The sequence below is a fragment of the Mchenga conophoros genome, linkage group LG4, assembly GCF_057382185.1.
Source record: "Mchenga conophoros isolate Kocher_MC1m ecotype Shallow Benthic linkage group LG4, M_conophoros_male_GT1.1, whole genome shotgun sequence".
NCBI classification, from domain to species: domain Eukaryota; kingdom Metazoa; phylum Chordata; class Actinopteri; order Cichliformes; family Cichlidae; genus Mchenga; species Mchenga conophoros.
The window spans coordinates 35063203-35351560 of NC_140529.1; the positions used below are offsets into that span (position 1 = coordinate 35063203).

General features: G+C 40.5%; 15 protein-coding genes, 1 long non-coding RNA gene, 2 other non-coding genes and 1 pseudogene across 31 annotated transcripts in view; 12 read left to right on the plus strand and 7 right to left on the minus strand.

Moving 5' to 3' along the window:
- Positions 1-2296: 2296 nt before the first annotated feature.
- kcna7 (potassium voltage-gated channel, shaker-related subfamily, member 7) lies at positions 2297-8730 on the minus strand. Of its 2 annotated transcripts, none has more exons than XM_085272069.1 (3): positions 8409-8730; positions 7233-7936; positions 2297-4294 (listed from the first exon to the last, which is right to left on the minus strand). In XM_085272069.1, the coding sequence occupies exons 2-3, from the start codon at positions 7914-7916 to the stop codon at positions 3359-3361; spliced, it is 1620 nt and encodes a 539-aa protein (XP_085128195.1). In that variant the 5' UTR covers positions 7917-7936; positions 8409-8730; the 3' UTR covers positions 2297-3358. The 2 variants fall into 2 exon arrangements, with proteins under 2 accessions (XP_085128195.1, XP_085128194.1); XM_085272068.1 differs by having other exon boundaries at positions 7233-7984.
- Positions 8731-10720: 1990 nt separating this feature from the next.
- On the plus strand, positions 10721-15363 carry hsd17b14 (hydroxysteroid (17-beta) dehydrogenase 14). Its single transcript, XM_085272073.1, has 9 exons — positions 10721-10974; positions 11071-11109; positions 11236-11333; positions 11487-11553; positions 11659-11750; positions 12172-12276; positions 12357-12424; positions 13157-13253; positions 14860-15363. The coding sequence occupies exons 1-9, from the start codon at positions 10893-10895 to the stop codon at positions 15004-15006; spliced, it is 795 nt and encodes a 264-aa protein (XP_085128199.1). The 5' UTR covers positions 10721-10892; the 3' UTR covers positions 15007-15363.
- On the plus strand, positions 15040-28713 carry bcat2 (branched chain amino-acid transaminase 2, mitochondrial). 2 transcript variants are annotated; one of them, XM_085272071.1, is made up of 11 exons: positions 15040-15659; positions 17745-17816; positions 18268-18468; positions 18776-18886; positions 22131-22250; positions 22366-22529; positions 25290-25432; positions 25538-25623; positions 26018-26158; positions 26404-26478; positions 27435-28713. In XM_085272071.1, exons 1-11 carry the CDS (start codon positions 15642-15644, stop codon positions 27474-27476), a joined length of 1173 nt encoding a protein of 390 aa, XP_085128197.1. In that variant the 5' UTR covers positions 15040-15641; the 3' UTR covers positions 27477-28713. The 2 variants fall into 2 exon arrangements, with proteins under 2 accessions (XP_085128197.1, XP_085128196.1); XM_085272070.1 differs by having other exon boundaries at positions 15517-15659; positions 18052-18468.
- A 1336-nt stretch (positions 28714-30049) lies between these two features.
- Positions 30050-35324, minus strand: ifi35 (interferon-induced protein 35). Its single transcript, XM_085272072.1, has 10 exons — positions 35209-35324; positions 34855-34881; positions 34584-34658; positions 33089-33247; positions 32479-32595; positions 32249-32393; positions 31500-31609; positions 31235-31415; positions 30955-31061; positions 30050-30841 (listed from the first exon to the last, which is right to left on the minus strand). The coding sequence occupies exons 2-10, from the start codon at positions 34867-34869 to the stop codon at positions 30629-30631; spliced, it is 1122 nt and encodes a 373-aa protein (XP_085128198.1). The 5' UTR covers positions 34870-34881; positions 35209-35324; the 3' UTR covers positions 30050-30628.
- A 1389-nt stretch (positions 35325-36713) lies between these two features.
- Positions 36714-40314, minus strand: rpl27 (ribosomal protein L27). Its single transcript, XM_085272074.1, has 5 exons — positions 40244-40314; positions 39668-39750; positions 38624-38793; positions 37116-37226; positions 36714-36799 (listed from the first exon to the last, which is right to left on the minus strand). The coding sequence occupies exons 2-5, from the start codon at positions 39746-39748 to the stop codon at positions 36751-36753; spliced, it is 411 nt and encodes a 136-aa protein (XP_085128200.1). The 5' UTR covers positions 39749-39750; positions 40244-40314; the 3' UTR covers positions 36714-36750.
- Positions 40315-42212: 1898 nt separating this feature from the next.
- Positions 42213-48520, minus strand: rundc1 (RUN domain containing 1). The gene is made up of 5 exons (XM_085272076.1): positions 47942-48520; positions 46787-46945; positions 45443-45641; positions 45260-45352; positions 42213-45100 (listed from the first exon to the last, which is right to left on the minus strand). The coding sequence occupies exons 1-5, from the start codon at positions 48335-48337 to the stop codon at positions 44238-44240; spliced, it is 1710 nt and encodes a 569-aa protein (XP_085128202.1). The 5' UTR covers positions 48338-48520; the 3' UTR covers positions 42213-44237.
- Positions 48521-49497: 977 nt separating this feature from the next.
- Positions 49498-66063, minus strand: grna (granulin a). Of its 3 annotated transcripts, none has more exons than XM_085272078.1 (21): positions 65909-66063; positions 65137-65277; positions 64207-64344; positions 63970-64098; positions 61858-61939; positions 61660-61766; positions 61375-61528; positions 61168-61248; positions 58449-58546; positions 58019-58255; positions 57579-57815; positions 57142-57378; positions 56708-56944; positions 56271-56507; positions 54847-55083; positions 54417-54653; positions 53987-54223; positions 52892-53197; positions 51347-51583; positions 50986-51243; positions 49498-50252 (listed from the first exon to the last, which is right to left on the minus strand). In XM_085272078.1, the coding sequence occupies exons 2-21, from the start codon at positions 65275-65277 to the stop codon at positions 50109-50111; spliced, it is 3771 nt and encodes a 1256-aa protein (XP_085128204.1). In that variant the 5' UTR covers positions 65909-66063; the 3' UTR covers positions 49498-50108. The 3 variants fall into 3 exon arrangements, with proteins under 3 accessions (XP_085128204.1, XP_085128203.1, XP_085128205.1); XM_085272077.1 differs by having other exon boundaries at positions 61168-61251; XM_085272079.1 differs by lacking the exon at positions 56708-56944 and having other exon boundaries at positions 61168-61251.
- A 10683-nt stretch (positions 66064-76746) lies between these two features.
- slc25a39 (solute carrier family 25 member 39) lies at positions 76747-84823 on the plus strand. The gene is made up of 12 exons (XM_085272080.1): positions 76747-77016; positions 78692-78797; positions 78912-78971; positions 79102-79152; positions 79611-79720; positions 79817-79884; positions 80301-80425; positions 80522-80695; positions 82447-82556; positions 83276-83357; positions 83440-83520; positions 83601-84823. Exons 2-12 carry the CDS (start codon positions 78701-78703, stop codon positions 83717-83719), a joined length of 1077 nt encoding a protein of 358 aa, XP_085128206.1. The 5' UTR covers positions 76747-77016; positions 78692-78700; the 3' UTR covers positions 83720-84823.
- A 2598-nt stretch (positions 84824-87421) lies between these two features.
- Positions 87422-91416, plus strand: rpl3 (ribosomal protein L3). The gene is made up of 9 exons (XM_085272081.1): positions 87422-87561; positions 88078-88270; positions 89030-89198; positions 89554-89689; positions 89894-90080; positions 90167-90429; positions 90509-90604; positions 90739-90858; positions 91283-91416. Exons 1-9 carry the CDS (start codon positions 87559-87561, stop codon positions 91325-91327), a joined length of 1212 nt encoding a protein of 403 aa, XP_085128207.1. The 5' UTR covers positions 87422-87558; the 3' UTR covers positions 91328-91416.
- LOC146576656 (small nucleolar RNA U83B) lies at positions 89731-89822 on the plus strand. Its single transcript, XR_014892367.1, has one exon. It is a non-coding gene; the product is annotated as a small nucleolar RNA U83B (small nucleolar RNA).
- Positions 91079-91211, plus strand: LOC146576657 (small nucleolar RNA SNORA54). Its single transcript, XR_014892372.1, has one exon. It is a non-coding gene; the product is annotated as a small nucleolar RNA SNORA54 (small nucleolar RNA).
- Positions 91417-106349: 14933 nt separating the features above from the next.
- cacng2a (calcium channel, voltage-dependent, gamma subunit 2a) lies at positions 106350-190209 on the minus strand. Its single transcript, XM_085272090.1, has 4 exons — positions 188229-190209; positions 136563-136646; positions 111496-111636; positions 106350-107170 (listed from the first exon to the last, which is right to left on the minus strand). The coding sequence occupies exons 1-4, from the start codon at positions 188452-188454 to the stop codon at positions 106635-106637; spliced, it is 987 nt and encodes a 328-aa protein (XP_085128216.1). The 5' UTR covers positions 188455-190209; the 3' UTR covers positions 106350-106634.
- Positions 190210-190263: 54 nt separating this feature from the next.
- apol (apolipoprotein L) lies at positions 190264-215011 on the plus strand. 3 transcript variants are annotated; one of them, XM_085272083.1, is made up of 6 exons: positions 190264-190380; positions 191809-191975; positions 208451-208517; positions 210699-211289; positions 211382-211501; positions 212452-215011. In XM_085272083.1, exons 3-6 carry the CDS (start codon positions 208504-208506, stop codon positions 213446-213448), a joined length of 1722 nt encoding a protein of 573 aa, XP_085128209.1. In that variant the 5' UTR covers positions 190264-190380; positions 191809-191975; positions 208451-208503; the 3' UTR covers positions 213449-215011. The 3 variants fall into 3 exon arrangements, with proteins under 3 accessions (XP_085128209.1, XP_085128208.1, XP_085128211.1); XM_085272082.1 differs by lacking the exons at positions 190264-190380; positions 191809-191975 and adding an exon at positions 208131-208264 and having other exon boundaries at positions 212452-215010; XM_085272085.1 differs by lacking the exons at positions 190264-190380; positions 191809-191975 and adding an exon at positions 208316-208332.
- LOC146576660 (uncharacterized) lies at positions 208173-233549 on the plus strand. 4 transcript variants are annotated; one of them, XM_085272088.1, is made up of 6 exons: positions 218681-219163; positions 223468-223504; positions 224047-224090; positions 228389-228874; positions 228980-229093; positions 230714-233549. In XM_085272088.1, exons 3-6 carry the CDS (start codon positions 224077-224079, stop codon positions 231804-231806), a joined length of 1707 nt encoding a protein of 568 aa, XP_085128214.1. In that variant the 5' UTR covers positions 218681-219163; positions 223468-223504; positions 224047-224076; the 3' UTR covers positions 231807-233549. The 4 variants fall into 4 exon arrangements, with proteins under 4 accessions (XP_085128215.1, XP_085128214.1, XP_085128213.1 ...); XM_085272089.1 differs by lacking the exons at positions 223468-223504; positions 224047-224090 and adding an exon at positions 208173-208264 and having other exon boundaries at positions 219097-219163; XM_085272087.1 differs by lacking the exon at positions 223468-223504.
- A 3744-nt stretch (positions 233550-237293) lies between these two features.
- On the plus strand, positions 237294-239988 carry LOC146576661 (uncharacterized; annotated as a pseudogene). The gene is made up of 3 exons (XR_014892349.1): positions 237294-238077; positions 238150-238266; positions 238916-239988. The product of XR_014892349.1 is annotated as an uncharacterized LOC146576661 (transcript).
- Positions 239989-244873: 4885 nt separating this feature from the next.
- On the plus strand, positions 244874-252656 carry LOC146576662 (amine sulfotransferase-like). The gene is made up of 7 exons (XM_085272091.1): positions 244874-244949; positions 248224-248372; positions 248466-248665; positions 251028-251154; positions 251518-251612; positions 251717-251888; positions 251970-252656. The coding sequence occupies exons 2-7, from the start codon at positions 248231-248233 to the stop codon at positions 252077-252079; spliced, it is 846 nt and encodes a 281-aa protein (XP_085128217.1). The 5' UTR covers positions 244874-244949; positions 248224-248230; the 3' UTR covers positions 252080-252656.
- A 12139-nt stretch (positions 252657-264795) lies between these two features.
- On the plus strand, positions 264796-268853 carry LOC146576663 (uncharacterized). Its single transcript, XM_085272092.1, has 4 exons — positions 264796-265134; positions 265381-265965; positions 266066-266182; positions 267167-268853. The coding sequence occupies exons 1-4, from the start codon at positions 265121-265123 to the stop codon at positions 268305-268307; spliced, it is 1857 nt and encodes a 618-aa protein (XP_085128218.1). The 5' UTR covers positions 264796-265120; the 3' UTR covers positions 268308-268853.
- Positions 268854-276132: 7279 nt separating this feature from the next.
- On the minus strand, positions 276133-278050 carry LOC146576664 (uncharacterized). Its single transcript, XR_014892350.1, has 3 exons — positions 277812-278050; positions 277225-277608; positions 276133-276320 (listed from the first exon to the last, which is right to left on the minus strand). It is a non-coding gene; the product is annotated as an uncharacterized LOC146576664 (long non-coding RNA).
- A 1334-nt stretch (positions 278051-279384) lies between these two features.
- Positions 279385-288358, plus strand: part of LOC146576665 (amine sulfotransferase-like) — a 13612-nt gene continuing 4638 nt past the window's right edge. The window contains exons 1-2 of one of the 4 annotated variants that reach the window (XM_085272094.1): positions 279438-279461; positions 284875-284984. In XM_085272094.1, the coding sequence (XP_085128220.1) occupies positions 284974-284984 (11 nt within the window). In that variant the 5' untranslated portion in view covers positions 279438-279461; positions 284875-284973. Of the gene's footprint in view, positions 279462-282220; positions 282623-284797; positions 284818-284874; positions 284985-288358 lie in introns of those variants that run through there. The other 3 variants (XM_085272093.1, XM_085272095.1, XM_085272096.1) reach the window with 3 other exon arrangements.

Sequence of the window (288358 nt, forward strand, 5' to 3'; positions counted from 1 at the left end):
TTTCTGCCACCCACCCCCTCTGCCCTGTATCGGTTACACATAACACATAAACTGGCTCCGGTCCAACTACATGAACTCTGTCTGCACCACTGCCAGCCGATGAGCAAGCTCTTTGTTATCCTCATAAGCATAAGATTGCAGCGCCACATTTCTGCCATAACTCTGACAAATGCAGGGCATCAACACCTTAAACACTCCCGCCACTCTTAGCTGCTCTATAATAGTTTTATCTTCATGGGATATCCAATTTACTCAGTCAAATGTGCAGCAAATGGACATGCATTAAAAAGACAAAGTAGTCTAACCTATAAGCAATTTAGAATCGCCAACTGACCCACAGTAATCCCACTAACTGCATGTTAGTGGGAGTTTAGGAGTTTAGATTGTGGGAGGATGTCAGAGTACCTGGAGAGATCCCATCCTGATACAGGGAGAACATGCAACTCCACGTATAAAGGCTGCGCAAGCAAAATATGTGAAAAGATTTTAAAATGACTTGGTGAAAAATAAATATTGTTATAGCTAACTTCATTATCTGCACATTTACTCAGCTGGTTCTTCCTGCTCTTGTGCAATCACTCTGTCCTTGCCTCCTTTGCACTGACAATCATACACAAACACTTTACATTCAGCTAAACATAACAATATAATGTGATAATTATTGTAAGAGCAGGCTGGGAATCCATATTTGATATGAGTATAGCACACAGCTTGGTTATGTGAAATCATCGTCATGAATTTCTCGCCCACACTGTCATCCTCTCTCAGTCTTTGTGCTGTAACCCAAAAGTTAAATGTAACAGGGAAACACAACTTACAAATGAATAAAAGGCATAAACTGCTCCATTTCAATTTATAACAATATTCAGACTGAAAGCAGGGTGCTACTGAACATGAACTGACCAGGATCAGGATCGGTACTGTAAACAAGCAACAGAACAGAAATAGAAATGTTTTAACAAACTAAAATAACAAAGTACATCAGCTCATTTGCTGGTAATACCAGCAGACTAGTGGCTCAGAAAGCTAGAATTAGCTAATAATCTCTAATGATTTAGGCTACAACACCTCTGAGTGAGCGCACTGTAACATCATGACATCAGCAAGACTGCACAGTTTTCATTCTCTCCTGACTCCAAGTTGGCAAAATATAACATTAGAAGAATGTCAATGTCAGAAAATAATACTAACATACATTATCATTACTACTATTACTATAATATTATACTAATATATATAGTAAAGGGGAAGGTCTATACTAGACCTCAGACCCGCCCCTTTCCTGATGAGTGCCCTTTTCTTGAGGCATTTTTAATTTATTTATTTTTTTGTAATTTGTGTGTGCATGTGGAGTCCTGCCTTTGCCCCTCAACAGTATCATTTAACTGTTAATCATAATTTTGCTAAATAAAAGGACCTGGCTTGCATCAGTCACATGACCACCATTTACCAATGCTCACCCTCGACAGGAGAGTCCGCTGGTTACGAGCCGGACCAAACTCAGAAAGAGCACGTGCATTTTTTGCCACCTGGGCGGTACAACTACACGTTGGTAAGTTGTGTTGTGGCAACTGACGAATTGAAACAAATGAGCGTGCTGTGTGTGCAACAATCATTACCTGTCCTAGTCTGGTCATTAGCTGCCAGCTAACTGGGTAAGGGTGTCATGGGTCTGTAGCTCTGTCCACCGTTTTAGTGAACATATTTACCTTTAAAGTAAGTTACAGGGCTTTCCCTGCATTTCTGGAGGGCTTACATTTCACTAAAACTGATCTAACATGCATATCCACATAATTATGGATTTATATTTTATATTTATATATGTATTTTTTATTCTCATTACTTTATTATTATAGACTAGGAATAAATAATAAGAGAAGGATTCTGAATCAGCACCATGATGAAAACTTGTGGCCATAGTACTGTAAACACAGTATTCTGGAGAAGGTATAAAATGTCACTGCATGTGTCTGTCCCTCACCAGATGGATTAAAAAGGGCACAGGTAACAATGACACATGTACCAGTTGTTACATTGCAGAGGTATTCAAGTACAAAAACTATAATAAACACAATTGCAATCTTTTGGTTCTATAACATTTTTCTATCATTACTTTGTCATGGACTAGGTGCAAGACTTGTTAAGTGTAGACAATTAAATAATAGATTAATGCAATAGCAAATTATGCCTAGTTCTCAGATGGACAGCAAGTAGAGAGTGATAGATGAGATGAGGAGATGGAAGGAGGAAGAGAGGCGAAGAGTGAGTCACAGGCAGAGCCTAGTTTATTTCCCACAGTTCTTTTTATTCTTGCCTTATGATTTCAAGCACTGTCACCAATCTTTGCATTTTAATATTATCTCATAGCACTTGTTTAATAAGCTACCATCTCTCCTATGGACTTTTTAACATCTACAGTCTCAAAGCAATAGAGCCCTGTCTTCTAGCACTATCAGCAGCAGGAGCAGCAGCAACCCCTCAACAGCAACATTGTACCCCATCAGGTAAAACATAGACTAAAATAGTCATCGTTTTTTTTATATGGTGCATCCTTTCAGTTCATCCTCTGTACAGAATGCTTTATTCTGATTGGCTGGTTGCTTAATATGTAACGTGTATATAGACTATATAGACAAAAGTACTGGGCCACCCCTGTTTGCCCATGAAAACCCATTCCACGAAACTCCCAGCACACAGGTTTTGTGCTGATGTTAATGCCAGTACCATGGCTAGTTGCTTGATTTTATACACCTGTGTCAATGGGATTGAATTCAGACAGCTGTAGTCGAATACTGTTTCCATATAATTTAAGACAAGATATTGTAATATTATACACATGACAGCGTACATATTGACTGGAAAGCTGTACAAATAAAAGTGATTTGGCAGAAAATGAGGAGAAGCAGAATTTAGTGCTAAAGTTTTTTTTCCGGAAATTATCTGGTTAAAGGAAATTCTAGGTCCATTCATTACAGTCATTCTACATTCATTCTTCCTGTGACCAAAACATGTAAGTAACTGTCATCTGTGTTTGGTTAAAGAACCAGAGGGGGTGGTTGTAATTTAAATCATTTTGCAGCTGGTGGAATATTTGTCATGTGAGATGCACAGAAAATGCTTTGAGGCATCTGGAAACATTTTACTTTTTTCTGTTTATTTACTCAGGAAAACGGATGCTTCGTGAGTAGCTGTGAGTCGAGTATAATCATGCAAAAGCTTCACATATAAAACTATGTTCACATGTCACTGCACTTCTTGGTTTTCATGTCTCCCTCTGCGTGTCCTTTCAGCAGTATCTTTTTATATCTTGGCTCTGTTTTCTTGATGTGTTGCCATGAGTTTAGCACTCTGCAGTCTGTCAGACCTGAGTGACACGAGATTCCTTAAAGAGGAACCCCATGCCTCTCTGATCCCCATCTACCTGTCCTGCACAAAGGCCTGTCAAAAGAGGCCCATTGATCGGAGGGCAAATAGCCCTGTTCTGCCCATACAGTGGTGCGTAATCCCTCATATATTCAGGCCACTCATCCATTCCATCCTCGTCCTCCTCATCTTCATCATCATCTCCTTCCTTTTCCCAGAGCGATGTGGAGACATGCTGGTACACCCTGGTGTCCTCGCACTCCATCTCTCTGTGGTAAAAGTAGCTGAAGTTGGACACAATGACAGGCACAGGCAAAGAGATGGTGAGCACGCCAGCAATGGCACACATGGAGCCCACCAGCTTTCCCCCAACTGTCCCTGGGCACATATCGCCGTACCCGACTGTAGTCATGGTCACGACTGCCCACCAGAAAGCCTCTGGGATGCTTTTGAAGTTTGTTCCAGAACTGTCCACCTCAGCGAAGTAGACAGCGCTAGAAAAGATTATGACGCCGATGAAGAGGAAGAAGATGAGCAGCGCAAGCTCTCTCAGGCTGGCCTTCAGCGTCTGGCCCAGGATCTGGAGGCCCTTGGAGTGACGAGAGAGCTTGAAGATCCTGAAGACTCTCACTAACCTGATGATTCTGATGAGAGCCAGAGACACGGAGGGCTGCGTACCTTTGTCCTTTGCTAGCTCCGTGCCCACTGTGACAAAATAAGGCATGATGGCGAAGAAGTCTATGATGTTCATGATGTCTTTAAAAAAGTGCATCTTGTTGGGAGCGCTAATGAAGCGCATGATGAGTTCAAATGAGAACCAGCAGATGCAGATTGTCTCTACTATGAAGAATGGGTCCTGGAAGGCAGTGAATCCAGGTGAGACCAAGATGGTGTTGTTTGATATGTTGGGGTGAGGAGCGATGGAGTATTGCTGCAAGATAAATAAGGAAGTAGAAGAGATTAAACTCAAACATTAGATTAAAAGAAAAATCAAAGCATATAACCTGCACTGCCCAAAAGATTCAACTTATTTTCACACACTCGTTGGTTTGGAAGAAGAAATAGGAAAATAGAGAGAGAGGAAAGGTAGGGCAGTAGTAAACAGCTCCATGGAGATGATGTTTGCATGAATGTAAACAGAGAGAAATCAAGAAGGACAGAGTAAACATAAGGAGGAAAGTGAGAAGTAGTGATTATTATCAAAGTTTGTCCTCAGCACATTTGAAGTATGACATCTGTCAGAATCTTGTGAGATCTCTGATACGGTGCTAAAGTCTCTCTCCTCTCCATTTTCGCTCTCTTAGTTTTAATGCTTTTTTTTTTCTCTCACAGACTTTTATAAACCAGTTTCTCTATATTTAAACATAAAACATTCACCTCATGTGACTCAGGATTGTATTACAGCCACCTGACACTTTATTTAACCCAGCTGCTTTTTTTTTTCTGGGAACAAGGTGCAAGTTTGGAATAACTGTCTTTTAACAACTTATTTAAAGTTACTCTAAGCATTTGATGGCCTTGCAGTACATACTGTGCTCAACTCTATTTCCTATTTCCTGTTAATTAGATACACCTGGCTGAAAATGTCTGGTATAACAAGCCTGCAGTAAATCCTGCTTCCGTCAAGGTCACAATGTTCAGGCTTGGTTTTGATTCAGCTCTTTGTGGTGGGTTTGAACTGTATTCTGATAGATGTTTGGTTATCCACTAAAATAACCATTCAGCTCAACCAGCATCTCCCTAATTCCACATCAACCCAAACCAAACACTGTAACCTTGGCGACGGGAGAGTTTACTGCAGTCTGTTCGTCTTAAATTACATTATCTTTAGCTAGGTTGACCTAATAAACTGGAAACAGCATATGTTTCTTGTGTCCTCGTGTGTGCTGCTTTATATATACTTTGAACTGCCTGTGACATTTGCAAAGCAAATTCTAAACAGACACTGCTCAGATTAAGGTGAAATATACTAATGGCAGGTTGAATGATGTTAGTGTCCATCACTTAGATCCAGGCTGTCACATAAAACCAACAACATGCATGGTTCGAGATATTTTTGTTTGTAAGATTTTCCATCTCGTGAGTGACTTATAACTTGGAGATGGCTATGCATGTATGTTTATGTTGGCTTGCATTGTATCCGAGAGTATTGCAGGCTCTGATCACTTTAGTATGGAAGACAAATCTGCTGGTCAGTTAAGTGGCAGAGCAGGTTGTTCATCAGTTTCGGCTGCTTTGGTGGTAATGGGATGAACAACAGGTGCACTAGAGGGGCAACAATGAGAGAACCCCCAAAACAAGAATGGTTTGGGAGTTGTGATGGAGGCTACTGACAACTTTTCCACCTCTAATCTTTTCTGTTTCTTTTCATTAGTTTTGCATTTGGCTGTCTCCCAGAACAGTCTCAAGATCATGGATGAGATTCTAGCACAGGGCCCATTTGAAGATGTCAGGCCCTCATGCAGTTACTTTTGGAGAGCTGGACAGGGCAAAACCATAACCCATCAGTGGGACCAGTGTCTGCTCCTTTGTGCAAGGAGGAACAGGAGGAATGCTGCCAGACCCCTACAAAGTAATCTCCAACAGGCCACTGGTATAAATGTCTCTGACCAAACAATCAGTAACAGACTTTGTGAGGATGGCCTGAGGGCCTGACATCTTCAAATGGGCCCTGTGCTACTTCTCCACCAGTGGAGCCTGATTAGCATTTGCCATAGAATACCAGACATAACAGATCCACCACTGGAGTCTGGACATAATCTGGGTCTGCAAACAGAATGGCTGAAACAAAATGTTACAATGGACCAGTCAAAGTCCAGATGTCAACCTAATTAAAAATCTTGTGGCGAGCCCTTCAAAGAGCTGTGCATAAATGAATTCTTACGACCCGCAATGAAGTGAAGCAACTCTGTAAAGAAAGGGGGCCCAAATTCTTCAGAACTTTCATGGAATATTCATTTATTTTTCTATTTGTTAATTGTTTTGGCAGTTTTTGTCCTCCATACATCAACATATCTATCTCTGTTTACTGGAGTAACGAGGGAGTGGTGGTGGTGCTTTGGAAGCATGCACGTCTGCTACCTGAACCTCCACAATCCATCTCGTCTCCAGGCTGCCGGAGCACATGCGAGACAAATTTAATTTTGCCGTAGTCATCAGAAAAACCGATCCGTCTCCATCTTTTCCATGCCGTTTTCAGTGTGTAGCCTATGAGTCACTGTGTTTATTAATACGGGCTTTGGTTTATGTGTTGATGGGCTCTTTGGGGTGTCCTTCCTCTATATATAGCACCTTTAGATCTCCGAGGAGTAACCTGAGACAAGCTCATCTCCTTTCCTGCTTTTCATGCTGGCTTCTCTTCGTCTAAGTCCTTCCACTCTCTAGTGCTTCTTCCTACTTTTAAAGCATCCACTTCATTTGAATTAATCAACTAATAAGTAAAACTCTCAAGCCGCTTTACCTGCTCTCTTTTATCCCTCATATTTTTCCACTGGTGGTTTAACTGCTCTCCTCATCTCGTACTTCTTTCCTCTCAGTCTAACTGGATCAGATTAAGTGGCAACTCCAAAATAATTTCAGCAGATAGTCTCCTTTACTTTCTTTCTTTCCTCAGCCTTTGCTTTCCTCTCCATTTTTCACTCAGTGTTGCTTCAGGAGATAAAAACATTTTCATCTTGTGCTGCAAAGTGACATCTGTCTGCACTTCTTGTGCTTATTTTTTCACCTCATCACTTTCCTGCAGTGTTACGCTGTGTTCTCTAAGCACCCTGTCGTCAGCCTACTCCCTCACTCATGCGGTTATTGCAACTGACATAACTTTCCTTGTGCAGCCCTGTGAATACCGGTTTTGTAGATATGAGCATCCTCACCTCCCTACGCTCCTTTTCATTTCTGAACTCAGGCAGGGTCTCCAGGCAGAAGATGAGAATGGAGACCACAATGACCATGACACTGATGATGGCGATGATCCGGGCTCCGCTGGAAGATTCCGGATACTCAAACAGCATCCAGATTTGCTGCTGCCACTTTTTTTCAGGTAGAGGTCTTTCCTCCTCTTTGGCGAAGCCTTCATCCTCTTTGAAGTGGTCGATGATCTCCTCTCCGAGCTCGTAGAACCGCAGCTCCTCCAAGAACATGTCCAGGGGGATGTTGGCGGGCCTCCGCAGCCTCCCACCTGACTGATAGAAGTAGAGGATGGCGTCAAAGCAGATGCGGTTTCTGTCCAAGAAGACTTCATTCCGCAGAGGGTCGAAGTAGCGAATTCGACGCTGGGGGTCACCCAACAGGGAGTCTGGGAACTGAGCAAGGGTGCGCAGCTGGGTCTCATAACGCATCCCTGACACGTTGATGGCCAGACGCTCCGTCAGAGCCCACTGACACCGCCGGCGGTTCTCCCTTCTGGGATGCGCTCTCGGCTCCTTGCTGCTCTCTTTCTCCAACTTGTTCTGCTTGTTTTTGGCCTGCTTATCTTCATCACTGACCTCCTCGGATTTTTGTTTATCTTTCGTCTCACCTCCACCTCTATCTGTACCTCCCCCCTTATGATTGTCCATGTCTCAGCCTGGAATAGTTCCTTTTTAAAAGGAAAAGAAAAAAAAGTACTTTTTGCTGCTTCTTTGTTCTGCAAGAAGAAAAATGTAAGTTACCCTGACAAGTTCACTTCAACAACCTTTACAGATAGTTACAACATCTTAATAACTGTGTATAAAAGGTGTATAAAAAATCAACTGTACATTGTAAGTATACATGAGTAAAAATTTATGAGTTGATTATTTTACCAAATGTCTTCATTTTTTACATATTTTTCTACTGTTAGACTTTAATGTAACACCAGAAAATGTTACACCTGTACAAGCTTCCCTGAACTGACTTCTAGGTTAAATCAAAATGGATTTTAAGATGATTTCATCTGTCTATAATCCATAGACGTCAGAGAAACTGCTGTCAGCTCCACTTTTCTTAAAACATGCTATATAGTGTGTTTGTTTAGATTGATTTCATACTGCATGCACAAATTCCAAGACATGCTGTTAGCGTAAACCCACCTTAGTTGAGCTCCTCCTTTCACCTGCCCTACTGGCAGCTAACGCTTCAGGCTAATGCTTCAAACCCCAGGCGAGTGACCATGACTCTCCTGCTGTTCCTTCACCTCCATGTGCCTTCTGGGCCGACCCATCATCACACCATCCAGGCAACCCCTCCTGATTCTCCCTTGAGTCACATTTAGGAGGTGAGGGGAGGAGATAGAGGGAGCTTCTTCAGGGGCTGCTGTGGTGTTAATCTGCCACCCTGGGTAAAGTTAAAATTGTTAAGCTTGTTTGTAGGTCACTCACTGTCTGCGCTTGCACCCTTACGCTGTCTCTCGCTCTCAGCATGGGAAATGCTGTTAGGCGGAAATTCAATCTTGGACTTGCTCCTTTTCCAAGAGCACGCTGCCTATTCGCCCACTTTTTCTGACCCCAACAAGCCTCCTCGCTCAAAAATGTCAACCTCTTACAACCCTCAGTCTGTCTTAAACATGCTGTGCATTCTTACATACACTTGTAGCCTGATCTGTACCTGAACTAAGAAGTTTAAAAAGGAGAATAAAAAATTAAATAAGGGAGCAGTGTTTGCACTGATGAACATGATTTACACTCTAGAATCATACCACAAACATTTGGTTGGTATTTATTTTTTTTCCCTCTTTTGCTGTTACAGCTTAGCTATAAATTAAAACTTGCAGGTTACTGTGGTTTGTGCAGAATTATCCACAAATTGGATCAGAGCAGTGATAAATCTGTCATGAAATGTGCCCACACCATTACTCACTTTATGTTAAATATAACATATAATATATTTCTGTGGTTATTTTAGACATCTTAAATTATACACCAAAACATCTCCGAGTCTCTGGGTCTGTGTGCAGGAAGACTTTTCTGAAATGTACTGTTGCCTTCAAATACTTCAAGTAATTTACAGCTTTTAAGTGTTTATTTTCACAGAGGGTTTGTAAAGTTTGCTCTTTGCATTAAAAATCTCCAAATCAAATTTTGATACTTTGAAGTTGAGTAGCTGGTGTAGAGGATTGTAGGTCTGAATGTGTGGGAAAACCTGCTGGCTTGTTTACTGCAAGCTGCAGCTGAAGGCGCTTGGAGATCCTGGTATTTTTGGCTCACTTTATTAAACTGTGTGAGATGTGCTGAATCCTTTACTGGCATAGTGAGTGGTATGGTAGCATGCAAGCTATGCTCTGTATAAAAAAAACATAGATGTAGCTTCCAGGTCTGAAAAGTGAAGCAAATGTGAAGCAGTGTGCCTTAAACTGTATTCTTTGTAATGGCCAGCAGGGGGCTGACGCCACAGGTTGCAGAAAGAAGCCCAATTTAAAAATAATTTGTGAGTTGATGAGTTTATGGCCTCACTTCATTTTAAGTTACTAAAGCACTTTCTTCCTTAAAATTATTATTATTATTATTATTATTATTATTATTATTATTATTATTATTATTATTATTAATAAGAAGAAGAAGAAGAAGAAGAATCCCTGAAAAAATCAGGAAGTTTAATGATTTCCGAATGGGTTTTTTTTTTTAAACACAAAATGTTTTGCCATGTAAAATGAGGAAATTAGATTAAAGTTCATTTCAGCTTCTACCTTATCCACATGTTTTAAGTCACATGCCCTTCCTGAGCCAACTTCAAAGGTTTAGTGTCTCTGATTTTTTTTTTTTTTTTTTTTTTTACCTCCAATCGACCCAGCACCCTTTCACATGAATACGTTGACCAGTGAGGCGTGAAAATGAAGAAATGAAATAATTACGTTTAATATTAAGTATACAAAAAGGAATACTTTTAACAAAAGGCCAGGTCTCCTTGATCTTTAAGTTGAAGCAGCATTGAGATATTTAATGGCATCTGAGCATTGCAGAGTAAATCAGCTTCCTGCAATGATTCAAAACGTTATAAAGATGGGAGATCTGCTTTATAACCGTTAGAATAATAGCATCAGCAAGTTTAGTGGAAAGCAGGTTCATTATACTGTTAGGTAAAGACACTACAGTATTGGAGAGAGATCTCAAACAATCAGACGATCCCATTCCTGCAAGTGCTTGATAACGGGGAGTAGGAAGAGCTTCCTTTCACTGAACGAAAGTAATCATGTCCAGACTGATGGTTTCTAAGGAAGCTGACATCAGCTTAGGGCGGCTAAGTTAGTGGCACCCAAGCACAGATGTCCAGACACAGTTGAAGTAAAAAGGAAATTATTATAAAAGTTCAAGAACCCTCTCTAGAGCTAGTTTTCTTGTGAATGTATAGATTTCCTACTATCCCTGTCCTCCTGAACGCAGCAAAGCAAACCGCATGATTTTGTGGCACTTTGAACTTTACAAACAAACATGCTGACAGCGGCTGATCGTTTCTGCTGGCGGCAGAGGAGTCCTGCTGTGATGACTCCGAGCAGACAAAGTAAGAAGTAACCGTTATTAGTCCGCTGTTTGACAGCAGCGCCGCTTTGCGTCACATTTATCATCGTAACCGCAGACAAAATGTCCCTCCGCTACTACAACAAAGTGGCTGTTGTCACAGGAGGATCCAAAGGGATTGGCAGAGGGATTGTCAGAGTGTTTGGTATGAAAATGTCTTTATTTATGCTGGCAGTTTGCGCATGCAGCGAGGAGTGGCGCACTGAACATTTTTGCGTCTTTTTTTGTTGTTCTTTTATAGTGGAAAACGGAGCCAAAGTGGCGTTTTGTGGAAGAGAAAGTTAGTAAGGCTGTTTTTATTCTGCTACTTTGTAAAACAGTTACACGATTTCACTTTTGGCAGCATATATGAAAAGAAAAATAATGGGGTGCAGTGTTTTGCGGCATGATCAGACGTGTCTCGTAGGTGCAGCAGGTGAAGCTTTAGAGGCGGAGCTTAACAAGACCGGACCAGGCTCGTGCAAGTTTGTCAAAAGTGACATCTCCAAGGAAGAAGACATAAAGGTGAAGTGCAGCTTTGTGGGTGTATGGTCTGAAATGGAAAGAGTCACATGATCACATGATGATCACATGATGATCTCACTGAACTCAGAGAGTGACTCCTGCATTCACTGCGGATGTGTATTTGTCATTTGTTGGTTCCTCTTGTCTCTGCAGAGGCTGATTGCAGTCACAGTGGAGCAGTTTGGTCACATCGACTGCCTGGTCAACAACGCAGGCTGGCGTGAGTCTTTTGTGTGTGTGTTGTTGTTTTTTACTAACAAGGAGACATGACAACAATGCTTTGTTGCTTACTGTCTGTTTTTGTGTTTGAAATCTTCCTCTTCAGACCCTCCTCATAAACCCACTGACGACACCACAGCAGAGGAGTTCAGAGACTTGTTGAATCTGAACCTCGTCAGCTACTTTTTGGCGTCTAAAGTACGTTTTCACAGCTTTGGGTGCAAATAATTTCTGTCTTCGGTGGTAACAAAGACAGTCCTTAAGGATTAAAGTGATACATTTAAACACTGATGAATGAAATAAATAAAAAATAACTTTATTTTAAAACGACAGGCGGGAAAACAATATAGGAAAAAATGTTTTCAGTGGTCTTAAAAGTACACAAGAATACCCCTAACATGGAATCTACCCTTTCCTTGTGTCTACAGACCACCTGTAATATCACTTTTGAGTTTCCAGGATTTTTGCATTGACTGATTGAGTTTAGCCAAAGCCAGTCTGACTAACTAATAACACATAAACCCTTCACACTTTTCATTTCTGTTTGAGCTCTTGGAGTAATTGAAACATTATGTATAGAGGATCTTTGCACCACCTGAAAGTCTCTCTCTCTCTGCAGTATGTGTTACCTTACCTACGAGAGCGCCAAGGAAACATCATCAATATTTCCAGTCTTGTGGGAACTATTGGTCAGAAAGATGCTGCACCGTATGTTGCCACAAAGGTGAGCTTCTTTCCTCGTTTCCTAAATTTCAGCCCTCTGCCCAAAAGAATAGCATTGTAATGTGATGTTTTCTCCACAAGGGGGCGATCGTTTCCATGACAAAGGCAATGGCAGTGGATGAGAGTCGCTACAATGTGAGAGTCAACTGGTGAGGCAAACTGGCATCTGCAAAAAATTATCACCCCCCCCCCCCCCCCCCCCAAAAAAAAAAAGGTTTCTAGGGAGAAGATATATTTTCAATCTCCAGATTAAATTAATTGGATTTCAATTTAATCACAAGGATAAGATATAAAAATGTGTTATGCTATTAATGAATCGCAGGGGACAGCTTGTGACTAGTATATTAAAATGCAGTTACCTTTGTGTGCTTTATATAGAGTTAACTAGTCTCATCCAATGGTTCCCAAGCTAAGGGTTGGCCTCTTTACATGGTCCCAGTATCAGTCTGAGGGGTTGTGAGATGGTTGATAGGAGCAGAAGTCAGAAAAACATAATCTGTATTTCTTATTTGGACTTCTCTTCAGTCACTGCTGTCTGTGATAACTGCCACAAACCATAAAGCCCAACTTTCTTATATCAGCCCCCCCCCCCCTCCCCTTTTTTTAAAACTTAATTTCGTAGCCATTGATAAGCTCTGATTCACTATTTGGGCTTTTCTACAGTAGACAGTTCAAAATTACACATTTTGTTCTCATAAATCCACAAGACTAAGATACCAAACAACTATAATTACGCAGTGAAATAAAAAATGTGATTCTGATAAATAAAAAGAAGAATTCTGGTGTGATATAAAAACTGTAGAGATTCTACAAGTATTTCATTCCCTTTAATCTAATAATGCCTTTCTTTTTCTAATCGGAGTGTCTGGCTTTTGTTGCAGCATTTCACCGGGTAACGTGATGACACCTCTGTGGGAGCAACTAGCAGCACAGACACCAGACGCAGCTGCCGCCATTAAAATGGGGGAAAATGCTCAGGTACGTTCAGGAAGGTGTTCAGAAGCCGTGCAGATTATGGGGGCTGGTTAGTAGTGAAGAGTTGAGTTATGCAGTCATTAATGAAAAGTTATTAAAATGTAATAAAAATGATCCGTGCCATCATCAAATCACAAAGAATCTCCACATTGGATCAGGGCAGCGAACGCCTCTGGTGCTGTTGGTCAGCAGGCTGCTGGTGGAAACTGTGCTACTGTTGCCTGAAAACAATGGAAGAGGAGAGGAGGAAGGTGTGTTAGGAGGCAGCGTGAGCGAGGAAAAGGCAGGAGTGTGGAGGTCAGAGATAGGGGCTTAATGTGAGGAGCTAGCTGATATGAAGGAGAGAAGGAAGGCGGATATTTTTCAGAGCAAGTGTCTGACAGAGATGAGAGTCTGCAAGGTGGTGTCATGGCAGATTGTAGCTAGGCAGCATGAGATAGAGACGAGGATCAAATGGTGGAAGTTGAAAAAGGAAAAATGTAAAGAATTCAGAGAGGAATGTCGACAGCTCTGGCTGGTAGGGAGGAGTTACCAGATGATGGGGAAAGCTGAAGTGATGAGGGAATGAAAACAAGGACACTTGGGAGAGGAATGAGAAAGTATTGGAAAGTGTTCAAAGAGTTTGGCAAGGAAAAAGCGGGATAGTCAAGAAGATGCAGACAGCTGATAGGAGTACTTGGAGGCTAGGTGTACAGCAAACACAGGTGGCAAAGGAGGAAAAGGCTTTTAGTGAGTTGTATGTGAGGCAGGACACTAAGGAAGGAAACTTTTATCGGTTCGCTAGGCAGAAAGATTGAGCTTGAAAGCCAAAAGTGCAACAGGACAGAGAGTGGAAGTTGCTAAGATTTTTCACCGGGAATTACCAGGATGGACATTATTAGAAATGAATACATCAGAGGGACAAGTCAAAGTCTGAGAGGCAAGGCTGAGATGGTTTGGACATGCCCATAAGAGGAACACTGGATATACTGGAAAAAGCAAAACTAAACTGCCACACACTGGAATCTCTCTGTCAGGCAGTCAGCATCGACACCTTCAGTCTTGGATCGCAGCTGAACGAGTTTGTGTAACAGGCTGCATTTTTTCCATTAGAGGTTTCCTTTGATTCAGGCAAGAAAGCCTGTTTGAAGCTGACGCAATACAAGAGGAGTAACTAGACAGCCACCTCCTTTTAGTTTCGCATTTATAGAAAAAGAGTGAAAGACAAGTTTGTTTCAGTTCTTTAAGTGTTGTTGTTGTCTACATGTTTTGTTAAATTAGGATCTGTCATTTTCACACTTTTATTATGCCTGTTATCTAAATAATGGAGGATAGGAGACCCTCTGTTAAGCCTCTGTCGCATTAGGAGGTTTGTAGTTTTCCCTGTTCATGAGTTGAGAAAGCTGAAATTATGAAATCTCCAGTTTTTTTGGGGGGGGGGGGGTTGCATGGGAAGTCGTACAGGAGTTTTTTGAAAAGCTTCTCCTTCTTGGCAAATACTTGTGAGCTAGGAAGCAACAGTTGGAACAGCTGCAGGCCTGTAGAAGCACAAAAACAAAAGGAATTTACCCAGTGCACCCAGAAATATGCAGTCTAGGACTGAGAAGTGACACACTTTCTTCTCCAACAGCTCATGGGTCGAATGGGGACTGAGGCTGAGTGTGGACTGGCTGCTTTATATCTCGCTGCCGAGGCCACTTTCTGCACCGGGATTGACCTGCTGCTCAGTGGAGGAGCTGAACTGAACTACGGCTTCAAGAGTCAGATCCAGTCCTAACAATCCTGAGTGTCCTTGTGGTGGAGATATGTGCAAATGTGCTGGTTACATGACTAAAATGAATACTAAATAATTTTGGATATAAGGAAAGCAATTATATTAATTGATTTCAAGTAGTTTGGTGCTTGAAGTTGAAAATTTAAAGCTTAGAATTTTGGCATCCTAACCTTGAAACTGGACCTGAACCACTCCCCTATGATTAGCCAATCAGCACTAGCCTCTCTGCCTATAATAACCTGCTTTCGCCTACCCCAATCAGAGGTTTGTTTGTTTTTTTGTTTTTTTTCTCTTCCCTCATGCTTCCAAGGACTTCCTGAATGAGACTGCTGGCCAATAAAACCGGTCACTACAACTGCAGAGCTAATTATTACATTGATTTGGGTTTTTTTAATACACTAACATCGTTGTGTCGTTATTCTGAGACGTGTAATTCTTTCTGAATTATTAAACTGGTAGAAAAGTTGAATAGAAGATCCTGAATATTTCAAAGTCGGCACACGCTGCTCGTATCCTGACGCTTCTGGGTTCAGGGAGAGCAAGAAGGTCTCGTATTTCAAAGCGGAACGCAAGCTGACTTGGAGCGTTTGTTTCCACACGGACTAACAAAGTTGTTTATCATCACTGGCGTAGCGGAGATGGCAGCCCTCCGGACGGTGAGTCGATTGAGTGTCTGTGTGCTGTTTATTACCAGGTTGCTGTGATGTTGTGGGTAAATGATTAACCTGAATGGGCGGTAAGGTGGCCGGTAATCATTAAAGAAGATAAGAGGCCAGTAAAACATCCTGGCCCACTGCTACTGGAGAATTCGGCGCGAGCGCGGAGCGTGGCAAAATTGTACAGCATGGAAAAGACCAAACTTAATGCAGAAATGTGGAGATTTTATGTCTTCTGCTTACGGTCAAAATAAAAACACTCCAAAAACACTAAGAAGATGCAATTGTTAACCTTAAAGGCGGTTAACAAATTCGGCTCACTTAGAGACGAAATTTTTTTATGTTTTTTGGGATCATTTGTTTCTGCTTAGGAACTTTGAGGTTTTCATGCGTGACGTCTTGTTTTTGGTCAGTCTGTCTTGTGCGTCGACTTAAATATTAAAGGGCTTTTAGTTGATGCACATTTACAGAAAATGCAAAGTGTCTGTGTACATTGCTACCACGTTATTACTCTTGTGTTTTACATGTAGAATGAATAGAATAAGTTACTTTCCTGCTGTATTAAATGCCACAATTGAATGCAAGAAACTAAATGTTGCTTTGGGAAATAGGGATATATTTCATTCATCAGGTTTGTGTGTGGCAAAAATCAACTCGGGGAAAAAATATAGCTAAGCTCTCATTGTGCAATAAAGACAAAATCTTGCATCACCTTTACGCCAAAATGCTTCCCTAAGCTCCATTGTGCAGAAATTATGGACACGAGGTGATAATTATATTGTCTGTCTGTAATGTCAGTGGTTTAGCTCTTTGACCTTCAAACATGCCAGAACTGGCCTGTCAAGTGAGCTGCCCTGTGGCCCTTTATCAATGCCAGCTGTCATCTACCAAATATTGGAATTAGATTTTAAACTTCTTTAAATGTTGTTTCAATTGTATGCATACAATTAACAGCCCAGTACTTATTAGTTTGGTAAAGTTAAAACCATTTAGAAGCACAACCTGGATGTTTTAGCCCTGTATCCATTCTGCTTTTTTAAATATTTAACTATTTTTCCAAATGTTTCTACTGTTTAACATTGTTTTTATTGTTAGAAAGAATCTAGTTGTGTATATTAATTATTTACCCAATATTTAACTGATATTTAATCATTTATTTCAACACACTTGTTAACTTTAAACGCAATCATTTACTAACTGGTCAACTTTTTCCTAGTCATGATTTAGCAGTCAAATTGTAATTTCTGTTTTCTTTCTTCCCTGAACTTGTCAGGCTAATTATTTCCATTTAGTCTATGGAAGCTGTAGATGTGCTCCCAGTGGTTCAATTACTCAGGGCTCCAAATTGCTGCTTCATACCACAGAGGGGCATTTGTGTGATGACTATATATGAAAGACTCCGTGCTGTTCAGTTGGCAAAATTAAAATCAGTTAAAATATGGGAAACCCAGCACCATATTAAGAAAGGTAAACTAAAATGTGAAATTTCGAGATTAATTAGAAGATTGCTTCCATAAGTATTAAACTGCCAGGACAGTTGATCTTAATACGGGTTAAATAAGTAAAAGTATAATATCCCATCCTGTCTTACCCCAGGGCTGAATTACCTTTAGATTTCTCATGTTACCTTGCCTGAATCCAAGTATGAATGCCAAGATCTACAAAGCCAGTTAAGGAGTGGCACTGATAATTTATGTACCTAAACTAATGATGTGTTTTTATGAAATAAGCTTTTATGGTTGGCTGTTGCTTTCTTCTTATTGTGAAGCCCTTTGTTGCCCACATAATATCATTCTGCAGAGAGCACCCTGCACATGTGATCTGATTCTGTTTACAGCTCTTACGACTGTCTCCTTCTGGAATGTGCAGACAATATGATTGGTGCTGAGTCACACACACACCCCTCAGAAAAAAAAACAATATTGCACATAGTCTTCCTGTGTGTTCCCAAACGTGGATCAATGATTGTCACCTGGAAATCAGAGCTTAAACTGTTATCTGTTAACATTTTGAAACTTTTTGATGGGTATTTAAAGAAAGCTGCCACATCATCTCGCAAAGAGTTTCATCATGCATTCCTTGCAGGCACTCCATGGACGACGACTTCAGACTTTCCCCTTTTCCTTCGGCTCGCAGCGGTTCGCCAGCTCCTTTAAGGTAATGAGGAAAACGTTAACATTTTCTTTTTTCACCAGGTGAGACCTTGAATTACAGTCTGGCGAGCCTGCGAATGGCTGGTTTGGTATGGAGAACATGATGGTAACAGAAAGAAGAAAGTAACGTTCATTAGAGGGATTTGTCTCTTTAGCTTGGTCGAGTTGCTTTTTATTTACAGTTTCTTTCCATTTCTGTGTCCCCCTCACTCTGTGCCTGTTGTAATTATTTAATTCAGTTTAATTTAACCTGTTTAATTGTGTCCAAGTGATCTGTTAACCCTTACCTGACTATGTTTAACCACCACCAATTGTCCTTTTGCGCATGCTGTGTCAATAACAGCAATTTCAAAAAAACAATCACTGTTTTCGTCGCTTGCTCTGCTCTTGTCCGTCTCCTTCCTTCTTTTTTTTTCTCCACCCGTGTCCGGCTCGCCTTTCCGTCTCCATCTCAGGCAGCAAGTCTCACCATTGAACGCAACACAGAATGCAAGCCGAAGCCCGAGCCCTCCACGCTGCTCTTCGGCAAACAATTCTCTGACCACATGTTGACTATCAACTGGTCGGAGAAGGGCGGCTGGGAATCTCCTCAGATCAAACCTTTCCAGAATCTGTCGCTGCATCCAGCTAGCTCTGCCCTGCACTACTCCATAGAGGTAAAGAGCACTCTGCCAACGTGCAGTACATAAACATGCATGATATTTTCACTGGGTGCAGCACCCTCTGCTGTAGTGTAACATATAAGTGAGCCTGTAGACCAGGAACTTGTAATAACAGCCAATGGCTGACACATATTGGCCAATGAAATGGTTAGGTATTGTCTTCTCACCTGATAATTTGATGAATATCAGTGCCAGAATGGGCTTAAAGTCGCCATAACCATTCAGTAAAAGGGAAACACTGCCACATTCATCTATACCTACATAGTAACTAACAAACGTTATTTGTTTCTACCTTCTCCAGCTGTTTGAAGGCATGAAGGCGTACCGTGGCGTCGACAACCACATCCGCCTGTTCAGACCCATGCTGAACATGGAGAGGATGCATCGCAGTGCAGACAGGAGCAGCCTTCCTGTGAGTTTGCACACCATCAGAAACCTTGACCCTAATATATCATAGACTGTATATAAAAGATGGATACCATCCATTGATTTTCAGGATACTCTTTCCAGATCAATAGGTTATGAACATGCTAACCTTTGCTGTAAATGTGGGTATTTAAGGTGTCTGGTTGTTTTCTTGGTGGTTCTATTTTTTTATCCCTGGAGGCTGCTCTTTGCAATATATATTGATATCAGTATTTTGTTTGTCCTTCACACAGTATATCATTTTAATCAGAGTGGAAACGCCTCAGAAAAGCGATTTTAGACCATCGTGAGACACTGAGGCCTTATTCAGAGAGACTGTGGCACAGCATGACAAAGCGCTGCTCATTCTTTGAAGCCAGTCAGCGCAGTGAGGCTGCTGAGCACACGGACGGCTCTGGCAAAAACACACAGCGTGGTCTGGTAGAAAAGTTGATCCAGGCTTTTTTAATCCTTCATCTGGCAGCAAGTCAAGTGTCACGTTTTCTCAAAGCAAAGCCACATTTCTTCCCAAGATAAAAGATAAAATAGATAGGAGATAAAAGATCAGGTTGATGAGCATTTTCTCTTCATTCCCAAAATGTCAGTTACACTTGAGGAAGTGAAACAGGTAAAATAGATATTACAACACTGCAACCAGATTTGTGGGAGGGGTTGGATTAAACCTCATTAGGGAGGTGCCAAAAATTCCTCTTGCAGGAAGAATGCTGGTCATTCATTCTTTGGAGTGGAAAAACTCCATGATTCAAACTGTGTCTCAAACTTGGGTCTCATCGCCTTTTATGAGCTTTAACCTCACCCTGTGTTGCTTTATCTCAGTGCTGCTGTTGGTCTAAATGTGCTGTCGATGCTAATTCTTTAGCAAGGATCTAAAAAGCTCAAACTTGAGTGTACTTGGTAGAGAAAACTACATTTGGCTGCTCCCTTGCCTTAGACTCACTACACTCGGGAGATGTGCATGTTTGATTTGGCAGGGTTTTAACCCGCCTGACGCAACGCCAAAGGGGATTTGCGTCTATGCTGGAAACGAACTAAAGCTTTCCACCACCACACAGGAATAGGTTATCTTTACAGTTTCACAAACGAGTTTTTTACACACCCTCCTGATGTCCTGGTACCAGAGTTCACACTTCATTATTGTGAAACTGTTTCACGGGGAAACAAACTTTGAGTATAACTAAGATACTGTGAGTATGCAATATATATGTATTTGGAAGAGTCTTGAAAGTGTCACACTAGAGGTGGGCGATATAAACGATATACGATAGAAACTATATAAATTTGGCCAACGATAGAGAGTTTGACTATATCGCTCTATCGCGATAGTGCATGCTGATGATGTCATCAAGCTGCGCCTGTTTTGGTCGAAAGCGTCGCAGCGGCTGCAAAGAGATGAAGCACTTTTGAAATATGGGGAAAGCCAAAAACTGCGCTTCTTCCACTTCCGTAACATTGATTCATTAATGTTGAATTCTCTCGCAGCTGCTCTATTCCCATGTTGTTGCAGTATATTAATAACTAACCTCGTATTGTGGATGAATAATCTTAGTTGTTCTCCTGACGAAGTTTGGCACGTGTATAGCATCCTCCGATACGATTACATTTGTCCCTGACCACCAGAATCCCTCACCTTAACTTTTATCGAGTGGAAAAACGTTGGCGTTCATCCTCCAGCTTCACTGTGCTAATGTTATGCTAACATAACTGTGTCGCTAGCAATCACGTAACACAACATTATATACCAGGTAGTCCAACTTCAGTAACCCTGCAAACGCCACTGCTGTTTAGTTTTCTGTCTTCATTTATGTTGGAAGTGATAACAGAGCTGTACGTTTGAATTGGTTTCAAAAATCTCTCAGTCAGAACATAGTATGAAATGTTTAGGTGTAAACTAGCGAGCTAACTTCCTGTTAACTTCTAACTCCGTTAAATTTAATAAATTCTGTTTTCATGGATGCATGGATGTAAAACTTAATCGTTACACCCGATAAAGCAGCAACGCTGATGATTTAATTAAAGATGAAAGAATTTAGACCGTTTTTAACTCTTAGTGTTCGTTTGGGACGGAGTTTTGGACCCAGATTACTCCGCGAAGCTCCCCACTACGCAGCCGTAATGCTCTGACAATCCATCAAAACATTTTTTAACAGATTTCTGCACGCCAAAATCGGTTCGAGGTCAGTAAGCACAACCAGAATTCATACATAAGGCACACTCTCAATTTTTGAGAAAATTAAAGGATTTTAAGTGTGCCTTATAGTGTGGGAAATATGTTATACAGAAGAAAAGAATATATCGCGATATATATCGTTACCGCACATGCTTCAAATTATATCACGATATGAATTTTAGGCCATATCGCCCAGCCCTATGTCACGCTAGACATAGCCTTCTGGAGAACAAGACTTCTGTTTGTCTTTCTGTTCTGCCTCCAATGGAGAGCCTGGCTGCTGTTAGAAGTAAAGACAAACAGGGAGGATCGTAGATACTGAACATGTGGGCTCAGCTGTTTTCCTATTTATGCTTTATGTTTATGCCCTCTAGAATCCATCACTGACACGTCATGAATAAATTAACCGAGAGAATTATAATGTTAATTTGTGACACTTGTTTAATTTTTGTGTTTTTGTGTTGAAAAGATTTTACCTCATGTATATTTCTCCAAAGATAGGATATTCTTGTGTTACTGCAGCCAAAAAATTAAGTACAGCTTATAATAAAGTAGAATACAGCAATAAAATATAAGAAAATTTGCAAAAAGAAGAAAGACTCTCAGTAAATAAAAATCTAAATAAAATGCAGTCACATGCTTTGTAAAATGTTGACTACATAAAGGATAAATAATAAAGGATCATTACATTTAATCTAATCTACATTTAAATTTGGTCATTCCAGCACCAGCAAATGTCAGCATTAAAGAAGCTCAGTGTGATAGAGTGCAGGGTGAAAATACACTGAATGATGATATGAGAGAACAGGTAATTCTCTACTATACAGATAAGATGGCTTATAAAGTGAGGGCGTGAGGTAATGACAGCGATTAGTATCTGTCCTCGTGGCTGCCAAGATGAAACCGTCTGCCGGAGAAAGTAAGTAGTGCAGAGAGCGCGGGAGTAGACGGATAAGAGTTTGTAAGCAACCTCCTCTCCACCACAGCCAGAGTCATTTGGATGATATTATATTAGCCAGATTAATGGTGAAAGCTTACTGTTGAATGTCTTTTCCTTGTGCAGCTGTTTGATAAAGGAGAACTGCTGGAGTGCATCAAGAAGCTGGTGGAGATCGACCAGGAGTGGGTCCCCTACTCCCAGGATGCCAGCCTCTATATCAGACCCACTTACATTGGAACCGAGGTGAGCTTTAGTTTCACTAAAAGGCCTGTGCAGGTTCCACGTCAGCCAGGATGTGCTTGAAATGTCCTTCTCCTCATTAACAGTCTCCTCTTGTCTTTTCTTACCTCACATCCAGCCGTCTCTTGGCGTGTCTCGTCCAGGAAAAGCTATGATCTTCGTCATCATCGGCCCAGTCGGGCCGTACTTTTCAACGGGGTCCTTCAACCCAGTGTCCCTGCTGGCAGACCCTGCGTTTGTGAGAGCTTGGAAAGGAGGTGTTGGGGCCTACAAGATGGGAGGGTAAGTTTTTACCCTTAAGTGTGCATTTGGTGTCTGTCTTGCTGTGGTTATGAGTCGATTTTGTGCATAAAAAGAACAATTCAACACAATTGAGTTTGAAGGACTTCTGAGAGAAACCGGTAAACAAAGTTGAAACTAATTTACTGACGATATGGAACCCAAACAAGCAGAAAGAAGTATAAAATACATTTTTAAAAAGTATTTTAAAAAATCTGAGGCAGTTTACCAGCTTCACGGCTCTGTAATGTTCAGGTGGACTTTCTGCAGTGCTCCACACCACAGCTGTGTTTTCATTCAGCAGTGGATCTGGATGGAGCCCAGCTGTGCAGATTATTCACTTTCCTGGTGGAGATGAGAAAGCCGGCCTGAGTGTCAAAAAGGAAAGAGCTTGTGTGATATTTTAGGTGGTGTATTTGCATTAAAATCAGCCTTAAAATATTCAGCATTAACCGTACAATGGCTTCAGCTGGAACATTAATGGTCTGGACCATCACCTGTGCTTTTGAAAACATCTGCAGTTAGGTCAAAAATAATCACGAGACTGAGGAGACAAATCGGCGTTCCTATAATCTCCCCTGATTCCATGCAGCCTGTAATCACGGCCCTGCTTCCACATGACTCTGCTGTCCTACATCAGCACCTGCTCGGCTCCGGCGTGATTACGTAACACCGCTGAACACCCACTCGATTCGCTAAGCCAACAAATCTGCTCTCCTCCATCAAAGTGGAGTAAACACTTCAGCTGTCGGGCCTGATTTAGCAGCAGTAGTCACATGACTCCAGTGGAGCTGAGAGTAATTCGGTGGGCTTACGTTGTTTGTTACCTCTGCTAAGGAGTTTATTTTATTGGTTACTTTTTAGTACAAGATATGGCAAAATTTAACTTATATCTTCACATATTCATATCAAACTGAAATAAGAAACACTGTGAAATTTCATCTCAGTGCTCTGAAGAAAATATCAAAAACTAATCCAGATCCAGGTTTCCTTTTAGATCCCAGGACTCACTTCATGCATGGTCTGAAGGGAATTTTCAGCCTAGCTGGAGGTTTCTAGTCTGTGTAGATTAAGAGCTTTGCAGTCTTGTTTAGCTAATTGTTTAAATGTTATTGTGCATTTACTGGTACAGAAAGTAGAGCCTGATTGATGCTGACGTTTTAGATATGATCACTAAAGCCAGAGCACATCAGTCGAGCAGTGTAGTTGGAACTGGACTGTGATTTTTATACTAGACAAGCAGATAAAATCCTTTATTAAAGCTATTTGTTTTTATCATTTGAGGCTTTTATCCAGAATCAAATCCATTTTATCTTTGAAGATTTGTGAATGTCTCATTCGTGCTTTCATCACAACGTGTCTGCACTGCTGCTTGAAGGCGTTTCACCTCTCGTTCGAGACGTTTCCTCCGTTCTAAGACGAAAGGTGAAGAATTCAGGTATTTAAGCCCTTGAGGGAGTTTTCACTTAAAAGGGTTGTTGACCCACTATTGATTGTTTGCATCACCACATGAGGTGTGAAAAAAGCTGTGGGTCATTATCAGCTGAGGTCACAGGTGAAACCGTTGTGAGACCTTGCCTCACCTTATCATGTGTGTTCGAAGAAGGTCGTTCGCAGTGGGCATAGATGGCTTCTTTCACTCTCCTTTCAAACCATCTGTGTTCTTGGTCCAAAATGTGAACGTTTGCATCCTCGAAAGAGTGACCTTTGACCTTTAGATGCATATGTACATCTTAGTCTTGTCCCATCGAGGTGGCTCTTCTATGTTGTGCCATGCGTTCATGGAGTGGCTGTTTAGTTTCTCCAGTGTAGATGTCTGAGGGACTCCTCGCTGCACTGCACACCATACACTGTGTTGAACTCATGGAGACATATTTCAAAGCACAGAGCTACAGCTCTGCTACGTCAGTCGAGCCGGTCTGCATTCCTGACATTAAAGCAGAATATCACAGAGGGCTGTACGTCAGGGTGTCTGTATCCTTCACTCGAAGCTAACGCAGCTTGAACTTAGTGACGCTCAGAAAGAGCTGGCAGCCGAGCACAACTCAAGGCTGGGTTCTTAACACCATTGTTCATTGTTTATTGTTGTCAATCCAGAAATGATTGCGGTTCTGTGGTTCTCACAATGTTCCTTCTAACAGTCGTGACATTAACAGGATGCTTCCTCGTCAGCACAAACACCTTTTCTTTGGGTGCTGGTGCCTGTGCACAACAACGGTTGCTCTGTCATCATTCTTTGGACTGAAAACCTGACATGTCACCGTGTCTTCCTCACTTCTTGAAATTAATTATTGTTGGATTGTGTGACTTTACTTTGGTTACAGGTTGTGATCTTGGCGGTGTAAGGCTTCTAATTGATGACTAAATATGTTATTTAAATGAAAAACAAGGAGAGAAAATGTGCTAATACTCTTGTGTTCATTTCAGTCTCTGTGGAGGATGTTGTAGAGTTTTATTTGTAAATCACCGGTGCTGCATGTTGGCACTGATGTCTGACCCGTCTTGTCGACATCAGCAGTTTTCATTTATTATTTGCATGTTGTATCTTGCTTCTTACCTGCGTGCCTCCTGCCATGCAACACACCTGCACGAGTCACCCTCAGAATAGCCCCATTCATAGATGTATGGCCCCACTACCACTGACTGCCACCTGGTGTGCAAAACATGCATTACACCAATGTCTTTATATTATGTTTTTCAGTCCAAGCCGCTCTGTTCATATGTAATAAATCAGGCTGTCTGTCTTATTTAACTTCTTTCCAGTAACTACGGCCCCACAATAGCGGTGCAGAACGAGGCAGTGAAGCGAGGCTGTCAGCAGGTCCTCTGGCTGTATGGACAAGATGAGGAGATCACCGAGGTCGGCACCATGAACCTCTTTATCTACTGGACCAATGAGAAAGGAGGTCAGATTCTTTTTGTTCATATTTGGTTGTTTTTTCACCCAGTCATCTTTTTATTGTTCACACAGTTTAAACCTGCTCTTGTGAATTTTTCCTCTGTGGATGCAGAGAAAGAGCTGGTGACCCCGCCGCTGGATGGCATTATTCTCCCAGGAGTGACCAGACAGTCGCTGCTGGACCTGGGAAGATCCTGGGTAAGAGACCGCTGTTAGGTCAACAAGACAGCTGCCGGAGCCCCGCCCACACTGAAAGTCCAGCACAGATGCAGGATAAGCAGAAATAGAACAAAAGGAGTCTCATTTTTAGTCTGAGTCTTAGTTAGTTTGTAGCATCCCAGTGCTTGTTAGCATTTCCCAGCATGATGTTCAGTGGTGTCATTTTTTTGCAGACGAGCGTTTCCTAGTTTCAGAAATTGTCTTGAACAAATTATTTTGGTTGGTCGGGCTTCTCCGGGTTGCCAGGTGGGAATTTAATGAGGCATTCCAGCTGAAAGATTACGATTGGGATTTCCAACTTCTACATTTGAATGTAGTGCAGCAATAAAAAAAATAAAATAAAAAAAATTCTTTCTTTGTGTGTTTCTGTCAGGGAGAGTTTAAAGTCACGGAGCGGACTATGGGCATAAAGGAGCTGCTTGGAGCTCTGGATGCCGGGCGAGTCCTGGAGGTGTTTGGTGCAGGGACGGCCTGCGTCGTCTGCCCCGTCGGCAGCCTCCTCTACAAAGGAAAGGTGGGAGTTCATCTCCTGGTTCTGATGCTGCTTATTTTTCATGAGTAATAGTGACGTTGCGGGGTTTCCTGTGGCCCATTATCAAACATGAATATTTAATTTTTCTGCTTTGCTGAGTCATCAGGCAACATTTGTGGACAAATAATTATGTGGAAAGTGTTCGTTTTTAAATATTCATGTTTGACGGTGTGAGGAATCCATGGAAATCACCAATAACGTCAATATTTCCTTCTGTTTTCTCTCAGATGTACCAGATCCCCACCATGCAGAACGGTCCAGATCTGGCCAAAAGGTTCTACAAAGAGCTTACTGATATTCAGGTAAGAGCGTCACCACATTTATATCCCAAATCTAAGTATTAGGCACTTGGAGCATCTTTAAAGTGATCAAGGGAACTTGAATGCTGCTGCTTCCAAGTGGCAGCAAGAGGGAACTGAAAAATACAGGGTCCAGATTCCTAAAGTGTATCCACACGAAGGCAGAAATGTGTAGTATTTTCATTAGACCTCTTCTGCACACTGTTCTCTTTCAGCAAGGCATGCGCACAGATGTGCAGAATTATTAGGCTTCAGATTAAATTTAGTGTATGTAAACAGAACCAAAACTCCAAACGTGTGCATGCTGAGTCACAAGAAGCTATTGTCTATGCATACTCTCTCACCCACAGAATAGAAGATGGACGTAGCCACTGTGGCATGTGAGCATATTATAGATAACTCTCCTTTTAGTTGTAGAAGGACCAATGTTTACGAAAGATTTCAGGTTCTATTAAATATTTAACTAGAACCCGAGCCTATGAAGTCACTGAGATCACTGAGCAAGGACGATCAAATTCCCATAAACATCAACTCTTTGCAGCCAGAGAAGTCGCCCCCTGCTGGCCATTAAAAAGAACTCTGGCTTAAAGCTCTTCTGCACTGGCTACACTCTTTAGGCCTCAGAGCTGTGCCCGTTTAGTTTATGTGAGGGAAAAGACGCAAAACACACCCATGCATGTTTTGTTTTTCTTTAACACATCCGACCTTGATGCCGATCAGTCCGACAGATATTCTTCTTTCTCAGATCAATAATCAGTAAAACATGATATTGAAAGAGTATTTATTTATTTATGACTTGTTTTATGACAGTCTGCTATTGGAATAACAGCACTTGTTGCTGGCCTAGCTTATCCTGTGACTTTCTATATGTGAATTTATTTTTTATTTCACGCCCACATTTCCTTCCTCTGTATTTATTTGTTTCCCTCTCCTCTTTTGCTTCCTTGTGTTTCCTGCAGTACGGACGCACACCAAGTGAATGGGCTCCACTGGTTGTTTAAACAGCTACTTTGCACATGCCGGTTGTATCAACATTTAATCCGCTGATTTCAGTTTGGGACAACCAACAGCGACCCATCCCCTCCCCCCGCACCCACCGCACTCCTTTCATCCAATGAATGCACTCCTGCTTTGTCACTCGGGGACACAGACGCCTCTCTCTTCCTGTCTTTTTGGACGCCTTTCACGGATGTTACTGTCTCAGAAAACCAGTTGGTGGTTTGAATGCAGCAATACTAACGGCAACGTTTGCCGATATCAAGTCCGAAGAAAATTTTAATTGTTGGAGGGGAAAAAAGAGATTTTAAATATTAACATGATTCACAGCATTAATACAGACTAAACTTCACTCAGATGCTCGTACTTTCATTTTAATCAGCCCAGCATTAACAAACAGGCACATAGTTTGACATGTTTCAGGTGTCGTAGTCACAAGCTACAGGTTTGTATTTGGTGTTTAAGACTTTGGTAGTTGCTGTTACTCATCAACAAATGAATTAAGGTGAATGTCACAACAGCAGTTGATATTAGCTCGTGGTATTTAACCTAAAACCTTTAACTGTTACATGTGAGTAGCCAAAACTGGAATAGCCAACCTTGTAAGGATGTGTTATTTCTTATTGTCGTGTACTTGGCGAACTGATCTGTAATTTTTCATGGGGCCACGTCGCTTGGACACCAGAGTTTGCACTAAGCTTAGTTGTAACATCTGTGTGTGACTCGGCTTTTTAGAAAATAATCATGAGTGGGTTTTAATATTTGTTGGTTTTATTTGTAAAGACTTTGACAGCACAAAAAAAGATTTGAGCAAGCAGCAGCACGCACAAACAGAAGGACTGCTGAACGCCGACACGCTGCAGACGAGAGAGACTGTTAGATGCTGCACTCCTGAAAAATACTGTACGGTAGCAAATAGACCTGTTATTTTAGAGTTTAAATTATAATTTTTCCTCCTCGTTGTGATGTGAAATTCAGCCGACTGTCTTCCAGAGTACTTGACTGTGTCACCATGTGTTTAGCTGTGACTTTCTCTGCTATATTTGTACACGCTGTAAGTCTCCTCTGTCCAAGTGCCTGATCTGTCTGTCAGCTTCTTCTTCATCTGTCCATTTAAAGCTGCTGATTTTGTCTTTAGGGGATGTAGCTGGATATGTAAAGCAATATCTGTTTAGTTTTTTAAATGTGCTGTTAGCTTTATTTGGCTGTTTTTGTTTTTACAATAAAGCAAGGTTGAGTTCAGTGGGTCCTTTGTTTGTTTTTGGGTTTTTTTTTTAAAAAAATCATCTGTATTTAAATTTAGCATTTGATTAAAAGTTCTTCTAGATGATATTAATAATAATCATTTAATCAGTGTTTTGGTGATGAATTTATGATTTAAGCTTTGTGGTGTGACTGAAGGAACCATTAGAAGATGGGTACAATGCGGTGAGCAGCAATACTCAGGCTGTGGCGATCAAACAGATGCAATCCCTCACACTTACAGCAGCATCAGCAGCCTTAACAAGCAGTTGAATGTGTGCACCTGATAAAGTGGCTGGTGAATGTCTTTCATGTTATTGTGCAAAACCAATTCTAACAAGCTTGAAAGTCAATGTTTGCTGTGACCGCCTTTATTCCTCAACACATCCTGAACTGTCGTAGGTGCGCTTTCTTGTGATTTCTTTAAGTAGTCTTCAGAATGAATTCTTCGGGCTTGTGGAAGGACATTCAGACCTCTGCAAGTTGTTCCATCCTGTCAAGATGATCTCATACGTCCAGACTGTGAGGAGGTCAAACCCTGATGCTTTCCAGATGGATCAAAACGTGGTACTTTTCTGTGTTTGTAATTCCATCAATTTTGACAAAATCTCCAAGACCACAGGCTGAAACCACGACAGAGGCTCCATTGTGTTTACAGATGGCTGTAGACGCTTCCTGTCGTACGTCTGTTGTGCCTCGTCTGTAAATACTGAAAGATTAAACCAAATATTTAAAATTTGGATTCTTCACTCCATCAGATCTTTTGCCACAGATTTTCAGTCCAGTTCTTGTGTAATTTGGAATATCTCTGACTTTTCCCCCACTTTCCTTAAGAATAGCCTCTTCACAGCTGCTCATCTACAAGACGTTTGTGTCGAGGCTTCAGTGAGCAGTAGATGGACCAGCTGAAGGTCCAGATCTCTCAGGTCTTCTGCCAAGTCTTTGCTGGATTGTCTTTTTCCCTTAAAACATGGCATCTGCTGTCAGGGTTTTTTTTTTTATTTTATTTTATTTTTCCCCTCCACTTTTTTTAGTTTGTAATTTTAAGGACAGACTGCATGCACACCATGTTTTCAGCTAAAAACTCTGGGAAATCCTTGTTGGTGCAAAATTACAATTTCGTGCTTGTCAGTTATCTTTGGCATCTTTTGTGGTTGATCTGAAAAAATGGGAACAAATTACTGTTTATGTGACAGGCTGCTAGTAACAAAGTGCCTAAAGACACGGTGTAAAATTGGCTTTATAAGTTGCCTTTTTATCTTTGATTAATTTAATTGGTCGGGGTTATCTGTCCACTATCAAATACAAGCGTGTCAAAAAGCACCAAATGTCCAAAGAGGATTTTCTCACAATTAACTTTTATTCTTTTATGAATACAATAAAATGGAGCCCACGACATCCAACAAGGCAATCTTCTTAAAAATAAGTAATTCAGTTGCTTTGCATACAGAAATCCAGACGCTTCTCCAGTAACTAAAGATGGACGCCGCCATCTTTTTCACAGAAAGAAAAAAAATGAGATATGGCACAACTACTAAACTTTTTTTTTTTTTCTATTTTAGCAGGAAAAAAACTTCATTTCATACAGTTTAATATTTTACATTTGTCTGCACTAAGACTGGAAATTGTTTCATCAGCAGTTTATGTAAATGCAATATAATCAAGATGTATTGCATGACTATAATACCACAGTATTTACCCAGGTTAAATACTTTATAGATACACTTTCACTTGAATCTCTGCAATCATAGAAAAATTACCACCCACTTTTTCTGACGCCAAAAATCCCCTTTGAATAATAACTTTTATAAATTTATGCTGACTTCCCTCATGCAAGGGACAAAAACAAGTTCCGGTCCTCATTTCTGGTAGATGATATTAACCCTGAACCTTTGTCCAAGCAGCAGTGGTGGATCTACTGTTCCTCATCCTCAGAGTCTGGTGTGACGCCTCCAAACACAGCAGAGGTGTGCTCTCCCAGCGGGTTGTAGAGGAAAGCTTCGATTTCTCCCCCGCCGTTGGTGTTTTTCTGGAAGTGGATTTCTAGCAGGTCCTGCAGAGTTTCCCGCTCCATGATGTCGGGTATTCCTGTCAGCATTACCGCCCGAGGACACTGCGTCATCTTGGTCTGATGGACGATCCACCACACACACACACACACAAAACCCTCAAATTTATTAAAATATATTTTATTAGAATTTCAGTAAGAGCAGATACAGATAATCTGATAAATGTGCTTACCTTCAGGTTTGAAATTTTCCCGTTGAGGAAAGGCGTCACTCTCACTGTGTGCTTCTTCTTTTGGACACTCAAGTCATGGAACTCATTTTGTACCACACGTTTGGCAACTAATACAAAAGAAACAGTCCATCAGCTGGTGGTCAACAACAACAATCCTGATTACTCTTTATATGCACAGCTCAGAACATCATAATCCACCAAACACAGAATTATTCTTGTCTCTGAAGTTTCATTTAAACAAACTGCCCTGTGACATGAGGGTAAAATATTCGATGCTCACTGTTCTCCGCAAACGTGAGGACCACCGTCTCAGAGTCAGACAGGTATTCACAGTCCGCCACCTCACCGCCTCCATTTTTAGTTTTGGAGAAATGGATCTCCAGCTTGTCCACCAGAGTCTCGGTCTCCATTCTGGGCAGGTTGGAGATTAAAATACGCTGAGAAGAAACCTCAGAGTCGATCTGCGGGAACAGATGGGACACGTGAGCAGATCAGCTAAACCTGGGCCGACGCCGTCTTTGATTCGCTGTGGTCGTTTGTTTTACCTCCACCAGCTTGGGCAGCATCAGATGAACCGGCCTGGCCTCCACTGTGATGCTGCACTCTCCTCCCAGATCCACCTGATGCTTCTTCAGTTCCAGAATCTTCCTTGCCACTGGAAAATGAAACAGAAAGATCCGGAATTTTAAATTTAATTTATATTTTTGAAAATAGCCGAAAGTGATGATGAGAGCCTGAAGATTCATCTTGCAGATTATTTATTTCATTTTGGAGCCCTAATAATCTAATAATAAAGAACTAATAATTTTATTTGGCTCCAGTTTAAAGCCAAATAAGATGCAAAAAGCATCTTCCTGCTTGCAGCTTAGTAGCTGGTTTTGAAAAGTGACATTAGGCCCCCTAGTGGCTCAGTTTTGCCCTGCAGCTGAAGGTAGATACATTTATCAACATACTTTTTGAATTTTTCTGTTGAATGTGGCACAAAAACGTGAGTGCGATCCATCTACCTGCTGTTTAAGCCACCTACAGAAGGTTAAAGGGGGAGGAGCTAAGGCAGCTTGTTTAATTTAGAAGTCCTGCACCAAACCCCAAAGTAAGAAAAATAAAAATTATTTTGAACAGCAAATCACGCAAAGCTCCTCCGGTACAGTGCATGAATAAAAATATGGAAATTAGCATTTTAATACTTTATGCACACTTTTTAATGTTTCTGTTAAAAATAAGATCTAATCACCTGCTCCCTTTTAACAAACGCAGATAAATCTGAACCACGCCAGTGCCGGCAAAAACTCACCGACTTCCTCCTCGAAGGTAATCAGCGCCGTCCCGCCATCCATCGGGTAAACGATATGTGGCTTCATCTCAAACTCTTGCTTGTTGTTTGCATTTCCAGTCGCTCCCTTGAAGACCATGTCCCTCTCTGGTACAGAGGTGAACACCTGAAATCAGCAGGTACAGGTTAACGGGGTGAGGTCACGGCGTGTCGGGCTGCAGAAGGGGGTGTGTCTCATCAGGTTAACGTACGTCGGCCTGTTGCATCAGGTGCTTCTTATTGGCCTCTTCCTCCTTAATAGCAGCATTAGTTTCCTTGATCTCCGCCACCAGTTTGAGCTCCTCCTGCTTTAGCAGATCCAGCTTCGACTAGAAGACACAGAAATCAAAAAGCATTTAAGGTTTTGTGGGATTCTAATGTGCTGTTTTCTAGTGATTCAGTTTCTTAATTTACACTGTTAGGAAAGCAATTACAAGTATTTACATTCACTCAATATTAACAATAACATGTACTATTTTGTTAATTGTTGTTTAATGCCATTGCGTTGCTTGTCCTATTGTTAATATATATTTTTATGAGTTATTGTCACTTAAAATTTTCCATTTCATATTTAACTCCCACCTTGTTTTCAAAGGCGCAACCTTAAAATTCATGGAATAACTATTATCTGTCCTCTTGACTCCTTGTTTCCTTCCTGTTATTGAACCTCTGCCATCTGACCAACATTTTTCCCTTGAGGGGAAGTGCAGTGAGGAAATTCCTTGGGTTTTACTCTATACTTATTCGCAGTGCTTTAAATGGTGGTGGAAAAACTCAGAGTAACACTGAGAAATAAGCATGTTTATGTCACACATGCTTTACCTTTTCATTGGCTAGCTGGTCTCCGTAGGAGCGTTTGTCAGCTTCCAGATCCTGGGTCAGTTTGTCAGTGCGGTGTTTGAACTGCTGCTTCAGATCTCGCCGGTCTTGTATAGTTTTAGTCAGCTCCTTTGTCTCCTCCATCAGCTGGTCATACTTTTTCTGTGGACACAGAGGGAGAGCTGAGTCCAGGCTGTTGTTATTATTGATGTCTAATCAGCATGACATGTAACATCTCTTTAAACACGAACTTTTGTGGTTGTATTTTGTGCAGAACAACAGAACAACTCTTCTCGGAGTTTAATAAATGTTAAAACAGTTATTTTAATAACACGTAATCTCTTCTGAGTTCTGTTCTTCTGCTCCTAATAAATACAGCATGCTTATGCTGTGTATATGTATTTCAGCCTTTATTTAACCAAAACTGAATCTGTGTGTGAGTATTCAGCTAAGATAGACAGCAGCTCAATCTGCAGTGTTTACAGAACAACACACACACACCTTTAGTGGAAGTGTTTCTGATTTTAAAGCTGAACCTATGGTCAAAGGCAGGACCTGGACAGAGACATGCAGTGGACCTCACACACCTGCACATTCAGTTTTCTTTTCACCCGAGCGCCTGCTGGTTATTGTAAACATTTCTCCTGTTTTGTGTTAAAACACCAGAAACAGAATTGCTGCTCATCTCATCGGGGACATTACTACACTGTAGTGCAACATACGTTAAAGTCTCCTTTACATTATGTCTACATTATTATACTCTTCCATTTTTGACCCATTAAGCCATGAAGGTTTAATTAAATTGTATGATTTCGTGATAAAAGCGTGTTCCCTCCACAGCGTGGATGAACGAGAACTTGGATTCAGAATGCTAACTTGCAGTTTTTTGAGAAGTTTGATATACGTTTGTGATCATATGATGCAAAATGTGCACTCCTGATCTTTCTCGTAACAGTAAATAATATTCCCAAAATGTCCAGGATGCAGATCGGGATTGACTCCAGAACTTTAACCACTTCTATGTTTGGCGACACCACCCCTGTGGTAAAATGTTCATGCAACCTCTTGGGTAATAGTGCTCCATACTAAACAGAACTAATCACACAGCCTCTTTAGTGGAGGTAGAAATCACGAGATCGAGAACTGGACCTGACAGAGAGCTTTCTCCCTACTAGAAATAGCAGTTTTAGGAAGTCAACATGCTTACAGCAGAAGATAAAAACATGAAACTTGTGTACGTTTAGAATGCTTGTCTCAAAATAAAAAAGGTTTTGAGTCTGTTTTTTGAATATACACACATATGTAACTGATCTCAGGTCAGCAGGTGGCTTGTTCCACAAAAAAGGACCACAGAAACCGAAGCACCCGCAGCATACTTGGATCTCATTTTAGGACTGGGTTGTATTCAGAGACATATGAATAGTTTAGGAGCCCTGCGTGTAACTGGAGGTAAACTGCCCAAGTGTAATGAAGCCGCACTCATAAATTCTCAATGCACCTTGTAGTTTTTGATTGAAGCCTTAATCCCCTCCAAGGTGTCCTCGGATTGTGAATCCGGAACCAGAGAGAAGTCCTGAAACACAACATGGAGACACGGAATGCCGGAAGGTAAGTAAACGCCTACACTCAGGCTGTGTAACACAGTGGGTTAATAGATATCTTTAACACACTTAATAAATGTTGGCAGGGAGAGCAGCATTACGCGTGTGGTTTAAAACGCTTTGATAATAACGACGACAACAACAGGAAGAAGCAAAACGAGCTCTCACCTCGTCTGACGACATAGTGAAAGTAACCTGGAAAAAAAGTTTACAAAACATTACAGATGTGACACACTGTCACTCACTTGAACAGCCAAATGAGGTTTTTAACAGAGGATCGACACAGACTGAGAGTCAAACAGCTAAAACACAGCTCAAGTAAACTTCACAACAACAAAATGTACCGCAGGCCTGCTTTAAACCACACACAGATGACACAGTAAGTTGAATTACTCTGAACCTGGAAATAAATCACCTAAATCAAGCCTCTGATGAAAACTCCCACATTTCACATGAATTTGCGTGTTTGTATCAAGGTTTATTTCTTATTTAAAAAAAAAAAAGCAGCCGCAGTGAACCTACCTCCTCCCGACGATCACTGCTCTGAACTCACACTCGTTCTTTCAGTTTCTCTTTCCCCGCAGGAGGATCCCCTGCGTCTTTACGTATAATTAATGCCGCTTCCCACCAGCAGGGGGAGCTGCATCCAAAATAAACAAAACGCTGCATTTAATTCCTGTGGGAAATACGGAACCTTACATCAGCTGCGAAGCACTTCATGAGAGGAAAAAATAATTCAGATTCTGTTTTTGGAACATCTTCAAGTTTCCGATTCATTTAACTTCTGATATAAATAAATATAAATACACACACACACACACATATAAATTACGTCATATTTCCTTTTCTTTTATGTTTTAGCGGTGATGATCAGTCCGCACATGTATGCCAGCGTGTTTTTTAAAATTAATTATTAAATTACTTTTTTTATTTTATTTTACAAACCAAAGAGACAAATATATTTTTAAATATAATAATGTGGATGGTATTCGTTAGGGGCAAATCTAGGAACTTGAGAACAGGTATTGCAGTGCAGGCACGTTATGTCAGGATCAAAGCACACATCAGTCTGATCTGATGATTGCTGACAAATCCAGATATTTCCTGTATATTTTTATTGTATCTTTGTAAGAATATTGTTTCAGCCATTTTCATGTTTTTCAAAAACTTAAAATATTGTTTTTCACCCGTTTAAAGTTCATCCCCGCATCAATACACCTGTAACCAGTGATCAATTACTTCAATATTAAAATGTTGAACAAATATTCAATATTTAAGATTTCTCATGTGCAGTCAAGTTTCTTAAAATCAAAATTAGATTTGCCTGAAACTGCTAAACACTATACAAATTGTCTGATGAGCTCTGATCACAATACAACGTACCAACAGCTAAGTGAAGATTTTCTATCATTAGTCTGCCTTTAATTCAGATGCTTAAAAAATTTAAAAATGAAAAAGCAACCACATCTCACTGCCACATTCATACACCCTCATTGAATGTTCAAGTATTCGAGCCATACTCCTCTGAAAGTTCCCGAGAATCTTTCATGCTAAAATGTTCATTGAATAATTAGTCAGGCTTACATTTTGTTCAACCTTTAAGTTTGTATTTAGCTGTTCCAGCTGATCAAATTCACACAGAAGCAGCAGTGAATGATTTCTTTCAGCAGAAAATGTGAACTCGTGTCTGATTCCAGTATCAGTCTTGTAAAGTTCACATTATTGGTGCCGTTTAGTTCCAACCACTGTTGAAAGCAGGCAGTAAGATATCATACAACCTGTTTCAAAGATTGAAAAAAGGTGAGTGATGACTTTGTGCCAAGGTCAGACATCTGCACTACGTTACAGGGTAATTTGGTGCGACTAAGTCCTCGTAACCAAGAGTAACTCCGATTACTTTTTCAGCAGCTGGTGAATATTACAAGTCTATTTCCACAGTTTTCCAGATGGAATCCTTAAGAATATTTCATGAATTTTCAGTATGAGAAAACACACCCCACACAAACACGATGAGACAAGAGTGAAAATCAGTTTTTAAACATTTATTTGTGAAACCGAGTGAATTTAGAATCTGAGCTTCTGGAAGAACCACTTGTTCTTGCCCGTCTTGTACCTGAAACAACAAACAGGAGGTGAAGTCATTTTCTCTGATCAAACAGAACAAACATCACTGATTACAATCTGGACGTGCACACACCAACTGCTTGCTAAGAGGAAATTACAAAATGTATCAAAGAACGGGTTTATTTTGATCATAATGGGATCTTTTTTCCCATGATTGTGCTGCCGCCGGACTTTTTGTCCACTTAACTCTACTTTACAAAACATACTCATTTTGAAATCATGAAAGATGTAACCCTGATGTACTTTATTAAAATTGAGACATAAATCCTCTGATGTTAAATCAAAAGGAAATCAGGGAGACTCACCTCTCCTCAAACTTGACCTTGGCCTCCCGCCTGGCTTTGCGTTTGAGAGCTGGATCCCTGAAGACATCCTTGTTCACAACAGTTTTGTCCAGAGGAATATCCACAGAGTATCTGAAGGAGTAAAAACATGTTAAAGACTTTTTTTTAAATTGACACCAATGGCTGACTGCAGCTCGCTCTGCTGAGCACCTTCATACCTGTACGATATGAACAATCAGTATCGCTTTACTAGCTTCCAGATTCATAAATTACAAATGGATCATAAACCTGCTCAATGTTCAAGTCGACGTTCTCCCTCAGCGTTGCATCAACTTTGTTCAACGTTACACTGAATCAGACACATCAAGCACTTAAGGCAGCCTGTGTGGGTGAAAAGCCACTGATGTCAACCAGCAACTAACTGCTGTTTGATAAAAATGACTCCTCTTGTTCAACATTCTTCTACAAATTACAATTTGATCACATCTTCGATCAACAGCTGAACATCACATATTCCTGCATCAGAGCATCAGCAGGATGACTGTCAGACCTTTTTATACCTCAGTCTAAAAATGAAAATCACTGGAACAAAACTATAACTGGCCCACGTTCTGAAAACCAGGCGCCAGTTAAGAAATAAATAAAAAATTAAGCAAAATCTCTTTTCGTCATCAAGATAAAGTTTTATAGTTTTTATAGGTTTTGAGCACCAAAGATGTCTGAAGAGCATCTGTTCAGATAAAGTGACAGCAGCGTTTAACAGACCTATTTATGTACTTAAAGGGATCAGTCATTTTACGGAGCAAAACAGCCGTCCTAAAAAAACAGAGTACTTTTTGCTTAAGTGGCTCGTTCACCCTGAAGTAGTAACAATTATTCAGATCAAACGCATAAGGCAAGTCAAGCATGTTGGTCGTTTAAAACAAGTGGATCCAAAAGCAGAAGAAGCAAAGAACAGCTGTTAACAGCTGGAAAGGACAAAAAGCAACAAAAACATCTCCAGTAATAAAACTTTGATCTGAAGACGCCACACATGCCAACTCTCTGCTTAAATAACTGCAAGCAATATAATATTTAAACTTCTAATGAATGCACAGTTCAGATTCAGACACGCACTGTATTTATTTGCACCTCACCGAGTTTGATGGGTGGATTTATGAATATGAGACTCACAGAAACTGTCATTACACAAGTTTCACAATATTGATTATCATTGATTATCTGTAAATGTCTTCACAGACACATAAATAATAATGGGAAGAACACCATGTCAGATTTCAGCCCATAGATTTGATTGGATTTTTGAAAAAAGAATAACCAGCCTCCTCGATTAAACTCAAAACATTTAATCAACCAGATGTTTTTAAAAATGACAGCCTTTCTTGATTTAGCATTAATAATATGGTATCCAATCATGTTACAGCTGTTGGACACTTTTTATAAGACATTCCAAAAGACTTCATCTGTCACCACCACTTTATTTTCTTTACAGGAAAACCTAATTATGTCAATGTAGATGAGACACTGACCTGGTGGGCATGAGGTGGTTGTAGTTGAACACCTTAACGAAGGCCTTGATCTTGGACCTTTTGGCGATCTTCTTCTTGCCCATGGATGTGGTCACCTTACGGGGATAGCGGTCGATGCCGGCGACCAGAGCGTGGCTGTAGGGGCGGTCAGCGGTGCCATCATCAATGTTCTGCAGGCAGACATTAGCAGGAGGATGTGACATCAGAGACACGAAACACTTACAAGACGAAAAGCTGAATTACCACTGCAGTATGTATTTGAAGGCAAAGAAATGTATCAGTGTTTCCCCACGTATCAGTTTTCCTTTAATGTGCTGCCCACCCAAGTAAAGCCAGTTAGAGCAGTTCTGGTGAGTTACCCAGCCTTTTATTTTATTTTTCTTTCCACCTGAGGGAATGACACCATCTGGTATTGTTATCAGAGTCAGTATACTTTTTTTAATCCCAAAGGAAATTATGTAAACTCAGTTTCTTCCCATCTCATGTTTTCCCTTCCAGCTGGTCAGGTATGTCGTAGCATTCCAATTATCATTCAGCTACCTTAACTATGGACTTACGCCAACTTGACCATCTTAGAATATCTTCTGAAAAAGAGATGCCTCCTTCCACACAGCACACACATGTGTGTACAAATCCAAACACTACTAAAGCAAAGTCAGTTTAAGCAAGGAGCTTGAGCTGTGCTCCACAGGCAACATGCTCCCCAGCACCCACAGAGATATTTACTCACCACTTTCTAGTTTTACATCCAATATATATACATGAAGTGACGAGCTCTGAGCACAAAGCCCAACTGTAGTTATAACAAAACGTTTGTAGGCTGTCTTACTGAAACACATGGGAAACACATAATACACGGACTGTAATAGGACTTATTTTCCATCCCTCATCGCATGGCCTGAATACTGTATTCTTGGAAATTCAACATGCAGACAAATGGCAATTTGGCTTTCAGATGGACAACTCTGGTAAGAGCTTGGTGTGTACATATTCAGGCACATGTGCCATACAATCAGCAAACTCCCAGAAGCTCTTCGGTCTTACCTTGACGATGACAGCTTTGCGCCCAGCGTAGCGTCCAGCTAGGACCATCACCACCTTCCCAGGCTTCATGAACTTGCCCATTTCTGCCAGAAAGAGAGGGCACATTTGAACTCAGTGTCAATATCATATCAAACCCGTCAATCCGCCAACACGTCTCCAAGTCGGCCTCTCGTTTATGCTACATTAGCATTAGCTTTCAGCTAGGCTAACAGCTTTCAAGCAGTTTTCATTTTAATTATTTTGCTCGGACACATTATTAAGTGCACCGCATAAGCCCCTTTACTTATAGCAAAACGAATACAGCTCAATAAGATGCCTACACACATAAACAGTCGGTTCAATGGGACTCTGAGCGTCTACACATCAAGGAAGCTGCCATGTTGAAAAGAGCACAGCTGGGGACGAAGCGCTGCGATAAATCTGCTCATTTTCTTTCTTTAGCAAACAAAATCTACAAACTAACGGCCACATCTGAACTAACAGAGTCGGTGCCGTCTATGTATCATGAAAAAAATGATAAAATTAGGCGCATTTGGAGCGATGGATGAAGATTGTTTGAAGGGAAATCGCACTCACTGATGCTGTTCTACGGCCACCGCTAACAGGAAAGGAAGTCCACAAGGTTTAGCTGAACTTTGACCCATCGGTCTGCCTACGTCACATCCGTAAGTATCAGCAAGCGAATGTTTTTTTTTGTTTATTAATTTTTATTAAACAAAAAATTCACCAGAACTCGATCATTAAATAAAAGTTATTATTTTAGCACTTCTTTTTAAAAATAGGAACCTAAAGAAAAAAGACACCAGAGGTGGATTATTACCTTATTTCAGAGTAAAAAAAAGACGTGGGACACAGAAATGTTTCAGTCGGTGGCATAGAGACTCAGTTATGAAATCTAAATAAAAAAAATTAGTGTAATTAGGGTAACAAGAAAAATCAGGTAGATTTATTATTATTTTATTATTTGCACCATCTACAGCAGCATTCAGTCCCCCGACAGTCATCCACATGCTTTACTCCATTAAACCTTGTGTGGTGTTCAAATGTTTGTTACTCAGATATTGTTGGCGGGTCTGGTGGACCCAAGACATTGCTGAGCTATTAAATCTATCCACCCATAGCAATTTATGTACAAATACAGATTTGTACTTATTCCAATTGCAAGCAACACAGATCACATGCATGGTTATTATTTGGTGTTTACTTCTCTCCTTTTATGAAGAGAACTATTTTGTTTTCTTTCTTATCTAATAAAGATGAAAGCAACCATGTTCTAAAAACTTCATCATACTGCCTTGTAAAGTCACTGAACTCTCGGGGCAGACAATCTTAGGTTATGCATCACCCTTGATTTGCTGCTGGGACTGAGTATGAGAAACTATAGATCCTTCCCATAAGACAGAGGGGTAAAATGTGCATTACAATTATTGTTGTTATCCATGAATTTTGAAATTTACTGCTTTACAAAAAAGGAGGAAATAGCAAGAATTTTGACTTTTTTCTCAGAATTCTGGAAAAGAAAAAAAAAGACGTGCCCCCTTTTTCCCCACTGGCCCTAATCCTCTTCCATTCATACTTGGTTCAAATTTGTGTATAAAAACATAAAATTAGTCTATTTTCCTCATAAACAAGAACATCAGTTTTAAAGTTTTTGATAGTTTTCTAAAATATTTGTGTTTTCTTTTTCCCGTGACAGGTGCTTGAAATGTCACATTGTTTGAACATTGTGTGGGAAAAAAAACAGGAGCAGAGAGGCAAAGCACGCACACTGAAACAGGAAGCCACATATGAGGAGGACAGGGGGAAGGGGCACAATACCTCCACACTCACTGTATATGATCCCCAAGCCGAGTGGATGCAAAGTTTGGATGCAGTTTCACTTACTGGTGAAGAAATCATCAATCAGTAGGCAGAACTGAATGCATTCATGGTGGTTTATTGTAGGAGTTTGAAGGGAAACTGTACCATTAACTGCACAGACACATGAAGCTGTAGATCTGATTTAATTTATCTCGAAATTCCTAAAGAAATTTCAGTAAAATCTGTTAATTCAGTGAATCAGAAACCTAACCCAACTGTTCAACCAATCCACTGCTCTGCATTGCTGATGGGTACCTGTGTGAGTGCAGTCATTTGGCTTAAAGTTATCCTGCTATCACAGTGTCCACTAGAGTGACTGCTCCCTCCTCTCTTTGAATACCTGTCATTCATATTAATGCATTCACGATCACATTTTACCAAGTCTTAAATTTACGCACTCTGGTGGCTTGAAACTGAAACTGTTTTTATTCGGCTTACTTTTTCCTCTTCTTCAGTCACTCTCATTTGGATGAGCTGTTTTCAGACAGCTGCAACCCAGTCTGCTCAATCTGTTGTGCACAGCAGGACATAAAGATTGGATGCATTCTCATAGCCAGTCTCTCTTCAAAACATTGGCATCAGAGTCTAATCTATAGACTGTAGCTATAAATAAATAACCCAGATTAAGCCATCTCCCAACAGGCATTACCATTAGGCTTTTAGTAACAGAAGAGATAAAGCCTTGTGAGAAGCTCAGCAGTTCATTTATTACATTTAATTCATTTACAGACCAGGTTCCATTAAATAAGATTAAAAACTAAAAGATAAACATCGTTCATATCCCAATATATAATAAAACAAACAGATGACCCAGTGTTTCTACTGTTACCAGACTGAACTGCTACAGTTACAGTACAGCTGCTACTTTAACCCTTTAACTGTTGAGCTAAGCTATTGAATAAATAAATGTGTCAATACATAAATAACACAACAGCTGAACAAAAAGCAAAAACAGGGGAAAGAATGAGAAAACCATAACAAACCTATCCCAAACACACTTTGCTATTCACGTAACACATGGTGCACACATGGTCTCGTGCAGGAAACAAACTCAGAGGTTTGATACATACTTGTGGTCACAGGAACACTGAAGCTTTAGTCCCGAAAACAAGACTTAAACTACACTCAGTTTGCAGGTGCAGTTCACCCCAAAATCAAATTTACACAACAGTCCTCTGGTGTTTAGTGCGATTTGTCCTTCTAAATGGTTTTGGTTTGCAGCGGTTTAAGAGAGATCCCTGCTCAGCTGTAGAAATATCTGCTTATGTTGAATAGAAACTAAATGACACAGTTGGTCCCATAAATGGATTTTTACAATATATATGAATTGCTATTCAAATGTTTGAAGATCATGACCTTCCCTACTAGTTATCCTTTGTGTAGGAACCTTTTTCCTTCCACTAAACTAGTTCTTACCAAAAATTCTTGGTAAAATATCTTTAATCAGCAAAACGCCAGAAGGTGGCGGTAATGCATTTAACCTGTGATTGACAGTCAATTCCCAGTTCCAAAAGACAGAGATGAAGATGGTGCTCCAGGCTTTATGACAACACTGCACAAACCAACGGGTCACCGTGGCTACGTCCATCTTTTGTACCGTCGGTGCCAACTACCAGGCAGGAGGTGGGTTCAGGAACTGTGCAGTCTGGCCCTCCTCTTGAAGCTAGCATGTCACAGGGTCACAGGGTGGGGGAATTCCCAATGAATCTCACGATGTTTTGGCTTCAAATCATAACAAGCAGCACTAACAGCCAAACGATAGCATATAGAAACTCAATTTTGGGGTGAACTCTGACTTAATAGCATCTACGGTTTATACATTCAGTTATATAGGACGCGCAACTGAGCTGGTCTCAGGATGATGGAAAAAAAACAAAACAAAAGTTTACATCCTACAATTATGTCAGTTTTGGGATATTCTCATCCATATGAGCTGGATTGAACTACACCTGAAAGGAGGAGGAAAGCAGCAGTTTATACAGGGTCAAAATGCTTTTTCAAACCTGAAACACCAGAAGTGACACCAGCTTCATCTGCTACAGCTGCATATTTCTTACATAACACCACCCACATCTGGGTTTTCCTCAGCAGAGGAAACCATATCGCACGTTTTCCTTTACGGGCTGACCTAAGTGCTGCCGTTTAGCCAGTTTGCTACACATGATTTACCAGCTGAATTATTCATTCGCAAACAGAAGCCACTGCACTTTTCACTGAGAACAAGCACCCGTGACAGCTCTTGTTTACCATGGAGAGGCCACGGTAGAGCAAACTTCCCGCTCGTTCATTTGCTTCCTGGATTGTCAGACTGGAAATTACAGTAGTGATTACTGTAAAACTCTCACACAATGTTTGCTGCATAGCTCAGGCCACTAACAGGTACGACAGGGGAATGATACAGTATGATGAGCAGCACAGGTCGCTAAGGTCAGGAAGGCTAAAGATGAGGTAATCTCCATCTCCACAATAAGGCATTTTTACAGTACAAGCAGCTGAGTCTTTGATATTTTAATATAGCAGGAATGCAGACTAACACGACATTATCACCCATGCATGTAGTGTAGACATCACATACTTGCACTTAACTTTAGAAGGGTTGCTGCTTAGATAACCTTTAAAAGGCTACATACTTAAAGCAAAGTCATGCTTTTGGTCCTGAATGTTTGGTAAGAGCAGTTTAGTTCAGCTGATAAAACAAACACTCTCATCCTCAGAAAGCATCTTTAATGTTCTTCAGCTGCCGAACAGCCAGATCCACAGGGAGGTTGAACCTGAGGTGGCTGATGCGACCCAGGATGCGCAGGGCTCCTTCGAAGCCGGTCTGCGCCATGTAACTCCAGGAGTGATAGTGCGGGTGTATCAGAGTGCCCGACTTGCACAGCAGGTTGAGCCACGATACGAGCCGCTGCTCATTCAGAGCCATGCACACCAGAGCTTTGAACTCCGAGTCCGGTCCTCGCTTGTAACGTCCATGCTCCTTCAGCACAGTGTGAACGGCCCACAGCAGAGACTGCTTAGGCGTGACGGTTACCGGGCCGCTACCAACGTGCAGGCCGAAGGACTGAGAGAGCTGGCGGGCCGGTGACTCTACGAAGGCCTTCCCGTTTTTGGAGTGGTAGTACTTCACAAAGAGTTCCCATGGGTGCATGGTTTGTGAGACCGGTCTGTAAGGCAGAAGGCAGGAGATGGGTGCCAGCACTACGCTCATGGTCTGAGAGGGTGAAAAGAGGCCGTGAGCTAACAAGTCTTTCAGAGCAATGGCCAGCTCCTTCCTCACAGACGTCGTCAGCTCGTCTCGGGCCCCCAGTGTGGAGCTGCTGGTGTAATTGACCACGTGTTCGACAGATGGGTGCCTATGCGATCCCAGAACTCGCACCTTCTCCACAGCTGCCTCCAGACGCTGCAGCAGGGGTCCGTAGTCCTGCCCGCACAGATCCTGAGGCCACATGCTCTGGGGGACGTGTCCGGTCGCGCAGCCAAATTGGCTGGCAGCGAAGATTTGCAGCACGGCCAGGGCCTTCTGGATCAGCTGCAGGCCGGTCTCTCGCATCTTCTGGGCCTGCTCTGGGTCCACTGCAGCAGGAAGAACCACAAGAAAAACGCATATTAGGAATGCACACATTTTAAAGACTTTATTTTACAAACGCTACAAAGCAAAAAAACCTGTACCCTGTGTTATCAAAGCTACAGTTAAGAAATCTCTGTATACAACAAACACACAGAGTGTCTGACCTTTCTTCTTTGCTCCTGGAGATCTGGTATTGGTCCCTGCTGCGCGTGGCTGCTGGCTGCGTCCATCTGACAAAAGAGGGTTCCCCACCTCATCTTGTGGAAGAAAATGTCAAAGTTATCATGTGAATGAAATTAAAAATGAATCTCATTGCTAGTAAAACCACGGCTCAGAAGGCTGTGTACCCTGGATGAAGTTGATGAACATCTCCAGATCCCTGATTTGCGTTTTGAGCTGCTCCACCAGCTGCTCTTTGACTCTGGCTGGGTTCACTATCTGAGCGATGGCAGCGTCCACTCTCTGCCTCAGCTCCTCAGGTGACAAGTTCCCGATGTCCTCGTTCAGGTTTACATCCAACTTTTTGATCAACTCGTCAATGATGACCTGGAAAGCACAAGACAGGCTGAAGCTTAAACGCCTTTTGCGTATTGTCACTGCCTCCAAGAGGGAGTAGAAGCTTTTGAATGTTAAGGGCATTCTTAAATTTAAACTTGATGGCTGTTTAAATATGTTGCTGTTGAAAGTTGCTTATTTGCACACTCAACAGAGAAATGGCCTGTATTTGTATAGCGCATTACTAGTCCCTAAGGACCCCAAAGCGCTTTACACATCCAGTCATCCACCCATTCACACACTGGTGATGGCAGCTACATTGTAGCCACAGCCACCCTGGGGCGCACTGACAGAGGCGAGGCTCCCGGACACTGGCGCCACCGGGCCCTCTGACCACCACCTGTAGGCAACAGGTGAAGTGTCTTGCCCAAGGACACAACGACTGAGACTGTCTAAGCCAGGGCTCGAACTGGCAACCTTCCAGCGAACTCCCAACTCTTGAGCCACAATCGCTCCAAATTTGGCCGATGACATCATGGAGATCACTTCGACTTTCTCATGTTTGCATGGCTTCATTCAGTGGCATCACTAACACACAGTTCAAAAGTCTAATGAATAATGGATTGGCTCAGCTGAGAAACTCTTTTGCTCTTAGAGCTTATAGTCGCGAATTAATCTGTGGAAATGTTGTACTTTAAAAAAAACCCTTATTTAAAAAAAAACCCTTCTGAACATAATGTGATCTCGAGCAGGTTATCTAACAGTGATCTCCCCTAGATAAAAGAGCCATCTTCCTGACAGCAAAATCTTTCGCTTTAGTCTCAAGTTCCTCACCCTTCCAGATCAAACCAACTTTGATTTCCTGTTATATAACCTTCATATATGCTAACAAAGAAATGGCACAAAAATAACTCAAATATAAATATAACTACTTGTACAGCTTTGTGATTACAGGATAACCTCTGTACTTTTTAATAAGTATTAATAGGTATGAGAGAAACATCACATTATATTGCTCAGCATAATGTAATGTTTATGAAAGTACTCGAAGACACTTCAGACGGTGGAAGAGCCTGAAGTTTTTATTTGCACTTTGGTGGTTGTAAAGATTAAAAGAGAAACAGGGATTGAAGGCTGTCAGGAAAACCTGTAAACAGCATTTAAGTGCTGTGATGTTTGCATTGACACAAACCCACCTTCTGTCTCTCCATGACGACGGACTGCGGCAGTGAGTCGTAGCTTCCCTCCTGGTAGGCAAAGCGCTCAAGATCATCCAGCTGCGTCTTCAGCTGGAAAATGAGATCCTTCTGTTTTTCCCTCTGTGCTTCCAGACGTTCCCTCTTCTCCCTCTCACTCTGACAGGAGAAAAACACAAACAGTCACTCTAGATTTTACAGACAGGAGGAGCTGACAGTGTGAGCATCACAACACTGAAACAGCATGTAACAAACAGACACCAGTGTGGACGCTTTGCCAGCATCAACAAACGGAAATTTTGTTCCCAGCATTTTCCAGTTAAGATGAAAACACATAAAAAAACAGAATATTTGGGCCACTTCAAGGTCTGACAAACACTGAACAGGACTTTTACACAAACCAAACTCTCAACGAGACATCAGGTATCGCTTCATACTCACCAGATCGCCCTGCAAGCAAAGCATGCAACAGGGGAGACAAAGAAAAAGGGCTTTTAGGTCAAACACATGAGGAAAATCTATAGTCACACACACAGCAGCTAACGAGGACAAGGCTGTGGCCGAAGAGGGGTTAAAAAGAAGAAGAAGAAAAGGAACAAAGCAGGTGGCTTCAATTTCCCTGTGCAAACACGAGCCTTTATTAAACAGACTGAGATCTGCTCGAGGCATTTTTATTGAGCCTGCGCCGCTGTGACTCACACGCCTGTGACAAAAGACAATAGGAGACATTTTTTTTCCATGAGAGATAAGAGTTCTGCAGGAACACACAGGTGGGCGCAGCAGGCAATCCTGTGATGCAATAAAGACACTTTAATCAGAATAACTGGCTGCTAGAGAGTAAATGTGTGCATGTTGGGCAGTTTAATAGCGCTATGAGCATTTACCCATCAGAAAAGACAGAAAAGGAGGAGGCTGGAAAACGAAACCAATTAGTACAGGTATGCAATGTTTATCCAATTTTAATGCTGACACAGAAACAGCTTTTCAACCTTTTGGTACAAAATACCAATAATATACAGCAATCCTAATATATGGAGTGAATGTGAGTAATAATAGGAATCAATTACAGAGCAACACAAGGAAATATTTATTTTAAAATTATGACACTTCTCGTCTGCGCACTGTCTGGAGGAAGTATAAAATCAGAGTCCTCACCGAGTTCTCCAGCTGCTTGGTGTCCTGAGCCCTGCAGCCCACCACATGCGGGCATCCCCTGAAGGCGAACTCCTCCAGGTCTGCCAGCATCCTCTCCTTCTCCTCGCTCTGTGCGTGAACGATCTGCTTCAGTCTGAACTGGACCTGAGCGAAGTGAGAGGTGAGTGCGAGGAGAGAGGAGTTTAGTAAGTCCTGCTCCTCCTCGAGCCTCCTCAGCCGGGAGGTCATTTCCTCCTCGCTGGCCGACGTCGAGCATCTCTGCCTCGAATGAGCGCCCCTGCCGCAGCTCCCGCTCTCATCCTCGGGGCTAGCCACAGCGCCCACCGGAGCCCACCGCTCCCCTGCTCCGGCTAGCACAGCCTCGCTATCCGAGGCTGACAGCTCGTCTGTGGACATCTTTGAACAGCCGACCTCGCTTCGGAACCGTGTCCGCTTTAATGTCGACGCTTGGAAGATCGTTTATTTTCTAATGCCGAGCCGAAAACAAGTAGAATCAACACAGACAGAACAGGTGCAACGCCATCTTAGGAGGAAGGATGACTCACACGTCAAAACGCAGGCACGTCAAGTAAACGGAGTCAATTGCCGGAAACTGGGCTCGCATGTCTTCAAAATAAAAGTTTAAATAAACGTTTACCTTAATATCGGAAATGCATACGTGCATAAAAGGATGAGCTAAATGAGCTAAAGGGACCCCGTTGGAAATGAAACATTTAATTATATCTTGAATGTAATTGCACTGAGTACCGGAGGAGCAGATCAGCTGATCCCATTCTGCACTCAAAGGAAAATCTACTGGACCTCACAAACGAAATAATAAAAATAATACTTTTCATTAATTACCCCACCTGCCAAATCCCATTTTAACGTCCCTCTATATATTTATACAATGTATAAAACACACCATTACTGCGAACATGTAACTTTAAGCTTTCGATTAATGTAATAAATAATTTCACAGTTCATTTAAGTGTCGTATTTTTATCATTTGTTTTTAAATATTTTATTTTTATTTGTTGTTTTAGCTCTTTAAAAAAACAGTTTTGATATTTAATCAAGAAACTTACTTCTCCGGGTTAGACTATTATTTTGAAACGTAGAATCGGATGTTTGGATTTCCACTTAAGCTGTAATTTTTACTGCTGGTAGACAGGAGGCAGCACGAGCCCACATAAAAGCTGAAATCACGGTTTCAAAAATAAAAAAAAATAAAAGTCAAATCTCCAGCAGTACGACGTCAGCCTAAAAAGTGAAATTCTGTGCCGGAAGTAAGGATAAAGGAAAACAGGCCAGGTAATCTTTTACGTGAAATTGTAGTGGACTTCCTTATTGTAACACCTGTTTTCTTTTTATCATTTGCATGGCCTTTTTGAAATGTGACAAAGGAGAACAATTATTTCTACTTATACCAAAGAACAAAATATATATTATAATGTTATTTATAGCAGACATTGGCACTGTAAAATAAATATAAAACTAAATATAACAGCATTCATAAACTGCATTTTCTTTTTTCACAGCCCTTTCTAATAAACCACAATAAGTGACTGGACAACTTTTAATAATGTCACTTCTTTTTTTATTGATTTAATGGATAATGTGACACTTTGACAGGGTAAGATCATCCAAGCATGAATTTCTTCACCTTTGCCTCATTAACACAGATTACTAATCCAATGCACAAAATTATGAACCCAAGATTTAATGAGTAATTACACCACAAAATCATTAAATGATCAGACTGAATGTTCAGAATGATGAAAGATATTGAATCAGGTTTTGACTGATTGACTATTATTGATAAAGAAATAACCTTTTCAACAGAAGGCAGCTGCAGCAAGTCTTAAAGAAACAGATGACTGACAAGTGGAGTGTTTCGATTGTCTTCTATTGTGGATGGAGTAGCATTTCAAGTGACAAACTGAGTGTGCTTGGAATAACAAAGATAACTCCTTAAATACATTAGTCACACGGTCATCTATATAATTAGGTGCATTCAGACCAAAATGTTCAACTTCAAGATTGCAAACATCTTAGCAACTGAGGTGCAAATCGTTTTCAAAGTGTCATTTAAAAACAAAGCATTTTGAAATTAATGTAGAATTCTTTCTCCATTAGTGCGTTATATGCAAAAACTAAAACTAGTAACAGTTTAGAGGTGGTGTTTTCACACAATTAGGGCTCTTTTTTTGTTGGCGACGAACACGTGCCAGTTGGGCCAGTAAAGCTTGGAGTTCTGGATGCAGGAGTTTTCTTCCGTACAGGTGTACCCGGTCGGGCAGCAGTGCTTCATGTTGCTGCAGCACACCGCCTAGAGGGAGGACAGAGGGAGGAAAGTCTGTAAAAAAAACTGAATGGTTTACTTAACTCATACACGCTCCCTTTTTATTGGCACAAAACCTCACAATTCAGACGTTGTGATGCTTTATAAGGCATTTTTAAAAAAAGATGCTGCAATGTAAGTACAGATTTGCCTTTTAGTATTACATGAAAACACAACAGTAATACCACTAATTTTTTTAAGTAGCAAAGTTCTCCTTATGGCTCTGTTTAGAGGCCTACATATTTATACAACATATTAGTTTAAAACCTATTCATGTCAACAGTGGTTTAACCTACTAATTTGTTTACAATGGAGCTCATGTTGAATCTCGAGCAGTGAATATATGTTTACAAACTAATTAGAGGGTAAAATGGTTGAGTTTGCAGTCTGGTAAAAGGTAACCTAACTGTGTAAAGGGTTATAATTTCACTGAAGGATGGAACTGAAATCTAGGGAATTACTGTATATAGTACAAAATGAGGAAATACTACTTTGGCTGTAAAATAAAATTACTTTCATCTGCTGACCTAAAACTGGACTTTCCAGGAGTGATCTCAAAATAGCAGTGAGCCTGAAGGCAGTCAAGAGGTGCAGCCTCCCTTTTCTGAGGTAAGCATATGAAAAATTTTGGAGCCCTTGGCTTACTGACAGTTCTCAGCTCTCCCTGACAGTTAACATAAAGCAGGAGGAAGGAAGCAGGACTAGTTTCTGTAAATCATACGTTAGAAGATGGACAGCAGCCCCAGGAAGTGGCAGAAGTCCTGCAGCAAGTTTCATCATGCCCGCAATTGGTCTGTTTATCGCACTTGATGTCTTTGTGCTTTGTTGGGCTGAGCTGGGGTTGAGGCTCAAGTAGATACACCGGTGTCAGTGGGACTCTCTCCAGCTGCATCATGATGAGCTTCTGGCAGGATCTGGATAAGATGTCACAGGTGTAACCCTGCGGGCAACAGTGCTCCTTATCCGGACAGCAAACAGCCTGCAGACACATAGTTGGTGCAAATTATAGTCCCCAGTTTGCATAGGCAAAGCCTGACCTGATGAGACGGCTACCAGGGTATATGATATTTTCATGCACTCACATTTTTGAGTGGACAGCAGCCCCACTCGCCTGTGAACAGCTTGCAGCAGCTGGTTTGTTCAGGACACTGGCTTGCACCTTCGCACTGGACAGAGTAGGGCTCGGCCTCGTCGCTGGTAATGGCTGGAATTTTGGTGTACCATGGAATCACAACTTCTCCTTTTATGCACGACGTGCGGCTATTGTCACATTTGTACTGGTTAGGACAGCAGTGACTCCCATCCTCACAGCACACCGCCTGGGGAGAAGTGAAAACATGAGCAGTGGCTTTCACTTCATCAATTCTGCTGTTTCACTTCTTTTTTCATTGGTGTATATATAAAGGTTATAGAGAGTCTGAAGAAGATGCTGAAATTCTATTCTAGAAACTTAAAGACACATCAGTTTATAAATGACTATTATAAATTCAGAGTGGCAACCAAAATAAAGTTCATTCGAGTTCATTTGAGTGACTGTGGCCTGCAAGCTGCTAAAGTCGCCAGTTCTCAACAGGAATATGAGAAAAGATGTGAAACAGAAAAACAGGATATCACCATGCAAATTAGGGCTAAAGATGATGTCTAGTTGTGCTTTTTTGGGGCTTGATGAACAGGTGACATTCAGTTAACATCTTCCGTGACTGCAGTGTGGGCGGCAGGTTTTTCTTTCATAAGCTTCAAAGGAAGTTTTAGGAATGAAAAAACTCAGCCGGCCTAAAAACTGCTTGGTGATCTGTGTGGTTCCCCCGCCCTCCACACACACACTCACACACATACCTCACACCACATGGTCTAAAATAAACCATCTAATCCTCTTTTAAGATCTCTTGCAACTTCTTCAGGATGTTTTGAATCTTGCCAGGTCCTAAAAGAGGTTGGCTTTTAAAATGATCTAAACTATCTTATTTTCTTGTACTGGATTTTTCTCTTTCTTGTATTGTAGAAGGACAAATAATCTTCAGCTACACAAAAGACATCAACAAAACCACTGTGGTGTAAAAATAAGCTTTTTTTCAAAACCTGGGAAATGTTACTGACGGCCCAAGGTGTGTAATAACTGACAGTGTGTTAGTGTAGAGTTAGTGAAGCATTTCTTTACATATTGGAGGATTAAATGACAACAGCTTTGCAAATGAAACTGTGCTGTACTGCACAACTTATTCAAGCAATATGTTTGATTGGTGTTTGTGGACTGGCTGGTAATCATAGTAAACATCAACTGCCTCAATTGTGTTGTGTGAAAAAAATTACAAATTTGCATTCTCTTCCAAAACCGCCGTTTATATCAGGAGTGGAAGTATGACTCATAGATGTGACACATACATGTAAGCATTGTTAGGATGCAAAGTAATAGTGACGTTAATGTTGACTCTTCCAATGACTGCCAATAGAAGCAACCATTTTAGAAAAGATGGATGAGAACAAGACCTTATTGACACTTTCTGTATGTCCTCCTGTCATTATAAAATTAAACTGCGACAAATATGCGCTGGGCTGCTGCATATTGATGTTTAATAACAGATGGAGGAGACACGAGGTCAGTGATGCTGTGAAAAAGCAGAGCTCACCTCAGGCAGCGGACAGCAGCCCCACTTTTTAAAATTCTTCATGTAGCAGCAGGTGGTCGACTGAGGGCAGCTGGTGTGGGCATCACAGTTAATCATGCCTTCTTCTTCTTTGTCCTCCTCCTCCGATTTAGCGCTTGTTGTTGGACTCTCAGTTGTAGGCTGCACAGTAGTAGGTGCTTCAGTAGTGAACGCAGGTACCTTCTGTAGCATGGGAGTTGAGCCTGATGGGCCATTGCAAGACACGGCGGTCGGGTCACAGGTGGTGCCGCTCGGGCAGCAGTGTTTGTGATCGTCACAGCAGACCGCCTTTTATGCAAAAAGACAAAAGTGCAGTCAGTCACAGATAGTCAAGTTCAAATACAAACAGAAGCCTGACAATGCTTGGCAGAGCAATGTTGACAAAAATAAAACAGGTTAAATGCAATGTAGATTAAAGATATTATTTGATATTTCTAGAAATACAACAACCTGCTTTTATTTTTTGTCACGCACTACACAAACAAACTGTGTCTGTGCAGAGGCTAGCAAAGACAAGGGTTAGTGCAGTCACAGAACTTTCTTTTGTTTTTAAGTAAAGTGGGTGCAGCAGTAAATCATGTAACACACTCACCGTTACAACGCACTTGTCCAGTCTTACTGACCTCAGAGTAATTTTACACTCTTAACAAGTCACATTTTTAACCACAGACTCTTTATTTTCTGTACACTTTATCTACATCACTCCATCATCAACCACGAAACCACTGTGTCACCGTGGTGGTGTAAAGAATATTCGCTTTACTAGCTGTAACTTAGCCAGCAACATGCTTAGGCATGTATTGGTAGCTTTGTCACTGTAAGTCAACTTTTACCTCATCAATATGATACTCAAGTGGTCTCCAGTTTTTGTAAAAGATGCAGGACATACAGCACGTACAGCAGTTTAAGCTCCTTTAACTAACAGGTTCCTGGTGATAGCTGCATGCAGCCATCCAGAGTGACGGAACTTTAGGTTACCAACAGTTTTCTGTTTGGTGTAAATTTGACATTCTGTGTGTGTTAATAAAGTACTTTTGAGAAATGTGGTCTAAAAACCGATTTCAGTCCAATGCTAACCTCTGGCAATGGACAGCAGGCCCAGCGACCTTCTTGGGTTTTACAGCAGGTGGTGCCATCAGGACAGGCTGCTGTGTGATCACAAGGAACTTTCTTCTCCTCTACCTTCTGCTTTATGATTGCAGGAACCTTCTTGGCCCAGGGCACAGACATCAGGCCGTCTTCACAGGTTTGAGCCTCCAAGTTACATTTCTTCCCTTTGGGACAACAGTGTATGAAGTCTTCACAACAAACAGCCTGGAATTAGGGCAAACAGAACACCATCAATATATTTAAAACACCTTAAACTGCAAGTAATTATACATTTAAGCAGAAATGTCTAAATAAATGGCAGACGAGACTCAGTAGTGTGTGTTCGCACTGCACTCCCCTCTCTCCTCCAAATTGAAAAGCATTTAAAAAAATGGATGGATAGATGGTAATACTGTACCTCTGGCATTGGACAGCAGGCCCAGCCACCTTCTTGGGTTTTACAGCAGGTGGTGCCATCAGGACAGGCTGATGTATCGTCACATGGAACATCCTTCACGTCTACCTTCTGCTTTATGATTGCAGGAACCTTCTTGGCCCAGGGCACAGAGATCAGGCCGTCTTCACAGGTTTGAGCCTCCAAATTACATTTCTTCCCTTTGGGACAACAGTGTATGAAGTCTTCACAACAAACAGCCTGGAATTAGGGCAAACAGAACACCATCAATATATTTAAAACACCTTAAACTGCAAGTAATTATACATTTAAGCAGAAATGTCTAAATAAATGGCAGACGAGACTCAGTAGTGTGTGTTCGCACTGCACTCCCCTCTCTCCTCCAAATTGAAAAGCATTTAAAAAAATGGATGGATAGATGGTAATACTGTACCTCTGGCAATGGACAGCAGGCCCAGCCACCTTCTTGGGTTTTACAGCAGGTGGTGCCATCAGGACAGGCTGATGTATCGTCACATGGAACATCCTTCACCTCTACCTTCTGCTTTATGATTGCAGGGACCTTCTTGGCCCAGGGCACAGAGATCAGGCCGTCTTCACAGGTTTGAGCCTCCAAGTTACATTTCTTCCCTTTGGGACAACAGTGTATGAAGTCGTCACAACAAACAGCCTGGAAATGAAATGACAGCACAGACAGAAAGGTGTCAATATACTAAAAACACCTGAAATGTTAAACAGAAACTGTTAAATAAATATCAGACGAGGCTGTGGTGTATGCTTATGCCCTGTCCTCGCCTCCTCTGCCTTTTACCCTTCAAGCCTGACAAAGTAAAGCAGTTAGGGAAATGAATTAATAGATGCCCCAGAAGTTTGATTCTGCTCATCTGGACGTAGCGTTGTCAGTGGGAGAAACATTTCGTCACTCATCCAAGTGACTTCTTCGGTCTCAGCTGACTGCAGGTTTCCCCAACCTTATAAACAGTACATTTGCACAATGTCTGAAACTAGCCCACTGAATGAACAATGGGCTGTGAGGTCAGTTCCTTGATCGTTACTATGCAAATTGTCATGACTATTGATTAACAACCACTCCAGTCACAGAGAGTTGGGGAAGGCTGTAATCACAGCATTGTACGATGGTGAAAGATGTACCCTTAGACCTCCCCCTCGATTCAGAGATGGTCTTTCCCTTTTCACCCAAATAGCCTCCTTGAATCCCCGCTTAAACGAGTGTTCCTCACTGTCCAGGATGTGTACATCCTCATCACTGAAAGAGTGTCCATTGACCTGTAGGTGTAAATAGACTGCGGAGTCCTGGCCTGACGAGTTAGCTCTTCTGTGTTGTGCCAACGGTTTCGCCACAGGTTGTTTGGGTTCCCCCATGATATAAATCATGACAATCCTCCTGTCACCTAACAGTGTACACTAAATTATTCTGTTTGTGTCGGGGGACCTGATCCTTGGGGTGGGCCAATTTTTGGTCCACCGTGTTTTGGGGTTTTAAAGCCACAGAGACGCGGCGTTTAAAAAAAATTTGTTTCAACTGTTACGATCCTCCTGACACATAATGGATCACTAAGGATTTTCGCTTAGGCAACCAGTTGTCCTTCTCTCCTGGATTGGCTGGAGCTTTCCTTAGCCCCCTTCCCATTACGAGGGTGATAGATTGTCTGAAGCAGTTACAACAAGGCAATACTATTGACCGGACTTCATGCCACAGGCTATGCCCGGGGAATCTACACCAAGTCTGTATAGTGTACCGAAGATACATCAACAGGGTGTACATTTAAGACCACTTGACGGTACCTGCATGATTAGGCATGCATCAAGACAAATTAATAGATGGTAATACTGTACCTCTGGCATTGGACAGCAGGCCCAGCCACCTTCTTGGGTTTTACAGCAGGTGGTGCCATCAGGACAGGCTGATGTATCGTCACATGGAACATCCTTCACCTCTACCTTCTGCTTTATGATTGCAGGAACCTTCTTGGCCCAGGGCACAGACATCAGGCCGTCTTCACAGGTTTGAGCCTTCAAGTTACATTTCTTCCCTTTGGGACAACAGTGTATGAAGTCTTCACAGCAAACAGCCTGGAATTAGGGCGAACAGAACACCATCAATATACTAAAATGACCTTAAACTGCAAGTAATTATACATTTAAACAGAAATGTCTAAATAAATGGCAGACAGAGCTGTGTAATATGTGTTCATCCTGCCCTCCCCTCTCCCCGCCAACCCTGAAATTGACAAGCATTTAAGAAAATGGATGTATAGATGGTAATACTGTACCTCTGGCATTGGACAGCAGGCCCAGCCACCTTCTTTGGTTTTACAGCAGGTTGTGCCATCAGGACAGGCTGATGTATCGTCACATGGAACATCCTTCACCTCTACCTTCTGCTTTATGATTGCAGGAACCTTCTTGGCCCAGGGCACAGAGATCACGCCGCCTTCACAGGTTTGAGCCTCCAAGTTACATTTCTTCCCCTTTGGACAACAGTGTATGAAGTCTTCACAACAAACAGCCTGGAAACAAAATGACAGCACAGACAGAAAGGTGTCAATATACTAAAAACACCTGAAATGTTAAACAGAAACTGTTAAATAAATATCAGACAAGGCTTTGATGTTTGCTTGTGCCCTGCCCTGCCCTCCCCTTGCCCCTCCAAGCCTGACAAAGAAAGCCAGTTAAGAAAATTGACGGATAGATGGTAATACTGTACCTCTGGCATTGGACAGCAGGCCCAGCCACCTTCTTGGGTTTTACAGCAGGTGGTGCCATCAGGACAGGCTGATGTATCGTCACATGGAACATCCTTCACCTCTACCTTCTGCTTTATGATTGCAGGAACCTTCTTGGCCCAGGGCACAGAGATCACGCCGCCTTCACAGGTTTGAGCCTCCAAGTTACATTTCTTCCCTTTGGGACAACAGTGTATGAAGTCTTCACAGCAAACAGCCTGGAATTAGGGCGAACAGAATACCATCAATATACTAAAATGACCTTAAACTGCAAGTAATTATACATTTAAACAGAAATGTCTAAATAAATGGCAGACAGAGCTGTGTAATATGTGTTCATCCTGCCCTCCCCTCTCCCCGCCAACCCTGAAATTGACAAGCATTTAAGAAAATGGATGTATAGATGGTAATACTGTACCTCTGGCATTGGACAGCAGGCCCAGCCACCTTCTTTGGTTTTACAGCAGGTTGTGCCATCAGGACAGGCTGATGTATCGTCACATGGAACATCCTTCACCTCTACTTTCTGCTTTATGATTGCAGGAACCTTCTTGGCCCAGGGCACAGACATCAGGCCGTCTTCACAGGTTTGAGCCTCCAAGTTACATTTCTTCCCTTTGGGACAACAGTGTATGAAGTCTTCACAACAAACAGCCTGGAAATGAAATGACAGCACAGACAGAAAGCTGTCAATATACTAAAAACACCTGAAATGCTAAAGAGAAACTGTTAAATAAATGGCAGTCAGGGCTTTGATGCTTGTGCCCTGCCATCCCATCACCCATCTTCTCTCCCCTCTTCCTCTCCCAACAAAGGAAGCCAGCTAAGAAAATGGATGTATAGATGGTAACACTGTACCTCTGGCATTGGACAGCAGGCCCAGCCACCTTCTTGGGTTTTACAGCAGGTGGTGCCATCAGGACAGGCTGATGTATCGTCACATGGAACATCCTTCACCTCTACCTTCTGCTTTATGATTGCAGGGACCTTCTTGGCCCAGGGCACAGAGATCACGCCGTCTTCACAGGTTTGAGCCTCCAAGTTACATTTCTTCCCTTTGGGACAACAGTGTATGAAGTCTTCACAACAAACAGCCTGGAATTAGGGCAAACAGAACACCATCAATATATTTAAAACACCTTAAACTGCAAGTAATTATACATTTAAGCAGAAATGTCTAAATAAATGGCAGACGAGACTCAGTAGTGTTTGTTCGCACTGCACTCCCCTCTCTCCTCCAAATTGAAAAGCATTTTAAAAAATGGATGGATAGATGGTAATACTGTACCTCTGGCATTGGACAGCAGGCCCAGCCACCTTCTTGGGTTTTACAGCAGGTTGTGCCATCAGGACAGGCTGATGTATCGTCACATGGAACATCGTTTGCTGGAGAAAAGACATTGAGAAAAAAATTAATCCACTAATGTTTCATGACTGCCATCGTTGTGAGCCCTCACTTCCACTGACTGAATGTAATAATCATCCTCATGAACCATTTGATAAGTGATACGAACAACCAGCGAGATCATCATGAGATTTTGTCAAATTTGGAATTGACGACAATAACAGTTCCATGTTATAATTACTAAAATTACCTGGTGCACTCTTTGACCACTCGCAGTGTTATGGAGCAATGTCAGTTGTCAGTGAGTTTGAACACGAACAAAATTAAAGAAAATGAAGACGCCCCAATCAATTAAATATTATTTCTGAGTTATGACAGTAAAAAAATGCATATAACATAAAAACTAGTATAATTTACCACAGACTAGGGACACGTCTTTCAATATTTTTGTTTTACTTAAATACCTGTCAGTAAAGACATCCATTCTCTGACTAAGAATTCATGAACTCGAAACTGCAAACATTTTAATTGTATTTAAATAAAAGACTAAAACAATTACACAACTGCAAATTAAATATAAAATGTTTCTCCTGAAATACAAAGTCCTGAATGATCAGGGCCTGTCATATGTTATCCACACCTCATAAAACCATATTATTCCAATAGTGCATTTCACTTTCGGACTGCAGGTTTACTTGTGGTTCGTAGGGTTTTTCGAAGTAGACTGGGAGCCCTCAATCCCAGTTTGGATTGAGGGGGCAAACACCGTGTTTACTGTTAAAACATTTCTTTTAATAAAGCTTATAGTGAGGCGACTTTTGTTTTGAATCGGTGCTATATAAATAAAACTGTACTAAAACTTTAACTGAATTGAATAACTTCCTTGGTCTAAAGAAGCCTGCTTTAAGTCACAAGGGGCAACTGTCCAAATGACTCCAATACGGTCATTTGTGTTGTACCATGATAGAGATGTAATGATGACATTAAATTCAGACCAAATGGTGGAAATATGAGAATGAAGAGGATGCACCATAGTTAAAGCTAATCAGAGATGTGTGTCCTGCTGTGCACAAAACACAGCGAATTTATTGTGAACCATTTGATTGGCTCATGGAGGAAAGATAAATAATTCCTGTCTAAATAAAGATATAACTCATTTATAGTTGGCAGGAACTGAGGAGGAACAGAGCTGTTTTGGGCAGAAGTAATGCAGGCAAAAGCACTGTTATATTAAGACAGCTGCATTCACCACTATTCCTTTCTCTTGTAGCCAAATCAGAGTCAGTTTGGAGCAGTCTGTGTTATATGAGGAAGTATTTACCAATACAGTCACACATACTGGAACAATTTAGATGTCATGCTACAAAAGCCATTCTTTAAAAATAAAACTTCTCCTTTTTCCAAGTACTTTTAAAGGTTGACTGTCAAGTTTGATCTGTCAAACAAACCATGTGGTGCTTCAGGTTTCTGCCCCTCAGCCTCAGTGTTTTTTTGTTCCATGACATTGCAACAAAAATCATCACATTAAAAATATATATTTGAATTGAAAATGCATATTGGACTAACAGCAGAACCAATGATGTATATTGCCAAAAGTATTCACTCATCTCTCTTCACACGCATATGAACTTCAGTGACATCCTGTTCTTAACCCAAAGGGTTTAATATGATGTCGGCCCACCATTTGCAGCTATAACAGCTTCAGCTCTTCTGGTAAGAGTTTAGATTATTTATTGTTTATTGAAACTTAAAGTTAGGCTGTGGCTGATTTGAGTGACTGGTGAATGCAGACAGGACTGCTAAACTGTTGATTCACAGAACTGGACCTCTTGACCATACTTGCCATACAAAGTTGTTTTTGTTTTTTTAATACACACAAGAATTGACACATAAAAATAAAAAATGTGGCTTTCTGTGTGGTTATTTGTAGTAACAGCACATCCAAAAAGTGTAAAATTCTATTTGCATGTTACTTAGCAGGTATCTGTATCTGTGCGTTATTTGTTCTTAGCATTCCGGCTTGTCCCACCAAAATGCTTCCACTGATTTCAGAGTGGGTCGTTGCAGCGGCTCCCCCTTTTACCTTCAATATCATATTAAAAGTTCAAACTGGGCTGCCTGCACTGTAATATTTTGACGTTTTTCATGAGTTACAGTGATGTTTCTGAACAAGCATTATAAATATGTTGTAATAGTTAGCAGGCTTGGTAAGGGAAAAACTACCACCAAACAAAAACATTCATTGAAGACGGGGTGTTGCAACATTTAATTATAGCTGGATAGACCTGCCTATCAGCGCCAGATTTGTCTTGTCATTACCAGGAAATAATGAAACTGGTAAGAGAAAAAAAGATTTACCTGAACCATTAATCATGCACGCACTGGCACACCTAAAAACCGACAATGCCAAAAAAAATGGCCCGAAAGTGAGTCAGTGGACCACCTTTTAAAAAATAATATCTTGGAAAGCATTTGACATACGAAGCAAAAAATTCTCAGCAGTCATTTTAAGATGTTGAAACTTGAGATGGAATCACCTTTATGTGTCTTGTGATAAATCATGTGCTTTTTTTTCCAGTCTCATTGTTCTACATTATTTGTTTCATGGGGATAGTCTCACCTGCAGCTGCCTTAGCAACTGATGACACATTTACTGTCTTACCAGATGGAGGAAGCAGATTGGCTGTGGTGACTTTGGGGGCGTTTTCTGTTCCTGTGTTATTCACTGCTTCAACTGGCACTTCTTCTGGGAACAGAAAAACACAAAGATTAAGATAAACACACACACACACACACTTTCAAATACTTAGTGAGAACAAGGAACTAAGCTTAACGTTCACAGCAAAACAGTCTATTAAAAATTTCTGACCTTTCTGGTTTTCCCAAGCTGCTCTCACTCTGGCAGGGAGCTTTGCCCACATTGGCATCTCTTTCTTGGTAGAAGAGTCAATGCATTTGGAATGCTCGACATCACATGTGGTCCCTTCAGAGCAGCAGTGTATCTTGTCAGCGCAGCACACGGCCTGTTCACATGGAAAATAATAAAACACCATTAAGTCACGATAACTGGACGTCAATGCAGGACATGCAAATCCATAATTTGACTTTTTTGTCATTCATGATCTCACTCATGGTATGGAGTAGCATTTTGTACCTTTGATAGTGGACAGCATGCCCATTTCCCGTCATTTGTTTCACAGCAGGTGGTACCATCTGGGCACTCTGAAATGCCATCGCTGCATAGAACTGTAACCACGAGCTCTGCAACAATATCACATGAACATCAAAACTCAAAACAGGAAAAGGAATAGTGATACGACTGAATTATGATACTTTGGCGGGGAAGTTGAACCTTTTTTGATGCAGCCTCGGCTGTCTGAGCTGCAGTCGTGGCCCTCAGGGCAGCAGTGTTTGCCATCGGGGCAGGAGATTCCCTGATAGCAGTGAGGAAATCAAGAATTATGAATTGAACAAAAGCATTGGAACTGTTTATCTATTCATGCAGTAAATGAAAGATTTCAAAGAGGAAAAAAGGTTCAGTGAAATAAAGAGTAACAAACGACCAGCTGCTGTTTTAGTGCAAGCAGAAACCGCTTTTACAATCTCCAGCCAGTTTATTAGGGACACTTTTTCAGCTGCCATTCTACTAATATATTAAAGCTGGTGGTGGTGTGATGTTTGGAGGATGTTTTCGTGGTGCATTTAGTACTAACTGAATATCTTTTAAATGCCACAGCCTGTGTGCTGCTGACCGTGTCCATCCTCGTATGGCTGCAATATACCTAACTCCTGATGGCTGCCTCCAGCCGGTTAATGCACCACACCACAAAAGCTCAGACCAGCTCAACGTAGTTTCTTGACATGACAATGAGGTCAATGCACTCAAAAGATCTCCACAGTCATAAATCTGGGTCCAACAGAACACTTTTTGAATATGGTGGAAGAGGAGGTTTACATCATGGATCTGAATCTGATGTTATCATGTCAATGTACCAGAATCTCTGAGAAACATCTCTTTGCAAAGTTCAAGATGCAAAAAGATATTTAGTTAGTAACTAAAGGTGCTTGTTATATGAGGAGACTGCAATTATACAACAAGCATGTTATGCGCCATGGAGGTTTGGCTTTTTGAAATGAGGGGCTTGACCAAGCTAGAAGGTGTAGCTAATTAAGTGGCAGGTAAGTTTACATTAAACTTGTAACAAGAGCAAAAATCTATTCCAAAGCACTGAATGTCCTCGGTAAAGTGTAGAAGCTTAGTGGGTCAACCAGCTATGCAAACAAAGCATCAAAGAAAGATCCTCTTTTGAGAGGAAGTAAGCTCTATCTCTGTGCAAGTGTCTTTTTCATGGCATCGATTAAATGGTTAGGGACTTTGCTGTTTATCAGTTGAAAGACCGTTAGCTATAAATCTGGAAATTAAAAAAGATAAATCCCTAAATTGAAATTAAAATAAAATACAAGCAGAAAAAAAAAATGAGACGAGACATAAATAATTGTTGCATTGGTGCTGGTGAAAGATACTGAAGTATTGGTCATACATAACAAAAGGATTTGTAGATCTGAGCCAATTTCTGTTAGAGCTTTCCCTTTAAACAGAAGACTCAAGATGATAAACAAAAGTCTTCTAAAGTGCATGTTGTTTAAATAGATTCGACTTCCTACTGTAACCCAGTGACATAAAGACATCTTTTTACTTTTTCCCACGAGAGCCTGTGGGGTGGGTAAGGGAAATATCCATAGCTTTCCTAATGGATGTTCTGTAACAGAAGGTGGAGTTGTTAACAGCTTAAATGCAGTTTGCAAAAAAAAGTTAAGATTTATTTAGAGTGACTCTTTAGAAAAGCAAAGAGAAGGGAGGTATAGTTTTACCAAACTGTACTATGTTGTTCAGCACCGACCTTTGTTATAGTGGTGTGATTCAAGATGCAAAACAGAAGTGAAAGATGTTTAAACATGCCGTACCCAAAGTACAGTAACAACCAGGGAGCTTTAAAGGAAGTGAGATGATGCTGGAAATGAATATGACAATAACTAAATATGACAAGGGGACAAAATACGTGAACCTGTTATCCAAAACATCAAAGCTACTGACAGGTGAAGTGAATAGACAACCATCTTGTTGCCATGTACTTAGTAATCATATGCAAGTTAATCTGATATGTACCAGTCACCCAAAAATTTGCAGACTAACTCTGCCACCAATTTCCTGGTAGTGAAAACTTTCAGAGACCCTGAGTGAGTACCCCTTCTGATCAGAGCTCTTTTGGCTGCACAATATTAGAATAACGAGTTTTAATCACGTGGTTGATCGGTGTGTATGTATGGAAATCCCCTCCTAGATTCAAGATTCCTTCACAGGAATGAACCACAAATAAAAGATTAGTGTCATCACTCACTTTGTTTTTCCACTCAGTGCTACTTAAGTATCTGAAGCACGTCTTATTTGTGGTGGTTAGCTTACCTGAGTTAGAGGACAGCAGCCAAACTTCGTCAAACCCTTCAGACAGGAATACTCAGCAGGGCATCGTGACAGGTCGGGGCAGATGTTGTCGTCTTCCTGACTCTCGTATGTCTTGATCATCCTGAAGGACTGAGTGGTCAGAAGGTGGGAAAGAGGACAGTATTACTTATTTTAATCCACCACGATTATTTAATCTGACTTTGTGACAGAAAACAACTAACGTGTGACGACGCTTACTTTAGAGACTTTGGGCTGATCAGCAGGGGTTCTTTTCACCCAGGGGATGGTCAGGGTGGTATTAATACAGCCAGATAAGGCTTTATTACAGACTGTGCCCTCTGGACAGCAGTGGATGTGATCATCACAGCACTCAGCCTGAGGAGACAGCAGTAGTAGAAACACTTTGACTACCAAAGTTTGAAACAGCTATCACATTGAGGGAAAGCGGCACGTCCTTCTATCTGGATTTCAAAGTAGTAAAACACAGCTGAGGGTGAATAGTATCGCTGCATAATTATATTTACTTTAAAGTATAAGTGAAGGGTTATCTCACATGTACATTTAACTATAGACAAAGGGACAATTTACCTACACTGAAGGTGACGTACTGCAGCTTTGCTCAGTAGGTTAGGATGGAATGCCTCCCTTTTGCACTTTTGGAGTTATTTTAAAACAGAAATCTATAGAAGATTTTGTCCAGTTACCATGAAGATGTGAACACTACACATTTTACTCTTTAATATTTACATACTTGATGACTAATAAGCTGGGCTGTTTTTAGTCTATAGGAATGCATTTAGTTGATGTGAATGAAACTGTTCATACTAATATATAAAGCTAATAGATTTTTATTGATTTAAACAAATGTCGTATAGCAAAATAATTTACAACAGGTCTGATTCTGGTTTTAAGTAAACCAACTCATCAATAACAGCAATCATTTCTTCTGATTATAATTGTAGATGTCCGACGTCTCTCAGAAACGTTTCTATACATTTGTTTTTTGTTTTGTTTTTAGAGATTGTGAGATTTTCATACATCAAAACTTGGTTTAAATGAGTTACTAGCAGAACATGAACCCAAATGGATATCCGTTGGGGTTCCCCCCCCCCCCCCCCCCCCCCCCCCCCCCCCCCCACTTGATGGTATAATAACACCTGGCCTTACGTTTTCATATCGGCAACACCCGTAACCGTTTGCTGGGCTGTTGCAGCAGGTTTCCCCTTCTTTACACAGCCCTCCATCTGGACACACATCAGCACCAACCACAGCCAGGGCGGCCCAGCAGATCACAACCCACTTCTGCATCTGGAGGGGGAAAAGCAAAAGGCACACAAATGGAAAGTGAAACTGGCGGAAGGGGGGGATTTCTCTTTCACTGACCACCACGATAAATGATATTTGTACATTAAAATTCTGCACACATTCTTGATCTTATCAGGTCACAAAGAGTTTGATAACCATGCTCGGGCAGTCATGCCAGTGGTGTCTCGTTATATTCCTTATGTCTGTCTCCAAAAAAACCGAATCTCGGCTATCTGGTCAGCTCGGTTCGAGTTTTAAAGGGAAAATGTCAAATAAAAGTGATGAACCGGGTCTAAACACTGAGCTCAAATGTTGTCTTTGACAAAATAGTGGTTTTCTTCTTTCTCCAGATGTTCAACTTTATTGAAGATGTTTCTTTTATCGTCATATGAATAAGCAAAACAAATACACAGTCTAAAATGAAATAAATCCACTTTCACTTTCGTCTGGTTTATATTCCTTATTTAACCTAAAAATCTAGCCTCTCAGGGGAAATTCTGAGCGACACAGTTGAACTCTTTATATTGCAAGATAAATACACAGACTGTGAAACTTAAAACAGCTTTTTATAAGGCCCGCACCGATACATGCATAAATGCAATGATAGACGAAATAAAGTTTTTGATGCTCTTACCTTTATTGAAAAAAAATGAACAGAAGGGCTGTTGTGAGCAGGTGTTTCACAAGAGTCTCGCCACAAAATGACACAAATGATAGCCTGCAGTCTTGAACACACCCCGAAAGGGGAGGGAGAGGAGGTGCCTTAATGTTGCTGTACACCTTTTAACACCGCGGTAAAGTGAGCCGTCATTTGTGAGCCGCGGTCAAGCCAGCCGCCTCCTATCCGCCGCATAAATTTCCTTGCGCTTTTACACCAGTCTTTACGGTAGCGCCTTTTCGCTTTATTTGCCGATTGAAAGCCTATACCCGCGCACACGTGCACGCGCGCGAACAGTCGCGCGCGCATGCGCGCGCACAAATTACAATGTAACGGCCCGATACAGTCAATACAATTATGGAAATGTCAGAAATTCATTAAAAATCATCCTGAGTAGTTGATGTACAACTTTCAACACATCCCCCCTCTGGGACACCTACTGTACCTGTGTGCCAATTTTCATCCAGATTTACTGTAGAATTCCTCAGAAATTAAAGGAAACTTATATTCAATTCAATACAGTCAATACAATAGAATTATGTCAATTTTCAGAAATTCATTAAAAATCATCCTGAGTAGTTGATGTCCAACTTTCAACACATCCCCCCTCTGGGACACCTACTGTACCTGTGTGCCAGGTTTCAGCCAGATTTACTGTAGAATTCCTCAGAAATTAAAGGGTACTTGTATCCAATGCAGTCGGCCAATACAGTAGAATTATGTCAATTTTCAAAAATTCATTAAAAATCATCCTGGGTAGTTGATGTCCAACTTTCAACACATCTCCCCTCTGGGACACCTACTGTACCTGTGTGCCAAGTTTCATCCAAATTTACTGTAGAATTCCTCAGAAATTAATGGAAACATTTATTCAATCTAATACAGCCAATACACTACAATTGTGTCAATTTTCAAAAATTCATTAAAAACCATCCTGAGTAGTTGATGTCCAACTTTCAACACATCCCCCCTCTGGGACACCTACTGTACCTGTGTGCCAAGTTTCATCCAGATTTACTGTAGAACTCCTCAGAAATGAATGGAAACATTTATTCAATTCAATACAGTCAATACACTACAATTATGGAAATTTCAAAAATTCATTAAAAATCACCCATAATAGTTGAGGTCCAACTTTCAACACTTTCTTACTCTGGGCGTCCTACCGTACCTCTGGGCCAAGTTACATCTCAATTCACTGTAATCGTTATCAAAAATTGAAAGAACAATTATATGTCAATGCTGGATGTGTGTCCTTTCAAAGTGACACTAAATAACAGAACTCAGGCACATCAGGGAATAATCCAAAAGGCGGATTTATTAAACAAAAACAACATACAAAATATCTCTAACCCATACTACATAACCTAAAAAGAAACAAAGGGACACTTAGAAGCACAAGGAAACAATACTGAAAGGGCAAGAGACACAGTCCAAACACAATCCACAACTAAAATGCCAAAAGAACAAGTCATCCCACATAGCAGACGGGTCTTGCCTGGATCTGGTGTCAAGCCGGCACTGCTGGCTGACTTCTGGCATGGTAAGATGGCACTGTTTATGTGATGGCATGCCACATTTGGCCTGATTGGGTGAATGTGACATGTTGTATAGAGCACTTTGAGTAATATGGGTGAGTAAAAAAGTGCTGTATAAGAATCAGTCCATTCACTGTCTGAACAGAGTTTCGTCATGTTACTTTTGCACTATTATGTTCCAGCACATGTTGTTATTACATGGCTTACATGGCTAAGGTACACATTAGGCTGACATCTGGGGCCAGAGCTGAAACTGTTCTGGGCCAGCACAGGGCCAGCAGTGTGTCTGCAACTGGCCTTGTGCTGGCTCATGTGTGGGCCACCTCTGGTAAACCAGATCTGGGCCACCATAGGGCCGTCATTCTTTGCGGTACGCAGGCCATGTGTAAGCACATTGTGTGGGACAGATCCAGGCCATACCAATTTTGCTATGTGGGAGGAATTATGTAAAAATAGAAACATCATAAAAATGAAAATGAACATAAAGTAAAATGTACTGAAAAGAACATCAGTATGGCCATCATTATTTGCTTGGAAAGTCTAAAGTTCCATGGCTTTGAACAGCCAGAGAACGCAATGCCCAGCTTAGAATGACTAAAAGTAACTTCTTTTAACATTCTGTCATTCTGCTTCTATATCAAAAATCCACTAAAAATAGTCATTTGAAAAAAAATATTCGCCACTTTTCATCAGTTTGGGTTCCTCTGTTTATAGCAATTTTTAGAAAAGAACCCAATACCTTTGTCACTATACAGTTGTACAGTGAGATACAGAGCATCTCCTACTCATTGCAAACATGCTGGGAGGGTGGCTCTATCCGCCTTAGTGCAGCTGCTGTACCATACTGTGATGCAGTAAGTTAGTAGGCTCTCAATGGGCGAGTGGTGGAAGGGTGAGCTGTTCTAGGTGACTCAGCACCGAGTGGAGGGTGATGGCATCTTCTGTGAATCTGTTTGCACGGTATGCAAACTGGTGGGGGTCGAATTCTGGGGGGAGGTAATCCTTGGTGTGCTGAAGGACTAGTTTCATGATTACCGGTGTGAGGGCCACAGGGCAATAATAGTTCAGGCTGGTGATGGGAGACTTCTTTGGTACTGGGATGATTGTGGCTGATTTTAGACAGGATGGGATGGCTGCTTCATCCAGTGAGAGGTTGAAGATTCTGGTGGAGATGAGGGTGAGCTGGTGGGCACATGGTCTTAGCACTTTACCACGTATTCCGTCTGGACGCCTTCCTGGGGTTCACTGCTAGGAACACTCATCTGACATCGTGCTCCGTTACAGTGAATGGAGCGGTGCAGGAACCAGGTGAGGATGAGGATGGGAGCAGGGCTGAGGCAGATGAATGCTGCTGTTGTGGTGTTTCAAAGCGGGCAAAGAAGCTGTTTATGTCCTCTGCTAGCTGCACACTCAGGTTTTCTGTTTTCACAGTTCTGCCTCTGTGGTTTATGATGTCTATTATTCCATGCCATGTGTTGTTGCTGGACAGGTGGGACCCCTTTTCAGGTCAGCTCGAGCAGACCTGTACAGAGCTCTGTCAACAGACCTACAGGGAGTGCAGAATTATTAGGCAAGTTGTATTTTTGAGGAATAATTTTATTATTGAACAACAACCATGTTCTCAATGAACCCAAAAGACTCATTAATATCAAAGCTGAATGTTTTTGGAAGTAGTTTTTTTTTTGTTTTGTTTTTTTAGTTATTTTAGGGGGATATCTGTGTGTGCAGGTGACTATTACTGTGCATAATTATTAGGCAACTTCACAAAAAACAAATATATACCCATTTCAATTATTTATTTTTACCAGTGAAACCAATATAACATCTCCACATTCACAAATATACATCTCAGAATCAGAATCAGAATCAGAATCGTGTTTATTGGCCAAGTACAGTGGGGCAAAAAAGTATTTAGTCAGCCACCGATTGTGCAAGTTCCCCCACCTAAAATGATGACAGAGGTCAGTAATTTGCACCAGAGGTACACTTCAACTGTGAGAGACAGAATGTGAAAAAAAAATCCATGAATCCACATGGTAGGATTTGTAAAGAATTTATTCGTAAATCAGGGTGGAAAATAAGTATTTGGTCAATAACAAAAATACAACTCAATACTTTGTAACATAACCTTTGTTGGCAATAACAGAGGTCAAACGTTTACTATAGGTCTTTACCAGGTTTGCACACACAGTAGCTGGTATTTTGGCCCATTCCTCCATGCAGATCTTCTCGAGAGCAGTGATGTTTTGGGGCTGTCGCCGAGCAACACGGACTTTCAACTCCCGCCACAGATTTTCTATGGGGTTGAGGTCTGGAGATTGGCTAGGCCACTCCAGGACTTTCAAATGCTTCTTACGAAGCCACGCCTTTGTTGCCTGGGCGGTGTGTTTTGGATCATTGTCATGTTGGAAGACCCAGCCTCGTTTCATCTTCAAAGTTCTCACTGATGGAAGGAGGTTTTGGCTCAAAATCTCACGATACATGGCCCCATTCATTCTGTCCTTAACACGGATCAGTTGTCCTGTCCCCTTGGCAGAAAAACAGCCCCATAGCATGATGTTTCCACCCCCATGCTTCACAGTAGGTATGGTGTTCTTGGGATGCAACTGAGTATTCTTCTTCCTCCAAACACGACGAGTTGAGTTTATACCAAAAAGTTCTACTTTGGTTTCATCTGACCACATGACATTCTCCCAATCCTCTGCTGTATCATCCATGTGCTCTCTGGCAAACTTCAGATGGGCCTGGACATGCACTGGCTTCAGCAGCGGAACACGTCTGGCACTGCGGGATTTGATTCCCTGCCGTTGTAGTGTGTTACTGATGGTGACCTTTGTTACTTTGGTCCCAGCTCTCTGCAGGTCATTCACCAGGTCCCCCCGTGTGGTTCTGGGATCTTTGCTCACCGTTCTCATGATCATTTTGACCCCACGGGATGAGATCTTGCGTGGAGCCCCAGATCGAGGGAGATTATCAGTGGTCTTGTATGTCTTCCATTTTCTGATGATTGCTCCCACAGTTGATTTTTTCACACCAAGCTGCTTGCCTATTGTAGATTCACTCTTCCCAGTCTGGTGCAGGTCTACAATACTTTTCCTGGTGTCCTTCGAAAGCTCTTTGGTCTTGGCCATGGCGGAGTTTGGAGTCTGACTGTTTGAGGCTGTGGACAGGTGTCTTTTATACAGATGATGAGTTCAAACAGGTGCCATTCATACAGGTAACGAGTGGGGGACAGAAAAGCTTCTTACAGAAGACGTTACAGGTCTGTGAGAGCCAGAGATTTTCCTTGTTTGAGGTGACCAAATACTTATTTTCCACCCTGATTTACAAATAAATTCTTTACAAATCCTACCATGTGGATTCATGGATTTTTTTTTCACATTCTGTCTCTCACAGTTGAAGTGTACCTCTGGTGCAAATTACTGACCTCTGTCATCATTTTAAGTGGGGGAACTTGCACAATCGGTGGCTGACTAAATACTTTTTTGCCCCACTGTATATGTGCAGACACATACAGGGAATTTGGTTCCGGTAGATGGTGGCTCTCAAGCACAGCAATGTAAATCTCACACACACACACACACACACACACACACACACACACACACACACACACACACACACACACACACACACAAGTGTCTATATATACACATTACACATACATACACAAAGCTATGTAAACCAACTATAAATAACGAATCTAACCTTATATACATAAAATACAGAAATGAATGAGGTGGAATGAATACTACAAAATGTACATAAGGTGCAGTTGCAGTCTGGCAGTGGGAGCAGTGTGACAGGTCAACTGTTAAGAAGGGAGATGGCGAGGGGAAAGAAACTGTTCCTGTGTCGGGTGGTCCTGGTCTGCAGGCTTCTGTACCGTCTGCCAGAGGGCAGCAGATCAAAAAGTCTGTGTGCAGGGTGTGAGGGGTCTGCGATGATTTTATCTGCCCGTTTCCTGGTTCTTGAGAGGTACAGATCCTGGATGGAGGGCAGGGGGGGGCGCTGATGATCCTTTCTGCTGCCCGTACAGTCCGCTGCAGTCTGCTCCTGTCCTGTTTAGTGGCTGCTCCATACCAGACTGTGATGGAGGAGCACAGGACAGACTCAATGACCGCAGTGTAGAACTGGATCAGCAGCTCCTGTGGAAGACTGTACTTCCCCAGTTGTCTCAGGAAGTACATCCTCTGCTGGGTCTTTTTGAGGATGGAGTTGATGTTGGTCTCCCACTTCAGGTCCTGGGAGATGGTTGTACCCAGGAACTTGAAGATCTTCACAGTCGACACAGGGCTGTCTGATATGGTGAGGGGGAGCAGAGTTGAGGGATGTCTCCTGAAGTCCACTGTCATCTCTACAGTCTTAAGAGTGTTCAGCTCCAGATTGTGCTGACTGCACCAGAGTACCAGCCGCTCAACTTCCTGCCGGTATGCAGACTCATCACCATCTTGAATGAGGCCAATGACAGTGGTGTCATCTGCAAACTTTAGGAGTTTGACAGCAGAGTTATTGGAGGTGCAGTCGTTAGTGTAGAGGGAGAACAGTAGTGGTGAGAGGACACATCCTTGAGGGCACCAATACTGAGGGACCGGGTTTCAGAGGTGATCTCCCCCAGCCTCACTTGTTGCTTTCTGTCTGTCAGGAAGCTGGTGATCCACTGACAGGTAGCTGGTGACACGCTGAGCTGGGAGAGTTTGGAGGAAAGAAGTTCAGGCACAATGGTGTTAAAAGCCGAACTAAAGTCCACAAACAGGACCCTGGCATAAGTTCCCGGGCAGTCAAGGTGTTGCAGGATGTAATGCAGCCCCGTGTTCACTGCATCATCCACTGACCTGTTTGCCCGGTAGGCAAACTGCAGAGGGTCCAGCTGGTGGCCTGTAATGTCTTTCAGATGGGCTAACACCAGTCGTTCGAAGGATTTCATGACCACAGACGTCAAGGCGACAGGTCTGTAGTCATCCAGTCCTGTGATGGTGGGTTTCTTGGGAACAGGGATGATGGTGGAGCGTTTGAAGCAGGAGGGAACTTCACACAGCTCCAGGGATCTGTTGAAGATGCGAGTAAAGATGGGAGCCAGCTGTTCAGCACAGGTTTTGAGGCAGGAGGGTGAGACGCCATCTGGTCCGGGGGCTTTCCTGGGCTTCTGTTTCTGGAATAGTCGGCTCACATCCTGAGTGTGTATTCTTAGTTTCAGGGAGGAGGAAAGGGGGGTGAGAGGTGTGGTGGAGGTCGTTGAGTCTGGGTTGGAGAGGGTGGTGGTGGTCGTTGAGTCTGGATTGGGGAGGGTGGGGGTGGTCGTTGAGTCTTGATTGGGGAGGGGCAGGGTGAAGGGGGGAGAGGTGGAAGGTGTGTTGGGGGTCAATGTCTGAAGCAATGTCCCTGGGGAGGGGAGGGTGGGGCATGGGAGTCTGTCCGTCTCAAACCTGCAATAGAAAGTGTTTAACTCGTTGGCCAGGTCTTTGTTTGCTTCAATAGTGGGTGGGGGGCGTCTGTAGCTGGTGATTTCCTGCAGGCCCCTCCACACTGACGCAGGGTCGTTGGCTGAGAGCCGTTCTTCCAGCTTCTGGGAGTAGATCCTTTTAGCTGCTTTGATCTCCTTGGTCAGTGTGTTCCTGGCTTGCTTGTACAGGACCCTGTCACCACTTCTGTAAGCGTCCTCCTTGGCCTTGCGAAGATGTTGGAGTTTAGGAGTGAACCATGGTTTATTGTTGTTGTATGTGCAAAAGGTCTTTGTTGGCACACACACGTCTTCACAGAAACTGATGTATGATGTCACAGTGTCCGTGAGCTCATCTAGGTCAAAACAGTCCTGCAGTTCCTGCTTTGCTGCGTTAGTCCACTTCTTCACAGTTTTGACTACAGGCTTGGCACGTTTGAGTTTTTGCCTATAAACTGGAATAAGATGGACCATGCAGTGATCAGAATGTCCCAAAGCTGCCCGGGGCACAGAGCGATAGGCATCTTTTAGAGTGGTGTAGCAGTGATCCAGTATGATGTTGTCCCTGGTGGGGCAGTCTATATGCTGTCTGTATTTAGGGAGTTCGTAGTTTAGGTTTGCTCTGTTAAAATCCCCAAGAATAATTGTAAAGGAATCCGGGAATTTCCTCTCCAGGGTAGTAATCTGGTCAGCCAGCTCGCACAGTGCGTTGTTCGTGTTGGCCTGTGGAGGGATGTAAACTCCGACCAGCATGAAGGAAGAAAACTCCCGCGGTGAATAAAAAGGTTTACAGTTGATGAGAAAACTTTCCAAGTGTGGGCTGCAGTGTTTCTGTAACACTGTGACATCAGTACACCAACCTTCATTAATGTAGAAGCAGACTCCACCACCCTTTGTTTTCCCTGAGAGCTCTGTTTCGCGGTCCGCCCGGTGAAGTTGGAAGCCCGGCAGATTTAAGACAGCGTCTGGGACTCGCTCACTGAGCCAGGTTTCAGTGAAGCAGAGGGCAGCAGAGCGTGCAAAGTCCTTGTTAGTCCGGTTTAAGAGCAGTAATTCGTCGACTTTGTTTGGAAGAGAGCGGAGATTCGCGAGGTGAATGGAGGGGAGTGCCGTGCGGAATCCTCGCCGACATTCAAAAACAAAACAACAACAAATCAGCGACCAATATAGCCACCTTTCTTTGCAAGGACACTCAAAAGCCTGCCATCCATGGATTCTGTCAGTGTTTTGATCTGTTCACCATCAACATTGCGTGCAGCAGCAACCACAGCCTCCCAGACACTGTTTAGAGAGGTGTACTGTTTTCCCTCCTTGTAAATCTCACATTTGATGATGGACCACAGGTTCTCAATGGGGTTCAGATCAGGTGAACAAGGAGGCCATGTCATTAGTTTTTCTTCTTTTATACCCTTTCTTGCCAGCCACGCTGTGGAGTACTTAGACGCGTGTGATGGAGCATTGTCCTGCATGAAGATCATGTTTTTCTTGAAGGATGCAGACTTCTTCCTGTACCACTGCTTGAAGAAGGTGTCTTCGAGAAACTGGCAGTAGGACTGGGAGTTGAGCTTGACTCCATCCTCAACCCGAAAAGGCCCCACAAGCTCATCTTTAATGATACCAGCCCAAACCAGTACTCCACCTCCACCTTGCTGGCGTCTGAGTCAGACTGGAGCTCTCTGCCCTTTACCAATCCAGCCACGGGCCCATCCATCTGGCCCATCAAGACTCACTCTCATTTCATCAGTCCATAAAACCTTAGAAAAATCAGTCTTGAGATATTTCTTGGCCCATTCTTGACGTTTCAGCTTGTGTGTCTTGTTCAGTGGTGGTCGTCTTTCAGCCTTTCTTGCACTGAACATAAGTTCCCTGCAATTTCTGAAGAATATTACAGTAAATCTGGCTGAAACTTGGCCCAGACGTACAGCAGGTTTCCCGGAGGAGGGATGTGTTGAAAGTTGGACCTCAACTACTCAGGATGATTTTTAATGAATTTCTGAAATTTCCATAATTGTAGTGTATTGGCCGACTGCATTGGATACAAGTACCCATTAATTTCTGAGGAATTCTACAGTAAATCTGGCTGAAACCTGGCACACAGGTACAGTAGGTGTCCCAGAGGGGGGATGTGTTGAAAGTTGTACATCAACTACTCAGGATGATTTTTCATGAATTTTTGAAAATTGACATAATTAAATTGTATTGGCTGACTGCATTGGATACAAGTACCCTTTAATTTCTGAGGAATTCTACAGTAAATCTGGCTGAAACCTGGCACACAGGTACAGTAGGTGTCCCAGAGGGGGGATGTGTTGAAAGTTGTACATCAACTACTCAGGATGATTTTTCATGAATTTTTGAAAATTGACATAATTCTACTGTATTGGCCGACTGCATTGGATACAAGTACCCTTTAATTTCTGAGGAATTCTACAGTAAATCTGGCTGAAACCTGGCACACAGGTACAGTAGGTGTCCCAGAGGGGGGATGTGTTGAAAGTTGGACCTCAACTATTCAGGATGACTTTTAATGAATTTTTGAAATAAACATAATTGTAGTGCATTGACTGTATTGCACTGAATATGAGTTTACTGTGATTTCTGAGTAATATTACAGTAAATCTGGGTAAAAACTGGCCCAGAGGTAAAGTAGGTGTCCGAGAAGAGGATTGTGTTGAAAGCTTGGCATCAACTTTTAAGAATGATTTTTAATGAATTTTTGAATATGCAACCAGACTGTCACGATGGCTGTATTGGGCTGTTCCATTGTAATTTGTGTGCGCGCGTGCGTATTACTGTTCACGCGCGTGCATGTGTGCGCGAGTCTAGGCTTTCAATCAGGATATAAAGCGAAAAGGCGCTACCATAAAGACTGGTGTAAAAGCGCAAGGAAATTTATGCGGCGGATAGGAGGCGGCTGGCTTGACCGCGGCTCACAAATGACGGCTCACTTTACCGCAGTCTTTTAACGCCAGCTCTGTCTCTTCAATGAATCAGTTTTTAATATTCATAAAACAACGTAGTACAGGCATAGTTGAGAATTTCAAAGAAGCATATTTATTTACAGCCATTAAAAATGCAATAAGAGCCTGTGACTAATAAGAAAATACGGATTGCTAACGATATCACGCTGTTTGTGTGGTACAGTGTTTGGCTGCCAAAAAGTTTCCGGTATTTGCCCGAAAATGATCGGCCATATTCAGACGGTTGTGCAAGAGTTTTTTGTCTATAATCTGTCAAAAATAATAATAACAATAATACTATTTGCAATTTCGGTTTTTGCAAAAGTGACTCTTAATCTATCTATCTATCTATCTATCTATCTATCTATCTATCTATCTATCTATCTATCTATCTATCTATCTATCTATCTATCTATCTATCTATCTATCTATCATCTATCTACTTTTCAAGAGACATTTGGCCAAGAGGGCAGCAGACACACAACATAACTTATAACATAACACTTCTATCAAGATATTGTAACTGAAGAAAAAGTAGCGGGTCAATTGGAATGGAGACAGAATAAAGCAAAGTCATGCTAAATAGATCATGTCTTTATTTTGTAACCCTTTCATAAATCATGTTGACTACAGTTTATTTATCAATGTAAACGTCTGGGAGGATTTAAACGCGGCACTTTAATTACAGTGTAATGAATGGATGTCCCTTTTTTTCTTGTGTAAAGTGTGATGCTTCGTTGTTCAGGATACGGATACGCCTGACTAACGGAAAAACTGTTTTTCATGTGTCAGCGAAGTGCAATGGGTCCTCCAGGTGGCGCCAAAGCAACGGTAGCGACAGGGGGGGCGGCGGGGCGGGGCCAAGCGAGTCCATTCCTGATCAGTCCGGATCTACAAATCATGCGCACAGGCCTCCTGCGGTTATGATACGCCCATGACTGCGCGTTCATGATTATGAAGTCGACGTGCATAGCTTGTAACCTGCACTCTGAGGCGAGCTAAGCTGCCTCCAACAAGATGTTTACGGGTTATCCACGGTGGAGCACCCGAATAATCAGACGAAGCATGGCAGAATGGTGTAGCTCTTAACTGATATGGGTGAAGACACCTGTGTGTTTCCCGGCAACGCTCATAGCTAAAGCAGAGGTGAGAAACGTCGCTTGTAAACAGCTAGCTAGCTAGCTAGCGACTCAGATAATGTGCAGTGAAACGCAGGTGGCTGACAGCACATTTCAGAAAGGTTTGCTTCAGTGAATGTGATCACTGCATTCACAGCTGCCTTGAAAGGCAGCTATTCCTCCTCTTATCTATCTGGACTTCACATGTTTTAATTCTATTACAACCAAAGTCAGCTAACTTAAGTGGGGGAAAGAACACAATGTCCTAGCACGCGATGTCTTCGTGCATCCGCTGTGTTATGCAGCAGTTTTTTTGTTTTGTTTTGTTTGCAGAGAAGCATGTAATCTGCAGTTTCTCATGTTCTGTCAGCACATGTGAAATGTTTATCTGGCGTCAGACGTGACAATTATCCATGCAGCATTGTGTAAGAGAGATTAAAAAGGGAGAAGGAGCTGTTGAGCTGCATGTGTGTTGTGGGCACTTGGTGGAAGGAGACTTGGCCAGACAAAGAAGCTTATTGGGAAGACCAAGGCTGAGGGCTATTCTTGTCACTCTAAACTATAATAAAGTTAGCCAAGGAAGCAGAGGTCAACTACACAGTAAGGAAGTTTTCACAATGCAGTGCATGTTTTCTTTAACTTTATTTTGTTTAAACAAAGTTGTCTGGGTTTTTTTTCTGCAACATGCTCCATCATTTAGGAGTGGGCAAGAAGACAAGGCATGCGTGTTATAGATAAGTTATCATAATGCTTTAACAACTCCACCTACTGTAGACTCACCCTTCCTACTCACATAGTTGTTCTTTTTGCACTTAAATTTGTGTCAAATAGAAATGATGAACTGTGTCTTAACAATGAACTGAAATACTGTCAATAACAGTGCTTTTCCTCCTCCAGATGTTCCACTTCCTTTAAGTTGTTTCTTTTTATCATCATATAAATAAGCCCAAAAAAAGAAACCTGGCTTCCAGTTTTGTCTGGTTTATATTTCTTAATTTCCTTAAATTCAAGCTTCTCAGAGTGAATTCTGAGCATTATATGACAGTTTAACTCTTCGTAATGCATGGAGACGAATACAAAGTCTGTGAAACTTGAAAAGACTTTTAAAAAGGGTTTTAGTGACAGTAATTTGAAGGCTCTCAGGAGCAGGAGTCACACACTAGGAATTGTGATCTAACCGGATACTGATCCAGCTGCAAACTCAGTGTTTGGTTACTGATCCTTTGAGTCACTGACACTCCTTCCTCACAGTTTTACATAACAGGGAGATAGTGTTGTGTAAAATGGTAAGGCAGCTCTGTCAAGTTTAGTTAATATACACCTCGTGTTATCTCAGTTTACATTCTCACACATGTGTAATTATACTTTTAAATTTCACATTTAGATTTGCTTTTTTAGCTTTTTGACCCAAGTTTTTATTGTCTGAAAACTTTTAGTTGTAGTTTATTTTTCAAGATGGGTATTACAACATAATTACACTATTCTTGACTCCAGAACTGCAAGGATTAGACAGGTTATTGAATAATAACTATTAAATTAATCTCAAACTGCTGCTGATAATTGATCAATTAGTTTAAGTGCAAGACCATGTTTGAACCACTACAAATTTTTTAAGGGTGGAGAGCATTTTTTAAAGCTATGGTTTTAAATATTAATGTGATTGAAACCTTGGTGTGACATGCTGTTTCTCTTGGTCTTGACAGGTTGGCAGGATGGGCGAGCGAGGCGTCAGTGGCCCCGTGGCTGCGATCTCTCCAGTGCAGCAGATGCTGGCCTCTGGCACTGGAGCCCTCATCACATCTCTGTTTGGTGAGAAAGAAACAAAGGCTGGAGTTGTTCTCTGTGTCTTAGCATTGGCACTCAGTTAATTGTTTATCAGCTCTTGTGTGGTTGTGATAACTAAATTCATTCTTGTGTTTGCAGTCACGCCACTAGACGTTGTGAAGATCAGGCTGCAGGCTCAGCAGACACCGTTCCACCAAGGTAGGACCTCTTGTTCTTTTGTGGTTTACTGAGTTTGCTTTTAACATGTTTTACTGTGATGCTTTGCTCTTAACATTAACCCCACTAAACCTGTCCTCCTGTGTTTGTGCTCTGTCCTTCGTTTTCATAGCTTCAGCGTCTTTTTCTGCTCCGTGGGATGGTGTCTCACGTCATTCCAAGTGTAAGTATTTGCCCCGCCGTTGCTAACACTTGATCAGATGTAGATTAGCATACCTGGTTTTCTGCTTTAAAAACAAATGTCTTCTGGTAGTGAAAACAGAAAGTTCCCCTTGTGAATTCTGCCTCTTTTTTTTTTTTTTTTTTTTTTTTTAGACTTTATTTGAAAGGTTTCTCGGTAATCGGCACTAAATAAACCGGCAGAGGCAAGGACAGGACTGTGTTATCTACAGAGCAGCTGTGCGGTCATTGCTTTTGCCTGTATTATTAATGACATTTCTCTCCTGTGTGAAGGCTTGTGTGACTCAGTTTAGGAAACACTTGTAGTTTCACATTGCTATTGTGAGATGTGCTAATTTTGTTTTTTAATCATAGTTGTTTTTTGTTTGTTTGTCTTTTTAATAGCTAATAATCTGAGTGTGGTTTTCTCTTCCTCTGACCACCTCATGTGCCTCCTCACAGGGAAGTGTTTCCTGTATTGTAATGGGCTGATGGATCACATCTATGTTTGTCAGAATAGAACCAGTTGCACCAGCTGGTACAAAAAGCCAACTCAGTTCAGCGGGACTCTTGTGAGTAGTCATGCATTAGTGGCTTTGTTTTTCCTACAATTGGTTTACAATTAACATCATATAAGCTCTCTTTTTTGTTTTTTGTTTGTGCGACAGGATGCATTTGTGAAAATCACTCGCCATGAAGGTCTTCGGTCTCTGTGGAGCGGGCTACCACCAACTTTGTGAGTAACATCTAGTAAAGTTTCAGTACTCGTAGAATAGACACAGAACTGAAGTGTAAGAAGACCTAAATTCAGAATTAAATTTCTTAAACTTTAAGTAAGTACAGTTTTATTTTGGAGCATTGCACTCAATGTGCATAGCTTCAACTGAATTAAATATCACTGAGTTTTAGAGAAAAGGAAACCGGGAGTGTCTTGGAGAAAAGAGAAGAAATTAAAAAAACAAAAAATAAATAGCAGAACTTGGTTTAATAAAGTACTTCCTTGCGCTAAAGCTGCATTTTAGTACCTGACACGTCAGTCTCATTCTAGTAAAAAAATTTGCATATTATTATAATTTTATGAGAACTTTCCATTGATATGTTGCAAAGTGTGCAGTTCCTCTGTTCGAAACCTTTGTTTGTTTATGTTAACAGGGTGATGGCAGTACCTGCCACTGTCATTTACTTCACCTGCTACGACCAGTTGCGGGACTTCCTGACATTCGGTGTGGGTCTTCAGGGCAGTCATGTCCCTCTTGTTGCTGGGGGTCTTGCCAGATGTAAGTGCATGGAATAAAACAAAAGCTCCCCACACAGAAATCACAGCAAAGTACTGACAGTGCTCTTTAAGTGAAACCTTTGTGTCTGTTTTGCAGTGGGAGCCGTGACGGTGATTAGCCCACTGGAACTGGTCAGGACCAAGATGCAGTCCCGTCAGCTGTCCTACAGCGAGCTGCGGACATGTATCCGCTCTGCTGTGGCCCAGAATGGACTTCTGTCCCTGTGGAGGGGCTGGGGACCCACCGTTCTCAGAGATGTACCCTTTTCAGGTGTGACACATCATGTTGATTACACTTAACATGCTAGTGCGTAGGGATGGGTATTGATAAGATTTTCACGATTCCGATTCCATTTTCGATTCTGTTTAACGATTCGATTCTTTATTGATTCTTTTTAAAAAAGGAGAACACTAAGGTCGATTAGCTCAGAAGTTTGTTTTATATCTTCTCTTTGAACAAGATAGAAATTTAGGAGTAACATGGCCTTACAAACCCAACAGTGAGATCAATGGGGTGTCACAGGGTCCCCAGGAAAAAAAATTGTAAATGTAAAATAAATATTCTTCTCTAGCAATAACAAAGTATAACATAAATTATTCAGTAGCAATTACACAAGAATATCCAGTAATGTCCCTGCCTACAATTAAACACATTCACTTAATGAAAATCGGGGGCATCTGCTGTGGCAAATGTGTTCAAGCCTTTTACCACAAACTTAGTCACTGCTCGGTGACATTCGTCTATCCTGGCCTGAAAGGAGACGCTACCGGTAGACTGCAGCGAGAACTGGCAGCATCTGAGCCAGACTCTGTCTGTCTCATCATGGTCACCTAAATGCACAGTAATGGCAGGTTTTGTAATAAGGCAGATTGCGCTAACATAATATGCACTGTTAGTTGATTATTTACCTGCCGCATTAACGGGAGAGGACGTGCAAACGTTACCGCTGCTGCTGGGTTGAGATTCACGAGTCCGGAGCGGAATTAAAAACACGACATTCATCTAAGGTTATCGTGTGTTTTGTGAGCAAATGCTTTTGCATATTCGTAGTGTTTCCTCCCTTAAATGAAATATCTACTTTGCAAGTATTGCAAGTTGCCCTGTTGTCATCTGTTCTCGTAAAATATAACCAAACTTTTGAGCGTTTGAGCTGCTTAGGTGCCGTGTTTCCTGCCAGGTAAATGACGCTCCGCAACGTGGTAACGTAATTCGGGGCGACTGGAATCTATAAGGGAATCGTTTGCAAAAATGGCAAACAATTCCAAGGAATTGAAACAGTGGGAACCGGTTCTCAACAAGAACTGGTTTTCGATACCCATCCCTACCAGTGCGCCACAGAAACTTGTCTAACCACTCCTGCAGCATTGTTATTCCACCACTCCCTTCCGTCTGTTCTAAACAGACGTCTTTTTGTTAAAATAGGACTCTTTCCTTGTTGTCATCGATGAAACTCTTCCAGAAGCCTCATAACCATAAGCTTATGAAGCTCACTGCCATAAATCATAAATTAGCTCCACGGATTTGACAAGGAGAACATTTATCCTAGACCTTCGATTTAGTCTCCCATAATAACCTCTAACCCTTTTCGCCTTGAAAATCTTATAGAGGCCCCCTGGTAACAAAATAGGTGTAGCATTGTGCTTAATTTTTACTGCACCGCATTTGAGCTGCAGAATAGATTTTCTCTTTACCAGTATTTATTGACTGTAAGGCTTCTATTTCCACTTCATTTAACTATTTTGATAAGGAGGAAGTAAAAACGTCAATTTATGCTGCTCTTTGTCCTGGTAATTGGGACACGGAGAGCGATTGGCTTCCATAAATTCTCTAGCGTGCTGCTGATGTTTGGAGTTCTTTCTTTTGAGTTTGCAGCCAAGAGGAGCTCGTACTGGTCAAAGTTAAGTGTTGGTTAATTTCAGAGAATTTCTAAATGTAGAAATCCACAGAAGAGCAGCTGAAAAGACAGTAGTTTGACTCTAATGTGGACCAAAGTAACAAATTACCAATCTCTGTGTTTGCAGCTTTGTACTGGTTTAACTATGAAATGGTGAAGGCCCGGCTTTGTGAACAGTCTGAAGTTCCTCAGGCCAACTTCTCTATCAGCTTTACTGCAGGAGCTGTTTCTGGAGCAGTGAGTACTCTGCACACCTGCCCTTTGTTACAGTTGTTAAGCATGTTAAATGTTAGGATATCTGACACCTGTACTGATATCGCTGAAGCAGAGTTAGTTTCTGCTTGAACCCAAATGATAATAAACTTTAAAAAATGTGCCGCTATGGAAAACAGTGCTTTCTTTTGCTCACCTACTGCGATTACCATGCTCATAAATTTATGTGAATGACTTTATAACACTAAAGCACCTGATACCAAAGTCTGAGAGACTGCATTGGATAACTTGGGGGAATCAGGCCAGTGTCGGTCACACATTCACACTGTGATGTTACTCGAGCAATAATTACCCAACTGGTGATATAAATAGTTTCCTTTCAAGTGCAGCTAACATCTACTGCAATTCATGAAAAAGAACTTTTAATCATGGTGGAAATCCACGTAACATGCACCAATGTCTGCAATACTGCACTGTTTGTTTTCTTTATGGACTGATCTTTGTGCAGAAACATTAAGAGTCTGAAACTCTACAGATCCATTGTTTAAGGGAATAAAAGTCTAACTTTGCTGCCTGTAAAACATTCATGCAGATGTGTATCTAACTCCTTTTGTGATGGCTCTTACTGCCCAGTAAACCAATCATTGCTGAGTAAATGTTTCCTGTGTTGCCCTGAACTAAACTGGCACTTAGTCATATTGCATATAGCACAGTTTATGACTCTTTCCGTCTGCTGTGTTTAGATCGCTGCAATCCTGACGCTGCCCTTCGATGTTGTGAAGACTCGCAGACAGATCGAGCTGGGAGAGATGGACACTTTGGGAGGTCTGCACATGACATGCGTTCATGATGTAGGCACTTACGTTGTGTGAAATTTACATACTGATGTTCTTCTTATGCCCTCTAGTTTCTGTGAAGAGAACGTCATCCACCTGGCACATCATGAAGGAAATACGGGCCGAGTTGGGCTACAGGGGCCTTTTTGCAGGTACACATTTATCCGATTGTATGCCAACTGAAACTTATAATGTGTGCTTTGCATAAAAATAACATGTTTATTTTCCCCAGGTTTCATGCCCAGGGTGATCAAAGTGGCCCCAGCCTGCGCTGTTATGATAAGCAGCTATGAGTTTGGAAAGGCCTTCTTCCAAAAGATGAACCTTGATCGAGAGCAGCTGGCATTGTGAAGGCGGTCACTGTGCCGCTGGTTGTTTGTCACAGCAAAACATGCAGAGAATAATTCAGGACAAGTCTGAAGAGTCAGCCCATTTGTGGAGATTTCTTTTTTTTGCAGATCCACGCACCTCACCACTTACCCCGCATCCCTGGACACAATAAGGAGCCTGAATCCCAGGCAGAGATTTTCTGGGACCACAAACTTTGTGTGCTTAATGGAGTAAAGTTTAAAAGATAGAAACTTTGTTTAGTGGTTATGTAAAGGAACATGTACCAAATCATTGTAGTCTTATTGTGCTCTCATTTTTCCAATGAAACGGAGGAAATGAGGAGTAAATCTCAGTGAAGACCCTGAACCTGCTCACCTGCTATCCAGGACAGTGGGGGAGGGAAACCACCTTAAAGACTGCATCCTTATCGGGTGAAAGGAAAATGTTTCTTTTCCTGCACTTTGGATTGTGCGACAGACTGCATGGTGTGTGCAGGCCTGAAGACTTCCTGTCAATGTAAAGCATGACAATTTTGACATTTATCTGCTGTGTAGATGAGTAAACGATATGGTTCGTATGCTGGATAGATTCGGAGCACTCTTACGTTTGCAAAACAAGTGCTGTGAAATGAAATCATAAAAAGCAACTTAAGCTTCTTTTTAAAAAATGTTTGTAAATGAGGAAAGCCATACTGTGGGTTTTCAAGGATAACCTTACATTAGTTTGGCTAAATTGAAGCAGGCCTTATTGGAATAAATAATACGATTATTCCAATTACGTGACATAATCTTCTGTGAAAACCACTGCAGCAAACTTCTCAAAAGTCACAGATGTCACCAAAAAATGTTGGGAGGCTTGTTACAAAAAGCAATAACAAAAAGGAGAAAATCTCTGCTCATAAAAGTTTTGGACTTCTTATCTGCAATGAACAAAAACACTGGGTCATGAAACAAAATATTTCTGCCTTAAATTGCAAGCTAAATGTGATTGTGTGTCCTTTGTGTTTTCTTTTTTGTATGTGTGAAATCTGAAGGTGGCTTCATCTTTATGCAATGAGTGACTTATTTCCTATGATGTGGTATTGTAAATGACCACTATTTAATAAAATTTCACTTATGCGTTAAGTTATGTTGGCTCACTATTTATTAGATTACCCAATGGGCACACACGTTGATTTGGGATAAAAGTAATTTTCCTTTTAAATCACCAAACAGAAAGTTTGAAATCTTTGGCTGATTGTCTGGATGCTCTCGTCCTGTCCCTAGCATCTGTTACACCAGTCCTCTGCATGTCCTCATATTTCCATGAACCTCCAAGGTTTTGCTCTTTTCCTGGCAGCTCCATTTTCAGGATCCTTTGTCCAGTATCTACTATCCCTCCTCTGTAAATGTCCAAAGCACCTCAAACCATTTGACCTGAGCTCTCCCTCTGATGTACTCATTTCTAATCTCCATTCTGGTCACTGCTGATGAAAATCATAAAGTCTTCTGCTCTGCTGCCTGACATTTTATTAGTGCCACCATCTCCAAACCATCACAGCAGCTCTCACAACCATCTAGTAAACCTTCGCTTACACTTTTGTTTGACCGCTCCACCCACTCCAGCAATGGTACACTTCACCTCCATTCCTCAGGCACCTCAGTCTGTCTTCTTTCTCTCATTTTCTTCATTCATCAGCTCCTCCAAAATACTCTTTCCATCTTTTCAAGACACTCCTCACTTTTTAGTGCATTTCCATCTCCTTAGCCTATCCTGCCGTGCAGCTTTTCCGTTTCTTCTTAGCCAGTCAGTAGAAGTCCTTTTAATCTTCCTTAGTTAAGATAAACTTTAAAGATGAACTTTATTAATCCCTCGGGTGGGTTCCTCTGGGAAATTCGATTTCCAAAAAGCACAGCACCAACAGAAGTTACAGAGTTACAGAATATTATATATATATATATATATATATATATATATATATACACACACACACATACACACACATATATAAATACAGAGACAAATATAAATAAAATATACGAAGGGGATAAATAGAATAAATAGGAATAAAAATAAAAATAAAAATACAAGTGAATTGCACATTTCAAGTATTGAGTCTATTGCACCATTGACTATTTACAAAAAGTATTGCACAAGGTATTGTACAGTGAGGTGAAGAGGCACTACAGCTTCCACCCTCACATCCAACTCGCTATAAGCCTTTTCCTCTGCCACCTCTCTCTATTTGTATGCAACTAGCCTCCCAGTACTCCTGTTTACTTTCTGCATTTTACTATCCGACTTAGAATATTTTCTTGTACTTCCTCATTAAACCGCAAATTTTACCTCACCACATTAGCAGCAAACATAAGGATAAATGCTTATTTCTACTTGTATAAATATTAATAAGTCCCCAACACACAGACAAAACATATTAAGGATTGTACATTAACATAAAGCTGTTGTACACACACACACATATGAAGAGAGAGAGAGTATGCATAGTATGCAAACGGCTACCAAACAGCCATCATAATTCGTCATACAATGAGAACAGGACAAATCAACAATTGACAATGACTAATTAATATTAAAATCTGTAACATAATGTATTGTTTGGAGTTTAGTCTGTTACTGTTACTATTTTTTTACCATTTCTTCTTGGAGCAACTGTAACCCACATAATTTCCTTAGGGATTAATAAAGTATTCTGATTCTGATTGTTTCAGGATGACCTGCCATTATCCAATGACACATCTGCTTACCTGTATCTTCTGCTCGTTTCTCCTCCTCTGCTTTTCTCTTTTTTCTAAACTGAGGACCTGATGGCTTTGAACTTTTCTTGTCCATCTTCCATTGGTTTTAATTTTGCACTCCAGTATGAACACCCATCCCTCAACCCAAGGATCACCACAACATGATCTAACACACCTACACCTTAGTTCACAGATTCACTTTGTCTAGGGTGCATTTCTGAGATTTCACACAACCCAGGATTCAAATCATGAATACATAATGGTCTTGGATTTACAACATTATAAATGAAATTTGGAAGCAGCCGGCCTTTTCGACGGGTTGTGTGTGAGACTTTAAATCATCAAACTGTAAATTTTAAATTGTTATTGATCCCTTTATCTCGAGTCCTAAAGTGTATATTTATTTTCTTACTCTTCTTATATATATTGTTTGTTTACTTGCACTGCTGTAACTGGAGCCTTGTCGTCTCTCTATATACTGGACTCTAGCGGAGATGACAATAAAGTTTACTTTGACTTCAGCAGCAAGGAGGTGCACCGAGGGCTCTCGCGCTCACTTTTCGTGTATAGAATTTCGAAAAAAAACATCGGTGCAAATTATAAGTCTGTATTATAATGTCTGGTATTTTCGTGTTTGTTGGTTTGTTTTTATTTTGTTTTATTTTGCGAGTTGGTTATTAGATGCTGCTCCAGCCGGTCAGAGAATCCCCCGCCGCCCCGCCCTCTCCTCTCTGCGCCGCAAGCAGCAGGCGCACCTCGCAAACGAAGGGCGCCCTTACTCCCAGCAAATGGGCGATAGAAAACCGATCGGTGCCTATGACATTCGGGGTCATAGGCACCGATCGGTTGCCGCCCCGGGCAACCGCCCGTGTCGCCCGTATCTAAAACCGCTACTGATGACTAGTATAACATAAAAGATTGTTCATACTGTGTATGAGCGTAACGCAAAATTTGTGAAAGCAAACAGCGGCATCTAGTGGTTTATTTATTTTACTACAGATACTCGTTACCAACCAGGGGTGGAGCTTCTTGGAAGATTTTCACGCTGACTCTCGCGATATTTGCTCTGGTATATACAGGCAGTTTGCCCGTCACCGGGCCTCTTTCAATCGGATCGGAGACGAAATGGTGAGTAATCCTCTTTTGCTGCTTGTACTCTGAGCACCAATCCATTTTCTATCTCATGCATCCCACCTATTTGACATGTATAAGAAATGCAGTTTGATTTCAGTGTATATTTTATGACAGTCTTGTGTAGATTTCACTGCTATTTTCATCCCAAATATAAGATTTCGGTATGCGTGTTGAGCGACTCTGGGGCCAAAATGGCTGCTTTAATTAGGCCGTACTTATTTTGCCTATTACCGCCTCAGTCTCCAGTAACTTATTTTATTAAAGTTGTGGATAAAATGGATTGTCTTAAAGCTAGGGTTCCTATTGTGTGGATTCGGTTTTGACAGCCGCACGCTGCGAAGTGCTAAAGGCGGTTAGCTAAGCTAGCACGTCGAATCTAGCGTGGTAAATGAGAGTCCACGCTGGTTTCGGTGGAAAATTCACCTCACAGGTGCTAGGAACCGTGTGTATAACGGACACTTCTTGGATACACAAGATTAAATTTTTTTTCTTCTTCTTCACTCTTGGCAGTCCCACCGTAAGTTTTCGGCTCCGCGACACGGATCCCTGGGCTTTCTGCCCCGCAAGAGGAGTCGTCGTCACCGCGGTAAGGTCAAGAGCTTCCCCAAGGATGACCCCAGCAAACCCGTTCACCTGACTGCCTTCCTGGGCTACAAGGCCGGCATGACTCACATCGTCCGGGAGGTGGACAGACCTGGCTCAAGTAAGTGCAATTAGACTGCAAATGTAATACAGCAAACCCTCGAATTTAAAAAGAGAAGTCATAGTTGGTGATTGGACCTTTTTCACAGTAGCAACTTTAGCTTCTGTCTGCAAGAGAAGCAAGTGTAATAAATGCATGGCGATGCATCTTAACTTGATCATTGTTGCTGATGGTGGTAAAGTTAATGAAAGCTACCAATCGCCTCCTTTTTCAGCATTAGTGTTAAAGTTTGGAATTAAAAAGAAAAACGCAGTTTTAAATTATTTCCTGAAAGTTTGACAGCCAGAGAAAAAATAAGTGACTGCCATTAATGGCAGATTAAGCACTATTTGGCAGGTTCTGTTGAAATATCACTGTAATAATACTTATAACAAAGAAAACGTAATTAATGATACTAATTGTGTAGATGTTCATTTATATCTATGGGAAGTGAGTATTTAATACCTTCCTAGGGGATCTTACAATATACAGATACTTTAAAACTAAAAACCTGAATAAGTTTAATCGGCTGTCATTCTCATTTTAATTTAATTTTTTTTGTAAAACAAGCCTCGTCTGCAGTGAAAAAGGTCTAGGGTTAGTTATGGTGTTCTGCCTGTGATGATTCCCTCGACGGGCGGACAGAATGGGTCTATAGCCCCTTGCTGAATGTCGAGCACTGAGCGCAGTTTCTACCATGAGTAAACAAATCTAATGAGTTGAAGAAGTTACTGATTATATCAACTATTAGTCAAAATTAATCAACGCTTTCTCTTACAGAGGTGAACAAGAAGGAAGTGGTTGAGGCAGTGACCATTGTGGAGACTCCTCCCATGATCGTGGTTGGTGTTGTGGGTTACGTCAACACACCTCGTGGTCTGCGCTCCTTCAAGACAGTCTTCGCTGAGCACATGAGTGATGAGTGCAAGCGTCGCTTCTACAAGAACTGGTGAGTCTTGGGGACAAAATGAAGCTCATCCCGTTGCAATGAAAGTGCTTGAAGCAGATGTTAGTTGCTGGTGGAAATGTTAGGAACTGCATTTTCACTGAGCGAGTCTAACATCACGGTGGCCCTCTGTGGCAGCTCCGCTCAGGTGCCCCGTGCCCTGATGAGCTCCGGGCTCCTCTGGCCAGTGGAAAGTGCTTCTTAGAAACTGTGCCATGAGCCGAAACCCTCACTAGCTGATACAGCCCTTCTGTCCACACGGAGGCAGGGCAAGCAGCTATGCACTGCGTTCTTCCGCTGCCCCTCATGGGGGTTATGAAGGACCTGTGCCAACCTATGTGTTGCTTCATGCTCTCAGGTACAAGTCCAAGAAGAAGGCTTTCACTAAATACTGCAAGAAATGGCAGGATGAGGAGGGCAAGAAGCAGCTGGAGAAAGACTTTGCAGCCATGAAAAAATACTGCCAGGTCATCCGTGTCATTTGCCACACACAGGTTGGTTTGTTCCCTTGATTTTCTGTTGATTTTTCTTGAATGTCTGTCAGTGAAGAGACCACGGAACTCGCGTCAGGCATGGCGCCCGAAACTTATGAGGATATCTTCCATGCTGCCTTCCTTCTGAGACTACATAGCTAGAATTATCGGTGTGCTTTTGAGCACTGCATATTTTCTGTCCTAACCAGGCTTTGTTCTTTGCAGATGCGTATGCTGCCCCTGAGGCAGAAGAAAGCTCATCTCATGGAGGTGCAGGTGAACGGAGGCACCATCTCTGATAAGGTGGACTGGGCCCGTGAGAAGCTGGAGCAGGCTGTGGTTGTCAACAAAGTTTTCACCCAGGACGAGATGATCGACATCATTGGTGTCACTAAGGGTCACGGATACAAGGGTAAGATACTTGAGCCTCTTTCACAGCATCAGCTGCTGGTTGAACCTGAATTTATCGCGACGCTGACCGAATGTCTCAACTCTTAGGTGTCACCAGCCGTTGGCACACAAAGAAGCTGCCTCGCAAAACCCATCGTGGTCTACGTAAGGTGGCCTGTATCGGTGCCTGGCATCCTGCCCGTGTGGCCTTCTCTGTGGCCCGTGCTGGTCAGAAGGGTTACCACCACCGCACAGAGATCAACAAGAAGATCTACAAGATTGGTCAGGGCTACCACCAGAAGGACGGAAAGGTGGTGAAGAACAACGCCTCCACAGAGTACGATCTGTCCAACAAGAGCATCAACCCCATGGTAGGATCTTAGACACATCTGTACTTTGTGTCAGCACTCCAACCTGGAAGCTGTGATTGACCTTGTGTTTTAATTACAGGGTGGATTTGTCCATTACGGAGAAGTGAGGAATGACTTTGTCATGTTGAAGGGCTGTGTTGTGGGGACCAAGAAGAGGGTGCTGACTCTGCGCAAGGTGAGACTAAAGTGAAGCAATTAGTTGTGGTAATTGACCAGTTTCATACTAGGAGGATTTTTCTTTTCTTAGACAAAGTTGGTTAAGCAAGCTCTGGGATATAAAGACTTGATTCTTGTTCTCTCTCCCTCCAGTCTCTGCTGGTGCAGACAAGCCGTCGTGCCCAGGAGAAGATCGACCTCAAGTTTATCGACACCACCTCCAAGTTCGGTCATGGTCGCTTCCAGACCGTGGAGGAAAAGAAAGTTTTCATGGTAAGACTTTGTTCTATAATGGCTAGTTTCAGACTGGTTAAGCAGACGACAGGCCCAGGATAAGACGTGTGCGGATGATTTTGATCTGAGCCATGCAAAGCTACTCTAGAATTAATGAATAAAGTGGTGAAGCTGGAAATGAGTCCAATAAGTTCCCCTTTAAAGATTGACCACCTGAAAGTAAAAGCTTTGTAATACGGCAGTTAGTTTTTGAGTTGTCCTGCACTGTTCGTAACCTGGTTCAGTCTTCAGTATGAACTCTGGGTTCCATTCCAGTGCCACAGTGAGCTCCAGTGAGGCAGGGGAGCAGTGCCTCTCTGTGCTGGCTCCCTGTTCACTCTCTGGGAACACGTCTGCTTTGAGCCAACAGGAAGACCATTAAGTTTTGTCACATGATTGATGGTTCTGTTTCTCTTTTCCACAGGGACCCCTCAAGAAAGACCGCATTGCCAAGGAAGAGACTGCTTAAAGTCCCGGACTACAATGTCTCTGCTACTTTGACTGTCACCATCTTCACTGTTCTGCAGAGTTGTTCAATAAAAACAAAAGATGGAATAACAGCCTTGTCTTTTTTTTAATTAACATACATTAAGCTACAAAAAGAGCTTGCATTACAAGTAAGAACTTCAGCTATTATGTTGCTACGTTGATATCAACAGGTGCTGAAATTCTATTTCGAGGCCTGAAATTTGCACTTTTATCAGCTGCCATGTTTGCAGCCAGACCTGGCCATTTTGGACATGAAGGAAAAGCTGACAGGGTTCAGCTAACAGGTGTTATATCAAAAGCTTAAGGTAAACTAAACGGGCTGCATCTCGCAGCAAGTCGCCTCAAATAATTTAAATTCAAATGATGGTTGAGATGTGCAGTTAAGTGAATGAAGTTGACCTTGCACATTTACTAACTGGTCACTTCGAGTATACTTGTACTGAGTTGTGCTTGCATTTTCTATCAGAAGTGCTTTAAAATAATTGGAACAAAGAAATGAGATGGTCCTGATAGGATATCACTGCAGATCCAGGACACAAATCTCATGTTGCACTACATCCCATTGGATTGAGATGTGGTGACTGGAGGCCATAACAGTGCAGTGAACTCATTTTCAGGTCCAAGAAATCATTTTGGAAACTACTGGAACATGATGTACACTATAATCTAAAAGCAGGCTGTGATGCTCCGTTGCTACTAAGGGCTGAAAATGCACCCAACATCATTCCTCCAGCAGCAGCAGCCTGAACTGCTTATACAAGGTGTATGAGATGTCGTCTTTGAGCGCTGACATTAACAAAGTATATTCACCCAGATATGTTCTGGTTTTCAGACCATTCTCTGTAAACCCTGGAGATGGTTGTGCAAGAAAATCCCAGAAGATTTGCAGTTTCTAAATCAGAGCAGGCAGTCTGGCACCAACAACTGTGCCACATTCAAAGACATTTAAATCACCTTTCTTCCCCACACTTGATTTGAACTTGAGCAGGTGATCTTGACCATGTGTTCACGTCTAAATGCACCAAGTTACTGCAATGTGATTGGTCAATAAAATACATTAATTGCATTAATGAGCAGTTGAACCTAATAAAGTGGCCAGTGAGTGAAGGATTAAAGCAGCCCGACACAGTGATGAACAGGAAAAACAACACAATGCAAGTAGTTGTATTGTGAACCTGGCATCCCCACTAATAATGACGTGTACAAATATTCACCAAACTCAGTAGTTTGGTGGGTACAGAGAGAGTACTGCAAGGCCAACAGAAATTAGCATAGCCCTGGTTCCATCACTACACAAGCTGGTTGGATTTTTCCACAAGCTGATCACAAAAATAAGCAGTGAGGAAAAAAGATGTTATGATACTTATTTTATTCAACAAGATAATCTGATAATATCGTGATTTTTTTTGACACATAAATGCAATGGCAAGAAGAAAAATTATAAACTACACAATGCTGACTTCAAGGTCACCATCTCCATGGTGTGATGACGCTGAATGTCCCTGAAAACCTTTTTAGTGTCATTATCTTGTTATGAAACTCCTTCTCTGGCACAGCTTTGGAATAGCTTCACAATTCACAGGTGAAGTATTTACTTCCACACCTCATGTTGTAGAACAAAATGTGAACATTTCTAAAGCTTGTGTTAGGAATAGACCTTATTCAAAGCAAAGCAAACAAAAAACCTCTTAACTTCAAGGTGAAGAAGCCTGAAAGTGCAAAAAATCTCATAAAGCAGAATGAAAATGAACAGAGTGTACGTCATTACACTTCAGGGAATGAGTGAATACACATACAGTGAGTTACGTACAGTTTCATGTGCCCACTGAGCTTGTTAAGTGCGTCCCGTCTCTGCAGCTGAAAAGGTCGGCGTCAGCTGTGATGAGAGCAGCCACCTATGCAGAACTGATGGACGGAAAGACAGAGTTTCGCTAACATGGCATGTTTTAACAGGCTATATGTGTCCTTGAGCTGTAATGCTTGCATTCAGCTGACATCAGAACTCGAGCAGTTGCTGTACGGTAATTAAGCCCCAGCATCATCCAGTCCGACTCATCACTGCTAAAAAACTGAAAAAACCTCTTCCGCTGGTAATGAGGAAGACCCTGAGAGGGTTCTACAGGCCATTTAGATGCCCCCAAAACGCCTCTCTGAGACATCCCTGCATAATATTAAGCACTTTTAGCAAAAATGTGGATCTACTGTGAAGACTTTCAAGGTCCCTCCCACGTCCTATTAACCTGAAAGCCCAAAGAGTTGACGTACGATCGTTCTCTGTTCAGCCGCATTTCAAGAATTTGACATTTTCTCTACCAAAGCAGTTCCACATCCTCCAAAGGACACTTGTGGTGAAGTGTTTCTGATGTACATGTAGAAGCAGCAGGAGGAGGAAGCATGCTGAAGCCCCGTGTCACTGTGGCCAGAGGACAGTCATGGAGATGGGCCTGCTCTTACATAATCACCTCCAGGGGCTCTGACCTCTGCCCTGCTGCAGCACAAGCAGCGCTGCAGATCAAAGCAGTGGCAGAGCTCGGCTTTACGTAACCCCACCCCCCCACAGCCTCCCCGCTAAATGTGACGCTGAAAGGGCAAGAATTATAATGCCGTTAATTGCTCCCTGTATCCCATTCAGATGAGTCCAGGTGTCCCAGCAGCACTTTATGACCCCGTGCATCTGCTCAAACAGCATCTCTGTGCACTTTTCATAAAGCCCTCCCTGCACCATTTCACTCTATTAGTCCAGTCCTACATCATCTCAAATGAGCTCTCTTTAGAGCTGAGGATGAAGAAAGCAGGTAGGAAAGGATTTAAGAAAGCAGACACGGCTGCACTGTGGCATGGAAAAGGCCTCGACCCTCCTACAGACGAGCAACACACCAGACTGAAAGAAATAAACACATATTTGTCGTACTTGCAGTTGTTTGTGCTCAGGTCACATTATGGACGTTGCTTTTGGGCCGTGTTTGTTAGTTTGTGCTTGTTCTTCTTCTCTCTTACTTTATGTCTCAGTCGTCTTGCAAAATTTTATGGTTATGATTAGGTCCTTTGCAAAAAAGATATATTTTCCTTATAATTTGGGATCAGTTTTTGGTTACTTTGCACCACTTTCTCATTTTGTTTCCACGTTCTATCATATTGTTATTCTGTTTCACTTTTTACTCACTATTGGAATCAGTTGGCCTCTGTTTTGCATCTCTGTGGTGATTTTTGCCTATTTGTTATAACTGTTTGTGTTTTGTGGTAATTTTTGTATCTCTTCTTAGTCATTTTGCATCAAGCTGGGTTTATTTTCTATCTGTGCGGTCTTTGATTGCTTTGCATCCTTTAATGGTAATTATACATCTGTGCCTGTTTGTGTCTCAGTAATTTTATGTTATTTCATTGTCATTTTATTGCCTATGTGGACACTCTGTATCAATGTTTTAGCAATTGTGTGTATTTTGTGTCTTTTACATTAATTCTGCATACATTATTATCATAACAAATCTGGTTATTTTGTATCAATTTCTGTCTCTTTTTCCTCTGTTTGTTGTTTTTGCTTTTTTTTTTTGTTGTTGTTGTTGGTTTTTTGTATCTTTATAATCATCTTTTTGTGCTTATGTCTGTTTGTTGTGGCAGTTTTTGTTGATTATCTTCCCATAAAAAGTTATTACCTTCTGGTTTAGTCTTCCATCACCTGAAATGAGCTTGCATCAGAGCTGGGGATGAATGAAGCCAGTACTGTTTGTGGCTCTTTTATGTGATTCTTTGTGTGTATGCATGTGTGTGTGAGCTACCATGCAGTGGAACCTCCAGTCCAGTCTTGTGGTAGCAGCTGTTCTTAGTGGGACAGCAGCCAGGTAACCAGGGTGCATGCTGGGACAGTGGAGAGGAGGGCCAAGCATTTGATTTATGTGAGTGTGTGAGAGTGTGCGCAGTTGCTTGCACATATAAGTAGGTGTGTGCAACTGTGTGTTGGTGTGCCTGCTGGCATCGTCAACGTCCGGCTGGCAGAGAGTCAGAGGCACGCCGTCCTGCAGCGTCGGGGAAGTGGCTGGGTGGCGCCGTGGCGTGGCGTCTGACAGGAGGACAGACTGTCGGAGGGGACGACCACACGCTCAGGACCATTATTACACACGGAGGAGGCCACAGGCAACAACTGGTCCAACAGTGACTCTCACACTGCTTTATCCCTCTAAGACCCTTTTTCAACAGATACATGATCAACAGTTTTTTGTATTTATTAATCTCGTGAAAGCCTTTAAAACCTGTTACGTTCGTCCTTTTCTTACTTTCAGCTCCTACACAAATTTTTTTTGCCAACTTTGGAAAATCTTAATCATCTTAATCAGGGCTTTCTGCATTTGTTTTTCTGTATCTGCATACAGATGAAAGGTAGCAGGGCTCTTCAAGGAAAAGGCGATGCGTCTCTCTTCAGTGATCAGGATTTTGTAATGTGTGTAAGCTAACCTGATGGACGCCATGTAGACTGTTTCATCAGTAATGATCAAATCTAAATAAAGCCACGAAGCACTTTTACAAAACAAATTCTCTCTACCAAACTCTACTTCTGACTATTAATGTTTAAACTTCTAAAGAATTATCACCAAAATGACCAAACATTTAAAATTTCCAGTTTTTGCTTTTATACTTTTATGTTTTTTATCTCTCCATTATAAAGTTATGGAGAGCCTTTTCCAATCATTTTTAACCTCCAATCAAAAATACAACACAAATTAAAAAAAAAAGAGTATTTTGTAGCAGCATGTTCCTTGGCTTTGTAGCTTTCACAGGGCCTAAGGATGTGTTTTTGTGGCTCCTCTCCTGGCTAAATTTCCAACATGAAGGTTAGAAAATGTATTTGGCATGTGACAAACAGCAGTAATGTCACAGTGTGTGGAGATAAAGGGTGAGGACCAAGCTGTCGGATGCAGGAGGACATCCTGAACTCCAAAGCCCAGATATACTGTATATTCACTAAGAACCCTAAACCCCAACTCCTAATTATTTCTGACACAGACACAGAATCAGTCAGGACCTCATCTTTTCCATTTCTTGTGTGGTTACATTAAAATGCACATGCATGGATGTAGCACAGTTGTGATAAAGCAGTTATTTCCAATATTATAAGTTCAATTTTGACACAGTATCGATAAATCATTCTGTATTATCGTCAGTATGCGATTATCCTGATACTCTCAAACACATTTTACACTTCATTGTGTTATGAACATCTGAACCATCACACAGCAACAGGCAGGACATGAGTCACACTACAAAATTCATCTGCCATCAGAAACCAAAAAAGAAAAACAGTTAAGAAATGGATCACATCATTATGCAAAAAGGTCCGCAGTTCATTTGTGCTCGTTGTTTAGAGCATAAGAAGGTACTGGTTGACACAACAAACAGGCAAAACTTTCAAATTATTTATTTCACAGTCTGGTAGAATGTCCATTTTTCCCAGTGCGTTCCAAACCTTGCAGTCTCAAGTTTCAGGGAGAAGGTTAGTTGCTCCATTTCACAGATTAACTAGTAATTAACTAGTATTAACTAGAGTGTTTTTATGTATCTGAAGCCTTCTTAGTTGAAGGCTATAAGTGGCTGTCTTGTTTTTTTTTTGTTTTTTTTAAATTCAGTCAGTTCATGCTCCAAATAAATATGACTAAAATCAAAATAAACCTGTAACTGATTATTGATCATCTTCAGAACCCCATCCAACCAGCTAGAAGAAACCACAGGACAATCCCAATGAAATCAAAGACATCCCCACACATTGTTCATCAGTAACAATGTTCAGTTACTTTATTATTTGAGTTATGAAAAACCTTAAAGTATTTTTTTCAGCATCATTCCCTCCTTCACGTGGCCGAATGTATCTTAGCATCTTTCTCCTACCTTAACATACAATGTTGAGGGACCTCTATTTTGTAAGGTTATAGGATATTAGACAATATGAGGTGATGTCTTTACTTTTCCAGTATTTATTCCTCCAGTCAGTTGAACTGGTATGCAGACGTCAGACAAGTGTGCTGCTACAGTGTTACAGTTTAACTGTGAGCTTCATCACAGCTGTTGGGACTTTTATTTTACTGTTATGAAGTTTATTTTACAGTATTTTTGGGGCGTCCTTCAGCTTAAATTCAAAGTGTGGAAAAAAGGCATAAACAAGCAGAGAGCATTTTCTCTTCTTCCTCCGAGGCATCAAATGATGTAGACATTTTTGGCTTTTTTGAGGCTTAAAACTCTTCAACCATATCGCGTTCAGCATTGATTAGGACTATAAGGCCTCACAGACAAGTCAGTGGTCTTCTTTTGTCTGTGTCTCTGTAGAGGACAATGAATCTGAGTGCTTCTCTGGGGCCTGCCAGACTGCAGCTCCTGCACCCCTGCACTGTGGCATCAGTATTCCAGGCCCGTTCATGGACACGGCGTTCCCTGAGCTGATGGAGCAGGCAGCATCTCTGCACCCTTCTCCCATTGTACCACCAGAGGGCAGAGCACAACACTGCATTTTCTTCACGCGTCCCAGAGCACTTTGTGTGCTGTAGCCTACTTAGGTTCTTCCTCTTTATATCCCCCTCTTTAAAAAAAAAAAAGTCCTCTATTCAGAGTTGGATTTAAAAACATTAGATGGTTGGTGAAACAGCAGTGACACGGCCTAGACTGCTCTTTGGTCCATATGATGAAGCTTCTTGCTGCTTGTACGTATCAGCAGTGGGGGTGATGTGAATGTGTCATTTCAGACTATGTTTGCTCCACTGATTTTTTTTTCTTTTCAGCTGGTTGCTTAAAGCTCTCCATTGCTATTCAACTCTACATGACCCAAAAATAACCCGAGGTAAGCGCTGTCAGCAACTCCTCCATGGTCAGCACAAACAACACACACATGTACCCGCACACATGCTTGCTCATGCAGATCCACTGTTTGCATGAAATGGGGAAAAAATACAAACATTCCCACGCATGGATATCTGCACACACATTTAATTCTCAGAGAGTAAATGTGGGACTTCTACTGTGAGCTTCTCAGCAGTTATAACATTGGTGGCATCTTGGGAGGAACAGCTCCAGTGGGAGCTTGCTCCTCAGTTCCAGAATATTGTCCAGTAAAGTCACACAAAGGTCACCAGTGGGTTTGATGGTTAGGTAACCTTGCAACGTGCCAGAGACATAGAGCCAAGCTCTGGCAAAAAGACAAAACCAGTGTGTTCCATGTTAATATTGCCAACCCAGGTAGGGTGAGGCCTCTTCACCTCCTCCGGAGTCCCTCCCTCCACGTCTTTGATCGTGCAGCTCTGCAGAGACACTTTGATCGCCACAGCAGGAACAAAAGAAAGAGAGGGAGGGGAGAAGAAGAAGCTTAGGGGAAAATGAAGGAGAGCAGGGGGTTAAATGCAGGGGAGCCTGGCGATGTCGACTAATTTGCACTCCAGTTTACCTGGATGTCAAATCTGAGGACTTTTCATTGACTTTCAGGATTATTTATTTGCTTTCTTAGACTCAGACTGAACTCTCTGTCTTAATTGTTAAAACATGGACAAACTTTAGTGATGATTTAGTGCATCTGCAGGGTGAAGCTGTCATTAGTTTTGGTGCAAGAGCGCTCAATACAGGCCCTCTGCACAACTCCTGCTATACAAAGAAAACAAAACTGTGTACTCATCTAGTTACTCTCTGTATGAAACTGAAGAAAAGAGGAGGATGTTTTATGTAAACATTGAAAGTCTTCCCACTTGTTCTACTTTACAGTTGTCATTCAGCAAATGGAAAACTGCTCTTCCTCTAATAGTCAACTGTCTTCCAGGGGCCAGAACAGGCGACACTGAGGGAAATTTAAAACTGCTGGCTAAGGGTAAACATAAATTCCATAAAATTATAATTCACTTTGGCAGTAATGACAGCTGGTTACGTCAATTGGAGGTCACTAAAATTAATACTGAGTCGTTGTGTAACTTTACCAAAACAATGTCAGACTCTTTTCTCTGGTTCCCTCCCCAGTTGTACCAGCAGTGACTTGTTTAGCTTGTTAATCAACTAAAGACCCAGACAGAGTTTTAATTCATTTGAAAGCCCAATGCTTAGCTTTGACCACCCTAGCCAGAAAACTCCCCCCCCCAAAAAAGTTTCATTTGTTGCTGTTCTATTGTCCACCTGGGTCTTACTCAGAGCTTCTGCCTGAATCTCAGGATTGTTTTTTTTTAAATAAAATAATTATTAGACTCAAGTGGCTTCTTTCAAAATGTAAAAGAACCCGCTCACCACTTTAATCACAGTCTACAGCTTGTTCTGACCAATAGCATAGAAACTGAACATTTAACAGTATTTGCTGAAAACCCTCTTTCGTCTGATCATTTCCTAATAAAATTTAAATTTACAATAATGGATTACACAGCATTGAAATGGATTTCATCACAGTAGACGTCTTTCTGAAAGTGATGTAATTAAGTTTAACAATATAATTCACCCGCTGTTATCATCTTCACCTCCAACACAGAGCAGAACTGCTACTCCTGCAGATGTGAATATCTTGTTAAGATCTTTACTTCTTCACTGCGTACAACTTTAGATACTGTAGCATTCGATACTAAAAACACATTTTATTACAGCATTTAGAGTATGCGGTAGGTATTAAAGGTATTGCGCTGCAGTGGTTTGAATCATATCTATGTAACAGACTCCAGTTTGTTCATGTAAATGGAGAGTCCTCTTCAAACACAAAGGTTAATTATGGAGTTCCACAGGGTTCAGTGCTAGGACCAATTCTGTTTACATTATACATGCTTCCCTTAGGCACTATAATTAGAAGGCATAGCTTACATTTCCACTGCTATGCAGATGACACCCAACTCTATCTATCCATGGAGCCAGATAACACACACCAATTAGTTAAACTGCAGGAATGCTTTAAAGACATAAAGACCTGAATGACATCTAATGTTCTGCTTCTAAATTCAGATAAAACTGAGGTTATTGTACTTGGTCCTAAAAATCTTAGAAATGCAGGGTCTAGCCAGATGTTTCCTCTTTACACTGGCCTCTAGTAACACTGTGAGGAATCTTGAAGTCATTTTTGATCAGGATATGTCCTCCAATGCGTATTTATTAAATATATAGAACTACTCAATATGTCCAAAAAAACCTTCAGTTAATTCAAAATGCTGCAGCAAGAGTACTTACAGGGACTAGAAACAGAGAGCAGATTTCTCCTATATTCATTTCTTTTCGTTGGCCCTGTAAAATCCAGAATTGAGCCTGGTTCTACTGGAGGTTTCTTCCTGTTAAAAGTGAGTTTTTCCTTTCCACTGTCACCAAAGCACTTGCACATAAGGAGTCATATGATTGTTGAGATTTTCTTTGTATCATTGTATGGTCTTAACCTTACAATATACAGCGCCTTGAGGCTGGGTTGTTGTTGTTGAGATTTGGCGCTATATGAATAAAATTGCCTCTGTGGGCCCACAGCGTGTAGCTGAACTGTGGAGCTATGTGGATGGGGCAAAGTTATATTTATCCTACATGGACTCTGGGAATTCTTGCTTCTATATGGGTTTTCTATGGGCAAGGGCACTGTTGTCCATGTTGACATGATAGCATCACACAGCTGCTACAGATCTGTGAGCTACAGAGGATGTGAATCTCCTGTTGCACCACATCCTGACGGTGCTCTGTTGGACTGAGATCTGGTGAATGTGGACTTTTCCACTTGGCATAGTCTTCTGCTGCTTCAAGACCGTTTTATGCATTCAGAAATGCTCTTCTGCATACTTTAGTTGTAACAAGTGGTTATTTGAGTTCCTGTCAGTTTAAAGCAGTCGGACCATTTTTCTCTGACAAAACTCCTCCAGCGTGTCTACTAACCATGCCATGAACATCATCCTGTTATCTTGCTCACTTGTGATTGATTATTATTTGCTTTAACAAGTAGCTGAAGAAGTTTACCTAATAACGTGGCCAATGAGTGTTAACAGTCTTTGGTTTCCAACCACAATTTATGTATTAGAACTAGCAGGCACTGCCAGCATTTGTGTAAAATAAGACTGAAACCAAGAGCGAAGCCTGAGGACACCTTTCCTGAATAACAATGATTTAAAAGGTGACAACTTAAACTCTCTCCAAATTAGAAATAAGGGCTGAACTTGTCCTTGCCCTTCCAATCTGCGATACCACAGTTGATGTATTGTTTCACGGACATTTATGGCCCTGTGTCTGCCTACTGTCTGGCAGGTCCAAATCACTGCATAGCGTGACAAGCCAAGACACTGATTTGGAAAAAGTTATGAGAGAGAAGTCAGAGAAGACAGCATGACAAAATGAAGATGATATACTCGGGCAAAGCTGAGAGGGGAAAGTAAAAAAAGAAAAAAAACGTATTCATTCCTAAAACATATTAAAAATGTGACATTCAGACAGCTGCACCGAGGCCAGGTGCTGCTTTGTGAGGAAGCTGTACCTCTAAGGCGCCTCCACAGGACGCGCGCGCGCACACACACACACACACACACACACACACACACACACACACACACACACACACACACACACACACACACACACACACACATACTTTCTCTTTAATGTAATCCAGGCTTGTAAAATGGCTTCTGCTTATGAATTCTGAATAAAGGAAGCTATACATAAAGAAGCCCTATTCATTTGGACTGCTACGTTGACACATTTTCCCCTCAAATTTATGGGGAGCAGCTCGTGTCCATGAACTCAGATAATGGCTTATTAGGATCTCAGCACATTTTTAAAGAGAAACTTTTCTCTGCCCTCTTATTTGATGAATCTGAAAGTGTCCAGAGCTTAGAGGATATCTAAGAGCATAATTTCACAGAGAAGTCTGCAAATCCTTTGATTTATATGTATTTCAGTGGTTTGACTTGTCTCTGCACAAGAAACACATGCTGAAGAACAATCTGCCTTTTGTCTCACAAATAGATTTGCTTTGTACACCTGCTTCAACAGCGTGCAGTTAGCACTTCACACGCTTGCAGCAGTGTTTTAGGCTCTGAAAGCAATGCTTTTAGGCTGGTGGTGTAGAAAGGTTTTGGATGTTCTTTTTGCAGGCAAACCTCTGGTAGAACTGTGTTATTGCAAACCCGTGTTTCTTTCTTGGGGATGCCTCGATGCAGAAAGATGCCACTGCTGTTTGCATCGAACATGCAGGCTTCTCTGAGGCTTTTTAGAAAGAAAGGAACAAATGTGCTCACTACTGTGTAAAAGAGCTGTGTTTGTAAAGCACAAGAGATAAAACTCCCAGACAGCCTGTTTTGTAAATTTATGGTTTGAGCTGCTTTTTGTTAAACAGAGATATTGCCATGCTTTAAACGAGGTAAAGTCAGACATTTGATGGGCAATGGTGATATTTTTTGGATTGCAGCTCCCAGTGGTCGATTACAGCGTGTTATCACAATTTTACAACAGCAGGCTGAGGCCCTGATTTTAGCAGAGCACACATGGTTTTATGTCTGACAGCTCAGCTTTTATTTTTATGGGTGTATGAAGGCTGATGCCAATATTTTTTAGAAGGAAGATGCCAAATAGCAAATATTTTGTATAGATATTCAGTGTCTGAAAAATAGCCCTCTATCAAACTCCTGGCATTTCTTTATTCCATATACTATATAAGGTTAACACCAAAATGGTTCTGTAAAGAAAAGATGGAAAAAATGTCTGTATACTGAGTTAAAACATTTATTTCTGTCCAATGTTGCATTATTTATTTATTTATTTATTTACCAAAATCTTGTATTGATGCTAGATTTTCAATATTCTCATTGGACTTAAGGTCTACACTCTGTGGTGGCCGATCCTTGTGTGAAAAATGATGCCCCATGCTCCCTGAACCACACGGTCCCAATTTGAGCCTGATGAATCCTGGCATTGCCATCTTAGAATATGTCTGTGCCATCAGGGAAGAAAACAAATCAATTGATGGAAAAGCCTGGTCATTCAGTATATCTAGGTGGTCAGGTGACCTAATTTTTTCGCCACATAACGTTGCTGAAGACCCGATCAGCTGAAGAAACCTGAGATTAGCGTATGGTAGAAAGGAGTCATGATTGAGAAGTGTTAAATATCCTGTTGCCATCCTAATCACTCCAGAAATTATCCAGTTACCTATTTAATCCGAGTGACTTTTGTTGTAAGCAGTGTGTGCTTAAAGTGGACTTAATCATTTTTTCTGAATTTCATCATCAGTGTATTTGATGGCTAACAGTAAACAGAAACAGTTTATAGTTTGTTCAGTGTACCTTCCAAAATGCAGAAAAATATAATCTCTCTCTGACAGCTCAAGCTTCAGACCACAAGTTTGACAGGATTTCTGATCCTGGACCTGTTTGTGTCTTTGGCTATAGGCAGATGTGAGATCTTGTAAATGCTGATTGGTATAAAAAACGGATTTCAACCCTTTATTACAAAGGCCTTCCTTTTACAGCCTTGCGTGTTGAAAAGGAGTAGCCTACATTATTCCCCATAATTTCACAATATTTTTCACATTTCACCTAATCTTGTTTTGTAATTATAGCATCTGCATCTATTGTAGTTTTCATCTTTCCTTGTGAAATACTGGATTTGCCAAACTCTTAAATAAGTAAACCTGAAAATAAAAAAAATATGAGACAATAATTATGTGGATGTTACTCACCTCAGCGCTTGTCCTCCCTTATTTGACATTTTACTACAGAGACTTCAGTCCACCACAGTAATAAATAATGTTGGTTTAAATCCTGTTTATCTGATACATTCCAGTTTCTTCCAATAAATCAGGACTCTTCAAAAGTCCTTAAAAGTTAGTCAGAGTCAGAGTTCACCAGGGTTCTGCACAAGGACTGATTCCTCTCTCGTTATATATATTAAAACTTTAGCTGATATTATTGAAAAAACAAACAAACAAACAACAGAAAACAGAAACCACTGCATACATTAAATGTGCACTTGTAGTTCTCTACGAAGCCAGACAACACAAATAAATTAGTTAAACTATTCTAAATACTGAATTATCATATGCTGCCCTAAAAATCTCTGAATCATAACGTCACAGTGAGCAACCACAGAGTGATTATATGTCTCTTTTCTTAAATATTGGCTTCCTGTAAATCCAGGTCCAAGATCTTTCTCCCCAAAAAGACTGCAGACTTGTAGTTCGTAGAGTTTCTAGTGGGAGGCGGGGCCTTTAGTTACCAGGCTCCTGCCATGGTGCACCAGCTAGAACAGCGGTAGGTCATCTACTTTTAAGATTATGCTTAGAACCCTGAATCAGCCTTTAGTTATGCTGCTATAGGCTCGAGCTGCTGAGGAAACTTCGCATGATGCACTTAGCATTTCTTCTCTGCTTCCCTTTTATTCATCATGGGAAGCAGAAGGCATAGCTTACATGCCATTGTTAATCACATGGCATGTCATACATCTCTGCTTCTCCTGCTTCTGCAGGTGGTCGCTTCCTGTTAAAAGTGAGTTCTTACTCCTCACAGTTGCCAAGCTCTGCTTGTTGGGAATTGTTATTGTTTTCTCTGTAATATCATGGGGTCTAGGTCATGTTATCAAGCACTTCGAGACATGTGTTTTCCTGAACTTATCTATTTTAGATAAAAGGCTAAAAAGTCACATTCACAATGAAGTCAAAACATTCTAAATGCTAAAAACCACAGCTCTGTTTGACAAATACTTTCCTTTCAAGCCTGATTCTGTTTGTATTTCTTTTCTTCTCTAATAAGGACCAACATTTCAGATATCAAAATGTGACAGACAGACAAGTGCGACAAACAAGAAGGTGTTGTAGAGACACGCAGTGAAACGTGATGATTTGTTCCCCCTAGGGTTCGTATTTTATTCATCAGGACTTGATGCATCCAAGTATAGGATCATTCGGTTTTGGCACCTTCAATTTGAACAACACATTAAAAATCAAACGAAACAAAGAAATGACTAAGGCTGTGTGAGTTTTAAAAATAAAATACATACATACATACATATATTTATATATTTATAAAGAAATCGACCAAACCATTTAAAAAAGCAGTTTTGTTCCATGTAGATTGTTTGGTTCGTCTCACAAAAGCAGTAATGAACTAAATAAATAAATAAATAAGAAACATAAGAAAAATACACATGAAAACATTAATACTTTAGCGCCTTGGCTTTCCCCCCCCCCTTTATAATTATTAACCTTTAAAACTTAAGTTTCTCAAGAGCAGATTTGCTGTAATTTTATAGCATGCATTTAATTTCTGAAATTGTGAGTCACTTAGCTTCTCTTGTACTATTTCATATTTAACTTGTTTTTATTTTTGTGTTTGGCGTCCTCTTCTTTTCCTTGCCCTCTGCTCCTTCCTTTCTTATTTAGCAGAAGTCGTGTTTGGAGTCTTCGCTTTGTGTGACCTTTAACCCCCTTTTGTTGGCTCTTTCTGTTAAGGGGTTTCGACTCTCGCGTTACGACCCCCCCATATAAAAAAAGAAAGTGAACAGGGACCAAGAAAAAGACGAGAAGGTTCTATTAAAAGATATTATTCTACTGTCTGCGTCTGCCTGTGGTGGCTGCTGTACTGCTGCTACCTGAAGGACCATCTCTTGTTCTCGACCTTCGAATGAAAGCATACTAAAAGAGTCTTTTCTCATATTAACAACAGCACTTGGTTTAGTTAACTCGATTTTTTTTGTGTATGTGTGTGTTTTTTTTCTCTTTTTTTGCTTCGGTAAAGTCTGTATCTCTTGATTATTAACGTAATAATTTATTTATAAAAGTAATACATATATATATGTATACATAGTACCTTTGTTAGAGATTACAGATTGGGGTAATTCTTACTGAATCCCAAGCTGTAACAATTCACAGTTTTAATGCAAAAAAAATGAACAAATCAGTCAGTAAATAAAAGAGGTGGCAGGCTGGCTGAGGGGGGAGCTTGACCTGTTGCTCCAACCAAACTTGTGGGGCAATACTGTCAAACATAAGGGCAATGAAATGATGAAACCAATTCTTTGTCTCATAAATGCCCACCCCTCCCACCCTCCCTGTCAGCGCCCCGAACCTCACAAACAAATCCTGCTCAAAAATACCTGACAGAGCTCACTTCCTTGGGACATCCTGTCCCACTCTCAGTCCTCTGCCATTCAATCCAGGAACACAGCAGACTTGTTGAAACTCTCTCAACAATGGTAATGGAAAAGTCATGCAGCTGAACAAAAAGAACAAATGTCTATAAACATGGAAATCCATCTTCTCCTGGGGCGTTCTCCACCCACAGGGGTTTCCGTGTCTCCTGGTCTCCGCCGTGCTGGCCTGGCCTGTGTCGACTCTCTCATACAGGCGTGGTGCGGCGGTTCGCTGTGTTGGTGTGGCTCGAGTCTTTCAAGTCCTTCTGGATGCAGTTGTGGACTTGCAGGAAGTTGTGGTCCCTCTCAGAGTTGTAGGTGGCGGTTGGTGTGCCGGAGGATTTGAGGGTGTCCCGGGGAAGCGTGTACATGGAGATCTCCGTGGATGGCAGCGCGCTGAAGCCCTTGAGGCCCATCGGCGAGGTGTCGCGAGAATGTGACGGGTCTGTGGAGCGGGAGGAGGAGCGCGAGCGGCGTCTGTAGCGGTAGCGGTAGCTGGGGATCCGTGTTATGGCCGAGCCTTGGAGGTAGTCGGCCGCGCGAGCCCCTATTCGCAGCTGTCGATGGCGGTCGATGAACATGTGCACGGCCAAGACGCCCACCATCTCAGCCATGATGAAGGAGAGGGCACCGAAGTAGAAAGACCAGCCGTAAGAGTAGCTGTTCTTCTTCGAGTCACTTTTTGAAGGGTCTCCTGCGTTGGCTGATATGTACACAATGATCCCGATGATGTTGCTCAGGCCTGACGTGTTGGGAGATGTAAGATGGGCACAAAATAAGGGAAGAATTGTCGATTTATTGGGAAAAAAAGATAGAGGAAAAAAGACAAAGAGAAAACAAGACACAAAGTATCAGTCAAGATGAACTCAAGCCTTTAATCCTGGTAACTTACCATTCACGCTCACACCAAATATGTTTAGAGTGCTGATTCAGGCACTGTACACAGTCTGCTAATCCTGTCCAACTCCTCATCCAACACGGCTGATGTTACAGTCTTAATCTTTGCCCTTTCTGTGGCAAAAAAGGACATTTATGTCTTGTCTAGATTGAAATAAAGCATATATTCTGTGTCTGAACATATATCCAAATATATGATCTCTTTATATATATTTACGTCTCCATCTATATATCTTACTTTGCCTTTTTAGTTTAGTCACACACACAGAAATGTTTGACATGGTATTTCTGGGAAGATGGATTGTAGGGAAAGTGTGTCAGGGACACCATATTTTTAGAGATGAGTCCCAACGGGTGGTTTTTAGCCTAGCAACAGGACCAAGAGAAATGAAAGGAAGGGAAGAGAAGAAGTGACTTGTAGCTGCAGTGACAGACGTGACCAGCAGCCCGAGAGTTTTCAGCATGGCCTTTTGAATTCATGGTGTAGAACATTAAGTTTTAAAAAAGTACTTTATAGCAAATACTGAGAGGAAAAACACCAACATCGTGTCTGTGCAGTAAAAATTAGGGTGCATCTGAGATTTTGTTACCTTTACACAGAGCCAAGCAAGCAGCTTCCCTCATTTACACTCTATGGGAACATATTCACTTGATCTCATTTTGAAGTACACTGTAAACCCAAAGAATTTAGCAGAACTTGTTGATGAACTTAAATGTTTCAGTTTATCAGAACTCTACTATATTGTGTACATTTCACATTTACCCTTTTCACTAAAATAAAAGTAAAATGTTTAATAATTACATTGAAAAATATTTAGTAACTAGAACTTAAAGTTTTCATTCATATCTGCCATGAGAACAAGTTGACATTACCTAAAAGGAATGAGTGAAACACAGTCACATTTGTTGTTCACTTTTGTGATCTTTTTTAATTACACAAAACTCAAAGATCTGGACACTGAAAACTCAAAAACATGTCACACAAACTGTACAAAAACCAATTGTGTACTTCAAAATTTAAAAGCACATTTCTTCAGTTCAACAGTATTTTCTTGGCCTCCACTGATGACACACTGCACTGTTAATATTCAAAAATATCAAATGCTAAAGACATATGTCTTTTTCAAATAGCAGATGTGACTATTACACTGTAAACTGATGAAATGCTACATTTTTAAATGCTTATGTACAACCGTCCTGGTTCTGTTATTTTACAACCTGCTTTGTTAACATTCATATTCAAAATAATGACCATCAGAAATGTCTTGAAGTTCAGTTATTGCAACAAAAATAATAAAATAAAACAACAAAAACAATACTGTGCTCTGAGACGGTGATGCACACTTTTGGGGAACAGTTTACCAGATTACAGAGTACTCTCAAGGAATACAGTGTTGTTCAGTCCCTTGGTAATAGTTGTAGTAGTAGGTGTAGTGCACAGATCACTCCAAACATGACTAAGAAGTTCATCAGCAGTTCTTGGGAGACCTCCACAAAGTCACTCTGAAGGACTTTCACAGTCTGGTAATGAAGTGGGTTTTTGGCAAAGATTACTATAACGAGGGCCGTGGCATCATCTCAGATATGGCTCATTTGATTCGTCCTGAATGAATCAGAGAATGTGATCACAAACTAATTCTCTAATTCACAGGACTATTGTATGACAGATCACCTCTCCAGTTAATCATCATAATCATCTTCATCAGAAAAGTGGTTTATACTTGTTGTGACGCAGGAGATTCTGCAAATCTTTATAATACGTTAAGTCTTTAAGCACCATCCAGGAACCTTTGTTGTGTCGGAGTTATGTTCAAAAGCCATGTATTATTTTAGCTACAACTCTGCATTTTGTAGTTGTTTTGAGAACAAACTACACGTGGGTAGGTAAAAACAGATGATCTGTGTTCTAGACTGTAATCTGTTCTGAGTCCACTGAACCCCAGTGACAAATAAAGAGGAAAAGCTGAGATGGTCTGGGCGTGTGCAGAGGAGGAATATTGGATATAGTGGACAGATGATGTTGAAGGTTGAGCTGTAAGGCTGGAGAAAAGAAAGAGGAAAGCTAAAAATTAAAGCAAAGTGAATTCAAGAATAGAATTCAAAGTCTCAGTTTGAGGTTCATTTCAAATCTCTTTTCATTATTAACATTTTACATTTCAGCCAAAACTTTTGCTGTCTTACCTGTATTAGGATACTTCTATTTGAAAAAAGTAATTGACTGAATCAGATGGCCATTAGGTTTGGCGTGGAACGTGTTGGGCATGTTCTGTTTGAACCCCTTTGAAGGTTGGTGCTTTGAGTACACCTACATCGGAAAAAAAGTGCAAGTTATGACCTTTGCTATGGTGAGAACAAGAACCTATGCCTCTCATCAAATTGAGTGAAGTAGCTAACACATTTGGATTCTGGTAATATTAGATGTTGTTGAAAGACACTGAAACGAGAATTCTGACTTTCAAAAGGCTGAAGTAACATATCCCCCCCCTAAAAAGTTTATCCATCTCTCTACATCAGGGGTGTCCAAGTCCAGGCCTCAAGGGCCGGTGTCCTGCAGGTTTTAGATATCACCCTGTGTCAACACACCTGGTTCATTACCAGGCCTCTGGAGAACTTCAAGACATGTTGAGGAGCTCATTTAGCCATTTAAATCAGCTGGACACGTCTAAAACCTGCAGGACACCGGCCCTTGAGGCCTGGAGTTGGACACCCCTGCTCTACATGGTCATATCACGAAAGGTTAACTTCTCTTTGCTTTTACCAGCTTATGTCACTTTTTCTCCAGTTCTGAAATTTTCATTAATTCCGTCCCCTTAAGTTTGAAAGACTTCATCATAATGTTTATATAGGACAGAGAGCATTGTATCAAAAAAGGACAAAAAAAATCAAATACCTCAGAATAACACATTGTCTATAGTAAAAATGTAGCAGTCTGTCTCAGCTACCACGGTGAACTCATCTTATTAGCTGTTAGCTTATTAACTGTTAGCTAACGGTGTCACTGAATGAGAATTGCTTTGCTGACATTTCACTAAAATGGGTTGGAAAAAAAGTGAGATCTAAAGAAAAGTAGAATACTTACTGTGATACAAACATTGGTGGTTCAATGAGTCTTCAGTCCCACCCACTCACATTTTAAAATCAAACTACTGCAGACACATGGGCGGACCTCCATATTTGACAGGAAATTACAGCATTAGTGGAGTCTTTATTAGTACAAAACAAACCTAGATAAAAAGGTCAGGTTATTGTTTTTAAAGCTTGCAGTTGATGCAGATTTTTATAATGGCCTAATAACTGCACTGCACTAAATGAATAATTTTCAATTGTTTTTTAAATGTTTAAAATGTTTATGAAATGTTCCAAAAAAAATAAAAGCGACAAAAAAAGAGCAAAAAACCCCCAAAAAACAAAACAAAACAAAACCCCAAACAAAAACAATTTGTTAAACTTTGTGGATAATGTTAGTGAAAGAACCTGTGAGCAACTAATAAAAGACAAGGACACTTTAATTCTCGGTCCCTGTTCACTCATTGTCTTTTCCCAGAATCTGAATCAACCCAGCTGCTATAGCAGACTAAAAACAAATATCTTTTATATTTGGGGTTCAAACTGACACCAGGAATCAAAACCTTCCAAAGATGTCGGCCATATAATTTAAATAAATTAGTAAAAGTAGCGAGCACTTAATAGCCAAAATAGTTGAAGTTGATCCAAAACAATAAATTATGAACTAATTCAAATGTAAGAAAATTTTAGATGAACATAAGCTATTTGAGTTAGTAGGACTGTTTTTAAAAAATTAAGTTGACATTTTCTTAATTGACTGATACATTGGGCTGATACTGCCATATCAAACACAGTACTTAAATATATGTTGTCCAGTGTGAATACTTTATGACAGAACATAACATAGAAAAAGAGCAGTGCATTAGTTAGCACTATTGCCTCAAAGAAACCCCTGGGTTCTTATGTACCACCTTTCTGTGTTTGCATTGGTTTCTCCAAGTTAACTAAACATACATATCAAAGGCATGCATGCTAAGTTAACTGATTCTAAATTGGCCTGCTTGACTGTGAGTGCAAATGATTGTCTGCAGCCAGTTCAAAATTAGTGCAGATGGTTTGACAAATTCTCAAGCTTTTGTTTCATTTTGCGGGTGTTTGACTGACCTGCAGACACAAAGAAGATCCCTGCGCTGAGGATGATGTTGTGGCGTGACTTGTAGAACTCACTGGCAGCTATACACAGGCCTCCCATGAAGAGCAGGATGACGCTGAGGATGGGGAAGATGCTGGAGGCTCGCACCGCACCTGGAAATCAGTGGAAGACGGGAGAGGGAAAAAATTGGGGAGAGGGAGGCCAATGGAGAATGGGATGTGATTTGGTGTACACACAGAGGGAGGACAGCCAAAAGGGCAAAAAAGAAAGTGGGGGAAATGGCAGGGATGAGCATAAATCAGAGGGAGCGACAAACAAAGACAGAAAAGCATATTAAGATCCATTTCAGCATCTGGTCCTTGTTTGTGAGCACATCCTAATCAACACCCCAGCAGGCCTGTGAAAGACTCCATCAACACTGTCTAGTGAGTGTGTATCCCCACAGTGAGCCTGTTACCCAACCTTATGTAATCACACTGCTTGACTCTACCTCTCTCTTCCTTTGCACACTTCTCCACACACCACAGAGCAAACCGGTTGCTTCATGTGAAAGGCGGTCCACAAAAGCGCTACGAGACTCTGGCATGTATATGAGCCAGGCCGCAGTGCAGAGGGATACAGCCTCTGTCTTTGAAACAAAACAGTGTCCTTGCAGCTAATTATCATGAGGAAAAAAAATGGAAACGGGATAAGATGTTACTTTTGAGGTCAAACCAGGGTCATAAAAGAGCTGCACTGCACCCTGGGGTGTCAGGTAAAATTAGAGTTTGAGAAGCACACAGTTTCTCTCTAACAGTCACCTCCTGCCATACTTTTGCCTCTCACACTTCAATTTCCCCCATCCCTCCCCCTCTCGCCTGTTTAACATGCACACTTAGACTTTCATCAGGGTGGTTAAATTTTCACCACTTCACCTCATCTCCCCACGTTGCTGCCGCCTCAGCACTTTTCTCAGCTTCTCCCCAAAGTGCTGACACGGGGCTGGGTGGCTCTGTGTGGAGCTTGGCCGCTTGCACCTCCATGGGGACCAGCTGGAGGTCCCAGCGGCCCTTCTGCCTGCCTACCCGCCGCCATTCATCACTTCCCTCCTCACTTGATCTCTATCCTGGATCCGTTTGTCTCCTTCCCGCTGAGCACCGTGAGACTTCTTGGCTGATTGCTGGCTCAGTGGGAAAGCTACCTTGTGCCCTCAGGTGGGCTGGTTGGCATCAGCTAACAGCTGCAATGCCAGTGGTGGCCACAGCTGGCAGGGCGTTCACCCTCCACTGGGCTCTCACTGGTAACTACAGCAAGATAGGTGACTGCTGAGGCTCTGCAAAGTGTATGCCGTCATAATAAAAAATGAATAACAATTAGAAAAGAGTTGGCTGCTTGATTTCTTGATCTCACTCAAGACTATCTTCATCAATTTAATCCAAGCAGCAAACTCTACAGCTGATAAATGAAGGCAGCATCAATGTGTCAAAAACTGCAGCTCTGGCATTCAAAAAGGATGTACCTTTGTTTTGATGAAGGCAATTCCAGTACATTATTTGTATGTCACTTTGCACTAATTAGCAGGTATCTGTGTCTGTGCATTGCAACCTACACTCTATGTGTGCAGCAATCTTTCTACTCTTGGCTGATAAGTTATCCCTTCACCCTCTTATCCCAATATAATTATATCTAACTCTGAAAGGAAAAAGAGATGCGAGTGTCTAAAACTAATAGGTGATAATATAATAGCTATGTCTATCTTTGTGATAATGCCCTAGGGTGTTTTCTGACATTCAGACCTGAAAACATTGATAAATTCAGTCATGAATTCTTCTAAAGTTTTATAGGCAAAGATGACAAAAACCCACAAAGTTTTGATATGACACTTGTGACAAAACTGAAATACAGTAAGTCTGTTGGTAAGTAAAAAGGCATGTATTTAAAAACATATATCTCATATCATCCACAATAATACAGAGCTCCAGTTTGAATAGCTCTTATAGAAGCTCAACAACTTGGAAATTCACTAAGGGCAAAACAGAAGTTCTTGTCAAATTGTAACCATGCTGTGATTAGTCTCTTAGTAATTTAATTGGCTGAATAAACTGATATAGGCCATAACTCCTCAGACTGAAAAGTGAAGGCCAGTGAGGAAGTGCCTTAAAGCTGCATTATTTCTAATAGCCAGCAGAGGGTGACTCCTGTGAGTGCAGAAAAAATGTCTGTTTGAAATCTAAGGGGAAAAACAATCACTGGTTAACTTAATCTATGACTTTAGCAGACAATTTCCTGATAAGGTCACAGTTTCAACTGTTAGTCTCAAGTTATAGTCAACACAACATAATGTTGATTTTGTGAATAATGGGCCCAACTAAGGCCAAAAAGCATGATAAAGTTTAAAGATGGAACAACTATTGACAAGTTGCTGGATTAAAACAGTACACTGTCTCTTAGTTTCTCACTCATATCCACCCTTTTCCCTTTCAAAACACCAAGGTGGTAATGGCAAAGCTAAGCTTGAGGATGCATTGGTTACATCAGCCAAAAATCAAGAATTGAGGTCTTGTTTAGCATAAAGCTGAGATATGGACAAACACAAGAAAGATAACATGGTGCTGATAGTCTGTTGAGACCATGACAAAGGGTTTTGGTCTAATTCCCTCCTGTATCTCTAAACCAACTGAAACTCACGCTGAGCTCAGTGCATGGTTGGCAGCAGCAGTGCCGGAGTGGGCTACACTGCATAAGCAGTGGTGCAGAAAGTGAAGTGAGCACACAGAGGTTTGGATAGGACATGCATCCTTTCTCTGACATTGGCAACTAAGATTTTCAGCATATAAAGTGTGGAAAGGGTATAGCCAGGTAACGAGGACCTAACCACAAACTAACAACAAGTAATGATTGCGTGACAATTAGCTAATATGAAAAATAATCAGCAACAAAATTTAAGGATATGTCTTCATCAGGTTTTCACATAAAAAGGCTGTTAAAGTGGCAAAAAGCAGGTAGGGAGCAGGTGAGAAAATAATAAAAATACTTACATTATAGATCCACATCCCACTGACAGCGCACAGGAGGAGGCACATTGTTCACAGGTTTCATAGACTGAACATTCAGCTTTGGTGTGAAAGGTACCATTGTATGAAAATAGCACCTATTTGGATAACAGCCTATGACTGTATTTTTGGATGTTATGTAAAGTGGTGTAACGGACAGCAGTGTCATCCAACACTGCTGGTCCAGAGCAGATATTTCAACATCTAGTGACCACACTGACCTGAAATTCAGTATGGTGATTTGTGCTCCCCCAGAGGATGAATGCTAATGATTTTTGGTGACCCCATGACCTTTCTGTTCCGGGCATTACGAGGCCAAAACAAAAACAAAGCGAAACCGCTCCTCATCCCTAGAGGATTCACACTTTCATGCATTATTTGATATTTTAAATTTTAATGAGTATATGACATTTGGTGGGTTTGTTAATAGATCCAAACATATATATAGAATTAATTATAATGATCCCAGAGCTGACAAACAATTATTATTTTTTTATCTCCAAAACTGCCAACAGCCTGAAAAAAATTAAATAAAGTACGATGTTCATTCTGTTCTGCGCTGTACATGGATGAGACGACAGTTATCAAATAAATTACAATAAAAAAACTGCTGCTTTTACATTTTACACAGAAAAATCTGTTCAAAAAATACAGACTGGATTTGTTTAAATAATGTTTGTCTGAATGGCCATCTGGGACAATGAATGCAAGGCCCACACTGTCACACAAATGCTCTTTACTTTAGGATTTATGGATTCACTTGTATATTTTTAAATGATGTAAGAATGCGCTGCCATACTTTTTATTTAGGATGTTACTATTTAAACAACTTGTAATGTACTTAAAAAAAGAAATTATGAGATACTGCATGGAAACAAAAAACTGTTTGACTTTATTTTTTTTTACCTTTTATATTGTAAAATCAATGCTGATGAATTCAATTACAAAAAATAAAAAATCCGATATATTCCATCCATCTATTTCCTGCTGCTCCAGATTTCACGGGAAGCAGTCTAAGCAAACACAGAGACTTCTGAGGGGACACCGAGGTGTTCCTAAGACAGCTGAGAGATATAATCACTCCAGCATCTCCTGATTCTACCCTCTGGTAGGGTACAGGCAAAACATAAAATCAGACCCTTAAATTTTAGTTAAAAATTCAAGTTAATCATCCAGCATACCAAAGACAAGCAAATGATTCTAAAACTAAACATCCCGCCATTAAAGTTACTTTCCATTTGTGGTGTCACATGGGTGCCAGAAATTACAGGAAGAACTCTTTTGGGCATTGAAATGAGAACAATTAAGTGGAAAAATCTATGGAGAGCTTCAATGAGGTGGTATTTGTTAAAATTTCTCTGCTATGAGCAACATGGATAGAAACGATTTAATATGTGAAACCTTAGTGCTTGATCTATAAAGGACCTAGAGAGCATTCATGTTTCTGACATTTCCTTTAAATTCATCCTGGCTGATCAAAACAAAAGACCTGGAGCACCTGGTTTTGGATAATAGGATGAAAATGACTGAGCTGAAGAGATTCACGGATCAGTAGCACCTTTATGAAACTGTTTCTGACCTGACATTGTAATGTCTCTGCTCCCTGCCCCACCCACATCCATCATGCCATCATTCAACATCACGATGTACTTATCGTTATATTTAACCTTGCCCGGCCACTGAGCTCCAATCTGTATGATGAAGAAGACTTTAATGCCGTTATTCGCCACCTTCCATTTTTCTTTCATGTGTCTGTCTCTGTCTGCTGCACACAGTCATCTCGCCAACTTTGTCACACAGCAAACGTCCCACATCTCATTTTTTCTTTGTCTTCCCCCCCATTTCTCTCTCTCTCTCACTTAATTTGCACTCAGTCAAAGCACAAGGCAGTTTGAGAGATAAAGTGTCATCTCGCCCTCCCCCCTCTCTCCCGCTTGTCTCCTTGCTCATCCACAGGGGATTGTGGGGTTTTGAGTAACCAGTGAGGGGGGATGATTAAATATTAAGTTGTCCTGAGAGTTGACCCCGCTCCTGTGTCCCACTCTAAACGCACCACTCTTCCTAAATGCCTCCCCCTCACTCTCTGCCTCCCTCACCACCTCTCCCGTTAACCCCAAAAGTATTGACCTGGCCATTCACAGCACATTACCTGCGTGAGGGCACGGGGGCTCTTTTTCATCCATCAGCTTCATTTGCAGGGACAAAAGAGGGACAGAGGGCCAACCAAATTTATTGATTGTTGACAGTGGGGCTGTTTAACGGTGCGGGATCTCAAGGTGACACCAAAGTTGAGGAAACCTCAGAGAGGCTCAGTTGCAGACAAACTTAGAGAGGAAAAGGAAGCCGATTTTGACTTTATTTCACTAATCAGCTGATACGCACATTGGTTAGCAACAAAATGTAACTGAGAATTTTGTCCATCTTAGTCCAGAACAACAGCCGACGGCTTTGATTCCTAAAGCTGCTGCTAAGCCTTTACAGATTGTATTTATTAATTTAAATGTCCATCAGTATTTGAATCTAAATGTGAAATTTAATTGCTACAAAATTAACAACTGAATAAATAAACAATTAGTGTTGACAAGCTTATTATGAACATGAAAATTCACGACTGATTGGGTACTCAAGCTGTGAAATTCAAGACATGAAACCCAGAAAGGAATGACTGGGTTATAAACAAGCATTCAGCCCCAAAGGCAATTGGTTAGATATCTAATATTAGATGTGCTTTTATTAATCCAAAAATAAATGCTTATAAACATGTTATTTTATATATAGTAATGAAGCAACACCTTATGAACCCTTAAACAAGCAAACTAATCCTTTCAGTGTATAGTCAACAGCACAATAAGCATTAGCAAATGTAAGCAGACCCTTTATAAGCCTTTAATATTTGAGCCCTTCTTGTCTCTGCAGAACGAGTGCCTCAGGTATGAGAGCTTCTGTGAAATCCTGAAAGCAATGAAAGGGATGCTGTGTAGTTCCAAGACGAGAAGCTCCAACTCATTTGCATGGCTTCGAAGGTCAGCTGGCCTGCAGTGCCACTCCGGTCCTCTGCATCCCCTGTGCTAACATCCATGTTTAGCAGTGCGCTGAAAAGTGCAGCGACCTTCAGAGTGACCTCCCAGCATGCAGTGAGCCTTCACTGGGATCAGGCTGCGCCAACATGCCCCTGGGTTTGGCTGACCACGCGCTATCTCAGAAAGAAAGGCTGAAGTCCCTGCAGATTTTTCATGCCAGGATGCACTCTGTTCTCCCGTGTAATACTGAGTGTGTCAGTGCTCACTTATCGTTCGTTTGTATGAAGCTCACATAGCTGTGTCTCCGAGCAGCTTGTTGCCTGCAGTGAGGACAGAGGATGGGAATTGTTGGATAAAGACTGGGCAAATAACTATGCCCCCAGGCAGTGAGGCTGCATGTCTGAGAGGCCACCTATTTAAAACCAGTCCTTTCTCAAACTACATTCTCAGGATTTCACATCTTCACTTTCCATCTTTATAGGATCAGCTGAGCCCCCGTCAGAGTTTTGGATCCTGCCTGGAGGGATGCTTAAGCAGAGAAGCATCCCCAGGGGGACGCAGGCAGAGAGACTGACAGGCTGACAGATACACGGGGAATAGTCACTGCTGTGGATGGGTGAGTGGTGAAAGGACAGGTCTATGATACGCCACCTCTTTGTCCTTCTTTTACACATTTACAATTAATGCATGCTGTCTCTGATATACATACATGATTTCTTACTGATTAGAAATTTGTATCTGCACAAACTGTTTTTTAAATAAATTTTAGTGGATTATTTAAACATGGCTTTAAATAGTTCCAGATAATGAAAGCCATCCATCCATCTATAGGCAAGAGGTGGGATACACCCTGGAAAGGTCATCACTCTGTCGCAGGGCTGACACACATCCATCCTTAATTAACAAATGAACCCATAAACAGTTAAACAAAATTTTAGTTACATAAATCTCACCAGTTTGAAAACTACTACCTTAAAGGCATGGCCTCAAATGACTTTATTCAGTTAGAGGATGAAATGAGGAACTGCACCAAGGCCAAGATAAATGACGATTGGAAGAATCTGTAAAGGTGCTGGATGACTGAGCGTGCATCAGGACAAGTAAAGGTACTGTTACAACGATGTAAAAATAAACAAACAAACACAAAAAGAAAGCAAATTAGGAACAAAAACATTATTTAGACAGTTGAATTGTGCATGCATTCCCCCTTGTCAGTGATTGCACTGCAAATACTGATGCACTGTAATACTGTAAGTAGTCTAGGTCAGCACATTCAAACTGATTTTAGTTCATGGGCAGCATGCAGCCAAAGTTTTAGTGGGTAAGACCAGTGAAACTGTTGTACTGTAAGCTATGTACAACAAACAAAGAAACAAGCTTTGTTTTTCATCATAAGGAAGTATAGCTGCATGGAGAAAATGTTCAGATTTAATGAACAAATCTGACTGTCTATATTCAGTCAATCTGCTATTAAATCCCCCCCCCCCCAACAATAAACAAAAACAAAAGACAGCTGTTGTCAATCAAATGAATGTGTCTGAATAGCAGGCACTGCATGTCTGTGACAGCAAGATGGCTGTAAAAGTGACAATTACTCACACCTCTGGCTCAGATGAAAAGATAGAACTTGGATCATGACATCATCACAAGTCATGATCCATAAACTACAAGTGCTTTTCTGGATGAAATTACTGTTAAAAAAAGTCTTGATGCACACTTAATCATCCAGGTAAGGAAATCCTGAAAAGTTGATTCTGTTGATCAGGGCTTAGCGTTTTTACTGCAAAAAAGGAAAAGTTATTCTCTTCTGCACACCTGCCACATTAAACCCAGCCGTGTGCCAGTTCTGGCTTGCAGGCCGTGCATTTGACAATCCTGACCTTGGTGAATGAAGTTTAACTCTTTTACAGAAACCAAGAAAGGTTCATACAAAGGTCTGCTAGCTTTATATGACTGTTTGTGCACATTTAGTGATGCTTATGATCTACACAAGTGCTATATCTTCACAGCAAATAGAAAAGGTCTCATTGATAATTATTATCAAGCAAAGTGGCTTAATTCTGACAGACAGCTGCTAAGAGAGGAGGGTAAAATGAGTGGCAAATCACTGCCAATCTCAACAATCCCATCCAAATGACAGCTTTAACCTCTGTGCTAATATGTAATGACGGCAGTGACCTTCGCGGTGCATTTTGTTTCTGAAGCCCTGACTTCAGAGCACATGAAAGGATACTCTCTGGAGTCCTGTGATTAGCACCGAGGTCACAGTTTTGATTTAGGTTGAGGTCACCGTCACAGAGAGCGGAGCATCTCGACTGTTTTATGTCGTGACATAAGTTTAGGAACTTTTCTGGTGATGAATGCTTCTTGCAGCTCTCACTTGCACTTACATTAAAAGCTGTATCATGGCTTATACTATATTTGACTTTAGCTGTGCTGTCTGCTGATAATTTGGTTTGAGGAGGCTGAGTTTGATTTCCAGAAACTTCAGGATGGTAAACCTGTTTTTGATACATTTGGAAAGCTCTGTATGGCACCAGCACAGTACTTTACACTACCTCTCTGTTATACATCCATTTCTTATCTACATTTGATGATGCAGATGCCAGTTTAAAGTATAAATTGTTCTGTAAAGACCAATAAAATTAAAAGTCACTGCTTTTCTCAAACTTTAATTGATTTCTTCTCCTACTGCTTGGTGTCTGTTTGCCTTGTGATGATTGGCACTTTTCTATTTACCAACAATATGACTGTTTTTTTCCCTTCTTCTTCTGTCAGGAGCTGAAATGAGAAATGCCGCATAAGTTTACTTTCCCCAGATGGACTAAATCCCACCTACTGTGATTTTATTGAGCCGGAACACTGTATATTGCTGCTATTTGGTTTCTCTTATGACAACAGAAAAGTAGGCTAGCAAGGAAAGTATCATTACAGTGTAGTGATAATATATTATTTTTTAAGGCTTGAGTAACACTGTGTGCAGTTTTTTCTCTTTTTTCTTTCTCTGTGCAGACATCCTGGCTTCAGCATGATGGGAATTATGGAAGCGGGGTAGCCCCGCCCATCCCTGCCATCCTGCTATCATGCGTGCCAACCTGCTCGCAGAGACCCAGGGTGAGAGCGGATACTGTGTGTACTGTATTGATTGGCACGGCTGCAGCTCGGGCTGGTGTCCGAGCTCTAGCACTCTTCTGCACTGGCTGACAAACAACTTAATGAGACTCAACACCCATGCACACCCATGGCTGGGCTTCACCAGCAGCTGGTCCTGCTCATGTCACAGTGGTTCCACACTTGCAACCTTTGTCCAAAAGAAAAAACCCAAAACTACTACCACTGAGGCCTCACAAAGCAAACTGAGAATATACAAGTCAGAGTTCTAGTCAGATTCCTATAAAACTGCAGTATATGTGTACCTTTTTTTTTTTTTTTTTAACCAAGACGTCTTATTCTTAAGAATTCTCCTATTCTAGTAAAATGAGACGTGTTATATTTGAAATTTCAGTGCTCAAGCCAAGGCTTCATCATGGAACTTTATAACCTAGCGGGTGATGTCCCATGTGGCTACATTCTGTCATACTGTCTACGGACTGCATAAAAATGTTCTGGGGAAAAAATACAACATATTTTAAAATATATTTAAATCTTTGTTTTTTGACAACACACAAAATACACATACAAGTAATCAGGGCCCATTTAATTTTAAAGTCCTCATAGTACCATATCATCCCTATAGAGCACTTCACTCTCAGACTGCGGGCTTACTTGTGGTTCCTGGGATATTTGGAAGTTGAGTGGGAGGGAGAGCTTCAGCTTCAGCTGCCTCTTCTGTGGAACCAGATCCCAGTTTGGATTCAGGAGTCAGACACTGTCTCTACTTTTAAGATTAGGCTTAAAACTTTTCTTTTTGATAAAGCATATAGTTAGTGATGCTTTTGTCCTGTCTTCCTCTCCTCACCTCCAACCAGTTGCAGCAGATGGTCGCCCCCTCCCTGAGCCCAGTTCTGCTGGAGGTTTCTTACTGTTAAGAGGGAGTTTTTCCTTCCCCCTGTTGCCAAGTGTTTGCTCATAGGGGATTATCTAAAGTAAGTCTTTTCTCTGTAATAATTGTAGGGTCTTTACCTTAAAATGTAAAATACCTCCAGGTAACTATTGTTGTGATTCGGTGCTATATAAATAAATCTGAATTAAACTGATAAAAAGATCAAATTAAACAAAGCTTAAAAGTTCTCCTCTCTCAGCAAGTTGCTCTATAATTCCTGAGCAACTTGACTACCTGACATGTTGAGGGATGTCTGTAAAATGCTATTGAGTGCTCTGTATGTTCTGAAATGAAGCTAAATGGTGATAAATTAGGCTAAACTAAAAGTACAAATGACTAAACTGCACTTTTTCATTATTTTTATCTCAGTAAAAACTCATATGGGAACATAAACTGTATCTTTTGCCTCAGCTTTTATATATTTTATATATATAACATAACATATATAAACGACTGTAGAGGAGCAAGCCTTCTCTGGTATTGACGTCAGGACAAACACTGTACATTGGGAACTTCATGGCATGGGCTTCTATAGCTGAGCAGTTTCTGTACATTTAGATGATCCAGTAGTTTTGTTCATATGCTGTATTGCATTGTATAACATATTCACGTGTCTAAACATGCACACTGTCCTCTTTACAAATGCATCTCCCTGCACCTTCTATCCCTCCCCCCTGTCTTCCCCCCTCTCTCTTTCATTGACAGGGCTGAGAGGAAATTAGCATTGGCTCTTAATCAGCCTCCCCCAGCCCTAAATGTGCTGATGTGCAGGATGGGGTCATGCTAATCAGGTGCCTCAGCTCCCAGGCACATTGACTTAATACTACAAACGCTTATTAATCCCCCTCCACATCTCTCCCCTCCTCTTCCTCAATACCGAGCCCTTGCACCGTCCTCGTCCTGGCCGTGAGGCTCCCCCCTCCTCATCTACCTCGCATCAATCACACACAAAAAATATACAGTGTAAAACGATGTGTGCACAGACAACAGAAATTAGCTTTGGTGGCTAAATATAAAATTTGAGAGAGTGCTTGCACAGCTTTCATCCTGTTTCTGAAAGCTTATCCGTCTTGACAACACGCGTCGCAGGCACAATGCAATTCAACTTGAAATGACTGAAAAATGGATGCAGGTTCTACTCACTGGCAATTGTAAAGTGGCACAAGAACATTAGAGTTATTCACAATTGATGCTGAAGACCCCTCTTATTTATGTATTGTTAATTTTTGTATGTTTTTTATTTAAGTCACTTTAAGCAAAACAACAAAAATTAACTACTTGTGACTGCATATTAGCAAACATTGGAAGTGAATGACGTCAAAAGGACCATGAAAATACCCAAAGTCTCACAGGACAGTTTCAATACACCCTGAATAGGTTACCAGCCACCAGCAATAATATTTCACATATGGTCTACTTAGAATCACCAATTAACCTACCATGCTTGTCTTCGGACTGTGGGAGCAAGCGGGAATGCAGAGAGAACCCACGGAAGCACATGGAGAACATGCAATTCTAAACAGAAAGACCCCAGCTGGCCGACAGATTTCAAGCAAAAGCCACAGCTTGTGTTAGCAGAACCCCCCCCCCCCCCCACCCACAGCTAAGCTACAGTTAGTCACATCATTTGAGGATCTTCCACACTTTTAATCTGTTTCAAGTCACAGCTGAAGGATGGTAACGCAAAGATGGACCATAGATAACTGCATTAATGCAGACTGTCAGACAGCTTTAATGAAGTGCTGTGAGATGGTAGAAAGAGGGCCGAGTCCACAACAACAGGAGGTGGAGTCAAGCAGCAGACTGTCACATAGGTTACTGGGACTTGAGTCCCATGTGAAACAAATAGCAATGAGAAAGTAGGTTTGAATGATTCAGAGTTTCACATAATCCTTATTTACCTTAAATGGGACTTGATGCTGTTTGTCAGGTCATTCACTCACTGACACGAGCTGTTTTTGCTCTTCCCTTTTTGAAGCCACACAACTTTTAAGTCAGGCTAATCAGAGTCAACTCTCTATCTGAGATCACCAAGAATATCCTCTCCCATCATACATCATACAGAGCAGAGTAGAAAAAAACTCTCCTGAAACCTGAACTTTCTTTTTCATGCTGACCTCAGTACTTGAAATGTTTAACATGGTTAGCATGCACATCCACCTCTATGACTTTATATATGACAAAAAATACGAAAAAGCATAATATGACTACTTTAATGACAACATTATCCATGCCTTACCACTTTTTGGTACAAAGCTTTTTGTCATAAAATTGGGCCCTGAAGGCATCATTTTTTTAAGTGCAGCCCTAATGTGCATGTTATGGGTGCACAATGGCAGCGGCCCCCAACCTTTTTTGCGCCATGGACCGGTTTATGTCCGACAATATTTTCACAGACCGGCCTTACGGTGTTGCGGATAAATACAACAAAATAAAACCAGTACCGGTACCAAAAAAAAGGAAGATTTATTCATAACACACGAGAAAAGACCCAGGGAAACTGAGTTAATGATAAAAACGATAAAAAAAATAACGATAAAAAACGATAAAACCCCTGAAAACCATGAATTTCACACCTGAGCCTCAACTCTCGGTCCGTGGCCCGGGGGTTAGGGACCGCTGCACTATTCCCTCTAAAATAGCAAAAACTGTTATGAAAAACATTTTTTAATTGCCAAAAAAAATGGTTTCCCAACCATTTTGCAGCATAAGTAAGTAGTGCTGAATTTCCCAAGTTTATATTTTGATGTAAACTCAGGAAATTAATCATGTTTTTGCTCTTTTGACTTATTTTTTATAAAGTTTCTAGAGTTTTGTACATATAAAATTTGGCTAATTTGGTTGACAGTTTCTAAAAAAAACTCCTTATCAAGCCTTTTAAAAACATCAGTTTCTTGTATTTTTGTTTTGTGATAGTTGAGATTATCTGATCTCTGTGATGGTGACCTTGGCGCACGTTTAAAAAAGAAAACTCTGAACAGGTTTACAGCACATATTAGTATGATAGGGATGCAAAATCTTTTCATGGATACGCTCACGTTTTGTTGTTTGTTTGAAACACTGATTTGAACCACCAGATGACAAAGATCTGAATACAATCCCATGATCTTCTCATATTCACCCTGCTGTCATTAAAGCCAAGCAGTTCTCCTACCGAGCACTGCACCGTCACATTAACATACCAACGCATGCAGGCCGATCCGTGGTGGACTGTAAAAGAGAAATCAGTTCATGTGACAGGCCTGCTCTCACAGCTAAAGTTCCCTTCACAGAACACATTTCAATTACTGTAATTACCCTCCACTCCACTGCTGATGTCCCCACAGATCACGCCTCAATGTGTGTGTGATGACGTCTGGCTCGCTGCCAGACCTTAGCATGACCAACAGCACACACGCGGGGAAGGAAACGCCCCACTGAGCTGCCTCAAAACAGGTTTGAAAGTATACATATATCATGAGCAGTACAAAGCTTGTGTGCTTGCAGCTGCTTTATAAACCCAATATTTTAATCAACATTACAACATATTTTACTTTAAATAGATTTGATGAAAGTTTGCTTACATCATGCATCAAACTGGAATCAAGAACAACATACAGAGGCATGATGTGGCCAAAACGGTGCTAAGAATCTTTTCACATGGAGACAAAAATGGTCCCAAAGATCAAGATTTTATGAAAATGTCAAAGGTTAACTACACAGTGATGTCATAAAGCTTTGCAAAAACACATTTCAATACATTCTTCAAAGCTATAACTCAAAAACAGAAGGGGACATTGTTACCATGTTTCCTGTGTGATCACATAAAAAAACAGAGATATATGAACCAAACTGTGCTGCTCCTCAGGTTTCCTTAATCCTTGTTGCTTAACTCATCTTAATGTTCTTCTCAAAGTTTCTACACCCATCTAGAAGCTTGAATGATGAATAGATTTACTGACTTGTGTTGATCAGAGTGTTAGATACTGTCAGGGTGGAAAATCTATCAGAAGACTTCTAATGCAACCAGGAATGTCCACAATACCTGATTTAAATATGTTCGCTGGCACCTCTGGACTGTTTTCAGTGAGTATACTATTTATAGATCTCTCTGTAGAGATCCCTGATATCTTCTTTCACTCGTGCTGAATCTCCTCCAGATAAAAACTAATCTTTCATCTTGATTTTCATTTTTTTGGGAAGTGGATGGTGTCACAGGTGATCCAGGTGGTCCAAAGATTACTGAGAGTTCATTTACAATGAGCAACAAGGACACAGAGTAAAGTTCAGATCGTTTCCTCTGAATGGTCTCCATTAGGAAGGTGCTTAAGACGTTAGAGTGGAACTTCTTGTTGACTGCAAGCTCCTGGAAGATCAGTTTAAGAACTAAAGAGCATTATCCTGGTCTCCTCACCTGAGGTTCTGCTCTGAAGCTTGGAAATTGTGAGCTCTAAAAATCTAAAAAAGCAATCTGAAAATAGCTGCTGTGCTGAAAACTGTCAGAGATGATCTTAATGGGAGTTTAGCATAATCTAAATGGCTGTTTCACAGAACTTTTTGATCATCTACAAAGCAATGGGCAATAAGCCTATCATACTCACATGTCACAAAACGAGGAACCTGCTATTTACACAGCGTAATAGTACTAGATGTCTAAAACTCCACGCTATACACAGCATCCCTCTGAAATTAGTGTTAAGACCCCTGTTCTTTATAATTGATCTACTTCCTCTTTGAAATATTCATCATTCTGGAATACAGTTATATTTTTTTATACTTTATGTGTCTACAAAACCCAACACCTTAAGGCATTCACCATCTGTATGATGATCACTGACAGTCAAACTAAACAATAAATAAAGTGACATCATCCTCAACGGTTACTTTTTACATAGATGGCTGTCCAGTCCACACCTGCCCCCATTTCAAAAGTCTTGGTGTGGTCTTGGATAATACTCTTCTTCACTGCCAACATCACTAATGCCTCATGTTTAGCTTACTTTAGTCCAACAAGACTCCGCCCCTTTCTTTCTCATACCCAAACATCATAGAACTCAAGTAAAAATATCCAATCCCTATATATAGAAAAAAATGTTTATTAAGATAGTTATATTGCTCTCTTTGCAATGAAAGAGCCTGCAAACAATTCTTTTGTACTTTTTGTGTAATGGCAGTAAAGATTCTGATTCTGAAGTTCTCACGTAAGATTGCTGTAGTGCCATTTTGGTCTTCTTAAAAAAGATTCAAATTTGACAGAACCTCTCCTCATCCAGCATCACTGGCTCCCCATTCTCCAGCACATCCAATACAAGAGTCTGCTCGTCCCTCTCAAAGCCCTCCATGACTCCATGACAGAGACAACAGGCTAAGGGCCACATAAGTACCTCCTGCTAAACGCAAGTCAAATTGAGTTGAATAAAATCATTGTAATTATTATGTAAACTACAGAAAAACTAAATACTTTCAACACAAATTACCTTTTACTTAGAAGCTCAAATCCACAAATTTATCTCATACGGAATTCATGTATTGAACCAGTTTCTTCTTTAGTACCCAGAGGTATTTTTTTCTCTTTTGATTGCATATGGATCAGCTTTCTCTCTGTCTTGCATCACTGCATGAAACATTTTCACTTTGGTTATGTGCTGCACAAAAAGCCCACAAACTGTCAACACTGACCCTTTTACCGCTCAATGTTTGAAGATAAAAAGAAGGCGCGTATTGGAAATTTCAGCCCTCACAACTGATGAATAAATGTGTAAAACTGATCTGAGAGGGTGTGGCCGTCTTTTCAAATGTCCCGGTGACAGCGGACCACTGTGGCTCGTCCCGCATACGCTAATCTCATTTTAATGTGAGGACGCACTTCCTCACCTCTGTGTTTTACAAGCTGAGCTTCCTCTATATTCTCCCTTAATAAGATATAAAGTTAGAGGGCTAACATTCACTCGGTCACCCAGGACAAAAATGATTGGCTATTAATTTATTGGCCCGTGTCTAAGCACTGTATGTTTTATGTATTAGGCAACGGATTCCTTATTTGTTGCCTTGGATACTGCAAAAAGTACAGGATGCTCAAGGTCAGTGTGACCAACTAGGAAGCTGCTGAAGCAAACACTCAGGCTGGATACTAACTACCACCACCTATTAACATATTTTATACCCGTTTGATAGCCCATCCCTCCCCTATCTATCTCTACACACACATACACAGACACTATCAAAACTCATACTAGAGACTCACTGCACTGCTCTGCAAGCTGGTGTGATTGCTACCCCCTGCCTGTGCCCTACAAGCCCCTGTGTGTCCTCCCCCAGACCCATTGATTTTATTGGGCGACACCAAAGCCAGTTTAGGCCAGCGTCCAGTCTGCCGCAAGGCCTTAGGGTGACATAGGCCATGAGAAGCCTGTCCTTCTGTCATCAATGTCAGCGAATACTTCCAGATCAACGCATGCAAGCAGAAGACTCAAGGCTGGATCTGGACAAACAAAAAAATCTGTGATTAAAGTCTCCTAAATGGAAAACATTTTGCATGTGATATTCATTGACTTCACATGCTGAAACTACTCGACTGTGGGCCACTGTAAATAAATAGTGGGCGCTCACAGCTGTGCCCTCATTCTACAGTGTACACTTATCAGACTAATACATTCACACAGAAAAAAACAAACAAACTTGAATTGAATGTGGGATTGATCTTTGAAGAAACAATACAAGAAAAAAAAACAGAAATACAAATGGTATTATTGTTCTTATGTAAACCTACAATAACTGATTTTTGTAAAATGGTATAAACACAACACTGATTCATAAACTCCTTTTTAAAATGTGATATGTCTTCTAAGTTAACTGCTGTCATATTTGTAACAACCTCATAAACAAATAAACTCAGTCTTACTCTATGGCTCATTTGTACTATAAAGACATTGATTTTTGTCACTTTTAATTATTGACATTCTAAAATATGTAAATTAACATGATTTGTGAATAAAGCAAAATCAATGTCTAATCTAGAGCTAAGAACATGCCAGTATTAACATTTGCATTTAGTCTGCTTTAAAATGATTTTACAATGCTTAATGTTTTGCATGTTTTCAATGATTTATAGGTTGGATATGTAACTAGTTAACTAAGTAAGCTAATACTGAAATTCAAAGGTATGCATGCAAATAATCTTCCAACCACCTTAAATTTATATTATAAGTAAATAAGTACAATTAAAGACATTTTAAAATTATTAAATGCTTATTGCTTTCTTAAAAAACTCCTACTTTTACCTGAAATTTGGTCAACTTGTAGATAAGAAGTATCAGGAACAAAAGACCTCAACATCATTGAAGCAGTGTGGTATCATCTCAGCAGAGAACTCACTAAAAGGCAGCCAAAAAAATTACAAGACAGCTTGCCTGAGCGGGATCAGACTGTGTCCTTCAAGCATGTTGTATGAACTCTGCTTTTTGCTTATATGTTATATTTGATTCCATAAATCGCTTCACCTATTGTGGGATGGCTCAAGACTTTTGCACAGCACTGTATATTTATCTGTTCAAATTTTAAACATCACTTGGTTTTGTGATGATTAAATTGAGGTGAGTAAAACATTCTCAAAACTGCTACTGCAGAAAATAACAAAGGTTTGGATCATATAATCAACAGTTTGACTAATTCAAAAGTTGAAGAGAGCTTGAGACACCGGCAACCATAGTCAATTGTCTTCCAGGGGCCAGAGCAGGCGACATTGAAGGAAATTTAAAACTGCTGGCTAAGGGTAAACGTAAATTCAGTAAAATCATAATTCACGTCGGCAGTAATGACACCCGGTTACGCCAATCGGAGGTCACTAAAATCAATATTGAATCGGTGTGCAACTTTGCCAAAACAATGTCAGACTCTTTTCTCTGGTTCCCTCCCCAATCAGACCAGGAGTGACATGTTTAGCCGCATGTTCTCCTTAAATTGCTGGCTGTCTGAGTGGTGTCCCAGAAACGATGTGGTCTTCATAGATAATTGGCAAACCTTCTGGAGGAAACCTGGTCTTGTTAGGAGAGACGGCATCCATCCCACTTTGGATGGAGCAGCTCTCATTTCTAGAAATATGGACAAATTTATTAAACCCCCCAAAATATGACTATCCAGAGTTGGGACCAGGAAGCAGAGTTGCAGTCTTACACGCCTCTCTGCAGCTTCTCTCCTCCTGCTACCCCCCCCCCCCCCTCCAAAAAAAAAAACCCCATTTCCATTGAGACTGTGTCAGCTCCCAAAAACACAAAAAATAAATTAAAAACCAGCAACAAACAACTTAAACATAAACAGTTACAAAGAAAGAACAATACAGTATCCACATCTGAACCAAAGAGTAAAACAGTGAAATGTGGATTATTAAATATTAGGTCTCTCTCCTCCAAGTCTCTGTTAGTACATGACTTAATAATTGATCAACAAATTGATTTACTCTGCCTTACAGAAACCTGGTTGCAGCAGGATGATTATGTTAGTTTAAATGAATCAACACCCCCGAGTCATTCTAACTATCAGAAATCTCGAAGCACAGGCCGAGGGGACGGTGTGGCAGCAATTTTTCACACCAGCCTATTAATTAATGAAAGACCAAGACAGACTTTTAATTCATTTGAAAGCCTGATGCTTAACATTGTCCACCCCAGCTGTGAAACTCAGAAACCAGTCTTACTTGTTATCATCTATCGTCCACCTGGGCCTTACACAGAGTTTCTGTCTGATTTCTCAGACTTTATATCTAATTTAGTTCTGAGCTCAGATAAAATAATTATTGTGGGTGATTTTAACATCCATGTAGATGCTAAAAGTGACAGCCTCAACACGGCATTTAATCTGTTATTAGACTCAATTGGCTTCTCTCAAAATGTAAAAGAACCCACCCACCACTTTAATCACACTCTAGATCTTGTTTTAACATATGGCATAGAAACTGAACATTTAACAGTGTTTCCTGAAAACCCTCTCCTGTCTGATCATTTCCTGATAACATTTACTTTTACAATAATTGATTACACAGCGGTGAAGAGTAGACTTTATCACAGTAGATGTCTGTCTGAAAGTGATGTAACTAAGTTTAAGAATATAATCCACCCACTGTTATCATCTTCAATGCCCTGTACCAACATAGAGCAGAGCAGCTATCTGAACGCTACTCCAACAGAGGTCGATCATCTTGTTAATAATTTCACCTCCTCACTACGTACAACTCTGGATACTGTAGCTCCTGTGAAAACTAAGGCCTCAAATCAGAAGTACCTGACTCCGTGGTATAATTCTCAAACACGTAGCCTAAAGCAGATGACTCGTAATCTGGAGAGGAAATGGCGTGTCACAAATCTAGAGGATCATCATTTAGCCTGGAGAAATAGTTTGCTGCTTTATAAGAAAGCCCTCCGCAAAGCCAGATCTTACTATTCGTCAGTGATTGAAGAAAATAAGAACAACCCCAGGTTTCTCTTCAGCACTGTAGCCAGGCTGACAAAAAGTCAGAGCTCTTTTGAGCCAACAATCCCTTTAACGTTAACTAGTAATGACTTCATGAACTTCTTCACAAATAAAATTTTTATCATTAGAGAAAAAATTACCAGAAATCATCCCACAGATGTAATATTATCTACAGCTACTCTTAGTACCATTGATGTTAAGTTAGACTCTTTTTCTCTAATTGATCTTTCTGAGTTAACTTCAATAATTACTTCATCCAAACCATCAACGTGTCTTTTAGACCCCATTCCTACAAAACTGCTCAAAGAAGTCCTGCCATTAATTAATTCTTCGATCTTAAATATGATCAACCTATCTCTAATAATCGGCTATGTACCACAGGCCTTCAAGCTGGCTGTAGTTAAACCTTTACTCAAAAAGCATCTCTAGACCCAGCAGTCTTAGCTAATTATAGGCCAATCTCCAACCTCCCTTTCATATCAAAAATCCTTGAAAGAGTAGTCGTCAAACAGATAACAGATCATCTGCAGAGGAATGGTTTATTTGAAGAGTTCCAGTCAGGTTTCCGAGCTCATCACAGCACAGAAACAGCTTTAGTGAAGGTTACAAATGATCTTCTTATGGCTTCTGACAGTGGACTCATCTCTGTGCTTGTCCTGCTAGACCTTAGTGCAGCGTTCGATACTGTTGACCATAATATCCTATTAGAGCGACTAGAACATGCTGTAGGTATTACAGGTACTGCACTGCAGTGGTTTGTATTGTCTCTATCCAATAGACTCCAGTTTGTGCATGTAAATGGAGAGTCCTCTTCACACACTGAGGTCAATTATGGTGTTCCTCAGAGTTTAGTGCTAGGACCAATTCTGTTTACATTATACATACTTCCCTTAGGCAGCATCATTAGAAGACATAGCATAAATGTTCACTGCTATGCAGATGACACCCAGCTCTATCTATCTATGAAGCCAGCTAACACACACCAATTAGTTAAACTGCAGGAATGTCTTAAAGACATAAAGACCTGGATGGCCGCTAACTTTCTGCTTCTTGATTCAGATAAAACTGAGGTTATTGTACTCGGCCCTGAACATCTTAGAAATATGGTATCTAAGCAGATTCTTACTCTGGATGGCATTACCTTGGCCTCCAGTAACGCCATGAGGAACGTTGGAGTCATTTTTGACCAGGACATGTCCTTCAGCGCACATATTAAACAAATATGTAAGACTGCGTTCTTCCATTTGCGCAATATCTCTAAAGTTAGAAATATCCTGTCTCAGAGTGACGCTGAATGCATTTATTACTTCCAGGCTAGACGACTGTAATTCATTATTATCAGGAAGTCCTAAAACCTCGCTGAAAAGCCTTCAGCTAATCCAAAATGCTGCAGTAAGAATCCTGACAGGGACTAGAAAGAGAGAGCATATTTCTCCTGTTTTGGTTCCCTTCATTGGCTTCCTGTTAAATACAGAATTGAATTCAAAATCCTGCTCCTCACATACAAGGTCTTAAATAATCAGGCCCCATCTTATCTTAATGACCTTGTAGAACCATATCACCCTATTAGAGCACTTCGCTCTCGCTCTGCAGGCCTACTTGTTGTTCCTAGAGTATTTAAAAGTAGAATGGGAGGGAGAGCCTTCAGTTTTCAGGCCCCTCTTCTGTGGAACCAGCTTCCAGTTTGGATTCGGGAGACAGACACTATCTCTACTTTCAAGATTAGGCTTCAAACTTTCCTTTTTGCTAAAGCATATAGTTAGGGCTGGACCAGGTGACCCTGAATCCTCCCTTTGTTATGCTGCAATAGATGTAGGCTGCCGGGGGATTCCCATGATGCATTGAGTTTTTTTCTTTCCAGTCACCTTTCTCACTCACTATGTATTAATAGACCTCTCTGCATTGAATCATATCTGTTATTAACCTCTGTCTCTCTTCCACAGCATGTCTTTTATCCTGTCTTCCTTCTCTCACCCCAACCAATCACAACAGATGGCCGCCCCTCCCTGAGCCTGGTTCTGCCAGAGGTTTCTTCCTATTAAAAGGGAGTTTTTCCTTCCCACTGTCGCCAAAGTGCTGCTCATAGGGGGTCATATGATTGTTGGGTTTTTCTCTGTATCTATGAAGCGCCTTGAGGCGACTTTTGTTGTGATTTGGCGCTATATAAATAAAATTGAATTGAATTGAATTGAATAGAATAAATACTGCTAAAAATAATATCAAGAGACTAAAATGCCTGCCTGTGACTAACAGTTAATTTCCTGCTCCAGCGTGGATCCACGGGCATCCACATCTCCTCCCCGCACATGATTTTTCCCTCTCATTGCAACACGTTGTTCGGTTTTAGTATTAGCAGATTGCATAACTAGGCGTTTTCTTCCTCTGTTTCTTCTCTCTTAGCTGCTTAGCACCCAGTAGAGCAGCCGATGATGGGAGCTCCAACACGGCATGATCTAAAAACCCAGTGGCGCTTTAGTGTGCCTCAGCTGGCTTATATAACCCCGTGTGGATGCGCAAACTGCCTTGCTATTGGGAGGGCTGGACTCACGGAGCAGACACACACGCGCACACAAACACGCACAGAGAGAAGCTACTGACATGTGGCATGCTCGTATGTATTTGTACATGCGTGGATGTCGGCATGAGGACAGCAGATCTGTGCATGTGCGGTGGAGCGGGGGTGTATGTTGAGCACAGTAAAGTCAGATTTGTCTGTTTTATGCTCGGCAGCCACATCACCGAATTTCTCACTCCCTCCTCCTCACTATGCTGTCTGATGACATCACCAGTGTGTCCCCTTGATTTTGGACGCCGTGCTCGCCGGTGATGTCACTTCCGTCGGGCCTTCACCTGAAGTGACATCATTCCTGTTGCATAACTATCCCCTCTCTCCCTCAGCTGTGAGAGCAAAGGCAGCTTTTCTCCATCTTTGGCCACCCAGAGGCACCGTGAAACTCCTCATTATGGAAATGCCAGGTGTGTCCGTGAAAGGGAAAAGCGCCGATGTATAAAAGCATCACTGGGGTTTAACATGAAAGACACGCATACTGCATCCCACATGACCTTATCTTGCATACGGGATAAAAAAAAAAAACATGCAATGCTGCAAATCATCGTGACTGAGATGACATGAGGCACTGTGCAACTCCTGACATGTAAAACTATGAGTGTGAGGTGTGAGGGTGAAGAGATGCAGAGAGAGTGAGAGAGACAACGACCGAGAGAGGCCTGACCTATATAAGAAGGAGGCTGAAATATTTATGGATGTGAGTGTCCTAATTGGCAAGCTACTGGGAGCAATGCGGCCTTCTCCTCCAGTCACAGCCTGGGAAGAGGTTAACGTGCACAGAGCATCAGTGGTCTGAGGGCCAGACCGCTGCTTCTACCCCATGACTGTCATCCTCAGCCTGAGAGATGCCTTGTTATGAGTGTGATCTGCTTTTGCCAGGGCTATGGCATTGTTAGAATCATTACCAGAACTGTTATCGTAACCGTGGTGCATACAGGCGGGAACAACCGCTCAGAGCGCTGAGTCAAACGCAGCCTAATTGGCCGGGGTTAATATCCAGCACTGGCACACACCGTTAGGCTGTCTGTCAGGCCTCGATTACAATCCCTGCAGACGAAGACGAGAGGATGGACACTTTCTGACTTACAGTTTCAAATCACTGCAGGCTGCAGGGGGAATGAGGTCAACCAGGGCTCGGGACATTGGCATTTTTATGAAGTATGACAGAGCGTTAAAGCTGGCACCTATGTTTAATTATGATGAGTGTTAATGAAACGTAAAAATTCTAGATGTCAGTACTTACAGAAAAATATAGTTATATGACCAAGTCATCTACACATCTATTTGTAGCAAACTTTAGAGAGTAGAGTACAAATATTTTTTAACTCGGATGAAGCTCACACCCGCCTTCTGTATCAAGCTATTAGGCCTCATTTATTAGCAGTGCATATACGCAAATCTGCATGTAAATCAGTGATTTATCAATATTTCTGTACCTGAATTTATTTGCACGTTGCACAAAATGCGTTAGAAGTTCAAACCATATGTACGAAAAGATGACAAAGGCCTGGCTTTCTTTGGAAGTTTAAAAACAAATCTTGAATACTATAAAAATGAATACTTCTACTCCTTCTACTACTACTATTACTATTCAGAATGTTTATTTTTATTGCCATTTGTTCTTTATTTAGAGTTTTCCACAACACTATGAGACACAAAAACATCAGGATTGCAATGAAATTAAAAAACAAAAATGTAAAGATTTGTAAAGAAAACAAAAAAGTAAGAGGGAAGGTCCTACACCTTTCCTTTTACTTTAACCTTTATATTTAAACATAATTCATTCTTACTTACTTAAAATTATGTTGCCTTTAGTTAAAAAATGACAAATCGTTTCTGGATATTATGACTTAAAGTCTCATTTTCGGTCAAATGATCACATGCTTTTTGCCCTCAATCTGTCTTATGCTTTTTCTAGTAGTCTGTTAGTGTTTTCTCATATCAACATTGGTGCCAAAATTATGATTTTTTTCTTGAATTGCCGTGAGTGTCTCAGAGGTAATGATATTCAGAACCAAGGGGATGCAGTGGGGCACTTTTGCACACAGAGTGCACACGGAGAAGTTTGAGTAGTGCGAATATTTCCTGCTGTGCAATGAAGAACTGTACCTCCGTATCTACAGTTCATGAGTGACAGCTGCACCACACACTTCAGCAGAACAGAAACATGTACAGTCACTATCAGCTATCAGCAGGCCTGGAGCAGTCACAAAGTTACAAGTGTCCATATAAACTTTTCAGTGTGGATATGAGGACTCCAGCCAATGCGTTTCCAAAATCAGTATTACACTCCAAAAAAGTTTCTCTATGAAAGCTGTGTTAACAGATTGCATTACAAGAAAGAAGGCAGCTCATAAAAATTTCTTCTCTGTCCTTCCAAAAAAACAAACCAAATTAAATCCACTCAAAGAAAAAAGGATTTAAAGCTTAGGTGTGCTCATAAAAGTATTAACAATTAGTTACTGATCTAAATCTCTAAATTGAATTTCTTATCTTTTAAGCAAATACAAAGATTAATGGGACTATTGACCTAGTGATAGTAACAGCACCTGTTGTGATTTTTAGGATTAGCAGGCAAATGAGTCCGACAAGCATCTCTGTCTTGCTTGCACAAAGAAAAAGAGAGCAGAAATCAATGGGCTGTGTTTACAGGGTACACAGCCGACTGTAACACTGCACGTTATGTTACACACAGCCAAGCAGTAAAAACAGACGAGCTGCTTGGCAGGGCTCAGCCTGGCCAGCCTCACGCTAAAGGCAGGAAGAGACGGTGCTGACACACGGGCCAAGAGCAGCGACTGGCACCGTGCTCCAGTCTGAGCAAAAAGTGGAAAGAATTTCAAAAAGAAATTATAGAAGGAGAAGCAAAATTCCTGAAGTGATTTTTTTTCTCGTGTGGTCACTTTAAAGACAAACAGAAAAAAGTCACAATTTTTCTGTGTGTGAAAGTAAAGACTGAATATATACTTACGTAAGAAGTACTCAGATGGGTCTGCTTCATAATCTGTTTCCTCGGGAAAGTGGTCTATCTGTTTACACATGCCTTTGAAGTTTCCTGTTGAGTGAAAACAGAAAGAGGGTTCAGGAGAGCTCTAAACGAAACACTGCAAAAATCTACAACTGGAGTCAGTTTGATATCAGACAGACACGTCGACCTTTTACACTCCATATCATCAACAGACTATGTATCCTCAGTTCTATTGAGGAGGGAATTTGACTTTCCTCAACCAGTTACTACTGGTGTACCAGACTGAATCTAACACGTGGGCCATGCCAACATTACTTGTTTTGTTGTATAAGTGAAGTAGATAAAGGTAAAAACCGTTTTGCATGTTCATGTTTTTGTTCTTCAGCTTTTCTCAGTCTGACTTTTTAAAATATCATTTTCACAGCTCCACAACTTGGAGGACAGGTTCAAAGGTCCTTTTGGTCTTTACTGTAAGTTAACTGAATATTTTAGGTTTCAAACATGTACCTCAAGGTGCTTTATACTGTAAGGTAAAGATCCTACAGTAATAAAGAGAAAACCCAACAATCAGACAACCCTCAGTGAACAAGCACTTGGCGACAGTGGGAAGGAAAAACTCCCTTTTAACAGGAAGGAAGCCTCCGGCTGATCCAGGCTTGGGAAGGGGCTGAGGGAAGCGACACAGGACAAAAGTCCCACTGTGGAAAAGAGCCAGAGTTTAATATTAACTATTAATTAAACACAAACTGTTTATGATCATGCACAACACTTTTGTTCTTTTAATGGTCAACACAGACAGTGTCATAACAGCTCATATGAGTGGACTGATCTCTTTAGAAAGCACACCTGAGCATCAGGCCTCTCTGGCAGCAGTTGGCAGCTTGTAAACAAGAGCTGTGCAGCTGGTGCGACCTGGAGCTGCTCCAACTGCCGTGCAGAGAGAACCTCATCTCTTTTTGGCTGACACCTCGCCGTTCAGGTATGCTGTCCATCCAGGAAACAGCATCCCTCTCCTCTCCCCTCCCTCCAGCTCTTCCCTGCCTGTCTGCTCCGTGCAGAGATCTGGCATTGATGAGGTCACTCAGGGTGACGTGGCGGGGGAGGCACCCATAAGGCATCCATTATGGTCACCTGCTGCTGCAGCGAGGAGGCAGATGCCTGGCCGTTTGATTGGACCAGATTAGTGTTTCATTAACTTCTTCATCTCCTTTCCCTCCAGTGTCCCTCTAATTAGGGGAACAGGTGTTGGTTACCATGGTGCTGAGGAGGTCTTGGCAGCGAGGCATGATGGGCACAGCGGGATGCAGTTATTGCTCTGTGAATGGCCCACATACAGCGGTGGGAAGGGGACCCCTGGTGATGACCACTCAGATATTAAAGAGAGCGTCACCTGACAAAACAAGCCATCAAAGCACCCTCGATCGACTCTCTCATCATGACCTGTGGGTTAGCGCCAGCTGTTGTCTGGTACGAGTATTGAATGGAGAAATGTTCATCTGATTGCCTCATTGTCACTTGTAAAGTTTGCCTACAGATGTAGCAAAAATACTACCATAATTCAGTAAAAATAAAAACGGGCTTATTTTGTAATGAATGAACATTCGCAGGTACTAACAAAGCCATTAAACTACTGGAAAACACGAGAAATAGATGAGCTGATGCAATTTAAAAAGCACAGGTCAGACCTGAATGGTAAAAAACATGTGATATATGTGAGAATCACCAGTTCACACAGATGTTTTCTTTAAGGAAGTCTGGGTACCAGTGTTCAAAATAAAGCTCAATAAGAACTGCTTTTAAATTGTGTCGTATTTAGTCACTCTGCCACATTTCTTTCATTTCAGCCAAACCTGAAACTATTTTGCACTTTTCCCCCTAAAGAATTTTTATATATAAGCTTTTATATATCAGGTTTTCTCTAAAGGATTATAAAATCATTTAATTTAAATATCTATAAATATAATTTTTATAAATATCTATGGAAAATTTGCAGTCAGCCATTTGGCACGCGCCATATTCCCCTTCAGAGTTCTGAAAGAGGTCTGATTACTAAGAAAAGAAGAGGCTATAAAAAGTTGCTAAAGAATGAGGTGAACTCCTTAAAACATTGATGTAGTCCTAATATTTAGTCCTTCTTTGACTAAGAAGTTACAATAAAAATACAACTGTAGTGAGGTGAAGAGAGGCTTTGTAACTGAAACTGAAACTCATTTGATCTTTGTGACACGGTTCCCTGTTAATCAGAAGATCACTAACTGGTCATAAAGGGATTTACATAGTCAATAACAATGCTCAGGCACTAAGGTGGTCAAAGTGTGTTAACAAAATATCCCGTACACCATTACATCACCACCCCCACCAGCAGCATCCTGACCCACTGATGCACGGAAGGATGACTTTATGCTTTTTACGCCAAATTCAAAGTACAAATTGAGAGTCGTCAGTCCATTCCTGTTCTCAGCTCTAAACTTTTATTTTTCTATTCTAGGATCTGCAGGATTTCTGAATATGGTCACCTATGTGGATCATTTAGACAGAAGTACAGAAGCTCCACCCACCTGGTGTTTATCAGAATAAAGTCAGCTTAATGGAAGAGGAGCTAAAGTTCACATATCACACGCTGGATGAACTGAGGAGCTGCACTTCTCATACAAAACTACTCTAATAAATTCAGACATTCAAAAGGTGTGAAACAGTGTACCACTCATTTATCGCTTCTAATCCATTAATAAACAACGAAATAAAAAGGATTTTCATCAACAGGCTCTGTGGCAAAGAGGGGGGAAGACAAAAAGAGAGAAAAGCAGGCAGAAAGACAATTAATGGGAAGGAGGAGAGATAAATATAGGAAGGGCAGGTAACAGAGAGGTTTTGAAGGACAGCGAGGGAAGATGGAGCAGGAGGTGGAATACATCAAGTCTGAGTGTCAGTGTAATTGCTGAGCCATGAATAGGGCCTCCAGAGTTTACCGGTCCTCCACAGTTTTGCACTTGATGCTCTGATATATGATGTGAAGCTCCTCTTTGGATGGCGGACCAAATTTCCAGTCAGCTGCTGGGTGATTTCTTTTCACTAAAGATAACTGAAGCTGAAGGAAAATAATCCACCAAAGCTTCTGTAGCTTCTGTAGCATGCTAGTTTCAGTAGTGAGTTGGTGACTACTGCAGGTGTAACCTCACCACCTTCTGCAACTACTACCCCCAGTCAGTACCTCTTCAACATACCTGCTTAAAGAAGCTTTAAATAAGTTGCATTTCTGGGGGAAGAGAGGCAAGGGGGGACACACTTGTGCCTCCTCTCAGAGCATATTTCACTGAAAGATGACTTGTGTTTACATACGACTACATTACACACTCCCAGTGGAGCTGTCTGAGCAAACTAGCAGCAGCAGCAGCAACCCACAGAGCACCATGTGTGTGTCTTAACAGCGTTATCAAGTGGGTGTAAGATTTGGTTTGCAGCTGGCTGGCCTATCCACAGTAGTGTGATTTGTAATACCAGCTGTGGAGAGTGGCCTATTGGGGGAACCACTTCAATTAGCGTGCTGAAAGATTTATGTGACACTTAACCGCTCCAAACGGTCCTTTTCTTGTAAGACATGTAAACTCAGCAGGCTGGTAAATGTTTTATAATGGCATTTTCATTTCAGAGGCCTCCCCACGTGAGTGTGAATGCAGGGGCACAACGCGGAGCGATCCGTTTGGCCATTAGGAGCTTTGGCAGGGGGACTACTGGTGAATGGGAAGGTATTACTGAAGACTCAGGTGTTCAGTGGGTCAAAACACTTATCACTTTGAAGAGAAACATCTGTGTGCACTGAGCAGCTCTTGTACTTTCAGCGCAGTATGCCGAGTAACCAAAGAGCTCTGTGTTTAAAATCACAAGGCGGCTGGAAAATCATATTTTTCCACCATGAGCCAGGATGAAGGTACAAACATTTTTTTAAAAGATCCTAAATTCTTTAACAATGCAATGAAGTTAATGGTGTTTCCTGCAGAATTCAAGTTGGTGTCATTTTAAAAATTACAAAATAGAGTATTCTTAATTGAAACGTCACACATATTGCTTGCACAGTTCTTCTACACAGAGTGAAAAAAGTACAGTAAATTGCAGGTGATCTTGAAATAACTTCAGAAATACCTTGGCAATATTTTTCAGACAAAGCTTGTGTTTAGATTAATTGGTGCACAAACTGCAGTGTGTTGAGTACAATTTAACACATCCTGAACATAGTCAGTGCACCGCACTGCAAGCAGCTTTAAGGCGCATCCTCTCGAGAAGAGACTGCAGTGATTTAGTATTCAAAAACCAAAAAATGTCGGGGAAATTCAGTCACTTGTAGCAACAACAGGTAAAAAAAAAAGTGAAGTGAAGTGGGTGGTACTGAGTTAAACTTTTAACAATTTTCAACTCAGCAACTGAAGCAACTACCAACAGGAGCAGGAGGTGGTCAACACTAAACAGAATCTCTGAATGTTCAACCATCAGCTAAGATGTTCAGCGTTACAACAAAACTGGTGAAATCGATGTTTACTTTGCAAATATGCTCATGTCTAGCAGGTACGATGCTTCACCCTAAACTGAACTCCAACATGCTCTCCTTTCCAACTTTGCACTTTCACTGTGCCTTTATGTTGATGTAGATTCTCAATCCTACAGTTCATGGTTGGTTGAAGTGCTCAAGTCAAAGCAACTGGACTTCATTTGGTTCTTGAAGATATTTCACCTGTCGTCTGAGAATCCCAGTATTTACCCTGGAGTGGGTTGTCAGCTATTAACTATCAAGACCCAAAAGAAGCCAAGGATTTTAGAAAATTTCAGTATGGCTCAAGTCTAAACTTCATAAAGTCAGTGAAGTAAGTGGAAAAAAATAGCAATAGCGTGTTACTTAATAATATTGATATAATTATAATATTTATAATAATATTTTTCATTGAATAAGATGAAAAAGATTTATTCCCCAATCAAAAAAAGCTTCCTTCTATAGAAGCCTATGTGTGAGGGGCAGGGCATGCTGCAGGCCTCTTATATGCTGGAGCACCACGAATCAAACACACACTAGCAGACGAAACCACAAGAATGCACGGTTACACTTCACCAGTTGAATCTAACTTGTTTGCCAAGTTTTTAGCATGTATCTTGAATATCATGTGCATACCAGTGTGTATGAAATTTATTGTGCTTTATTTAGCTTTTTAGAGTATAAAGATCTAGCTATTAGCTTTGTAAAGTACAGCAGAAAGTATGTAGTATGTAATGATACCCTTTTTTAAAACAAACAATTAACAAGTCATCCATGAATTGCTGTACTGAATTAAATGACGAGGCGTTTAGTATTTTTTCATCCTGGACCAAAATGACTCTACTTATGGTTCAACAAGTACTACTGATTTTAGCCATATTAGCAGCTCAAAGTCAGGCCTCAAGCCAAAATGGGAACTGATCTTTCGCTGTAAAACACGCTGGAGGTTTAATGTGTGTTGTCCGGTGGATGTCAGTGTGTTTAACAAGGAGTAAAATTAGAGGAATTTTAATATAAAAACCAATTTCTCTGCAGAGAAGCATTATAACATGAAGGATGAACAGATAAAATGAAAAACAAAATCCTCAAAGGACTTCAGATAACTTAACAGAATAGATGAAAAATGAAACTTTCTGACACTTCTGAATATTGAAATAACCACAGCCTGCTCAGCCGGACTGAAAAGCAGCAAGTGACCATGATTTATTGAGCTGCCGCCATAAAACGATAGAGCAGGTTTATCTGTGATCTCTTGCTGGGAGTGAGCCATCACCAGTCCCTCCACGGACCCTTAGCTGTGGTTGAGGAAAGTCTTTGAGTGTTGTCCAGAGAGGGTGTTATCCTGACTAAGTCAATCAGCCCAGACACCACTGACCGCCGTTCCCTCCTATACTGGAAATGAGCTATGGGCTAACCCCATGTCCTCTGTGTCCCCTCCCATCCCCTGCAGCCATAAAGCACCTCATTACCACAGAGCCTGGAGTGGCAGAAACACTCAGGAGTGAAGTACAGTGTGTGTGTGTGTGTGTGGCAATGAGAGGGGGTAAGAAGGTGAACGTACAGATTTACAGTTGCCCACAGCAGCAAGGCTCAGGGTCTAGTCCTGAGGGGCCGGAGCTTATCCAGCCGGCATCAGGCTCATTTTCACGGCCCTTACACAGCACATACACATAACACCGAGGAGGAGCTCTTGTTGGTCTGGTGATGTTGCCATGTTGCTCTTTATTCAAGCTTTCCCCAGGGTGATGTTCACATTTAGGTGCAGGATATTGGACCAGCTCCAGCTGAGGCAGAGCTCAACCCAATGTGGATCTGTTCCAAAGTTTAGGTGTTGACTGGTTAAAAAAGGTCCGTGACGAAGCTGAGAAAGTTTTTCTAATGCCACTGATAGCACAAGCATGGGCCCTGGCCCCTGGTTATTACAGGAACAGGAAACACTAACTCCTATTTTCTCTCTTGCCATCATTCTCGCAGGCAGATTTCTGGCCTGCTGCTGAGAAATTTCTTCAAGTTTTAAGGCAGCTTTGAGTCATTTCTTCCTCCTCGACTGTGAGTTAATCACCATTTTGCTGCATATAGTATGATCGAAGTCACTGCACAAAGCCTGACAGAACACACACGGAGGGATTTTAGCTTACTTTCCTTCTTTTTCTGAGTGATTAAACCAACATATCACACAACAGTATCATCAGCAGTAGGTGAGATCCTCAAATGCAGATGAAATAACAGTAACAGGGAACATGACCACGTATGATTCATCTATCTGGTTTTATATCCAGCGCAGAAGAGCATCAATATTCCTGCTTGAGCTTTCCAGTTATTTGACACATGAAGATCAGTTTACTTGTGTGTCTTTGGAGAAGTTTCATCTGAGAGAGCGACTCAAGGGGGATCACTTATCATTGGTCTAAATAAAGAGGGTTGAGTTGGACTTTCATACCTCAGTGAGAAGTGGGGAAGAAATGAGTGAAACCTGCTTTAAAATTTGCAGAAATTCCTCATCATTGGTTTACCAAGTTGAATCAAACGAATTTGTGCTAACAATTATCTTCATTGAGTAGCTGATTAATTTATCTGATATAAAAGAACAAAAAGCTCAGTTACACTTTCTACACACCCAAGATGACTCCTATCCCTCTTTTTAGCTGTTTACACAAATAGGGATGTTTATGGGATGGAGTCTACGCTGCTTACAATGGGTGAGGGACAGGGGACACACTGGACAGGTGATCAGTTAGGTCTATTACAGAGATGCAGACATCCATTTGCAATCATATCGGCCAATTTAGAGTAACACGTTAACCTAACGAGTCCCCCAACACTATTTTGCTAGAGTAGTTCTTTAAATACAAATTCATCTATCAAGCTGACTGAAAAGCCTCCCTATCGCTGTGTTATTTAAAGAGCATGATTTCCTAAAGTACTGCCTAACTTCAAACTAAGCTCTGTTTAAAATAAAGTGTTTCTAATAACAAAGAAGCATAGATGATATATGAAAGATCAGTTGTGTGGTCAAGTGAATCTTATGCAGAAGTGCCTACAACCTGCGGAAACTGCTCTGGCTGCAAAAAGCTGTTTATGATCCAATCTGTGGAAAAATGGCCTTGCTCTCTTTTGATCTATATGATGAGATTATGGTCTTAATAAGTTGTTGCAAGTATGCTTCAATACACCATGATGCTAGTTTTTAAAATCTGGTTCCTATAAAGAGTGAAACAGGGGATAAAGCAAGTTGTGATTTATAGTCTGTTTTAACTTGAGATTGACAAGTTCTAGTGTAAAAACGTGCAGTCAGTTTCAACCTTCACTCATTATTTATATCTGTTTTTCAAATTAAAAGTGGCCAAAATGCTGGAGATAGGGCGTTACTAACTGTTGATGGAATTGGACCTCTGCTTGCTGCCATAATGCACTGAAAACTATAACACTGCACACTGAAAAAAGTGCAATAAGCCAGATGCTGAATTTGCATATAAGGAACTCCCTATCTTGTAATTGTTATATATTGTTTAAGGAACCAAGGCTTATCAGTTTATCAGACTGAATTATGTTGAAATGAAACGGAGTAGTCATGTTTTATCTCCAGAAGCTCCGCCCCCCCAGAGCGGACTTTGCAGGAAAAAATGGCTGCTCCGTCCACCATGTTTTGTCTTGCTTTGGAAACTTAACAGCAGTCTAGAGTTCTTCACTTCGAAGGAAAATAAAATTTAAAGCTAAAATAATGTATATATGGACCTTTACTGAGGTAACTTTTTTTTTTACTGGTATGTGGGCTGGTTATTGAGCAACATGAAAAGCAAACATAAGGCTCCAGTTAGCTAATGTTGATCAATATCTAATGATGTGATGATCAAATTAGTAATAATCAAATGTAACGTGGGTTAAGATTAAACCTAAATAAACAGACCGTCACAAACTTTCATCGGTGTCTGCAGTAAGTGGTGGTACCAGCAGTATCTTAACAATTACACAGAACTGGACAAATCTTTCCTGGATGGCAGAGGAGAGAGACGTCCGGGTCACGCCTGCCCACACATGAAACCCTCTAACAGTGATCAAGCACGATAACTGCTGCCACATTGCTGCAAACTGAGACAAAGGTCTGATGAGACACAAACACGTAGGAGGTGCATGATGGGAAGGGGAGGGTGGGGGGTTGGGGGGCTGCAGGGGGGGTCAGGAGGACTTGACTGAGTAGGAGGTGCAGTTTAAAGAGAAAGAGTTAGAGACAGAGAGATTCAAGCCCACTTCTGATTTGCCAGTGGGTGGCATTCTCGAAAACTTTCCAGGCAGCCACTGAGTGCGTCAGCATCCAGAAACCCCTCCTTCCCCTCCTCCATATCCTCCTCCTCCCACCTCCATCCTCAGTCCCTACAGCAGCCGTTGCCATGTGGACATCAGAACCATTCGCTGCGGTTGCCATGGATATAGCTATCTGGGATCACATGGTTGGAGCCGGTGAGGTGTCTTTAACCCCTGGACACAAAGCGGCTTCAGTGACACAGCATGCAGTATTAGTCAGCAGCTGTTATAGTACCAGCACGGCAGCCTGTAAGCTAGCGCTGACTCCACACAGAGGCCTGCAAAGGCAGTCAGGTATGCTTGTGTCCTTTCGGGTCAAACGTATAAACTTACTGTTGGATTACACCACGGATGGAAAAAGATATATTGCTTATATGGGTCATTTAACTTCACAAATGAACACAAATGGTCTCCTCTAGTCTGCAGTTACACTATTGCGGCATTCCCATGTGGATGCATGCACAGGTATGAGCAAATAAATCCCCTGTGGATGAAAAGGTAATGGGTTCATGCATGTTACACATTGACATCATCTCCCTCCTAATGAACAGCCATCCTAGCAGCAATGACAAGATCCCTAATCGTCTTATTCATCATCATAATCACACCTTATTCATCCTTATAATCACTATATTCATCTTGGTAATGACCCTGCTAAGGCTGGGAGGCTCATGTGCACCATCGCTCCCAATACGAACACACACACACAATACTGGGTCTTTTTCCATGTCAGCACTGGAGCAGAACTGTTGCTAACACTTAAAGACGCAGTTAAATGACAGTTTATGCAGTTTTGTAACATATTTTAAATATGCAGATAAGGTATCACTGCAGTGAGGATCAGCCATCAAGAGATTTCATTTGATAGCTGCAAAATGGGGCCTGACTTCAGATCTGGATACAGTGAAGGCTTTTTTGCCTCCACCCACACCACCCTCACCTGTGTTGGTGAATCAAGGAGGCAGAGGAAGAGGCTCAAATGGCACTTAAATCACACACATTCAATTTTAGAAGTGCAAAATTGGTATTTTGTAAGCTGGCATCTAAACACAGCTCCAACCAATCACAGTACAAATAATTAATGTAAAATGTTTTTGTTCTTTTACAGAATGCCACTAATATCAATTCCTATATAATCACTAACTCCTCATTCAGTTTGTCTTTCATTGTTCTTTTTATAAACTGTAATTATAGTTTCTGATCTTTGCTTTCCAAATTGTAAGTGAAACTGAGCTGCTAATGCCAACTGATTTTGGGGGGAATGTAATAATTAATTTGTGTAACTAAAAGTTAAAAACATTGCACATGTACACACAAACTCACAAGGCTAAGAGAAAACACACTAAATGAATCTGTGAAATTTACCGATCTTATCTAGTTACATACATAAGGCTCAATTTTTTGTCGTTACCCACAAACTGTACGAAAAAAGCCTTGGTTGTTGTCACAACTATTTGGTTTTTGCACTACATTTCTAAAGGCTTGAACTTGACCACCTGGGTTTTTCTTGGAGCCTGAAGTTCTAAAGGGTCATTTGGATGAGAAGGTGGCATGGTATATTATCAGTAATGCTAGTTAACAAAGTGCATTCACAGGTTGCAAAATCACAGAATCCTGTTGCACTAACAAATACACAAATAGCACTAGAATTTTAATCAAAAAATCAAAGAAGAGCAGACTTCTTGGACAACCTGGTAGTTCGATTAATTTCAGAGCAAACCAATGCTTCAACATGGAGGAGAGGTCCAGTTCAGCTCAGTCACACAAGCCTAGTGACCAGTTGCAACCATCCGGAAACGTGCTCGTCATCTCCGAGCATGAAGTAAGGAGAGCCTTCAAGAGAGTGAACACCAGGAAAGCAGCAGGACCAGACGGCATCCCAGGTCGTATCCTAAGAGACTGCGCATACCAGCTAGCTCCTGTGTTCACTGAGATATTCAACATCTCTTTATCTCAGTCGGTGATCCCCACATGCTTCAAAGAGTCCATCATTGTTCCTGTCCCGAAGAAACCCCACCCTGCTTCTCTCAATGACTATCGCCCTGTAGCCCTCACCTCAGTAGTGATGAAGTGCTTTGAACGCCTGGTCAGAGACTTCATCATTTCTTCACTACCAGACACACTGGACCCACTACAGTTCGCTTACCGTCCAAATCGTTCCACAGACGATGCCATCTCTCATCTCCTCCACACATCACTCACTCACTTGGACACTAGAAGGGGGAATTATGTTAAAATGCTCTTCATAGACTACAGCTCTGCATTTAACACCATAATTCCCTCCACACTCACCACCAAGCTGGAGCATCTGGGACTCAGCTCATCTATGTGTCAGTGGATCTCCAACTTCCTAACTGGCAGACCACAGGCAGTAAGGATGGGCGGACATGTCTCAGCCTCCACCACTCTCAGCACTGGAGCCCCCCAGGGGTGTGTTCTGAGCCCCCTGCTGTACTCTTTGTACACATATGACTGTGTGGCCACTACCAGCTCCACCACCATCATCAAGTTTGCTGACGACACCGTCGTGGTGGGCCTGATCTCTGATAACAACGAGACGGCCTACCTGAAGGAGATTAGGAATCTGGAGAACTGGTGCCAGAGGAACAACCTCCTTCTAAACGTCAGTAAGACAAAGGAGCTGATAGTGGACTTCAGCACTAAGCAGGAGAGGAACTACCAGACCCCCGTCATCAACGAGTGCCCAGTGGAGAGAGTGGACAGCTTCAAATACCTCGGAGTTCACATCACGCAGGACCTGTCATGGTCCTGTCACATCAACACCGTGGTGAAAAAGGCCCGACAGCGTCTCTACCACCTCAGACGCTTGAGAAACTTCCAACTGCCCTCCAAGGTGCTCAGGAACTTTTACTCGTGCACCATAGAGAGCATCCTGGCGGGAAACATCTTAACCTGGTTCGGGAACAGCACCATGCAGGACAGACGAGCTCTACAGAGGGTTGTGCGGTCAGCTGAGCGCACCATCCGCTCCGAGCTCCCTGACCTGCACTCAATCTACAGCAGGCGGTGCTGGACCAAGGCCAGGAAGATCGTGAAGGACCTCAGCCATCCCAACAACAGACTGTTCTCTCTGTTGAGGTCAGGAAAGCGATTCCGCTCCCTGAAGACCAACACAGAGAGACTGAGGAGGAGCTTCTTCCCGCAGGCGATACGGTCTCTCAATCACACCACCACACAGTACTGACCCACACATATGGTTCTTACACACACACTGGACTTTCTGGACTTTGGTTTTGCACAACACTGGTCACTATATTCTTCATTTCCGGTTAATACTTGTACAGCTGCTGTTATTGTGTATATATTTATTTATATTTAGATTTCTTCATACATTCTTATATAGTTCTATATTGTGTATTTTGTTGTACAGTTATTTTATTTTCAACTTTAATTTATATATTTATCTTTATCTTATTCTTCCCAGTTAAATTTACCCTTCATTCTAATTTGTGTTGTACAGTTATTTCATTTTTAACCTTAATTTATATTTTATTCCTTCCTAGTTAAATTTACCCTTTTTAATTTTTCATATTTATTTCCTTTCTTATTCATAGCCTTTTCCTTTTTTGTTTTCTTTAGGTCACGAGCAGTTGTCCAAGCATTTCACTACATATCGTACTGTGTATGACTGTGTACGTGACAAATAAAAAATTTGAATTTGAATTTGAATTCATCTAGCAAAAACAGGTTGTGAGGGAAAAATTACAATTCTGTGATGGGCTGGAAAGGGTTGCTGACGTAGCGGCGAAATCAGCTGATGAAGTTTGACCCAGAGAGAGGTCAGTGACACCCTAGTAACCACCAGTTGCTGGGAAAGTGGTTGCTGGAGTCAGCTAGGTAAAATTAGTTGCAAATGCATATAGTGTTGCACTGAAAACCTCATTTTGATTGATGTGATTCTAGCAAGCTGCTGCAGTAACCTGTAGTTTGTTTTGGAGGACGGCAATTTGTCAGCATCGACAGTGGCAATCATCTAGTGATTAAAACAACCACTTTGGTTCCTGCACCTTGGTGACCAGTTTGACCTGGTTACAGTTAGCAACTGTTTGCCAGCCAGTTGGGGAATAAACATTTTTCCCCTGTTGCCAGAGGTTGCCATGGAGTTCCTGACTGGTCTCTAGACCTGTGTGACTGAGACCTAAACAAGTCTAGTAAAAAACAGTAACTATAATGGACATCTGTGCCCATATTGGACATGTCCATAATAGTGGACACCTGTAAGCAGATGATTAGAAAGAGACCATTATCTTATAGTCTCTGAATACAAAGGTGCTCTAGTAGATGTTACAAATGAACAATATGGAGTTGGAAATGACTCTTTAAGACATTTGTCATGGACATTTGGAGTCTTAGCTGTGAAAAGTTAACCAGAAAGCAAAAGGAATACAATATTAGCAGCCTGGCCAAATAAAGATGCATCTTGCAGGCTGAGAGGTTGGCAGGTATGTAACGCAGCAGCTGTAGCTGCAGGTGATGTGGGAGGCAGACTAATGGAGGCAGCAAGGTGCCGTCAGGTTTTGGCTCGTTGGAGGATGACTGACAGATGTTAGACAGTCATTTGACCTCCCACAGCTCGGCTCGAGCGCTTGCCCAACAAAGGCGTTCTTCTCTGTCCTGAATGGCTGAGTTGTCTACTGCTTTTGATCTGAAACGCCACATCTGCGTCTGTCTGTGAGCCGCTGCAGCACTGTGTGTCTGTTTACTCCTGAGTTGATGTGTTGATGGAAAAGAAATAGGGAGGAGATCACCTGTGATACACTACCAAAGGAACTGCGAACCCTCAGGGAGGCCAGACCCTCTCAGTCATACTTGTTTCTTCTCACTGCTTTCTTGACTCCTCTCTTCAAGCCATCCTTATTTATAGTGTTCTACTTTTATATTCTGCTTGCTGCCCTATTGCACAAGAAGAGCTCAATATGTAGCCACTGTCACAGGTTCTGTTTAGTTTTTATCATCTCAACCATCTTCAGGAGTTAATTTATTAACTTTCAATACTGCTCAAAATTTGAAATGAATGTGTCTTATGTTAACCCTTTATCACTCAGATATTATACAGGCTATTGTAGGCCATGGTAAAATCTAGAAAGAGCGGATTTTACCACGTGCACAGAGAGCAAGAGTTGTCTGTGTTCAGACAACAGTACCTTGTGAATGCTTTGTACTACTGTGATACACCAAATATGCCCCAAATGCTCATTGTCTCTTCTTTCTGAAACCATTTGAATTTTGTTTCTAACACAAATGGTGATGGGGTTATAGCCATTTAAAGAGAGCTTGTAAAATGGGCCAGTTGCCAGTTTGATGGTAAAAAAAAGAAGCTGTTTTATGCAACAGGAAAGGGTGTAGTTGCCTTTTGCAAGTGTCACCACCCTCTGCTTTTTATAGAAATTATATTGGGAGATGATATTGGGAGATTACATGGAAGACAGCTGATTCTTTCATAAAGCATGTAGTCTGTGTGGAGGTCGAGGTGGTGGATGGATCAACAAAACATTGGTGTTTAGTGGAAAGTGTTGCTTGTTTTCCACGTCCAACCTACACAGCGTTTTGTTTTGTTATGTTTTCTCTTTTTTTCACTTAAAAATATTTTTTGCAAAAGGAAAATTGACAAGAGCGAAGACGTTCACATCCTCTAATTAAATGTGCTCTCTCATACTGCTCTCTCAGTATGAATGTAGACAAACAGCAGATCTGACCACTCACAACAGACACCACTATCTGTCCTTGCGATATATATATCTATATCACATTTCATAGTTTAGAATTGATTTCACAAAAATTAATGTGATGCGAACTCTGGCCAGAAAGGAGCTGTGAAATGAGTGGGAGGATCATTTTCAGGCACGGTGTAGATTAATCGTATCTAATCTAGAAGTGCTCTTATTTTCCAGCACTGGAATCACAGATAAATGGTAGCTGCGACAACAGGAAGGGGCATTTGATCAGAAAACATGCCATTTATATTTGACAACTCATTCACTCATTATTTGGCTATGTAAACTGCACAGTATTTTATTAGATTAGAATATTATTAGTCTGGCAGGACAGTAGGAGCATAATAGATAACAGTTGGAGTATGACACTACAAATATTAAAGAGCAATGTAAAACACTCCAGAAGCAAATACCTTGCATGAAAAATCAAAGTGCTAGTTTTATCCCTCTATATGAGATGACATCATTAGATTATTAATATTGAACCATCGCTGTGCAGCATTACTGTTGAAGCTGCTGGAGGTGCTGCTGATTTGAAGTGGATTTCTTTAAAGGAACACCAGAAAAATCTGACGGTTTGTTAGACATTTTGGATAGTTTTCAGAGGTCAAACATAGTTGCTGGTTTAGTGAAATGAAAGTGATATCAAAAAGTCTAAAACTTAATTAGGGCAGCTGTGGCTCAGGAGGTAGAATGGGTCATTTACCAGCCAGAAAGTCCGTGGATTGATTCTGTGACTGCTCCTTTCTGCACGTCAAAGTATCTGTGGCCAAGATACTGTTGTCTGTCCCTCAAGTAAACTATGTGGCCATTACACTATGGTACTACACAGCAATCTGGGAACTGATTGGCTCTTGTTTAAGAAGCTGAGGCCAATGATTAAGGTGCTTCTGGCAGGCATATAAATTAAAACAGGCTTAGAAAAAGCTAAAAGCTGTCAGTCAGCAGCTTAGAGCTCATATTTTGATGAATTTCTGCTAAATGCAATTCTTTATTTGCTTTCAATGTGGACTGTTTGGCTTCCTGCTGTATTATAAGTGAAGACAAGATGAGCACCATCACCCTCATGTTCAGAGGAAGTAGGAAGGATTTCTCCTGCCTGTGGTCCATCTGTGCATCACAGCCGAGACGTGTGGAAACACCAGGACCTGTTAGGTCAGGGAGGGCAGGAACCGCCATGAAGGAGAGAACAAGCTTTCACAGATCCAGGAACAGGAGTACCAGTGAGTCACTGGAGCTGCAGCCGAGTGCGTCACAGCCTTCTGGTCAGACGGGGTGAAAGCTGTCCAGTTCTTAGAAGAGTCCCTCAGCAGCACCCACAGGGAGAGGCATTCCCAGAACACAGGCCAAGTAAACACTTCACACGAATAACAACAAAACACCTCACCTACACCAGTCACAATCATATAATGATCTCCATTGGGGGGGGGGGGGGTTTGAATCTTTTTGGTCCTCTTTAGAAACTTAAAGCATAAAGCATGCTTTAAAAAGCTGACCAGTAAAATCACTTATTTTAGTGTTAAGCACACCATGCACACAAGCACAGGCAAACAGATCCCTGCAATGAGGTGGATGCAGTTTTGCTGCAGGTGGAAAGTGTGAGGCAACCGGGAAACAGAAAAAAAGAGGCAAATTTATATAGAGTGGTGAGCAGGATAATTTGTTCCTCAGCAGCAACACTGACAAACAGCATTTAGCATCAGTCTGCCAAACTTGGTGTAAAATCATGAGACTTCAGCGTTAGAATGAAAATTAGGATGCTTAGAAGTAACTTACACTGACTCATAAATGGGGTGATGTCAACCCAAATCACTCATTATGCAGGGAAAACGAAGAGTCAATCACAACAACCAGTCCTAATGGCTTGGTGTTTGCTCTGTACTTGCTGTTGTGTATGAGTATTTCACTTCTCGTGTTATGACATCACAGCATCACATCAGCCAATCGAATTCACAACTCACCCTTCAGATTCCCAAGTACGATGAGAACATGTAAACATAAACATGCTCACGGGTGAGGTTTTCTCAAAAGACAAAAATGATCTGCAGTTACAGTAGACTCATTAACACAGAGAATTAAGATTTCAGGTGAAGTTATTTCCAACAGGACGATTTTAAAGGATATTTGTTCCTGCAGTCTGAAATTTGAAAAGGGTGAAGGAGTTACAGGCACACAAAACTACTGACAAAGAGGCTGACATTTGGCAGTTTTCTGCAAACATTTTTAGTTTTCACACTGTTTGATTAGCCATTGACTGCATTTACCTTAAACCTGCCTTCTATCTAATGGCCAGCAGGGGGCGACTCATTTTGTTGCAAAGGAAGCATCTAGTCATAGAAATGTATGAAAATATTACACAACTTCTCACTAGATCCATGACTTCAGTAAACACTTTCCTTATCAGTTAATGGTCTCAATGACTAGTTTCAGATTTTACTGAATACAATATGATATTTCTTTATTAAATCAATTTGCAGTAAAATACATGATAAAGCAGGACATGCTGCAGAGCAAGCTGCTTTTCAAAGACCAAGATGGGAATGACCGAAGTGCTCAAGACAGAGGCTAAATTTACCAGTGTGTGTGCTTAAGTATCAGAAATGATTATTAGATAAAATGTAGCATTTTACAGTCATAATAAAACTTAAAAAGTGACATTTTCATAGTTAACCAGGGCTGATGACTCCACACCATCTAAAATTGATGGAAATTGATGGAACCAGTGCGCGTTTATTCACAGAACTTGGTTTTAAAACAGCTTAGTCTTAATAACAGCTGCATGGATGCTTCCTCCATTTTTATACTCTGCAACAGGGATCAGTTTAATTGTAACATGAATGTTGCTAATACCACAGTGTAACTAGTCATTGTTTCATGTTTCTGTTTCTAACAGCTCTTCTGAGGGCGCCAGAACTCATCCAGTACAACTCCTCATCAGATAGTGACGGTCATCGTTGCTTAAATATGGGGAATAAAGCATGAATAACACAGTCTTCTAATTCTATGAAATCTCTCCTGCAAACTCCATTTGCGAGAAAGACTTTGGTGGAGGAACTAAATTATGGACAGAAGACAAAAGACATGCCCCTGTTTTCAGTGCAGGTGCTGTGTAAATGGGCAGAATACTCTAATAGCTGTTGGCCAACATGAAAAAAAAAGGAAAGAGAAAAGAATTAGAAACTGGGCAGGTACAGGATACACGCCATGCTGCTACAGGACATAAAACATCTTCTCTGCATGACTGAGATGCCTCCTGCCTGCTGCACAGTGCCGCACTCCAACAAACCGACTCTTAATCCCTTAGACCTGAATTAATGGAGTGGCATGAATTTAAAAGCTTTGTCCGGCAGTCCAGGGCAACAACAATCTAAAAAATAAAAAAAACACACCCTTTACTGTACAACACACATCCTAGAACTGCATGAGTCATTTTTAATTAAACAACCAAGGCTTGCCCTGCAAATGTGTGACTGATGGGTCAATGCAAAAATTAATTATTATTGTTTTTTAAATAATTTTAAATAATTTTTTCAGGGCTTTTCATGAATTTATTAGCTATGCCAGAGCCAAGGGATTGGCTAGGGATTATCACCCACACATAACAGTTGCTTATTATTTAATGGGCTTCATCACTGATTGAAAAAAAATAACAAAATGAAAAAAAAAAAGAATAGTGTTAGTTCTTATAAAAACTGTGACAGCACCCCTGACTGTGGCCAGTAAAATGAGGGGCAACAAATGGAGAAGAGGCAGACCAATTAATACATTATTTACATTACTAAATATTAATCACCCATAATTTCAGCTATTTCTCCAGAAAAAAACCCTCCCTGGTCTCCTTTGCTATTGTTTTTTAGTCATGAAAGACAAAGTTAGAGATGGTTTGGACATGTGCAGAGGAGAGATAGTGGCTACACTGGACAAAGGGCATTGAATATGGAGCTGCCAGGCAGGGCATGCAGGGCATTGGTGTGACAGAAGAGGCTGTTTGAGATCAGGGGAGATGGAGGTAGCTGAGCCCCAGTAGGAGCAGATGAAATAAGTAATATGTTGAATAATGCAGATTTTTGCTATTAGAGCTTTTTTTTTTTAACACCACATAAATGAATTGATAAATCAATGAAAACAATTGTAGTTCCAGCCTTAGATACAGACTACTCAGTTTCTCAAAATTGTGTAATCAATTATTCTGTCTGGTCTGTTAATTGCCAGAAAATGCTCCTAAAGCCCAAGACTAAATACTCAAATTTGCTCCTAAAAAACTCCAAGTCATCCATCTATGAACTTAGAAGACAAAGAAAACGGCAGAAACACTCACACTGGGTCATCAGAAGTGGTCATTATTTAGCATTTTTCTTGAGAACAAGTCCCTTAATCCATTCACTTACTGAACTGATTGGTCCACAACCTTCGAGTGTACTATGTGAAATTTGGACCCACTAATGCAGCCACCTTAGTATCAGCATTCTAATGTAGCTTTTAAGTCCATATCAAGGCACTTGAAGGTATCTAAACTAATTTTATCCTGGATTTTTTTCAATGAAATTTAATTTAAAACCATCTGATGCTCAGATTTTCTGCTAAAAATGACTAATTAAATCTGAGCAGCACAAACTCCACACAAGATCAAATAAATACAGTTTACACACACCTCAGCTCAGAAGAACTTTTAGAAAGTTGCTGTAAGTGTATTTCAAGTTCAGGCCCACATCATTTCTGAAGCAACCCTTCATCCTCCTCACAAACAAGTAGCGATCGATATCTTCTCTTGTCCATTTTTAACTCGTGCGTCTTTGCTTTTATCGCTTTAGGTTGGCTGAAGCTAATCAGATCAACTTGTCAAACTTTTTGTTGCGCAGAAACGAGGGCGACGTAATGCTCTTTGCGTGTGTTGAGCTCTAATCTCTCTGTGTTCGTGGTGAAGCTCGCAACTGTGCTTTTGCATCTGAGCGGGAGAACAAAGCGTCCTTTAAACTTTCTCACCTCGGGTTTATATGCACAGCCTGGAAAACATCACACTCAATTCCGCTCAGTTTAATAAACTGGCAGCAGCGCTGAGGTATCTGCGCCGTGGATTGTTCACCTCTCTGCGCTTGTGATGATGAAGTAGTTGCTGATGCTCTTTTGGCTGTGATGAAATCCTAAATGATCTGACCTCCGCTGCTGGCCTTTTTCTATGATTTACATCACATCCCCTGCAAGGGAGCTCACGGTATAAGCGCAAAATGTGCACAGTGAGCACAGCAGGACAGTCTGTGGTCGTTATAAATTCCCTCTTAAAACAGCTGCCCATTGATCTTATGAACGTGCCGCACTCTTATTTAAATCAACTGGACTCCTGACCACCATTAATAACGGCAGGAACACTTGCGGACAAATCTGCAGGGTGGGAGTGTGGTTATTTTTACTGCCGACTGTAAAAGATCACAAATCAAAGGCAGTCGATGCAGCTGTTTCTCTGGATTATAACCATTGCTGTATGAGCAGCGAGACAGGAAAAATGAAACAGGCCTGCTACTATTATTACCAAAGACGAAAACATTTTGTGGTTAATCTTATTAAAATATCTTAAATTGGAAAAAGAAAGATCTGTGCATTTCATCGTGATTTGTGCTTTTCAGAATTTATTTGAGAATTTCTTTGTTTGGAGGAATCGACCTCAACTAATGGCTATTTTACTAACTGATTAATGCGCTGATTATTTTCTTAATTAAGAGATTGATCGTTTGCTCAGTTAAATAGAAACTGATGCCTCCAAATTCCTTGTTTGCCACATCATCAGTCCAAATCAATGCAGCTGCTGAATTTATGATCCTATAAGAGTAGACAATCCTTAAAATTACCCAAACAATTATATAAAAGAGATGACTAATCAATTACTCGAGTAACTAAGCCTCTGCACAAAAGTATGGTACTCAAAAAGGTAGCATGAGTTTTACTTTCTGTCTCAGCAGGTGGTTAAATATAGGAACAGAGATTAAAATTCTATTTTATGTGAATTTAATATATTACCTGATCATCCACAACCAAAGAAAATAAAACACTACTGTATTATAGTATCATAAAAATCTACTTTTTCAGCTATAATCCAGTTCTGTGTCAATTAAGGTTATTTTATTTTAATACTGTAAACGTGTAAACATTATTCTGCAGATTAATGGAGACCTTCTGTCTGTGTGTCCTTGGGCAAGACACTGAACCATCAACCCATTCACCCAGAGAAGTCACTTTGAATAAGGTGTCAATTAAAATGTAATGTAAATGTAAATGTAAATAAAGAGAAAGAAAGTCAGTAATGCTCCCAGGGCATGCTGGGTAATAGGGTCAAAGAGCACGGCCCTGTTACAGGGTGCACATAGCGCACAACAGCAGGATAAATAAGTGCATGGACTGCATGAATGACATGCAAGTATAGTGAGATAAAGTCGCTAAAGACTTTATGAGTGAAATACAGCACCTTGAGTCGACTGTTGTTGTGATCTGGTGAATGAAAGTTGCCAGAAATTAAGCCAAAATCAATAACTCCTAGTTACAGTAGCTGGCTGCAGTCAGCCAAAAACGTCCCCCTCATTCTGCTACCATATGGGGTGGAGGTTAGGGTGGGGAGTCATTATAATTGATAGCTAATGAGATAATCACTTTTTATGTAGAAAATGATTAGGTATTTTGGCCCAGCAGGAAGTAGGACCGCAGTATTATGTGTCTAAAGCCTGTAACTAATGCAGAAACTGTGGTTTCAAATTATGTCACCAGCACAAGAAGCAATCACCCAGTTTCACATCATTCACCCAGTCACCCACCCATCTATCCATCAATTCTCTCAAGTGCCTATCTGACCAGCATGTGAGGCTGGGTACACTCTGGAAAGGTTGTCAGTTTACCACAGGGCTAACGGATAAACAGAAACGCATGTGTGGGAAGAAACTGGAACTCAAGCACAGTGCTCACCGCCCACTGTCAGTGTATGGTAAATAAAATATAAACTATTTACAAGACCACAAACAAAGTAAAAACCAGCATTGTTAAAGTTCCCGGAATAAAAAAGTTACAAGACTGTCACGAGGGTGGTGAGGCTCTGCCAGATCACTGACGGTGCTAACTAATGTTAAAGGCACATAAAATTCAACATCTATTAATGTGTTAAAATGCTAAACTTTGTTATTAAGTAATCACAAATGTCTGTGGAAAGGTTTATAGCAGTCCATTCAGTGGATGCTGAAATAATTTAAAAGCAGCACCAGTGTGTATGATTCCATCCAGTTAGTATTTTGTACTGTTTGTGTGATCTGTGCTGAAATGATCGGGACTACAGGCCTGTGGTCCAGGCTGACTCACGCTTGTGTTTGCAGGGCACTGGGGGTCCTGATCGCCATCCCAGCTTGTTAAATGCTCTTCAGAGCTGCTCTTAGCAACACACACACACACACACACGCATGCACAAACACACAATCTCTGCCCAAAAAAATGTTGTGTATCCAGCCACCTGCCCACTCACCATCTCACACAGGCATAAAAATCAGTTATGAAAGAAAATACACTTCCTGTTAAAGTTCTGACTTGTAACTCGTCCCACACTGACGCTCGGTCAGGAACCCCCTCACTGTGTTATGTTTTAACACGGTGCCGTTGTGTAAGTCAAAGATACCATTTTATCATCGATTTCTAATGTTAGGAACGGTAAAAATCGCACACCCTCCAAACGGGAAAGTTCTAGTTTTGTCTGGTATCACTTTTCTTTTTCTTTTTTCCCCTTTTTTTCTAATTGTTTGGTTAGGCTTAGGTGTTAAGATGTTAAACTGCATGTTTAGATTTGGGCATAAAATGAAGTGGTTAGGTTCGGAGGGGAAAGTGTGATTTGGATTCACAACATAAAAAACATGCTAAACGGCTATTTGTCTGTTTCTGTGCCTCTAATCCAATGTGTCTGACTAAGCAGTCACTATGTAATGAGTTGGGAAACTCGTAGTTACATTGTCTCATTACATATTATAATAAATTGAGTTACTGGGATCTGCATATCTATCTACAAAATAATAATGATGTCTTTAGCACACAGACACACCTCTTCTGTCTTATCTTTAACGGATACCGTATCTTTTTGCCTTTTTATGAACATATATAAAGTACTGTAAATTAAAAATAAATATATAGGCTTTTTAATTAGAAAATGAGATGGCAATACAGCACAAGTTGTGTTTGGTGCCTCGTAAAGTGTAGCAAAGTCATAAGAAGGTGTAGCAAGGTAGTCTGAGAGGTGAAACTCAGGGCAGAGCAAGTCAATTTTAAGACTGCTGCAAAATTCAAGCCTATCAACCTTTTTCACTTTTAACCTCACTTATCTGAAGCTTGGATGATAAGACAATGATGTTCAGAGACTTTCAAAAGAAATACTGTGAAAGTAGTTCACTGTACCAGCAGACCAGAAATGGTTTTTGTGGTCACTGGATGCGATTTTCAGCTGCATCCCTGAACTGTAAACATAATGTGGAGCAAAAATATATTCAGAACTCCACCAGTAGTGTATTGGAAGATAGAGGAAGATAACCATTTTCACATATTTGACTCGAGATGCATTTCGTATTTATATCCTTATGATATAATAGTTCAAAATGACCTTACAAATAAATGTCCAAAAATGTTTCATGATGGCTGCCGAGTAGAAAGACTTGCCGCTAGAAGGACACAACATCTAGAGCTAAACCAGGACTACACGTCACTGATGGTTTGTGCTGTTTCTGTGGATGACGACAACGTTGAATAATGTAGCTCTCAAGCTGTTTAAAAGCATAAAAATTAACATACAATAGCAAGCAAAGCTCAAAGCCAGCCACTCTGCTGCAGCACTGATGCGTGTTGGAAAGTGTGAATGTTCTGCAGCCTGTCCGAGCATCAGTCCTGAATAATAGAGCCCTAATGATATTCCCTGAAAGGGGGAGTGAGACATACTTTTTACAGTTGGCTACATTTACAGTGATTATGACTCACTCTATGTTAATATGTCAGTCTTTCTTTGCAGTAAAAACAGGATGTTTTGGATTCCATCGCTGGCTAATAACACACGGGCCGATAAGTCATCATTATCTGGAAAAGGCTCAGTTATACCACATCCTCCAAAAGAGGTCGAGTTGCTCTCTGCTAACTGTGTGTGATGTGGATAGATAAGTTCACACAGTGCGATCAGCGTCTTATGCAAGATTTTTAAGGATCAAGAATGAACTTGGAGTCCTTTTATGGGTTCAGAGGTGGAGGAAGTAAACAGAGATATTAGTCACAACACAGTCAGAACACAGTTGGGGAGGATTTCAGTGCCTGGAAGAAATCTGCAGCAATGGAAAAGATTTCTTACTGTTGAGAAATGTCATGAAATCTACCTTGTGTTCTGCTACATCAATCAGGAGCAGCTTCCCTGCACCAGTATGATGGCTGCGTTGACAAATTATCAGTTACTAAACGTTTTAAATAGTACAAATTTTACACAAATTACGGCCTTCCTTTTGTGTTCATCTGGCTTCCTCTGCCACATTTCATTTTTGTATGTTATGCTCATACTGAGGTGCCTGTGCTCTCTTTGCTTTTGCCTGGTGCCTGATACCACCCTGATTCCATCCAGCATATGATATTAATCTTAACACCCTCGCTCTCCTTTCTTTCTCACAATGCCCTCATCTCCCTTTCTGTTTCCTCTCTTCTTAAAAGCATCTAGTGAAAAATCACTCCCACCACTACCCCTACTGTGAGCATGTGCGAGCGAGAGGCTTTTCCTCAGGCAAACAAAGTACTTGTCGTTTTGAATGCGGCGAGAACTGGCAGATCGAGAACATAGTTCCTCTTTAAGACAAGCTTCAGGTTGAGTTGTGGAAATTTTCAGCCCACTTTTGTATACTTAAAATATCGTGGACTCCTTTCTTCCTTTAGTGTCTGAAACCTCTATCAAGTGATGCTTCTAACCTTGCCCTCTGCAAAATTACCAGCAGCATACCCGTAACACCAATCCATGACTTGTGAACTGAGCAGTTTAACACTATTGTACAGCGTAGAGGATGCTGACACAAAAGTGCCCTTATACAGCTGTCCATGTGACTATTTTAGGTAATTATTTGTCAGATACCATTAACTATTGAAACCATTTAGCTAGTTACTTTAGCTATTTAGAGAGCAGGGCTATGCTGTGCATAGTACAAAGCCCAGCCACAAGGTGGTTTCCCTCAAGGTCCAAGGTGGGGCCACCATAACCCTATTTTGGGCAGGGTGAACTGGTCCCTTGGTTTTCTTTCTTTTGTCGACGGCCCCCCAGACAAGCTGGAGGAGCTGACTGGGCAGCAAGAGGTTTTGGCTTCTCTACTTAGGCTGTTGTCCCTTTAACCCGACATGGATAAGTGGCAGAAAATGGATGGATTTATAACCTTAGGCTAAATTTAAACAGTTTACCAATTTCTTTTGTCAAGCTATATGGTGTGTGTGTGTGTGTGTTTGTGCCAATTATGTGTATTTTTTCAATTCAAATCCTAAATTTATTATAAAAAATTGCAACTTTCCATTTTTCCAGTAACATCCTGAACATGCATACCATGCATTACAGTAATGCCACCCATTGGTATATATTATACTGGTGGGGGGTAATAGTGCTAACCTTTAAATAAGACAATAAGCCCCGATTAGGTGCATGAAATGTAGATTTCAGTCTCTTGCCAGAAAATGATTTAAAAAGAGTTTTCAGTGAATTTAAATAATTCGATCAGCTTCTCCTTGCTCTTGAATAGTGCAGACCTCAGCAACACCTGTGCAGTTTAGCAGATAAGGTTATTGCGGAAAGATTACACAGTCTTCGCAGAGATACAAATGCACAGAGAGGCATAAAAGGCAAACTCATTTCCAGTAAAGGTGATGTGGGGAAATGCAGTTAGATGCAAGCAGTGATGAATATGACAGCAGGAGTTCGGACAGCTCGAGGGAGTGAGTAATGGTGGTTTACTGTAAATACAATATCTCATGCCAACATAAAAAAAAAATCTTTTATGCTATTGGATGTCTCTCAAGTGGAAGCGTTACTCAGTTTACAAATTCCCATGATTCATATGGCTTTGGACATGCTGATCAATATTTGTGATCGTGAACCTCTCTCACTCTCTCAGCCTCAGGGTCTGATGTCATCAAAGCTGGAGATGCTCTATCGACGGCAAACGGCACACTGACTTTGTGGATCTTTCCAAAGGATATAAGCTTTTCCAGTGAAGCCAAGCTCCATTTTAAAAGCAGAGATAACAGTTAGGAATCAGAAAATGCATGCTCACACTGTCAAAGTCACCTTTCCCATCTCTGCCAATTACAGTAAGTTCTCTGAGGTGCAATTCTGTAGCTCAGCCCGACATCACACATCAGCAGGAGAGACAAATTCCAGCACTGCGAGACAGCTGCTTTATGCTCGGCATCGCAAATTGAATTGTCTGAGGAAGTACAATATATCAGAACACTAAAATGCAGAGTTGTTCACTTTTATGAAGTCTCAACCCTCATTTTAAAATATATCAAGTGCTGTGTCGTAAATGGAGGTGCTTTAGAAAAACAAAAATGAAAAGTGACTTCTGAGCACCCACCAGGCACCGTGCAAGATGGTTTCTTATTTTTACACATTCTCAAAGACCCAAAATGATCCCAACTGCCTTTCATCTGCGTTGTACAGAGGACTACAAACCTGTTCTCCATACTAGGGACAAGTGATTGCCTGCACAGCTTAAAAATGTCAATGCCTAAGTGCAAAAAAATGTGCAGTTCCCTAAATGGCCTCCTGGTAGGCTCCATGGAAAAGATAATCTCCACCACAGACTTCGTAAAAGATGACACCTACTGGTTGGTGTATATCAGGGGTGTTGAACTCCAGGCCTTGAGGGCCGGTGTCCTGCAGGTTTTAGATCTCACCCTGGGCCAACATACCTGAATCAAATGATTAGTTCATTACCAGGCCTCTGGAGAACTTCAAGACATGTTGAGGAGGTAATTTAGCCATTTAAATCAGCTGTGTTGGATTAGGGACACATCTAAAGCCTGCAGAACACCGGCCCTCGAGGCTTGGAGTTCGACACCTGTGGTGTATATGATATCCCAGTGCTGGTGTGGTCCCACATCATTATAACCATATTGGTCCAGAATCAACATGGCGACTGACCAGTAACGTTGTTGTGATGTCATAGTGTGTGTTTATAAGAATTTCAAGTGTTTTCTTTATTAATCTGCGCAACATAACTAAATATATTATCAAGTTAGGTTTGCTGTTAGCCTAAATTAGGTTACTCATGTTGTGCATTTTTAATAGCATTAGCTAAGCTGACGTAACTAACTGAGTACCCGGACAACTTGATTGGTCAGATGCAATGCCGATGTTATGATGCTGTAGGGAAAACACCAACACGGGGATATCAGATTGTGCCCCACTGGTTAGTGAAGTCCAGACATGAAGTGTGAGGGAGTGGATCTAACTGCGAAACCAAGGGAGACTCTGGCTAATGAATCACTAGTCATTAACCAACGAGCCTACCCTTAATAACTCTTCTTTGTGACTCTAATAATGAGCATACTTTGCAAAATTAATTTCATGTGTTTTTCAAAATGATCTATATTGGATTAACTTTATGGGCTACTGAGCCTATACAGTGTTTACAAATGTCACAGTGTGAGGAAGCCAAGAGTAATTTACAACCAGATATACTGCCCCCTGGTGGCCATTAAAAAGAACGCAGACTTAGTTAAAACTGCATTAAAAAGCTTTTTACAGACAGGTATGATGAAACCTTTCTACCTAGCATCTACCGACTTACTTAACTGACTTTTATAAATTTTCTTTGTATCTGTAATTGCATGGCATTGCCGCAAGGGGGAGATAGCGCTGAGTGCGATAGGCCGTTGCAACGCTTCTGTGCCTCAGAGCCTGCAGACCAAACGCAACTCATGTCTCCTGTCTCTGCTTTTCTGTTAAAAAAACAGGTTAGTAGTTCAAGTTTGCTCACTGCAATGCACATATAAAGGCAAGAAACCTTTTTTTGTCTTAGTTTAAAAACCGAAAATGTTGCGAGAGAGTGTGTTTTCACCGATTGAGAAAAAGCTAACTATACCGCCATTTGTAATGGAAGCCGCCATTTCACTTGTAGTCTAAATAGGCAACTGGTCTTATTACCTGTTTTATTTTGCGACAAATGCAGCTCTTAGACACTTCTTTTATCCTGACATTATTGGAAGTTACAGTTGATTAGGACCCAGTTCTTATGTGTCAAATGTAAATAGTCTGATGTGTACTGTTTGTGGACGATTGTAAACTGTTTGTGAGCAATGGTAGAATATTTTTGTTTATTGTTTACAAATGTAATATATGGTTTGAATCTGTTAGAATATAAAGAATGTATAATGGTATATAAGCAGGTTAATTGCAGTGTTAATGGTACTGCACAGAAGGTTTTTGATGCTGAAATGCAGTAGAATTGGTTACAGATTTATTGTAAATAAGGACACTCATATACAATGATTATTTTATAAGTTTATTCTTGCGAGACAGCAAGGTAACCAAAAGGGTTTGACCTAAGGACCTGATTGACTGTGTTTTTGTTGTTAAAAGAGAAATGTGTGTGTCTGAATGAAAGGAACTGTTTAATTCTGTTAATAAATCAGACAAGGAAGAGCCTGCAGACCGAACGCAACTCATGTCTCCTGTCTCTGCTTTTCTGTTAAAAAAACAGTTTAAAAACAGACCTCATCGAAGGCCTGTAACACAACCATTACAACAGAACAAAAAAGACATCATAATTACAGACACTTTATGAATTTAACACCAAAACACTACCACCAACGATCAAAGCACCACAAAGAACAAGCAACACAAATCTCATATCACCTGGATGTGTTTAGCAGTGTCATACTAGAAGGTGTAAATGAGAAGCCTGCAAAGGCGGGACCCTGTACCTTAATCCTGATTGTGGTGACTCAGTATTATACATCACTGAGGAATGGTTACATCACTCGAGTCAAGGAAAGCTGTGTCACACTGTGTTGTCGTTGACCCACAATCTTATTGCATATGCTTAAATCATAGTGAGTTTGTTCTCAGCAACTATAACACAACAGAGTTAAATAAAAAGTTTAAATAATCTCCACAAAAAAAGCTACTTTGAACTGCTCCCTCATTCACCAAGGGTTACTGCAGCGGGTACCTCCACATGTCCGATTGCAGCAATCCCCTGAAGGTATTTGTGTCACTTTCTGGGATTGAATCGGGGATCTTTCACTTGTTGTTGACTGTAAGGAGGATGATTTTTTATAACTCACTTTTATAATTGTAACTAAGATTAAGTAAGGTAAGGTTTAATGTTGTGGACGTAGCTACTTTGACAGGCGACACGAGGAGCAGAACAGCCGTGTGCTAAGCCTCACTGTTTCAACTGGATCTCTTGATCATGTCTGTGTCGTTAATGTCATTTGGATCATTTAAATTCGACAAGTAATCTGGCTCACTGTGAAGACTCATGACCCATTCTTTCTGTGGCAATGTGAGTGATACACCTGAATTCAAAGGTGTGTCCCAATATCTTGTCCATATAATGTAGTTCTCCTGTGAAACAAGGAAACTGATGACAGACAAATGCCCCCCAGAAATTCAGTTCAGATCAATTCAGTTCAACTAACTTTTATTTTATTTATTTACAGGCGCTTTACATATATGGTAAAGATCCTATAATAATACAGAGAAAAGATCAACAATCAGACGGCTGCCTATGAAGAAACACTTGGCGACAGAGGGAAGGAAAAACTCCCTTTTAACAGGAAGAAACCTCTGGCAGAACCAGGCACAGGGAGGGGCAGGGCCATCTGCAGCAATGTCTTACTTGCACCTGCCACAGAGTTTTAGCTCTCTTTGTTTAGTTGTATGTGTGCGTGGGTGTATGCGTATGTGAGGGGTCCCAAATCCCCCAAACTCTTAAGATCTTGAGAAAGCACTCGTTATACCTTTCTGTAGTTCTCTAAACACCCCTCTCTAGTGTCCTCTGCCCCTCCACCCCACCCTCTACACCCCCGAACTGCCTCCTCCTTTGGTCGGCCCAAGGCAGAATGATTAATTTGTGGCTACTGATTTCTCTTCCTGAACTGAAAGTATGTATGGGGGGAGGGGAGGGGGAGGTAGTGTGTGAGGGGGGAAAGGGGTGAGGTTGTGGGAGAGAGGGAGAGGAGTGTGTGGAGAGGGGTTGGCTGGGTGGGGGGGGACACATCCAGTATTCAGTGTAATGCTTCTCTGCAGTTCTTTTCCCCCTCTAATCTTTAATGTAGGAAAAAAGAAGCCAATGGTTGCAGTCTGGATGCGTCAAACCACCTCCCTTCAGTCCCCCCCCCCCCCCAAACCTCACCTCCCCCCTCCACCCCTCTCTCTCGGTGGAGATTGGCAATTCACTGAGTGTCCACATGTCATCTCTTGCCCTGCTGCAGCGGCGAGCAGCGCGGCATGCTGGGAGGAGGAACGGAGGGGAAAAAAGGAGGGAGGCAAGATGGCTAGATGGATGGAGGCATGCATTCATCCAATTCCCTGTTTCATTACATCTATGTAAATGCTACTACCTACAGTGTGTGTGTGTGCTTACAGCCCATCTCCATCCTTTACCCACCCCCTCACCTCCACACCCTCCATCTCCCCCCTCCCCTCCCCTCCCCTGATATAAGACAAACATCGTCTTGTGCACCGTTTTCACCGCCACCAATTCTTCACTGCCTCTTTTCATTTCTCTTTCCATCTTTCCTCTGTATCTTTTCTTCTTTTTTTCTTCAGTTAAATCTGCACACAGCTGCTAAGGAAATTTAATATTGTGGCCTCTGAGAAGCAATGGAAGGTGGTCGGGTTAGAGAAGATGACAGGCTGTCTGATCGGCACTTAATTCTGTTGGGTAATCAGTTTAATTAAGCCTGTATGTGGTTAGCGTTTGCACTGACGAGCCTGTTTCTCTGTGTACTACAAGCACATTTCTGACAAACGGCGTTGGGAGAGGAGTATGACCTACATTTGCTGGCTGACAATCACACACAGCATGTCTGACTCTACATAGTAAATGAGAGAAATGGAATGTGTAGAACAATCAGCAAATGTCGTGTTTGTCAAATGACCTTTCAAGGGCACATACTCAGCAGCAGCAACGGGTGATGAAATTAAAGTAGATGGAAAGGTGCACAAAAAAAAAATCCTCTAGATGAAGAATGCAGCTCTGGCAACGTAGAAACCAAAATGTAAGTGCAAGATGATGCCAAATGATCCCTTTACAGGAGTGTTTATGGTTGAAATCTACTGAAAGGACGCCCTAAAAAGTCCACGAGAACCAATTGATGAATAGTTGGCATTTTAAATTCAGTAAAATTAGGAATCTGACTTTTCAAAAGAATAAAACTGAAATAACTGTAATGTGACATAAAAAGACATGGAAGATGGATGTGTGTCCAAGTCACATGGCTGCAGTCATGTTTTGTGCCGGTGTTGCCTTAAGGGGAAGATGTTGTCTTCTGTGAGCAAAGTTTGCATTTTTACTCAGCAAATGGAGCGTTCGATGAGAAGATCAATATCACTCTGTAAATATGAGGCTGGAGAGCGCAGCCAGTTAGCTTAGCTTAGCACAAAACTGGAAGCAGTATCACAATATGTACGTAAAAGTAAGTCTGCATCACATTATTTAACCCCCATACAGTCACCGGCCCATGACATTAGGTACACCTGTTCAGCTGCCCATTAATGAAAAATATCTAATCAACCAATGAAATGGCAGTAACTCAATCTATTTAAGAGTGTAGATAAGGTCAAGATGACCTTGTGAGGTTCATACTAAGTATCAGAATGAGGAAGAAAGGTGATTTAAGTGACTAAACATGGAAATGGACTGGTCTGACAGGAGGATAGGCCAAACAAGAAGGCAACAGCAACTCAAACAACCACTCGTACCAAGGTAAGCAGAAGGACATCTCGAAACATACAAGTCCAAAGGCCGTATCGGGTGCCACTCCGCTCAACTAAGAACAGAAAACTGAAGCTACAATTCAATATGGCATACAACAAAACGTTGTGCTCTGTCTTAAAAAGTGTCGGATCACATAGTTTTATGCTTTCAAATGGTGGACAATTTCATTCAGAATGAGGCCTTCAAAGAACAACAGCATAGTTTTAAGAGGTTAATCTGAATAAAATATTAAAAATAACAGACAGTGGGAATTATATGAAGGAATGTGTTTTGCCTGTAGTGGCTCATTTGTGTACCAAATGAGATAAAAATCGGAAACACATAAGAATTTTGATAAATGATCTGCTATGTCCTGCTTAAAACCAAAAAGCTGAAGATTGTGAAGCTACACTTTTGAGGGCCATACTTATACCTGAAATTAAATAAAAAATACAGAGTAAGACTGTTCATGTCTTATTCCTGGTGACCACACACCTACAACATGTAAAAGTATTTCAGTGGCTGTGTACATTTCTGTAGCCTACAGTCTTAATTTCACTGAAATATGCACGCTACCAATGATGGCAAAGACGATTTGATTTCGTTCAATGATCAGTTCATTCATTTGGGTTGAAAAGAGGAGCCCTTTAGGTTCTTACTTTCATTTTATTTCCAGATGTGTGGTTTTCAATACTAAGGCATAGTGAGATGACTTCGCAGGCCAAGCTGCCCCGCAGCGAGCGGTATGAAGAGCACTGTGGGTAAATAATAGATTCATTTTCACAACTTGTTCATGCCGTCATCCTAAAGACCGGCACAGCGTCGGCCCTGGCTGTGATGATGTAATGGTGTGACACACAAAATAAAAAGGCTGGTTACAGAAGCACAACTGTAAGACACAGTGTCACTCATAAAGAAGGGAGCAAAACATGCATGTGCAGTCAGACTCTACATGACAACTGTAGTTATTTCCAGGTGAAAGTCTGATTTTGTGTGGATATGTGTGTGACTTTTCACACTCTGGGCTGCCTGTATGCATGCTGCTATGATCATGAGAGACTCCCTGGCCTGGAAAGTGATCTGACACGGCAAAGAGAAGCCACGCTGCTCCTCATTAAATATTCATTCTGTTTCTTATTGCTCTGAGAGAAACAGAGACATGAAGGTGATCGCTCCCATACATGCCTACACGCGCACACGTTAACAAACACACACACACACACATGTACGAACATAGGCCAGAAGAGAGGGGGGAGGAGAAAATAAGTGTGCTCCACTGGAAATTACATCATCTTCTTCAGTGGACTTAGCAACACCATATCCTTGCCCACATCAGGATGTAGCGATGATAACAGCAGCAGCTTCATTTTTGACAAATTCCCTGACTCGCTCTGATCTGGAGATTAGTGAGGCACGGTCTTTTTTATCCCAGCAAAAATCAGCAGCATCGTCAGCAGTTCAGCTGAGGCTTTGTGGAAGCGTTGGAGTCACAGTACATACCGCCACAGACATGAATAATCATGTGTCAGCCTTTCCCAGACACCAGGTTTACATCATTTCACGTGGGAAGCATATTAAATCATCATCCTTCAGGTTAAAGACCCAAGTCACTCCGTCAAGCTGCTCCGGCTCGACATGCGATTGGTAGAACCAACAGCATCTAAATTAATGAGAGTCAGGTCACGTTCAGCATCGGCCCAAAATGCACCAAAACGAAACCAAGGATGTCGAACGTGCCCTGCTCCCGGTTTAAACTTGAAGCGTAACTTCTCCTTCGTGTTTTGGACTGAAGTGGTTTTCCGCAGCCTCAATTGACAGACACAGTCTCATTACAAATGTTTGTTTTCCCAACAGCACCATTTGCTGTGACAGTGGGGTCTGCCAGCCCTGTCGACTGCAGTAAATACTCACTCTGGAGTGCAGTAAACATGGCCATCTGAGCAGTGTCACACTGACAGGCAGCTCTGATGTCCTCTAAGGCAGGCGGGCAGCCTCAGGGGACTTCGCTCCAACATGGCCACCAAAGGGCACGACGACGGACCCAAACCTACTGTGTAAGCGTGGCTGCTTAAGAGAAGTTTTTTTTTTATCCTAAAAAAGTGAAAATTTGTTAAAAATAATTAAAATAACCATATATTTTTTGGGAAAAAAATAAAGCGAGTGTAAAGCGAGCAGAAAACTGTTTTCTTTAAATGTTTTACAGCTATAGGAGACAGAACTTTCAACATTTTTTTGACACAAAGTGCAAAATGCATGGAATATTTAGTATGTGTGCTTTATTTCTCTGACTTAGAGCAGAGGTGTTATTGAACAGGTTAACATGAAAACCCTGCAATCCCATTATAATCATTTTTAAAACTCACGTGGAATAATAACGACCCCGTTTATTCTTATTGAGGTCTTAGTGTGTGCAGTAGCAACCTGATTTCAGAGGGGTGCAAATGCTACCGTGTAAACTCTTCAAGCAGGTTAATTTCTGTGCTGTTCTTGTTCATGCCCACTGTATTAATGTGAAAAGAAAAAAAATGGCTGTTTTCAAGCTGCAGAAAGATTGTGTTTAAAACAATCACTGAACAAGCACTGAAGAGATGCGCCAGAGGTCAGCTAGTTACTGAACAAGATGAAAGCAGGACATAGTTTTCACTTTTTGCACATGTCACAATGTTCCAGTTACCATTTCAAAATTCTTCTAAATACTGCTTATGCACCGAGATGAACACTGTTCATGTTGTCCTCAATGCTGAGGTGCTGCTACTGAAGATTTGAGAATATTTTTTCCAGGCAGATCATCATCCTAAACATCCAGGATGACGATGAACATACAGCGCTTTTCCTGTTTCTCTGTCAGATATATACCATTATATATATAAAACATTAAGTTCGGATTGTGTGAAAATGAAAGACAAGAGCTTTACTCTTGGCTATGAATGATGTCAGTGAGTTTGGATATCCTTATGGGGTTAAAGGGCCACCCAATCAGAAGAAAGGTGGCTTAAAGGGATTGGAGATACTGAGACAATCAAATTGAATACAGTTGTCATGGTCCTGGGTTGTTTAGTGCTCTGAGTTTGAGTTATGCCCACTCTCCCCTTCACTGTTTGCAATTTTTATTGAACCACTAGCAGCAGCAATTAGACAGAATACAGTAATTAAGGGCATAAAATGCAAGAACGTGGAACATAAAATCAGCCTTTATGCGGATGATGTGTTACTTTTTCTCCAAAACTCACAAACCAATATCTCTGGGGTGATTGAATTGATAAACTCTTTTGCAAGAATATCAGATTACTCAATTAACTGGTCAAAATCTACAGTCCTTCCGATTAATTGCTCCTTCCATAATTCCTCTTCTACACCACTGCAATCTGGAAATATAAAATATTTAGGTATTAATGTTTCTCCCAAGCTTGCAGATCTAACAAAAATAAACCATATCCCACTTTTAAAGAAAGTAGAAGATGATCTGGCTAGATTGGAAATGTTTACCCATATCACTCATGGGAAGGGTTGCCGCTATAAAAATGATGGTCTTACCAAAAATAAATTATTTATTCTCAATGATCCCAACTAAACCGCCACAAGATTGGTTCAGATCTCTCGATTCATATATGTCCAAATTCCTTTGGAAACATAAACCCCCATGTATAAGCTTAAAAACACTACAAAAGACCAAGGATAAAGGAGGATTAGAACTACTTAACTTTCAGCACTACTTTTTAGCCAACAGGCTTCAGTTTATCTCAGGATGGCTAAAACATACCTTCTTAGACGAACTTTGGCTAGATGTAGAACAAGCACTTTGCAATAATCTAGAGATTTCTGACCTACCATTTATCAGCTCAAACATCCAACGACATGAATGCTTCAAAAGCGTCAGCATCAGCTCTTCTCTGACAGCATGGTGGGAGTTTCTAAAATTGACGGAGTCTTCATTAATCCCATGCAGACGTACACCTATCTGGAACAACCCTGACATATTACAAAACAATAATATGATAAACTTTCCATATTGGAGTGGTAAAGGAGTCAAATATTTAGAACATATATTAGAAGGAACAGAATTTATTCCATTTGACAGACCTTGGTCTCTTGTGTTCTGAGGGCCTCTGGATGTCTGGAGTTTTGATCTCCTCCATACCTGCTTCATGCCCTGGAGGACGGGGCTGTGGCCCCCCACACCCTCTAGCAGATCATTACAGGAAGGAACCTTTTAAATACAAGCGCACTCATGCTCACAGGTGTACACACGGGTGCTCACACACACAAACTACACCCTTTTTGGCTCCTACTTCAAAGCACACTGTTGATCTTACGTGCTGGACAATAATGTTTAATATTTAGTATTTAGTGTTATATTCCCATAGATCAGGGGTGTCAAACTCAAATACACAGTGGGCCAAAATTCAAAACTGGAGCAAAGTCGCGGGCTAACGTTAATATTTACTGAAAAATAAATCTTCCTCCAGATTTAAGAATGAATCTCTTCTTATGGACTCAAACACGTTTTTCTGAAAAACTGAATATGGAACAAGCAAAGCTTAATACTAAACAATATATATAATAGCTGTATAATACCAGTAGGCCAGCTCTAATAATAATTTGGTATGGCTTCGCGGGCCAAATGTAATTAGGCTGCGGGCCAAATGTAATTAGGCTGCGGGCCAAATTTGGCCCGCGGGCCAGGGTTTGACACCTATGCCATAGATCATCGTGATGTTGTTTATTATATTGCTCTTTTTTTTCTTCTGCTTGTTTTCTCTTTTTTCTTTCTCAACAGGTGATCAAGGTGATTGAAATATGTATTTTTTGTCTGCTTATTTTGGTGGTTTTTGTTTTTTGCCCTTTATCCCCGTCCCTCTTCCCCGCTGTTTTTCTTTCCCTCTTTCTTTCTCCCCTTTCTTTTCCCCAGTCAAATCTGTCCCGTATTTAGCAAGTGAAAATAAAGTAAAATAAACAATAAAAGGTGAATCAAATAGACCATTACGGCAAGGCTGGGATGGTCCATTTGGTAAAGTAAATCCGTTGGGCATCTTTTTTATCCGCCTTTAGACAATAATTCTGATGGCAAAAGAGCCAAACGGGACAGGCAAAAAAAAAAAAAAAAAATTAGTTTCAGCTGTGTCTCGTCACTCTGCTGTGTCCACTTTTCTTGATTAACTGTGTATTTAAGGCCTCAGTTTGTCTCAGTATCTTACTGTGTCATACTGTTAGCTAGATTTATTGTTTTCAATAACAACCTCAACCCTATCGAATCAGAACATATCATTTTAAGTTTTTTTTGTGGTCGTTATTGTTTCCTAAGTGTCGTCAGTCACAGAACAAAGAAAACCATTATTTAGATACATCGAAAACTTTTTGGTCCATTTTACTTTTCTCTAAGATACAGAGTTAGGGTTATAGGGTTGTTTGATAACTGAAGTGACCTAAAAAATGAGGCCAGGGGTGAGAACGAGCAACCTGTTACTGCGTCTGTCCTGCAGTATAAAAAACAAAAGAGAAATCAATCCCATTGGCTCAACTGTCTGTCTGTCTGAAATTACAACTCTGTCTAGTCTCTTTGCATTGTTGCACAGAAAACAAATCAATCACAGTCAAATGCCAAAGACATGTGATACCTAAATACACTATAAAGCCTTGTATATACACTTTGAATACTATGCAGGGCCACTTGGACTGGATCATCTTTGCCCTCTCTGCCTGTGTAACCTTATGAAACTGCATCATGTTGTCTTTTTACTTCCTCCTTGCCCTCTTTGTTTGCCCTGTGTTCGCTCCTCCATCTGTCATGCACTGCCCTACTGGCGTTACCTCCGTACGTCCTCCTCTGACCCAGACCTCCCATCACCTCAGTCCAAGACTTCTGTGATAGTCGCAGAGGTGTCAGCAGCTCTCCCACTGGGTGTTAAGAGGGCTTTGCAGAGGTGGGAACATCTCTGTCTGCTTTCTTTAGTGCTGCTTTGTTTCTTTGTATACCATGATTCCTTTGATTCCTTTTAACCACAGCATCTTAGCAGCTACTTTTCCAGGAGAGCTAGTAGAAACTTTATACTGCAGTGATACGAGAAAGCGTAACATTTACAGGAATCTAGTTATAGTTTCTTATTAGTAAAAAAATCCTTTTGAAAGTTCACCTGCGTCTTCTTCCCGGTGTGTATACAGTCTGTGAGTTCTCCTGCTGTCTCATCATCCTCCTATTGGGGAGGCATCCCTTGTTTTCTCCTACTGGCTCCCTACATTTGTTTTGTTCTTTTGGATTTTGTTAGTTTATCGGCTTTTCCTCCCACACTGTGAAGCACTTTCTGTTAATCCATAAGTTCCCGACTAAAGCTCCTTTATTTATCCACCTGCCTGTCTGTCTCAGCTTTGTCTGTCTTTGGGTCTTTTGTGAACATGACTACTAATTGTGACATCTTCTAAATGAATTACTTTTTAAATCTGGGGGTCAAAGTGATACCTATTCAGAAGTGTCTTAAACCTGCATTCTTCTAATTGCCAGATCATACAGAATATCCCAGTTCAAGCGATTTATGACCTCTGTAAGCATTTTTTATTGTTTTTGGTCTCAATCGCTTGTTTAAAATCTTTGGGTGATTTTTTAAAAATTAGTCTACATTAATTTTTTTTTGCCAAATTATGAAAAAGATAGATTTCAAGGGTCCATATTGAACTCTTTTTAGCCAGTACAAAACTCACAGTAAATTAGGAATCAACAAATCTTCAGCTGAGAGCATCAGAGACACTTTTGGAATTTATATTTGGTATTTCCATGTCAAAGATGATGAAAATGATAAAAATCATAATAATTTACATGTCTAGCTATTCACATAGACATATAAAGATATACAGATGTAGAGCTGTACAGTTAAAAAAGTTAAATGAACTAAAAACTACTAAACTGAATGCTAATATTCTCATAAAGGCCGACGTACATGTAAAGAAGTTGCCAAACCTTTACGAGAACTTCTTTGAACATGAGCTCTTACAGTGCAAGTGTGGGTAAAACAGAATGCTTACCTCATGCTGCATATCCATTACACAATTACATTACACAGTCATGGCCACTATTGTTATTGTTATCACATTAGTATCAATATCAGCAGGCTGTACTAAACTGAGCTGGGGTAAAACCTCCAAACAGACCAACGCTGCTTCATACCTTCAACCAACTCGGAGATGATGCAGTGTGTTTGGGCTGTGTTCTGACACAAAGCAAATACGCTGTAATAGATTGCAAATGAACTGCACCACGGACACCACCAATTAATCAAAAGGAAGATTGCTTTCTCTGTGCTATTGCAGGAAAAAAGAGTGAATTGTGCCTCCTTTAAATGAATGGATTGTATCTGCAGTTAATTATCAGTTACTACAGGGTCTCTTTGGGATGCTTCCACAGCTTAAGGATATGGCCGAGGAGGTGGAACAGAGAGCAGCTCTACTGCGATGGAGTCAGAGATAGACCTGCTGGTAATTACACTTCCAATGTAAGAGGATCAATTCTACATAATCAGAGTGCAATCCTACTGAAAATCGAGTGGTTATTCAAGCCACTTTAACATGCAAACTTTACATTTTCAAGGGGATAACATGTCTTTAATAAACAGTGGCTGAGATCAAATAAACGATGATGGCTGAGAAGTCTGACTGTGCTGGTGCTCGATATCCAAACACTGCAGAGTTTTTCTGTTTGGAAGGAAAATTTAAAAAAAATCTTTTTACTCATGTTATCCTGTCTTCAAAATCTCTGCAATCCACAGAAATTCAGTTTATGACACCAAAACACAATATTAAATGTTGGATTTTTGGCATAATGTCTCTTAAAATATCCAAAACATACCCAAATGGACACATAAAACCCCCAATGATTAGTTGAAGCAAACAGATTCAACTCTAAAAAGCTGCAGCAAATGAAAACACAAATATTTTTTTGCAAACTGAAAACATTTTGATATCTTTTGTGTACATCTGTAGTTGGAGCCAAATGGCAGGTAGTTTAGCTTAGCAAAAGAAACTGTTGCGCTTTGCAAACACTTAGTCAGACATATCTCTTTCTTTTACCTTGCAGCTCTTGTGCAGAAACAAATTAAGCTATGATGCATTCAGAGTCATTTTGCTGCCTTGAACATATCCAGTTTCCCAATGTTTACCGTCTTTATGCTAAGCTAAGCTAGCTGACAAATGGCAATAGTGTCATATTTACCATACTGACTCATGCTTTCACATTACAGTGTGTCAAATACTGCTGTTTGTTTAGAAAAGTGTGATACGCACAAGTTATCCTAATTCACTGGACACGGCAATGCTGAACATCACCAACGGTCATGTTGCTCGAAAAATCAACAAAGCCTGTTTATATTTTAATCAGTTGTTTGTTTACCAGGATGTATTCTTTGGGAGCAGCCGTACTCGTGCATGTTAAAAGATGATGTTTAGTGGTACCCGGTGAGTTTAAAAGTCAGGGGGTCCCAAAGAAGCATCCATACATGACGAGGTGGAAGCAACACCCTATCTGTTTCCCTGCTGCTGCAGCTGATGGATCACAGCTCTCACACCAAGCTCACCTTTAGTGTTTCTCTGTGATTCTGTGAACATCTGACAAAACATTAGTATTTGATGCTGTTGGAGACTAAAAGCAAGCTCCACTCACATGAGCATGACATCAGTTTTCTCATCTCACACTGAAATAAATTCCCAGAATTTAAAGTTTTTACTTAGAGTTTGAAACACTGCCTGGTTGTTTTTAAATGTTCACAGAGATATTTCAAGCCACATTATTATTACTCATCCACCTTCATCATTGTCATCGTCATTGGGAAGCTTAAAGGATTATAATCAGCAGTTCTTTATGCATCTCTGCATAAAGTGCTTTTAATCTGAGAGCATATCAATGCAATGTTGTGGTAACAGTACAATTCTTACACCAGCAGATGTTGATCAGAATCTTTATTAAAAATACAGATTTGAGGTGGCTTCTGTTTCGAATCCATATGTCCTACCAATTGTCATGGAAATATGTGGAGTTAGGAGCAGACGGCCAGCAGTCGTGGTTCCACAGTTGTGGTGCCACACAGTTTGCTTACACAAAGATTGGCCCTGGGTATGTTTCATATCGATTTGTTCTCTGGTCATGTAGGATAAAGATAGACCCCACCCAACAGGACCAACTGCAGCTAAAAAATATCACGTGGCAACAACACACAGAAACACACATGCAGCCCTTCTGGCTGTGAGGACGAGGAGGTGTTGGGGGTCAGAGCGGTTAATAACTGATGTTTCTCCTCCTCAAAGCATGTCCCGTCATTAATGCTTTGTAGTTGACTTTTTTCCTAATTTGTAGCTAAAGCGCATATCTGGAGTACGGGTGGGTGGGGGGCATCTCCATGCAAAGAGGGCGACAGCATTTATGGGAGAGTGCTACCGAAGTTTACAGCCCCTCTCTCATTGATCAAAGCCATCCAAGGCATTAATCATACACTAAACCAATTACCGTGCCATCACACTCCTCTGGCTGTCCATCTAATCTCAGAGACTTCATCAGGACAGCCGAATGCAGCTTCACAAAGAGCCATCACTATTAATGTACAAGGAGGGAATCAGAATGATGTCTGCTGTGTGCTTTAAACCTCCGTGGTTCAATCGAGATTGCCATAATTCAGGATAAATGTTTTTCTCATTACGAGGGATCTGTCTGAGAATGAGAGGGGATATGTAATGATCGACATGGCTAATAATAAGACTGATGATGGATGTGTTTGGTTCTATCATTGTTCAGCACTAATGCTTTTTCAAACTTTGATTTACTGGGAAGGAAATGTATTTTTTAAGCTAGCTTTTTAAAATTAAGGTGTCTAAAATGTAGCTTTAAACATCAGTCTAACCACATTTTGTTCATTCTTAGAAATTGCTTAACTTACTTTTAACCCATTACTTATTTATTCAATACATTTGTTTTCAATTTGTTTTGTATTTCACGAAATTAATATTTATAACATATGAGTTATTTACTGTTTCTAGCACGTAAAATTCAGTTTTTTCTATTTTACGATTGTATTTTGTGCTTTGGATCTCCAAAGCACAACAGAAATATGTCACAATACTGTGTTACATACAGTTTATATGATAGCAGATTATACATAAGACTAAGTTGGCTTGCGTATTTTCAGCACTGTAAATGCAATAAAACTTCCCTACAAGTGTTAAGCTATCGAAATGCTTTGTGTGTGGTTATGTTTATGGGTTTTCTTCTCTTGGTTAACAAAACATGGACAGATGCAGTGTTCACCTCCATGAAGAAGGAGAACTTGTGAGTGGAGTCAGTGCAGAAAGAGTTCAGGCAGTAGGGTGAGGCGGGGACAGTGTTTACCAAACTTTGTCTGTCTGCTGCCAAAGTATAATTGGCTGCTCGTGTTAGCGTTATTTATTTACAGCTTTCCTTCGTTGGTCCAGGACAGTGATTGAAACTGATTTGCCACACTCTGTCCACGCCTTTGCTGTGTTGTGTTTCCCTGCTGGGTGTCTCGCTGACCACAGTCGATTGTGGCAGCCTTCAATCATTGAGCACCCTCTCCACACAGTCACTCAGCTGAACTTGAAATCCATCATCTCAGACTACAGCTGTGGATTGAAGTGTTTATTCTGCTCTGGAGTTGCATGCTAGACGGTTGCTCTAACCAGAACCTGCAGCAGGTGAAGAGCTGGTTCTGGTGCTATATCAAAGACTTTCTGGAAAGGTAAGTGACAGGTAAGTGATAACACAGCTCCTTTACATAACTGTGACAAAGTACTTGACAGCTAAAATACCACCTTAAATATTCATTATTAATACCTGCAAATCAGGAATTCTTTTTAATTACTAAATAAGGCAAATATATCCAATCAAAAAAAAACCAAGCAAAAGTCTTACAAGTGTACAAGGGTTCATTCGCTGGAGAACAATTTCTTAGTAGTAATAGGCAGCCTCTTTAATTCTCATCAGTCTGGTCTCGGTGCAGTGACCTCCATGGTGCAAAGAGTTAAAGGACCGCTGCTAGCAACAAGACTCTGTTCCAAATGTTGTTTGGAAGAAAACTTCTCTGGATGCTACTTTGTGTTTATTTGGATCCCATTTTGGGCCTATTTTCTGTTAAGTTGTTGCACTGTTATGAGTTTTTGACCCCGGGAGTAAAGCAAACTTAAAAATGTTGGTCCCAGAAGTAAGGACAAACCAAGCAGACTTAAAGCAATCTGAAACAAAAGATAAAGACATCAGGTTTAATATAAACTGAAGACAGACTATATTTGTCTAATGATCTCAACCAGACACGTAATCAATAAACTCTACACTGATATCTGAGTCTGTTGGTTGTAGCCGTGAGAATTATAAACGACAGCCTTAACGGCATCACAGCCAAAGGCCAGAGTTCTGCACTGTTCTTAGACTGTCTGCAGCCCGGGCTTAATCTGATAATGTCTGGTCTGTAATTTGGCCTTAGTGGGCAATAAAGAGGGCAAGGTGAAGACCAATAAAATAGTCATGTTCGTCAGTGACTGTGTGCTGTCTCAGCGGAGCTCCGGTGAGGGCAAAATGAAGCCCATCCATCGCCGGCTGCACAGCATTGACAGTGCAGTGCAATAGAGCTCAGTCACTTTACACAGTGTGTTATCAGATGAAGGGGGGAGGCAGCCCAGAGCAGCGATACTGTCGGAGGAGAGGGGGCTCAGTTTTTACTCCAACAAGTGGCCGTATTCGCTTCCATCTACGCTGCCCTCGACTTGTAACTGTAATCCGTCCCATGCAGCTGTACGTACAGGGGATCGGTGTCATAATACAGTGTAATGCCACTTTAGGGCCAGAGCATTAGCCTGGGTGGGCATGCTCCAGCTGGGTAATCCTTATCTGATTGGACTATGAGACTAATCCTGCTCTTTTCTGCCACTCTGCACTGCTATCTTCTTTTATCTCATCCTGCCTCTCTGTTATGCACTGAGCACAAACATCACTATTCAAACATGCACAATATGCACAGAAATGACTCCCACATGTGTTTTCAGATGCACCAATGTGCAGTACACAGATACTCCCACATACAAATACATAAAATCATGAGGCAGGAATCGTGAACTGTGATCTGGGGTGATGGACAGGAGCTGTGTAAGTCTCCTATAGTACGTCACCTCTTAACATAACAACAAAAAGACACACCCACATGTTGCCTTTGACTCTTTAGAGCCCTTATGAAAAAAACCTGAGTAGCAGCACAAAATTCAAGCATGCTGGGTAGTATATATGTAGCACCTTAGCAATATGAGTACACACGAGCGCATACACATCTGGCAGCACAGATATTTAAGGGCCAATTTTACACTTGGGGATGATAGAACAATAAACTCTGTGATCAGAGGATGCCCTTCTCTACCATTTCAGCCACAGCCAACTTAATATGCACCCATTTGAATGATCAGCCACTGGATACATTTTAATAACCCATGACGGAGATCAGTTGGTTGATGCCTCGACTATAAGCGGCTGTAAAAATGTCACCTCCCTGATTTGATAACTCTGCATACCTTTATGGCTAACCTGGTTTTACAGATGTTGCTCTGGTGCTTTTCTGCAGACAGATGTGATCATTTTTGGATTGACTGTTAGTAGCTAACATGTTAGCAAAGTGTGTGTTAAACTGAAGTTCAGTTGAAGCCTAGCCAGCAGCTATACTCTACAGCTGCCTGTATCAGTGAATTTAAAGAAATTGCCCCCACACAGCCGCCATGAAGAACAACATAACAAAAAAATGCCCTGTTTTTGTACACATGCATATCTTTGCTATAAAGTTGGACATTTTAACACGGTCTTTAGGGATGACTCTCTTTCGGAGCCAGCCTCAACAGCAGTTTTTTTGCACCTCTGCGATGGCCTTCATCCCCAGAGGATGCTACTTGATCTCAACAGATGCTGGGTGAATTGGCACAAAAACGCTTTTGTGAAACATATTTATGTTTCCCTGATAATATAGGTTCAACATAGGCTGTGCTAGAATGATGAACAGGTTGATATTTTACCTGCTAAAGATATTAATGTTGCGAGCATGTACAGACTCACAAACAACATAGGTTCAAAGTCTTGTTTAAAAATGCTACAAATATTCTAAATATATTTTCTTTACCTGCAACATTATGCAACAAGAATGAACCTGATCTCTTTTGGATTTGGACTGTGATTCAGACAAAACAGGAAATTTAAGGACACCAACTGGGACTTTAGAATATAAAGGGTATTTCTTTGAAATTTCATAAATCATAGGTCAAATGATTAGATGAAAAAGCATCCATCCATCCATCCATCCCACCATTCTCTTCTGCTTATCCAGTTTAAGGGTTGTAGCAGGTTGGAGTGTGTGCCAGCTCTCAAAGGGCGAGAGGCGGTGTAAACCCTGGAAGAAGCGAACACTAAGTGAAAAAACTTTCACAGCTTAGTTAGTTATTGTATTTTAGCTTTTGTGGTTTGGACACAGCTAGAAAGACTTAGATTAGTCTCACTGCTTTAGGTCCAGGCACAAAAGAAAAATGTGGCCCTCTTTCATCATGAAGTGCACCATTTCTCTCCAACGTCTCTTCCTAAACTGTGTCCTCATCCTGAAGCCACGGTAGAGCCTGAGGGTGGCGCTGTAATGAAGACGAATGCCTCAGATTACGAGCGACGTGCACGAGGAGGGAGGAGCAGAGGCGGCTTTTTTACAGACGTCCCAGATAGGACGGAGGAGCGGCGGCCTCCAGGGACCAATTCATCCGCATCACACATGTTTACTCTGCACCGTTCATGCTTCACCAACTGAATCTCTCTCTGCACCCACACTGTGTGCAACCACATCTGTGTGTATGTGGAACCGCAGTCACTGGACTTTTAATGCTGGTTTAAGGCTGAATGGCAAAGGACCAAAAAGAACTAAAGTAATGTCTAGATAAAATCAAACAACTAAAAAGAAAATTAAGCCACTGTTCAGTGTGGACTGATTAAAGCCCCAGGTTCACCTAAACTAATAAAACATTTGACACGAGGATCAAAAAACTGAAGGAAGACGGACACAGAATAAATAAAAATTTAAACCTTTTCAAGGAAACTCCTAAAATTGTGCCACGTTAATGTGTTTTCATTTAAGTGATCAAGAGCTATATTAAGAAATAGTACTTAGTATTTTTCAGATTAGTATTTTCACACTAATACTGAAAGTTTTCTAGACTTGCAGTGCATAAAAGAATCGGATGTTTCTCTCAAAATAAAGCCATCAAAGGCACTTTTTAGTCCTAGAAACCTCCTGAAGCATGATGATGGTCCTGTTTCTAGAGCTGCTTTATCCTAAAAGCATGAAAGCAGTTGATTTATTGAATAGGAAAGATGGAAAAAGTGACGGTTTGCTTAAAAAAAAGAGTTAGATGCTAAAACAACTGATCAATTATTACTCTTCGTTGCAGCTTGTGTTATCCGTGCGATGACATAACTGGTAACTGTGCTGTAATGTGCTGGCTGATTATGACATTGTTCCAGTTAAAACGATCTCCTCAGGGGGTCCAACAGAAATCATCTGATGTCCCTGGAACCAATCACATCTCAGGAATGTAACAGCAAGTGATCCATCCCCAGAGAGCTTTGAACAGAGTGACGCATTCCGTTTGAACTTTAGTCATATCCATGAGGAATTTTGCAGTTGACAATAAGGGTCCTATATCTGAGGCATAAAGTTTTGTATTATGTGCATGTTCTTGCAAAAGCACAGAAACACACAAAATTCTTCTACCTGCAGACATGTTTGAGAAATTGTTGGCCACATGATGAAAAACTCAGCCTGCATATTGATAAATGCACCGGCACGATTTGACTAAATTTGCCTTACTTATTGATTACCAATCTATTTATTTACTCAAATGATATTAGGTCCAAAATATAAAGCATTAACTATGAAGATACACCATGATCACATCACGTTGCTGATATGATGAGATCATTTGTAAGTAAGGCTGACATAAATGCTTGTGAGCAGTAGTGAAATAGAGCCTGCAGATGTGGTTTTGAGGCTTTGCCCTCAGCCTCTTGAACTTTACGTTGTTCAGAGTCAGTTTAAAGGTGAATCCAAATTCATAAAAGAAAGGTTTTATTCAAGCAGTAAGTAAAGCCACACAGTCAAAGTTAAGTACAAAAAACAGAATCCAAAGGTGAGCAATTCCAAACGGAAGTACAGACCCATTGGTGGGAACAGTGATAAGGAACAAAGAAACTGAAGGGACAAAACCAAAGAGGACAACAGACAGGATCAGAAACAGGAGGAGAACAAGACACAGGTGGATGTAATCAGCACGATCAGACAGGCAAGAAGTTAAAACCAAAACAAAACATCCAAGAAAAGAAAAGTAGTACAGGAAGCCAAAAATACTGAAGCAAAATACACACGACTAAACACAGAAACAAGAAAACTCACACTTAACAAGACTGACTCAAAGAAACACTGCACCACAAAGATGCAACTAAGGGAGGGAGGTACAGCTGAAAACTAGAGGCATGAGCCTAAACAGAAACCAGTGCTCAGATAATGCTGCACAAACTCAAACTCAGTGATGAATACACCAAAAGAGGAATCCTGAACTAAAGCCAACACAAAAGTCAAAGCTTTAAACCAACAACACAAAACCTTCACAACACATGTGACCTAAAAAGTAACAGTTTTATAGAAATGTTTATAGATTTATATATACATTTATTTTATAGATATTGTAAAACTCAGTAAATGCCAGCATCTAGAAAACTATTAGCAATAACCGCTTTCCGTCACTCTTAGCTCAATGCGTCCCAAGTTGCTACTGCAAAAGCTCTGGATGCAAATTATGCGGTGTCATAATAAACGGAAAAATTTGTTCCTCCAGAAATAAAAAAAAAAATCATTTTAAATGCTGTTGCACAACTTGCTGTTGTTTTTGAGAAAGATTTAGTGATGGAAAATCACATATGGCATCCTGTTATAACTGCATTTCTTTAAATGCCCCTGAACCCACCAAAGTCTGAACAATGTCTTCCAGTCATCAGTGCAAGATGGCAGCTTCCATTTCTGCCTCATTTTGGTGTCACTTTTGCTCACTGAGAGAAAGTTGTGACATTTTTTCAATTTTCATATAAAGCCGATTTGTTGAAACAACAGTTCAAATCAATTTCTGAGAAAGAAAAGCAGCAAATCCTAAAATGTGCAACAAACAGCGTTGACTGATCAGTTATTTCAGCTTTAGACAGGAAAAGTGAACATCTGCTAAATCAATACGAGATATTCTGTGTTTTACCCAGCGCAAACCTCCAAAGCACACTTGCACGGTTTTATACTGAGGGAAAGTAAATGATCAGTTTTCTGTAGATCCACAGGAGAAAGATTTTTCTGTTTCTCTGACAAGCAGTGAGCGGAGCAGAGGTCGAGGTGCACCCAGTGTGGGTATTCCCATTTTGCTTTTTCACAGGTTCTCTTCTTCTGTAGCTGTTATACAAACACAAACGGTCGCCTACCTGCGTACACTCAGTAAGCAGAATGTGTGGGATACCGAGCTGCCAAACACACAGTCTGCATTCACTGCTGCGAGGAGGATGGAGCGACCACTTCAACTATTTGCAGCCTCAGCCGCTGCCTGATCACCAGCTCACTTTAGAGGAACCGGGGAACCGTGAATACTATCCGTCTTGGCACTTTGATTTAATAGAGCGGAGCTACAAATTGAAGCCTAATTAACATCTGAAATGTAAACTTGATATCTCTCCTCCTGACTCTCTATGTGCTGAAACAAGGCAGGGTTTGGTGCTTATCGCTGCCTCTCTCCAGCTGCATCCGCTCTATATTTTCCTATTTTTCAATTTCCCCCTCACAATTTTTGGTATAAAATTGCTCAAACTACCTATAATTAAATGTACTCGCTTTTTAAGACCCAATTTCCTGAGCAGGAAGTCATTTGAATTAGAATTTAAATGAATCTGACCCCGCTGAGTAAATGCAGTGGCCCCATTTTTCCACTCCCCTGCCTCTTCTGGGCCGGGGATCATTCATGAATCACAAATGACAAATCTGGGTTTATTTCCTGTCATTTTGATCCTGGATTCAAAGGAAGAAGCACATTGTGCTAATGCAAAAGGAACACACACACACATGCGCGCACAGCGAGTCTAAGTGTGATGTTTTTTGCTCTCATCTTGACTCCGTGCTGTTCTGTTTGCCAATTAAATAATGGCCTGGCAGGGATAAAAGCCAGTCACTGTCACAATTACACTCCAGCTGTAACTGTGATCCTATGTCGACTAATATAATCACTGTATCAGTGTTTAGTGTTATTCCTCTTATTTATCAGGTGAAGGCCAGCTGAGCTCTTTTGCCTCACATCTCGAGCTGTGTTGGTGAGACCGCAGCTTTCTGATCCCAGCACCTGAGCAGCTTCTCGGGAACAGCTGAGGTGTCAATGCTGTGATCGGAAGAAGGGCTGTGCACCAAATAAAGGTGTTTTTAAGGGTAAATGTATTGAATCTCATTAACAGGAACAGCAGCATGACTTGAATACCATTACACTCCTTGTTCTTTACCTTACGTTTCATTTTCAGAGTGACATATTTCCGTTGTTGCATATCGGGCATGTCTATTTTTTTTTTAGCAGACCTGCAATTAATGATTATTTTTGTGCTCCAGGTTATTTAGAGTTTTGCCTTGAAATTGCTGAAAAAGCATAAAATACTTGTTAATTTGCTTTTATATTCAGACTTTAATAGTTATGACAAAAAAGCAGCAAATCATCAGACTCAACAAGGAAACGTTCAGTATGTTTAACTGACTGGCATCTAAAATTCAGTGCCAAATCACAACAATGATGGCCTCAAGGCACTCTACAATAGTTTTAAACCAGGAAACGTTCAGCCATATTTAATTTAAATGTTTTGTTCGGATATTCATTCACCCCAACCTCCTCCCTACAGGGACTCTGTGGCATTATAGCAGTGTCCCCTGACTTCCTAATTTGTTCCTGTCATGATTACTAAAAATGAAAGAAATGTCAATTTTACACAACTAGGGAGAATTTTTAAACATGACAAATCTTATATATATATATTTTTTTTCATTTTAAAGCAAAAGCACATTGTTTCACACATCATTTAAATGTCATTTTTGTGTCTAAACATTTGAAGTGGCAACATATTTGTTTTTTCTTTAAATATATTATCAGTCTTTAACTGGATGTTGACAAAAAGATTCTTATTTTCACATCCAGCTCCAAATCACTTGGATCTGAGTTTGTATCCAGCTAATAAATTTTCAATTTCCACTCCTGTTTTTTGGTCTGTTTTTGGTCTCCTCCACCTTCGCCCTCTGTTTAGTCTCTTACAACCTGCTGTTTCATAGTGAGCAGAAATCAAAGAGGGAGGTGCACTGCCTCCACAGTTAAATAATGACCTTAAACTCTCCTTAAAGCTCTGTAAGCCAAGGAAAGCTGTAGATTTGGTCAATAATTCATCCCTACTCCACAAGCGACCTCTTTCGCACTGCTATTTTATCATAGTTATTTTAAAGATATTCATTATAGCGGCTTTAAATGTTTCTTCTTCTTAAACTTTGAACAGAGGGTGCTGCTTATCACAGGGGGCGGAAGAGCATGAAGTCAGCCACTGAGGCCTTTCAGGGGCTCACAGCTAAGACGATGAACAGATTTGTAACGCTCTGTGCCCTCACAAGGTTACAGCACCTCACTCCAAGTCAGCACCGACCGCCTCCACCGGGGCATGACAGGAAACACGCCGCCGCCGTCTGACAGGGCAGACACTCGAGGTCGTCTGAAAACCTGCACTCAGGACGTGAGGCAGTTTGACATCTCAGAAAGTACCGGGCACAGGGAGGTCGAAGGTTGCTCTGCCATCATCAGGGTTGTCAGGCAGGTCAGGCCTGCTGACAGATGTGACTGCATCTCGACTTTTGGGTCCTCACGCTCTGTCCAACGTGCTGCCCCGGTGTCACATCCTCTTTAAAGGTACAGATCTCCTGCAGCTTCCTTTAATTAGGGTTAGACCAGCTTATTGGCATGCCAATATATCAGGGTGATATATGATGAAGGTTCATCTCCACCTACAGCCTGTGAATGTGTTGTTAATTTATTATTTAAACTCTAAAGCCGGACTGAATAAACAATTCCAGACTGGTGTGGGTGACTTTTATGCAACCGGAAACCTGATTCAGCCTGCCTGCAGGAGCTAAACACCAAAATTAACCGTTGAAGTGCAGCAATTCAGTTTCGTGATTTTTATATAAGGGCTTATTTTACACCAGGTAAAAGTTACAACAGTTTCTTCCAAAGCTCAAAACTGCTGAGATTTAATGAGTTACATTAGTTTTAGACAGAATTTATGTGGAAAGCCTACTTTTTGGGATCCATGCTAACTTTTCTTGACCTTGTGATCCATTGCAAGATGCAGATGCCATTTCTACTGATATAAGTTTTGGTTTGTTCATGAAAAAGATGAAAACTGAAACCATCCACAAATTCAGAAAAACTCATTCTAATCCGAATTGTTCTCATCTATTAGCTGCACATCCGTGTAGTCCTTTGGGTTTTCCTCACAGAAACCTGTTTCACCCTGCTGGAAAATGGACTTGTCATTTCGGCTAAAAGTGAAATTTCTTTGTTTCTTTTTCAACAAAACATAACTAAGTGCTAAAAAGTGAAGTTCATTTCAAACAGATTTAGAACATGAAACCTAAATGATGGTGTCAGATCTTTACAGCACGTTGATTTGTTTGGTATAAGGTAGAAATCTCCTTCCCCATAAATGCAGAACACATATAAGCTCATAAGCAGCAGCCAGGTCACATGTTGCATTTTTACTTTCCTTCTATCAGATTGTATCATTTGAGGCACCAAGAAGGTCAGTGACGTATTCAGTATCCTAAGAGATCGTTTGGCTTTTGACACACATTTAAACACCCTTTGCAGGGAAACTCTGCAGTGGATCTCATTTACATTGAGTAGCATAGAAAAAGAGAGAGAATAGGTTCCCCTCCCACAGTACACTTGTGTCGTGGCAGTGCTGAGGCCTCTCGGGCGGGCGGCTTCAAACGCACGCAAATGAACACGTTGGAAAAGTTTATGTTGCACTACAGCACCACAGAAGAACCGACTTTCCTCTTACCTTCCAAGCAACACGTCCTCCACAGGCCCGAGTGGGTCATCACCTCCTCGTTCTTCTTGCTGGTCTCGTTCTCGCTCATGGACTTGGTCCTGCAGACGCCGCGGGAGTACAGCCAGTAGTCCGTGCCGACCGCGATGGTCATGAGGCTGAAGGCCGCGAAGGCGCCCACCGTGGTCAGCAGCATCTGGACTCCGCGGTCGAACAGACCCATGTTTCCGCATTCCATGAAAGGGGGACCCCCTTTCCTCTTGATGTATAGGAAGTAAATATTTGAAAATTTGCGGGACCAAATCAAACCGAAAAAACGGGATATACTCGAGCGGAAGGAGAGGGAAGAAGGAGGCGGAGGATGCGGTAGGAACCTTATGGTTGCGTTTGGGTGAGGACCAAAACAAGAGAAAAAACTAACTATGGCAGAGAGAAGGGGGAGAGAGGAAGAGGCGGTGAAGTCTCTCCTCTCTGTTTGTTTTAACTTTCACACCCAAAAAGATGTGTGGAAAAATTAGGTATGCAGAGGATGACAGCACCTCAGCAGGCCTGGAGCTGCAGATGGAGCCCAGCACTGGAGCCACTTGCAGCAAGAAAACAAAAGCTACAAATGTGATTATTAACACAGATCTATGACTGGTTAATTAAAGCCTGGGGTAACTAAGAGGAGCCTAAAAAGACAAGCAAGGCTGATTTTGTACAACCTGTTCGTTGACTTGTAGAGATCACAGCTATAAGCACTGAGCTGAATTTACACGAGCTCAAATGGAGCAAAGAGACGGCTGGGTGGGTGGGGGGTGCGGTGTTGGAGTAATGGCAGGTTTGAAGTACAACAGTTCAATACGTCTGTTACAACAAGTTGCTTTAGTCAAAGGCTATAACATTACGTTTACTAGTAAGTATTCAGAAAGAGAGCTATTCTAAAGACTATTGTTGTTATTAATAGTATTATTCTAGTGGCTTTTATTAGTAAAAATAAACTGGGGAAGGAAACGAAGGACAAAATCTAAATCTGTCATATTAGTGGTGACAGCGAAGAGTAAACAAACGGACCGATTCGAGTCCTGTCGAGAGGAAATAAAAGCGATTCCCTGCGTGTTTTATAACAGCCTATTGTGAGGTTAAAAGCAAATCTGTCTTCTCACAAATCAACCCGGTGGAATGAGGAAATCAAGGCTCAACGACTAAATTAATTCATTAGCCGGCGCAAAGAAAGACACACGCTCAAAACCAGATCGAAACCTAACAAAAATAGTAATAAATTAGTTAAAAAAAATAAATTAACCGCTTAGATTTTCCTTTTTCCTAAAATTTTGATCCCCAGTTTCCATATGTAGCCCTATAGCTCTGGGAAGGTTTCCGCCGAAAATGGGGGTCTGCGGTCAGAGGAGGTTCGGTGGTCGACGATCCGGAGAGAGCGGGGAGCATCCAGCAAGGCAAGCCGACCATCACTCGACATGGAGCCGGCAGGAGGAGGATGAGGAGTCGGTGTGGGCGCCGTCGCAACCCACGGTGCTTCTTCGGCGGATGGAGGAGGATGGTGGTGCTGCTGCTGCGTGGATATCCAAATTCACCGTGGCAGTATCACACCCAGGACGGTCCCGTTTGTATAGCCCTTGCGCCATGTAATAACAAGAAAAAATAAATTCTGATGAAGGCTGTGATCCCCCTGCTCTCGCCTCCTCCTCCTCCTCTTCTTCTTCTTCTTCTTCTGCTGCTGCTTCTGCCGCTGCTCTCTCTCCTGCGCTCTCGGGTGCAGGTTCGGCCGCTTTTGCAGGAAGGGGGTGAAAAAATGATATTACACAATCAGGAGAGCGACTCGCACAGATCCACGGACAGCGCTGGTGTTGTCACGATGTCAATGTGAGCAGCGCTATACATTCAACATATCCACTCCAGCCGTTTCCCCCCTTTTTCCTTCAGTGTAAAGAAGCCGCTCTTGAATCGGAGGGTCACTTTCCTCCTTCCGCTCTGGCGACGCTTTAAAGGCCCACAGTGTCGGCGTGTGTGCGCGCGCTCAGCGCTGCAGCAATGGAGGCCAGTTGCTGGAAAGATATTAAAGATTTTTTAATTCCGTTTCTGTGAGTGGTGGAGGGGACGGAAGGAGGGGGTGTTGCGATGGTGGACTCTCTCTCCCCCCTCGCTTTCTCTCTCTTCTTGAATGGTGGGTTGCATTTGTGCACACATGTAGGAATTTACGCATTTAATGGCTTTATTGTGATGATTATCGCCCGATCCAATCGTTGCAGCTCTCGCACTCTTCTGTGAAGTAGCCACTCTAAATGTCACTTTTCTCGCGTTTTTGTTGTTTTTTGTTTTGTTCTTTGTTACTAAAAGCCTCGATTTTTCAGCTACAGCGCACGGCGCTACAGGCAGACATCCCCGCTCTGATTACGCGATTTTTCTTTAATGATGCTTAGTAGCGAGAGTGAATGAGGCTTGGCTGACATTGAGTGCTTGAAGATATGAACCCAGCGGTACATTCAATTATTATTTTATTATTATTTATTTTTTATAATTACGGGCTCCTGTGTAAGTAATGTCCGGCATTAGCGCAGCGATGTTGTGTGAGTGTTGTGTGAGAGGCTGTGGTGCTGAAAGAACAGCTCCCTGAAGCGCTGATGTTCCTTCGTGGAGTTTGTCGCCCCCTGGTGTTCAAACGTGTGTATTACAATTGATAAAACCTGTGTAACCCAAAGACATCGAACCTCTGAGGTCCCATGAAATTATTTTCTCAGTTAATTAGAGGTGCTCACCTTATTTTCAAAATAACACACTATAAATTAAAGCTCTAAGTTGTTACTTAAAATAAAAGTATACAAGAATCATCATACGTAACTTTAACCTTTGTTACATCCCCCAGGAGGATGTCTCTTCTCCTTATTAACCCTTTGTTTTGTCCAGGCTCCACCTCCTCTGTCCTGATTGGATGTTGCGCAGAGTCCGGCTAATTGGTAATCAGCAGAGCACTACTTAAGGCCTGTGGAGCTGTGCTTCTGTGCCCTCTGGCCATTTTGGTTGCCATACTTGTGCAGGCTTGCATGCCTTTGTATTTTGTGTGAGCATTGTTGTTTCATGTTCAGACTGCTTGTAGGGGAGAGCTGCCTTTTGTTTTGACACCCTGTTTTCTCCTGTTTATGTGTTGTTAGGTAGGTTATGGTTATAGGTTGTATATTTTGTTTCTTTGGAGTTAGGTAAGTTTCTTTTATTTCTACGTCAGGGATGTTTTGTTATGTTGGCCTTGGCCAACCCCCTAGACTAGCCAGGGGACGTAACATAAATTGGCGGTTCGTCTGGGATAAAAGTCCTGGTTAATCCATTTGTGGATGGTGAAGGTTTGGAGTTTGTTTCTGCTGGTGTATTTGGCAGAGGTAGTTAGTATGGCAACTGGTGTTTTCACTTTGAGTGCATTTCTGAGTAATCCTTCTTGGGAGGAGCTAAATGTGTGTAGAAAACATGATTTGTTTGCTATAGCAGCACACTTTGAGTTAAATGTATCAAGGCAAATGGTGAAAGAGGACTTGAACTGCTGTTTCAAACAAACTTGTAGAAGAAGGCCTGCTTCCTGTTTCTAAATCACCTCGTTTTCCAGTTCCTCTTGACAGGTCCCCTAATGAAGGAGTGAAGCCTGCTGTGTTAAAGGAAGAAGGGCAAAACCCTGCTGCTGGGGAGCAACAAACGGTGGAAAAGTTAAGCACTAATGGCTCACCTTCTTTTGCTACTCCATCTTCTCCTCGTTCAAGACAAGTATTACTCAAGGTACGTTTGGCTAAATTACAATTGGAGGCTCAGGATAAAGCCCAAGCTCGTCAGGCAGAGTTGGAAACAGAGACAGAAAAGGTGTTAAAGCTGAAAAGGTTGGAGCTGGAGTTGCAGATTGAAAGGGAGGTCAGACTGCGTCAGTTGGAGTTACAGGCACAGACTTCAAGAAGTACTACTACTCAACCTAGTTCTGCAAATTCATCTGTTGATGAAACAACCTCCTCCCATGTAAACCCAGGTGGTTTCAATGTGAGTAAAAACATTGTGTTGGTACCTCCATTTCGTGAATCAGAAGTTGATACATATTTCAATGTGTTTGAACGTGTTGCGGCGTCATTGCACTGGCCGAGAGAAGTTTGGCCATTGCTTCTTCAGTGCAAATTGGTAGGCAAAGCACAAGAAGTCTGTTCTGCTTTGTCTTTGGAAGAAAGTTTGAAATATGATGTAGTGAAGTCTGCTATCCTTGCTGCTTATGAACTTGTTCCCGAAGCGTATAGGCAACGCTTTCACAATCACAAAAGAACAGCAAATCAGACTTTTGTAGAGTTTGCTCGTGAAAAAGCTACTCTTTTTGATAGATGGATAACAGCAAGTAAAGTTCCTGACTACAACTCCTTACGTGAACTGATACTGCTGGAAGAGTTCAAAAATGGCCTGCCAGAACGCATTGTTGTACACCTTAATGAACAGAAGGTTTCCACTTTGAAAGAAGCAGCTGTGATAGCTGATGAATTTGTGCTGACTCATAAAACTGTTTTTGTGCAGAAACATGAAGTTACCACCAGAGAACCTCCCCCACGAAAGGATCCTTCAAGCCCACGACAGACTTTTGCTCCAAGGACTGAAAGGGAATGTTTCTATTGTCATAAACTTGGTCATGTTGTTGTTGAATGTCCCGCTTTGAAGCGCAACAACCAGTCACCAAAAGGAGTAGGCTTAATTAAAACCATTCGTGCTGAGAGAGGGGACCAAAGTGAAGGAGTTGATCCCTGCTTCAAACCCTTTCTCTTAGATGGCACTATGTCATTGACTGGGAAGCCTGAGGATGAAAAACCCATTCAAATACTCAGAGATACGGGAGGGTCACGATCTGTGATTTTATCTGATGTATTACCCTTGAGTGACCATTCCTCTTGTCATGGTAGCATTCTGATTCAAGGAGTTGAAATGGGCTATGTTGAAGCTCCTTTGCATTATGTACACATCAAATCAAAGTTGGTTAATGGCATCTTCTCTGTGGCAGTACGCCCCTCACTTCCCATAAAAGGGGTGCAGTTTATTTTGGGAAATGATATTGCTGGTGGAAAAGTGCAACCTGTTCCCGAAGTAACAAATGATCTAGAATCAAACTTGAAGAGCAACGACCTAGCAACCTGTTTTCCATCTGTTTTTCCTGCTTGTGTTCTCACCAGGGCTCAAGCAAGACGTGAAGCTGCAGAAATTGATTTGTCAGACTCTTCGTTGGCTCAGGCTCTGGCTACAGATGATTTGCAAACCCTGATTGATCTTAAAAGTGGTTCAAAGGATACTACTGAGAAGTGGAAGGATCTCCATCTCCCACAGTTAGACTTGCCAGTCACACGTGAAAGCCTTGTTGCTGCTCAGAAGTCTGATCCCTCATTGACTAAATGCTTTACTTCTCTTTCTGAAACAGGAAATAAAAAGGCTTCTTATTTCTTGGAAGATGGGGTCTTGATGCGCAAGTGGACTGCCCACCCAAGTTTAACAGCAGACGTAGAGGGAAGCTGTTCTGATGACTGTGACTGGAGCACTACTTATCAGATTGTTGTGCCTCTTGAGTATCGTCACTACGTAGTCTCCCTTGCACATGAGCACCCCCTGTCTGGTCATTTGGGAGTTACAAAAACGTACAACAAGATACTCAACCATTTCTTTTGGCCAGGATTGAAGGCTGATGTAGTTGAGTTTTGCCGCACTTGTAAAACATGTCAGATTGCAGGAAAGCCAAACCAGACAGTTCCTATAGCTCCTCTTCATCCTATACCAGTACTTGGTGAACCTTTTGAACGTGTCATTGTGGACTGTGTTGGTCCATTGCCCTAGTCAAAGAATGGTAATCAGTTTTTACTGACTGCAATGTGTACTTCGACTCGTTTTCCAGAAGCTGTCCCACTCAGGAGAATAACTGCACCTTTGGTGATTAAAGTTTTGACAAAGTTCTTCACTACTTTTGGTTTACCAAAAGTAGTCCAGACAGACCAAGGAACTAACTTTCTGTCTAAACTTTTCAAGCAGGTCATGCATGCAGGTCCCTCCTCTTCACTCTGCTGACCCATGACTGCACTCCATCATACAGCTCCAACCTCTTCATCAAGTTTGCGGATGACACAACGGTGGTGGGTCTCATTAGCAACAGGGATGAGACCGACTACAGAAGTGAGGTGAGACGCCTGGCCACGTGGTGTGCTGACAACAATCTCTCTCTGAATGTGGAGAAGACGAAGGAGATTGTTGTGGACTTCAGGAGAATGCACACCCAACATGCTCCTCTGACCATTGATGGAGCGTCTGTGGAGAGAGCCATAAGGCCAGGTTGGCAGCTGCAGAAGCCCTCTCCTCTGCTCAGGGGAAGATGAAGAGTTGGTATGATAAGAAAGCCGTTCCTCGATCTTTCAATCCAGGTGACAAGGTTTTGGTTCTTCTACCAACTGCTAGCTCTGCATTGTCTGCCCGCTTCTGTGGACCATATCAGGTGGATAAGAAAGTAAATGACACTGACTATGTGATTAAAACACCAGATAGGAAGCGTAAAACACGCTTGTGCCATCTCAATATGCTCAAATCCTTTCATTCTAGAGCTGACTCTTTCTGTGGCACCGCAGATAAGCCTGTGGCATCTCCGTCAGAGCAAATCTCATCTCCAGAAACTCTCTTGTTGAACTCTTCCTCAGGATTGAGGTCAAGTTTAGATGAAGACGGGCTCAAACTTTGTGATGCCAGCTACCAGAATGCTTAATTCTGAGGTACTGTCCCAGTTGTCTATATATCTGTCCCACTTGACCCGTGAGCAACAGTTGGACATTGAAAGGCTCGTCAACATTCATTTAACACTCTTTGGGGACATGCCTTCCCGTACTACTGTAATAGAGCACGACATTGATGTTGGGAATGCAGTGCCTATTAAGCAGCATGCTTACCGTGTGAATATGGCGAAAAGGGAAATGATGAACACAGAAGTAGACTACCTTCTGAAGCATGGATTGGCTATCCCAAGCTATAGTCCATGGAGTTCTCTGTGCCTGGTTACGCCAAAATCAGATGGAACACCTCGCTTTTGCACAGATTTCCGCAAGGTAAATGCAGTAACAGTACCTGATTCTTTCCCACTGCCCTGTATTGAGGACTGTATTGACAGCGTCGGATCTGCTGCTTATGTGAGTAAGCTTGACCTTCTTAAAGGTTATTGACAAGTACCTCTGACAGAAAGAGCATCAGAAATCTCAGCTTTCGTAACACCTGATCACTTTTTACAATATACAGTCATGGCATTTGGAATGAGAAATGCTCCTGCTACCTTTCAGAGGTTAATGTCAACTGTATTATCTGGTGTGGCGAACTGTAATGTTTATCTTGATGATGTGGTCATCTATTCTTCCAACTGGTCAGAGCATGTCGACACTTTAACCACTGTGTTCAAGCGTTTAGCTGATGCTTCCTTGACCCTCAACTTGGCTAAATGAGAGTTTGGTAAGGCTACAGTGACCTACCTTGGAAAGGAAGTTGGGCAGGGCGAACCTTGCCCTGCCCAAATCAGTGCAAAGGTTAATGCCATTCTCAACTTTCCTGTGCCAACAACACGCTGTGAGCTGCGCAGATTTCTGGGGATGGTTGGTTACTACAGGTGTTTCTGTAGGAATTTTTCTGAAGTCGTAACACCACTGACAAACCTGTGCAGCCCGAAGGTACCATTCATTTGGAGTCCTGAGTGTCAACATGCTTTTGAATGTGCAAAAGGTCTTCTGTCGAGTTCACCCGTTCTTGTTGCTCCAGACTTTTCGAAACCTTTCAAGCTTGAAGTGGATGCCAGTGAGGTGGGGGCTGGAGCTGTTCTTCTTCAGGATGATGGACAAGGAGTGAGTCATCCTGTCTGCTTCTTTGGCAAGAAGTTCGATACTCATCAAAGGCGGTACTCGACAATTGAAAAGGAGACTCTGGCCATGCTTCTGGCTCTTCAGCATTTTGACGTGTATGTGGGATCTACTTCCCAACCTGTAGAGGTCTTCACTGATCACAATCCTCTCGTGTTCCTCTCTCGTATGTATAACAACAATCAACGATTGATGAGGTGGGCTTTAATTTCACAAAACTACAACATTGAAATAAAGCATAAGAGAGGATGTGAAAATATTGTGGCCGATGCCCTCTCAAGAATGTGATGGTGTAAGGTTAACAAACTTATACGTTTGTTTTTTCTGGGTGGGGGTGTTACATCCCCCAGGAGGATGTCTCTTCTCCCTATTAACCCTTTGTTTTGTCCAGGCTCCACCTCCTCTGTCCTGATTGGATGTTGCGCAGAGTCCGGCTAATTGGTAATCAGCAGAGCACTACTTAAGGCCTGTGGAGCTGTGCTTCTGTGCCCTCTGGCCATTTTGGTTGCCATACTTGTGCAGGCTTGCATGCCTTTGTATTTTGTGTGAGCATTGTTGTTTCATGTTCAGACTGCTTGTAGGGGAGAGCTGCCTTTTGTTTTGACACCCTGTTTTCTCCTGTTTGTGTTAGGTAGGTTATGGTTATAGGTTGTATATTTTGTTTCTTTGGAGTTAGGTAAGTTTCTTTTATTTCTACGTCAGGGATGTTTTGTTATGTTGGCCTTGGCTCTCCCTGACGTTACACCTCGGTCTGAACCCCATCACCAGTATTAAATAAACCTTTTAGAATTACCATCTTGGCTCCTCCTTTTCTATCCACATTTATGTTCGTCCCTTCAACCCCCCCTAGACTAGCCAGGGGACGTAACACCTTACTTAATCTTCAAGCTACCAGGTGGATTTATTTCGGACTCCTTAGATTTTCCTTTTTCCTAAAATTTTGATCCCCAGCTTCCATATGTAACCCTATAGCTCTGGGAAGGTTTCCACCGAAAATGAATATTATTTACATGTGACAATATTTCCTACCATGAATTTGTCTTTTTACTTTTCCTATAAAATCATATAGTATTTTAATGCCCATGTTTCATGTGTCTCGTTGCCCTTGTACTTTCTCTTCAAACCTTTCAGACTTGAATAAAATGCATTTATTTGATCACTTAGTTAATGTGAACATGCTATTTGAAAAAAGGAAAAGAGTTATATGTGATAACACTGTACTTTTTCACATTACTGAAGCAACAGACAGTAATAAAAATGTGCTTCTGTGATTTACAGCTAGTAAGTTAACTGAGTGTGTACTGTCATGAAATAACAAAAAAGTGAATAAAAATATAAGTCATGTTGAGGTATTATTTCAGTATTTTAGCGATTAGAGGATCATCAGGGGGTCCTTTTGTCCCTCTGTGGGGGGGATACTCCCACTAGGTTTAAATCTGGGACTCCTCACCATTTGACCTTAGAACTGAAGAAGCTTCTCGGATGAGAGGTGAAACGTCTTCAAGTAACTTAAAGAAGTCCAGACGCTTTTCTTTGCAAGCTCCTTTGACTACGATGACCTGGATGACTGAGAACCTTCACAGACATATTCAGTATTTTTGTTTTATGTCATCTTATATCTTGGCCTCTATATTGTTTTCAAGTTTTGCACGATTACTGACCAGTCACTTTACGGACCAAGACTATCAGTACAGCTAAATGACTTATGATTATGAAATTAATTAGCTATATAAAATTCTTTAAGCAGGCCACAGAGTTCTGTCAGTATGTTCCTGAAACACATCGTTTAAGACAGTTGATTTTGAGATTGCTAATTTAAGGTCATTTTAGGTCTTTAGGTGGAAGTAGGGGAAAAAAGGCCTTAAAACAATGCTAAACTGGGGGATTTTTTGTTTATTCTTTGTTTTTATTATTGTTCTTGTTAATACATCTTTGTCTGTCTCCCATTTTCACCTAGAGCCAGCTTAAAATCAACAAGACTTCTGGAAGGTTTGAATCTGCTTTAAGTGACAGGGCTAAACCCAGCACCAATTCGCTGCACATATACAGTACAGAAATAATGGGAATACAGTGTGCCCAGGAGGCACATGACAACAGGAATGTATCAAATGTGTAAATGTGAAAATCCAACAGACAAAAAAAAAATTTCAAAGAAAAAAAAAGTTTAGCATAGGCTGTCTTCTGTTGTCCCCCCTTAAAAATATAGAAGAAACTGCAGAAAGGCTACTTTTAATTACACATATGTATCTTTTGGCTTTTGAAAAGCCACACACACAATATTCAAGGAAGAATGTATTTGTAGGTACAGACTCTACATCCGTTACTCAAAAAATAAATAGTTAATTATAAAAAGTTGTCATCAAATATACAAATAAAGACAAAATTCTTGGGAATTTCCCCATTGCATTATTTGCAATAATGATATTTTAAAAACTTTGATATAGGATTGCCCAAGAACGTGTCTTTGAAAAAATACAAAGACAGCCTCTGAAATTGCAAAGCCCTGATTTTATATATTGTAAAAAAAATTCACGCCCTTCAAAGTACTTACTGTGCTATCTAATCTGCTGACCCATGGGTGCTTCTTTACCCAGACATTCAATCTAATCAGATTTAATTACTGAGGATGGAAACAAACGTTCAAAGTCTGACCACCCTTAAGGCAGCCTCTGTTTTTTTAAATCTTATTTTACCCCAGAGTGCAATTTCCCGAAGGCCGTCCTGGACCCAAAGCTCCAGGGACGCTCTAACAAGCTCCCGATTAGGGCTGGATTTGCAGCTTGCTGAGTTACTGTCAGATTGGCATAAAGAGTGCACATGGGACCAGTGCAAGTGTGGTTCTGAAGGCCTAAATTTGTGAGCCCTCCTCGCCTGCCAAGGATAATTGCTTAATGAAAGTGAACAGCGACCCAAATCCTGGCAGAGAGGGCAAATGAGAGCTCGAGGTCTGTTTGCAGGGAAAAGTGCTGCAGAGATCCTTGAGAGTTTACCGCCCTGCAGAATGAACACCGGTTTCACTAAGTAGCTGACAATGGTGCAACGTAACTGCATATGGTTCCTCCACCTTTTTTCAACTGGAAGGTCTCGGCACCTGTTAGTTTAGGCAAACACAAACAAGCACCTTTTTAAAGGTTCAGATTGAAGAACATTTAATGTTGCATTTAACAGTTACAATGCAAAATGATGCAGTACTGCCATGCTTTATTTCTGTACAATCACGTTTAATAGAGCTGGAGTCAGGACTTTATAACTATAGTCAAACCAGGCCACAAAAATGTACTTTTAACAGATTTTTCCCTCTAATATAATTAATTATTCTAAGTAACGTGATTAGTTATGTAATTAGTTGTTTTCTTCTTTTATATATCAGCTATATTTTTAAGAGTTACTGTACATGGTTAGGAGTTCATTTTATTTGTATTCATCTCTAGGTATATGTGTGTGTATATACCTTTAAGTCCTAGGGTATTTAAAAATAACAGAGTAATACATTGTTGGTATTTCAAGTGCATTTTTTCCTGGTAATTAATTCTCAAAGACTTTTGTATTTTCTCTATTTTCACAAGAGTGGATGTCCCAGCAGATTCGCTCCAAAATATGACTCCCAGAAAGTGCAATTAACCCAAAAGGTACCTCGTGTCTGTGAAGGTTCTCAGTCATCCAGGTCATTGTAGTCTGAGGAGCTTTGAAATAAAAGTGTCTGGAATTCTTTATGTTTCCTTGAAGACGTTTCACCTCTCATCCGAGAAGCTTCTTCAGTTCTACGAGCAACTGGGGGAAAGTCCCAGATTTCAAGCCCTGTGGGAGTTTTCCCTGGAGGGTCATGGACCCCCTGTTGATCCACTACCCAATCACACGAGCCAAGGCGTGAAAATGGGTGTAGGTCACAATCAGCCAAGGTTTTGGGTGAACCCATTGTGAAACCTAGCCCCACCCTATCATGTGATTTGCTGAGATCAAATGACCGAAGATGTGAGTGGGTGTTAAGGCACCTGGGAATGAATCTCATCTATAATCCAGTCTGGCAAGGGATCTCAAAATTGGATTATAGATGCCATTTATAACAGAGCAAATCAGCGCAAACACCTCATACTATGAAGCACGGTGGTGGTGCAGTCATTGAGTTGACCACGAATTCCTCTGTATACCAAAGTATTCTAGAGTAAAATGTGAGGCCATCTGTCCAACAGCTGAGCTTCGCTGAGGTCATCAACAGGACAATGATCGCAAGCACAACAGCATATTTGCAACAGAAGGACTGAAAAGGGAAAGAATCTGTTCTTCATTGGCTCAGTCAAGACATCAACTAGATTTAAATGCTGTGATAGGACCTTAAGAGAGGTGTGCATGCGTGAATACACACAAACCTCAATGAACAGAAGCAACATTAAAAAGAAAAGCAGGTCAAAATCGCTCCCCAACGATGTGAGACACTGATGAAGTCATACAGAAAACAATTATTTGAAGTTTATCGAGCTGATAAAGGCGGTTGTACAAACTGCTGAATCATGGGGTGCATTTAGTTTTTCACAGGACTGCAAAGTCCAGTAAATTTTTTCTTCTTTTTTCCACTGACTGTACTTTGTAGTCATTATACAGATTATTTTCTCACACATGTTCAACATGGAGCTTCTTGGTGGATCAGAAATGCTGAACTTTTTAAAAAACAAAACATTTATTTATTGGTTTTAACCGGTTTTACATGGTGCACCGTGAACATTTAAAATAAATAAATAAATAAATAAATAAAAAAACCCAAAAAAGACAAAAAAAAACACAAACAAAAACAAAAACAAAGCAAACCATAACAGAAGGGAAGGACAAATCAAGTTAGAGTTTCAGGCTGTTAAGTCCACAGTGTGCACGTTGCAGTTCTCCAGAAAGTTGTAGAATTTTGACCATATCGCCCAAAACTTGTCCAGTTTATTTCTTAATGTATAAGTTATTTTCTCCATAGATAGTATAGATGTCAGTCCATTAAGCCATTGAGATAGTCCACATATTTTTGGATTTCTCCAACACATAGCAATACAGCGCTTGGCTTCCAAAAGTCCAATCGTTAACAGAGCTCTATTGTTTGCAGCAGTTATAAAATTATTCACGTATATATTTAAAATACATATTTTAGGATTAAGTGGAATCACATCACCAATAATTTGACTCAACAGATTTATTACCTTTTCCCAAAAGATTTTCACATGTGGACACTCCCATATACAGTGAAATAAAGTGCCCCTGTCCACTCGACACTTAATACAGGTGTCTGGGATGTTTGAATTAAAATAATGCATTTTTGAGGAATAAGATATTGTCTTGTTAACCATTTATATTGAAGTAGTCGAGATTGCACATTAATTATCTGACTCTTGGCCAAGGAGCATGATTTATACCACTCATCATCAGATGCTTTATGACTGTGTTCTCTAGAGAGGAGTAGGTGGGGATTTCTAAGCTGTGTGGTTAAGATAAAATTTCTTAATTGAAGAAATTTTAAAAAATGTTTGACAGGAATAGAAAAAGTACTTCTAAGTTGTTCAAAAGACATAAGAGTATTATTCCAAATTGAAAAACCAAAATTGAAAACCTGCATTCGCCCTACAAGGAAGAAAGTTATTTCCAAATATCTGAGTAAACCTAGACAGTTGTATCATTTCTCCCAAGTAGTTATGTATTTCAAACCAGATCATTATAGTGTTTTTTAAAAGAGGGTTCTTAGTTTGTTTAATTAGTAAGGAAGGGGGAATTTTGATTTCTGTAGACTCCATAGAAACCCACACTGGAATTTGCTCATTAACAAAATAAAGCATTGCCGCTCTGATTTGAGCAGCCCAGAAGTACCACTTTAAATTTGGAAGTTGTAAACCCCCTCTTTCATAATGAAGGTATAATAATGAGATTCTGAGTCTTGGTCTTCTGTTATTCCAAATAAAGTTTCGGAATAGTTTTTGCAAATTTAAAAAGAAAGAGTTTGGTGGAGAGAGAGGTATTGATTGAAAAGGGTAAAGATATTTTGGCAAAATTGACATTTTTAGTATATTGATACGATCAATTAAAGATTTAGGTAGTTTCGTCCATCTGTTTAGAAGTGTAGTAACTGACGTCGTTAAGGAATTATAATTGGATGCCAGAATATTTTCAATTGAGTGAGTTAATTTCACACCCAGATAAGTAAACCCATGTTCAGATAGCAGAAAGGGAGTGTTGATTGGAGGATTTTGTCGTTCATTGTTATTCAAAAATAATATTTCGGATTTATCAAAATTTCTTTTATAACCCGAAAATGTACTAAATGTATTAATGAGACTTAATATGGATGGTATTGATTTGTTTAAATTAGGGCAGAACAGGATCACATCATCTGCATATAGGGCAATAAGGTGGTCAACATTGCTTTAATTCCTGATATGTTTTTATGATTCTGAATTGCCATTGCAAGGTGAACAAGAGAGGTAACAAGGGGCACCCTTTTCTAGTTCCACGATATAATCTGAATGGTGTGGAAAAAAGACCATTAGTTAAAATCTCTGCTTGAGGGTTGAAGTATATCAATTGAATCCATTTAAAAAATCTGTTTCCAATACCAAACTTTTTCAAAACTTCAAATAAGAATGGCCATTCGATCCTGTCGAAGGCTTTTTCCGCATCCACTGAGATTAACGCATTGTCTCTGGTCTCTTTTTTCTCATAAATGATATTCATGACCCTCCATATATTGTGAAACCCCTGCCTCCCCTGGATAAAGCCGTTCTGGTCTGAATGAATCATTTTAGGCAAGAGTGTCTCTAATCTCATAGCTAATAGTTTGCAAAGTATCTTGCAATCATAATTCAACAGTGAGATTGGTCTGTAAGAACTACAATGTGTTGCTGGCTTATTAGGTTTCAGTAACAAAGTAATTGTTGAAACATTAAGTGAAATGGGGAGAGACCCAGATTCAAATGATTCCTGATACATATCCAATAAAGGCTGGATTCATTTATCTTTAAATATTTTAAATATTTCTATTGGTATTGCGTCAGGTCCAGGAGTTTTGCCCCCTTTCATGTTCCTTATAGCATTAGTAAATTCTTCTACTGTTATATTAACCTCTAGTTCATCCATATCATTTTCTGGTAGACTAGGAAAAAGCAGCTGATCCAAAAAAAAAAGTTTGTTTTGATGAAAATGACTTTAAATGCTCAGTTTTGTATAGCTGTTTATAAAAAGTACAAAAAGAGTCATTAATATGTTTAGGATCAGCTGTGATCTGTCCTTCATCTGTAGTTATAGAGTTTATTGTTCTTTCAGCCTGAGCCTGTTTAATACACCAAGCCAGTATTTTACTTGCTTTTTCACCCTGTTCATAATATGATTGTTTCAGTCTTAGTAAACTTTTAGTAGCTTTATTTAATGACAAAATATTAAATTTAGCTCTGAGTTTATTTAACTCTAGAATTAGAGCATTAGATTTGGATATAAATATCTCTTCCTCAATATCTTTTATCTTTTTCTCCAAATGAACCAGTTCCATCCTAGATGCTTTATGTTTAAAGCTTGTAAAACTGATCATTTTCCCTCTCAGGAAAGCTTTAAAGGCCTCCCATTTTATAGTCGCCGTAGTCTGAGTAGTGTTATAAGCAAAGTAATAATCTATTTGCTTTCCAATGTATTCTAAGAATTCTGGATCCTTTAACCAGAAAGATTGCAATCGCCATCTAGTGGTAAATAATGGTAAGTTAGGTAAATTTAGTTGAAACGAAATGCTGAACTAAGAGCAGCAGAAACATGCCTGTCTGATCTCGTCTGACCAGGGCTGATATCTGACATGTGGCCCTGAGGCCTGAGAGAAACATGATGATGAATTTTTTCACAAGAAGATGTCCAACCTATATACACACTCCCTCTCTCCCCCCTCTTTGACGTTACATGAGCAGCTGAGTGACATTTTTCTTCATCATCACAGCTGAAATGGGGCTCTCGACCCGAAAACAAAGCTCAGCGTGCTCGTCACGTGCTGACACAGGCAAAAATGCAGAAAATGGAAAAAACTAATAGCAAAATATTGATGTTTAATCTCTTTGCAGAAGATGCTTTAGAAAATACTGAAGTATTTTTTTTCACGAGACAGTTGACAAACAGGAGAGCCAAGTATTCCCAGGAATTCTTAGATGAACACGAGAAGAGGAAATTTCCATTTGAAACTGCAAACATTCAAACAAGTCGAGGGCCCATTTAAAAAAAATTCTTTTTAATGTAACAATGGATCATAACACAGTTTTGCCCAGCTGTTTCAGTGCAGTTATTAAATTTAAGACTGTTGAATGGGAAAACCGGAGTAACGTTAGTGAGAACTTCAACATTATGCACTCCATACTGCATATAAATGCCACTTGTTTTGCACAATATCCAACTGCTGACCTCTGTATATTTTGTTTTTATTTAATTTTATATATATGTACACACACACACACACACACACACACACACACACACACACACACACACACACATGTATATATACATATTTAGTATACATACACTCTTATATTTGTACAGGTACATATATTTATTCTTATAATTCTCTGATTTTTTCCTTATTAGATAAAAAGGAAGGTTATCTGATGCCAGCCACATGAAAGGATGTAGGCATGACAAACACAAAGAATAAGAAAAAAGTTTATCAAGTTTAGTAATGCTGTACTAAAAGTAAAAATAAAATTAAAAACCTCCAAATACCTCAAACAAGTTTAAGTCATTTGGAGTTTTTTAATTTTGAGTGAGCTGAGTGAGCGTTTTGACATGCTCCATACAAAGCCATGGGTTCATCATAGGCCTACTAGTATAAAAAACAATTTTTTCCTCCTTACATGAAGCAACACTTTGGTGGACTTGCTCTCTGCCTAAAATCCTGACCGTCTTGAAAAATCTACTTCACGTTCATGTGGGGGTTATATCCCAGCTGTAAGAGTGTGAGATGCAGTGCACACCCTGAGTGGGTCACTAGTTTATTGCTGTGCACTCTCCCTCTAGCATCTGCAGGAAAAAAAATCTCAGTGGGTCCAGAAAGTGATTTTAAAAAGATTTTAACAACAATCGGAAACACATAACAAAGAAGGAAGAAGGAAAGCTGGATCAGGTGGCTCTGTCCTGTCCCAGAAGTTATGCTCAGGCTGCTGATGTCCTTCCCATGATGCACTAAGCATTTCATGTACACCTCCCATATGTTTTACTACTTCATGTTATTAACTTTCTCCTTTTTCTCCCCCAGAGTGGGAACATTCCTCTTCTTTTTCCTCTCACCCACCCCCCTGGTCCCCGATTATGATGGAGGTTTCTTCCTGTTAAAGGGGAGTTCTTCTTTTCCACTGTTACCAAGCCCTGCCCAGTGGGGGGATCATCAGATTGTTGCAGTTTTCTCTCTATTTGTAGGGTATTTATCTTACAATATAAATTGCCTTGAGGCAGCTATTGTTGTGAATTGGTGCTATATAAACAAAACCAAATTGAAACGGAGTACCGTGCTTTGGCACCAACAGTTGCAAGGTTTACACATGCATCCTGGGATGAATGTTGGTGCTTCTTGGAGACGTTGTTTTATACTGAAAATTTGTTCTTTTTCTGACATTTCTTTAGTTTTAGTTGAAAATTGTAATTATTCCTTTCCCAGTAATAGAACGACTTATTTAAAATAATTGGATTATTTGAAAAATGTATCTTACAGACCCAGAAACAGCCATGACCTTCTGTCTAAATGTCTTAAAGAACTATTTTAGGACATGTGGAAAAACTGGCAAAAAATCTTGAAACCTTGAATCTATTTTTTAAGGATTTGATAAAAGGAAGTGATAAAAAGATCTGTTCATCAGTAAAAACAGATAAGGGTTCTTTAAAGCTCAAATATTTGCTTGTCCAAGTAATGTTGACATTATTTTTTTTTCTTTAATTTCCATTGGATTTATGTAGCCACATGCTTTGTAATATAACACCAATAAGGAAAATCTGACTTTAGATGAAAAAAGGCAAATCTGCAGCTCCTCTAACTTTAAGAGGGACGTATATTATCAATTTCAGCACATTCTTTAGCTGCTGTTCACTCTCATTACCTCCATAGTGTTTTCAGCTGTAATTAGAAAGAAATAAGAAAATAAAATCTGCTCAGTGATAAATAAATAAATAAATAACAGAGTTGGGAAGTCTGTGGTAAATGGTGGAGCAAAAATCAACCCTTGTGTATTTTATACTGGGCCTTGTCACATTCTCTTGGTCTGAAACAAGTTGTTGTTGCGCCTCTCCCTTTACATACTTTCTTCTGTTTGAACAGTAGAAAGTGGGTAAAGGCTACAGCAGCTGGGTGGAGCTTCTTTGCTTCTGTGTGCCTGAGATAAACGTATTCCCTTACAGTTAATAATCTACAGAGCCAAGAGTGGAAACACTGAAACTCTGGAGTGTTTAGAGCTGTCTACAGCTGAGGCTCACATGGCTGTACACACAGCTTCAAATGAAATTTCTACCATGTTTGAATTCAAATATTCACCATTGTATGCTTTTTTATATTTTAGAATATACTGACAAGCACAATAGTTTCACTATAGAGGTTTTATATTGTGGTGTTCACAACACAGTGACAAGGAGAAAGCACAACAGCTAACTTCTTCTGCGTCAGCTGCTTATGAATTGGCCCTTTGATTTTCTGGATTCACATGGTTATCAGCTGCTATGAGTGGAGTCATTGTGTTGATTCAGTCTTAGAGTGCGACCTTTGTGAGCGTCGAGCAGTGCAGGGCTGTTTTTATTGTTGCAGCAAAGCAGACATGATGATGAACAGGCAGAGGAAGCTGCTGAATTTGCCCAGGAGCACAAGCACATACGTGTGCTGAGAGAGTTCAGGGGCATCTTCTCGGTCATGTTTTCTTTGGTTTCATCTTTCTACATCTATTCTTTCTTTGTTTTGTCTCTTTGTTCCTTCTGTTCTTATAGCTGCTTTTGTGTCTTTCTCCTTTCAGGAGTTTTGTATCTCCCCCTGTGATCTGTGGGCTTTGTATGTCTTTGTGCTCATTTCACATTAACATTTTGGATGCTTTATCTCTTTCTAGGAAATTTTGGTAGGCCTTGGGTTGGTACGCCTTTTCAGTTATCTATAAATAATAATGATTATGCTAACCAGTACTGGACATGGAGATGGACAGGGGCATGCCCAGAGGGGAGCGTAAAATATGATTGGTTCCTACTTATGCCCTGCTCAAGGAATGCTTTTGGACTGGAGTACTGCTAAATGTACAGTATCCAGTGCCCACTAGATGACAGCATAGATAGCATCATATTGAAATTTAATGAGAACATTTAGTTAGGTTATTTTACTGAACTACAGATTTAACGTACTTCAGTATTCTGCATCTACTTCTCTAAAATTTGGATGCAAATGTTTTACTTTATACCCCATACACCATTTAATTTAAAGCTGTAGCTAGTAATTTATTATTTGCACATTTGAAAGCAAAAAACTCTAATAATTAATTATGATGTATATAAGTAGTATTTACATTAATGAATCCAATATTAAGGAGGATTATGGCTTTTACTCACCCGCTTCTTTCACCACTTTGCAAAACAGTGTTGTTCACATGTATAACACTATTTGTGGGAGTGTAAAAGGTCGCATATGAGCTCAGAAATCATGACCAGTGTTTGACATACCGGTTTCGTTCTCTTGATGTTAAATAGTGTTATTCTTCACCCCCCCCCCCTCCCCCACACAAAAAAACCCGCAGGACGTGGCAGGATGGGTTAGTTTCGATTATGCATGTACATCCGTCTCCCCCGTACTTTGAGGTGGTGTGTTCGAGTTCATTTGGAAGGGAAACGTGGATAAAAAAAAGAGAAAGAAAAAGAAATCTGATAAATACTTGGCTGAAAATTGGGGCATTTTCAGGAAAACACGGTGTACATTAAACACTGTATCATAAAATTCTTTACGATTTAAGGGGGAACATGTTTGTTGTGTTTTCATTAAGAAAAGTCCTTTCAGTCACCACATTTATTTTCCGATAACACTTGAAGGCAGCATCAGGAAACCAGTTGATCAAGACGAGCAAGTTGTTGTTGTTGCCTGAACGTCAAATGTCGCTACTAAACTTTTTCACCCTCCTTAACAAACAAAAGTCAGCTGACTGTCGATGATCCAAGGTGTTACACAAACAGGTGTGGCTCATAATGTGGAGAAATGAAAACGAAACTTAACATTTGTGACCGGGCAGTTTAATTACTGAGTGGGTATGCAGTTATTTCAGCAGGTCCACTCGAGGCGTGGTATTGGGAGCTTGTTAATTTCTACAACAGCTGGACTGCGGGCTTCAGATCCATCCTGTTCTTGTTTCCTTTGCGCAGATAAAGGTGAGACCTCCGCGAGGACCTGAACACAACACACAGAGAAGAAGAAAATGTCTGAGGCAAGGTAAGGCGGCTCATGGTGCACGGAAAACTTTTAGAGTGCATGTAGTAAAATACTTATATGTACTGATTAAGTGACAGCTAGAACAAAACACGGAAGAAACTATTTTAAAGACACACCCAGCGACTTTAAAAGAATCGTTGGAGGAACAGGACCACTTTACTTCTACGTATCCACTCTTTCACTTTAATCAGCTGCAGTTCCGGTTACATCCAAGTTTTCATGTTAGATTTAATTTTAAAAACTTGTGATGGGACTGCTGGTTTTTACACGAAAACGTGTCTCTTTGTTAGCGGTTAGACTTTTAGTCTTTTTTTCATATTTTAATCTTTTAAACCTAAAAAATGTACAAATATGCAATGTCCCCCCCCAAAAAACATATCTTTGCTTTTTTCTTTCTTTTCATCACAATGACTCCTTACATAAACGTTTGGAGGGGCTATAGAAAAAATTTATACAGAGATGTATTAAAGGACAAAGTCTGTGGTTAAGTCATAAACACTGCAACTGTAACAGACATGATACATGAGCACTGTTGCATTAATATTAGCAATCTGCTAATGAGTGTGCTGCTAATTAATATCCCAGGTGTTTTTCTACCACTCTAAACATTGAGGCCTGAAGAAAATACCTCTAGGGCAAAATGACTTAGTCACATTAATGTTACCTGCTTATGCATGTCTGAAGTCGGGCTTTATAATAAGTAATAAAAGTCCCATCAGGACAGGAATTGGGTGACAAATATTCAAGTTTAAATAAATTTGAAACGGATGAAACAGAATATCCACAGTACACACCCAAAGAAGAAGAAGAGCTATATCTTCTGTTGGTGTACAGCAACAGCACCAGGACAAAACAGAGGAAATGTATAAAAAAGAGAAACCACAGAATTGCAGTACACCATTTTATTAAAACCTGTCCTAATAACTCCATTTACTGACCCATAGCCTTTTGTAATTTGGCGCCATCTAGTGGTTATATTATAAAAAAACAGCTACTAAAATACAAAATAGGGACTTTCAGGCCTTTGTTGGTACAAAACCAGTTTGTGTATCTGAGCTAATAAAAGTCCACAACTGGGAGACCCTTTGTTAATCAAACAATGACAAACCCTTGCTGAGGTTTAGTTGCATGTTATTTAAAAATCTCTGTAATAATAGTGCATCTTTAGAATAAAGACAAGAACTAGAACAATAGACACAATATAACAAACCCCAACTGTGTAATAGTATACCTACTAAAAATGGTTCAAAAAGTTTTCAAGTACTTAAATTACAAAACAAACATATAAATGTTTAAAGGGTACATTAATACCAAATCTACATTTTTACCATCAGTCTTAAGCAGGAGTAGGACTGTCCTTTGGTGCCAAAGAGTGCTGACACTTGTTGTCATCTTTTGCTTTCCCCTGGGCACTGTTATCACTTAAACCCCCCCCCCAAAAAACAACCCCGTTATCGTTACTTCAAACTGACTATGAAGAAAGTCTATATGATTATTTTGGATCCTGCATCAAATCCACAGTGAGACATCTGTGTAGGCTCTCAGTCATCCAGGTCATGGTAGTGGAAGGATTTTTTTATTTTTTATTTTTTATTTTTTTTTGCCTGTCCCATTTGGTTCTTTAGCCGTCAGAATTGTTGTCTGAAGACCAACAAGGATACCCAATGGATTTACTTTGCCAAATGGTCATCACGGCCTTGCCGTATGGGTCCATTTGATTAACCTTTGTTGTTATTATTTATTTTATTTTATTTTCAGTTGTTACAGATGGGACAGACATGACTGAGGGATAGGAAAGGGAGAGGAAGGAAAAGAAAAACAGAAGGGAAGAGGGACAGTGCGAAAGGGCACTTAAAAAGAGAAAGACAATCCTGTGAGATGTTAGCCCAAGATTAAACAAAGATTCTTCCACAAATTGAATTTATGGTACAAAATCTCTAATATTAGCTATTGTGGACAAAGTGCCTACCCACTTAGCACTACTAGCAAAACAAAATCTGAAGTATTTTTTGGTTTGTGTTGGACTCTGTGCTGTGCTGTACATTTTAAATAAAAGTGTTTAAACTATTAAAGTTGTTATGTAGTGCACTTTATACTGAGCTCTGCGACCGAGCTGTCATGTACAAGTTTTGCTTGAATTCCCCTAGAAACCTCACAAACAGATGATGCTTTGTGTTACAGAAAGGAGCTACAGGAGGCCTTGTGCCGCTACACCACAGACACCCTCACCTACATCCACACAGTGAGAGCATTCTGTGAGATGTTCTCTAAATGGATGCTCTGGAGAGACACCGAGGTAGAAATGATGAGGGATATCAAAGATAGACTTGAAGCACTTGACCTAAACGTCAACCATGTTACTAAATCAGAGGAAAAAGGTAAAGCCTTTGTGGAGTATATGAAGAGCAAGGTGACTGTGAATGTAGACAGCAAGCGTGTAGAGCTGGAGAATGAGCTGACTGAAGTGTTGAATGACACTGCAAGTGGCCTGGAGAGTCTCAGCAGCTTCCTGGATGCAGTGGAGAAGCTGGCAGTGACCTCGCTGCATGTGTTCACGGAGAACCAGGTGTTACAACTTCCAGAAGGGATCAGTCCTGAGTATGTTCAGGCTGTCATCTTGGCTGCACGAGTGATCTGTCCTCTGCTGCTGGAGTTTAAAAGAGACGACAACGTCTTCTTCCTTCCCAAACTCCAGAATGTGGAAGTGCTGGCATATCAGCTGGACAGATACATACAGACCTCCAAGACAATCTGTGAGAAGTTGGACAAAAGGTAAACAAATAAATGATATACAAAATATTAAGGAATTTTGCACATTAAGTATCATCTATTGTATAAAATAAGTTGACCTGCGTTCTTCACAGCTGCTTCAGTGACTTTGGTCTGAAGATGGCTGTAGAAACTGTGGTTGATCTTGATGTGGATTTGTCTGAGGATGACGTACAGAGAATGCTTGATCACGTAAATCAGCTCGATGAGATCAGGTAAGTTTTTCTGTTCCCAAATATGTGTCAGTGCAGAACTTGTTTTTTCTTTTTTTTTCTTCATCTCAGGGCTCAGATACTGCTGGTGTCCTACAGGCCTGCATAAGATGTCCTTTGATGTTGGTGCTGTGACGTAGACATTGCCGCTGCAGTGAGACCGGTTTCACTCCTAGTGCATCAGGGGTCTTGAACTCCAGGCCTCGATGGCCAGTGTCCTGCAGGTTTTAGATCTCACCCTGGGCCAACACACCTGAAACAAATGATGAGTTCATTACCAGGCCTCCAGAGAACTTCAAGACAAGTTGAGGAGATAATTTAGCCATTTAAATCAGCTGTGTTGGATCAAGGACACATCTAAAACCTGCAGGACACTGCCCCTCGAGGCCTGGAGTTCGAGACCCCTGATAAACATGCTTGCCTGGACACTACACTATACAAAAAACGATGTAGCTTCTGGATCTGAAAAGTGAAGCCAGTGTAGATGTTTCTTAACCTCCTAGGACCTGGCGTCCACATATGTGGACATAACAATTTGGGTTGTCTAGACCACTGCTACTGCCACTGCTCTATCAAAATTTAAAACGAATGTCCTCATATGTGGATCTCATTTCTCTCAGAAACAAAAATCAGGTAAAAAAAAAAAAAAAAATCAAGTAATTCTCTGTTTTTACATTCATCAGGTCCCAATCAGCCCAAATAGCAAAGAGAAATTAAAAATGCATGACTTGAAAGAGTTTGGGTCGTGGGAGGTTAAACCTCTAGTCTTGTTCATGGGCTGCAGGGAGGACTTATATCCCTGCAACCAAAAAAATGTTTTGCAGGACACATGACATGTTTTTGTTGGTCATGTAACGTTAAAAACTAAACCTAAATATTGTTAATATTGCAATAACATGGTGACATTTTAAAATGTGTCACCCCACTAATTCTTTTTAAATTTCTTCTCTCAGGATGAACGAGCAGTTCCGAATGGTGTTCTTGTTCCAGGAGGAACCGTGCCATGGGTTCATTAGTGAGTTCGACAAGCGACAGCCCACCATGCTGCAGTTTCTAAAGGAGCTGGAGGAGACAGCTGTTCAGTTAGACAAAATGAATAAGGGGGCAAAGATTTCCAGTGTGGCAGGCAGCTCCGTGGGGGCAGTTGGAGGTGTGCTGTCCATTGTTGGTTTGGCATTAATTCCTTTCACAGCAGGAGTTTCTCTAGCTTTGACAATGACTGGAGTCGGGCTGGGAATCACCAGTGGAGTCAACAGTGTTGTGACCACTGCAACAGAGGTTGGAGTAAATGCTACACAACGAAAGAAAGCCTCTGAAGTCTTCAAGAACTTTATGGAGGATGTACAGAGTCTCCAGAGTTGTCTGGAGGAGGTTACCAGGCAAACCATCGCCAAACTGGACGCACTTGACATAAATATAGTTGTGGGAGTTGGCAAGATTGCCAAAAACGCTGGTGCTATTGGAAAGGGTATTGATGCACTTGTTGATAGCGCTTCTGCTGTTAAGATGTTACAAACTGAAGAGCTGCTCACGAGTGCTGGGAAAGTTGTGGCTCAAGAAGCACAAGCCTTACGTAATGCACCCAGGGTTGCTTCAGATATCCCAGATATTGGTCAGGCAGCAGCCAAAGGGACCCTTGCACTCTCCAAGTCAGCAAGAGCAGGTCTCATTGCAGTTAATGCTCTCTTCCTCGGCATGGATATTTTCTTCATCTGTAAAGACAGCATCAGTCTGGCTAAAGGCAGCGAGACTGAAGTCTCACAATTTATCAGAGCCAGAGCTGCACTTTGGAGTTCAGAGATCGACTCATGGCAGAAGATGCATGACTCTCTGAATGAAGGTTTGCCAACATCAGAAAAAAAGAAGGCTGTTCTGGAGACTCCAATTTATCTGGAGATGGAGGTGAAGAAACAGAGTGAAGCAGAAAGGGTAGAACCATCTGCTGAATGATTAAAAAAAAAAACTGCAATGAAACAGTTGTAAATTACTGATCACTGAAGTGCTCGACTCATGCTAACTGAAACTATGATCAGATCATAGAGCCGTTTAATGTGGAAAATGTTTGAAAGCAATCGTCAGACTGTAGGTCTTTTCAGTAACAGCACGCAGCGAGGCATCCTCATGCTGTAATTACATTAATTGCCAATAAGCCAACTGAAAAAAAATGTATATTCTAGAGTTGTGATTACTGCAATATCAAGTATCAGAGAAAATATCTGTCAATGCCAAATTTGAATAATATATGTGATTTGTACATAATTCTGCTGAACATTTTATTTGCACAGTCAAATATAAAACAGTATTAATAACATTATTCAAGTATGCAATAAAATAAAAAAAATAATTACTTCCAGATATAGACTTTTTAATAATGTAATAGTTCTGTTATTACACAGTAATTACACAAAGTTCTGGTGCATAGATTTTAGAACAGATGAAATATTCTTGTACCAGTCTGACCAGTCTGCTGTGTGTGTACTGCACTGGTAATTTAACAGCAGCACTAATCACATGTAATGATCATAATGTAAATGTAATCTGTTTCTTTTTGTATAAATACTTGTATCCTTAAATTGTCCCTCTGTTGATATATAAAGTTTTAACTGATCCAATGAAATGTGTTAATATCCAGAATTGTTTTAGTGAATATAATTAAAAAGCTATGCCTGTGGTCGATGATAGGCAGCAGATACTAGATGAAAACTCTAAAACAAAAAACAAAACAAAAAATAGATGTTGTAGTTTTTCTTGTTTAAGAATCAATATTTTACATAAAAATAGAATTTAAATTGTTGTCAGAACATTTAGTTGGACTCTCTGGTAATGTGATAAACATGGATACCTTTTCCAGTGGCCTCTTACACATTTGCAAGCTTCACTTATAAAACATGTCACAGTTGTAATTACAGTTTCAAAAGCAAATATATGATGATGATGATGAAATCTTCCAGATGAAGCAAAACAAAATTCCCACAACTGTGATGCTCTTAATTTTATTGCTACAGTATTTAACAAGGTCATTGTTGGTATATGTGCATATTGTCCTTAAAGTAAAACAAACAGACAAATAAACGTACAAGTAAAACCCACTTTTAGTCAGTAATTTGATGTGACAGTTGAAAATGTAAATTCCAACAACCAAAAACTCAGCAGTCATTGTTCTTGCTGAACGTGGTGCTGAGATAAAAGTACAAGGAAAAACAGAGTGAACAGAAAGTGAGTCAAAGAAAAAGAAATACAAAGACAGAGGAGGTTATCAGAAGCAGATGTGGTTGTGGTGGGTGAAGAAACTGCTGCAAGATGCTGAAGCAACAATTTCAAGTAATGCAAGTATTGCAATATGTAACAACAACAAATGTTTCTCAGTTGAAAGCAAAGATTTCTTTTAAGATTTGAAATAAATTCATAAACTAATATATTTGCATGTATGCACAGTTCTGGTTGGATCCCAGCTGCTGTATCATCAGTAATGCAATAAGTTGCACTGTTCCTCCTCTTATGTTAGGTGTTTTACAGGATAATCAATGTTTCACGTAATTCAGTCAGTCATATGATAAAGGAACAGGAGCGCAAAATGCAAACAGGGATTAGATGGTTTACAGTTGGCTGACATCATAGAAGTAGACACCTTTTTAAATCTGTTCTCACACCTAAAGCAACCTGTTACACTTTTGTTTGGTTTGCAAGCTTCAGATTAAAATCTTCCCACAGCTGTGGTTCCAGCCCGAGAGGCAGAGATCTGATATAGGCACATCCTGCTGAAGATAAAGTAAATTCAAACAATGGTGAAAGTAATTTTTTTTATCACATCGTGTTTAACATGACTATTACTGATATAACATCACAGGTACACCTTGTTGTTACTACGTTGGACCCCTCTTGCCTTCAAAACTGCCTTAATTTTTGTAAAAAAGTAAAGAGGTTTTGTAAGCCACACATTGCTTTAATCAAGTATATGTACATTTAAACATGGTTTTAGCTGTCAAAGAGCAAAACAAAGAACTGAATAACAATAAAAATTCACAGATTTTATTACTTAAAATATATATATGAAAAAATGAAAAAACATTGTTTTATTATGTTATATATTTATATCTCACCAGTGGAATCAACAGTGCTGTGACCACTGCAGCAGAGATTGGAGTTAAACGCACACAGAAAAGCAAAGTCAATGATGTCCTCCCGAAGTTCATGGAAGATGTGCAAAGTATTCAGGATTGTCTGGGAGAGGTAATCAATCAACCAACTGCTGACAAAGAAGTGGGTTTTTATAAAGATATGTGTATTGGCTTTAAACAAGTTGGGTCAGTTGGACTGAGGATTCGATCACTGGTTAGAGATGCTTCAGATGTTAAATTGATAAAATCTAAAAACCTGATTACAGGTTGTGGTACGATGGTGGCCCAGGAAAGTAAAGCCCCCAAGATGGCCTCAGAAATCCCAGAAGTGGGTCAGGCAGCATTCAAAGGGTCACTTGCTCTCTCAAAGACAGCCAGAGCAGCTCTCATTGCACTCAATGCTTTCTTTCTTGGATTAGATATCTTTTTCATCTGTAAAGACAGCATCAGTCTGGCTAAAGGCAGCAAAACTAAGATCTCACAATTCATCAGAGCAAAAGCTGCACTTTGGAGCTCAGAAATAGACTCATGGCAAAAGATCTGTAACTCTCTGAATGAAGGTCTGAAGACAGAAGACAAAAAGAAAGCTTTCCTAGAGATTCCATTTTATACAGCGATGAAGAGACAAGTACAGAAAAAAAACAGTCTGTGTCTTTTGAGAACAAACAAAGGGACAGAGAACTGAAATTCCAAATTTTTTTTTATTTAATTATGGTGGTTCTAGGAGGCTTATTAGGGTTTGCTGCATGGGTCTGTGATGCATTTAGCAATTAGACATGAGAGTGCTTAAGGTGAGGCCAAAGAGTATAAAAGTGTGCCACTTTGTCTTTGGTCTTAGTGGCTAGTGTGTGGACCTATGTGGAAATTCTGACTGATTTCTTGAGCTATACTCTCTTTCTTGGTCAGGACCAAAGTTTTGCTAACATCTTTCTTGTTGCTCTCAGAAATAGCAGCGTAGCAATATTAATTTAGACTTTGTAATAATTTGTTTTGTTTCTGATTCTGATTAAGCCAGACAAGTAGGCCACTTGGACAGTTTGGCAGTATCCTTTGCGTGTCTTTAGACTTGGACTAGTGTCCAAAACACTAGATCAGCAAAAATGTCAGAATATACACTCTTTTCCTCATTAATGATGCCTAATGATGAAAAACTAGGGATTCTACACTTGCCATTTTATCCTTTTATAAAGAGTTAGATTTTTAGAGAAAAACAAATTAAACTTTCGTCTGATCAAAGTGAAGCATAAATTTGAGTTATAGGGTAATCGATCAGTAAACAGACAGGACTGCATTAGATGGGAAAACTGAACCACAGTGTGCTCCACTGTTTTCTAAATGTATGCTATAGTGCAAACGTCATGCAGCAATACATTTTATTAATAATATTACGGAGATATAAATGATATAAATGTGACAATGAAAAGATGAATCATATCAGAATTTTTTCCCTTTTTCTTTTGTGAATTCTGTGATTAAGTTTAAAAACTGGAATCTGCTTTTCAAAGCTTTGGTCTTAACTGATTACAGGCTGTTTACTAGCTGTGATTTTTGGTCATTAGTTTGTTTCTTTTTTTGAAATTGTATTTGCAATGTGTTTTATGCTTTACTATTTTCATTATATAGCAAGTAACATTAAGTAAAATTCAAATTATCTGTACGGTACGCGGATTCTAAATTTAATACAGATAAATCTTATAAATTTTGGAAAATTAGTTTTTTCATTAGATTAACGGAATTAAGACTGGACTTCGGTCTTCAGTACTGTTTGGAGGGCTGCGTGTGCCCCAAGACTCCTGGGTCCTCTGTCTGCCTCTGGCACCTGAGGAGCATTATTGAGTACAAACACAAACACTAATGCACATGTTTACCATATTTTTTTCATTTCTTTTTCAGGTATTGCTTGTTTTTTGTAGTAATCGTGAGCGAGATTAAAGAGATCAGCAATAAGGTCTCCATCCTCTCCAGTTGCTACAAATGCTTACATGCATCAATATCATCTTCAGAAATTATTTTAATTAAAATTCCACCTGGTCTCATCTCTGTGTTTCTGTAACATAAATAACGAGCCTACATTTTCCTCATGACACCAGCAATCAGCTCATCTTTCTACATCTATTCTTTCTTTGTTTTGTCTCTTTGTTCCTTCTGTTCTTATAGCTGCTTTTGTGTCTTTCTCCTTTCAGGAGTTTTGTATCTCCCCCTGTGATCTGTGGGCTTTGTATGTCTTTGTGCTCATTTCACATTAACATTTTGGATGCTTTATCTCTTTCTTGGAAATTTTGGTAGGCCTTGGGTTGGTACGCCTTTTCAGTTATCTATAAATAATAATGATTATGCTAACCAGTACTGGACATGGAGATGGACAGGGGCATGCCCAGAGGGGAGCGTAAAATATGATTGGTTCCTACTTATGCCCTGCTCAAGGAATGCTTTTGGACTGGAGTACTGCTAAATGTGCAGTATCCAGTGCCCACTAGATGACAGCATAGATAGAATCATATTGAAATTTAATGAGAACATTTAGTTAGGTTATTTTACTGAACTACAGATTTAACGTACTTCAGTATTCTGCATCTACTTCTCTAAAATTTGGATGCAAATGTTATACTTTATACCCCATACACCATTTAATTTAAAGCTAGAGCTAGTAATTTATTATTTGCACATTTGAAAGTAAAAAACTCTAATAATTAATTATGATGTATATAAGTAGTATTTACATTAATGAATCCAATATTAAGGAGGATTATGGCTTTTACTCACCCGCTTCTTTCACCACTTTGCAAAACAGTGTTGTTCACATGTATAACACTATTTGTGGGAGTGTAAAAGGTCGCATATGAGCTCAGAAATCATGACCAGTGTTTGACATACCGGTTTCGTTCTCTTGATGTTAAATAGTGTTATTCTTCACCCCCCCCCCCCCTCCCCCACACACACCCCGGAAAAAAAACCCGCAGGATGTGGCAGGATGGGTTAGTTTCGATTATGCATGTACATCCGTCCCCAGATAGCAAGGAAACATTGAAACACTGTTGAGTCAATATCAGATCTCCCCCGTACTTTGAGGTGGTGTGTTCGAGTTCATTTGGAAGGGAAACGTGGATAAAAAAAAAGAAAAAGAAAAAAAAATCTGATAAATACTTGGCTGAAAATTGGGACATTTTCAGGAAAACACGGTGTACAATAAACACTGTATCATAAAATTCTTTACGATTTAAGGGGGAACATGTTTGTTGTGTTTTCATTAAGAAAAGTCCTTTCAGTCACCACTTTTATTTTCCGATAACACAGGTGTGGCTCATAATGTGGAGAAATGAAAACGAAACTTAACATTTGTGACCGGGCAGTTTAATTACTGAGTGGGTACGCAGTTATTTCAGCAGGTCCACTCGAGGCGTGGTATTGGGAGCTTGTTAATTTCTACAACAGCTGGACTGCGGGCTTCAGATCCATCCTGTTCTTGTTTCCTTTGCGCAGATAAAGGTGAGACCTCCGCGAGGACCTGAACACAACACACAGAGAAGAAGAAGATGTCTGAGGCAAGGTAAGGCGGCTCATGGTGCACGGAAAACTTTTAGAGTGCATGTAGTAAAATACTTATATGTACTGATTAAGTGACAGCTAGAACAAAACACGGAAGAAACTATTTTAAAGACACACCCAGCGACTTTAAAAGAATCGTTGGAGGAACAGGACCACTTTACTTCTACGTATCTACTCTTTCACTTTAATCAGCTGCAGTTCCGGTTACATCCAAGTTTTTATGTTAGATTTAATTTTAAAAACTTGTGATGGGACTGCTGGTTTTTACACGAAAACGTGTCTCTTTGTTAGCGGTTAGACTTTTAGTCTTTTTTCATATTTTAATCTTTTAAACCTAAAAAAAAAAAGAAAAAAAAGTAAAAAGTACAAATATGCAATATTTGTACTTCCCCCCCCCCCGAAAAGGTAAAGACTCTTTACACTATTTAAAACTGGCAAGTTTATTTACAGCAAGGAATGAATAAAATAAAACCTGTACAATAATTTTGGCATGTAATACGTGTTCATAAATTATGTAAAGTATGTTCAAAGGACTGCACGGTGGTTAACACTGTTGCCTCACAGCAAGACGTTTCTGAGTTCAATTCCACCACATTTCCCGTGACCTGACACTGAGTGCACTGTTTAAATTTAAGACCAAAGGGAACATATGGTTAATCTTTGCAGTAGAGTCTTGTAAATAAACATCATACAGTGCTGTTGCTTTTGAAGCATTAGGAAGAACATCACAAGTTTTCATTCAAAATATGGTTAGTTAGCCTCAATTTAGATCAAGGTGGTATACAGTTTAAAATACTGTTTGCGTCAAAATGTCCATAACAATTTTGGGCATCACAGGACAGTCTGAGGTGCAACCTGGTGGTGTCGGATGGACAGAAACATATTTTATGACTATTTTTTATTTAACCGTAGGTAATTCCATTGGGACTCAGTGTGTAATCTACAAGAGAGACCTGCTTCATAAACATAATGACCCAGAGATCTTCTTTTGATTAAGGTTAAGCGAATGTGGAGCCTGTCAGTGGTATCAGTTCCTTCATCTTACAGGAACTGCCTCCATACTCTCGCCCCATAAGGCCAGTCATTGTCGTGCAGCAGGAGAACCCTAGGATCCATATGGATACATAGTGGCTGCCAGGGTGTCATTTTTGAGCCTGTGGAGGTGTTAGAAAAATGACAAATGACAAATGGAGACCAAGCAGAGGTGTAAAGCTTTACTTTACCTTGCAAGAGGAGTAACAGCATATATAGAGTCTATGCAGTATATACAGAAACATAAATTAGTCTGTCCGTCCCTCTTTATACAGTGTTGGGAAGGTTACTTTTAAAATGTATTCCACTACAGATTACAGAATACATGCCCGAAAATGTATTTTGTAACATATTCCATTCCATTACTTAATGAGAGTAACGTATTCTGAATACTTGGGATTACTTAATATGTTATCATGATTTTTATAACTACATGAATGTACTATTGCTGTGTGATTTATTACTATTACTTAAGGTTACTCGCCATACCAATTATTCTGCACGTATATAAAACAGGTCCGCGGCTCCGAATCATAGTAAACCGACCTCTGGCTAATACATCGGGCTCGTAGCCGAAAACTAGCTTTACTTTGTTGTCTGGGTCGACTTTGCTAGTGAGAGACAGAGAGAGACGTTGAAAGGCTTTGGAGGAAAACACGAACACAGCGTACAGTCGAGTCTTAATAGCTTACTTACAACTGGGCTCATCAGGCTCTCTTTTTGGCTGCAGTGGTTATTATTATATTTGCATGCTTCCACCTCAGGTTTCTGCTCGGTGACAGCTCGTACTTTTCGACTGTCCTTTTTCTTCCTCCTTCACGCTCACAGACACATAACGGGTATGGCAGTCCATTCTCCCTGCAGCACTGACTACACTGCCCATGAGGCTACATTCTGTAGGGCTATGCCTGTAACACTCTGGCTATTATCTTCATATTAGATCATTTTTTGAATAATCATTTAAAACCAATTTTTCACGTCATTATGCGGGCCACAAATAGAGCTGACATGGGCCGCGAGATTGAGACACAGGCATTAGAGCCTCTTAATGCGTGTTTTGTTTGGGTTTCCACAGGCGTGGACTTACCAAAAATAGAGAGGGCATAGCCTAACATATGAAACAGGAAAAGGCCGCTGTGTAATCCATTTATTTCAACAAAGTAACTGTATTCTGAATGCCACCTTTTTAAACGGTAACTGTAACAGAATACAGTTACTCATATTTTGTATTTTAAATACGTAACGCTGCTACATGTATTCCATTACTCCCCAACACTGTTTATACACTTAGCCCCGCTCCCTAGTGACACAACATAAAGAATTCCTTCCCCATATGAGGAGATGTTTAAACAAGAGAAACTAGTGGGAGAAAATGTGTTTGCGACGAGTGTTAGCTATGTTTAGCTGGTTCATCATGTATTGTATAGCACAACTGATTGAAAATCAAATATTGCATAACTCTTCCAGCATTTTTCATCAAAAGGTCTGTGTATCCCTCCATGGATATGCCTCCCCAGACCCACCACCAAACTGGTCATGCTGAACAATGCTCTCCAAGGCTTCTCCAGACCCTTTCATGTTTGTCACATGAGCTCTAATCTATGAAAAGCATAGGATACCAATGGTGGACCTGCAATTTCTGGTATTAAATGGCAAATGGCAGTAAGGCTCCATGGTACCAGGCAATGAGTACAGGGCCCACCAGAGAACTTCAGGCTCTTAGGCCCCCCTCATGAGGTCTGTTTCTGATTGTTTGATCAGAGAAATTCACGCTTGTCTCCTGTTAAAGGTCATATTGGGGATCTAACTGGGCTTGTCCGATTCCTACTTGCAAAAAGGAACATATACCAGTCCTGCTGATGGGTTGAGGGCAGTTAGAAAAGATGAGGAGGGTAAAGATTTTATCTTTATCAGAAAAGAAATTATGAAATCTACATTGATTATTTATTTACTTGTTTTTTTCATTCATTCATTTTGTAAATACTCTGCAGTTGGTTTTTATTACGGTAAATCTTAACTGGATCTAATGTTTTCATTGGGTTAGGGTTAAATTTAAAATACAAATGGCAAATTCAGTTAAGATGTTATTAATATTAACTAAAATCTTGTAGCAACATTGTGATGCCTAAAATATGCTTCTAGTGATAACTTTAGATAAATGGATATATTCCCCTAACTAAACTACTATTACATTGTCTAGATCATAGGTGTTAAACTCCACTCCTCGAGGGATAGTGTCCTGAAACTTTTCTGTGTGTCCCTGCTGCAACACACCTTAATAAAATTAGTAGGTCATTAACAAGACTCGATAGAACTTGACTGCATGCTAAGGTGGCAGTTCAGCCATTTGATTCATGTTACAGCAGCTCATGAGTGAATGAACATGGTGCAATAACAGTACTTTTAGAAGTACAATTTTCCAAACACTTACATTTACTTAAATTTATTTAACATTACTTGAGTAGGGTAAGATTTGCCACTTCTGCATGCAGTCGAGTCCTATAGAGTCTTGCTAATGACCAGGTGTGTTGCAGTGGGGTCACATTTAAAAGTTTCAGGACAGCAGCCGTCAAGGACTGGAGTTCGACACCTCTAGTCTAGATGGTCATTTATCACACCAATGCAAAAAAACCAAAAGAAAAACAAAACCATTTTAGTACTTTTTGGCAACTGGAGAGCAATAGATCAACAGATCAATGCCTGTGAAGTACTTTAAATCTTAGTAGAGTCTCTACTCCCATAAAATCTGTAATTCATATGTTTATTTTCTTAATCACTTGTCTAGGTAAGGATTTAAAATTCATTAATTATTCACACAAAACCCAGTATTACATATATCAACACTCAAAATTTGACATTTATTAAATATGTTGAAATGTCATCTTTACAACCATGTTTTATTGTGGAATTTTAGTTCAGAGCCTCATCATAAATTCTGCTAGTATGCTTATCTTATCTGCTCTCTGCTCTGCTCAACCCCATGCTCTTCCTGCATACCTGTTGAAGTTATCACGTGTATGTGGGATGACCCTATCAGAGCGTTAGGTGTTTGTTCAGATAAGTGGATGTAGCCAGAGCAAAAAAATTATGCAACACATATCTAATGAGAAAAATATCTGAACAGTACTTACTATTACCTTTGGAGACACTGTTAATGGTTATGTGACCTTAACCCAACTGTATTAACGTAAAACTTCATGAAATTGAGTAAAATGCTTTTCATTGAGGGTTTAAATTTTTTTTTAAGTTTTAAAAAAACTTTTATCTTTGCAGATTATATATAACAAGCAGGAAATAAAACCATATTTAGGTGGGTAGGAACTCTAACCATACCATTTCTTTTTTTGAATTTTTTCATTGTCAATTATGTAAATTCTGTGTTTGTTGGTCATCATAAATCCATTTACATGAGGACATGGTCTTGGAAACACTGTGTGGAGTTAGCATGTTCTCCCTGTGTTTGCATGCGCTTTCTTCAGATACTCTGGCTTCCTCCCAGAGTCCAAAGACATGCAGTCAGTGGGGTTAGGTTAATTGGTAACTCTAAATTGTTCATAAGTGTGAATGGCTGCCTGTTCCTATGTGTTAGCCCTGCAACAGGCTGGTGAACTGTCTAGTGTGTATTATGCTGCGGTAGGCTCCAGCCCCCCGATAAAGGATAAGTGGAAGAGATAGATTTATTATGTACTACCAAGTACGGAGAGTTATAACATGATAAAAACAAAGTTAAAAGAAAGCAGCAAAGGGTATGTTCTGGTATGTGATATGATAAGTTTTTCTTAGCCATTCCTTTAAAATGTGATTTTTAAAAAAGAAACCATAAAAAAACTCTGGATTTTTTTCTTTTTCCAGCTGATAATTGAAGTCAACAAAAACCTCAGGATGTCAGAAACAAGGTAAAGTAAAAAACAAAACAGTTATGCTGAAGTATTAGCAAAAATGGTAATACTTAAATCTACTATATTAACAAAAATAATCACAGTCATATTCTAAGGATATTCAAATATGGAACAAGTCCAGATGTTTTTTCTACTGTCAACACATAACACATATACATAGGGAAATCAAAGACTGCAATGAATTATTAAGTGTGCCTATGCGAAGGCACACTTATTACTATTGCTCGGATTTATTATTATTATTATTATTATTATTCTTTTTCCGCCTGAAATTTTGGACCTTAACTCGCCCCACAGTTTTGAGACAAGGTTCACATATGATATATCATTGTGTGCGGCTGGAGCTGGAATGAGTTGCTATGACTTTTGGTGTTTATTACTTCTATAGTTTTTTAAATATGAATATTTTAATGCAAGTTTTTTCCCATTGAAATGAATGGAGAACAAGAAAACTTCATTTGTGGTGTGCTGGCTCACTCTAGTGGTATGTCGGGAGTAATGCGAGGCGGCCGCTGTGTCCCTGTGGACGCTTTTATTTTGTATAACTACCGGAAGTAGTTCCTGTGTACTGACGCTAGCTGGGTAGCTAGCGCCCCGTCGCTTAAAAAGCAGCCGGGCTTGTCTTAAACTTAAGAGGCTGACACTCGCTAAACCACCCGATCGCTCGCCAAGCGACTGTTTCACACTGGACTTATTTTTCGTTTATATGGGCCGATGATGCTGGTCGATGAGGAAAAACTGAGTTGTTTGGTGGTGGCTAACGCGGAGCTAGCTAGCCACCGGTATGTGTCTCTTTCCCCTCATATGTGGGGAAAGAAACATGTGAGGCGGCCGCCGATCGACCGGTTTTCAGGTGAGAATGTAGGTGTGTAAACGTCAAATATCTGCTCGTTTTGTCAAAACATCCCATATTAGCAACAGATTTCTCACGATGTTGCTGCTAGCCGGCTAGCTAGCTCGGCTAGCTAGCGCCGCTTTGCTCAAAAGCACCCAGGCTTGGCTTTCAGTGAGGCGTCTCTAACTCCTTTCACCCCCGATCGCTCCGCAAACAGTCTTTGTCTTAGCTGGACTTATTTTTCGTTTATATGGGCCGATGATGCTGGTCGATGTGGAAAAAATAACTGAGTTGTTCATATACCGGTGGCTAGCTAGCTCCGCGTTAGCCACCGGTATATGTCTCTTCCCCTCGTATGCGGGGAAAGAAACACCGATCGACCGGTGGTGGCTAACGCGGAGCTCAATCGTGGATAAGGGAAACCCAATGCAGGAGAAGCAGGCGGCTGGTGAACTGAATTTCAGGTAAGACGTTATTAACTGCACTCTATTTGGGTCAGATATAAACCGAGTTTAGGTGTAGTTTATTTTCGTTGTGCTGACAGTTACAATAACTGTACTGCGTGCTAGCTAGCACGACGGAGTTTCTATACAGCTGTGCGCGCTAAGTTACTGATTTTGAACTTTATGACAGCCTCCCCTATTTTCAGGCGAGAATGTAGGGGTGTAAACTTCAAATATCTGCTCGTTTTATCAAGAAGTCCCATATTTTATCAAGAAGTCCCATATCTCTCACGATGTTACTGCTAGCGCCGCATGGCAGCTAGCTGGCTAGGGCGGCTTGGCTGACACCTAGGCCGGGCTGACTGATACCCAGGCCGGCTCACGCTCTCGTTTCACCGCCGCATGGCGGCTAGCTGGCTAGCGCGGCTTGGCTGACACCCAGGTCGGGCTGGCTGACACCCAGGCTGGGCTGGCTGACACCCAGGCCCGCTCACGCTGTCGTGTCACCCCTAGTCTTTCGTGATGACTCTTGGTTGGCTGCTGGACTTATTTTTCATTTATATGGGCTGGTGATTCAGTATGAGTGTCCGGTGAACTGAATGTCAGGTAAGACGTTATGTATATGTAAGGTAGTGACTGGAATAAGTCACAAGGTGTCGCTGTTGAGCTGCATATATGTTGTAAATTTTAGCAATTTTGACCATTTGTCCTCTGCAGGACACCGTAGTTCAGATTTCTCGTTCGCGTGGGCGCCATCTTGGTTCAGTGTTTACTGTGATGTGCAAAGGTAAGCACTGTCAGTGGCGAACTGCATTGGTTTTGTTTAAAAATAAGTGTTCCACTGTGTAAAATAGCGGTTTGTCATTTAAGCCGAGCATATATTTTGTTTATTGAGAGGTTCATGTATTGTCTGATGAGAGTATGAGACAAAGATATACTTTTCTTTCTTACTCTCATATAAAATATTTAGCTTTTATTAAATAGTTATCTGAATCTTACAACCAAAGTTTGTATAATAATACACAAGATTGGCTGTAGACCATTGTTAATCATTCAGAACACTGTGTAAAAATAACAAAAAACAAAAAGTGAATGAAAAGTGCATAAATATTTATTTTACGTGTTTGATGTGTGTGGCAGGGCGTGGTCTGCAGTGCCGCTGCAGGGGAGGTGGACCCACCTCAGCGGCATCTGCAATCACGCCTCTCAGGTGTAAAGTCTGTGCTCTCTCTGCTTTTTTTTTTTTTTTTTTTTTTTGTGTATGTGTCGGGCTGTGAGATGAAAAGCTACAGCCGGCTGTGTGGGTACAGCAACTATGTGTGAAAAGTGGTCCATAACGTAATGCTTCAAAGTGTGTTCATGCAAACATTGTCGGGTCTGCTTATGAACCTCTGCGCACAGCGTCTACAAATTGGGGCTGTACGAAGTCACCTCATCTTTACACAAAACCGTAAGCTGTCATCTGTGAGGCGCGAGCGGTGTTTGGTTTTACCATAGTTCATGGTGGAGAATGGCTGCTCTGCTGAGTTTTTCTCTCTGTAGCCGTTTGAATGGCAAACTATACTGATTAGCGGCGGCATAGGCACACTTAAAATTTCTTCAGAAATTTTCGCTTTCTAGTATGTATTTATTGTAGCTTCATACACTGTAATCACAACACTATACCACAAGAGGACAGTATTTGAAAGACTTCCAGATCCTTTATCTTACACCCCAGCAGCTTTTACCTAATGCTGTCAAAGGAAACCTATATAAGAAATCAAATACATATCTCACCTTGGACAACACAGGGACAGCGTTAAAAACAGAGGTGTGACTGTCAGCATTTTTACACACCAGAGAAGGAGAAAGGACGGTCTGTAAGGGATACAAGTTACAATTTACACTTTCACTACTATCACTTTTAGATAAATCTGTGTTTTAAATATGCAGACATCCGTCTTATTATCATGAATCAAGGAAGAGCATTTCAATTTCATTGCTGAATTTGCATTAGCAATTATAAAGTCATATTACTGGCAGTGGCTGAATCATATCATAGAATACTTTGAATTCAATTCAATTCAATTTTATTTATATAGCGCCAAATCACAACAACGGTCGCCTCAAGGCGCTTTATATTGCACAGTAGATTGTACAAAAATAGATACAGAGAAAAACCCAACAATCATATGACCCCCTATGAGCAAGCAATTTGGTGGCAGTGGGAAGGAAAAACTCCCTTTTAACAGGAAAAAACCTCCGGCAGAACCAGGCTCAGGGAGGGGCGGGGCCATCTGCTGCGACCGGTTGGGGTAAGAGAACCCTTTTAGCACCCTGAGTTCTATTAGTAATTTAAATTTGGTTATTACTGCTCTTTGGGACCTTGGGGGTGCCTGTTGATATATCAGTCAATAAATAAGAGTATTCAGAAAGCGCAACTCCTCCCGATGGGCAAGAGCTATACTAAAACTTTTTTTTAATACAGTGGGATCAAGGTCAAGATTTAGTGAAAAAAGGAAACTGAAATCTGTCTTTAAACAACAACAAAAATTCTTCTTCAGATATTCATGTACATGCAGATGATGTTTTAAAACATACTTATTGCAATTCAAACATGTATAAAAGTAGCATTATTCTTCCATTGCCCTGTGTCCCATTCAGATTTAGTTAATAGAGGAATTTGTTAACTAGCCCTAAGGTCTAAGGGTAAACCGTCTTTTACGCTTCATTTTACTGAACACTGAGGTGTTTTGTGTCATTAAATAAAGAGTAGAGGAAAACCCAGGAGTACAGGAGTTCAATACTTCCGGCTGTCACTGTCAGTATAGGGTTTTCAACCATGTATTAGAAATAACCATTTTATTTACAGTTATTTATTTGTCCAATTGTCCTGCTTGAAAAAAACGAAAGAAAAAAGAAATTCAAATTATTCTGATGGTAAATGTTAAAAATTCTGATTCACTGAAATACATAGCAGTAAACAATTTACTGTGCATGTTTCAGTAAATGAGGCAAATTGTTGTTTTGTGTTATAGCAAAAGGTTCAACGAGGCCTTGTGCACATACATCACAGAAACATTAGGCCACATTGAGACAGTAGGAACTTTCTGCAAGACATTCCCTAAATGGATGGAAGCAAGGAAGACTGAGTTGGAAAAGCTCAACAAGATGTTGAGTCCAGAGAGCAAACATGCAGAGTTGGAGAAGGAGCTGGACGAAGTGTTAAAAAACACTTTGGATGGTCTGGAGAAGCTTGACCTCTTCTTGGATGCAGTGGAGAAGCTTGCAGTGACCTCACTGAATGTGTTCACTCAAAACCAGGTGGTACAGCTGCCCAAAGACAGTGAACATGTTCAAATTGTCATCATACATGCAAAACTGATCTGCCCTCTGCTACTGGAGTTTAAAAGAGATGCAAAAGTCTTCTTCCTTCCCAAACTTCAGAATTTGGAGGTGCTGAAATATCAGTTTGACAGATACGTACAAGTCTCCAAGATAATCTGTGACAGATTTGAAAAAAGGTAAACGACATCATGAACAACAGAATTCCTCTGATTCAAATAAAAAAGAAACTATGCACTTTATATAAAACATTAACATATTTCATATTGTGTCTCTAAAATCAGCATCAGTGCCTTTCCCTTGATGATGAATGAAGTTCAAGTAGACATCAACACTGATTTGCCTGAAAGTGACATACAAGACATGCTTTGTCGTATTAACCAGCTCAATGAAATCCGGTAGGAATGTCTTAATTACGTTGTTAGACCTCCCTCATGTTTGCTAGAAAGTACATTTTATAAGAAATATGTCATTTTCTTCTTTTCAACAGCCTTGATTTTGTAGGCCATAATAACAAAGTGAAAAGATGCTTTTAGACAGTGTTGTGAAGGTTACTTTTAAAATATATTCCACTACAGATTATAGAATACATGCCCCAAAATGTATATTGTAACCTATTCCGGTAAGTTATTCAATGTGAGTAACATATTCTGAATACTTTGGATTACTTAATATATTGTCATGCTTTTTACAACTACATGAGTGTATTATTGCTGTGTGATTTTATTACTATTACTGAAGGCTACTTGCCACTGAGCTAACATTGTTAACTGGCGTTAGTTCATAGACTTTCAGAACTGCACATGATTATTTGCAGCTAGCAGGTTGTTAATGCTGTCCATCAAGTCTATGAACTAACCTCAGCTAACGCCAGCTATCAATTTTAGCTTGGTGGCGAGTAGCCTTCAGTAATAGTAATAACTCACACAGCAATAGCACATCGAAAACCCTGAAGTGGCACATAACCCAGGTAGCTACCACAACTAAAACAAGGTAGCTGCAGTAGGCTAACGTAAGTAAACAACTTACTTAGATGTTTCTTTAGGTTGGAGTCTTTTGACGCTGAGAGCAGCTTGGTTTCTGGCAAACAGAGTTTGCTTTGAACGGTCAGATTTTGCCCACCGCTTTTTTGTTTAAATATGAAATGGTGTCGGAATTTCCGTGTAAGAAATGCATTCCTGTTCATGCACTGCTGGCTCCTTTGTGCTAGTTAGGGTTTTGCCAATGTGTGGAATTACCAAAATTAGAGAGGGGATAGCTGAACATATGAAACAGGAAAAGACCTCTGTATAATCCATTTATTTCAACAAAGTAACTGTATACTAATTATCACCTTTTTAAACGGTAACTGTAACGGAATACAGTTACTCATATTTTGTATTTTAAATACCTAACACCAGTACATGTATTCTGTTACTCCCCAATGCTGCTTTTAGATATATTTTTCTATTTACCTATAACCTCAGGTTTCAACAGTCTACTTGTGTCTGCCACTGAGAAGCTATCGTTGTTTTTTGTTTTATTGAGCCAGGAAGTCTTTCCACTGTTCTAGGGAATGTTTGAAGCTTTTGAAATTTATTTGAAGCTTGATCTGTATTTCACTTTAAATTTATCATGGATATCTACAGAGATTTTGCTACTGTTGATTTTCTGAGCTGGACTCATGTTCTTGATATATCTCAATCATCTTTATAGACAAAAGGACATATTTGAACCACATGCAAATCTATCCATCCATTTTCCTCCACTTATCTAATTCAGTTTAGCAGGGGGATTGGAGCCTATCCCAGCTACCATAGGGCAATTGCAGGGTACACCCTCGACAAATCGCCAGTCTGTCACATTGTTTTCAAATTTAAAAAATAAATATTTTAATTTTATGAGAATATTTTATTTTTATTTTAAATGTAAATATTTTGTTTTTATTTTATTTTACATTGTTCTTGTCTACTTTTTAACTAATCACTCTCAATTAACAGAATAAAATAAAGTTTAAAACTTTCCTCTTCTTTACTAAGGATGGACACAAACTTCCGGATGGTGTTTTTATTCCAGGAAAAGTCCTGTTCTGGCTTCATCAAAGAGGTCCAAAACCGACAGCCGAGGATGCTGAAGTTTCTAGAAGACCTGGAGCAGTGTGCTGTTCAGTTAGATAGAATGAATAAGGGAGCAAAAATCTCTAGCATAACAGGCAGCTCAGTGGGAGCAGTTGGAGGTGTGCTGTCCATTGTTGGTTTGGCGTTAAGTCCTGTAACAGCAGGCGCATCTCTGGGTCTGTTAATAGGTGGGGCAGCAATGGGAATCTTGAGTGGAACCAACAGTGCTGTGACCACATTCACAGAGATTGGAGTTAATCACCAGCAGAGAAACAAAGCCAATGATGTACTCCAAAAGTTCAGGAAAGATGTGCAAAGTATTCAGGATTGTCTGGGAGAGGTAATCAATCAACCAACTGCTGACATAGAAATGGGTTTTTATAAAGATATGTTCAGTGGCTTTAAACAAGTTTGGTCAGTTGGACAGAGGATTCGATCACTGGTTAAAGATGCTTCAGATGTTAAATTGATAAAATCTAAAAACCTGATTGCAGGTTCTGGCAAGATGGTGGCTCAGGAAAGTAAAGCATTAAGTAATGCACCCAAGATGGCTTCGGAAATCCCAGAAGTGGGTCAGGCAGCATTCAAAGGTTCCCTTGCTCTCTCTAAGACAGCCAGAGCTGGTGCAATTGCACTAAATGGTTTATTTCTTGGCATGGACATCTACTCCATTTGTCAAGACAGCATCAGTCTGGCTAAAGACAACAAAACTGAAATCTCACAATTCATCAGAGCAAGAGCTGCACTTTGGAGCTCAGAAATAGACTCATGGCAAAAGATCTGTAACTCTCTGAATGAAGGTCTGAAGACAGAAGACAAAAAGAAAGCTTTCCTAGAGATTCCATTTTATACAGCAATGAAGAGACAAGTACAGAAAAAAAAACAGTCTGTGTCTTTTGAGAACAAACAAAGGGACAGAGAACTGAAATTCCAAAAAGAATTTTATTTAATTATGGTGGTTCTAGGAGGCTTATTAGGGTTTGCTGCATGGGTCTGTGGCGCATTTAGCAATTAGACATGAGAGTACTTAAGGTGAGGCCAAAGAGTATAAAAGTGTGCCACTTTGTCTTTGGTCTTAGTGGCTAGTGTGTGGACCTATGTGGAAATTCTGACTGATTTCTTGAGCTATACTCTCTTTCTTGGTCAGGACCAAAGTTTTGCTAACATCTTTCTTGAAATAGCAGCGTAGCAATATTAATTTAGACTTTGTAATAATTTGTTTTGTTTCTGATTAAGACAGACAAGTTCACTTATAACTTGTCTTTCTCTTAAATATTTACCCACCAATAAAAGCAAAAACAAATAACAAATATTTTACTTCAACAAATATATAAATCGCTTTTCCACCAAGGATGGACCCAAACTTGGATGCTGCTTTTGTTCCAGGAAATGCCATGTTCTCACTTCATTAGTGAACTGAACAAACGACAGGACAACATGATGCAGTTTCTTAGAGCAGTGTGCTGTTCAAAACCCTGCTTGTTCCACAAAGATGGTGCTGCACGAAAGTAAAGTAATAAGTAATGCATTTAAGATGGCTTCAGAAATCCCAGTGTGTCAGGCAGCATTCAGAGGGAGCATTCACTTGCTCTCTCTATCTAGAGCTAGAGCTGGTGCCATTGCATTCAGTGATTTTTTTTTTTCTTTTCACTGGCATGATGTCTTCATCTGTAAAGACAGCATCAGTCTAGCTAAAGGCAACAAAAGTTTTATCAGAGCGAGAGCTGCACTTTGGAGCTCAGAAATGGGATCATGGCAGAAGATCTGTGACTCTCTGCATTAAGGTCTGGAGACATCAGAGAAAAAGAAATCTGTCCTAGAAGCACCATTTTTTCCAGAGATGAAGAAATAAAAACCAGACTGTCTATGTGTAAGAAAATGAGTCACAAAAGAGGACTTTATTTATTTATTGCAGTTCTAGGAGGGTTACTGGGGTTTGTTATATGGCTGTGTGGTACATTCACCGTTAGAGAACTTAAGTTGAAAGAACAGAGAAGGCCACTGGGACAGTTTGGCAGTATCCTTTGCGTGTCTTTAGACTTGGACTAGTGTCCAAAACACTAGATCAGCAAAAACATCAGAATATACACTCTTTTCCTCATTAATGATGCCTAATGATGAAAAACTAGGGATTCTACACTTGCCATTTTATCCTTTTATAAAGAGTTAGATTTTTAGAGAAAAACAAATTAAATTTTCATCTGATCAAAGTGAAACATAAATTTGAGTTATAGGGTAATCGATCAGTAAACAGACAGGACTGATGGGAAAACTGAACCACAGTGTGCTCCACTGTTTTCTAAATGTATGCTATAGTGCAAACGTCATGCAGCAATACATTTTATTAATAATATTACGGAGATATAAATGATATAAATGTGACAATGAGAAGATGAATCATATCAGAATTTTTTCCCTTTTTCTTTTGTGAATTCTGTGATTAAGTTTAAAAACTGGAATCTGCTTTTCAAAGCTTTGGTCTTAACTGATTACAGGCTGTTTACTAGCTGTGATTTTTGGTCATTAGTTTGTTTCTTTTTTTGAAATTGTATTCGCAATGTGTTTTATGCTTTACTATTTTCATTATAGCAAGTAACATTAAGTAAAATTCAAATTATTTGTACGCTGATTCTAAATTTAATAAAGATAAATCTTATACATTTTGGAAAATTGTTTTTTTCATTAGATTAACGGAATTAAGACTGGACTTCGGTCTTCAGTACTGTTTGGAGGGCTGGTGAAAATTAAATTAAATTAAAATTCCACCTGGTATCATCTCTGTGTTTCTGTAACATAAATAACGAGCCTACATTTTCCTCACGACACCAGCAAACAGGTCGACGGAACCTCGGTGTACCTGCATTCATCTTGCTCACCTGTTTAACCCCTGCTGCTGATTCAGGAAACATGCCCACGTTACCTGGTGATATTAATGTGGGCTACTGCTGCTCAATATAATGTTACGCCATTGCAATATTGTGCACAAAATATGCAAATGTAGTTTGTTTCCTGAGCACAGAGCTGTTGGAGCTTGTGTTTCCCTTCAGAGAGACCAATCTGGGTTAAAAAGGATAAACAGGCATTAAAAGAATCAGAATCAGAATCAGAATACTTTATTGATCCCTGGGGGAAATTATTTTTTGTTACAGTGCTCCATTTTAAACCAACATTAAGACAAGACAGACAATACGCTAACTAAGAATAGTACAATATATACATATATATACATACATACATACATACATAAGTCACTTATAAATAAATATTTGGAAAAGAAATATGTGTAGTTGTAGCAGCAAACAGTGTGTTAAGTGGATGCGTTGTACAAAGGAGCGATGGACACTGAGAAAACTAAAAAAGCACTTTATAAACGAACCCACTTTATCAGCAGGTGATATCTGGTCACCGACAAACAGCTTTCAAAGCCTCTGCTGAGTTTTAGTTCTCAGTGGATGGTTAAACCCTGGGTGTAATTAACTAATGTAACTGTAAAAGGCTTGTTAGAAACCATGAAACACATACCAACTTCTTGATGTTAGAGAACTAAAAATGCTCAAGAATAAGACTATAAAGGCAAGGTGTCCTTTATAAAACCTGTTAATAGCACCTCTAGATTTATGTCATAGTTTATAATACAACACTTGTATTTCAGTAATAGTCTATTTATTTGAATATAGTGGTGTAAAGTTCTTACCGCTTTTTCCATGGAAACTCCACACGAGTCCAGATTTCCGAGGACACAGCTCACATGGGAGTTATCTATGGTACTCCAACACGTTCTCACTCCCAACTCGTCAAATGTGCGACGCATGGTCAGGGTCCCTCTGCTTCACTTCACTTCACTACTCCCCTCGTGTCAAGAATTAACGTGCAGGGCACTCCTATTGAATACTGTTTTGCTCACCTAAACGTTGTTTATTGACGACAACAGATTGCCACGGAAGAGCCTGTTGTCGTTATATTTATATAGGCTATTTTCAAAATCACAGATTAAATTATATAATGTAAACAACTACCTGAGAGAAAATTATAGCAGATAAAATGAATTACAGATTATTACTTTTGTATATTGCATTGATGTTGTGAGTGATGTATGCTGGGTAATGTTACTGCTAGCACTTAGGTGACTTTATTGGACCAGTTTTATAAACTGTTCCTTTTCATAGTTGGAAATCCTTGTACATTTTTAACCTGTGGTTCTTTCTGTTACAGCTTTAACATATCTTCTCCAACTTCTCTCAATACATGCAGTCATTTTACTGTCTGCTTTGGATAATCACGCTCTTACGTATTAAAAAAATAAAAATAAAAAAATCAATAAAACAGAACAACTGTAATATTAGGCAAAACATTTTCGGTGCTTTTAAAGAATACACAGCGACTCCCTTTTTTTTTGATAAAGTGTTTTTTCATATTAGATCAGCGGCAGTGACGTCATCATACTCGATCATATCACAGGTAACTAAGAATGTGAATCTGTAGATTTTTTTCTTTTATTTTTGTAATTTAAAACAAAAACTACAGAAAGAGTGAGCTCACAAGGTTGCTTTTAGCAGTTCTATGGGTGAAGATTACTAATTTCGTGCAACAGCAAATGACTTAACATTTAAGTGCATATATCTTGCCACACCACATGTGCGGTAAGCTAGCTAAATTAGTTTCTGTTAGCCAATTCAAGAGAACGTGTTGTTATGAGATAACAACAGAAGTGGGCGTGGTTTCTCTGTAGCGTTTATTAGGAGTGAAAGCAAAACCAACCAAACTTATCTGTATGTGACGACATCAACCTGCATCTGAACACAGCCAAGACCAAGGAGATGGTAATCGACTTCAGAAGAACAAAGCGATCTGAGCACTCTACCCTCTACATTGATGGAGAGGAGGTAGAAAGGGTAGAAAGCTTTAAATTCACATCTTGGCCGACCTTACCCGGTCCACAAACATTTCCCACCAGGTAGGGAAAGCACAACAAAGGCTGTACTTCCTCAGGAAACTACGCCAGGCCCAATTACCCCAGAGACTGCTAGTAAACTTCTACTGCTCCACCATTGAGAGCCTTCTGCTGCACACTATGGTTCAACTGCTGCACTGTGGAGGACAAGAGGAAACTGCAGCGGGTGGTGAGAGCAGCAGAGCAGGCAATTAGCACTTCACTAACCCCCCTCAGAGACATTTATACTGGCAGACTTCAGCAGATATCGAGTATCATCATCAAAGACCCCTCGCACCCTGGACACTCCCCCCCCCCCCCCTTCCCTTTGGTAAACGCTACAGGTCCATCAGGTCGAATACAAACTCAACAGAAGTTTTTACCCACAGGCTGTTAAACATGGCCTACCTCCTGATTGGAGGTTAACTGCACTGCCAATACTCATGGACATTACATCTTATTTATAATCCGTATTTCTATTTATACTTTAATGCAACCAACATTCCTACCTCTTTAAACTGTATTTATTATAACTTTATTTAGTATAGTGGCAACAGCACCCCCCCAACACACACACACTCAATGTGCAATACCACTGATCACACTGCACCTCTCAATGCACCTGCTCCTCAGATGGCATGTAAATGTATGTGTATATATATGTAAGCCTGAATGTGGAAATATGTGTGTGTATGTATGTATGCATACATATATGTATATATGCATATATGTATGTATGTGTGTGTATGTTTGTATGGGTGTATCCATATGTTTGCAGGTGTAACTTGTACATATCTTTCTTGTGTAAATATAAATTTGTCTGTGTTATTGTGTAGATACTTACGCTATTGTGTAGTTCACACACATGGAGAAATGCCAAACTGCGTTTCACTGTTCTTGTAACAGTGACAATAAAAAGCTATTCTATTCTATTCTCTTACGTATTAAAAAAAAAACTAATAATAAAATCAATAAAAAGAACAACTGTAATATTAGGTAAAACATTTTCGGTGCTGTTCAAGATTACACGGTGACACCCTTTTTTTTTTTTTAGTGTTTTTTCATATTAGATCAGCGGCAGTGTCTGCAGAATTTTTTCTTTTATTTTTGTAATTTAAAACACAAAAAATACAGAAAGAGTGAGCTCACAAAGTTGATTTTAGCAGTTTTATGGGTGAAGATTAGCAATTTCGTGGAACAGCGAATCACTTAACATTTAAGTGCATATATCTTGCCACACCACATGTGCGGTAAGCTAGCTAAATTAGTTTTTTGTTAGCCAATTCAAGAGAACGTGTTGTTATGAGATAACAACAGAAGTGGGCGTGGTTTCTTTGTAGGGTTTATTAGGAGTGAAAGCAAAACCAACCAAACTTACCTGAATGAAGGTTTTAAAACAAGCTCCTCAACCATACCAACTGATATCTCTGCTTAACTTAAAACAATTTTAAATCTTTTTTTCTGTCAAACAACATAAACCAGAGGAAAACAGTGCTCGTGAAGACGTGAAGGCAAAGGATGTCGGGGAAAAGGTAAAGTGAAAACTATCTGCGCTACAGCTGGCCATATTATATACTGCAAAAACACAAGTATGATCTGCACAAGTAATTATATTTAATGAAAAGCCAGAAAATGTTTGTCTTATTCAGTTTTTGTATGCAAATAATAAGCATAATCATAGAATGAGGAAAAATAATTTTTTTCTGTTTTGTTTTGACTCCGTATCAGCCGAGATAAATCAACATACAGACAGTATTGTTTTGTCTTATAGAAAGGAGCAACAGACGGCCTTATGCCGCTACATCACAGACACCCTGACCTACATCCACACAGTGACAGGATTCTGTGAGGGGTTCTCTAAATGGCTGCTGTGGACAGAGACTGAGTTAGACACCTTGATGGATATCAAAGATGGCATTGACGCACTAGACCTGAAAATCACACATGTTTACAATTCAGAGGAAAAATGCACGGCCTTTCTGAAATTCATAAAGAACAAAGTAAGTGCAGATAGCAGGCGTGAAAAGCTGGAGAAGGAGCTGACTGAAGTGTTGGAGTACGTTTTGAGAGGCCAGGAGAAACTCGAGCCTTTCTTGGATGCAGTGGAGAAGCTGGCAGTCACCTCACTGCAAGTATTTAGAGAAAACCAGGAGTTACACCTGCCTGAAGGGATCAGACTTGAACATATTCAGTCTGTCATCAGTGCTGCACAACAAATCTGCCCTCTGCTGCTGGAGTTTAAAAGAGATTCAAAAGTCTTCTTCCTCCCCAAACTTGAGAATGTGGATGTGCTGGCATATCAGCTGGACAGATACATAGTGACCACCCAGATAATCCATGAGAAGCTGGAGGAAAGGTAACATCTAATAAAGAGCACATTTTGTTTTGAAGCAAGAACACATAAGAAGTGTAACTGTTTCTTCCACAGTGCCATAAATGATATCTAGCTGAAGAGCACAAAGGCTGTGGTAGACTTGAATGTGGATTTGTCTGAGGCTGGCATACAAAGTATGCTTCATCATATTTATCTGCTTGAAGAAATCAGGTAAGTCTATCAGTACACAGCATCACTCACAAATCTTTATCTGTCAGAATAATATCTGAAATTCCATATCTCTAAAGTGAGGCGTTTATGATGCTATTTATGGTCATGTGAGAGATTTAAAGAAACCATTGTGAATCAGTGGGTCAGCAAAATAAATAGATTGTTTTTAAGTTTAATAAGGATTTTTGTCAAAACATTACCAGGTTAATTTTGTACCTCAAAAAATTGAAAAAAGAAAAGATTGTAGAACATTAACAAATGCACCATAAATGAACAGCTGGATGTTTTCACTAATACTAGCTGTCCAACTAGAACTTAGCTCACAATAAAAGAATCTATCAAATTATTGCAATTAAAGAAGAAAATGCAGTTCTCTTTGTTTGTTTGTTTTTAAACTTTGGAATTATTTTTCAACAAAGACTACAAATGGATGGTTGTTGGCAAACACCTACTGGAAAGGTTGTTACCATCAGATGTCAACTGCACACTCTCAGTGAAGGGGTGATTCTTCAGCCCCTTTAGTTGCTCCAACCTCTTTTGGTGCACTTGCTTGGGATGTGAGCCAGTAGTGCCTTCTTTTCACATCGCATTGTTTCCATCCTTTACTAAAATAAGGTTTTTAGTCTAACTTTAATTTTGGCATTTTCAGGATGGACCCAAACTTCCGAATGGTGTTCATGTTCAAGGAAAAGGCTGGTGAGGATTTCATCAGTAAGTTTGAAGAACACCAGCCCAGGATGTTGAAGTTCCTAGATGAGCTGGAGCAGTGTGCTGTTCAGCTAGACAAGATGAGTAAGGGTTCAAAGATCTCCAGTGTGGCAGGCAGTTCAGCAGGGGCGATTGGTGGTGTGCTGTCCATTGTTGGCTTGGCGTTAATTCCTGTAACAGCAGGAGCATCACTAGCATTGACAATGACTGGTGTTGGGCTGGGAATCACCAGTGGTCTTAACAGTGCTGTGACCACTGGAGCAGAGATGAAAGTTAATCATAAGCATCAAACAAAAGCTGGTGAAGTTTTCAAGAACTTCATGGAAGATGTACAGAGTCTTCAAGATTGTCTGCAAAAAGTGACCGATCAACGAGTGTGTGGAATAGAAACAAGTAAGGTAGAGATGGCTGTGGGAGTAAGCAGGATTGCATCTAAAGTTTGGACTGTTGGAAAGGGCACTTTTGATTTAGTTACTGATGCTACCTCTGCTGCCAAAGTGTTTCCGAGTGCTGGTAAAGTTTTGGCTCAGGAAGGAAAAGCATTACGTAATGCAAGCAGGCTGGCCTCAGATATCCCAGATATTGGTGAGGCAGCTCTCAAAGGATCTCTTGCTCTCTCTCAAAGACATCAAGGGGTGGGATCATCGCTCTCAATGATCTCTTCCTTGGCATGGATATTTTCTTCATCTACAGAGACGGCACCAGTCTGGCAAAAGGCTGTGAGGCAAAAGTTTCCCAGGTCATCCAAGCCAGAGCTGCACTTTGGAGCTCAGAGATCGACTCATGGCAGAAGATTTGTGACTCTCTGAAGAAAGGTCTTCGAAAATCAGAGAAAAACAAAGGCATCCTGGAAAGTCCATTTTATCCTGAGACAACAAGCTAAATCTCCATAGAAACAGAAGGTATAATCTCTGAATACAGAGATTACTGCATTGTATGTACTAATGAAATTCCTTATTGTTTACTACAATTAATGCACAAAGGAAGTGAGATCAAATTTCATAATTCATTATGCTTTACCATATAAACAGTTACTGTTTCAATTTATATATATATATATATATATATATATATATATATATATATATAAGATAAGATAAGATAACCTTTATTAGTCCCACACGTGGGAAATTTGTTTTGTCACAGCAGGAAGTGGACAGTGCAAAAGTTATGAGGCAAAAATTAGAATACAATAAGAATAAATACAGTACACAACTGTACAGAATAGAATAAAATACTATATACAGTAGAATAAAATAAAATAAATATACAATAAGATAAAAATAGAATACAAATACAAATACTATATACAACTGAGTAAAAATACAACGATGACAGAAAGGATTATTGCACTTAGTATTATTGCATATGTATGGATGTGTGTGCTTGATCAGTTAAAGTCTTTATTATGGAGTCTGACAGCAGTGGGGAGGAAAGACCTGCGAAATCTCTCCGTCCCACACCGTGGGTGCCGCAGTCTCCCACTGAAGGAGCTGCTCAGTGCTGTCACAGTCTGCTGCATGGGGTGGGAGATGTTGTCCAACAGGGATGACAGCTTAGCCGCCGTTCTCCTGTCACTCACCACCTCCACTGGGTCCAGAGGGCATCCTAGAACAGAGCTGGCCCTTCGGATCACCCTGTTCAGTCTCTTCCTGTCCCCAGCAGAGATGCTGCCGCCCCAGCAGACCACACCATAAAAGATAGCAGAAGCCACCACAGAGTCATAGAAGGTCTTCAGGAGTGGGCCCTCCACTCCAAACGACCTGAGTCTCCGCAGCAGGTACAGCCTGCTCTGCCCTTTCCTGTAGAGGGCGTCTGAGTTATGAGTCCAGTCCAGTCTATTGTTCAGATGAACACCAAGGTACCTGTAGCTGTCCACAGCCTCAATGTCCATACCTTGGATGTTCAGTGGTTGCAGTGGAGAATGCTTGTGCCTGCGGAAGTCTACCACCAGTTCCTTGGTTTTACTGGCGTTGATCTGGATATATATATATATATATATATATATATATATATATATATATATGAGGTTTTCTCTCCATTACTTACCTTACATTATACTTACTACACTTTAACGAAAATATCTGTTCTTTCTAATCCTTACTGTTTCAAAAAAGAAAAGAAAAGAAAAAGACTTGTTATTTGGTGTTTTTGGTGAAGATGTAGTAGATTTAGTTTAGATGCAGCTGTGAAGGAAAAATTAAAAAAAAAAAAAAAAAAAGAAAGAAAGAAAAAGCTTTTGATTGTACTAATATTATTTTATTATTACATTAATATACCCTTTACTTTTTCACTTTTACTCAAAGTACAGATGCATTTTTTGGAGTAGTAAAGTATTTTAGCACAAACATCTGTACTTCTGTTTAAGTAAAGAATATCTGTACTTTTGCCACACCTGCCTGTGGATAGTCGCCCCTTCTCTCTCTAACTTTGAAGCTATCAGTCTCCCTCATTTATTCTGTGATTAATGTTAATTTTAGCATATAAATTTGTTTTATATAAAGAGGTGTGTTGTGTTCTTAATTTGTTGTAGTTTATTCTTGTACAAGTGCATAGTAAAAAGACAACATATAGATAAAACACATGTTAATATGGATATAAACATGGATAATCTTTATCAATTGAATTACATTTTTCTCAAATTAAGACACATTTTGTTTGTAACAAAAAAAGTGGACAATAAAGTTATTTTGACAACTGAATCTGAATCTCTTGTCTGTGTTTTTAATCTTCAGTGACTTATCTGAGAAAATAAGGAAACGGTAGATATATTAATCCTTTACTTCATCACCCTGCATCTAGAGAGCACACTGGTGAGTTTCCTGCTCCTGCTTCTCATTCGTTACAGACACCTTAAGCATTTTAGATCAGGAACCTTATTTGTTGTGTAACTGTCTCAAACCTCGAGCTGTTAGCACCGCTATGATCACAGCTGGTTTAACAACATTGTTGCTGCTGTTGGCTGGTACCATCTTATCCACAGAACAATATGGGATAATGTCACTGAGTCACCATTCGGATATTTACAGATTCAAATACATGCTTATGTATTAGTGATGGGATTTCTGGCTCTTTTTAGAGAACGGCTCTTTCAATTCAATTCAATTCAATTCAATTCAATTCAATTTTATTTATATAGCGCCAAATCACAACAAAAGTCGCCTCAAGGCGCTTCATAGATACAGAGAAAAACCCAACAATCATATGACCCCCTATGAGCAAGCACTTTGGCGACAGTGGGAAGGAAAAACTCCCTTTTAACAGGAAGAAACCTCCGGCAGAACCAGGCTCAGGGAGGGGCGGCCATCTGCTGCGACCGGTTGGGGTGAGAGAAGGAAGACAGGCTAAAGACATGCTGTGGAAGAGAGACAGAGGTTAATAACAGATATGATTCAATGCAGAGAGGTCTATTAATACATAGTGAGTGAGAAAGGTGACTGGAAAGGAAAAACTCAATGCATCATGGGAATCCCCCGGCAGCCTACATCTATTGCAGCATAACTAAGGGAGGATTCAGGGTCACCTGGTCCAGCCCTAACTATATGCTTTAGCAAAAAGGAAAGTTTTAAGCCTAATCTTAAAAGTAGAGATAGTGTCTGTCTCCCGAATCCAAACTGGAAGCTGGTTCCGCAGAAGAGGGGCCTGAAAACTGAAGGCTCTCCCTCCCATTCTACTCTACTTTCGGCTCCGAACCGGCTCTTCAGGTTGTTTTGTTGCTTTAATTAATTTATTATTAACAATAATATAAAATTATGCACAAAATGAATTACTAATGTAAAAAAAGGGGTTTTATTTATATATGTTTATATATAAATATATGCGGTGGCCCCTAGAGACAAAACACGTACAAACTCCAAAACACATTTCTAGCATGAACTGAACTTCCAAAACAGAGCTACCTAGATCACTTAAATTACACAATTGAAAGCATGACAGCATATGTGTATTGTTTGTGTATTTATACACAGGCACTCATATATATTCAAATAATTTAAAAAAAAAGTTCATTTACCTGTTACTACCACACACCAAATCCGGTCGTTGGTACTTGCTGGCTTGTGTAGCCACTAGGTAACAAAAGCTCAATACTGCGCCTAGCATCCTGGAGCACTTGTGTTGTGTTTTGTACGTGTTTTGAGTTTTTATGTGCTTCTGAGTTTTTACGTGTTTTGGAGTTTTTACGTGCTTTGTCTCTAGGGGCCACCGTAAATATACTTTTATTTATTCACTCCACAGAAAATGTAATAAATCATATAATACAAAAACCAACTATTCACATTTCAACTTTTAACTATTTAAATTTTCAGCTTTTTCCCTTTAAATAAATTTAAAGTGAAACAACACAAAACACTGCAAACCACAGTGAAGCGGAAAAAAGTGCGAGAGGGTGCGAGAAAGAAAAAAAACACCCCACGGCTCGCGATAAGGAGTCGGCTCGCGTCGTTCACGTCAAAGATCCGGTTCTAAGAGCCATTTTGCTGTGATATAATGAGTGGTCACGGTCACATAGCTTTCTGTTGACCTGGAGGTCCACCCATTTGTAGTTGGGCCCCAGTAGCTTTTGTAATAGCTTTAGCCCGGTCGGATTGGGCAGCGAAGGGCTGCTTAAATGCCGCAAACTCCTCTGCTCCTCCACTTGGACCGCCAGCGCTGGCCATAACTATCGCTTGACAGACTGACTATGCGCACCATACACATGCTTTTTTTCCTTCTTTTTCGAATCTTCGGATCACGTGCGTGCCGATCCGTGGAGTGGGATCGGTTCGGGTTACGGATAAACTGTGATCCGTTGCACCACTATTTATATGATTCAGTGAAATAATTTACTCCAAATCCTCCTTGGCCATGCCTCTGCTTAAAATTGATCTGAAATGGTAAAACACTTACTCCCATTCTCTAAACCAAATTCTCAGTGTCCTGAGCTTTTTAATAAATCACTCTTTTTGCAAAACATTGAACAGCTTTTGCTAAATTTGACACAATTTAGTAACTCAGTAACTCAGTGTAAATCATTAAAACCACTGTGACTCATTTAAGGCACATGTGCACAGTGACAGCCAGGTTGAGTCAAAGGTTGAAACCAACAAAGCATAGAAACAATCTGAAAATACAGTGGCTTGCAAAAGCATTCGGCCCCCTTGAACTTTTCCACATTTTGTCACATTACAGCCACAAACATGAATCAGTTTTATTGGAATTCCACGTGAAAGACCAACACAAAGTGGTGTACACGTGAGAAGTGGAAGGAAAATCATACATGATTCAAAACATTTTTTACAAATAAATAACTGAAGAGTGGTGTGTGCGTAATTATTCAGCCCCCTGAGTCAATACTTTGTAGAACCACCTTTTGCTGCAATTAGAGCTGCCAGTCTTTTAGGGCAGCGGTCCCCAACCTTTTTTGCGCCACGGACCGGTTTATGCCCGACAATATTTTCATGGACTGGCCTTTAAGGTGTCGCGGATAAATACAACAAAATAAAACTAGTACCGGTACCGAAAAAAAGAAGATTTATTCATAACACACTTGAAAAGACCCAGGAAAACAGAGTTAACGATAAAAACGATAACAAAATAACGCTGAAAACCGATAAAAACCCTGAAAACCATACATTTCACACCTGAGCCTCAACTCTCGCGGCCCGGTACCGGTCCGAGGCCCGGGGGTTGGGGACCGCTGCTTTAGACAGTGCACCTGAAGATCAGGGTCTGAGTGGAGCCCTCTAGTGGGCCACCACACAATTAACCTGACAAATGTCACAGATTAAATATTAACTGTTTATTTCCTGGTTTGTTATCTACTACACATCTGTTTAACCGTCACCAGTTAATCTGTGACACCAGTTAATCTGGAACACCAGCACATGAGTTTGCACTCTTCCGTGAGAGTAATATTCCAGCGTGCAAAGTAAAGACAGCAGACAGTGTGAGGAGAGGTTCTGGTTCGGTTGTTTTGGAAAATCACTCAAGATAAGGTAAGGTTCGTTCATTTAAATTCGATTCTAAGCTTGATAAAAGTCTGATAAAACCAATGCCTGCAATTACTGTCATGAAAGGTCCCTGGAAGGCAGAATTTCCAAGGTTGCAGGCCAAAACCGCAAGAATTACATCTTATATTAAACCGGCTGCAGCCTCTGCACCTGTTACATGAGTTACATGTGCAAAATGCCTGATGATGTTTTGTTAATTCCTGCTGTTTGGGATGCTATAGTCCTCTTATTAGGGATGTTTTTGTTTTCTTCAATGTGGAGCAGTGGCTTTACTCTGAGCCCTTCCTGGATGGCTGAACTCCTCACCCTATGTCTAAGGGAAAAAGCTCATTTATGCTGTTTGAGTCAGTATTCTCATTCTTTTGGTCACTACCCAAAGCTTGTGGCTATAGGTGAGGGTAGGAATGTTGATCGGTTGGTAAATTTATCTTCACCACAGCTGACCAGTACAGTGTCTGTATCCCTGCAGCCCCAGCACCAATCCGTCTGTTGATCTCCCACTCATTTTCTCCACTCACTTGTGAACAAGACCTCGATATACCTAAACCACTGCAACATCTGCAATATATAGAAACAGAACCATGAGCTATGTGCAGTGGTGGTCCTAGCCTGTTTGGCGCCCTGGGCGAACACCCCCCCCCCCCCCCCCCCGCCCCTCCTCCTACACACACACACACACACACAAAACCTGTTAAGGATTGTAACATAAAACTGGTGTACACACACACACACACACACACACACATGAAGAGAGAGAGAGTATGCATAGTATGCAAACGGCTATCAAACAGCCATCATAATTCGTCATACAATGAGAACAGGACAAATCAACAATTGACAATGACTAATTAATATTAAAATCTGTAACATAATGTATTGTTTAGAGTTTAGTCTGTTACTGTTGCTATTTTTACCATTTCTTCTTGGAGCAACTGTAACCCACATAATAGATGCTGCCCTCTCCTCTCTGCACCGCAAGCAGCAGGCGCACCTCGCAAACGAAGGGCGCCCTTACTCCCAGCAAATGGGCGATAGAAAACCGATCGGTGCTTATGCCATTCCCAATATGCGCTGGCATGACGTCGGGGCAGCATGAGTACGAGTATTTTATTTTATTTTTTGCCGATGCCTGTGATGCCGCCCCCCACCACGATGCCACCTCGGGCAACCGCCCGTGTCGCCCGTATCTAAAACCGCTACTGGCTATGTGTGTTGTGCATCTGCTAGGGCAGATCTTTACCGAAAAAAAAAAGCAGAGTGCATGCCATTAACAAAATACCGCAGCACTTTCTTTCACACTGAATGAGTCAGATATCAAACAGACCAAAAGAGGGCAATTTGGTCTTACAGGTTAGGAAACCTATTAGCTGAGAGCAGCACATATTTTCCCCATAAAACTATGAAAATAATCAGTGACAAAACGCAGCTGTGGCAGAGTCAAACAGCCACCGGAACAAGTCTGACTTATTGCCAGTTGTTACCTCCCCCCCTCACCACCATGGTGGGGGCAACATCAGACAACCTAAGCTAATGAACGAGAGGGACAACAGCGAGGTTAATAGTCAGACAGGATTTATTCATCATTTACCATGCCTTGACAATAAAATACTTGACAAAAGAAAAAATGCGGGGGCGGAGGACCAGGCGGTTGAGCCAAATCAAAGAAATTCACAAAATGAAAAGAGGCCAACACTCTCCCTAAAGTCTAAATAAAACAATAAACAAAACAAAAGGCCTGCCTAGCTGCTTGACAAAAAGGTCTGCCGCCCCATGCCAATAGACACGTGCCATTTTACTTTGAATTGGCCAATAGGTGGGGGCAGGGATAGCTCAGTAGGTAAAGTGGTCGCCCCATGATCGCAAGGTCGGCGGTTCGAATCCACTTAGCGGCTACCCTGAGGTACCCCTGAGCAAGGTACCGTCCCTACACACTGCTCCCCGGGCGCCTGCTTAGTGGGCTGCCCACTGCTTCACTGAGTGAATGGGTCAAATGCAGAGGAAAAACAAGTAATATCCCCATGGGGATCAATAAAGTATCCATTATTATTATTAGGTGGAGGCCTGACACCTGAAAGATAAGAGCTACAGAAAAACAACAGGGCTGCGTATCATGGCATGTAACACAGTGAAGCTCTTGCAATGGTTGCATAAGGATCGAATAAGGACCGAATGGCTCGTATGACAGCTCACATTCAAATTAAAATACATACACAGTACAACATGAAGTGAAATGTTTATTGCTGTGCAATTCCGGATCACTAAAAATACAAAAATAAAGTAAAATTCAAAATTAAGTATAAAATTAAAATGTAGAAAATGCAAAATTAAAAGGGTGTATGAATCAGTGGTGTGCAAATTGATAATAAACAGTCAAAAACAGTTATTGAGGTATATTATTGCTCTTCGTCTGGTTCCTCACCCACAGTGTTGGGAAGGTTACTTTTAAAATGTATTCCACTACAGATTACAGAATACATGCCCCAAAATGTATTTTGTAAGGTATTCTGTTGTTACTCAATGAGAGTAACATATTCTGAATACTTTGGATTACTTAATATATCGTTATGTTTTTTACAACTACACTGAACTATTGCTATGTGATTTTTTTTTTTTTTACTTTTACTGAAGGCCACTCACCATATCAATACTAACTAGATTTTTTTCAAAATCTTAATATAAAATGAGTAACAGTATGGTGGACACATTAGGCAAGGCTGCACTTTTTGCAGTGATCTCGTATAGAAACTATTTCTGTATCAGTAATATGTTTTCTTTTTCTCTGTTGATAATCATGTGGAACTGCACATGATTATTTGCAGCTAGCAGGTTGCTTTCCATCAAGTCTATGCAGTCTATGAACTAACGCCAGCTAACGCCAGCTAACAATGTTAGCTTGGTGGCGAGTAGCATTCAGTAATTGTAATAAAAATCACACAGCAATAATACATCAAAGATACTGAGGTTTCGCCCATCCCTTTCTTTTTATGAAGTGGTGTTTTAGTTTCCAAGTAAGAAAACCATTCATGCCCGTTCACTGCTGGCCCTGTTATTCTGGCTCTGGGTCCATTGTGTAACTGACGCCACCAACATTAACAGGACGCTTACATTAGAGCTTCTTATTGCACGTTTTGTCTGGGTTTCCAGCAATCAAAATCAGAGTATTCCCTTACTCCCCAACACTGCTCACCCAGCATCAACAAACACCATGTGACTCACAGATTTTTCGTTCCTGTGTATATTTTTTATCTGTCTTATGTAGAACCAGTATGGAGCAGATCAGAGACCGTGTTTTCAAGCATAAAAACTACAATTTTGTGGTCAGTCTTACAACTCCAGAGTACATAGACTCTCTTGAGAGTTTTGAAATAAAAGACAGTGATGTCTTCCTTGTCACTTATCCAAAATCAGGTTGGTGAAAAATTTCATACATTATTTATATTTGCTGTTTTGTGCTGGCCAGACTGATCCACTGATCACCTCTAATGTCTTTCCCCACATCAGGCACTGTATGGGTTCAGCAGATCATCATTTCCATCCACGAACTGGATGGGAATCAGACTAAATATTCAAACAACAAGGAGAGGATGCCGTGGCTGGAGTACAAGATGGCTGAATACACTCTTCTTCCCTCTCCACGACTCTTCGCCTCGCATCTCCCTGAACACATCATGCCTCCAGGAGTGAAGGAGAAGAAGGCAAAAGTCAGTACCTTATAGAAGCTCAATTTTCTTCTGTTTTTTTTTTTGCAAAAATAGAGCAAATTAAATTAGATTTGTACTTGCTAAGTTTAATTACATTTTTGTGATGTTACCTATTGGTCACTGAAGTCCAGTTTTTTGGGACTTGCACTTTGACACTTGGTAGCTTTTACAAACCAGCAAATCCTAGCAAATGAAAATAGAGTGGTTGATCTTTAATTATTTTCAAAACAAATGTTGTTTGACAGTGTATAGGGTGCCCCAAGCAAGTGAGACTTAAAACAATGAGCCTCTAACACAATTTTGTAATGGGATCATAAATCAAGGAATCTGAGGGTCATTTTTATCATAGACTTCTGCACAAACACGTGGTTCCAGGTCCAAAAAGCTAGCACTAGCATTTGTTTTATTTTAAATAATTCTGTGTTTTTCCATCCGTCCATTTTCTTCTGCTTATCCGGGGTCCGGGTCGCGAGGGCAGCAGAACAAGCAGAGAAGCCCAGACCTCCCTCTCCCCAGCCATTTCCTCTAGCTTGTCCGGGGGAAAACCAAGGCCGAGAGATATAATCTCTCCAGCGTGTCCTGGGTCTACCCCGGGGCCTCCTCCCGGTGCGACATGCCCGCGAATCGCCACCTTATCGTGGTAAATGGTAAATGGCCTGCATTTGTATAGCGCTTTTACTAGTCCCCCCTAGGGGACCAAAGTGCTTTACACACTCAGTCATCCACCCATTCACACACACACTCTCACACACTGGTGGAGGCAAGCTAAAGTTGTACCCACAGCAGACTGACAGAAGCGAGGCTGCCATATCGCACCATCGGCCCTTCTGGCCAACACCAGTAGGCGGTAGGTCTTGCCCAAGGACACAACGACCGAGACTGTCCGGGCCGGGACTCGAACTGGCAACCTTCCGATTACAAGGCGAACTCCCAACTCTCAACTCTTGAGCCACGATCGCCCCATGGTGGTGGGCTTCCGGTGGTGGAGGGGTTTGTGTGTCCCAAGGATCCCAGGGCTATCCCTGGTAGGGTCTCCCATGGCAAATTGGTTCTGGGTGAGGGACCAGACAAAGAGCGATTCAGAAGTCCCCTATGAAAAAACCAGAGAGGGAGCAGTTCACCCTGCCCGGGATAGGGTTACCTGGGCCCTGCCCTGGAGCCAGGCCCTGGGGAGGGTGCCTGAGGGCGAGCGTCTGGTGGCCGGGCCTTAGTCCATGGGGCCCAGCCGGGCACAGCCCGAAAAAGGGACATGGGCCCATCTTCCTGCGGGCCCACCACCCGCAGGATTCACCGTAGGGGTCGGGTGCAGTGTGAGCCGGGCTGCGGACCAATCTCCGTCTACCAAGACTGGCAATTCTGTGTTTTTATTTCAGTATATTTTTTTTGTCCTTTTCCTTTCGTACAATGAGGTCATTGCAGAGTAAGGCTATGTTCACACTGCAGGCGAAAGCGCATCAAATCCGACTTTTTTGACCCTATGCGACCCATATCCGTTCATGGTATGACAGTGTGAACAGCAGAAGTCCGACATTTTCAAATCCGACCTAAGTTACTTTCGTATGTGGTACTGAATCCGATACATATCTGATGTTTTAGAAAGCGACTGCTGTTTGAATGGTCATGTCGCATTAAATCCGTCTTTTACGTCACTGACACAAGACAGATGCCAATTATCAGCGCCCAAGAAGACATTGTGAACGCTTCCTGGCCATCCAGTGAAACTTTTGGGAATACAACGTTGGAGAAACGTGAACATTTTATTTGTACTGTATAATCTGCAGATTCTGACAGAAATCTGCAACTATCCCTATCCTTTGAAGCATTGCTCCTCTCTAAAACAGCAATAAGGATCATTATTAGGCCATTTGTAAATAACAAAATAACTTTATAACTTAAAGCAAAATTGGGAAACGTAAAGTCCGAAACAAGTCTTTATATTAAGGACCATCTGTCAAACAATACTGTTTGGTCTGGGTCTAAACAGAGCGTGTTGTGTGTGATGTCTTCTTTTGCGCATGCAGGCCCCTTTGAGGGTTCACACTAGAGCGCATTTGCTGTCACATTTTATTTGTAGTGTGAACAAGCAGACAAAAAAAATCAGATTTGATCAAAAAATTGGAATTGTGCACTAAGACCTGCAGTGTGAACGTAGCCTAAGAGGTTCATCAAATCAAGTAGAAATAGGAGAAAAAGAGCTATAAAAATGTACAGGCTTTAAAACATATTTTAAAAGATATTATTTGAAATCAAATTTTGACCCTAAATTTTAAATTGTTTTTTTTTTAAACTAATGACTTTTATAATTTTTACATTTAAGTAACTAACTGTTAATATTCTGAATTTTTTTAAAAATATATATCAGATCGTGTATTTGATGAGGAATCCAAAGGACAACATGGTGTCTTTTTATCACTTCAGCAAAGCCCTGGCAGCCCTTGAAACTCCCGAGAGCTTTGACCAGTTTTTTGAGTGGTACATAACAGGAAACGGTAAGTTTCCTCACTTTATAGTAATCAGTAATTGATTCATCATTATGTGTGGACCCTCTGTTAGAGGGCCTGCGCTTTAGTACCCAGTGATTTTGTGGTGCTGTGCTAGTATTTAGCACCGACTCCAGTTTTGTGTGTGTGTGTGTGTGTGTCATGTGCGGATTGAGCACATTGACAAAATCTGTGCTACATTCGGAGGCACACTACCACTGCATGATTAGCATGGGGGACTGATCATGCCTGCAGTCATGCTGTAGGTAACTACAGAGCTTACACTTGAGCTCCTCCTCTGACATGAGGGTTGTATGTGAACTCAATTAAATGACAATGCCAAATGACTGGATGCATTATGCCACTACACAGTTTTTGCGTCATCCTGGTTTGACCACGTCAGGGAGTGGTATTTAAACAGAGACCAGTACAACATCCTCTTCCTGACCTACGAGGAAATGATTTTGGTAAGATGTTTCTTCGCATTTTTTGTTGTTCCTAAGGAAACTCAAATAAAATATCTGGCAGAGTTTAAGGTTCTTTTTCTGTTGTGTTCCTGCTTTTCTTTCAGGACCTGAAAGGATCAGTGAAGAAGATCTGCAACTTCTTAGGGAAAAACCTGACTGAAGCTGCTATCAGTCAAGTTGTGGAAAAAGCTACATTTCAGAACATGAAGAATGACTCGAAAGCAAATTATCAGCATTTTCCGCCAGAGAAGTTCAGTGGAATATTCCTGCGCAAAGGTAGCATAACAGACCTGCAGCTGCTGTGCAGGTAAATGTGACTTCAGGGTATCAGGTTTTGTGCTTTTCTCTTCATTACAGGTCAGATTGGAGACTGGAAGAACACACTGACTGTTGCACAGAGTGAAAGAGTGGATCAAGTCCTTCGGGAGAAACTTGGTGATTTGCCTTTAAAGTTCATCTGGGAATAAGCAGAGAAACCCGTCTCCCAGGAGTTTTTAAAGCATTGATCATTAAGTGCATTAATCAGAAAACCATAAAAATGTGTTTTTCTGCTATTTAAATAATAAAAAAAACATCAACAAAAGATTAATGTTTGTTCACCCAAGATGGATTCATGTCATGTAGATCATGATTCCAGAAATCAACAACGTTCATTAATAAAATGTTTATCAGTCAGTACACGGTGCTTTGGATTCTCATAATGTCTGAATAGTCACTAACTATTAATTGTGTTTTTGAATTACATTGCTTTTGAAAGTAGCCTTGACCTTCAAATATAAGAAATGTTTTTACATAAATTGTCACGGCTCGGGTCAGCGGCCGTGTGAAGGGTGGAAAGGAGGACTCAAATGCAGCACTTATTCAGACGTGAGGGTGATTTATTAACAATACCAAACATAAAGTGGAGATGGCAAACAGAACTAAGGATGAACTAAACTGGGAGAAACTAAGCCAAGGAGTAGCAAACCTGAACATCGAAGTGAGAAACAGCAGGGAGAGCACGCAGGGAATTTCACAGGGTATGAACACAGACAACGCGACGAGGAACAGAGGTAACACACACCATAAGTACACAGAGAGACACTGGGAAATTACACACAGGTGGGAGACACAGCTGGACCCGATTAACCTGACGAGACAGGGGAACACTAACACCAGGGACCAATAGAGGGAGCACAAACCCAGAACCCAGTATCTAAAATCCCAAAACACAAACCATCCCAAAACAGCCCATGAATAATAAAGAGAATAATAACAATAAAGAACACAAACACAAAGTCACTGAGTCATGGTCGCAGGACCATGACATAAATGTACTTTTGCCATGAAGACAGTCTTTCGTTATTTAATCTGATACAGAATCAAACCTCAGACCTGCAAACAGCATCCACTGGATATCATGTAATTAATATGTGCAATACAGGTTCTTAACACGTAATTTATTGCAAGATAATAGTCTATTAAAAAATAATAATAATAATATAAAATAATCTTATTTCTTTAATGGTACTTACATTTGTGAGGTTAAGCTGAAAAGAATGATACCAAGCGAGGCAAGATAAAAATAAATAAATAAAATAATTTAAAGGTGAAATACAAATGTAACATCAAAAGTAGTCAGAAATGGCCAATTGTATTTTGGACCCCATAGGGTTAACCCAACAAAACATTTAAAACTTAGGTTTAAATTTTAGTTCATAACAGTGCAGGATTCTGACATTTTGTGTAAATTTAAGCATGTAGCAATTTGATTTTTTCTAACAAAAAGGTGTGAAACTTAAGTTGTTTGTTGTTTAAGACTTGTGTTTGTAACACCCCCCCCCCCCCCCCCCCCACACACACACACACACACACATGTTGTGTAGCTTTCTGGAATTTATACTTATTGGGTTACATATTTATTTATTATACAGGCTATACAGTACATAAAATCTAAATTCACATATTTTATGTAACTGAAATGTTTAATTATGTGGGTTACAGAAAATAATTAAGTTATAGACTATATATGTATGAAACATTGTATACTTACTGCATTTGAATCATTTTAACCATTTGTAACACCAGCATATATGCTTAAAAACAAAGGCTTTGATTTTGCCACCCAATTTGATTTCCAAGCCACCCTCATAAAAGTTCTCTAGATCCACCCCTGGCCATGGGACAGTTTGACAGTATCTTTTGTGTGGTTTTAGACTTGGACGAGTTTCTAAAACACTAGATCAACAAAAACATCAGAACATACACTCTTTTGCCCATTAATCATGCCTACTTATGGGGCACCGTTTGTAAAGTGACGCATTTCGGGCAATTTGTCCAAAGTTTGTTGATTGCGTTAAAAATTTTAATTGCGTTAATCGTGATCGTTGACAGCCTTAGTTTGTTGGCGTGTTCGCCCAGGGCACCAAACAGGCTAGGACCACCCCTGCTGACATGCAACAATATTTTATTGAAATCAACAACGGTCCTAGATATTGTACAATGTACTTTTTCCAGAATGTATATAAAAGATGCAGAAATGACTTTACATTATATGCCTGGTTAGGAATAATTAAATGGCCTATTTACTGCATACAAAACTAACAGGGGCGTGCTGGGTGTTGTGTTAAACACCCAGCACGCCCCTGCGGGCGGTTTATCCTTCAAGCTCGGGTCCTCTACCAGAGGCCTGGGAGCTTGAGGGTCCTGCGCAGTATCTTAGCTGTTCCCAGGACTGCGCTCTTCTGGACAGAGATCTCCGATGTTATTCCCGGGATCTGTTGGAGCCACTCGCCTAGCTTGGGAGTCACCGCACCTAGTGCTCCGATTACCACGGGGACCACCGTTACCTTCACCCTCCACATCCTCTCGAGCTCTTCTCTGAGCCCTTGGTATTTCTCCAGCTTCTCGTGTTCCTTCTTCCTGATATTGCTGTCATTCGGAACCGCTACATCGATCACTACGGCCGTCTTCTTCTGTTTGTCTACCACCACTATGTCCGGTTGGTTAGCCACCACCATTTTGTCCGTCTGTATCTGGAAGTCCCACAGGATCTTAGCTCGGTCATTCTCCACCACCCTTGGGGGCATCTCCCATTTTGACCTCGGGACTTCCAGGTTATACTCGGCACAGATGTTCCTGTACACTATGCCGGCCACTTGGTTATGGCGTTCCATGTATGCCTTGCCTGCTAGCATCTTGCACCCTGCTGTTATGTGCTGGATTGTCTCTGGGGCATCTTTACACAGCCTGCACCTGGGGTCTTGCCTGGTGTGATAGACCCCAGCCTCTATGGATCTTGTGCTCAGAGCTTGTTCTTGTGCTGCCATGATTAGTGCCTCTGTGCTGTCTTTCAGTCCAGCTTTGTCCAGCCACTGGTAGGATTTCTGGATATCAGCCACCCCCTCTATCTGCCGGTGGACTTGCCTGACACTCTGCAGGTACTTGGTGGTTGCAGCTTTTCTAGCGGCCTCTTCATATATATGTATATATATATATATATACAGTGGGGCAAAAAAGTATTTAGTCAGCCACCGATTGTGCAAGTTCCCCCACTTAAAATGATGACAGAGGTCAGTAATTTGCACCAGAGGTACACTTCAACTGTGAGAGACAGAATGTGAAAAAAAAATCCATGAATCCACATGGTAGGATTTGTAAAGAATTTATTCGTAAATTAGGGTGGAAAATAAGTATTTGGTCACCTCAAACAAGGAAAATCTCTGGCTCTCACAGACCTGTAACGTCTTCTGTAAGAAGCTTTTCTGTCCCCCACTCGTTACCTGTATGAATGGCACCTGTTTGAACTCATCATCTGTATAAAAGACACCTGTCCACAGCCTCAAACAGTCAGACTCCAAAGTCCGCCATGGCCAAGACCAAAGAGCTTTCGAAGGACACCAGGAAAAGTATTGTAGACCTGCACCAGACTGGGAAGAGTGAATCTACAATAGGCAAGCAGCTTGGTGTGAAAAAATCAACTGTGGGAGCAATCATCAGAAAATGGAAGACATACAAGACCACTGATAATCTCCCTCGATCTGGGGCTCCACGCAAGATCTCATCCCGTGGGGTCAAAATGATCATGAGAACGGTGAGCAAAGATCCCAGAACCACACGGGGGGACCTGGTGAATGACCTGCAGAGAGCTGGGACCAAAGTAACAAAGGTCACCATCAGTAACACACTACAACGGCAGGGAATCAAATCCCGCAGTGCCAGACGTGTTCCGCTGCTGAAGCCAGTGCATGTCCAGGCCCGTCTGAAGTTTGCCAGAGAGCACATGGATGATACAGCAGAGGATTGGGAGAATGTCATGTGGTCAGATGAAACCAAAGTAGAACTTTTTGGTATAAACTCAACTCGTCGTGTTTGGAGGAAGAAGAATACTGAGTTGCATCCCAAGAACACCATACCTACTGTGAAGCATGGGGGTGGAAACATCATGCTATGGGGCTGTTTTTCTGCCAAGGGGACAGGACGACTGATCCGTGTTAAGGACAGAATGAATGGGGCCATGTATCGTGAGATTTTGAGCCAAAACCTCCTTCCATCAGTGAGAACTTTGAAGATGAAACGAGGCTGGGTCTTCCAACATGACAATGATCCAAAACACACCGCCCGGGCAACAAAGGAGTGGCTCCGTAAGAAGCATTTGAAAGTCCTGGAGTGGCCTAGCCAGTCTCCAGACCTCAACCCCATAGAAAATCTGTGGCGGGAGTTGAAAGTCCGTGTTGCTCGGCGACAGCCCCAAAACATCACTGCTCTCGAGAAGATCTGCATGGAGGAATGGGCCAAAATACCAGCTACTGTGTGTGCAAACCTGGTAAAGACCGATAGTAAACGTTTGACCTCTGTTATTGCCAACAAAGGTTATGTTACAAAGTATTGAGTTGTATTTTTGTTATTGACCAAATACTTATTTTCCACCCTAATTTACGAATAAATTCTTTACAAATCCTACCATGTGGGTTCATGGATTTTTTTTCCACATTCTGTCTCTCACAGTTGAAGTGTACCTCTGGTGCAAATTACTGACCTCTGTCATCATTTTAGGTGGGGGAACTTGCACAATCGGTGGCTGACTAAATACTTTTTTGCCCCACTGTATATATATATATATATATATATATATATATATATATATATATATATATATATATATATATATATATATATATATGTATATATATATATGTATATATGGGAACCATGAAGAGTTTCCCCACTTTCACAATGCTGAGGTGTCAAATCCACAACCCCCAACAAATGGTTTATTACACGTGGGTGTGAAGGGCAAGCTTTACTTTCACAGCCTCACACACACTAGATTTTTACGGCTTATATTTCTAACATTTTGTGATGTAAAAGTGAACCATGTTTTTTTTTTTTATTATTTTCTGTTTGATGGAAGGACTTAAGACACGAGTTATTTAAACAATTCTAAATGACCGTGTGATGGCCATAGTACTTTATGTGGGCCAAATGTGTTAAGGATAATGTTTATCAATGTAAAATTGCAAAGAACCTTTGAATAGATTATAACATTTTGTAAACAGATACCTCAGAAGCTGTACTGGTAGATCTATGTATGTAAGGTAAAACTTTCCGCAGTACTTCCACTTAAGTAACTAAACACATAAAGTCACCCTTACCAATAATCCAGTGCTCCTTGAAAAAAAGTAGCACAAACAGACAACTGACTGAGCAATGATAAGTAGAGCTACCCGAGGCCGATACTCAAGCAGAAGAAAATTAAAAGTTGTTGTTTTTGTGGCTCGAAAAATTAAAGAAAGTATGTTTAATAATTCAACAAGACCCGCACCTTCAACACATGTACATTCAAATTTTGGAACAGGCTCATCATTGCTGCTGTTCAATAGTTTTTATCCGTTTGAAAAAGTCATTTTATGGCTTTAATGTTTCCAGCTGATAAGGAGAATGTGTGCGTTTCAAATGAGCGTCCGAAGGCTTTAAACATCTGCTTTGTCTGTAACGACAGTATCAAACTACAGAGCATTGTTTTTACTAAAATTCAACATTTTCAGATGAAAATTTGGCTACTTTTTTTTTTTTTTTTTTTACTGTAACACGCACCTCAATGCCATTTTTAGGATATTCTTGGTGATCACATTTTTTCATATTTATGCTTTTGGCACTGAGGGTATCTAATACGCATGTTATCGCTGTGTTTTGTACTACCAGCTGTGAGGGCTCTGCTTTTGCTTTGAGCAGTCTGTTTTTATTTTGTCTCGTGAGTGTGTGTGTGTTTTTCAAACGAGATCCTCGTCAGTTTGATTTTGTTACCACAAACTTTGTGTGAAGTTCACAACAGAGGTAAAGAGATTTAAACACCCCAGTTTAAGGAGGCAGGCAGGGGTTGAACCAGCTGCACAGGGCTGGTGAAGCAGAGAGTGTCCGGGGAGATGTGCAACAGAAGCAGAGGGAACATTTTACAAGATGATAAATGGCAGATTTAGATGATTAAGGATTTGTTGACAAGATTAAAAGACACGTCCGTCAGAGTTCAACAACATTACAGTTTGATTAAATAAAAAAGTTTTTAGACTACACAAGGTTCATTTTCTCCTCTGATAGTAATCATATTAAACATGTCAAGAAAGAAGGAGTATAAAGAAAATAGTAAATGTGTGTCTAATTAAACTCTTCCTGTGAACCTTACATCATCCTTTAATATGTTTGGTGTTACAAACTTGAAGAAGCACAGAAAAGATCATCAGACATTAATCTAATCAGTTTTCAGCCTTCATTCATATTGAAAAGTTGAAATCTTCACTGCTAGACCCAAGTGCAGCGTTTAACACCGTCGGCCATAACATTTTATTACAGCTATTATTAAATGGAGAGTCCTCTTCACACACTGAGGTTAATTATGAAGCTCCACAGGCTTCTGTGCAAAGACCAGTTCTGTTTACATTATACGTGCTTTAGAAGACATAGCATACCACAGGTCAGCTCAGCAACATTTCGACTTTGGCTTGTTTTTTCTGGTTAACGTTAATTACGTAATTTAGAATTAAAGTTTAGTGTTCTTAGCATTTAGGATGGCCGTGGCGAGTAACTCGAGTGCTGTAAACATTTCATGAAACCTCATCAAAAGTTATCTGAGTTGGAAGGGTGGCTGTTAATAAGCCATTCTTAAGGAAGGAGAACAGAGAAAAATAAGACTGAGGTGTGCCAAATTACACAAGAAATTGACTGGAAAAAGAAATCAGCTGTAATATGTCTTATGGAGTAATGAATCCAAATTTGAAATATGCATGGAAGAGGTCCGAAGAGAGATACAACAGTGAATGTCTATAGCCGTCTTTAACACAGCGTGGATACTCTACCGTGCTTTGAGGATGGATTTCAGCCAGTGTTGTTGGAGCTCTTATCCAAATTAATCAAATTATGAATGTAGAAAAGTTCCACCAGATTTTGATCGACCATGTAATACCACGTAGTGTCTGATTGGCAGCAACTTCATTTTTCAGTACGACAATGATCGCAAACATACTGCCAATGTAGTCAAAGTATGCCTGGATGAAACAACGCATCAGTCATGGATTGATCTCTCCAGGGTTCGAACCTCAAGATAATCGAAGCAGTGTGGGATCATCTTGACAGAAAACAAAACAAAAGGCAGCCAGCATCCAAAGAAGAGTCTCGGATGTCTTTCAAGAAGCCTGCAGAACTAAGAAATTACAAGAAAGCTTACCTATTAGAATTTAAGCTGTGTTGAAGAATGAAAGGCAGCTTTAACTGAACAAAAGGGGAAAAAAATCCCACATTGACAGCTAACTCAAGAGACAAAAAGCATTAGAACTCAAGTCATTACCTTACTTAAGGATAAATAAGTTAATTAATTACATTAATGCATAAGCAGAAAATAACCTACAGTAACTGCTTTGCGACATGGAAGTGCAAAAGACAACTGAAAGGGAGGATAGTTTCTATATATGTGGTTTCTATTAAGGGACAGAGGAACGATAAGAAACGATAAGAAATCAAGGACAAGGAGTGTGGTGTAGATAAGTGAGGAAATCCGATCATTACTACAAATTTAGTTGAAATTTAAATATTTTAACTATGGTGTGTGAGGTGGGCCCCTGGGTGCCTCCTGTGAGGGCTGTCTGTTTTCCACATTCTGCAACGGTAAAATACGACTTAGAGGCGGATATTTGTTTTACTTTATGGGCAACAGTTGTCTGCCCTTGTTCTTGCTGTTGACAAAACTCGCCTCATGGTCGACTCTGAGAAAAAAACTCTTTCCCACAGAGGGGGGTGCTTTAATAATCTTATTCGAATATGAGCTTTTTTCCACTAAGGCTTATTTTATGGGGAGATGTACGAAATTATTTACTGGGTTACAAGCAATGATAATATCGGCTGTTGACTCCTCATTTTCATTTTCTGTCTATTGAGAAAACCCATTGTAAAAGTAATGAAGAAAAAAACTCTCTACTTTGGTCTGACAAGGAGCAGGCTGCGCAAAACCTACCTCATATAGATGTTTTAATAATAATAATATTTTTTTGGGGGGGCGCGTTATAAGCATTGAGAAAAAACTGATATCTGCTGTCTCACTCCTCCTTGACCCGCGGTGTGTGTGTGTGTGTGTGTGTGTGTGTGTGTGTGTGTGTGTGTGTGTGTGTGTGTGTGTGTGTGTGTGTGAGTGAAACAAGATCGCCTGTCGCGGCAATTATGGTTTGTTTTTCAGTCTCTCAAAAGGAAAAGTAGTATTCACTAAGGGATATTTATTCATTTTTTACACATAGGCAGCCTGTAGGTTACAAGCGGATAGAAAGTTCTTCTTTTCATCACAAGCTATGGTGTATCTTAAAGGTTTTTTACAGCGTCTGTATTATAGGAAAATAAAATACTATTGAAATCTCTACAGGAAGTCAGTCTTTATTCCCATTACAAACGCCGGTGCAGCTTAAGAAAGTAAAATTACACCCGCTATTGTAAAAAACAGAGAAAATTGTCATAATATCGAAACAGAATTCAAACTATGAGTTTGCGGAAAACTAACTGCCGTTCTGTCTCTCTATACATCACAGAATCATCTGCTGCATCACCGCTGTGCTTCAGGAACCATACCCCTCCCCTCATGCTTAGGGAACATGACGCATCAGGTCTGAAAATGACTAGACACTTCCGGAGTATTTCCGGTAGGGTCATAAGGTCCGGATCGAGGCCTTCCATAGTAAATATGCTGTATTTGAATATGTCATATTCAAAGCCTTCTTCTTTGGGAGAGCAGATCTCATCGGACACAGGAACGCTGCTGGGCTGCAGAATGAAAGGATCCATCTTGTGTCTGTGACTTAGAAATTGTGACGCCTCCTCTCTGCTTTTATTCCCCTCCCCTGCCGCAGTCCCTCCCTCTAAAAAACTTTTTTTCCCAACAACAGGTGGCGCGCTTCCGGAGGCTTCCCCTCCCTTCTCCGGATGCAATTCGACACGCTTAGCGACAGATGGCGCGCTTCCGGGGTTTCCCCCTCCCTTCTCCGGATGCAATTCGTCACGCTTAGGGGATCAAATTACACACTTCCGGGGGGGAGGGGGGAGGTCAAAAGGTCATGATTAGGGCCAGCAATCAAATCGGATCAAATTTTGTCATAAACCGTATGGGAGTATCTCTCTCAAAACATATCCATGTGTTAGAATGGCCCAGTCAAAGTCCAGATCTAAATCCAATCGAGAATCTGTGGCAAGATCTGACAACTGCTGTTCACAAACGCTGTCCATCTAATCTGACTGAGCTGGAGCTGTTTTGCAAAGACGAATGGGCAAGAATTTCAGTCTCTAGATGTGCAAAGCTGGTAGAGACAGACCCTAAAAAACTGGCAGCTGTCATTGCAACAAAAGGTGGTTCTACAAAGTATTGAGTCAGGGGGCAGAATAATTACGCACACCCCACTTTTCAGTTATTTATTTGTAAAACATGTTTGGAATCATGTATGATTTTCCTTCCACTTCTCACGTGTACACCACTTTGTATCGGTCTCTCACGTGGAATTCCAATAAAATTGATTCATGTTTGTGGCTGTAATGTGACAAAATGTGGGGAAGTTCAAGGGGGCCGAATACTTTCGTAAGCCACTGTATGAGCTAGTTTTCATGCTCAGATGGGCCCATTTAAAGTTCACTTTTACATTTAAAAGTGGCCGTCTATTGCCAGGACCCCTCAACTTTGGATCGACCTGCCTGAGGAGATCAGGCTCGCCAAATCTATGACTTCCTTCAAGTCTCTTTGAAAACACATTTTTAAAAATGACTACTGATTGAAAAATGATTAATTGTTGTGGCTTTATCTGTATTGCTGTTTTTTTTTTAACTTTACAATATTAAGAGCTTTGAGGAGTTCATGTAAAAACATCTGTTTTTGTTGGGTCATGTGACTCAGAGGAAGCAGAGGAATTCTTGGCAGCTGTTTGTCATCAGGGCTGATTGTGACCCAGTTTAGATAAGGCACTGATGTTATGTCACCTTTTCACGCTGCATGGTAAGTAAGCTCTTTGGCTGATGGACTCAAGCCTTTCCGCTCACTCAACCAAGCATACACCTCATCACTGGTTTATTGATCTTTTTCTGTAAATGTTAAATTCACACTAACAGCTATACAATGCAGTGACCTTTGGCAGCTTCGCAACTGAAGAACTGACTTTGTTGTAAAGACAAGATGAGCTAAGTTAACACAAACCTCAATTGGTCTCTAACCTTTGTAATAATACTTAAATAAAATAAAAAACTGGGGACAAGAGATGCCACAAAGGGCACATCCAATTAAGTAATAATATAATGGAGAATTTCCAGTAGCAAAATGTTGTAAAGACACAGGTGTAACCTATAAACCAGGTTTTAATGCATACGACAGCAAGAGTCAGCAGCATTATCTTGTTATTTTGAAAACCAGTGACAGGATTTCAGAAAAGACAGTTGCCAGGTGCAGTCATGTGTAAAGACTGGAGGTTCAAAGAGCAGTTGCATTTACTTGAATGAGAGAACAGTAAACAATCCATGCACATTTTCCTCATCTTGTGGGCAGGTGCAGAGCCACCAACACATCTTATGTGACTATCATATTGTGAAAATCCAAAAGGTAATGGTAGAATCAAAACCAGCAGGTAGAAAATGTTTATCGATATAATTATTGACTTGTTGTTACTGTAACCTGCACTAAATATTTGACATGTGCTGCCAAGAGTACCTTGCAGAGCAGCCACATTTTGAAAACGTGACAGGAGTGGGCATGGTTTATGTTAAGGTTATATTTGGTTTGGTGTGTTAGGTGAAAAAAAAGAAAGAAATCTTCCTAAACTTATCTGAGGGGTTTTACAAATCAAAGGTCCTCAGTCAGTACAACATCATAATAAATTAGAATGTAATGACCATTTCTATTGCTAAAAACAGAAGCAGACTGTGTTCCAGGCAAGGACAACAAACAGGATGTTGGGAAAAAGATAAAGAGTATTTATTCCATTTGCGATTGTCCAGTCTGAATACAGCAAAGACTGAAGTATAGGCATCATAATAAATGTGTTTATGATTTTCCTGTTGTTTTGTTTTACATAGACAGCAATAGGGTTTTTTTTTGTGTGTTTGTTTTACTGTCATACAAATGCCTTGCCTATTACAAAGGCAAAGAAAATGTATAATAATAAATGAGAGAACTATACAGAATTATACTTTTCAAAATCATATGCATTGAAATATCTATTCATTAATGTGTATATAATAATCATCATAATTTAACTTTAAGCGGACTTTAAACAAAAAGGAGAAATGGCAAAGATGAGAAAAATTGAAGAAGATTTGGAGGAGATTAAGCTGTCGCTTAACTCGTTGTCAACAGATGTCAAAAGAATAGTTAAGCAACAAGGACTGTTAACGAATTTAATGGACCAAATCAAAGAATTAAAAAGCTTGATTAACAAAAAGGATAAAACAATCCAGCTCTTAGAAAGGAGAGTGGAGGATTTAGAACAGCATGCTAGTGATGTGCGGATCGATCCTGAAATATCGATTCCACCGATACCAATCATTTATGGTTTAGAATTGATTCTCACATTAAAGTATCGATATTTTAGTAATTTCGGGTAAATTTGTAGTTTATCATTAACAGGAACACAGTGAAAAGAAACTATAACATTCGGATTGTCTACATTCAAAGGAACTACTTCCTCTTTCACCTTTCATAGTCATGTGTGAAATACGGCTGTATAAATGTCTCGCAGCCCCTTGGCGTGCGCACTCACAACAATGGCTGAGCGTAATTAACTTTTTGGCAGCTTGAAAATGGCATATTATCAGTGTTAATGTTCCTCTAAAAGTTATTAAATGGTTCTAAAGGAACTTTTTGGGATATAATATGTCACATATAGCCCTTCTGGGTGATATCCAACAAGTATGAAGCAGAAATGTTGTTTCAGTGACAAGATATAGGCGGCAATCACTTTTTGGCAGCTTGAAAATGACTATTGTCGTTATAAATGTTCTTTTAAAAGTTATTCAACAGTTCAAAGGGACTGTTTGTGATATAATGTGTCACATTTAACCCTTCTGGATGATTTCCAACAAGTTTGAAGCAGAAATGTTTCAGTGACAAGTTATAGGCCACGGTCATTTTTGGTAGCCCTAAAATGGCATGTTCTCAGCCATTATTCTGAACAAACAAGAAAGAGTCATAGTGATACTGGCACAATAGGTCTTTATTGTTTTAACTACTATTCGACAGTCTTACAAAAAATATGAACAACGCGAGTAAATATACTAAACCTGATGCGTGTAGTCATTCGTGACTGTGCCACACACTGAAAGCAACCTTCTGACAAGCGTCATAATTCGGTTAGAAGACACGTTAAAGTTCCACAAACGCGCATACATGTTTTTGGGTTTTTTATATCAGTTGCACGGAAGTAGCTTTCAACGCAAGCAATCCGGGCGCTGCAGCTTTAAGCGGCTGCGCGCGTTCCCGTGGACGGCAATCACTTTCTGGCAGGCAATCACTTTTCGGCACAATTTCCTCGCAGCGCAGGCTTGCCTCTGCTAAAACTTAACAGAGCTCCCTGAAAGGCACAACCAATAACATTGGCCATATTTGTCACATGATGTAGGACTCCAGTAGAGAACATATTTTAACTCTTTGAGCACCGCTAGGTGAATGAGACGTTGACAGATCTTTTTTTTTTTTTTTTTTCCAATCGGCTTTGATTTTCTTTACTTGAAGAGATCAAATTATTATATATAAAACATTAATTTCTTGATTTGATTGATTTATAGAGAGTGTAACCAGACCTTTAAGAGATAACGACAGAAGAGGGTGTGGTTTCTCTGTACTTTTTATATATCAGAAGTGAAAGCAAAACCAACCAAACTTACCCGAATGAAGGTTTTAAAACAAAGCTCCGCAACCATACTAACTGACATCTCTGCTTAAATTAAATCCTTTTCAATCCTTACTTTTTTCCTGGCAAACAAAATAAACCAGAAGAAGACAGTGTACCACATGAAAGCAAAGGATGTCAGGAAAAAGGTAAAGTAAAAATGATCTATGCTATGACTGGCCACATTATATACTGCAAAAACATTAGTATAAGCTGCTCGGGTAATTATATTTAATGAAAAATCAGAAAACATGTTTTTCTTATTCAGTGTTTTATGGAAATAAGAATAAGAAAAAGAATAACAAGTAAAAAAAAGTTTCAAGTAAGTTGTTTTTTTATTACTCCATATCAGCCTAGATAAATCAACATACAGACAATATTGTTTTATGTTATAGAAAGGAGCTACAGACGGCCTTATGCCACTACATCACAGACACCCTGACCTACATCCACACTGTGACAGGATTCTGTGAGGGGTTCCCTAAATGGCTGCTGTGGACAGAGACTGAGTTAGACACCTTGATGGACATCAAAGATGGCATTGACGCACTAGACCTGAAAATCACACATGTTTACAATTCAGAGGAAAAGTGCAAGACCTTTCTGAAATTCATGAAGAACAAAGTAAGTGCAGATAGCAGGCGTGAAAAGCTGGAGAAGGAGCTGACTGAAGTGTTGGAGTACGTTTTGAGAGGCCAGGAGAAACTCCAGCCTTTCTTGGATGCAGTGGAGAAGCTGGCAGTCACCTCACAGCAGGTATTTAAAGAGAACCAGGAGTTACACCTGCCTGAAGGGATCAGACTTGAACATATTCAGTCTGTCATCAGTGCTGCACAACAAATCTGCCCTCTGCTGCTGGAGTTTAAAAGAGATTCAAAAGTCTTCTTCCGCCCGAAACTTGAGAATGTGGATGTGCTGGCATATCAGCTGGACAGATACATAGTGACCTCCCAGGAAATCCATGAGAAGCTGGAGGAAAGGTAACATTTAGTAAATACCATATTTTGTTTTTCAGTTATTCAATTCTTATCTTACTACAGAAGCAAGAACACATAAGAAGTGTAAGTGTTTCTTCCACAGTACCATAAATAATATCTGGCTGAAGAGCACAAAGGCTGTGGTAGACTTGAATGTGGATTTGTCTGAGGCTGGCATACAAAGTATGCTTCATCATATTTATCTGCTTGAAGAAATCAGGTAAGTCTATCAGTGTACAGCATCACTCACAAATCTTTATCTGTCAGAATAATATCTGAAATTCCATATCTCTAAAGTGAGGCGTTTATGATGCTATATATGGTCATGTGAGAGATTTAAAGGAACTATTGTGATTGAATGGGTCAGCAAAGAATGGTCTTCTTATAGACTTATTTTAAATTTAATCAGAATTTTTGCCATAACCTGGTTATAAACATAACCAGGGTAATTTTGTACCTCAAAAAATTGAAAGAAAAGAGAAATTGAAAAAAAAAGAAGAAACATTTAAAAGTAAAGAAAAGGTAAAATTCTAGGGCATTAAAATTGCATCAAATTAACAGTTGAATGTTTTCACTAATACTAGTGGTCCAACTAGAGCTTAGATCACAAAAAAAAGACTCAATCAAATTATGGAATGTTTCACTTTGAAGGTCAGGTATATCCACCCGTCTATCCAAAGCACTTTAAAACAACCACAGCTGACACAAAGTGCTGTACATTGAAATTAAATTAAAAAAAAATACATAAAATATCAATAAAAAACAAATTTACAAGAGGGCCAAAAACCAAAGAATAAAAAAGTTTTTTTTCTTCACGTTTTAAAAGTGGACAGCGAATGGACCCCTCTAACATCCAAGGGCAAGTTATTCCATAATTTAGGAGGAACGCTAGAAAAAGCCCTGTCCCCTCTGAGCTTCCTCCTAGATTTCAGTACTTCCAGGAGCAGCTGGCCAGCTGCCCTGTGAGACTGACAGTGTGTAGGAATGAAGAAGCTCAGAGAGGTAAGGCAGCACAAGATTGTGGAAGCATTTAAAAATGCTTTTCAGTATTTTCTAATATTTGCATTTTCAATAAAAAAAAATTATTATCAAAGCAAATATTTTATTTTAACATATTATAATGTTCTTGTCTGTCATTTAACTAATTACTTTCACTTAAGAGCACAAAATTACAGAGTTTAAAACTTTCTTCTTCCTCACTAAGGATGGACCCAAACTTCCGGATGGTGTTTTTATTCCAGGAAAAGTCCTGTTCTGACTTCATCAAAGTGGTCCAAAACCGACAGCCGGATATGCTGAAGTTCCTAGAAGACCTGGAGCAGTGTGCTGTACAGTTAGATAGAATGAATAAGAGAGCAAAAATCTCTAGCATAACAGGCAGCTCAGTGGGAGCGGTGGGAGGTGTGCTGTCCATTGTTGGTTTGGCGTTAAGTCCTGTAACAGCAGGCGCATCTCTGGGTCTGTCAATAGGTGGGACAGCAATGGGAATCTTGAGTGGAACCAACAGTGCTGTGACCACATTCACAGAGATGAGAGTTAAAAGAAGAGAAAAAAACAAAGCCAATAAAGTCTTTCAGAAGTTCATGAAAGATGTGCAAAATATTAAGAATTGTCTGGGAAAGGTGATCAGTCAACCAACTGATAACATAGAAGTGGGTTTTTATAAAAATATGTGCATGGGATTTGGAAAAGTTGGGTCAGTTGGAAAGAAGGTACACACCCTGGTTAAAGATGCTTCGAATGTTAAATTGGTAATATCTAAAAACCTGGTTACAGGTTCTGGCAAGATGGTGGCCCAGAAAAGTAAAGCATTAAGTAATGCACCCAAGATGGTCCCAGGAATCCCAGAAATGAGTCAGAAAACATTCAAAGGGTCTCTTGCTCTCTCTAAGGCAGGCAGAGCTAGTGCCATTGCACTAAATGCTTTCTTTCTAGGCATGGACATCATCTCCATTTGTCAAGAAAGCATCAGTCTGGGTAAAGCCAACAAAACTAAAACCTCAAAGTTCATCAGCGCCAGAGCTTCACTTTGGAAGTCAGAGATGAAGTCATGGCAAAACATCCGTGACTCTCTGAATGAAGGTCTGAAGACATCAGACAAAAAGAAAGCTTTCCTAGAGATGCCTTTTTATCCAGAAATGAAAAGAAAAGTACAGAAAAAACAGTCTGTGTCTTTTGTGGAAATGAATGAAAAAGAGAGAGAAATTATGCACAATAGAAAGTCTGTATCTTTTGAGAACAAACAAAGAGGCAGCAAACTGAAACTCTTTATTTATTGTCATCCTAGGCTTATTAGGGTGTGCTGCATGGCTCTGTGGTACATTTACCAAGAGTACTTAAGTTGACATCGAGGAGTACGAAAGTGTGCCACTTTATCTTTGGTTTTTGTGGCTAATGTGGACTTGTGTGGAAATTCTGACCAATTTCTTGAGCTATATTCTCTTTCTTTTGTCAGGATCAAAGTTTTGCTAACATCTTTCTTGTTGCTCTCAGAAATATCAGCGTACCAATATTAATTTAGACTTTGTAATAGTTTGTTTTGCTTATGATTCTGCCTTCTCCAATTCTTATTTTCCCCCACAACATTTTCTTTATTGGAATGTAACAGTAGTACGGTGTGGGGATCAATGGACAGACTCATTGTGTAACTGTTTGCTGATTCAGATCCATGTTAGGTGGTCAAACCATATATGAAATAAAGCCTGTACTCTTTTCAGCAGTCAGTGCAATTTAGCTTTTAGCTGATTGTTAATTAGCTTTAGACCTCTCAATTTACAAATCTTGATTTCCTAGAAATTATTAATCATATTTTGTATGTCATATGGATACCCTAAAACAATGGTGTCAAGCATACCAGTTGTGAGATTATTTCATATATCAGTTATTAATGTTTTGATGCATGCTCAATCATCCAGGTAAGGAAATTCCAAAAAATTGATTCTGTTCATCTAGACGTAGAGTTTTCAGTTCGTTTCGTCACTCATCAAAGTTAATTCTTCAGCCTCAGCTGACTGCAGGTTCCCCAACCATATAAACAGTATATTTCTATAATGACTGAAACGACCCCACTGACAAACAATGGGCTGTGAGGTCAGTTTCTCCATTAATATGTAAATTGTCATGACCATTGATTAACAACCACTAAAAAATTATTGATCAATCACAATTGATCAGTGGCCATGAGTACCATTCACAGAGATTTGGGAAACAGCTGGTACTGGGGGCTTAAACAGCAAACAATTAAAGAGCAAGTAAACAGATTCTGGAAAAAGATTTTTTTAAAATCTCACCTCCTGCACAGCTCTATCTCACAGTGTACTTTGAGAACAGTTTCCTATCAAAAATTTATATTTTCTGTCTTATCCACAGAACAATATGGGATAATGCCACTGATTCAGCATTTGGATATTTACAGATTCAAATACATGCTTATTAGGGGTGCAACGATACACAAAATTCACGGTTCGGTTCGGTTCGGTTCGATACTTTGGTGTGACGGTTCGATATTTTTTCGATACAAAAAAATTTTCATGCCTTTTTAATTTGTCATTTATTAAAATTATAAATATATATTTTAACTCAAAAGTACAGTTTTTAAATTTAACCCTAACCCTTGTGCGTGTTTTTTATTTTGACAACGAATGCGCACCTGCGGACCACTCATGTGCAGCCCTGGTTATTTAGCTCGTCATATTGCAGCCACAGAAATTATTTTGTCCATGAAACCATAAAGCTGCACTTTCTTTTTGCCTTATAGTCTGATTTGTCATAATTTGTGGTAAGCTTTTCTTTGGCTGTCACTTCTTCACCCTGACCTGTCTTATTTGGCTCAGCAGAACTAAAATATAAATCCTGCTGCTTTTACACACGGACTCACATAAGCTCAGCGATTCTCTGCGCGATCAACCTCTCACATGTTTAAGCTTGCTGCGGGAGATTTCACTTGTCATGTTTGCATAGTAAGCTAACGATTAATAAGACGATGTCAGAGGAATTGGTGCACAAATTATCATCACTCACAGATCAGTGCTGTCGCTCTCTATACACAGTTCGCACGATTGCAAAGTGAAAGCAAAAAAACAAGCGCAAATTCAAACGCGATTTCAATATGTCACATATTGACAGTGGTTCACCGATGCCAATGACATAATTACCCAGCTACATTTCCGAAAGAATGCAAAAGCATTAACATATATTTTTCCTTCCTACAATAGCCGGACGGGCAGGGCAGAGATAGATTTTGGTAGCCCAACTGGAAAAATCGCTAGCCCCAGGACGTCGGGCTAGCGATTTTGCGAGCCCTGTATCTGATTGAGGAATCACTCATCTTTGGAAAAGAGAGTTTATTAATCAATGTATTATGATTTATTATGAAAGTACAGGTGAATATAGCTCTCCCGTCAATATATTATGATATATAATAAATGTACAGGTGAATATAGCTGTCATAACAATGTCAGACAAAATTGCAGTAGCTTCCCTGATCATTTTACAAACATAATTGAAGAGAATCTGGACTAAAAGGCCTAGACTTATGGTTGTGTGCTAAATCTATGAATCAAACTATCACCTGGAAACATAAATAACTGGTCCATAGCTGTGAAACTTGACATGAGTTCTTGATTCTATGGAGATTAACAGTAATCCAGAAATTTACAAATTTGTCCTGGGACATCGTGTAAATGTTGTCCCAGGGACATCAAATCAAATCAAATCAAATCAAATCAAATCAAATCACTTTTATTGTCACATCACATGTGCAGGCACACTGGCACAGCACATGCGAGTGAAATTCTTGTGTGCGAGCCCCACAAGCAACAGAGATGTGCAAACACAACAGCACAAACGAGCAAAATACAAGAATGGCCAACCTGAAACTAATAAATATATGTACAATATATAATAGTGTATGCATTTCTGGATGTGTATACTAAATATTTTCCTACGTGTGTGTGTGTGTGTGTGTGTGTGTGTGTGTATATACACATTTTTACAAATTAAATAGTAAAAAAAAAAAAAAAAAAAAAAAAAAAAATAATAATAAAATATATAAAATATACAGAGTTGAATATGTGCAAAACAAGTGGCATTTATATACAGTGTGGAGTGCATAATGTTGAAGTTCCAGTAGTGAAGCTGAGGTGTCTATGACGTGTTCAGCAGTCTGATGGCCTGATGGAAAAAGCTGTCTCTCAGTCTGCTGGTACGGGACCGGATGCTGCAGAACCTCCTTCCTGATGGAAGCAGTCTGAACAGTTTATGGCTGGGGTGACTGGAGTCCTTGATGATCCTCCCCGCTTTCCTCAGGCAGCGCTTCCTGTAGATGTCTTGGAGGGAGGGAAGCTCACCTCCAATTATCCGTTCAGAGCACCGCACTACTCGCTGGAGAGCTTTGCGGTTGTAGGCGGTGCTGTTGCCATACCAGGTGGTGATGCATCCAGTGAGGATGCTCTCAATGGCACAGTGATAGAAGGTCCTGAGGATGCGGGGGCTCATGCCGAATCTTTTCAGTCTCCTGAGAAAGAAGAGGCGCTGCTGCGCCTTCTTCACTGTTTTGTTTGTGTGTACTGACCACGTAAGATCCTCAGCCAGATGTACTCCAAGGAACCGGAAGCTGCTCACTCTCTCAACAGCAGCGCCGTTGATGGTGATGGGGATGTGTACTTCTCTGCACCTCCGGAAGTCCACTATCAACTCCTTTGTCTTTGCGACGTTGAGGGTGAGATGGTTGTCTTGACACCAGTGGGTCAGGGCGCTGACCTCCTCCCTGTAAGCCGTCTCATCACCGTTGGTGATAAGACCCACCACTGTAGTGTCGTCCGCAAACTTCACAATGATGTAAATGTTGTCCCTGGGACATCATGTTAAAGTTGCCAGAGACATACCATATGAAAGTTTAGCTTCTTTTAGTCCCTGTTTGTTTTATATTGTATATATACAGTGGGGCAAAAAAGTATTTAGTCAGCCACCGATTGTGCAAGTTCCCCCACCTAAAATGATGACAGAGGTCAGTAATTTGCACCAGAGGTACACTTCAACTGTGAGAGACAGAATGTGAAAAAAAAATCCATGAATCCACATGGTAGGATTTGTAAAGAATTTATTCGTAAATCAGGGTGGAAAATAAGTATTTGGTCAATAACAAAAATACAACTCAATACTTTGTAACATAACCTTTGTTGGCAATAACAGAGGTCAAACGTTTACTATCGGTCTTTACCAGGTTTGCACACACAGTAGCTGGTATTTTGGCCCATTCCTCCATGCAGATCTTCTCGAGAGCAGTGATGTTTTGGGGCTGTCGCCGAGCAACACGGACTTTCAACTCCCGCCACAGATTTTCTATGGGGTTGAGGTCTGGAGACTGGCTAGGCCACTCCAGGACTTTCAAATGCTTCTTACAGAGCCACTCCTTTGTTGCCCGGGCGGTGTGTTTTGGATCATTGTCATGTTGGAAGACCCAGCCTCGTTTCATCTTCAAAGTTCTCACTGATGGAAGGAGGTTTTGGCTCAAAATCTCACGATACATGGCCCCATTCATTCTGTCCTTAACACGGATCAGTCGTCCTGTCCCCTTGGCAGAAAAACAGCCCCATAGCATGATGTTTCCACCCCCATGCTTCACAGTAGGTATGGTGTTCTTGGGATGCAACTCAGTATTCTTCTTCCTCCAAACACGACGAGTTGAGTTTATACCAAAAAGTTCTACTTTGGTTTCATCTGACCACATGACATCCTCCCAATCCTCTGCTGTATCATCCATGTGCTCTCTGGCAAACTTCAGACGGTCCTGGACATGCACTGGCTTCAGCAGCGGAACACGTCTGGCACTGCGGGATTTGATTCCCTGCCGTTGTAGTGTGTTACTGATGGTGACCTTTGTTACTTTGGTCCCAGCTCTCTGCAGGTCATTCACCAGGTCCCCCCGTGTGGTTCTGGGATCTTTGCTCACCGTTCTCATGATCATTTTGACCCCACGGGATGAGATCTTGCGTGGAGCCCCAGATCGAGGGAGATTATCAGTGGTCTTGTATGTCTTCCATTTTCTGATGATTGCTCCCACAGTTGATTTTTTCACACCAAGCTGCTTGCCTATTGTAGATTCACTCTTCCCAGTCTGGTGCAGGTCTACAATACTTTTCCTGGTGTCCTTCGAAAGCTCTTTGGTCTTGGCCATGGCGGACTTTGGAGTCTGACTGTTTGAGGCTGTGGACAGGTGTCTTTTATACAGATGATGAGTTCAAACAGGTGCCATTCATACAGGTAACGAGTGGGGGACAGAAAAGCTTCGTACAGAAGACGTTACAGGTCTGTGAGAGCCAGAGATTTTCCTTGTTTGAGGTGACCAAATACTTATTTTCCACCCTAATTTACGAATAAATTCTTTACAAATCCTACCATGTGAATTCATGGATTTTTTTTTCACATTCTGTCTCTCACAGTTGAAGTGTACCTCTGGTGCAAATTACTGACCTCTGTCATCATTTTAAGTGGGGGAACTTGCACAATCGGTGGCTGACTAAATACTTTTTTGCCCCACTGTATATATTTAAGATTATATTTAATAACCACATTGTATTGCAAAAAACCCCAAAACAAGTTAAAATGAATTAATGAATATTGACTAATTCAACCTTTGTTATTTTTCCACCAGAAATGGACGATATAATTAGAAGAAGTGTTCTGAATGATGAAAAAAAAAAGAACTGGAAAAGATACACAACTTTGTGTGCATGTGTCACAATGCCAGGAGGACCCATTCAGTGTTGTGTTAGAAAAATTGAACTCATTAACCCTTCATGGACATTATAAATGTTTAAATGTGGCCTCAGGTAAAGACAGGAAAAGAGACTATTACAAATTCAACTGCATCAGAGCTGGAAAAAAAAGTCGAAACAGCTACAGAGCAGTGGGCTGTAAGGCCTATGTTTCATTTAAAGTACTCAAATGTTGGAAAGACCACACAGTCATCCTGCAGCATACATATGATAAGCATGATGGGCATGATCCTTCGGACCCAAAAGACGCACATTTCAACAATATTTCCAGTGATTTGAGGAGGAAGATTGAGGAACTGCTTTCCCTTGGAACTAAGCCAGCCATCATACTAACCGAATGTCATAAATGGGCCAAAGAACATGGACACTGTCAATGGAAAATTGTATTTAGTAGTCAGTATCATCTTTTAGTGATATAAGTTTGCATATGATAGAATACTGCATGTAGTTATTTGTATTAGGAAATATTCAACCATGTATACTTAGAGGCATATAATCAATTGTGTGTGATCTCTAACAGGCTGCAGGCTTGGTGTGCACTCCAGGAATGCACCCCCACGTCCTGGGAGCATGAGAGTTCGTACCTTGTTTTATTGTTTTACGGTAGGATTAACGTAGCTATGTCTGTTTTAGTTTAAGTGCTTCTTTACATATAGATGAACTGCTGGACTTCCTCACCATGTTATTTAGGGTGAGGGGGAGACTGCCCTCTTTGTGACCAAGGATGTACCTTTTGTGCCTTCATGTTATATGACCCTTTGATCAGCAGGACACACACACACACACACACACACACACACACACACACTGAAGTATAAAATAAAGACAGGGGCAGTGCTCAGGGCGAGTCTCTCTGTCTGGAGGCTGCCCTTGCTAGCAAGAAGTTCTGTGTGTTTCTCTTCTCTGAGTCTTTACTGAAGAAGTGTTTTATAACATTTTCCTTAACAGACACAGAGATCTTCACAACAGAGGGCATTTTGTCACACCACGTGACATTAACTGTGGAGACAGTCAAAGTGTACATACCTTACTTAATGGAAAACATCAAGAACATGTTCTCTTCTATCAACCATACACATCTGACCAAGACCTAATTGTTTTGCAGACACCTGTAATGAAATCAAACATGGAGAACTATGCAAAACAGTTAGTATTTGTTGACACCACGCACTGCGTTAACCAGTATTCATTTCCCTTATTCACACTTGTTGTAAGAGATGATCATGGGCATGGAGTCCCTGTGGCCTATGCTATTGTCAGCAATGAAAGTCAGAAAACCCTGGAAACTTTTCTTGGAATAGTTTGTGAGCATTTCCCAACTTCCCCGAGGTAAATAATACATTGACAGCTATTAATTTTGAAATAATTCCTTTTCAAAACAGTTATAACATGCCAGAATCTAATGCTGTAGCTGCAGCATGGGCTGCAAAAAACTTTCCTTTCCAGTTGTTAAAGTTATTCCTATAGGCTGTATGCAGTATTTTATATAACTACTTGTGAGTTGAAATGTTTAATTTGGCATTGAAGTGGTGCTTTGAGATTTCCAATCTGGGTTCCAATCTGGCCAAATATCAAAGAGAAATTAAAAATGCATGCCATGGAAGATTTCGGGTCTTAGGGGGTTAAAATGACCAGATCCCTGGGGCCTGTTTTCCAGGCCACTAAATTAAACCCAGTCAATTACTAATTGCACAGAATAAAAACCTACGAGGTCCACTAATAGTCCAAAAGTCCAAATCTTTAATAGAAAAGACAGGCAGAAATCAAACAAACAATAATCCACACACACTGGAAAGTTAATAATTATAAGTTATTAAATCAGACTAATTAAATACAGTAAAATTAATAAGGGAAGACGAACACAAGGGAAATAAAAATGACAACAGTGTAAACATACCAAAACTCAAAATAAAACAGGAAAGCTACTACAAACCGAGTGTGACACAGTTACATTCATATTGAAACGTGATAATTTTCTTTCTTTGTAGCATTTTTAAGATACGTGTTAGAACAGTCATTATCCTGTTTGGATTAGGAACCAAACATTTTTGCCAAATAGTTAACACAAACTTAGAACAACAGTGAACAATTTTCAAGATTCTGATTTACAGAACAAACAAAAGGTTTCATTATTCAAGAGACAAGATCAAGTTTTTCACACAGGAACAAAATGACAGAATCCAGTGCAGCAGGGCCAAAGGTGTGTGTCAGCAAACTGAAGGTTGAGGAATCAGTCAGTTCATGTTTAAGGTTGTGTTGGATTTTGCGAAGGGTGTGTCTGTTATTAGAAAGTAAGATTAACAATGTTACACCAATAACCCAAATACGGGGAAATGACAAATAATACAAAAAAAGATACAACTTTCATATTATTTTACTAACTTACTTTGTCATATCAGCACTTGAATGGTCGATGCCTTTACAGACCATGTCTCTTGTGACATCGCAGGCCAATCTTCCGGCAAACCTGAGGGCTAGCTCCCCAGCCTCCTCTTCACTCAGAACACTAAACACTGTTACTTTAGTTTTGGCCTTCTTAGGCCTGTCAAGAATCATTGCGGGCAGTTTGGCTTTACGGCCCTAAAAAAGAAAAAGTGCAAACACCAAAAGAGCAGAGAGAGACACACACACACACACACACGCACAAACAAAGTTAAATGCTTTTGTTTACATGGTGTAATTGTGTATATGTTGCAGCAAATGCACAATTTCCAGCCACATTGTCACTTTATTGATACGAGTAACCCGGATTTATTTCAGGTGACATCAAAATCACGAAATGTATACCTACCCCAATCAAACCTCTGAAAACATGAACTGACGTGTTCTCTGCGTTGATTCTGCACTTGATCTCGTCTTCTGTTATTGTGTAGGTTTTCTTTTTTGAGCTTGGTACAGATAAGCGACCATGCACTCTGTAAACTGTACTAGTTCCTTCTGAATCAGTTTGGAATTCTGTATCTGCATCGATCCTGTCAACATCATCAGCAGCAGCATTATCTGTACTCAGACTTGTGCCGTATACTTCTGTTTCTTTTTCTTTGTCTTCAGTCTGTGTACCTTCATCTCTGACTGTCAGTCTTCCTATCTCACTGTTACTTGTCGATTTGCTGCAGATGTTCTCTCCCTTAGGAACTTTTCCTTTGTCATTCGCTGCCTGATGCTTTCCCTGATGACATTCTTCACTGGCTACTTCTATTGCTCCTCCTGTATAGCCACCTACTATGCTGCACAACTCCTTTCCCTCTGCTGTGCTGCACTGTGCTGTTACATAAAGAAGAATGATATAAACAACACTATATCAATTTAATTGTGAAGGGAAATCCCCACACTACGACACAGTTATGTCTAAAATAGTTTTGTGTAAAAACTGGATCTTTAAATGTCCACTTTAATTACACAGTCCTGGTGTGCAAAGGCAAAATTACGAAAAATCTTTCACTTTAAACATTTTTGGACATTGTTTAGTTATATTGTAACTTACTCTCACAGAAGATACAGATGCCACAAACAGACTTTGAACAACGCATGTGTTTGTATGCACCACATTTCTGGCACTGCACCTGTGAATTAAAAAAAAAAAGAAGAAGAAATAAACAAACAAAAAACAAATGAACAAAGTCCATTATATAAACAATCTATATGGCTAAGGACATGTCATAGTGTACCCGGTCTTTGGCTGCAATCACACACCAGCACTGACTGCACTTCCTGACAGCATTTTCCAATGTTAGAGAAAAAGAAGGCGGCTAATTCTATCTTTACCTATTGAGGAAAATAAGTAGTGGCAAAGTCAGGACCTGAGCTTTGGGATTTCAGTGTTGTACTCCTCCACTTGTGTTTTACCGTCAATGAGAGATTGGGCAAACTAATAATTGACGAAGAAGAAAAAAAAAGAACAAAAGAAATTAGGTTAACAAAGAAATGATTTTTTTTTTCAGCATTACTGCTGAAATGGTTCAATCTACAAAAAAAATTTAGATTTTACCATCCTGCCTCTAAGGCTTTAAAAACTGAATAGGCAAAAATGTAAACATTACTTATATAGATTAAAGCTATAGTTTTCAGTACCATTATGACATGCACTCCACATGAGTTCCCATCCTGTTGATGTGGGTGGCTCACATGTGACAAAGTCCACTCTCCAGTGCAGCCTCTTGCTGAAGCAAATGAGCTGAGAGATCGCAGTTATTACAAATAAAAAGCATATAGAGAAATCAATAACCACGTTCGGTAATGATTTCAATTAAATTAAATATGTTATGTTAAATATGTTAATTAATTACCTCCAGTTTTTCAACACCGCACTTTTTCTGGCCTCCGACTCTCCAAATGAATTCATATAGACTATGGTCCTCTTGGGTATGTCACAAAACTGTTTTGTAAAAAGATGGATATGGTAGGCTTGTGCCTTGAGCTTTCCTAATGAGGGACACTGAAAAGTATCATGCACTAGAGAGAGTGCAAAATCTGTGCAACTTACAAACAAGGTCCAGTGGCTGCCGTTTTCCAGACAGGCTCCAATCAATTTCTCATACATCTGAAAGATGTTTTTCTGGAAATAAAAAGAATGTGACAAGTATGTTTTTCTGTCAAGAATGACACTGCAAAACTGCGAAAGCTTGTCAGGTGAGACTTGTAATTAATTCTGCAGATACACAAACATATAGAAAGTGTCATTTTTTGTTTACATTAATTAAGTTCTATAGTGTGTACGAAACAAATCAAGACCACAGACTCAACACGTACCACTCAATTTTTGGTGTTCTTTATCAGTTGGCCAAGAAAGAAATGTTTTAATCTGTGTGCATTGCTTTTGAGCAAGTCTTTACACAGAAAAGGTTTCAGAAAGGTATTTTTCAGGTTCTTCTGACAAGGCTTCAATTTTGGAAAATGCTGTTTGTTTATAGTGTCAACTTATAAACCCTTTGTGATAAGAACATAGTTACCACAGTCCAAGTCATACCTTCAAAAAGTATGCATATATATATATATATATATATATGTGTGTGTGTGTATGTTGTTAGAAGAAAACCAGCGAACATGATGGAAGACTAGAGAAATCACAGAGAGAGCTGGGGCACACTAACAGAGGTAAGTACAATTAGCAACTGAGTAATCACAGGAAATGAACAGCTGGTGACTGCTGACAAGCTGGTGTGAAGATCAGGGTTGGGACAAGGAGTCAGGTGTCACTCAAACAAACATTCGTAAATCTTTGTTTGGCGTCTTTCTCCCTTTTTTTTGTAATAACTCTTGAGCCAGGGTGTGACATTCATTCAATGTCAGCATGGCTGCCTTCCAGACTGGGCAGAGAAGTCAATGCATTGTCTTTCCATTAAAAAATTTCTGTTTTTAATTAAGCAGATTTGAAACAGTTTCTTGAGCTAAGTAAGAACTTGCCAACTCCCTCTCCAATCAGTGTACCATATTTAATTTTGAAAAGTTAATGAAGTACAATCAACTAATCTAGAGGTGCCTGTATAACTATTCTGAGTCTGAGGTCTCCCAGTTCTTCAGAGCCAGAGGTGGAGATCTGTGACTCTCTGAATGAATGCCAACATAAGAAAGAAATCAGCACTCTGGACTCTCCATGTTATCTTATCAGCAAATTATGCTGTGGCAATGTTGTGAAAGATTGTGGAGGCTCGGAGCACACACATGTCAATAAAAAGAGGTGTACGGGACATTCACTCTATTGGTCTTGCTGCAAACATCCAGGTAATACAACACTTACCTTTCTACTATTAAAATGGTTCTAAATGTAATGCAGGTTCAGTAAAAATTTGTTTTGTGAATTTCTTTTTGTAGTATTCTGTCTTGAGAATTTATTTGCATATATTATCAGACTGTTTCTATGCTTTGTTGTTTACAATGGGAAGCTACAATGGGAGTGATTATTTATTATTTCAGATTAACGGTAAACAGAGGTGTGGCCAAGGAGGATTTGGAGTAAATTATTTCAGTAATTCATATTAATTGCAATTTAATGTAAATAAATTTAAAAAAGTCTAACATTGCTCCTAATGGGACTATGATAATTGCAATTATGAGTGTTTATTAAATAGCATTTATAGGAGAAGAGTCTGGAGTGGGTGAATTGCTTGAAAGTGTGAGTGCAGTGAGTTTGCCAGTGTCCAACTTCTTGGTGAATATCTCAAAAAAGTTGACTTTTTATCTATACGTAACCTTTCCTGGTGGGGGAAATGTTTTTTCACTCATCCAAGTGATTTCTCAGTCTAAGCTGACTGCATGCTTCCACTTGTTGAACAGTACTTTTGCATAATGACTGAAATTTCAATCATTATGCAAATTTGAAAATGCTACGTCCTGATGAAGAGAATCAACTTTTTAGAGATTTCCTTAACTGAAGGGCTGAGCATGCATCTAGACTTTTTGGTGAATATGCTTTGAGATCAGGTCAGCAATATGAGAATGCTTTGGACTGTTGAATGATTTTCTTACCAGTTAAATTTCTTTTTAGGTTTATGATTTCCTCCTTATAGTACTGTTTGCTGACTTAATCTTATCAGTTCTGTCTGTGCCATAGCTAATTATTCTATTTCAAGTAGAGTTGCCTGCATTGGTGATATGAAGTCCTTCATAAGATGCGTGATAGAGAAATTCTACTTCTCTGAAATATTCCCATATTGAACAACTGTAAAACCAGTTGTTCAATGTCCGTCATTTACTATATTACATTCACAATAATATATTTTTGATTGGATCAACCTTTTCTTCTGTACTGCTTGTGTTTAGTGTAACACATTTTAACACATTTCTTAATCTGAGAGTCACATTCAAACAGTGCAAATGTGCACTCGCGTTGTTTTTGGCACTCGCTTTCTGGTTGGTTCAGTAGCATTGAGTCTTAAATACAGGTTTCATTCTGGATGCAGCACTCAAATTTTCAAGCAAGAATTCTGATAAGATTTGATTTTAAATACAGATTCCTATAGTACAGTGTTAGACTTTTTGTCTCCACTTTGTGGTAACATATTGGCGTCACTGTTGCCAGCGTCATACGGTGACGCCGTGTTACGATATCTTACCGTTCTGCAGGATGATACAGTTTTTTGCTCTTGTGGTATAATACTCTTGGACAAATTATGGTAACGCACTGTAGCTTTTTTTTTATGTCGTTATGTCGTAAATTACGTCAACAAAGTAACATCATACAGTGATTAAGAAATTGGTATACTACCGTTTATTCATGGTATGTCACTGTAAGCCCACTGCAAGGTAATTAACTGCAACATATTTACCAGTAACTTACCGTTAACACGCATCATCAGTACCAAAAATATTCATCTCTGTTAGAGGATACCGTGTTCCTACAGGCGGTCATTTACTGTTGAGCAGGTTGTAATTTACCGTAATTTCAGGAAACAGTAACATACTGTAAGAGACTGGAGGGTTCCAAAAAAAATTGTATTGTATGAAAAAAAAGTATCATTTATTCATTTATATGTATTTTTATATAAAAACACACACACACACACACATATATATATACACACACACACACACAAAATATAATTCATGTGCTTCACACCACTTTTTCATTTCTGTTCTGATTTTCCTCTGCAGAAGTACACATTTCCAAAGTCAAAAACTGAAAAGAACTGAAAACATATTTTCATTGAGGAAGCACTTGTTTTTACTAAACTATGTAATACATGTATTTTCTCAGATGGTTGTACAAACAATAACGATATTATGTCATATCCATATCATGCCAGACAACATATACTCAAGTGTTGGGTTTTCTTAGTTATTTTTTGTAGGGTCTTAAACCTACAATGTGAAGTTGGCACCTTACAAATAAACTGAATTGTAATAAATATAATATCAAGCCCCACACTTCTGCCTTTATATAAACTTTGTCCAAAATACTGGCTCACACCACCAAATCAATGCACAAAGCAGGGTCCACAAGGACATGGATGAGCGTGTGTGGTGTGAAGGAACTTGACTGACCTGCACTGAACCCTGATCTTGCTTTGTGGACTGAGTTCATTGATTTGTAGGGTGAGCCAATACATGTGACAATTAAAGTGTAAGTAGTGAAGTCCAAGGTCAGTGAGAAGTACTGAGTGATGCAACTCGAGCACAAAGTACAATTCAGAATCATTAACAAGTATAACAGCTATCTTCCCAAAAACCAAGCCATCATCAGTGTCATCTACAATGGAAACATAGCCTTCGACATACTTGGTACCTTTGTAGACAACTGCTGACACATCCAAAGTGGTCTGATTAGTGCAGCCTGCTTTTGCCACAGCTTCTTGAATGACAGTTCTTTGAACTGTAGGTGGAAACAGTTGGCTCACTGAGAGGTAGGACTGCAGTAACTGATGCCGTTCTGTCACAGTCTTGCATAAGTTGACAAACTTGTGCACTGTTTTTGTACATGCTTTGAAATATGAGTGCTTGCTCTCAAATCTAAGGGTCCACAAACAAATGAGTGGTCCAAAGTGAAGGATAAGCTCTGCATAATGTAACAAATAGTGATGTTTAGCTTTTAAAGCTTTGTCAGGAAACCTACTGTGTCGCAGATGTATATAGTCCTCTATCAGTATCTTTAGGTAGGCAATGTCATTGTGACTTATTTTGGGGGAACATACAAGATCAACAATGTCTCTAAGTTTAAGGCATAACTACCAAACCTCACTATCCACAGGATGTTTTATCTTTCCACCAATGTACAGAGGCAGAAGTCGCAGAAGACACCAGTTCTGTGCTGCTGAACTCCCCCAGCCTCTGCCCTGTTTTCACCCCACATGGCTTACTTAAAGCATCACTTCCTACGTGTTTGAACTGTACAATTGCTCTGTTTAACTGGCAGAGGTGGGACCAAGTCATTGTTTTGCAAGTCTCAAGTAAGTCTCAAGTCTTTATCCTCAAGTCTCAAGTCAAGTCTCAAGTAATGTCAGGCAAGTCAGAGTCGAGTCTCAAGTCACTGGTGTAAAAGTCCGAGTCAAGTCACAAGTCTGAAACTTTGAATTTCAAGTCCTTTCGAGTCTTTAAAAAAAACAAACGAAAAAATAATGTTGCAGTTATATGCTAAATGTAAATATTAGACCATGTAATTTTAAAATCTGTGTTTTTCTCAACACATACAAAATAGTGAACTTAGAAAATATACACAAATTGTGAAATTGCACCTCTTTAAAATGCAGCTCAATTAAACTTAGCTCCAAGAATAATTTTCACTGACAGTTCTGAGATACGCTGCATGTTATTCTTGGATGCGGTTGTAGGACCAGCTTTAAAATCGCATGACAAAAATATCATACACATGAAAAAAAACTGTATCACCAACGTAGCCTGGAAAACATTTGCTAGTTAGATGAAGTCAGCTATCTCATCGTAGCATATTTATATGCATATTTATAATTATACGGTTCTTGGAGTGAGTGCACACACTCATGAAGTTTAGTAACTTCAGGTCACTGCAACAAGCCCAGGTACAGTTTACCGACGGATGGGTGCAGGACCTTGAAATGCACCGTGTAGAACGAAAGACCATCGTACGTATCATAAGTTTACCAGTCTCACAAATCGTCTTCATAAATACACATTCGTTAACCGTTTATTAATATAACCTTTGAGCTCAACGGTAATTAATTAGCAGTGGAAATAATTTCTGGTAGCATCACAGAAATGTAGCAGTGACAATAATATTGTATGCTGTAATCGTACTGGACAATTAGTGATACAAAAAACCTGTTTTATCCTGTGAATAAAAGTATGTGTTTTTGTCAGTGTACCATAATAACAGAAGCGAAACGCAATATTGTGTCAGGATAATTTACTATTTATGCACAATAAATAAAGGAGCATAGCGCGACAATTTCTGTTCAGCGCCAGACTTGCTTGTAACCTATATCACCAATTATGTTAAGAAAAATGACGCATTAACTACAACAGCAGACTGACCTTTGTGTAAATGCTTGGAGCAGACTAACCTGTGAGCTGGAGTGTTCTAGGACGTTATATTTGATCTTTGAATGGCTGCAATCCAGTCGCCTCTTTGTTACTTCGGAAACATGGCTCGAACAATTTCTCTTCCACGACGTAATCCGATAACAACCGATCTCTTTACCCGTCGGCTTCCCGTGGCTGTCATGCGACCGGCTATTGCAGTTAATAATACAACAGCTTCTTGACATTTTTGTGTTTCTTTTTATCGCTGTGTGACTGATTTTAATTGAAAGCCTGCGTGCGCTAGTACCGCTTGCCACGAGTTCCCAGAATCCTTTGCGGTTCTACCCGTGAATGACGTCACATTTTCAATCTCTATATAATATGCATGTTAAATTTTATATTTGGGGTGAAATATCAAGTCTTTTCAAGTAAACCGGTTCAAGTCCAATTCAAGTCCCAAGTCATTGGTGTAAAAGTCCAAGTCAAGTCACAAGTCTTAGAACATTTTTTCAAGTCAAGTCTAAAGTCATAAAATTAATGACTCGAGTCTGACTCGAGTCCAAGTCATGTGACCAGAGGTGTGGACTCGACCACACCTCTGTTAACTGGTTGTATGTGAAATGCCCTTCCACTTGCACAAGGGTATCAATACAAAGCGACAAGTCACTGGAAACCACTCCTTCAAATAAATCATGGCCCAAACATGGAGGTAACCCAGAGCACACATGGAAAGACTTCAGTGAATTAAACACAGAGTCAAATTTAATTCCATTCACAACCAAGTGGTAACTTGTAGATAGGACCTCAACACTGTCTTTATAGTTATCAGCTGTTCTTTTTTGTCCAAGTGATAGTGGATCATTGATAAAGCTTTCCCTGTCAATTAAGCATTATCTGCAAAAATGTTTGCTGCAGCTGAAATTCTCAGTGAAACCACCTATGCAGTGGGAGCCCAGATTGTCTCCTAAGATGGCTATCAAAGCTGCCTTCATTATGGTTCCATCCTCTACCAGAACCCCTGTCTCTTCCATATCTTTAAGGTCTGCAATAAGACTGGAAAAAACTTTGTTATGGACAAAAGTTTTGAAGTCAGTGTCCTTGGAAAGCAGAACAAGTTGCATTGCATCAACAGAGGACCGGTTATGTGGTAAGATCTCACCTAGAGTCATGTACACTGCCAGGATTTTATGTTTATTTTTTCCAGACCCTAATGGATTAACCACTTCAAATGCATCTCACCCTGGGTCAACACACCTGAATCACATGATTAGTTCATTACCAGGCCTCTGGAGAACTTCAAGACATGTTGAGAAGGTAATTTATCCATTTAAATCAGCTGTGATGGATCAAGCGCTTTGGGATCCTTAGGGACTAGTAAAAGCACTATATAAATACAGGCCATTTACCATTTATTGTTGTATGAACTACACTTCTTGTAAAAAAAACTGATTGGTAATGCGTTTGAGAAAAGCTCCTGCTGTGAACTTCCTTCTGTGAGGGCACACACACACACAGAGAGAGAGAGAGGGGGAGATCATTAATATAAAGGATTGGAGCCGTTTTTGGATTTTCACTTGTTGTTGACTTTAATATGAGTGGTCACATAAAATTCATTCCAATTTTTTGCCTTTGCTTCAATTAGGTTGTTTCTTTAAATCTACAACACTTTCCTTTTCAAAACGTTTACTGACATAGTAAGGAGGTAGCTAGGGAACTCAGTAAGTATGAGCAACAGTAGCTTAAGGACACTATCTCCAATAAAGAGGATTTCATCATCTGCAGTTCATAAAAAAGTGCCATATTAAAAACAATTCAGCAGACCTTCAGAGTGCAGATACAAACTGTTTTCAGCTATAGAGGTAGAGGTACACTTCATGCACTTATCAACATACAGTTTAGAGGCTTGCATTAGAGTGCATTGGTGCTTGGGCATCTTTTATTTAGCATGGTTATACCATTGTGAATGTAGCTATATAAACATGCTCAAGAGTCTATCATATGTTTGACATGCAACTAAAAATTCGAAAATATATTTTTAAATCAGTAACTTTGCAAATTTAGAGGAATTGTTTTTGGACAACATATGTATCACATTTTAAACAGGGTTTGAATAATCAGCGCCGACATACAGACATTTATGCACTGGGTATAACAGACATGCTTACCGTGTGAAAGGCCCTCTGATGTCTTGGAGCAGAGAAACAAGCTGTATTGTTGCTTTTCTGTATTGTATAAGCAAAGTCGTATAAGCAAAAATGACTAAGATGTTGGTGTTAACATGTCTTTTTATTTCATTCACACAGACAATGAATACTGAACAGCATACATTAAACCAGGTATCTCCCAACCCAGTAGTTACCAATCATGCGAAGCATGGCTGGTTTAACACAACGGGCATAATGACTTGCTTCTATCAGCTGTGCAATATTGTCGTTAATTGCACATACTATATGTTGTGATGATCTCAGTTCAGTCATGGTGTGTTCTGCAATCCTGCTGAATTGTGTTTTAGTCCCATCGTTTGTGTATGCGCGTACAAACAGGCATATGGTGGGGATGAATCGGAATGTCTTGAGCCTCAGCATCACATCGTCGTAGTAGGTGTCAAAGTAATATTCGGGCAGTTCGAGCAAACAGCAGTGTTGCACCTGACTGGGATGAGCTGTTCGACATCCGTAGCATGTTTCCTGTAGAAAGGCGTTTAGCGCCAACATCACCAGGTGATGGGTTGCAAGCATTGCTTTTTACGATGAGTGCATCGGGTGCATACACCTGTAGACGTACCTAGAGCGGCTGTGGCTTGGATGATGTTCCAGCTGTTCGTGATGGTTGATACCGACGTCATCATGCACTCCTTAGTTAGAGGTGTCTGTGTTCCTTAGGTCACTCTGTTGATGTTCCAAATGATGAAAGAGTCTTTATATGTATAAGGGTTAGACCAGACCACTAGGAGGTGTCATTACCCCCCGGGGGTTGGTCATGGTTTCAGTTGACCTCTGACATGATAAGATAAGATAATGGAACTGTTTGTAAGGGAACTACAGTTGGGATGTGAGAGTGCTGGGATGCTCTTGATAAGGGAGCCTCTTTTATTGTTTCATGACTTCTTTTGCTGACTGTTGGGGGCCTAACTGTAACCCCCTCTGTCTAACTGTTGCAGAGTTAAGAATCTGTAGTTTTTAGAAGTAACACAAGAAAAGTTTATTTCTAAAGGAATACCTGTTGTTTGTGGTGCTCTATTTAAAGCTATTAGCCTCTGTGTCTTTTCGGAGCGCTAAAGAAAAAAGTAAAATGCTCCTAAAGTAGTTAACTCATCTATGTGTAATCAACAAGTCTTACTGTTGCAGTGTATTTGTGACTAGTAGATAATTATAGGGCTAGTTGCATTAAAGGAACATTGGGGGTTGATACAGTGCTAGTGTGGCTAGGTGTGAATATGTGCTTTTAGAAGTATCACAGTTTATTTCTAAAGGGATACATGTTGTTTGTGGTATTCTGTTTAAAAACTATTAGCCTGTGAAACTATTAGAAAAAGTGAAATCTTCCTAAACTAGTTAAATTAAATGCTGTGTGGGAATACACGGTTTTTAGAAGTATCACTGTTTATTTCTAAAGGGATACCTGTTATTTGGCAGCATGGTGGCACGGTGGTTAGCACTGTGGCCGCACAGCAAGAAGGTCCTGAGCAAAAAAAAGTGCCATTATATTACTACTGACAGCTTTTTCCACCAGGCCAGGAACTTCAACATTATGCACTCCACACTGTATATAAATGCCACTTGTTTTACACAATATCCAACTACCAACCTCTGTATATTTTAGATATTTTATTTATTGTTTACTCTATTTAATTTGTAAAATATGTATACACACACACATAAACACACACACACGTAGAAAAACATATTTAGTATACACATCCAGTAATGCATACACTCTTATATTGTACATATATTTATTACTCTCAGATTTAGCCATTCTTATATTTTACTTGTTTTATGTTATTGTATTTTTTGCACACCTCTGTTGCTTGTGAAGCTCGCACACAAGAATTTCACTTGCATGTACTGTACCAGTGTACCTGCACTTGTGATGTGACAATAAAAGTGATTTGATTTGATTTATCGTTATGTTTTTTACAACTACATGAATGTACTATTGCTATGTGATTTTTTTTTACTATTACTGAAGGCTAACTAGATTTTTTCAAAATCTTAATGTAAAACGAGTAACAGTATGGTGGACACATTAGGCAAGGCTCCACTTTTTGCAGTGACCTCATATAGAAAACTATTTCTGTATCAGTAATATGTTTTCTTTTTCTCTGTTGATAATCATGTGGAACTGCACATGATTATTTGCAGCTAGCAGGTTGCTAATGCTATCCATCAAGTCTAAAAACAGTATGTTACAATGTGGAGATAATCTGATCAAAAATGATCAGGTTATATTCTAATTTGTATTCAGGCGTACATGTGCACTATGTTTATTCAGAGAGGTTAAGCTTGTGTTTCTGTCATGGAGGGATTGTGCTCAACTGAATGAAGGTTATCAGACATTATGAAACAGATGATACGTAAAAGCGAATTTTGCCAAAGTGCTTCTTTTTTTAAATTATCTTTTTTTTCTTAACTTTTTTGTCATGTATAATTTCCATTGCAAATATTAACCACAGTTAAATTAAGAGA

Excerpts from the sequence above, each read along its gene's own strand:
- rpl3 (XM_085272081.1), top strand. Across the intron at positions 90,430-90,508 it reads ACAAGAGCATCAACCCCATG|GGTGGATTTGTCCATTACGG; the intron begins GTAGGATCTTAG and ends TTTTAATTACAG. Across the intron at positions 90,605-90,738 it reads GGGTGCTGACTCTGCGCAAG|TCTCTGCTGGTGCAGACAAG; the intron begins GTGAGACTAAAG and ends CTCTCCCTCCAG.
- ifi35 (XM_085272072.1), bottom strand. Across the intron at positions 32,596-33,088 it reads ACCAGCTAGCCAATGAAAAG|TCGAAGCTGGATCTGCTAAA; the intron begins GTAAAGCATGTG and ends TGTGTCTTCTAG. Across the intron at positions 32,394-32,478 it reads ACCTGATGCAACAGGCCGAC|GTGTTCACCTCTGTACCAGA; the intron begins GTACGTTAACCT and ends TGCTGATTTCAG.
- LOC146576660 (XM_085272086.1), top strand. The coding sequence starts at position 228,360 with ATGAGGCAAATTGTTGTTTTGTGTTATAGCAAAAGGTTCAACGAGGCC. Across the intron at positions 228,875-228,979 it reads TGTGACAGATTTGAAAAAAG|CATCAGTGCCTTTCCCTTGA; the intron begins GTAAACGACATC and ends CTCTAAAATCAG. Across the intron at positions 229,094-230,713 it reads AACCAGCTCAATGAAATCCG|GATGGACACAAACTTCCGGA; the intron begins GTAGGAATGTCT and ends TTCTTTACTAAG.
- kcna7 (XM_085272069.1), bottom strand. The coding sequence starts at position 7,916 with ATGGACAATCATAAGGGGGGAGGTACAGATAGAGGTGGAGGTGAGACG. Across the intron at positions 4,295-7,232 it reads ATGAAAAGGAGCGTAGGGAG|CAATACTCCATCGCTCCTCA; the intron begins GTGAGGATGCTC and ends TTTATCTTGCAG.
- slc25a39 (XM_085272080.1), top strand. The coding sequence starts at position 78,701 with ATGGGCGAGCGAGGCGTCAGTGGCCCCGTGGCTGCGATCTCTCCAGTG. Across the intron at positions 78,972-79,101 it reads GCAGACACCGTTCCACCAAG|CTTCAGCGTCTTTTTCTGCT; the intron begins GTAGGACCTCTT and ends TCGTTTTCATAG. Across the intron at positions 79,885-80,300 it reads AGCGGGCTACCACCAACTTT|GGTGATGGCAGTACCTGCCA; the intron begins GTGAGTAACATC and ends TTATGTTAACAG.
- bcat2 (XM_085272070.1), top strand. The coding sequence starts at position 18,106 with ATGTTTAACCACCACCAATTGTCCTTTTGCGCATGCTGTGTCAATAAC. Across the intron at positions 18,887-22,130 it reads CAGACAGGAGCAGCCTTCCT|CTGTTTGATAAAGGAGAACT; the intron begins GTGAGTTTGCAC and ends TTCCTTGTGCAG. Across the intron at positions 25,624-26,017 it reads TGGACCTGGGAAGATCCTGG|GGAGAGTTTAAAGTCACGGA; the intron begins GTAAGAGACCGC and ends TGTTTCTGTCAG.
- rundc1 (XM_085272076.1), bottom strand. The coding sequence starts at position 48,337 with ATGTCCACAGACGAGCTGTCAGCCTCGGATAGCGAGGCTGTGCTAGCC. Across the intron at positions 46,946-47,941 it reads CCAAGCAGCTGGAGAACTCG|AGTGAGAGGGAGAAGAGGGA; the intron begins GTGAGGACTCTG and ends TTCTCCTGTCAG. Across the intron at positions 45,353-45,442 it reads GTTCATCAACTTCATCCAGG|ATGAGGTGGGGAACCCTCTT; the intron begins GTACACAGCCTT and ends TTCTTCCACAAG.
- apol (XM_085272083.1), top strand. Across the intron at positions 211,290-211,381 it reads TGTGAGAAGTTGGACAAAAG|CTGCTTCAGTGACTTTGGTC; the intron begins GTAAACAAATAA and ends CGTTCTTCACAG. Across the intron at positions 211,502-212,451 it reads AATCAGCTCGATGAGATCAG|GATGAACGAGCAGTTCCGAA; the intron begins GTAAGTTTTTCT and ends TTCTTCTCTCAG.
- cacng2a (XM_085272090.1), bottom strand. The coding sequence starts at position 188,454 with ATGGAATGCGGAAACATGGGTCTGTTCGACCGCGGAGTCCAGATGCTG. Across the intron at positions 111,637-136,562 it reads CCCATCTGAGTACTTCTTAC|GTGCGGTGCGAGCCTCCAGC; the intron begins GTAAGTATATAT and ends ACTGATTTCCAG. Across the intron at positions 107,171-111,495 it reads GATCTTCTTTGTGTCTGCAG|GCCTGAGCAACATCATCGGG; the intron begins GTCAGTCAAACA and ends CCAACACGTCAG.
- LOC146576663 (XM_085272092.1), top strand. Across the intron at positions 265,966-266,065 it reads CATGAGAAGCTGGAGGAAAG|TACCATAAATAATATCTGGC; the intron begins GTAACATTTAGT and ends TTTCTTCCACAG. Across the intron at positions 266,183-267,166 it reads TATCTGCTTGAAGAAATCAG|GATGGACCCAAACTTCCGGA; the intron begins GTAAGTCTATCA and ends TTCCTCACTAAG.
- rpl27 (XM_085272074.1), bottom strand. The coding sequence starts at position 39,748 with ATGGGCAAGTTCATGAAGCCTGGGAAGGTGGTGATGGTCCTAGCTGGA. Across the intron at positions 38,794-39,667 it reads GCAAAGCTGTCATCGTCAAG|AACATTGATGATGGCACCGC; the intron begins GTAAGACCGAAG and ends GTCTGCCTGCAG. Across the intron at positions 37,227-38,623 it reads AACCACCTCATGCCCACCAG|ATACTCTGTGGATATTCCTC; the intron begins GTCAGTGTCTCA and ends TTACTCCTTCAG.
- hsd17b14 (XM_085272073.1), top strand. The coding sequence starts at position 10,893 with ATGTCCCTCCGCTACTACAACAAAGTGGCTGTTGTCACAGGAGGATCC. Across the intron at positions 12,425-13,156 it reads TACAATGTGAGAGTCAACTG|CATTTCACCGGGTAACGTGA; the intron begins GTGAGGCAAACT and ends CTTTTGTTGCAG. Across the intron at positions 13,254-14,859 it reads AAATGGGGGAAAATGCTCAG|CTCATGGGTCGAATGGGGAC; the intron begins GTACGTTCAGGA and ends CTTCTCCAACAG.
- grna (XM_085272077.1), bottom strand. The coding sequence starts at position 65,277 with ATGCAGAAGTGGGTTGTGATCTGCTGGGCCGCCCTGGCTGTGGTTGGT. Across the intron at positions 61,940-63,969 it reads GCTGCTGTCCTCTAACTCAG|GGAATCTCCTGCCCCGATGG; the intron begins GTAAGCTAACCA and ends CACTGCTATCAG. Across the intron at positions 51,584-52,891 it reads GCTGCTGTCCGCTGCCTGAG|GCGGTGTGCTGTGAGGATGG; the intron begins GTGAGCTCTGCT and ends ACTTCTCCCCAG.
- LOC146576662 (XM_085272091.1), top strand. The coding sequence starts at position 248,231 with ATGGAGCAGATCAGAGACCGTGTTTTCAAGCATAAAAACTACAATTTT. Across the intron at positions 248,373-248,465 it reads TGTCACTTATCCAAAATCAG|GCACTGTATGGGTTCAGCAG; the intron begins GTTGGTGAAAAA and ends TCCCCACATCAG. Across the intron at positions 251,613-251,716 it reads CCTACGAGGAAATGATTTTG|GACCTGAAAGGATCAGTGAA; the intron begins GTAAGATGTTTC and ends CTTTTCTTTCAG.